Source organism: Bos mutus, chromosome 1 (assembly GCF_027580195.1).
Source record: "Bos mutus isolate GX-2022 chromosome 1, NWIPB_WYAK_1.1, whole genome shotgun sequence".
Classification (NCBI taxonomy): domain Eukaryota; kingdom Metazoa; phylum Chordata; class Mammalia; order Artiodactyla; family Bovidae; genus Bos; species Bos mutus.
This window is the reverse complement of record NC_091617.1, coordinates 80724682-80965439: the sequence shown is the minus strand read 5'-3', so window position 1 is coordinate 80965439 and position 240758 is coordinate 80724682. Positions and strand designations below refer to the sequence as shown.

The following is a 240758-nucleotide window of genomic DNA, read 5'->3' as shown; positions in this document are numbered from 1 at the left end:
GGCACTCAGCTTTCTTTATAGTCCAACTCTCACATCCATACGTGACTACCGAAAAAACCATAGCTTTGACCAGACAGACCTTTGCTGTCTAGGTTGGTCATAGCTTTTCTTTCAAGGAGCAACCATCTTTTAATTTCATGGCTGCAGTCACCATCTGCAGTGATTTTGGAGCCCGAGAAAATAAAGTCTGTCACTATTTCCATTACTTCCCATCTATTTGCTATGAAGTAATGGGACAAGATGCCATGATCTTTGTTTTTTGAATGTTAAGTTTTAAGCCAGCTTTTTCACTCTCCTCTTTCACTTTCATCAAGAGGCTCTTCAGTTCCTCTTCACTGTCTGCCATAAGGGTGGTGTCATCTCCGTATCTGAGGTTATTGATATTTCTCCTGGCAATCTTGATTCCAGCTTGTGCTTCATCCAGCCTGGCATTTCGCATGATGTATTCTGCATTTAAGTTAAATAAGCAGGGTGACAATATACAGCCTTGACATACTCCTTTCCCAGTTGGGAACCAGTCTGTTGTTCCATGTCCAGTTCTAACTGTTGCTTCTTGAACTGTATACAGATTTCTCAGGAGGCAGGTCAGGTGGTCTGGCATTCCCATCTCTTGAAGAATTTTCCACAGTTTGTTGTGATCCACACAAAGGCTTTGGCATAATCAATAAAGCAGAAGTAGATATGATATTCTTTTACCTATTGAAAATAAGGGCTTACATGGTGGCTCTGACAGTAAAGAATCCCCCTGCAATGGGGGAGACATGGGTTCAATCCCTGGGTTGGGAAGATCCCCTGGAGGAGGGCATGGAAACCCACTCCAGTATTCTTGCCTGGAAAATCCCCACAGACAGAGGAGCCTGGTGGGCTACAGTCCACGGGGTCACAGAGTTGGACACAACTGAGTGACCAAGCACAGCACATTGAAAATAAAACCAGGTTCCTACTCCTAAGAAACTGGGTACAAGTAGCAATCAGAACCATCTAATCCATCAAGGACAGCCCCTCACTTTTGATAGCCAGCCAATCATGAATAGCCCTGGGCAAGCCTCTGAGTGCTAACATTCAATATCAACCAGCTTCTTATTAGTGGTATCAATCTCTACTGCCTCTAAAATTCGCCAGTCTCTCAACTCCACCTTGCCCAAAATCTCAATGTAAGATTAACAGTTTGCTCTGCTTGGAGAGACCTTGTATAACCAGCACAGCATTCCCTGACTGTAGGAAGCAAGAGATTCAGTATTGTTTTCCAGGGGGACAATTTTGCCGTCCATCCTAACAACTTTCAACGTCTCCACAAAGGCCATGTAGGCAAGGCTTAACAGTTCTGAAACTGCTCCTGGAGCAAGTGGAGATAAGCACAGTGTGCAGCCATTCTGAGGCATTTTCTCTTCTATATCTCGGAGTCAGTCACAGGTCATTTCTCATGTATATCCCTGTGTGCATGCTAAGTCACTTCAGTGGTGTCTGACTCTTTGCAACCCTATGGACCCACCAGGCTTCTCTGTCCAAGGGATTCTCCAGGCAAGAATACTGGAGTGGGTTGCTGTGACCTTCTCCAGGGGATCTTCCCAATCCAGGGGTTGAACTTGCATCTCTTATGCCTCCTGCATTGGCAGGTGGGTTCTTTACCACTAGCACCACTTGGGAAGCTCTACCTATTGCCCCAGTTTTAGTTAAACACAGAACTTTCTGCCTTGTACTTTCTTTCCCTTAGATACATACAGCTGCAAACATCTGTGTAAATCCATAAAATTGCCTGGCAGTAGTTTAGAGTTGGCTCCTCAGCAGGGCAGTGCTAGGGCAAGCAAAAAAGGGCCCCAGTGGGCAAAAATGAAGAGGGCACTCACCCTCTGGTTCATGTAATTGCTGCCCCTGTCCTGCTCCTGAACAACAGAGCGATCCCCACACTTTCTGTAATCTGTCATCCAGCCCCTCCTGTTTAGTGTCATACTGTGGGGCTAGGGCCCCAGGGAGCTGACACCAGGCTGATCTTCCTTTTGCTCTCTATGTAGATGATAAAGTGTCTCAATCTATTTGTATTCCTTATGGGCCCAATCTATGGCAGTGTGGCAAGCCAATTTAGCAATGTGCCACCATGATACTGTTTACAGTCCACTTGACCTCCTTGACCATCTCTTGATCACTGGATGAACTGTTACATTCTCAAGTTGTCTTGTTTGTCTCAACAAGTGCCACTTAACAAGACGCCATTCCTCTTGACTAATGTATTTCCAGATCATTTGCATGTTACTAATTTTGCTTGTTAAATATGTCATTTTCATTATTGTCATGGTGTTGCAATTCACAAATAGATCAGTTGATCAGAAATATATTTAATAGTCATCATTAAAAAATCTACAAATAACAAATACTGGAGAAAATGTGGAGAAAGGGAACCCTCCTATACTTTTGGAGGGAATGTAAGCTGGTGCAGCCACTGTGGAGAACAGTATGGAGGTTCCTAAAAAAACTAAAAAGAGAATTGCCATATGATCCATCAATCCCACTCCTGGGCATATACCTGGAGAAAACTATGATTAAAAAAGGTAGATACACTCCTATGTTCATAGAAGCACTATTTACAATAGTTAAGACATGGAAACAACCTAAATGTCCACTCACAGATGAATGGATACAGAAGACGTGTTACACATATACAATGGACTATTACTTAGCCATTAAAAAAATGAAATAATACCATTTGCAGCTACATGGATGGACCTAGAGATTATTATACTAAATGAAGTCAGTCGGCAAGATAAAGACAAATACCATATGATATCACTTTTATGTGGAATCTAAAATATGACATAAATGAATTTATCTATGAAACAGAAACAGACTCAGAGAACAGACTTGTGGTTGTGGGGGTGGGGGGCTGGATTGGGAGTTTGGGGCTAACTATATATAATTATTATATATAGAATGGATAAACAGACATTCCTACTATATAGCACAGGGAACTATATTTAATACCCAGTAATAAACCATAATAGAAAGAATTTTTAAAAAGAAGTATATTGAATATCTTGTAATAACCTATAAGCGGGGGCTTTCCTAGTGGCTCAGTGGCAAAGAATTCGCCTGCAATGCAGGAGACTGAAATCTTGCATGCTAGACTTCATCATTATGTGAAACAAGAAATTCCTGATATTCAAGCTGGGTTTAGAAAAGGAACAGGAACTAGAGATCAAATTGCCAACATTTGCTGGATTATAAAAAAAAAAAAGCAAGAGAATTTCAGGAAAACATCTATCTCTGTTCCATCGACTACACTAAAGCCTTTGACTGTGGATCATGACAAACTGTAAAAAACTCTTAGATGGGAATACCAGACCTTCTTACCTGTCTCCTGAGAAACCTGTATGCAGGTCAAGAAGAAACAGTTAGAACAATGTATGGAACAACTTATTGGTTCAAGATCGAGAAAGGAGTATGACTGGGCTCTCTGCTGTCACCCTGTTTGTTTAACTATATGCTGAGCACATCATGAGAAATACCAGGCTGAATGAGTTACAAGCCAGAATCAAGATAGGCAGGAGAAGCATCAACAACCTCAGATAAGTGGATGATATCACTCTAATGGCAGAAAGCAAAGAGGAACTAAAGAGCCTCTTGATGACGGTGAAAGAGGAGAGTGAAAGAGCCACCCTAAAACTAAATATTAAAAAACTAAGATCATGGCATCCAGCCCCATTATTGCATGGCAAGTAGAAGGGGAAAAGGTGGAAGCAGTGACAGATTTCCTCTTCTTGGGCTCCAAAATCACTGCAGACGGTGACTGCGGCCATGAAATCAGAAGCCCTTCCAATGAACACCCAGGACTGATCTCCTTTAGGATGGACTGGTTGGATCTCCTTGCAGTCCAAGGGACTCTCAAGAGTCTTCTCCAACACCACAATTCAAAAGCATCAATTCTTCGGCACTCAGCTTTCTTTCACACAGTCCAACTCTCACATCCATACATGACCACTGGAAAAACCATAGCCTTGACTAGACAGACCTTTGTTGGCAAAGTAGTGTCTCTGCTTTTGAATGCTATCTAGGTTGGTCATAACTTTCCTTCCAAGGAGTAAGTGTCTTTTAATTTCATGGTTGCAATCACCATCTGCAGTGATTTTGGAGCCCAAAAAAGTTGTTCATAAATGTGACTTGTATCTTTCTTTGTCACTAAGTGTAGTTTTCTCCCTTTTTGAGTGAATACAAATTTAGAATCTGACTGGCTGATGAAAAGCACTCAGTAAAAATAGTCATGTTATTAGACATCATTAGTATTATGTTCTCTGAGATTAGTCAAATTGAATTGTGTTTTTATTCTAGGATTATATTTCCATCTGCTTTGAATAGCAAACAGGATTCAAATTAATACATCATGTACTATTAAGATGAAAATGAAGTAGGTTGGCACAACTCATACCTCCATTAATATAAACATCAAAATTTCCAGCAACTAGTATTTATTTCCAGGTTTTTCGATCAAAGTGCCTTGATTTTAAGCCTGGAAATTGTACTGATGTGGTTATAGCACAGAGAAATTCCAATGAAAAGAAAAGAGGCCAGTAGACTAGGGATGTGCAAATGTTTTGATTTTTGAATAGGCAAAAAGATGGTAAAAGATGTTGTTGACTGGTGAGTTTAAAAATCAACACCTAACGAAATTTCAGAATAATTCATTAAGGAGATGGTTTGGAAAAGGGAATTTGTGATCATCAAAGATATATTGTGTTCATTAAGAACAAGATACACCAAATTAATTCCATTTCAGTCTTTGAGTGGATTAATACATTGGAAGATAAGAAAAATGTTGTATTGAGACTCCTACAGTAATTTAACATGGTTAGACAATGAAGTCCTTGTGGATATGATGTGGGTTACTTGAAACTATGTTTTATGAACAAATATTTGACCAATCATGTATTTGTTGAGGATTTCCCTGGTGGTTCAGTGGTAAAGAATCCACCTGCCAAAGCAGGAAATATAAGTTCGATCCCTGGGTTGGGAAGATCCACTGAAGAAGGAAGTGGCAACCCACTCTAGTATTCTTGCCTGGGAAATCCCATGGACAGAGGAGCCTGGTGGGCTATAGTGCATGGGGTCACAAAAGAGTCAGACACGACTTAGCAATTAAACAACATGCATGTATATATACATATATATATATATATGGTTCAAATGATTGATTTAAAATTTGATTGAAATATATTTTATACTTGTTTCAAGTTATAGTATGTTGGTAGTCAAAAGGAAAAAGCACATTGTTGGAATGAAGGCATTAGATGGATCTATGGTAACATTAATATGGAATTATTTTTTCATTAAAAGGTCTGCCTCTCTTATGACATAGAAAGTTCTTCAAAAGCAAGGGGTTATTTTATTCATCTTTGTGTCCCTAATTCCTGAGCTGGTGTCTCTCCTGAATGAATAAATAGAATTAGGAGGCTTAAACTTTAGAACTGACTACCATTGTCTAATTTTCTGATTTTCAGTAAATTAATTTCAATAGTTCATAGATTCATTAAAAGTATCATTGATCTTTTTTACTGCTAGAGTTGGAAGAAACCTTAAATTTCATCTATCCCAATTATATTATTCTATGGGTCTATGGGATTACCTGTTTATTTGTAACACAGATTTATAACCAACATTTCAACAATAATAACTATGGTAGCTTTGTCATAGTCCTAAAATGGAATTTGAATATTTAAGACAAATTTCTTCCAATAGAGAAGTCTAAATAAAGTTGTGCCATGTTATTAGCAGTGTACCAAGTGTATTTATGTTTACTCTCGGGAACTGCTTGAATCCATTATTTATTCCTGTTTGGCCAATTAAAACTGAAGGTAGAGCTCATCAGTCAATTCAGTTCAGTTCAGTCGCTCAGTCGTGTCCGACTCTTTGCGACCCCGTGAATCACAGCACGCCAGGCCTCCCTGTCCATCACCAACTCCCGGAGTTCACTGAGACTCATGTCTATCGAGTCAGTGATGCCATCCAGCCATCTCATCCTCTGTCGTCCCCTTCTCCTCCTGTCCCCAATCCCTCCCAGCATCAGAGTCTTTTCCAATGAGTCAACTCTTCGCACGAGGTGGCCAAAGTACTGGAGTTTCAGAGGAGTTGATAATTAACTCCTGGTTTCTGGGTAAGATTAAGAAGTTTGCCAGAGAAAGGGGGCTATGGAGTGTGAAATGAACCCAGCAGTGGCCAGATCAGAATATTCAAATGATCATCAGAATTCTGTGGGAACTGCTGGGTTCAACTGCTCCTCTATCTTGGACTGGGGGAATTTTCCTAATTTTTTCCACTGAGAGTGAAGGTCTTGCAAGTGAATCTGCTTTTACCTTATTAACACCTGAGGCATATTTTGGAAATGGAGGAAGGTAGCTAGTGTTTTTAGACTCCACTTCTGATCCTAGCCCTACCACTAATTGTGTGACTTATGGTCAGTTACTTCTCTGGATCCAATTTTCCTTATTTGTAACATCAAGAGGTTGACTAAATAATTATCTCCAAAATTCTTTTCAATTCTCAGTTCAGTTCAGTCGCTCAGTCATGTCCGACTCTTTGCGACCCCATGAATCATAGCACGCCAGGCCTCCCTGTCCATCACCAACTCCCGGAGTTTAGTCAAACTCATATCCATCAAGTCGGTGATGCCATCCAGCCATCTCATCCTCTGTCGTCCCCTTCTTCTCCTGCCCCCAAACCTCCCAGCATCAGGGTCTTTTCCAATGAGTCAACTCTTCACATGAGGTGGCCAAAGTATTGGAGTTTCAGCTTCAGCATCAGTCCTTCCAATGAACACCCAGGACTGATTTCCTTTAGGATGGACTGGTTGGATCTCCTTGCAGTCCAAGGGACTCTCAAGAGTCTTCTCCAACACCACAGTTCAAAAGCATCAATTCTTCGGCACTCAGCTTTCTTCACAGTCCAACTCTCACATCCATACATGACCACTGGAAAAACCATAGCCTTGACTACATGGACCTTTGTTGGCAAAGTAGTGTCTCTGCTTTTGAATATGCTATCTAGGTTGATCATAACTTTCCTTCCAAGGAGTAAGTGTCTTTTAATTTCATGGCTGCAATCACCATCTGCAGTGATTGTGGAGTCCAAAAAAATAAAGTCAGCCACTGTTTCCACTATTTCCCCATCTATTTCCCATGAAGTGATGGGACCAGATGCCATGATCTTCGTTTTCTGAATGTTGAGCTTTTAGCCAACTTTTTCACTCTCCTGTTTAACTTTCATCAAGAGGCTTTTTAGTTCCTCTTCACTTTCTGCCACAAGGGTGGTGTTATCTGCATATCTGAGGTTATTGATATTTCTCCCAGCAATCTTGATTCCAGCTTGTGCTTCTTCCAGCCCAGCGTTTCTCATGATGTACTCTGCATATAAGTTAAATAAGCAGGGTGACAATATACAGCCTTGACCTACTCCTTTTCCTATTTGGAACCAGTCTGTTGTTCCATGTCCAGTTCTAACTGTTGCTTCCTGACCTGCATATAACATTCTGTACATTTTTTGTTCTAATGATAAACCCTTGACTCAGCTGGTCCCATCTTTTTTTCCTGGGTTGACTTTCTTTCTCCCATAATAACCTTTAAGCATCTCCACCTTTTTGAAGGCAAGGCTTGGGTTTTATTCATCTCCCCCAAGTTGGGTAGCACAGTACCCAAGCGGGTGATTTCAAGTAGCGTTGAAATTGATTCTTATACAAAATTCCCTCTTTGTCTGGAGAAGCTCACAGTTCAGATGGGAAAGTACCAAGCATCATTAATCAATCACTTAACTAAAAGCTGAGGATAACAGGAAAACCGGCTCCAACCTCCTTTACCACTTATATGTTCCAACCAGAGTTATGTAACTGGTTATAGTTAGCACTCTTTGAATGCTTTCACTGTGTCAGCGCTTTCCATGTATTTCCTCAAACAATACACTCACGCCAACCTTATATTCTAGGTACTAGTATCATCTGTTTCAATCTTGGGGAAAATGGCACAGAGAAGTTAAGTAGTCTGCCTAGGTAATATGGTTACAAGTGAGAGGTAGCATCACTTGAGCAAAATTGAGAAAGCATTGTGACTGTCCGAGGGACTTGACGAGTCTGGAAAACAGTGATGAGTTCAAGGTAGAGAAGTGGCAGGCGCAAGCCATCATAGAAGGCTACAGAAGCCGGCAAAAAAGTTTGAAAACAAACAAACAAAAAAAAATCCGCACTTCTCCAGGCTGGACTATATAGCCGGAGTTTAGGCAAACAGGCGGAAAAAAAACCTGATAAACAAGATCTGGAGAACGCCTGAATCTCGAGATAACCGGGGAACAGGCCGGAAGTAGCGTCAACTAACTGCGTTGGGGACTTAGCGGGACTGCGGGCCCGGGAGGCATTCGGGCCGGACGCGACACCCGGAAGTTACGCCCTGGAGGCGGTACTCGGCTGTGGAGGGCGTCGCGATGGGCGGGCGGAGCGTCCGTGGTCGTCCTGGAACCGTGGATTCCAGGCAGGTAACTTGCGTGCCGAACCCGGACCGGACACGGGTGGAAGTTGGGCTTGGGGGCTCAGTTTGCTCAAAACTCCAAACTCGGGCAGGGAAACGTGGCTCTCGCTTGCTATCGGGGCTGGAGGAAAGGCTCCTTGGCATACGGCTCCCTGGAGAGATAGGGATACGGAGAACTTTATAGGAACGGGGTCGTGAGGGCCGAGGTCATGGAGGAAATAACAGAGGCTGAGTCTTCTAGGAATCGGTCTTGGCTTGGGTGGGGGGGTTGGGGTGGGGGAGGTGATGGTCACAGGCTCATGACTGTTGGCGCTCGGAGGGGAAGACACAGAACCTGGACACTGAGATGAGCTGATGTAGAGTTCATTTCCCTCCTACCCGGTCCCCCATCCTATTCTGCTAGTAGGGAACAGCGACATCGTCTTTTCATTTCTTAATCTAGGACAGTGCCTTGTCACTATTAGGCATCATTAGATGCTGTCAAATAAATGAATTAATGAACGCACGAACCCAATTCTGGCTCACCTGGGGGAGCTTCTAAACTTAAATGTTCCTACTTCTAAATGTAGAAGTGATGCCAGCTTAGTTTGCCAACTAGTGGCTTTGAGAATGTCAGTGCAGTAGAGGTTCGGGACGTTGTTATTGTTTTGTGGTTATTGAAACTTAGAAATGTGTCTTAATATTTTTCCCTGGGGTAGGTGGAGAGGAAAGGCGATCAGTTTGACTTTTTTCAGGTTTCTTCACTTTTCTGGGAATAACTTCAAGGTGAATGATACCGGCCAGGAGTTGGCCATCAAATAAATTGCAGTTGTAGCAATGAGCTTCTAATTAGTGTTGGTGTTCCTGCGTGCTCAGTCGCTTCAGTCTTGCCCGACTCTGCGACCCTAGGGACTGTAGCCGGCCAGGCTCCTCTGTCCTGGGATTCTCCAGGCAAGAACACTGGAATGGGTGGCCAGGTCCTGCTCCAGGGAATCTTCATAACTCCTGCGGATCCTGCACTGCAGACGGATTCTTTACCACTTAGCCACCGGGGAAGCCCAATTAGTGTTTTAAGTGCTTCTTTTCTGTAATATGAACTTATTTTTCTTTTTCATAATGTTTTCTTTCTTAAACTGGGGTGCTTTTTACATTTGAAATGTAAATGAGAAGTATTTCATAACAAAGATTAAAATAGTTATATACAAAAGTCCAGTCAGAGATTTCATCTGGTGGGTACACAGAAGTTTTGTGCATTGTGCCTCGGAAACCCCGTGGACTGCAGCCCACTAGGCTCCTCTGTCCCTGGAATTTTCTGGACAAGATTACTGGAGTGGGTTGCCATTTTCTACTCCAGGAGATCTTCCTGTCCCAGGGATAGAACTGTTACCCCGTGTCTCCTGTGTCCCCTGCATTGGCAAATGGATTCTTTACCACTGAGCCACCTGGGAAGTCCACATAAAGGGTTAAGTCCTTCTAAATAGTTGTAGGAGGCTTCCAAAAGAATGAATCTCTGTAGGTTAAATTGTTTCCATAGTGAAGTACTTGTTTAGGTGTCTTGAATGAAATAGAGAGTGGGCATGTGCTAAGTCCCTTCAGTGGTGTCCCACCCTTTGCAACCCTATGTACTATACAGCCCACCAGGCTCCTCTGTCCATGGGATTCTCCAGGCAAGAATACTGGAGTGGGTTGCCATTTCTTCCTCCAGGGTACCTTCCTGACCCAGGGATCAAACCTGCATCTTTTCTGTCTCCTGCACTGGCAGGCTTACTGCTAGCGCCACCTGGGAAGCTCAAAGAGTGGGCATAGACCTAAATAACCTGATTCTTTTTGGTTGTCAAATGGGAAAAAAGTGCAGATGACACATCAGGCTTGTAGTAAGATCTGGGCATGAATCCCTATCTAGATGCATTGATTGATTTAGATCTAGGGAGGTGATTGTGTGTAGGGGTTTCATACTATCAAATGAGATGCTGCTGCTGCAAAGTCGCTTCAGTTGTGTCCGACTCTGTGTGACCCCGTAGACGGCAGCCCACCAGGCCCCGCCGTCCCTGGGATTCTCCGGGCAAGAACACTGGAGTGGGTTGCCATTTCCTCCTCCGATGCATGAAAGTGAAAAGTGAAAGTGAAGTCACTGAGTCGTGTCCAACTCTTAGCGACCCCATGGACTGCAGCCCACCAGGCTCCTCCGTCCATGGGATTTTCCAGGCAAGAGTACTGGAGTGTGTTGCCATTGCCTTCTCCATCAAATGAGATAGTAGCTCCTAAATGGTTCTAGAATGTTGTTGTTGGTTTGGATGTAATGGAGTAGGGAAACCTGAATTTCTGGCTTTTTGTTTGTTTTACAAGGAAGAAACGAGTAACCATTTTTAGGTTTAACGATCTTAAGATGTTATTGAAAATAGGTTGGAAAAAACTAAAAGTAGAGATTCGAATACCTTATTGAAGTCATACAGTTTTTAAAGTTTGCCTGCCTTTAAACCTTGTTTTCCCAATTTCTGGAAATTGCTGGCAACCAAATGATTTTCACCTTTCTGTGCTCTTACTATGGTATGTCCTTTAGGATACATGTAAATTTGGTACAAAGTAATGTTTTGAGATCCTCTAGATTGATGTTAATATTAATGTCATAAAGTCTAATTTTGCTACCTCAGTGTGCTGTTCAATGTCATGTCCATTAATTCTGCACATCTAAATGACTATATTTGTAATATGTACGGTAATATGTACGGTAATTATTATTCATAATAAATTGGTATCCAAGTGGTGACTTACATATGTGCATTGACGTTCTTGAGGTTTTCAGTTTTGCAGAACTCTGATATCTGTGGACGCTAATATGGACTTCATTTAAAGAAATCCACGGACCAGTAAAGGACAAAAACATGAATCAGTTTGTATTTTGGCATTCAAATCCTAGCACTTTGGGAAAGGTAAGTTGTTAACTGTTTTATTTTAGGTGAAAAATATTGATAGAATAGCTCTGGATTGGTCTAGAAAATTATAGGATTTTGATTGAAAAATATAGGCTGAATCTCTTTGAATTATATTTTAATCCGGATCTTCCAAAGAAGTTTGAGTTTTGTTAATTATATATGAGGGAATGTTACTATTTCTCTGTAAAACTGATCAGAAATTAGAGAGATTGACAAGATATGTATTCTTGGAACATTATTGCTCTGTTTTCTTTCTGTTGAATCTTCCTTCAACATTTTAGAACCTGTAAGTATGGGGTTGCAAACAGTCATTAAATCATCGCACATCCAAATTTGGCTCTGTAATAGTATGTGTCCCAAATCTAGCCAATTTTATTTTATGCTTTAGGTTAAAGCAAGAAAAGAAGCCCCTAGGTGTCTTTAAAAAAAAAAATCCTGTCTTACGTATGCTATTTTCCTTTTTCTCCGTTTTAAAAAATATCTTAGATGATTCATTCTCCAGGCCTTTAATCTTTCTGTCCTAGGGGCAAGGTTCTCTTTTTAAAATTTCTATTTTTCCTGAGTTTTTAATTTTAAAAACTTTTAACTTCTAACTTTGCAATAATATTAGGCACCTTTTAATCACTAATTATTAAACTTGTAGTTTTCCCTGGTCTCTGTAGACAAACTGGCTTCTTGTTTGGAATGCTTTCATTTCTAAAAATAGGTTTTACTTCTAGGATTCCATCTTTCAGATATATTTGCACTTGCACATAAAAATTTGTTTATAAACATATTCATCACCATATTATTTGAAATTAAGAAAACAACAACAACTAGAAATAACCTGAACATCCTCAGCAGAGTCTGGTTAAATGAACGCTTTTATAGAATGTAGTATTTGCTGCTCTTAGAATGAGTTAGATCCATAAGTGGGGATAAGGAAAAATCTCTAAGATACGTTGTTAACTAGACATAAACAATATAGAACTGTATGTATAGTATATTTTCATTTGTGTTTTTGAAAGCATATATTTCTATACATACCTGTAAAATTTCTTCAGATCCACGTAAGGAACTTAGGGCACTTAAGGAACAGGTACTCCCAGGGAATGAGACTAGAAGTCTAGAGAAGGAAGGAGTCTCATGTTTTTTCTGTATTCTCTTTCTGGTGGATTGTTGTTGTTTTTTACTCTGAACATTTATTTTTAATGCTAAGAAACAAACAGCAAGGCTTTAGGTTAATTATGTGAACTCATTACTATTCCTTATGTCTATTGTCCTTATGATTATTTGCACTTTTCAGGAGGAATGAGGTTGCACAAGTGAGTTGTTTATTTCAGAGCTGCATGAAAGTTTTGGTGATGTTTTAATATGTTTGTAATCTTGGCATTAGATTATTATTCGTAATAAGAATTTGTTAATAAATTAGGTGCTTAGTGTTGCCGAGTTCAACGCCCATACACACTTCATAGCTTGTGCCTGACCTCCCTATGCGATGCGGGTGTTGTTACCTTGGTTTGCAAGCTATGCTTGTGTTGAATTGCCACGGTTCTTCTGAACCTCTCTTAACTGCTGAATGGATGGACTTGTTTGCATTGAATTACTATTTAGCAACTCTACTCTTTAAACAGACCTTACTGTTATTATTTTACTTTGTTTTTGAAGTCTGGAACTGGCTTAAGGCATTTCAAAGAATGGCTTGTTCTCTCTGTTATAAAACCAGGAAGCCAGAAAGATCACTTAGATATATTTGGATAATTTCATTCTGCATTGAGAATATTCCTTTGAATTGCCTGTTTCTCTGCCTTGGACTCAGCAAAAATTTCTGATGACTTACTTCTCTAGCCATCTTTGTCTCTCTACACTTTCATTGGGTGAAATTTGGATTAAGAGTAGTGTATCAGTACAGTGAGTTATACAAGAAATTTGAAGATGTAATAGTACCATTTTGTTAGTGGAGGGATTTTATTTGAAACTTGCTGGAGAATAGGCTATGTAAGATACATACCTATGTAACACTACTGTCATATAAAATATATCATTGTGTGTCTTGTTAGAAGCAAAATGAAGGCCACTAATCTAGGGGCTGAGTCATGATTAACAGAATAGAACAGATTATGGTATGCCAGGTGTTTCAGATCAATACCACACGGGCTGACTGTTTTGCATATAAATCATTTCTATTAAATAATGCTTTGCTTCTTGAGATCTGTGAGACTAATCAGTACTGGCCACAGAAGGTTGGGAGGAGGGGGAATCACTGGGCAGAATGCCTAAAGTAGGAGTCCTTATTCTTGCTAAGAGAATGGATAGCAATGAATTGAATCCAAGGGTAGACTGTGTTTTCCTGAGTCAAGATGAATGAAGTAAAGGTGACTTATAGAAAGACAAGAAATGAAAGTAAATTCTATGTAGAGAACATAGAATTGGGCAGATACATGTGTGTGTGTGTGTGCAGGTACATATATAATACATTATATATTTAAAATGTGTATATATTATTATTTCACACATAAATATATTTTATATATTTTTGTGTGTGAAAACTACAAATTCTGCATAGGAAGGTATCCAGTTAATACAAGAGAAAAAAAAAAATCAGAATTTTAAGGCCTCAGAGCTGGACTGTTAGCGGTTAATTCATAATTGTGAGAACAGCTTGAAGAATTTTGGCAGTGTTAAAAGATCATTCACAGGGCCCAAGTGATGTAAAGATAGACAAAAGCCTGAGGATGAGAAAGTTAAAATTTAGTAACACGTAACATTATGGTTAAGGGTATCTTTTAAGATTCTGTTTTGTGCCATTGTTTTGAGTAGGGGGGAAAAGAAGAACTGAAAAATATATTGCTGTTCAATTTGAATTCAGCTAGATTCATAAGCTTTTCCTAGTGTGCCAATTGTATATGACCAAAATGGGTTAATTGGACCCATTACCTACAAAGCAATTGGTTTTTGTATATTAATTATTAGATAAACCTGGAAGAAGGAGAGAATTGTTTTTAATCAATCTTATGATTATATAAAAGGACGACTGTGATGATCCAAGTTGAGAGCACTGAGACTACTTTGTTTAGAAAAAAGAAGACTTGGGAACAGTTGGAGAAATGCCATAGGAAGTGCACTTGTTCTCTGTTATTTGAAGCCAAAATTAGTTCTAAATGAGAGAAGGTATAGATAGAACTAGTCAACAGTGGAGCAGATTGTGTCCAGAGGCAGTGAACGCCGAGTCGTTAGGGTCTCTTAAGCAAATTTTGAATGTTGGCAGTGTTGTAGAGGGTACTTCTCATTGTTTGGAAGATTGTACCAAATTATTAATAAGGTATCTTTTAAATCTGAAAAAAAATTATACTGCAGTAAAGTGTTTTATTATGGTATGTGTATATGTTCTGTTATCCCTGTATTTAAATTCTGAGAGCTAACTTACCTGCTGCTCATTCAGCTACTAACTTCAGTTAACATATAACCAGGAAATAAAATTACCTGAGCTTCCAAATTATAAGACACAAAATCTATATGCTTTTCTCAGGTCTTTACTCAGTTCATTTACATTTAGACACAGTTTAACATGCTTAATTAACTGGATCTAACTCCAGTGTATTAGAAGCAACAGATTCTGAGTGGGCCAAAAAGGAAGTTACTCGGTTGTGTCCAGCCCTTTGCAACCCCATGGACTATACAGTCCAAGGAATTCTCTAGGCCAGAATACTGGGGTGGGTAGCCTTTCCCTTCTCCAGGGGATCTTCCCAACCCAGGGATCGAACCCAGGTCTCCCTGCATTGCAGGAGGATTCTTTACCAACTGAGCCACAAGGGAAGCCCATCAAATAGAGGCAGGCACATTGACAAGTGTGGACAGCAACAAAGTCAGAAAATTGACCAATTAATTTGAAATCGGTAGCAACCCAGGCTTTTTGGTGAGATGAAAACTCTTCTGTGTTCATGGATATTCAAAATGATAACCCTGACTGAACTTAAATAATTTGTGTTCAGCATTTTCTATTTAAGAATACCTAAATTTTAGAAAGATTTCTTTAGTTTGTTTTGTAAGACAGATATTTGGCATCTGGAGAGGGTACGTGCATTGTACGGTATAAAGAGTTAGGCCTCTAGAGCAGTAAACATAGATTTGGATCTGGGCTCTAGTATCTACTTGCTGTTCTATTAATTAAGTTTATTATTCAGTCTAAGCCTCAATCTCTTCTAGAAAATAAGAAGTTACTGAAAAGTAAGTGTATGTAAAAGCTTTGCTTATATTAGGTGTTAAGTAAATAATAGCTATTATTATTTCATTATTACTGTAAAGCCTACTGTACCTTGAATTTCTTTCTCTTCAAATAGAGTAGGAACAAACTTAACCTGATAATTTTATTGTAAGTTTATATATATTAATGCTAATAAAGATGATGACATGCTTAAAAAACCTTTCTTAAAAATCATGTAAATAACCCATGTCCACTTTATAAAAAATAGGATGTAGAAAAAAAGGATATGTATATCCCTCCCAAAAGGAGTAAAGTCATCTATAATCCTCTACCACTGTTAATATTTAAGTGATGTGCGTTATTATTATTACTTTGGGCTGTGCTGGGTCTTCGTTGCTGCACGGGCTTTTTCTCTAGTTGTTGGTAGGCCGGGGCTACTTCGAAGTTGCGGCGTGTGGGCTTCTCACTGTGGTGACTTCTCTTATTGCAGAGCACGGGCTCAGTAGTTGCAGCTCCCGGGACTCTAGATCACAGTCCTGGTAGTTGTGGTGCAGAGGCTCCAGGGGTCAAACCCACATCTCCTACATTGGCAAGCAGATTCTTTACCATCTAGAAGAATCTGCCTGCCAATGCAGAAGACGCAGGTTCAGTTCCTGGGTCAGGAAGATCCTCTGGAGAAGGGAATGGCTAGCCACTCCAGTATTCTTGCCTGGAGATTTCCATGGACAGAGGAGCCTGGCAGGCTACAGTCCATGGAGTCACAAAGTCAGACATGAGTGAGTGACTAACACACACACAGACACACACACACAAAGCCACCAGGGAAGCCGCGTGCTTTAAAGTGCTTTGACGTCCCTATAGGGTGTCACTTCTGAGTATTGACGTCTGAAACTGATTCTACCTTACTACTATTGGAAAACGTAAATTAGTCACTACACTTGCTATTCTGTGGAGAAGGAAATGGCAACCTACGCCAGTACTCTTGCCTGGAAAATCCCATGGACAGAGGAGGCTGGTAGGCTACAGTCTATGGGGTCGCTTAGAGTCCGACACGACTGAGCGACTTCACTTTCACTTTTCACTTTCATGCATTGGAGAAGGAAATGGCAACCCACTCCAGTGTTCTTGCCTGGAGAATCCCAGGGACGGGCGAGCCTGGTGGGCTGCCGTCTATGAGGTCGCACAGAGTCGGACACGACTGAAGCGACTTAGCAGCAGCAGCAGCTTGCTATTCTGAATATGCAGTGAAAGATTGTGACATGACACAATGTTGATTTAAAGAAAGCCCTAGTTCTAGAAAGCTTTGTGTAATGAAAACAGTTTTGTTAGAGGAGTGGATGTACGTTGGTGCTGTGGGGCTGGTTGGCCTGAGTTTGAATTCTGACTCCACCCTTTACTAGCTCCGGAAGCTACCTGAAATTTCTTAACTTCTCTGGACCTGTTTCTTCACATGTAAATTGGGGATAATAGTAATACTTAATTTATGAGATCATTTTGAGGAATTACTCAAAGTGCTTAGAGTAGTCCTGGCACAAAGTATAGACTCAGTAAACACAAATTGTTCTTATTAATTTTTAAAAGCTTAATTCTTTCTTGGGGGAAAAAAAAAGCATGTTTACTGGAGCAGATTAAAGAAATAAGTTAGAATGAGCACAAGAGTAGTCAGTGAGATATACTACATGTTTATCTTTTGAACTTGCAAAGTGGTCTGAAATTTTCCATTCGAAGGCTTTGTTAATTTTTCTACCCGTTTAAATCTTCTCAAATCATGATATTCCCAATTTAGCTTCTTTATTTACCCCACAAAATCAATTTCATTTTATGTTGTCTCATCCAACAAATATTTTGGCCATGCTTTCAAAAATCAAAAGCCCAGGAAATTATCATTAAATCAGTTTATCTGACTACAGCCCATGGTGGTTCTGTAAGAACTTTAAATTCAGTTGCAATTTGATGTGAAGAATGTTAATCAAAGTGATAAACCCATGAACGTATTTATTCTTTCAGTACACTATAGCTCTTTAAAATCTCTTTCCTTTTCTTCTTAATTCCTTTTTGTTTTCTTCTTTTGCTCTTTCAGCATTGTATCTAGCAATCTGATTAATTACTGTTCAAAGAATTACAGTTTTTCGAATCCCTCAAGAACTTTTATTAGACTTGCTAGTAGTATCATTATGTGTTTTGTTTTAAAGTATCAAGTACAAATTTTTGAAGACCCTGGGGCCTACCATAATTATGTGTTCAAGATTTGAGTTTGAATTACTTCATCAAGACTTAGATCCTCTTCAAAAGCCTCAAGTCTCACCTGTATTAAAGCTCTCCTTTGAACCCTCTCACAAAAATAAAAGCTTAAATGACTCAAGTCCATTAGTACCTTGCCTTTTATATCCTTTTCTCTGATTTCTCTTCAATTTCCTTGGCCTTTAGTGTCTTTCATGTTGCTTATGTTCCTTTAGACTACAGTCAAGGAATCTGTGCTTTCCAAAAGAATGTGTGTCCAGGGCCATAAGTTTTCACTGATAGAGAAGTGTAAATTTAGCATGATAAGCTTAGAATCAGGTCTTTTGTTGTATCCTATAAAAACCTGAGTCAACACTAAGAAGATGAGGACGAAGTGGTAAAAATATGTGAGGTCAGATTATGCTCTCAGAACCTATGTGTTTTAGAGAAAAGAACCCTCAACCTAAAATTTAATGATTCTTAGTCTCTCAGCTGGGCTTCCTGGTGAGGTAGTAAATAATTTGACTCCCAGTGCAGGAGACACAAGAGACGTGGGTTCAGTCTCTGGGTTAGGAAGATTCCATGAAGAAGGAAATGACAACCCACTCCAGTATTCTTGCCTGGGAAATCCCATGGACAGAGGAGCCTGGTGGGCTATAGTTCATGGGCTTGCAAAAAGAGCTGGACACAATTTAGCAGTTAAACAACAGCAGATATCTATGTGGTTTAATCCCTCATCTTCAGATCCTTCAAGTCATATGTTACCTTCTCATTAAGGCTATAACAACTTATTTAAAATAGTAACCTCACCACCACCCCCAAGGCACCCCTATTCCCCTCTCTGCTTTACTTTTCTCCCTGGTACTTATCTCTGCCTGATGTCCTGTTCACCAGTGCTCTCCCCAGCACCAGAACAGTGCCAGATGCACAGTAGGTGTTTAGAAGTTATTTATTAAGTGAATGAATTTAACTGGTATTCACAGAGGTATGTGTTTGGGACAATAAACCGAATTATGGGGACCTAGTATTTTTTAATGACTTTTAAAAGGATGAATTAATTAAATTTATTTATAGCTTACTTTGTTCTTAATATTTGAAGCAGCTTCTAAAAAGGCATATAGTACAGTGGGATGAAGACATATAAAAAGAACAAAACAAAGTGAGTGAATTGATAATAGTAACATTAAACTGGGGTAAAGTTAATGTAAGAAGGTTCTCCATAGTGACTAAGGGCAGATTGTAAATTTGACTCGTTAAAGAATTGCTCAGAAATGATAATTGGACTCGAATCATGAACTCTGTTCTGTGGCACAGGTCACAGACATTTGAATCTTACCTAGGAACCCAGAAAACCTATTTGGTTTAACTATAAGAACTTGTGAGATTACTCTTATAAAAATACTTGCTTTCTATATTAGGAAATTTCCTATTGGTATAAATTTGATGCTGACCGTCATAGCTGTCAGCCTCTGCTTCTGTTGTGTTAGGACATTTCCAAGGTTGATTCAAAGGTTTGCTGTCAAAGATACCAACCAGGACCTCAATTACTCTGACTTCTCCTACTTGTAGGGTAGTGTGAGATTCCAGTGGTTGTGACTCCCTTTTAAGATACATAATCGGAGCTTAGAAATAGGTTTTTCATTGTGCGATATACACATATATCAAGTTACTCATATATCAAATTATTTTATTGCATACCTTAGGTTGTATGTAAGGTTGTATGTCAATTATATCTCCATAAAACTAGGGGGAAAGGTTTTTATACAATCAACCACTGAATTGGGGTGGAGAATTGGGAGTTAAATAGGTGAATTAGACTTCAAGAACCCTTTCACTGATAGAGTAACCAAAATCAGCTATTCTGTGTACATGTGAAATTAAATGGGACGTTGTGCAGTAATATATGTCTTTCTGTTCATGAGATGTATACGTTCCAAATTCTGTGTTGTCTTTTTCTTGTCATTTAAAATAAATAAATGAACACTAAACAAAACTGAGAATTCTGGAAATGCCTGTAGGCCAGAGATAAAGTGAGGGCTGCAAGAGGGGTAGACAGTAAACTCTGCAGTGTTTCATTAAACAGAGATGGCATTTTGAGACAAAAGAGGACAATATTTAGCTAAGTGGTGTTCCAGTGGCAAAATATCCTTTTATTTGACTTTTTCTTATTTTTTTACCTTTCTCCTTTCTATCTTTGACCTGGAGATAAGCAGTACTTTTGGAAGGCAACGTCTATCCTGTCCTATTTTTCAGATAGAAGGGAAGTAAATGAACATTAGACTTTTAGGGAAATAATGAAAACATGACTTTAAAAAAAGAATTTATGTTCCACATATTTCAAAGTCAGAATATGGGGAGACATCCCACTCCAGTGTTCTTGCCTGGAGAATCCCAGGGACGGGGGAGCCTGGTGGGCTGCAGTCCATGGGGTCGCGAAGAGTCGGACACGACTGAGCGGCTTCTCTTTGACTTTTCAGTTTCATGCATCGGAGAAAGACATGGCAACCCACTCCAGTGTTCTTGCCTGGAGAATCCCAGGGACGGGGGAGCCTGGTGGCCTGCCGTCTATGGGGTCGCACAGAGTTGGACACAACTGAAGCGACTTAGCAGTAGTAGCAAGACACTACAGAAACATTCAGTTCAGTTCAGTCGCTCAGTCATGTCTGACTCTTTGTGACCCCATGAACCGCAGCACGCTAGGCCTCCCTGTCCATCACCAACTCCCAAAGTTCATTCAAACCCACGTCCATTAAGTCGGTGATGCCATCCAACCATCTCATCCTCTGTCGTCCCCTTCTCCTCCTGCCCTCAATCTTTCCCAGCATCAGGGTCTTTTCCAAGGAGTCAGTTCTTCGCATCAGGTGGCCAAAGTATTGGAGTTTCAGCTTCAGCATCAGTCCTTCCAGTGAATATTCAGGACTGATTTCCTTTAGAATGGACTGGTTGGATCTCCTTGCAGTCCAAGGGACTCTCAAGAGTCTTCTCCAACACCACAGAAACATTAAGGTGAACAATTTGCATAAAGGGAAGGTAATTTCAACAAAAGCTTTATAACGTGTTGCTAATTAAATGATCATATTGGGTTATATTTAATCTCTTAAGTATACATTATTCTAACAGTATATAAGTATACTTTATGCTAGTTTAAAATGTACTCATTTTGCTTTACATATTTTATTTGATGGAACTTTATGTTCATTTTTTAAGGAAATCAAACGTCTCTTCATTTTGGCATTTGATGAGTAACAGTAAAAACTTGAGAACAGACAGAACTATCAGTGTAAAAATAAAGCAAAGGTCATCATATTTTCTGGCATAAGTGGTATAGGAGCAGAAGGATCTTGTTTTCAGTAAAAGTGTTGAAATGGCAGAAAGAAAATATCCCCAACAACTTTGCTGACACAAATTTTGCTACAGTGAGGACAAAAAAAATTGTCCCAGGTTTTAACTCAATATTTCCTGAACTGTGTTACTCAGAAAGGCTGATACAGCTAAAAGATACTTCGTAAACCAAAAGGGTTCTATAATGACTTAAGTTTGGAAAATGTCACATTCTTTTTTAGAAATTTATAATGCAAATTAGCATTTTCCAAACCTATATGTGGCTAGCAAAGAGTCCGACACCACTGAGCAACTTTCATGTATGTGTGGCTAGAACTCTCTTTAATAACCCTTGGAACAAGGTTTCATGCATAGAATGAAATGCTATTCAAGATTGAAATGCTAAAATTGAAATTCATAGAAATGCTGTTCTAGATTGAAAAATAAATTTGAAATATATATTCATACATATACACATGTATGTTAATATATTCTATTATAGCATAATATTTTATATCTTCTGAAGTTAATAAATCCTGATTGTCAATGAAATTTTTATTCATTATCTTTAATGAATATAGAGGTTAGAATATTAAGATTATTTCAAAATTTGCACACACGTACTAAATTGAATCGTCATTAAATAATAGCATAGCACTGACATAGATAATCACTTATCTTTTCCTGGACACATTCTCTTTACTTGTCTTCCAGTTCATCGCACCCTTCAGACTTTCCTCCTACTTCTCTGACTATTCCTTGTAGTCTACTCTGTTTCTCTTCAGTTTTTTGACTTCTAAACACTGGAGTGCCCTAGAGATCAATCCTAGGACCTTATCTCTTTTCTACCTAGACTCATTTCTCTTATCTACTCTCAAAGTTTTAATACCTTAAATACCAAAACATTTTTAATCTCCAGCTTAGACCTCTCCTCTGAGCTCCAGATGTATAAACATCTACCAGCTTAACATCTCCATGTATATGTCTACCATTCATCTCAAATTTAGCATGTTCAAAACTGAACAGCTGATCATCCCTCTCATCAAACTTCTTTTTAATTTTCCTAATCTCGGTAACAGACAATTCTATCATTATTGTCTCTCAGCCTTGGAGTTATCCTTGATGCCCCTCTTTCTCTCATGCCAACCATCTGATCCTTGAGAAAGTCCTGTTGGCTCTGCCCTAAACGTACAGGCAGAGTCCGGTCACTTCTGCCTCCTACCTTAACCTTCTTTCTTCTACCCTTGCCCCTTTCTATCAACACAGCAGCCAAAGTGATCCTGTTAAACAGAAGTAACATCAAGTCACTCTGCTCAAAACTCCAGGAGCTTCCTGTCTGACTAATAAAAACCCTTTGACGTGATCTGCTCCTACTCTTCACCAGGTCACCTGTTTCAGCCTTCTCTCTGTTTTAAGGATTTTGCTGGTGCTGTGCCCTGTGCTTGGAATGATCTAGAAACCGTGTGGCACTTTCCCTCACCTCCTCCAGGATCTGACTCGGAGGTCACACTAGCTACACTCCCGACTCTTCTTCCCAGCCACCACACACATGCTTATACTTCTTAATCCCTTTTCTTGCTTTCTTTTTCTCCTTCTCACTATATAATATTCCATGTCTTGTCTTGTCTACTTCTTTATCCCAGCTCCAAATATAAGCTGCATGTGAGGAGAGTGATTTGCTTTGTCTTTTTTATTCTCTGCTGTAACCCTAGTGCCTAGAACAGGGTTTAACTCATAGTGAGAACTAAATAAATATTTGTTGAGTGAATGAATGAATCACGTATTAAATTGCTCAAGTGGTTGAATATATTGCTTAATTGCCTTAATGTGGCTGAATATAAAATAATTAAAGGCTTTTTGTTTACTGAAATCAAAGTATTTTTGACATAATGGGAAAAATCCCATTTAAGCTGAGACTTTCTCAAAATGTCAGTGTATGTTTATACTCATTCGGTTACTACTTATCAAACCCTGGATATTTTCAGGTATGCTGTCAGGATGCAATTAAGTAGTGCTTTCAATAGGTTTGTTGTTGTTCAGTCGCTCAGTCATCATGTCCAACTCTGAGACCCCATGGACTGCAGCGTGTCAGTCTTCCTTGTCCTTCACCATCTCCTGGAGCTTGCTCAAACTCATGTCCATTGAGTCGGTGATGCCATCCAACCATCTCATTCTCTGTCGTCCCCTTCTCCTCCCACCTTCAATCTTTCCCAGCATCAGGGTCTTTTCCAGTGAGTCAGCTCTTCGCATCTGGTGGTCAAAGCATTGGAGCCTCAGCTTCAGCATCAGTCCTTCCAATGAATATTCAGGATTGATTTCCTTTAGAATTGACTGGTTTGATCTCTTTGCAATTCAAAGGACTCTCAAGAGTCTTCTTCAACACCACAGTTCAGAAGCATCAGTTCTTCAGCACTCAGCCTTCTTTGTGGTCCAACTCTCACATCCATTCATGGCTACTGGAAAAACCATAGCTTTGACTATACGGACCTTTGTCGGCACGGTAATGTCTCTGCTTTTTAATATGCTGTTTAGTTTGGTCATAGCTTTTCTTCCAAGGAGCAAGCATCTTTTAATTTCATGGATGCAGTCACCATCTGCAGTGATTTTGGAGCCCAAGAAAATAAAGTCTGTCACTGTTTTCATTGTTTCCCCATCTATTTGCCATCAATAGGTTAGAACTAAGTAAGTTACTCTTGAATGGGTAACGTAAATATAGTCAATAAGTAGTAGTATTTTTTTCCTAAACCTGCCATAGCATGTAAAAATAGATGTATATAAAATGGTAGCTAATTTACTGGGAGAAAATAAGAGTGAACATATAAATAAAAAATCACCGAAGAAAGCTCAAGAAGAAAAGATTGACTTCCAAAATTTTATGTGCTACAATGTAGTTGCCCTTGAAACCATGTGGTATTAGTACAGATAGGTCAGAATATAAGGAGCAAGACTGAAAACCAAAATTAGGCACATCAGCATTAAGAGGATTATTTTGAAACACAAAAACCTAACCTGTGAATCAGAAATTAGCATGGATCCAATTCAGAAGAAAAAGCACTAGTATATGTACTGCACGTGCATATATAGAATGAAGACAAAGATGGAAACAAATACCAAGATAAAGATTTGTGAAATCAAGTTGTTTAGAGATTGTTTAATAAGCATGGACTATTAAAGTGATAACATTTTCTTAGTATACCTAACGTATGCCAAAATTAAAAGTATTAATAAACAGAGCAAATAACACAAAGTGCTTTCTGGACATGGTTTTAGATATTTTAAAAAATCATTTGCAATTACATGTGGAAATTAAATAAAAATCTTTTAAATCTAAAGTTCATATTAAACTATGGGAGGAGAATTTTGCTTCTGTTTAAGACGTAGAAAGTTGCAAAGAGAACATTTCTCTCACTCCTAACATTAGAAAAACCTGATAATCCACAAAGACATGACTTTTCTTGAGTCCATGAGAGAGTTGGGTTCACAAGGCAGTCAGGTAAACTGAAATTCCAAAGACAAGCCCTTCTGAGAAGAGATGGGGCACGGAACTGTTTTTACCTTTGGCAGAGCATGGGAGGAAGCAGTGACCAGCATAAAAGGGTGGTTGCTAAAGAAAAAGTTAAAATTTTAACGAATTCTTGATGTCTGAATATGGGGCTAGAATAACAGTCTAGAATAACTGGGAGCCCCAGACACAAGGCAGTCTGCACTCACTCAAGCTCTTCTCTACAGATCCCTGTGTTAATTTCCTAGGGCTGCCAAAACACAAGTGCCACAAACCAGAATAAGCTAAAACACCAGCAATTCTATCATAGTTCTGGATGCAAGAAGTCCAAAATCGAGGAGTTGGCTGTGCTGTCTGTCTCTCGGAAGATTGTAGGAAAGAATCTACTCCATGCCTTTCTCTCTCTCTCCTTTTAAAAATTGATATTGGATAGTTTTTATTATTTTTCATTTTTGTTTTATGTTGGAGTATAGTTTATCTCCCTGCATTTCTCCTAACTTCTGGCATTTGCTGACAGTTCTCAGTATTGCTTGCTTTGTGACAGCATAGCTCTAATCTCTGCCTTCATCTTCACGTGATTGCCTTCTTCATGTGTGTGTGTCTGTGTCTCTGTTGCGCCTTCCCAATGTCTTAACCATTTAAGTGTACAGTAGTGTTACCTTTATGCACACTGTACAGCATATAAGTTTTGCCACGTTGTGTTCTCATTTAATTTGTCTCAAGATATTTCCTAATTTCCCATGTGTTTTCTTCCTTGGTGCGTTGGCAGTTCATAATGTGTTTAATTTCCACATATTTATGCATTTTCCCATTTGTGTTCTTCGGCTCCTGAAGTTGTTCTTTTTTTTATACTTTATCTTTGCTGATGGTCTTGTTTTGTTCATGCATCATTTCCCTGATTTTCTTTAGTTGTCTGTGTTCTTTGTAGCACATTGAGCATCTTCAAGATGATTGTTTTCATTCTTTGTCAGGTAATTCATGAACCTCCATTTCTTCAGGGTCAGTTTCTGGAGATTTATTTTGTTCCTTTGGTTGAGCCATGTTTCCTCCTTTCTTACTATGCCTTCTTGTTTTCTGCTGGAATTCGCACATTAAAAAAAAACTGCTACCTCTCCCAGTTCTAGGGACTGGCTTCATAAGGGGAAGACCGTCACCAGTCAGCTCTACTGAAAATTCTGGGAGCCTCTCAAGCCTTGTGTGAAAATGCATCTTCTCTGAGCTTGTATGAATTGTATTGTAAGATCTTACGGAAAAACCCAAATGAACTTTGACCAAACAAGTATCAGTTCAGTTCAGTTGCTCAGTCGTGTACGACTCTTTGCGACCCCATGAATCGCAGCACGCCAGGCCTCCCTGTCCATCACCAACTCCTGCAGTTCACTCAGACTCACATCCGTTGAGTCGGTAATGCCATCCAGCCATCTCATCCTCTGTTGTCCCCTTCTCCTCCTGCCCCCAATCCCTCCCAGCATCAGAGTCTTTTCCAATGAGTCAACTCTTTCCATGAGGTGGCCAAAGTACTGGAGTTTCAGCTTTAGCATCATTCCTTCCAAAGAAATCCGAGGGCTGATCTCCTTCCCAATTAGTTTATTTTTCAGGCGTTTGTAATCTTTTGCTCCCTCTGGTGTTGATCTATAGTATTGCTGGTTTTCTGGTTCTAGAACCAGTCTGCGAGCTCTCTTCTGTTGTCAGCGGGACTTGACTTCCTAGGAGTTGAGTCAGAGGTGTTTCGAGTTAACCAATTTTGTGTCTCAAAACTATGTCTCTAAAGAACTCAAAAGAGTGGAATTTTGATCTGAGTAGTACCTTAGGACTTTCTCCTACTTTAGAATGACTTTTCTGGGGAATATTCCTAGTAGTACTCGTTGTTGCTTCCATTCTTTGAGAATGTCAGTCTTGCAGTCCCATGCATCTGCTGTCATTCCCTGAGACATCTTTGCTCATTTTCTTGCCAGCCCAGGAAGGTCTTCAAGACTTCACATTCTCTTTAGTTATTGTTTGACTCTCCTTTCCTTCTCATTCAGCTGTTTTCAAAGAGTTTCTGTGCTTTTTTGGTTGAAATTAAGAGAAAGAAGAAAGGATGGGGGGGAGAGAGTCAGACACATTTTTTAAAAATATGGTGGTTCTATGTATTTGCTGAAATTATTAAAATATTAATTGCATCACTGTTTTAAAAGAAAAAGAACAGTCTGAAGTTCTATTAAGAAAATGGATGAATGAACCTCAGTTCATTCATTGTAATAAATTTCATCAGTGCATTATAGAGCTTTTATCAACATGGATCAATCTCAAAAAAAGCTGTGTAAAATAAGTTTTGGAAGGATCTTACGAATTTTCATAAAGATGAAAAATAGTACAGTCGACCTCTTAAATAACATGAGGACTAAGGACACTGACCCTTACACAGTCAAAAATCCACATATAACTTTTGACACCTCTGAAATTTAACTACTAATAGCTTATTGTTGACAGGAAGCCTCACCTATAACATAAACAGTCAATTTATATGTATTTTGTATGTTATATGTATTATATGTTGTATTCTTTTTAATTGGAGGTTAATTACTTTACAATATTATAGTGGCTTTCACCATACATCAATACAAATCAGCCACGGGTTATTCTTATAGTAAAATAAGCTAGAGAAAAGAAAATAGTATTAAGGAAATCATAAGGAAGAGAAACTATAGGTACAGTTGTTTAGTCGCTAAGTCATATGCAACTCTTTGCAATCCCACGAACTGTAGCCCACCAGGCTCTTTCTGTACATGGGATTTCCCAGACAAGAATACTAGAGTGGGTTGTCATTTCTTTCTCTAGCAGGTACAGTGCTGTGTGCTTAGTGGCTCAGGCACGTCTGACTCTTTGCGACCCCGTGGACTGTAGCCCACCAGGCTCCTCTTATCTGTGGGGATTCTCCAGGCAAGAATACTGGAGTGGATTGCCATGCCCTCCTCAAGGGGATCCTCCCAACCCAGGTCTCATACCCAGGTCTCCTGCATTGCAGGCAGATTCTTTTCCATCTGAGCCACCAGGGAAGCCCAATAGGTACAGTACTATACCATATTTATCAATACCATATGTTTACATCTGTTTACAAGATGAGCCATCTGTCAGTACCTACATCAATATTGTGTTATGTGATACAAAACATGGTAGATGTTATCCATGTTACTAACACTGGACATCAAAAATGAAAAAATAATGAGATAATGTGAAAAAGAAATTCATATTTATACAGATATAACAATTGATACAGATTTATACAGACATAACATTGATAATGAAGAAGTAGCAGTATGACTGCTTTATGGAAGCCGAATGTATCAGTATGATTGCTTCATGTTAGCTCAGCCTATACACTAATGAGTGAATCATTATAAAATTTTCATGGCATAGATATTACTATATTATTCATAATGCAATATTAGAAACACTTAAAAAGCCTTATCTATGATAATAAGCTATTTCTCCATTTAGAAAGGCATAGTGTATGGTAATGTAATTCTCTGAAAGCAGTTATAAAACAGAAAATGAACACATTATTTTTATATTAAATATCACTTACCTTATGCCCATGTTAGGATAGACTAGTATCTATGTGTACTTTTATGCATTCATGACATAACTTTTTCTTAAGTTTTTCAATATTTCTAGGCTATCTGGTTCATCTGAGTTTTTTCAAATTGTCACAAATTTCCAATTATTTTTCCAGTGTATTTACTGAAAAAATCCATGTGTGAGTGGACCCACACAGTTCAAACCTGTGTTGTTCAAGGGCCCACTGTACTTTTGGGGGGATGATGAACACTATATTCAGAATAGTGATTTAAGTGTTAGAGAGAAGTATGTGAATTTGCAAGAGTACCAAGAGTGTTGAAAATTTGTCTATTTTGGAAATTATCTGACAGAATTCTGGAAAGATGAGATAGTGGTGGGAAAGGGGTGAGTTTTAAAGTTAACTTGTGGATTAAAATTGGAAAGCTCTTTGGACTCTTAGGCAGCTCTGGAGGCTGGTTGGCTACTTTCTCTACTTGTCTCCCATGGCCTCTGGATTCTAACCGAGGAATGATCTTACTGAGTCTGTTAGTCACGGTGTGATAGGGAATCCTGCCACGGTAATACCCCTGTTTCAAGCATGGGTCCCTGGGTTAGGACAGCAGGATATGTTCACACAAAATACTGTTTCTCAGAAAGGGGCAGTGGAGTGCAGCAATTCTAAGAGATGAAGACACAGTCCTCCACCTACTGCAGTTTGCCCTTTCTCAGCTTCCTGTGCATCTCTGTCACTGTACTGTCACATGGCACAGTAATTGATACATATCTGCCTGTCTTACTAGATTGTTAGTTCTTCAAGCACTCATTCTTAAGTACACGGTAGGTGCCTAATGAATGTTTGTGGAATGAATGCAAATGAGCATACTCTTCCAAGAGATATAATACAATTAGTAAAAACATGTAGGTATACCTTGGTATGTGAAAGTGAAAAGTGAAAGTTACTCAGTCGTGTCCGACTCTTTGTGACCCCATGGGACTTTACAGTCCATGGAATTCTCCAGGCCAGAATACTGGAGTGGGTAGCCTTTCCCTTCTCCAGGGGATCTTCCCAACCCAGGGGTCGAACCCAGGTCTCCCGCATTGCAGGTGGATTTTTTACCAGCTGAGCCAAAGGGAAGCCCAAGAACATTGGAGTGGGTAGCCTATCCCTTCTCCAGGGGATCTTCCTGACCCAGGAATCAAACTGGGTTCTCCTGCATTGCAGGCAGATTCTTTACCAACTGAGCTATTAGGGAAGCCCGGGTGTATGAAATATGTAGCCAAATGGGATCTTTTTTCATAACTGATGTATATGTTACACATTAGAACGATTCTTAAACATTAGAATCATCCTGGAGGAGTAATTTAACAAAAAACAGATTGTGTGTGTATATGCATGCACGCATTTTAACAAAAACACAGACTGCTAGGCCCTAACCTCGAGTGTCTAATTCAGTAGGTCTGGGTGGGGCCTGAGAATTTACATTTCTAACAAGTACTCAGGTGGTACTGATGCTGCTGGTCCAGAGACCGTAAGTTGAGAATCATGGCATTAGAAAAATCCTGGGAAAAGAATATGGAGATGCACAATGAAAACAGCAAAATCACATATCTCTTTCCTCTAAGTATCACTCCTTTTGGAAATGCCTCCTAAAGAAATTGAAAAAAAAAAGAGCAAAAGCAAATTATTATAACAAACAAATTTTGCTACCGTGCTGTATTGCAAGTGGACTATTAACCACCATTGCTTCCAGGTCCTACTTTATAAAGTGGGGATAACAGTATATTTTTAAATTGGAAATATCTCACAGGGTTATTGTGAAGATTAAGTTTTCAGAACAACGTCTGACTTAATACATATTAGCTATTCTTATATTTTTGGTTAATAAGTTGCAAAATTAACCATAGAGAAGAAAAGAGAAAGAGAGAGGTCTGAGCAGAAGATATCAGTATACGAGTCAATAGGATATAAGAAGTCAGTAAGAGAAAATGTTAGTCATTCAGTTGTGTCCAACTCTTTACAACCCCATGGACTGTAGCCCACCAGGTTCCTCTGTTCATGGAAAGAGGAAGAATACTGGAGCGGGTTGCCATTCCCTTCTTCAGGGGGTCTTCCTGACTCAGGGATTGAACCTGGGTCTCCCACATTACAGGCAGATTCTTTACCATCTGAGCCCCTAGGGAAGCCCTACTAAGAGAAAACCCTGAACAAAAAAGGCACAAGATATTTTTCCTTTACACATGAAAATGAAATTGTACCTTAGAAGCTAAAAGACCTCTTGACTTTGCATTTGAGAGTTTACTGTTTGGGAACTCTATTCATTATGCAGTAATGGCCTATGTGGGAGAAGAATCTTAAGAGTAGATATATACAAATAATATCGTCAAAAGTTTTTTTTTTTTTTTTTCCTTTTTACTAACTAGATGAGGATTATGAGGTAGAAACAGAAGAGAGAAGTGCTTGGAAGAAAGCAATTTGATTATCTAGTTTTTCCTTCCTCCCTGCCACCAGCCTGTACACTTTTATTCCAGCTTCATTTCAAAAATCAGGTTGCAGTTGTACATGAAATTATTATCCCATTTACTGTGCCTTCCTAAATTGGAGGCTGTAGGGACTGGGAACATAGTGAGCTGTAATTATTGTGATGTCATGCTAATGGTTTAAAATTTTTCTTTAAAAAATATTTTATATTCTTTAGATAGTACTGAAGCCATTCCAGCCACTATTATAAAATAGTGCTGAGATATTCTAGGAAAAATATCAAGGAGCAGCCCTCCCTTTGCTGAACTTGCCCTGATACTCTTTCCCCATTCACTCTTGTGAACCAATTCAACTCAACGTCTGAAATACAAATATATTCTGTTGAAACTGAGATTATGAAATGTTTGATTTTTTTTTTCCTGTGCTGTAAACAGCACTTGAGAGCAAGGTAGATGACTGGGCTCAAATTCCAGAGCATACTTATCGTGCTTTCACCCTCTGAAAATTAGGGAGAGAAGTGCCCAGGGTGAAACTAGGGGTGTGGCCTAGACTGGGGAGATACTTCGTTTCCATTCCACATAATTCCCACTATTGCTTATACTCTGTATTGATTTTCTGTGGCTCAGGGTTGGTTTCCGGACTGCCTCACACTTGAAAGGACAGGTTTTGCCATAAGCCTTTAAACAGTAAATCTGAAATAACTTCCTCTCGGTGAAAATAGGTATTTTAGAAAATCTGCAATAAAGCAGAAAGAATACGTGCTTTATTATTATGCAGGTAGTTATGCTAATGTAACAGGAATTAAATGTGTGGACTAAGATTCTCACTTCAGCATTATATATTGACATACTTAGAAATTGGGCTTTGATAGCTTGGAGCTATACAGGGTGAATTTCTTGCACTGGGTGAATATGTGCAGTTTTTCTGTGTCTAATTGACCGTATAAATATATACTGTCAAATACAGTTAAATTTTATCTTTTCTTAAAAGGTCCAAGGGAAAAAAGCATTTCATTTTGTGTAAAGTTTATTGATTCATCAGCAATAAACATCTGAGTTCAAGGTACAGAGACAGACACCCCTTGGCATGCCATGATAATGTGTCATGTGAAAGTAGTTTCTGTTTGCAATTTCCCGATAGATACTCCAGAACTGACAGGGGAATTCCAGCAAGGTCAGTCACCTACTCAGATTTTAAAGAAAGAAAAACAGCAAAGGAGAAAAAAAAAGCCTTCGTGTAAACATTAACCTATTTGCTTTTAAGTAGCTCTCTCTTTTCTTTTTTAAATATTGAAAGGAGAGCTCAAACTGGGTTTCCTTTATATTCCAAATCAAAAATAATAAATTTAGTTAACTTGGAAGTTAAGTTTATATCTCTGTGGTCTATGATAGCTCTTCTGCATTGGCAAAATATCCAGTGCTTAGGAAAATAGCTTCCCAGTGTCTAGCTCTTAAAACACAAAAAGACAGAGTAGAGGCAGGAATTCTTAAACTGTTTTCATTACGTTTTCTTTGATAGTTATTATCAGATGAAACAGATCTAGTTCTTGCTCTTGAGGCTTAATAACCTGCCCTTAAGTGACACTGAGAAACAGGCATTTGACTAAGCAAACATGGCTGGATGTACATGATGAATTAAAGTATTGTCAGTCCATAAATGTCTTTTGTGTGGCCTAAATACACAATGAAATGTGGACTGTTTAGAAAATAGCAAGAAGAGTTATTCATCCATAGGCTGGCAGTTTATTCAGTCCTGATTCTTTAAATCTGTGTTTTATTTAATGTTAACATTTGCATAATGATAGCATATTGAATTTAGTCTTAACTTTTTGTTATTGTATAGCTTACAAATTTTTCCTGTTGCAAACTGTGTGTGCGTTTGTAGGGAAAGGTTCAGTGTCTGACCTGTGGTGTTCTGTCTAGTTTGATGCTTTCTGTCCCTCCTGTTCCATGCACCTCATACTGTTGCAGAGATCACAGATGATCTGCTATCTACTGCTGGACACAGTAGGGCTTTTATATTCTTATATCTGTAACGCTTATTGAATAACTATATACGGAACATATGTGTCCCTACCTCCCGGTTTTATAAAAGCAATATGACCATTATTCTCTAATATCTCCTGTGCAGTCCTCTGTGATCCCAAGCTTTTCATCCTCCCTCTGAGGTAACCAACGTTCTGATTTTTTTTTTGGCTGTAATCTGCAACTTGTGGAATCTCAGTTCCCCAACCAGAGGTGGAAACTGTGCCCCTGCAATAGAAACACAGTGTCCTTCCAGAGAATTTTGTGTTAATAATTTTCTTGTCCTTTTTCAATGGTTTTATCACATATCTGTGTATCATTAAACTGTTTATTAGTTTTACTTGTTCTTGAGTTTTATAAAAATAGAATTATATTGTATGTATTTTTCTGGGACTTAACTTTTTTTCTGTTCAGTGTTACAGTCTTAGATCTATCCATGTCAATGCGTATAGTTGTTGCTCATTAGTTTTCACTGCTGTATAACTTTGCATCATATGAGTGTTCCAGAATTTATTGGCAGAGGAGTTGATTGATGAACATGTGAGATAGTCCCATTTTTAGTTATTATGAACATTGCTCCTATATGTGTACATATTCCTGACTATACATCTGCCACATACAGGTAAGAACTTCTCAGTGTTTCCCAACCCTTTTCATGCCATAGCACACATGGAAAATTATAGATAATATTTGTACAAAGCTTTCCATTACAGGAATGAAGCTGTGTCTCTGGCCTGGGGGCTTCTTCTTGGCTGAAGGGTTGAGGAGATCCATATCTGGGCACCCCTGTGAGATCCACCCCTGGGCACCCTCCATTTGTTGCCCACCAGGGTGCCATGGAACAGCAGTTAGGAAGCTGGGTTAAGGTGTGTACCTGGGAGTTAAATTGCTGGTTGTAGGAACATGCTTCTTCATCTTTTCTAGATCATAACAAATTGCTTGGTGACACTAGTAATTCCATTTAACTGGTATCCAAAGTGCTTGTATCAATTCTCATTCCTTGAATATATATTTAGGACAGAAAGGGAATCGCTGAGAATTCTACCATTTTCATGATAATTAAGGTCAAGTAGGAAAACAAAATAATGTATTATTCCGTAGGATATCATTTCAGATTTCCTTTCTCAGAACATGAGAATGTCAGCATTTTTTTTAAGAAGTGACAGCAGAGAGTTATAGGAAGTAGATGATGTTAAGAAGTGACAACATGCCTCTAACAGTCCAGGCTGAATGAAATATGTGTGAAAGCTATAATTTTGTCTTTCAGATTCAGTGCTACATTAACTTTTTGTTTCTTAGCCTCAAGAGGTACTTTCAGACAAGGTATACAAGGTGGAGTAGTGAAAGCTATTTGCTCTGTTGGTAACTGGTATTGGGTTGGCCAAAAAGTTTGTTCAGGCTTTTCAATACCATCTTACAAAAACCCAAACGAACTTTTTGGCTAACCCTATAGTTTAGAGATTCAACCATTTAGAAAAGAAGCTGGTTTAACTATTCTTAAAATTGATTTTCTTTCAAATCGTAAAAAATCCCTAAGTATCAGAATTACAGTAGGGTAGTAAATGTTGATATTAATTTCTTCCTTCAGATGACATTAGACTAGATAGTTGATTTTTTTTTTTTTAATTACTAATCGTACATAGTTTGCCATGACATTTTCAAGAAGCGCCTGTATATCACCTACACTGTTACTGCTCTAATGGTTTTCTCACACAAAAGATTTAAAAGAAATCTTTACTTGGTGGAAGCATTGCCTTGTGGTTTGTGGACCAAGACTGTTTAAAATTAGATGGAAAATATCAGAGCAAAGCTTTCAAATATATATTTAAAGCGTCTGCCTACAATGCAAGTGACCCGGGTTCGATCCCTGGGTCGGGAAGATCCTCTGGAGAAGGAAATGGCAACCCACTCCAGTACTCTTGCCTGGAAAATCCCATGGATGGAGGAGTCCGGTAGGCTACAGTCCATGGGTCGCAAAGAGTCGGACACGACTTAGTGATTTCACTTCACTTCAATGCCAAAGTAGTATGTTAATTTACTTGGCAGCAAATTACATACGAAAACTACACTTGCATTTTACCAATAGACCATGCACTACACATCAGCCAAGATTTCAGCTGTTTTGTTATAAATTAGAATTTGAAGCATAGTCACCAATTCTTGCATTAACATCATGTTTACAGTATATGTTTGTATGTGTATGCTTATATATATACATTTATGCATGTGTATATGCACACAGACCACACATACATACATATTTACCCTATGTATATATGTCTGTATATATTTACACACATATATATGTATATGGTATTTGTTGGTACTTAGTATATATTCATCATTCTCAAATAGCATTGATAAAGCATCTAAGTATAGTTGACAATGTGACTTCCTTCTCAGAATGTAGCCAAGCTTACCTATAAACATAAAAGATAAATAATATATGTTACATGAATAGAAATACCAAATAATGGCAAATATAATAAATCCAATATTTTGTTCATTATTTTTCTTCTTTGAATGTGAAATGTTTATTGTAATTTGCCATGTGGGGCCATAGTTCACTGAGTTATTTTTAAAATTATGGTTATCTTGAGTTTTAGTAGCAAGACCACATTTCAGGATAGCTGACCATTATATAGGTGCTTCTCAAATTTCTGCCCAAGTACCCCTTTATGGAAGGGGTGAGTGTATTTGTAGCCCTAAAAGAAGAAGGTGACTCCCATGCTTGAAATTTTAGGAACTGTTTGAATTTTAGAAACATAAGCAAATTTTGCATTCTTCTCTCCTGTTTGTATATTTTCCTCCAATGAAGCTGATTCTACAAAACAATCTATGCCGTAGCTTCGTATACCCAGTTTGAGAAGCATGATAATAAATGGAATCCCATTTCTTGAAGGCCTTTGACTCAGAATTGCTCTCTTCTAAGAAAACTTCGATTTCTGTGATCTGGGTTCCATTTAGGCTTCTCTGAAAGTGAAAAGGTCTCCTGAGTGACCTCCTTTGCCATCAGTTCTCTCTCTTTAACCCGTCGTGTTGTGGTCTTTTGTATATCCTCATTTCTTGTACAGTACATTTGATGGAATACTTCTTTGATCTTTTATCTTCGTTTCCCAGAAGTTACCTCACCATGCTTGTTCTCAAAAGCCTCTGTCCGTTCCTTCCCTGTCTTCTTTGCTTCTATGCTCTTTCCCCAATTGTGTTTCTGTTCTGCGGCTCACCTTTGGCCTCTCCTTCCTCACTCTATCACCTCTCTCAGCTATCCCAGTCTGTCCTCTCCCCTGAACTCTCATCCTCTGATATTCAGAGGCCTTTTGGACAATCGAACTAAAACATTTAGGGTCACTCTCACATCCCCAGTGCCTTGCATAGTGCCTGGCGTAGTAAGTACCAACAAATATTTGCTGAATAAATTAATTACATGCATCTCATTCCCCTTCAAACCAGCTTCCTTTTCCAATTTTCATCTTTTGTCCCTAGTTTCATTATTCTTATCTCTCTCCACTACTGCAAATATTTGATTTTTTTTCTTCTGAAATATATCTATGTTAGTTCTTTTCATTGTGTTTTCATGACTTTTACCCTCAGGCAGGCCTTCATCACCTCATGCCAGGATTACTCCCACAGTTTCGCATCTGGCCTCTTTGCTTCTAATCTGTCCTCTGTCCAAGCCATTTCTACCATAGCTGCCCTATTAACTTGTTAAATGTTTCTTGTTTTAATAAACTTTTTATTTAGGGAGTAGTTTTAGATTTACAGAAAAGTTGGAAAAATAGTACCTTCACCTAGTTTCTCAGATGGTAACATCTTATGTAACCATGGCTCATTTGTCAAAATTAAGAAATTAACAGGGGTACGTGACTATAACTAGAATCCAGACTTTATTTGTTTTTTGCCAGATTTTTTACCACTCTACTTTTTCTTTTCCAGGATGCCATATTGCCACTTAGCATATCTATATTTTTAAGTAGGTAACATCGGCTTGGGTAAAAATTCAGAAAGGACAAAAGGATGCATAAGTCTCCTTCCCACCTTTGAACCATAGCTTACCAGCCCCTTCCCTAGAGAGAACCCACTGTTTCTGGATTCTTGGATGTTCTTCCACAGAGATTTTCAGTGTATTCTGTTTGTCTCTCTCTGTCAAACATACACACGCAAATAGTTGCATCCTACATATAGTGCTCTGTACTGTACCTTTTTAAACTTAATACAGCTTGATCATTCTTTATCAGCAACATAAATATGCCTTGTTTTCTTATTCTACTGGGTATCTGCACTATAATTTACCAGTTCCCTTCTCATTAGCATCTTTAACTTTTGCAAACAGTGCTGCAGTGAATATTTATGGACACGTTATCATTTTATATATGTATTTTTTTAGTTATTGTTCTGTCAGAGGGGATATGTATTCATAATTTGATTGCCAATTTGCTTTTCAGTGGTTTTACCAATTTATCCTCCATTATTTACCCATAACTTCACCAACACTGTGCCTTATGTGACTTTGAATTTTGCCAGTTTGATAGGTTAAGATGTCATTGTATTTTGAACTGTGTTTCTCTTTTAATGAATGAGGTAGAGAGTCTTTCTATATATTTAAGAGCCATTTATATTTCTTCTTTTGTGAACTGTTCATATAACTTTGCTCATTTTTCAATTTGATTATTAATGTACTCATAATTTTATTTTCCTTCTTTAAAATATTTCAGTTTTACCTATTTTCTAATATATTAAGTGTAAATCCTAGTTCCCTTTTCAAGACTTTACATCATATGTCTCAACCCTAGTTTCACACTACCTTCCAACAATCACTACTGCTCTGACGAGTCTGGGTTTTATACTCTTACAAGGGCACACAGTCCTCACCCCAGCCTTCTTTCATAGTGGCCCCCATCTCCTCCCTCCACTATGTCTTCGAGACAGAGATTGTTTTCACTTCCTACAACTGGGAAAACTTCCTTTTAATTTCAAGTAGACTTCTGGAAAGAATAATTAATTGATAGTTTGTAAACTCTTATAAAAGAAAATGACAATCACTGAGACAGCACTGAAAAACAGAACAACTGCTGACATCAAACTAACCGCATCTCCATTTCCAGAAGCGTTCTAGTGGATTGGTATGCTGTAGACACACCTTTATTTATTAAGGCATTGATTTTATCCTTCTGATATGCTTGAGAAGTTAAAAACAGTATAGGCTACATGAAAGTAAGTGTTTTTATAGCTGATCAGACTTGTGTACCCAGAGAGTATTGATTTATGGACCAAGGTCAAATTGAAGATCTCTAATAACAGGACTCTGTTCTCTGTTTCAGAATTCTGTTCTTGATCTTGATTACTCAGTGTTTATTTATTGATAACTTGGTAAATACATGGAGATGAAGCCAGTGCAGTTAGGGTTAAAAAGATATTTCTGATGACAGAGTACAGAGGCATGATTCAAAATTACCTTAATATTAGAAGGATGGGCTAAGGGGGGGAGGATGGGGTGAACGGATACTTATGGAGTTTGGGATGGACCTGTACACACTGCTATATTTAAAATGGATAACCAACAAAGACTTATTGTATAGCACATGGAACTCTGCTCAGTGTTATATGGCAGCCTGGATGGAAGGGGAGTTTGGGGGAGAATGGACACATGTATATGTATGGCTGAGTCCCTTCACTGTTCACCTGAAGCTATCACAACATTGTTAATTGGCTATACCTCAATACAAAATAAAAAGTTATAAAGAAAAAAAAAGCAAGCTACCAAGTTTGTCAGATTTTTAAAAACAAAGTTTTAAGTATTTTTTTTTTCTTCATCAGACTTCATTTGGCATATTCTATCAGTTTGGGGTTTATGTTTTCAAAAAGACATTTTGAAATTAAATTACCTATATTTCTATTGCTGCCATAAAAAGTGGTCACAAGCTTAGTGGTTTAAAACAACACAAATTTATTATCTAACAGTTCTGTAAGTCAAAAATCCAATGTGGGTCTCGTGAGGCTAAAACCAAAGTTTTTTCAGGCCATGTCCCTTTCCAGAGGCTCTAGGGAGGAATGTGTTTCCTCTGGCCATTTCCAGCTTCTATCAGCCCCCTTCCTCCTCCTTAAGCCAGCGAGAGCAAGTCAAGCCCTCACATTGCCTCTCTCTTACCAAAGCTGGGAAAAATTGGACATATCCAGATAATCTCCCTGTCTCTTAACCTTAACTGCATCTACAGAGTCCCTTGGCTGTGTAAGGTAACAGATTCCAGTGATTAGGGAATGAACATCTGTGGAGGAGGTCATTATTCTGCCTGCCACAGTGCTTATTGCAGAGGATCACCAAGATAGTGAAGGGGCCAAATTAGGAACAAGAATCAGACTAAGAAGAATTGAAGATGATTCCAAATATATTGCTTAGGAGAGAATAAGATAATGTTTATAAAGTGATTAGTGTAGTTAAATACATAGTAAATGGTTTTTGCTCCAAAGGCTAATGCTACAAATTATAGAAATATAGTAGCTCAGAGGGAAAGAAGCTTAGGGATGTGGAAAGGGATGATGCAGCATAATATTTTATCTTGTGAAGAGCAGAATTTGGCAGGGACGGGGGGGTCTTAAGTTCTCACTTTACATTAGATCAGCAAGTGGTTTCAATGTCAGAAAGCACTACGTTTAATAAGAACTCTGCATTGTTTCCCAACTAGTGAAAGAGCTGGGGCGAATGGAGGTGACGGGGAACTATAATAGAAAAGCAACTTTCTGGCCTCTTTCTGCCATGATTATACCATGTATGCACTCTGAGGAGGTGGGAGAACTTTTATGAAGCAAGATTTTTGAATCCCAGAGGATTATTGTGTTGGTTGGTTGGTTTGGTTTTTCTAGGAACATAGGGAAATTCCCTCTGAAACCAAAACCCAGCCATCAGAGATTAGGAGACTCTTCAGGCTTTCTCTGTAATCTTCCATAAATGTGCCTCTTTAAACATGTCCAGGTAAACCTCTGAGAAGTTGCTGATAGGTGGTTATCAAGCAGAAGTTTAATGAACAAACCCTCCCACCTTGTTGGGTGGTAGCTTCCAAGGCCATGGTAAATGTGTATCAGTGAACCTGATCCAGAACCAGCCAGGAAGGGAACAAAGTTTAGTCTGTGAGGAAGCAGGCAGCTGCTGGTAGTTTCATGCTGTCTGATCCGACTTCAGGTTGCTGCAGTGTAAGTACTTTTTTTTTAAATATTTTGATATTTGAATATGAAAGCGTGGTGGAAACAATTTCTAAGATTAAATTAAGGTACTAAATCTTGTATACTAGACCTACTTGCAAGAAAGTTTCAGCATTTCACAATAGTTTTATTTTTTTTTTAAGAAAAGGGAAGTCCTAAAGTCTTTCAGCAAGTATTCTGCTAACACAGGTCCTCCTGCTTGCATGAGATGACTTTTAATGTCTTGTCTTTGATTGAGTAAAGGTGCTTACGGTCAGAAAGTAAAAGTGATGGAATATATATCTGGTGCCCAAAGATTGATTATTTCCAAGTAGTGCTGAAATTTCTCCCTGATGTTCTTAATGGTTGCTGTCTCTTTAGTTTAGGCTCTTGTTACAAGATTATGTTAGCAAATATTTAGTAGTCTCTCAGGTAATTAAACTGGAGCTTTTGATGTTCAAAGAAATCAAATGAATGAGAACTAAGTAGAACTAACATGATTTAATCAGATATTGGGATCCTAAATTTAAGAGCAACAGAGTGTATTTTCAAAGAGGAGGAACTTTGTGAAATGGATGGAAATGGCAAGCAGCCTTAGAAATTTCTTGCAACTTTGGAGAAATATGTTTTTTAAGACTTTGACATATGTACTAATTTTCCAGACTAAATTCCCCATACTGTCCTATGTAAAATAAATTTCATATTTGAAGTTAAAATTGTTGCAGTTCAGCTGTTGTAGTTCTGCTTTGGTACTGGGATTCCAGGAAGTACGCATTGTTATACAAACATTGACTCTATTGAGTGCAGCTACGAGAGTGTTAAGGTTGCATTTGGTGCTAGAGAGGTTGTTATTTTCTATTTCCCTTTTGCCACGATATATCTGGAAAAAAAAATCTTGGTACTGGAAAATGGTATAACTTTGAACAGAGAAACAAATTTTGATGCGGTTAATATATTATATAAAAGTTATAAAGGCTGGCTGTGGGCCAGTAGCCTTTCAGATCATTCAGGAAGTACTGATTGTTTATACGGAAGTACTCTGGGTTTCCCCTTTGCTCTGGCTTTGCCTCAGACCTCAGGGACGTTCAGTTTATTTTTCTAGTCTGCCTCTTATTCCTGCTGGACTTGAGTGACAGCCCACGTGGCAGTACTGGGCCCCAGCTGGCCCTTGGTGGGATAGAAGCCCAAGACCCTGTCCTAGGCAGGTTCTAGGACTGTAATAAACTGAGACGTTGGTTCATCCTGTAGACTGCTGAACTGCAATGATTCTAGGTTCCTGAGCTGATTAAAACTTTGCCAACTCAGTAGCTATTGCTGGGCCGGTTTACTTATTTAGTAATCAGTTCATGGAGGAGGGGCGGGGGTTGGGTGTCCTGGAAGAGAAGCCAGTATGGCAGGTGACACTATTACCAGGGAAGCAGCTGTTTACTAACCGTATTTGAAGTATTTCGGTCCTTTAACCACCTGGAAGAACACACAGGTGTGCCCGGGCTTAATCTTAACCAAGATACTGTCAGGTTTTTTTTAAAAACCTCCGGTAGCTGTCTTTCACACCCAGACCATTGCACATACCCCATGAAGCCTGTATGATCTGCTTTCTGACCACCTGTTGAACATCATGGCCTACTTCATTCACTTCACAAAGTTTGCTCCAGCTACATAAATGTCCTGCTATTTCTAGAACACATCAAGCATGTTCCTGCCCCAGGGCGTGTGCTGCCCTGCCAGGAAAACTTTCCCCTGCAGAATTTCTGCCTTCTTTCCATTCAGGTCTCTACTCAGATACCTCCTCCTCAGAGGCACCACCACCTCACTTCTGCTACATTGCTGCTTTTTCCTTCATCCTGATTTACTTTTCTTAAATAATTTATCAGTAAAATATATAGTCTTTCCCACTAGAATAGAAGTTCTATGAGGGGCAAGAACTACATCTTGTTCAGTGCTATATTGCCAGTGCCCCAAATAGTGCCCACTGGACATACAGTATATACTTGGTAAACATTTGTTTTATGAATAATTTAATATCAATTGGTACCACTAAAATTTATTTTTAAGCATAGAACTCCACTCCAGTATTCTTGCTGGAGAATCCCATGGACAGAGGAGCCTGGAGGGCTACAGTCCATGGAGTGGCCAAGTCAGACATGACTGAGGAACTAAACACACACACACACACACACACAGGAATTTTCATTGAGTTTTTTGAATAGGTGATATATTCACATGGTTCCAAGACCAAAACATATTAAAAAGTTATTTTGAAATCTTCCCACCCCAGTCCCCTATCCATTCAGTTCCCATTCAGGACCCCCAAATCACTATTATAATTTTTATTACTATTACTATATTTTATTATTATCCTTTTCCTATATCTAGAGTTTCTTTATATATCAAGGAATTATAAAATTATAAATAGATTCCTACTTTCCTCCTTTTTACATATACTATTATATATACAGTTAATTTTATCACTTATATGTTGAACCTCTTTCCATATCAGTACATGACAAGCATTCTCATTTTAAAATAGCTGCATAGTATTCCATTGTATAGATGTCTGCTGGCTCAGTGGTAAAAAACCTGCCTGCCAATGCAGAAGATGTGGGTTCCATCCCTGGGTCGGGAAGATCCCCTGGAAAAGGAAATGGCAGCGCACACCAATATTCTTGCCCAGAAAATCCCATGGACAGAGGAGCCTGGCAGGCTACAGTCCACAGAGTCACAAAGAGTCAGACACGACTTAACGACTAAACAACAACGAAAAACCAATCATCCAGTAACGGGCATTTTGGTTATTTCCAATATTTTTCTTTTGTAAACAATGCTGAAATTCACAATCTTGTGACTGTATCATCCCATATATTCTTACAGTTTATCTGAATGATTAAGTTCACCAGAGTAGAAACGCTAGATCAAAAGATGTCGTGGCTATTGCCTAATTGCACTCCATAGGGATTGTTTCTTTTTTTTTTTTAGCATTGAGAAAGAAGTTAGTAGAATGTTATATATTTTTTTTTCTTTTTTTTTTAATTTTTATTTAATTAGTATACATGTGTTCCCCATCCTGAACCCTCCTCCCTCCTCCCTCCCCATACCATCCCTCGGGTGGTCCCAGTGCACCAGCCCCAAGCATCCAGCTTCCCCCAGCAACAAACATATAAGAGAGTTATCAGACTTTCAGATTTTTGCCAATCTGATAACTTAAAAACTGGTTTCAGCATAGTTTTTTTTTTTTTAAGAATTCATAATAAAATTTGTGTTAAAGTTTTCAAAACAATTTAAAAATTTTAAATTGTGATTTTAAAAAATGTAACATTTATCATCGTAACCATTTTTAAGTGTACAAATCATTAGTTTTAAGTACTTTAACATTGTTATGAAACAAATCTCTAGAACTTTTTCATCTTGTAAAACCAAAACTCTTTACCTATTAAATGGCAACTCTCCATTTTCCTCTCCCCCATTTCCTAACAACCACCATTCTACTTTCTGTGAATCTGACTAGCATAGATACTTCATATAAGTGGAATCATACAGTTTTCTGTCTTTCTCAATTTAATTTTTAGTTGGAGGGTAATTGCAATGTTGTGATGGTTTCTGCCATAGATCAACATGAATCAGCCAAAGGTATACATATGTCCCCTCTCTCCTGAACCTTGCTCCCACCTCCCTCCCCATCTCACCCCTCTAGGTTGTCACAGAGCATCAGCTTTGGGTTCCCGGCCTCATACAGCAAATTCTGACTGTCTGTTTTACAGATAGTAACACTTTTTGGTTTTTTGTGAGGCTTGTTTCACTTAACATAAAGTGTTCAAAGTTCATCCATGTTGTAGCAAATGACAAGATTTCCTTCCTTTTTAAGGCTGAATAACGTTCAAACGTTCCATTGTGTTGTAGATATCACATTTTGTTTATCCATCTATAGATAAACCCAAAAGTGGGATTACTGGATCATATGGCAATTCTATTTTCTGAGAAACCACCATACTGTTTTCATAGTGGCTATACCATTTTAGCATTGTTTTAATTTTCATTTCTCTCATTTTGAGTAGGGTTGAGTATCTTCATGTTCAAAAGAAACTGCCTTTTGTGTGTGTGTGAACTGTTTATATATTTGTCCTTAGTAGGAGTTTTTCTATTATTAATTTGAAAATATTTTTTGCTTTTGTGCCTCTGAGTTTTCCGAATTTAGAAGCTACTCATAAGTAGGTAGAAGTAGTCATAAATACAGGTTTGGAGTAAGAGTGCCTAGGTTTGAACTCTAGATCTGTTGATGTGTGTTTGTGTGTGTGTTATTCTCTGTCGTGTCTGACTCTTTGCAACCCATGGACCATAGCCTGCCAGGTTCCTCTGTCCATGGAATTCTCCAGGTAAGCATACTGGAGTGGGTTGCCATTACCTTCTTGAAGATCAGTTGATAGGTGTGCAATATTGATTGGGCAAATTACTGAACATTTCTGGGCCTTGGTTTTCTTATCTGTAAAATAGGAGTAAAATTGAGTTGTTATGAAGATTAAATGAGATGATGTATATTACATGCTTAGTATAAGGCCACTGTGATAAGGCAAGGAAAAGAAATAAAAGGCCAAATTTCAGAAAGGAGGCAAAACTATCATGATTCACACACAGAAAGATTGTATACATAGAAAGTCTTATAGAAGCTATAAAAAATGATTTCAACTAATTAAAGAATTTAATTAGGCCACAGGTTATAATCAATATAAAAATTGTATTTGAAATAATTAGAACAGCTAAAACAATGAAAAATAAAAGTAAATATCACCATTAAATTACCAAACACATAGAAATAAATATTTAAAAGAACACAAGACATCTATACTGAAAACTACAAAACATTTCTGAGAAAAACTGAAGATCAAAATTAAAAGTCCTATATATATATAGGTCTGTATATATATATATATATATACAGTTAACCCTTGAACAATGTAGGCATTAGTAGTGCTGATGACCCTTGTGCAGTTGAACATCTACATGTAATGTATAGTCAATCCTCCACATACACAGTTCATCCCTCTGAGTTCCAAATCTGCAGATTCAACCAACCTCAGATCATGTAGTACTATTGCATTTACTACTGAAAAAAAAAACTCAAGTATAAATGGATCCACTCAGTTCAAACCTGTGTTGTTCAAGGGTAAACCATACCATGATCATGGATTATAGAACTCAGAACTGTTGAAATGCCAATCCTCCTGAAATTGATCTATAGAGTCAATGAAATCTCTGTCAGAATTCTAGCAGGCATTGTCAAGCCGATTCTAAAATATATTTGGAAATGCAATGGATATAGAAGAGCTAAAACAATCTTGGGAAAAAAAACAACAAGGTGAGAGATTTATAATATGTGATTCAAGACTTAAAAGTTACAGTTAATCAAGTATTACTCTAAGAATAGATGAATAATATCAGTGGAACAGAACAGGCAATCCAGAAATAGGTCACATGTACACGATTTTTTATCAAGGTGGCAAGTAAATTAAATGGGAAAAAGATAGTCTTTCTAAACATGTTGCTGGTTGAAGTGGATTTGATTCACATCTTCACATCCTCCACATCTTTCTCACTTTATACATAAAAATTAGATAGATATGGACCATAAATCTAAATACAAAACTCAGAACCAAAAACTAGGAAAAACAAAGAAAAGTGTATTTGCAGCCTTGGAGTATGCAAAGGTTTCTTTAGTGGGACACTAAAAGCATTAATCATAAAAGTACATTGAATAAAATTAAAAGAGCTTATATTCTTACTGCAAGACTTCTCAGGATTTTATTAACATTTCTAGTAAGAAGGTCATGCAGCATTTCTCAGCATGTTTGACCACAGAAGCCTTTTTCATCTAGAACATTAAAATACAGTAGTGAGTATGGCATAGGATAGACTTGAAGAAGGATTGCTTTGGTCCTCTCCTCAAAACATACTATTTTTGAGAGTTGTAATAAGTTAATGATCACTTTCTCCCTCTTTGATGTGAATCACTGTAATTTCATCCATTTCAACATAGTAAAGAAAACCCTTCTGCCAAAAGAGCTGTGATCACTTCTCATCCCATAACGACTGTTCAGCCAGCCAACTTTTACAGTTGTTACAACTGGTAGGATTTTGGGCTAGTATCACATTAGACTGAAATTCACTATAGTAAGACGAATAAAGAGTGACTAAGAGTACTAAGCATTTTGCATTCTGCCTGCTACTGATCCCATATGATTGTTTGGCCTGCTTTGCCCTGCTAACTCATTGCCTGGCAAACTCCAAGTTGTTAAGCCCTTGCTTCTCTCAGAGGCTTAGGAGTTGGTAAACTCCTATAGTAATCCCAGTTCCCAGCTTGAAGGTTTTTTCCCTCCTGTCTATGGAATTCCTAGTCTCTGACTCATAGTTCACTGTCCTAATCACATTCCTCTTCCTGTTGTTTCTGCCCATGAACTGATTTTTATGGAATGTGGATTATCACCTAAGAAGTAGGAGAAGAATCAAAAAAGAAAGTAGAAGGAAATCAACCTCAAGTTTTCATTAAACCATAATTTACCTAAAGGCTATTCAGGGAAAGAGATCTCAGGAAGAGGTCAAATAATGTGATGTCAGTAGAAATATATATATGAAAGTTTAAAGAAGTAGCCCTATAATGTCTTTGAATTATATTTTTAAATTATATTTTAAAAATTGACTACTATAGTATATATTATCTAAAATTTATCCTAAATGCAGAAAACTCATAGCCAGATATGGAAATGTTACCTATGACATCAGAACAGAGCTCTATCTGTGGAAGGACTGTATATGACTGGACATTGAAGTGTTAGTTGTTCAGTCATTTCCGACTCTTTGAGACCCCCATGGACTGCATGTAGCCCACCAGGCTCCTCTGTCCATGGGATTTCCCAGGCAAGAATACTGAAGTGAGTTGCCATTTCCTTTTCCAGGGAATCTTCCCAATGCAGGGATCAAACATGGGCCTCCTGCTTTGCAGGTGGATTCTTTACCATCTGAGCCACCATGGAAGCTGTGACTAGATATTAAGAAGCTTTAATTTTAGATATGACATTAAATTGTTTTTTGGTAGTAAATAAATATATTCTTGTAAAGAAAGAAATTATTGCCCTGACCCTCATTTTGCAGGAAAAAAAAATATACACATAAAATATATATTTGTGTGTATACATTCACGTATATGTACACACACATGTATACACACATACCTGACTGTCACAGATACTTTTCTTGTGTGCTATCTCATTTAATCAGCTCTGTTCATGTCTCAACTTCCTCATCTGGAAGTGAGGTGATAATATCTCACTCTGCCTTCTTCACAGAATACCAAATATAATCAATAACGAGATAATAAAATATACTACTTTAAGCATTACTCAAGAATTTAAGGACTAAATCTTGAATGCCATGTTGTGAGATGTTTACCAGTGTTTCCATAGTAAAATGGTGTGATGGATCCTGGTAAAATTCATTTCAAAATACATTTGCAATACACACTTGGCAGCAACAATTTGCACAGCTTGTTCCACAGACATCAAAGAAATGATGGAACACCTGCAAAGTATAGAGCAACCTTTTTTATGCTTCTCAATAAATACAACACAAAGTAAACACACCCTTTGCAGTACTTTATGACACACCTCATCAAAAAACTGGCAAGGGAGGTATATACTTGGGCAAATGCTTGGACATAGGATAACATCATAGATGACAGAAGAATTTTACATTAGAAATTGAAAACCAGTTTTTAGTCTGTGTAATAACAGTATAAACAAAAAGGTAAGCCTTACCTCAGAAGGCACCTAGGGATCATGGGGAGTTAAATGGAACGATGTTTATATAACTCTACTGCTTATTAACCTGGACCTGGGAGCTGAAAGAAACTTGATCTCTTTCTAGCAGCCTGATCCTTTATTATAATCAGAATGGAAGTTTTTTTTTTTTTTTCTAATTTTATTTTATTTTGAAAGCTACTGAACCCTACCTCTAGACTGTCTTTCGATTGACCTGAAAAACTTTCATAATTTAATAAGATAATGGAGGTAGGGGCCACAGAGCCTGCCAAGCATCTAGGAAACTGTAAGTTTTCCTCTTTAAAGTTCCCTAAAATGTCTGCTGCTGCTGCTAAGTCGCTTCAGTCGTGCCCAACTCTGTGCGACCCCATGGACTGCAGCCTACCAGGCTTCTCCGTCCATGGGATTCTCCAGGCAAGAACGCTGGAGTGGGTTGTCATTTCCTTCGCCAAGGCATGAAAGTGGAAAGTGAAAGTGAAGTCGCTCAGTCGTGTCTGACTCTAACCCTAAAATGTCTAGGGGATCATAAACCAGGAAACGAACCCATCAAAGAAAGACCATAAAAAGTTACTAATTGAAAAACTGAAAAAGGCTGCCTTATAATCACTTATCTGGAAAATGATTAGACAATAAGGTCCATAGGAACAAACATGAAAAGCGAAGTGGTTTATAGGCTGCTTTGGGCAACTGTGAAGGAAAAAATAATTTTGCCAGAACTTTTTCCAGTTGAAAGTTTCAAGGATAAAGTTTTCACATAATACTCTAAAGAAATCACATGAGATACATGTTAACAGCAATAAGTGCAAATGGGAAATGACCAACCCATAAGTGGATATTAATAGTTCTGGTTCATGGAATAAAGAACATAAAACATTACATACATACAGAAAACCTTACATACTGGTAGAGAAGTTACCTTCCCTCAATAGAAAGACCTTTATGCCCATCTAATGAATTATGTTTTATTTCTAGAATTTCCTTCTTACTGTTCTTTTATACTTTCCATCTCTGTGATAAAATTTCTTTTTTTAAGATTCCATATATAAATGATAACATATAATAATTGTCTTTCTCCAATTTCACAAAGCATAATGCTCTCTAGGTCCACTTGTATTGTTGCAAATGGCAGAATTTCCTTCTTTCTTATGACTAATATTCCATTGTGTGTGTGTGTATATGTATATACCACATCTTTATCCATTCATCTGTTGAAGAAGGCAGATTACATCCATATCTTGGTTAATAATGCTGCTATCAACGTTGGGGTATATGTATCTTTTCAAATTAGTGTTTTTGTTTTTTTCATATACCTACCTAGTGGAAATGCTGGATCTTTTGACAGTCCTATTTTTAGTTTTTTGAGGAGCCTCCATACTGTTTTCCAGAGTGGCTACCAACAGTGTACAGAGATTCTCTTTTCTGTGTATCCTCACCAGCATTTGTTATTTGTGGTTGTTTTGATGATTCTGACAGGTATGAAGTGAACAGGAATTTTTAAAAAGTATTTTATTGATATATAAAAGTACTTCTTTTATTGATGTCTCTGATTTAATTTGTATATGGGCAGTGAACATACTCTTTTAAGATTTCAGTCTGGAAATAATATTAAGAAACACTTTAAGTTTCAGAATAAGGTCTTTGTTAGTGTAGCTATCTTTTCACTTCACGTTTTCTGCAGTTGCTAAGTGCAGTATTCCATGAGGTTAGGCAAGATGGTTAGGGCAAGATGGTTGATAGTACTATTTAAATCTATCTGCTGATAGGTTTCTTTTGTCTACTTCTATAAATATCCATTACTGAGAAAGGAGTGTTAAAATCTCTGATTGTGGATTTACCTATTTCGTTAGTTCTGTCATTCCATGCTTTGAAGCTCTGATGTTGAGTGTGTCCACATTTAGGATTATTATGTCTTCTTGATGAAGTGGCCCTCTTAATATTATTAACTCTCCCTCTTTATCTCTGCTAATGCTCCTTGTCTTGAAGTCTACTTTATCTGATAATAGTTGCATCAACTTTTTTATGCTTAGTATTTGAATGGTATATCATTCCCTCCTTTTACTTTCAAATTGTCTGTCTTTTAATGTTTGAACTGTATTTCTTAGAAATAACATACAATTGAATCTTCCTTTTTGTAAATCCAGCCTTGGTCTCTACCTTCTAGTTCATCTGCATTTAGTGTGGTTTCTGACATGGTTGCACTTAGGTGTACTCTGTGTTTAGTTTTCTGTTTATCCCATCTAGGCTTTTTGTTTCCTCATATTCTTCCATTGACTGATTAATTGATTTTATTTTATTTTTTATTTTTAATGTAAATTTATTTAATTTTAATTAATAAATTTATTTTTTGTTTCCTCATATTCTTCCATTGACTGATTTTAGTTTAATCAAATGTTTTCTAGTATTCTATTTCATCTTATGACTGTTTAGCTGTATCTTTTTAATATTTTTTAGCACTCCCTTTAGCTATTTTAATATTTTAAATGATCACATTCTACATATTAATGTTGTATCATTTCTTATAAAATGTAAAATCTGTGGATACAAAACAAGGACTTCTGAAGGGATATTCTAGAAATCTTAAAGGACAAGTAGAAATGAGGAAGAGGTGAAAGGGTACTCTAGGGAGAGCGATAGCAAGATCATGTAGCCTAGTAAGAGAACAAGCCATTCACTCTGACTAGAACCTAGAGCTCAGAGTGGCAGGAACTGAGGGCAGAGAACTCAGTAGGGGACACGCTTGTGTGTTGTGGTGGGTTGAATAGTGTTCCCCTGGAATTCATATTCACCTGGAACCTCAGAATATGACCTTATTTGGAAATAGACTGTAGTTATAATATTGGCATTAATACGAGGTCATCCTGGATAAGAGGTCATTGGTCTAAACGCAATGAGCAGTATCCTTATAAGAAGAGGAGAGGACACACGAGGTACACACAGAGAGGAGGCCGTGTGATGACAGAAGTAGAGACTGGACTAAAACAACTACCAGCCGACGGACACCGGGGATTGCTAGGAGCCACCGAAAGTTAGCAAGAGGCAGCATTCTTCCTTAGAGCCTTCAGAGGGACCGCGGCCCTGCTGACACCTTGATTTTGAACATCTAGTCTCAGGAACTGTGAGGGAGTAAATTTCTGTTGCTTTGTGCCTCCCAGTTTGTATAATTTGTTACAGCAGACCTAAGAAACAAATGCAATATTTAACCCATATTCTGCTTACTGTGCATTAAGCCCATTGTTTTGGTTTTAAGATATGTTCAGAAATTCTTTTATCCTTCCTTTTAAGAGATAGAGCCCAATTCCTCTCCCCCTGAGTGTAGGTTGGATCCTGATGACTTGCTTCCAATGAATGAATAAAGGGAAAATGAGGGCATGCAGATTTGGAGACCAGGTCAGAGGTTAGCAAACTATAGAGGTGGGCCGGCCACCTATTTTTATGAATCAAGTTGTATTGGAACAAGTATCCCCATTTGTTTACATTGTATGTACCTGTCTTTGCACTGAAACAACTGAGGTAAGCAGTCACAAACCCTATGGCATGTAAGCCTAAAATAGTTATTATTTAGCCCTTTCAGAAAGTTTGTTAATCCCTGAGCTAGGTCATAAAAAGCACTGCAGCTTTTTGCTTGCTCTTGATAACTCGCTTTGGGGGAAGCCATCTGCCTTGTCACGAAAACTCTCAAATTCCTGTTGTTAAGGAACTGAGGCCTCTTACAAACATCTATAAACACTCTTGGAAACACAGTTGACCCTCGAACAATGTGGGAGAGAGGGTGGTTCAAAAATTCACCTGTAACTTACAGGCAGCCCTCTGTAGTTATAGCTACAATTTCACGCCTAGAGATCCAACCAACCTCAGATTGCGTATTACTGTAATATTTTTTAAAGCCACGCGTAGTTTTTAAAAAGCCACACGTAAGTGGACCCACACAGTTCAAACCCATACTGTTCAAGGGTCAACTTAAGTTCCTCAAGCCCCAGGCAAGCTTTCAGATGACTGCATCCCGGTCAACAATTTAACCGAAACTTCCTGAGAAACCCTGAGCCGGAACCACCCACCTAAGCTGCTCCCAGATTCCTGACCTTCCGAAACTAAGTGAGATAATAAAGGTTTGTTGTTTTAAGCCGCTCCGTTTGGGGCCATGTGTTATGCTGCAATACGTAACCAATTCACTCATGCTCCCCTTCTGCAGTTTTCCATGCTGCCTGTGAGCTGCTCTGCATGTCTTATTTATGCCTCTGGCTTTGCTGTTTTAGAAACACTAGGAAATAAGACCTTTATATAAAGAAACCCCCAGATGACATGGATGAGATTTAGGAAACAAAAGATATTGGAAGACAAGGACTCTATTTTATATTTTTAATAATTCTCCTTACTAACTAATACAGCACTATGAGTGATTCAGTTCAGTTCAGTCGCTCAGTCATGTCTGACTCTTTGTGACCCCATGGACTGCAGCATGCCAGGCTTCCCTGTCCATCACCAACTCCCAGAGCTTGCTTAAACTCATGTCCATCGAGTTGGTGATGTCATCCAACCATCCCACCCTGTGTCGTTCCCTTCTCCTCCTGCCTTCAATCTTTCCCAGCATAAGGGTTTTTCCAGTGAGTCAGTTCTTTGTATCAGGTGACCAAAGTATTGGAGTTTGAGCTTCAGCATCAGTCCTTCCAATAAATACTCAGGACTGATTTCCTTTAGGATTGACAGGTTTGATCTCCTTGCAGTCCAAGGGACTCTCAAGAGTCTTTTCCAACACCACAGTTCAAAAGCATCAATTCTTAAGTGCTCAGCTTTCTTTATAGTCCAACTCTCACATCCATACATGACCACTGGAAAAACCATAGCTTTAACTAGATAGACCTTTGTCGGCCAAGTAATGTCTCTGCTTTTTAATATACTGTCTGGGTTGGTCATAACTTTTCTTCCCATGAGCAAACATCTTTTAATTTCATAGCTGCAGTCACCATCTGCAGTGATTTTGAAGCCCCCAAAATACAGTCTCTCACTGTTTACATTGTGTCCCTGTCTATTTCCCATGAAGTGATGGGACAAGATGCCATGATCTTAGTTTTCTGAATGTTGAGTTTTAAGCCAGCTTTTTTACTCTACTCTTTCACTTTCTTCAAGAGGCTTTTTAGTTCCTCTTCACTTTCTGCCATAAGGGTAGTGTCATCTGAGTATCTGAGGTTATTGATACTTCTCACGGCAGTCTTGATTCCGGCTTGTGCTTCATCCAGCCCGGCATTTCTCATGATGTACTATGCATATAAATTAAATAAGCAGGGTGACAATATACAGCCTTGACGTACTCCTTTCCCAATTTGGAACCAGTCTGTCACTCCATGTGTGATTGATTACTGCTGCTGAACTTGACTGTGACTAACAAAGTGTTAGGCTTGTAAAGCATGTTTATTTGAGTTATTAGGCAGAATGTTTGCTCTATCGTGTTACTATTATTTATATGAAAAGGGGTATTTGAGTATGCCATCATAATATTTATTGGTTGCATAGTTGCTTTTCTTAAATATTAACCAGGTTGTCTCTAGTCAGGACGGTGCTGAGTTCTGTGGGTATATTAGTTTTCTACTGATGCATCACAATATTATTTTAGTGGCTTAAAACAACACCCATTTATTATCTCAATTTCAGTGGGTCAGGACTCTGAATGTAGCCTAGTTAGGCCTTCCACTTAGGGTCTTACAAGGCTTTAATCAAGGTGTTGGCCAGGGTTGAATTTTCATATGAAACTTGCCTGCGGGACTCGTGTGGCTGTTGACAGCATTCAATATCTTGGGGTTGTAGAAATGAAAGCCTCAGCTTTTTGTTTTGGGTTTTTGGGTTGTTTTTTTTTTTTTTGAGTTATTATTGCCTGTTGTCTAGAGGTATCCCTCAGCTAACAGAGAGCACCCACACTTCCTTGCCATCCATTTGCTTCTTCTCAGTTAACAAAGGGAGAAACTCCGGCAAGACATGCAGTATGGTTTTCTATAATATCATCACATCATTATGTGCGTGTGATCAGTACATTCCAGCACCTTTACGGTGTTCTCTTGGTTAGAAGCAAGTCTCTGAGCCAAGGAAAAGCATTAGCAGGTAGGGATCACAGGTGCCTAGTTTCTGCCAGCTCTTGGCATATAGTGTTCTTTCAAGAAGTTTGGTGGTAGAGGACAGGAAAGTGAGTAGATAAGTCAGAGGGAAATTCTGAAAAGGAGCGACATGAACATGTTTATAGGCAAAGGAGAAAGCGCAGCCAATAAGAAGAGACTGAGGTGATACATTAATCTGTGCCAAGAGTCTGTTAGGTAGTAGGCGCTCAGTTACGTTAGTTGTCTCATACCTCTCCTTACACAGCGTCTCATGACGTTTCTTTAAATATGTATTATACTACTCTACTGTGTGTATACAGTATACAGGACATACAGGCATACAGGACAGTAGATACCGTACTAACCAAACTAAATGTATCCCTGACCCCTTTGCCTTTGTGCCTTCCAGCTTAGAAGCAGCATTAGCCATGTCAATAATCACTTCCTTCCAGGCTTACCTCCTCCACCCCTTATCAACTTTGGCCCTTCTTCCTTTGACTGTGCCAAGCCAGAGTACTCCCCAAATTGTGTTTTCTGCTGCTGTGTTGATAGTTTTGCCTCCTCAGTTGGGTCCACACTGCTGATGGGTGGCCTTGAATCCATATCTGTTTGAGTTTCCCAAACCTCTTCTGTAACTTACTATCCTGTCTCTATTATCCTTCTCAGTTGACAGTGCTTCCTGTGATAGGGTCTCCCAACTTCCTTTCTACTCATCCCATAATCTTTTATTGCCACCTTCACTTGCCTTTTTTTTTTTGCACAACAAAATATGTAGATACCACAGTTATCCCTACCTACCTTGTGGTCAAAGTTTCAGTCGTAAACCCTCCTACCTCCTCAAAGCGTATTCCCAGCCACGAGCATCCCTCACGGTAATAAAAAGACATACCACCCTGTATAGCAGAATATATTACAGAATCATTGCCAAGCCATCTGTGCCTTGATGTTTGACATCTCCCTTAAAATTAGAGGGGGAAAAAAGTTTTTTAAAGTTCAAGTAACTTGAATGTTAAAATAATAGAGTGTATTTATTAAATCAGCAAGTCTTAAAACTTAATTTTGTTCCCAAAGTAATACACTTGTACTTCATAGAAAATTTAGAAATTTAGATTAAAAGAGAAGAAAATAAAATTATTGCTATCCCTGCATCCAAATAACTATGGTTAACATTATATTTATTCTTCTAGTCATATATATGTGTTAGATTCCATGGTACCAATTATCATGTTACCTTCCTTATCCATATTTTGTTATGAATACTTTAATCTATTTTTTATATATCAATACTGTAATATATAACTTGTAAAGCTTTTTAAATATTTTAAATTTTACTCATTTAATAAAACTTCCCTTTATGGGTATTTTATTTTCCCAATGATTTATATTTTAAATAATTACATGATGAAATCTGTATAGCTAGGCCCTTTTTGCAAATTCTTGATTATTTGTTTAGAATAATTCCTTGAAGTTTAATTTTAGATCAAAGAATATTTACATTTAAGCCCACTGATACCTGCTATCAAGTAACTGTACTTCAAAAAGGTTGTAAGAAGTATTTAACCATCAGCAGTGTGTAAGAGTATCTGTTTTCCCATATCTTTTCCAAGGCACTTTGCAAGGAGAAACCGGTATTTCATTTTGATTTAATTTTCATTTTTTGATAGTGAAGTCACACTTTTCCCTTATTATCCATTGTATATGTTTTTTTGTAACTTGTCTGTTCATGGACTTTTTCTTCTTCCCTTCATCTTATTTGTATGTTTATCTACTTTATTATTTTTCGAACTCACAGTTGTTCAAATTAGTAATAGTATATTTTGTGTTTTCTGGTAGCTATGAATGGTAGCTTTCCTTTAACACAAAGGACAAACTGGTTTTTCTTTTTTAATTAATTAATTTATTTAGTGGCCTTGTGCCTTAGTTGCTACACATGGGATCTTCATTGCGTCCGGCGGACTCTCTAGTTGTGGTGCACGGCTCAGTTGTTCTGTGGCTTGTGGGTTCTTATTTCCCTGACCAGGAATTGACCCCACATCCTTGCTTTGCAAGGTGAATTCTTAGCCACTGGACCACCAGGGAAATCCCTGATTTTCCCATGTAAGATAGACTAGAGAAAAATGACATACATATGTATGGCATACATGTATACATAGGTATATATACAGATATGTGTTTGTGTGTATGTCTTTCAAGCATAGCTTAACAAAGCCACTTAATACGGTTCTGTGTAATTATTGACTTTCTTTATGCAGTATTAGGATCATCATTCAAGGTTTTGGAATAATTAGTCGTTTAATAAAGTAAAGCATAATGACATTGGTCTCAGTCTACTTGTCTGACTTGTAAATTTTTCCTCAGTAATATTATTGTATTGGATTTTCTCTTTTAAGTTTTTCAAACATTCTTCAAGTTTGCAGTAGGTGGCAGCAACAGAAAGCATTCTTTCTTTTGGTTCAAAATGTAATCAGGCATTCATAGGGGACAATATAAATGAACTCACCCTAAATATGAAGAGCTTTATGATAGAGGCTACTCCAGAAATGTAAATTTAGTGTGAAATTGGTGAGTATTTCATAGCCCATTTTGGAAGTAAGCTCCAACAAATACTGTTTTGGGGAAATTGCATTTTATTTTTCAGTGTTGCAGGGTTTACTTAGCATGTTTTATTATTTTGGGGAATCTTATTCCCCACCATCTCCTCTTTTTATATTTACAGTGAAAGCCACTCAAGACAACCAGTCTCTTTTCTAGAGGAGTGGCCTTTTCAACGATGACCCTTTAATACAGAGCCTTGAGTAATTTAACAGACTAAAAATCCATGCTAAGAATATGTGGCCTTTTTAGGCCACTGCTTCCATTTTGAGTGGTCTTAGAGCTTCATTGTGCTAATTTTAAAATTCAGGGTCCATACATGTCTCAAGAGTATTTGTAATAATTTTCTTTAGATCATAACAGTTCCCCCCAAGTTGGTTTAGCATCATCTGTAGTCCATTCGGGTTTCCCAGGTGGCAGTAGTGGTAAAGAACCCTGCTGCCAATGCAGGAGACATAGAGATGTGGGTTCAATCCCTGGGTCAGGAAGATCCCCTGAGGAGGGCATGGCAACGCCCTGGAGAATCTCATGGACAGAGGAGCCTGGCGAGGCTACAGAGTCAGGGGTTGCACAGAGTTGAACATGACTTAAGTGACTTAGCACACATGCATAGCCCATTCACGAGAGGGGCAAGCAACACCACTACAGAGGATCTGGGGACACACCGGCTTTAGTTTCCAAACTACAATGACAGGTGGATATTCTGTCCCCTAGGACAAGAGGGGTGGCTGTAAGATAGACCTAGTGGCTGTGAGTTGAGGGAGGAAAAGGTCCACTTGCTGCTCTGGTCATTAACGCTTCCTCCTTAGCAAGAGTACAGCTTAGAAAAGGTTTCTGGTGAAGTACAGCTGTTGTTAGCTAGCCAACACAGAAGAGATCTCTAGGCTTTAGAGGTGGTTTTTAAAAAGATTACAGCATTAAAATTTTGCAGGCTAAGGAAAAAGAAGAATTTCATGAGAATTAAAAATATATTTCAAGCCCCTTGCATGTTTAATTAGGGTCCAACAGAGTTCTTAAAAATTGATTCAGAAATTCTTGAATCATATTTTCTGTATTTCCAAAGCTCTAGTTATCAGGAGAGAAACTGATTCTTGTTTGTCTGGTTTTAGTAGTATCGTAGAGGTAAGCTAGTATTTTTTTTTCTGTTAGATTGCAGATACCTTTGAGACAATAAATAAATAAATGTGATTTTTTTACATTTTTGTTGGCTTTTTTTTAGAACTAAGAACAGTATCCTGTTCCAGGAATACCGAGTGAACTGTAACTGACTGTCCAAGAAAAAGAGGTAGCGTTAGTGGTCACTCTTATCCCACCAAAAAAATACAGAGAACATTCAGGAAATCTAAGATCAACTCCTGACTCAATGCCATAAATTCCAAGACTATGGACAAATCTTTGAACCTCAGTCTTGTCATATGTAACAAAGAAGAGGACAGAGTAGATTTGAGTTGTAAGGTTTCTCTCAGATCCTTGATTCTCTGAGTCAGTATTCTTCTTAAAATGTCTAGAGCAGTAATTGCTTATTTATCTCATTCAGGAAATAACCTCACACCACCTGCTAACAGTATTAGTAGGAATACAGACTAAGTAGCAGTAACAGAGAGTCTCAAAATTTTTGGTGGTTCCAAAAGATGGAATGTTATTTCTGTCTTCATTAACAGTCCTAAAGTAGGCAGGTACCCCAGAACAGATGGATGGTTCTGATTCATCAAAAAATCAAACCCCAGGGCTCCTTCTGCTTCCTTGCTCTGCCATTGCCTGGACCATCATCTGCATAGTAGAAGCTGACTCAGCATGGGACTTAAGAAAGTCCAGCACAAGCAGGTAAGACCTGCAAGTTAAAAACATACTTCCACTCAAACCCCACTGGCTAGAACTCAGTCATGTGCTCACATCTACAACCAGGAGAACAGAGAAGTCTTTAGCAGCGTGGCTTGTATTCATCTACAATTTTAGGAGTGGGGTTGGGCATAAGGGTTCTATAACTAACAAGAAAGAGAGGAGATGATATTTTAGGGGACAGTCTCTAGCACTGTGCCTTCTGTTACAGTTTTAAATCATTCTGATAATCTTATTTTACTGTTTATTGTTTTCCTGTCTTTTCTAATGAAATAGACTGAGATCAGGATCTATGATTTATCCCTATATGTGTACCTCACAGCACGTGTAAGGTCTTTTGAACATAGATGACATTCAATAAAAATATGTATATTTTATTTGTATATTGATTTTTCAGAGCTTTTAAGTAAACACTAAGTCCAATAATCTTCCCTTCCATTACGCTGCTCCATCTACTTATTGCTTGTGTAGTGAATGTTACATGTAAAACTTCAATTCTCAACCTAGTTCAGGAGACTATATCAGGACTTAAAAAGTAGTAAAATTTTTAAATATATGTTATAGATAAATTGATTGGGGGCAGGTTGCTGCTAGTAGCAATTACTGTCTTTTTCAGGTAGTGTGATTATGTGAAATGGAAAACCAAGAGCTTTACAGAGTGGCTTCAACATTTGATTTTAAGTGTATTCCTTGGACATCACATATGATTATATTTATGAAATACTTTAAAACAGATCTTTCTCTCAAATATTTTGAGGTTCTGTCATCTCTGTTCTCTTCATTGGTGTTCTTAGTTGCTCAGTGATGTCCAACTCTTTGCGACCCCATGGACTGTAGCCCGCCAGGCTCCTCTGTCCGTGGGGATTCTCCAGGCAAGAATACTGGAGTGGGTTGCCCTCCTCCAGGGGATTTTCCAAACCCAGGGATTGAACCCAGGTCTCCCACCTTGCAGGCAGATTCTTTACCATCTGAGCCACCAGGGAAGCCCGTTCATTTGATGTTAATAATGAAGAGCTCACTGCAGTGCTGAGTGTGGGTTTACACAGAGCGAGCTTGTATATGGATAGATGTATAAAACTGATTTTAAAAGCAAGCCACACTTTTACTGACTCTGTGTTAACATCTTTTCCACTCTGACTTCCTTTTTTTTTTTTTTCTGCTGCAGTTGTATACTGTAATCCAGTATGGGAAGGGAAAGTGCTGGTATGTGCCTTACCAATTTTACATTTGGTAAGAACTGCCTTGGAAGAATTGACCTGGTCTCTTATATCCAGTTTTCCCAAATCTTCCCCCTTCAGGTTTACCTCCTTTTATAACTGACTGTAACCACCCAACCCAAAATGATCATTCTATCAGTAAGTGAGGAAGGTTTGGTTCAAACCCTGGGCAAACTGCAGCATAAGGACAGGGTTTGTTTGCATAAGACAAGCCTGTATTCCCTTTACAAACACGCCAACTTGCCAAAGACAAGCACGTGGCAAATACTGGCTATAGTCTGCACCAGGAAGTGTGTCTCTGAGCTTTTATTCGGCCTCACCCACATTTCAGAGCTTTCAGTGAGCCTCAACACCAGGCTGTTCTTTGAACGTTTTTCTCTAAGGGACAGGACATGTTTTTTTGTTTTGTTTTTTCAGCTAAGGGCTTGATCTTACCTTTCTATGTCAACAGAGGGCAACAGAGAGCACCATTGTGTAGCCTAACTGCTGCAGCTGCTGCTAAGTTGCTTCAGTCTTGTCCAACTCTATGCGACCCCGTAGATGGCAGCCCACCAGGCTCCTCTGTCCCTGGGATTCTCCAGGCAAGAATACTCTAGTGGGTTGCCGTTTCCTTCTCCAACGCATGCATGCATGCTAAGTCACTTCAGTTGTGTCTGACTCCGTGTGACCCCATGGACAGCAGCCCACCAGGCTCCTCTGTCCACAGGATTTTCCAGGCAAGAATACTGGAATGGGTTGCCATTTCCTTCTCCAATAGCCTAACTAGTAGTTCTCAAATTGGGTGAGGCCCAGTCTCATAGAGCCTACAGAGACAGTCAACCCCAGGGACTTTTTTTAGCTATGGCAAAGACTGGGTCTGTTACAGGCATGGGGGGTGGAGCGAGGAGGGGTTGCTAAACATTTTGCCTTATGTAGGAAAGTCCCACGCATGGAAGAATATTCCCACCCACAAAAGTCAGTTAACTTCCTTCTGGTATTGTTCTCCAGCCTCAAGTAAAGCATTCCTGCCTACCTCAGCATTCACCATTTGTGTTGTTATTCATCTTACCAAAGCAACCTAATACTACAAACTGGCCTTTTCATCTTTGCATTGTCACTTTTTAAATTCACTTTAAATTTTAGTCATTGAGTGACCACAGACAGGTCTTTAATAGGAGAGGGGAAAGAAGTAATGGATAGAATTTAAAAAGTATAAGTCACTAGGTTACAGAGTTTAGACAAAGCTGGATTGATGAGCCAATCTTCTTGAAACTTAATTTTCTCACATATAAAGTGAGATGAAAATCTACTTTAAGATATTTTGTAAATTTTAAAGTGAAGGAGAAGATTGTTTACAAAGAATGTCTAGGGCCAGATTTGTACCCAATTATTATTTTTAGAAATTAGATATCCAAACCTCTCTACTCACATTATACTTAGGAGTTCATATCCCAATTAAACAATAGTTGTAGCCAACATCCTGGGGATGACATGGTTGATTCTCACTGGGTCATGAGTCCCAGTGGACTTGGGTCGTGTGCCTGTCTTTTCACTAATATTATAACCAAGTAGGTGAATTGCCCTGCCTTGTGTCACATGTTCACTCTTGGAGTCCTAACTTCAGGTGGGGTTGGCTTTGCCTGAACCTCTTGAACTGAGAGTGGGGGAGAGACAGTTTCCTCAAACGGAGAGGATGTAGGGCAGACTTTAAAAGGGGGCAGTTGTTCACTATTTCGACGTTTTGATCTTCAGTTATGCTACATGCTTTGTAAAGCTAAAGTGGAAATGCCAACTTCCACTAAAGAAGCAGGGAAATGAAAACAGGATTAGAAGTATAAAAGTTAAATGGTTGTTTTTTTACATGACCTCTCAGAAAGAGTACAAACTCTATATAGATGGGTAAAATATAAAGTTATTTTTTGTTTGTTTGGCTTTTTACCCTTTCAATATGTAAAGTGCCTTTATAAATCCAAAATATTATTTTTAGTCCCACAAAGGTTTGGTTTATGGTAACTTGCCAGATTTTGTGTTTTATGGAGTGGTGTATTTCAGGTTAAATGTTTTATTTATTGAGAAATCCATTTTCTTTTGATTTGCTTTAATGCATTTTCATTATTGATCAGAGAATTATATCCCTTGTTCATGATCATACTTTTGACACAGATAATACATTAAAACTTCATTAAGCTGTTCAGCTTTATTCTAAATAGCATAAAAATCTCTAAACAATTGCTTTTTTCCAGTTGTCTAGATGTTTTATTATCCTTTGATAAAAATGCTAGACTTCAAATCCACTTAACTCACAATATTCTTCAAAATTTGCTGTAATATGAACCTTTAGGATTTTTTTCTATCATAAAAATGATTGTGGAATTTACCATCATGAGACTTTCATCTTTTTAAAAGTTAATAGGTGTATTACTACAAGTTTCTATTTGTAGTCTACTTTTTCTAAAAGGATGTGCTTATGACATATATCTACATAACAAGGTTAACAAAGGGAAAATCAAACCTAAAACAAGATAAAGCAAAAATGATAACCACAAAAAACTAAAATAAATTATATAGAGATATAGATTGATTGATTTGAGCATAAAGTTGGCTCTGGGCTTCCCTGCAGGGACAAAAAAAAAAGGGCAATTCAGTGGATTACATTGTAACCATCTAAAAGGGAATGCTAATAATTCTTCAAGAACAGAAAAGGGTTTCCCTGATACTGAGTTCTAACAACAAACTCCTCTTGTGAATTTATTAGGTGTGAGACATCATGCAAGACAGTGGACCGTGTAAAAGCAATATGGCTGTTCCCTATAATAAAAGGAAAACTATAACATAGAATGTGACTTGATGATAGTGACTCTGCTAGGTAGTTCTGTGCTGATGATATTTGGGTAGCATGTAGCTTTCTGATGAACTCTCTATCTCCTTTGCTGCAAGGACAGATTTTAGTAATATTCATAAGAATGTTTTTCCTTAGATGGTTCTTAAAAATCACTTTCTCAGATAAAGATTTCCTGAGAGCTAGACAGCAGCAACAACAAAGTTCGAGTAATAGTCTGCTGAGGTCTTTGAATGTTGAAACTGTCTGAATAAAAAAAATAAATTTAAAAAAATTTTTTAATAAAAAGAATGAGAAGGTAGAAGATGTGATCTGGAACTCTCTGGATTAGAAGGACTTGCTCAGAGCCCTAATCTCAATCTACTGTAGTTTAAGTGAAAAAAAAAAAAAAAATTATTTGAGGAATCATGTACTTTGAAAACAGGGTAAGTTAGGGTTAATGTTCTGATATGGAAGTGGAGGATTCTAATTAGCATTCTCACCTTTTAGAAAGATTGTTTTTTACATCAGTTCATATAAACTACATCTTTATGTAGAAAAATTTTAACTTTTTTTTTTTTTTTGATAAAGAGAATTTTTGGTCACCTCTCTTAACTTCCTCAGGGTTTTTCCCTACTCACCTTCAGAACCTCAGAGAGTATTCCTCAACTTCCCAAAGGGAAATAATTAGGATGAGCTCTTCTTTGGAAGATGTGTCACTAATGTGTATTTCTAAATTTCCTGAAAAGATCTGTTCTAGGTTTGTTGTTGTTCAGTCGCCCGGTCGTGTCCAACCCTATGGACTGCAGTGCACCAGGCCTCCCTGTCCTTCATCATCTCCCAAAGCTTGCCCAAGTTCACATCCATTGAGCAAATAAAAAATCTGTATTTTGTTTATATTAACAGCAGTAAAACAAAAACAGTTACCAGAATCATTTTCTGAGTATCTTCTATATGCAGGTATTGTGCTGAAGTCTTCACATGTTTTATTTTATTTAACTTTTACATAATAGGCATATAGCCTATTATTATCCCCACTTTATTTTTCCTCTTCCAGTTTTATTGAGATGTAATTGACATACAATACTGTATGAATTTAAGACATTCAGCGTAGTGATTTGACTTATATCATGAAATGATTGCCACAGTAAGTTTAGTTAAAATCTATCATCTTAAAAAAAAAATCTATCATCTTATATACATACAAAATAAAAAAATAATTTTTCCTTGTGATGAGATCTCTTAGGATTTTGTCTCTTAACAACTTTCATGTATAACATACAGCAGTGTTGATTATATTCATCACATTGTACATTAATTATATCCTTAGTACCTATTTATCATATAACTGGAGGTTTGTACCTTTTGACTACCTTTGTCACCAAAGATGTTATTTATTAATGACTATTTTCCCCACACTGTACATCTTACTCTAAAAATGAAAAACCAATAGCTTGGTTTACCTAAACTTACATAACTAATGATAATAACCAACAGAGTCAGAATTTGAACCCAGATCTCTTTACTAACTTCTAGCTACACTGGTGCCTGTAAAAGAAATCTGAATCATCATGCATTATTAGCACTGAGGTCATCATACTCTTCCTTTTTCTTGGTATTTATGACAAAAATTGCCCCTAGGTCATAGTACTTTAAACTTCTCTTAGACTCTGATTTAGTCATTTGCCTTTGAAAACACATTTTTTAGTCTCAAGAAAAAAACCAGCTTTAGAATAGCTCTTTTTTTTTTCCTTGGCCACACCTCAAAGCTTGTGGAATCTTAGTTCCAGACCAGGGATGGAACCAAGGTCCTCGGCAGTGAAAGCACGGAGTCCTAACCATTGGGCCACCAGGGATTTCCCATAGACTAGATCATGTTTTATGCCAGAATAATTGTGCCTTAACTTGTGTTCTTACATTTTTTCCTAATAGTGAGTTTTGAATAGCTTCTTGGGAAAGGAGACCAGATTATCTTATAGTCATTAATGAAATTTGAAAAGGTCTATTTGGTTCTTAAAAGAGTTTACTCACCTTGATAACTGGCTTTGTAGTGCTCCATACTCAATGTGCCTACATGCTGAAATAAAGAATTACTTGTGACTATGGGACTTGGCTTAATATTCCTAGAGTTGCGATGTCCCATTCAGTAGCCACTAGCCACATGTGACTATTTTTCAATTTATATTAATTAAAATTGAATAAAACTTAAAATTCAGTTCCTCAATCATAGTGGCCACATTCCACATGCTAATATATGAGACAGTGCAAATTATAGAACACTTCTGTCATCACAGAAAGTTCTCAACAAGCGTTGCTTTCAGATATACATTTTTCATGGCCCTTTTTCTTCTGTGTCCAAAACAACATTGTTCTCCTTGAAGAATAACTAGTGCAGTTTCTGAGATTTGGGGATACAACTTATCTTCCCAACAGATTTCCTGTCATGTTTGACATAGAGAAATTTTTGTTGACAAAGTTATTTCTGTGCTCTAGGGAGGCATGCTAATCCAGACTAGGTTCATCTTACTAAAACGGCAAGTCGGTAGAGCTAGCTAATTTTTATTTGCCAGATTACATATTAAACCAACATGTTAGATGACTGTTATTAGAACCATTATGCATTCTGTTTTGTTGGATTGCTTCAGAGACGTACCCTGGTCTTTGATTGAGTAATGATGTTTCTATGAAACTTAACAGCCAATGTGTTAGCTTCTCTAACAGATTTAACATTTCATTGGCATATTTTTTCATAAAGGGGTTACCTCTTTCTATTAGTCTGTATTATTTGGAAGTTTTTTTTTTTTTTAATATATAAATCCAATTCTTCTGGTATAGCCTGGTTGACTTTGATTGCCATTGAAGGAAACAGAGATGCATATTCTTTATCTTCTTTTCATTTGTGGATTCTAAAATAATCTTAGTATATGGACATAATTGATTGATATAGATCAGTATGGGGCACTCAGGCCTACTAGGAAGGTACCAGTACTACATTGGTCTTGAGCACACCCATGTCACATGGATAAATTTCTTTGGTCTGTCTTTTCCATTGTGATATTCCACAAGAAGCTTCTTTGAAGAAATTTGTTGAATATATTGTTTGCTAATGAGATGCTGTTGCTTGAGTATAAAGAACAGTATGTCTTTCTTGTGTATAAAATAGTCCTGGGAAGTTGGGTTTCTTTTCTCCCCAAATGAAGTAAGCAGTGAGCAGTACTTATTAGTGTCAGGTTTGAACCCTTTATAATCACATAGAAACAAGCAACCACTCTCCTGTCAGCTGTACAAATAATCTGATTGAGAGAGCAGATATCTGTTCAGAATGTTCTTGGTCACTGGACACCTATAACCAAGGCCTTATATTAACCACTGTTGTTCTAGTTTCAAGGATTTGAGATCATTTCCCAAGTTCAAAAAAGCTATGATCAGTATTAGTAAAGTATTGGTAATTGTGAAGTGAAATGATGCTATTCAAGGACAATAAATTATATTAATCTCCACTTCTGTGTAACTCTGAAAAATTTTAAAATAAGGAGTGAAAAATGAACTCTTCTCAATACTCTGTAATGACCTATATGGGAAAAGAATCTAAAAAAGAGTGGATATATGTATATTATAACTGATTCACTTTGCTATGTAGCAGAATATAACATAACATTGTAAATCAACTATACTCCAATAAAAATTTTAAAAATTTCATTGATGATATTAAGCCCCCCAAAAAGAGTAAAAAAAAATCACAGGTTTTTTTTTTGTTTGTTTTTTCTTGTACTAAGTTGTATGAGTTTCTTGTACTTTTTAGAAATTAACCCTTTATCAGATAATATATCTGGTTTACAGATATTTTTTCCCACTCTGTAGAGTGCCCTGTCATTCTGTTGATTGAAGCTTTTTAGTTTGATACAGTCCCACTTGTCTATTTTTTATTTTGTTGCCTGTGCTTTTGGTGTCATTTCAAGAAATTATTGCCAAGACTGATGTCAAGAATGGATAAAGGACTTGAACAGACAGCTCTCCAAAGAAGACATACAAGGGGCCAATAGGTATTAATATGTGAAAAGTTGTCTATCATCACTAATTATCAGGGAAATGCAAATCAAACCACAATGAGATATTACCTCACACCACTTAGGATGGCTTATTATTTTTAAAAAAGATAACAAGTGTTGTAGCAAAATTGTAACCCTTACACATTCTTGATGGCAACGTAAAACAGTGCAGCAGTTATGAAAAACAGTATGGAGATTTCTCATAAAATTAAAAATGAAACTACCATAGGATCCAGCAATCTCACTTCTGGGTATATATTCAAAAGAAATGAAATCAGGATCTCAAAGAGATATCTACACTCCCATATTTATTACAGCACTCTTTGTAATAGCCAACATATGAAAACAACCCACATGTCCATCAACAGATGAATGGATAAAGAAAATGTATGTGCCTACAATGGAATATTATTCAGCTTTTAAAAGGGAAATTCCACCATTTGCAACAACATTGATGAACCTGGAGGACATAACACTGAATGAAATAAGCAAGTCACAGAAAAAGACAAATGTTGCTTGATTATATTTATATGAGTTATCCAAAATAGTCAAACTCATGAAAGCAGAGAATACAATAGTGGTTTCCAGAGCCTGAGAGGAGAGGGAAATGGGTAGTTGTTATTCAACGGATATAGAATTTTAGTTATACTAGATGAATAGGTTTTAAAGATCTGTAGTACAACATGCCTGTAGTTAACAATATGGTATTTTATTTTGCAGTTCAAAATTTGTTGAGAGTAGCTCTCATGTTAAGTGTTTTTGCCACAAAAACCTACAGCAGCTATAACAAAAAACCCAAAGGAACACATGAAACTTGGAAATGTCAGATATGTCTACTACCTTGACTGTGATTATGGTATCATGGGTATTTGCATAGTTCCAAACTTATCAGTTATACACATTAATTATATGTAGTTCTTTGTATAGCAGTTGCACCTCAATAAAGCTGTTAAAATTTTTTAAATAAAAAATGTCATGAGCTCTTTGGGTGAATTTAATTACAGCTATTTTTGTTATTAGTAATAAGACATTTTACTAAAACCAAAATCTGCTCAAAGAACATTATAAGCTCTTTGGATCTGTGTCTTAATTGAATGTCAGAAGTTTAATAAACCAACGAGGAAATGTCCTACCTTATTTAAAATGTAGCAGTAAATTATGCTTTCACACTCACTTTTGATTCATCACAAATGTCCGTAAGGTGATACTGTTCTGTGAAACAATTACATTTGTTGTATTTTCTTACCTATTTCCTTAATTACTAGGTTATTATTCCCATTATTATTTCTCTACTATTTTGCTTTTACAAGTCTTGGTGTACATGTACTGGGCATCAGTTTTAGAAACTCTCTGATTTGTTTTTTATCACATCAGGTGAGGCACAGTATTGAACAGCAAGAAAAAGGTTAAAGAAAATAACAGGAATAAAAGATTGTGGTATCTTCTATATGCATTTTTGGTAGCACCGATGCCACCAAAATTCTATTTTGATTCCCTCATTCAATAGCAATAATAATGTTTTCATGACTATCACAGCTTGAAACACGCACGCAGGCACACACAGACACACACACACCACTACCACCCCCTACCCACCTCCTCACGCTGCCAGTCTGTCCTAAGGCAGTGGCAGACGCCTGATTGGTGGGCTCTGTTTATTCTGTGAGCAGATTCCTTCTGAAAGAAGGCAGGCCATGACTGCCTGAAGCCTATTGGCCAGGACTGCTCTGGACCCTCCCTTTCTTTTTCTCAGCACACACCATAGCGAAGTCTGTGCGGAATCCTAAACCAGCCCAATTTACATCCATTCATGAATCTGTGACGTCAGCAAGCCTTCAGGCTTCTCTGCGGTGGGCTGGAAGATTGTGTGGGTGGAATCCCCCTCCTCCTTATTTTTCTAATTCTGCAAGGCTTTTTAAATGAACCTTCCATCTTTTTTAAAGCAAGAAACTGGACCGGCATGTGTAGGAATTCTTCATTGTTGTGAGTATCGCACTCTATCTTTCTGTTTCATCAGCATTTATTTCACAAGGACAGATGGAGAATGTGTTTTTGATTTGAGGTGATTAGAAAACTGATATTATTGAGGGAGACACAGTGAGAGAGACAGACAGAGACTGAGGCAAAGAGAAACCTGAAACCCCGTTACAGCTAGGAGTCTCTGAAACTGACAGCTGGTTTTCTTTTGCTCGTCTGCATGCTGCTAGACGTGGACATTTTTCATTTACGGTTCTGCACGTTACCTCTCGATGTGGGCTTGGCTTTCCTTAAAGAGAGCTCCATCTCTCTGAGAAATGATGTGAATTGTATTAGAGAAGCACAGAACTGGGACCAGAAAGGTGCTGGGGAAAGCCGGGCCAGCTAGACCGAGCAGGTTCCTGCTGCTGAGCCCTCGTCTTCCTTTCCGCTGTCCTTTCTGTTGTTTCTCACCCTTCACCTTGCCTTTGTTTCACAATTGTGTAACAGTCAACATCTTGGGATTGTAGTTTGAGGAAGATGAATACCAGTTCAACCTCCCCCCCACACACAAGCTTTTATTATGGGAGCTATAGTGGTATATTTATACTTGTTTGCAGCTCTTTATGTCACTCTGCACGTTTTATTTACGTTTTTAAAAACCTAAAACCTTCACCAGAGGCAGAAAGGCAATTATCTTTAAATACTGACTTGTTTAATATTCCCTAGTGAAAACTAAGAAGCGGTTTCTTAATATAACCTGTAATTATATGCATGGAAATGCACATGAGCATTTTTCTAAGATAAACTTCCAACTGAAATTTGTTTATTCCACTGAGTCTGGGAAACGTGGAAAACTTCTAATACATTCCAGGTGTTAAGTTGGTTCGATAGTTTGCTTGGAGTTTTAACAAAAAGTGTCTGAATTTGTTTTCCAAGGCTTTGGTTGATTCTGGTGAAAGTTGTGTTAGTAAAGAAGAGGGATGTGCCATTGTGACATGTTCTGCCCCTGGGGCAGCTCCTCAATACGCATAATCTAATAGCATTTTCCAACTGCCTCACTTAGAGCAGTTTATAGTCTAGTCAGCAGCATGTACCTGGTTGTTCTTTCCAATGAGAGAGGACACAAGATGTCTTTTTTTTTTTTTTTTTTTTAATCATTCAGCCTTGTCTTGTTTACCTTGTATAATCAATACTTACATTTGAAGTTTTCATATTATAATCTGCTCAGGAAACAAGGCTTCTAAATTATGGCTCTAACAATATCTTTTGAATTATTCTTATTAATGAATCTTCCAACTGTGAACTTATTTCAAAATTACCCGAGGATTTAGAATTTTCTTTTATTTCTCATCTTTGGTATTGTCCTCACTCAATTTGTTTTTCCTGAGTACATTTGAACTCACTAGAATTATAGAAGGGAAAACTTCTGCCTGCTTTTAAACAAGATTTTTGTCCTATGCTAAGAAAACTATGGTGTCATGCTTTGCTATTTTTTATCTGCAGGTTGAATAAATAACAAAATTCCCAACATTTGTAAACACCTTGACTTATTTCAGCATTTTTTGAGTATGTACCTTCAGATACGTTGTTGAAAGTAGCAATTTCAAAGTTATGTTAAATTATTAAAGATTTTTAAGTCACTACTAGATCAAAAGACTCCTTAGGATTTTTTAAAAAGATGTGTTTACAGGGACACGTTCACTGCTGGTCCATTGGTTAAGACTCCAGGCTTCCATTACAGGGGCCACGGGTTTAATCCCTGGTTGGGGAACTAAGATCCTACATGCTGTGTGGTATGGCTAAAAGCAATAATAAAAAGAAAAAAGAAAAAAAGTGTGTTAATCAGACTCATCTTAGGAAATGTTCATCAGATTTCCATATACATTTTGCCAGAGAGCTTTATTTCCATGAAAGAAATCCAGTCTGCCCTTTGGTTTTATTAAAGTAAAGCTATCCCTTTAAGGCACAGAGTGGATATAGAGTCTCCCTCTCTCTCCACTCCTAGTGGCTGTATTCTAAATGATATTTATTTTCATGTATAGTGTACTTGTAGGGGAAAAAACAATAATTCTTAATTGTTTAATATCAAACAATAAAATCCTGTGTATCAGTGACTGTCAATAGACGGCTTTCTGTTTAAAAATTGAAGCTACTCCAGAAGTAGGAATTAATTTATTTAGTAAACAAAGTCAGTCAAACCAGAGCCATGTCCTGGGGAGCTGTCAGAAGAAAGGTTCCTAAGGGCCAGCAGCCACATTCACTGTTACGTGGTGGAACAACCATACTTTGAATGGCAGAACCGGTCAGTTTGGTTTGCACTGGCTACCTATCTCCTCTCTATATGCTACAACTGAATTAATTGCTTGGTGAGTTTAAATGAATCATGATAGTCAAGATGACCAATTCTGCCAGGTGGCAGCCTGACTCTTACAATTTCGATTAAAATAAAAAACATTCACCAAGAACACTCTTTTACTTTAAAAAAAAAAAAAAGGCATTTACATGATATCACACTCCTGCTCTGTGTCAGTTATTATTTCTTAAGGATGTGGGGGAAAGAAAGAATTAGAAGATGCCATCTTTACCCCTAAGGAGTCTAGAAGGTAAGATGCCATATATTTTGAGTGTTGTGTTTCAAAAATTGGTTTCTGTAAACAGACATTAAGATTAGAATTACCTGGGGGAACTTTCTATCTTTCCAATCCAATGGTTTTTAGTATGTTCACAGAGTTGTTCAACCATCACCACAGTCAATTTTAGAACATTTTCATCATGCAAAAAGAAACTCTTTACCCATTATCAGTCACTCCTCATTTCCCTTCGACTCTCAGCCTTAGGCAACCACTAATCTACGTTCTCTATACATATACTTGCCTATTCTGATCATTTCTTATAAATGAAATTACACAGTATATGGTCTAATGTGACATCAGTTGACCTTTGAACAATGTGTGAAGGGAGTTAATCTGAGTATAATTTGTACTCATCCCTCTGTATCCACAATTCTGCATCCTTGGTTTCAACCAACCATGGACTGTATAGTAGTGTGGTTGGTATTCACAGCTAAAAAACTACAAGTATAAGTGGAGCTGTGCAGTTTAGACCCATGTGGTTTAGGGGTCATCTGTAGCTTTGTTCTCTTAGTATAAGATTTTCAAAGTTTATCCATGTTTGTAGCATATATCAGTGGTTCATTCCTTTTTATCACTGAATAATATTTCATTGAATAGCTATACCACGTTACTTACCCATTTATCAGTTGATGGACACTTGTGTTCTTTACACTTTTTGGCTGCTATGGCTGCCAAATGTACAAATGCTGTGTACATTTGTGTGCAATTTTTGTGTAAACATGTTTTCATTTCTTTTGGGTATATACCAAGGAGTAGAACTGCTAGGTCATATGATAACTGTATGTTTACTATTTCCACACTTTTTCCACAAACAGTTTTCCAAAACAGCGACACCATTTTGCATTTCCACTAGCAATGTATAAGGATTGCAACATTCATCAGCAAATTATTATTATCCATCTTTCTGATAAGAGCAATCTTAGGAAGTTTGAAGTGGTAGCTCATTGTGATTTTGGTTTACATTTCCCTGATGGGTAATGATGTTCAGCATCTTTTCTTTTGCTTATTGGTCCTCTGTATTTCTTTTTTGGAGAAATGTCTATTCAGATCCCTTGTTCATTTAAAAAACTAGGTTATTTATCTTTTTATTATTGAGTTTAAGAGTCCTTTATGTACCTTTGTTATAAGTTCTTTATCAGGTATGTGGTTTGTGACTTCTTTTTTGTTCTGTGGGTTGTCCTTTCATTTTCTTCATGATATTATTTATAGTACCAAATGTTTTAATTTCTATTTTTGTCATTATTGCTTGTGTTTTTGGTGTCATACCTAAGAAGGCTTTGCCTAACTCAAGGTTATGAAGATTTACTCTATGTTTTCTTCTAAAAGTTTTAAAATTTTAGTTATTACATTTGGGTCTGTGATCCATTTTGAGTTAATTTTTGTCAATGGTATAAGGAATGGTTTGACTTGATTCTTTTGAATGAGGTTATCCACTTCCAACATTTGTTGAAAAGACTATTCTTTTCCCCCACTGAATTGTCTTGGCACACTACCAGGGGACTTAAAAAAATACTGATGCCATGTTCCTGCCTCCAGAAATTCATATTTAGCTGATCTCTGGTGGGGGCCAAACATCTGCATTTTTAAAAAGCTCCAGAGATGATTCTAATGTGCAGCCAGGGAAGGAAACTATTTGTATAGATAGAGGGTTAGGCTCACAGAAGAGGGACACCATTTCTGAAACAGGAGACAGGATGAGTGAAGACATAGAATTCTGGTATGGAATGAAGAGAAGAGAGAAAAATTAAGATTCATACCGGAAGCATGGGATTTCTTGCTAAGTACGTGTTAGTCATTTTCAAAGAATGAGGACATCATTAGAGGTTAGTGAAATATGTTAAATTAAAGGAAGAGAAGGAGCTTATTAAGCAACCTCTACATGCCTGTAAGTCTGTTGGGAGCTTTCGCATACAGTATTTCACTTCAAGTATAATCCTCATACTAGGAAGTGAGTATTATTACTACTCCCATTTCATAGATGAGAAAACAGGCTCAGAAAGATTGTCGACCTAGCCAAAGACACCATGTAGTGCACATTGGGCCCAATTTTTAAACCCAACTCTAATTCTTGGGGCTTCCCTGGCTGTGGTGTTGGAGAAGACTCTTGAGTGTCCCTTGGACTGCAAGGAGATCAAACCTGTCAATCCTAAAGAAAATCAGTCCTGAATATTCATTGGAAGGACTGATGTTGAAGTTCCAATACTTTGGCCACCTGATGCAGAGAATTGACTCATTGGAAAAGACCCTGATGCTGGGAAAGATTGAAGGCAGAAGGAGACAGGGATGACAGAGGATGAGATGGTTGGATGGCATCACCAACTTGATGAACATAAGTGTGAGCAAGCTCTAGGAGTTGGTGATGGACAGGGAAGCCTGGCATGCTGTAGTTCATGGGGTCACAAAGAGTCTGACACGACTGAGCAACCGAACAGAACTGGTAGCTCAGATGGTAAAGAACCTGCCTGCAATGTGGGTGACCCGGGTTCAATCCCTGGGTTGAAAAGATCTCCTGGAGAAAGGCATGGCAACCCACTCCAGTATTCTTGCCTGGAGAATCCCATGGAGAGAGAAGCCTGGTGGGCTATAGTCCATAGGGTCGCAAAGAGTCAGACACGACTGAAGCAACTTAGCACACATTAATTCTTAATCCCATTCTCTGTCTCTGTATACCATGAATTTTGAGCATTGAATTCTACCATCAATCAATATTGGTCTAGTCCAGCATGAATCTAAATCTTTTCTAGCAATGGTCTGGACTGGACAAACAGTAAGATAAGCTGGACAGTGGGGGTAAAGTGTTGGTGCCGTAGGTGCAGTGGAAGATAAGAGGGTGAGGTGAATGAAAATTATCATGTGTTAGCTAATCATGGAGCCCAGGCTGACTGTACTCTTCTCGGGTGTAGGTGACAGGAAGAATCCTAAGAGGACAGAGAGCCACAGGAGAACGATTGAAGGGATTGATGAGGAGACCAGGGTAGAAACGAGAATGTATCAAATATACTTGGCAGGTATAGAAATGTTGGCATTCATTTCATCAACAAATATTTATTGAGCATTTACTGTATATTCAAGGTACTGGGGACCCAGAAAGAGAAAAAAATGAGACAAAAATTTTTGCTCTCTTGGGGAGCTTATTTTATTGGGGAGGACAAAAAGTGAATAAGTAAGTTATGTTTAGACTGTAATAAATGTTAAGGAGGAAAATAAAGGTCGGAGGGGCATAGAGGGTAGGGATGAGGTGAAATCAAAAGGAACCATGTCATCACTTGGTTTGCGGGCAGATGTATATTCCTCAGGGAGACGAAGGAACCATCACGCTGAGGGTGCAGTGGCGGACCATGCCAGGTACTTTGGGTTTATAAAGAAAGCAACTTCTAAGTACTAAAACTCAGAGTGAGTAGTTAGCATTAACATTTTGTTCAGCACCTTATATATATCCTGTACCTGGTACAGAGCAAACACTTCAGAAACATTTGTTTATTGGATGAGTACAATTTTTTTGGATTAGTAATTTTTCCACTGGTTGGAGGGCAGGGCAGAGATGATGCTTGGGAATTTTTTCAAACTTTACTTGCTGCCCTTTTAGGATAGATCCTTCTAAGTATGCATGTATACATATGGATGAGGGTAGGGGTATCCTTCCATAAATGTCCCAACTCAGAATCATTGCATACTGAGGGATGGTTAACAAGGAGGATGTATTTTAGTGTTCAGATGAATTGCGCCAAGATCATCAGCGTAAGGAATACTGGAGACTCTTACATTTCTTATGCTTTTTACACTTTAGCAGAAGATTCACACGTACCGCCTTGAACACAGGGCAAATTGAACCCTTGGTGTATAGTGAAGCTTTTTTAAGATAATAGTTTTCAATAATGAGGTTCTATTATGCAGTCATTTACCTGCCTTCTTTATCTAAAAGATTACTTATATTAAAATGGATAAAATCAGCATGTCTTCTGTTTACCTGCTGTAAGACACAGTGATGCACTTGTTTGTTGTTTAGTCGCTCAGTTGTGTCCAACTCTTTGCAACCACATAAACTGTAGCCCACCAGGACCCTCTGTTCATGGGATTTTCCAGGCAAGAATACTGGAGTGGGTTGAAGAATTGGACTTGAGACTATTAAGAGCCTGTGTAGCAGTCTAAGATCATCCTTGGCAAGATTCCAATTATCTCAGCTTTTTAAAATTTTCCCTCAACTTTGGTCTTAATATATGAGATGGAGAAATTGTTCTTAGTGATCTCAAATGTCCTTTCTAACTCTAACATTGTTAGGATTCTTAAAATTTGTTTATTACCTACATCAAGTAGGCAAGTGACAATTTGTAAGACAATCTTGTTAAAATCTACCTTATTCCAATTTTTCATAATACTTTTGTAGAAGTTTAACTCCCATGGGCTGCTGCTACAGTGGAGGAGAACAAAGTGTCAGAAGTGTTTGAGGTAAAGATAGCTGGGTGGAATCACTTTCAGGTTTGCCTGGAGATTTCCTCATACAGAGAAAATGAGTGCTAGTGAGCTCTGACTATGCCATCTTAAGATAGGCTCATTTTATGTGTTATTTGTCTTTGCTATTGTTCTTCATAGTTAAGAGAGAGTTTCCATTTGACTAGTGATTTGATGGTCTGGGCTAATAGGGCATATGGCAACAGATAATCTAATAACCTCAGTTTGGCTGTGTTTTGTAGCCTTTTCCTTAATCTGACTTTTATTAGTGCTCTGAAGACGCAAACTCAGTTAGGTTCTTTCTATCCATCTCTCTCTACTGCCTATGATTCTCTAATTCAGGCCAAAGTGTTGATGATGAGACTCGGTAAATAAGAAAATGAAGACCCACTAAATCCATAAATGGTATAACCAGGCTTTGAAGAAATAAGATTTTGTTATTTTGTATGAGAGTTGCTAGCCTTTGAAAATTATTTTCACATTCTCCAGATAACACTTTTGTTGCTGGGTTAGTGTTCTGAGTTTGCAGATTTTATTGAAGAAAAAATAAATTTTTAAAATTCTAAAACAGAAAACCCCCTTTTAATTTTTGTGCTCATTTCCTCCAGTCTAAAATTTTTCTTATATCCTTTTTATCTGTGAAATAGTCAAGCAGAGAGGTCTAATGTCTAGTCTTAACATCTTTAATAATTTCATGTAGAGGTTCCATTTGGTAACAACACATATGTGTAGCAGTGTGGCTAAAAACATCTTACAAAAAGCAATTAGTATTGCACATAAACCCTAAGAGAATGTGTAGTAACTGCAATTTTAATTATTTAAAAATTTAAGGAAAGACAATATAGGACCTTCCACTGACAGATAGTAATTGTCTTCTGTGTGCTAATTTATATTGTGAATTCCTGGGCAGGGGTAATAGCTGAATTCAGCAGTACTAGAAGGACGGTTTTGTGAAATTCTGGATTACAAAAAAGAAAAAGGTCAAAGAAGTAAAAAAAATGAGTTGATTAAAAGTGAATGGCTGGAGGCTTCCCTGGTGGCTCAGTGATTAAAAAATCTACCTGCCAATGCAGGAGACACAGGTTCAGTCTATGCTCCAGAAAGATCCCTTATGCTGTGAAACAACCAAGCCTGTGGGCCACAACTACTGAGCCTGTGCTCTATAGCCCGGGAACAGCAACTATTAAGCCCACGTGCTGCAACTACTGAAGGCCTAGGGGCCCTAGAAACCATGGTCCGCAACAAGAGAAGCCACTGCAGTGACAAGCCCACACATCACAACAGAGTCGCCCCCGCTTATCATATCTAGAGAAAAGCCCACGCAGCAGCCCAGCGTGGCCAAAAATAAATAAATAAATTTTCAAGTGAATCGCTGGGACTTCCCTGGTGGTCCAGTGGCTAAGACTCCACGCTCTCAGTGCGGGCATCCTGGGTTTGACTCCTGGTCGGGGAACTAGATCCCACATGCCACAACTAAAGATTTCACATGCCACAGTGAATATCTAAGAGCCCAAGTGCTGCAATGAAATGGCTTAGGAAATAGCCAAAGACAAAGGATTGGAGAAAGGTGGTGGAGAGCCCAGGGAGACTGGCTGAGCTGTGGCCCACCTGCCTAGGCAGGTGGCGGCTGGGCCAGCAGTTTCCACCATAAACCAAAAGAAATGCATCTGAGAACCAGACTGAACAGACTCTTAGAGTCCTAAAGAGGGCTGTCACAGTTGCTATTACTAAAGAGGACTCAATTTGCCAAATAAGCCCTCTGAGGCTTCTTATTACCCCTGAGGCACTGTGCCTGAGTTTCTAGTAGCTGTCCCTCCTGCCTTTAATGGGACACATTAGGCTATCTGCAGGCGTAGATAACTGTGGATAAATTGAGATTAGTGAGATCAAGCCCACCAAAACACAAAACCATGATTGCTTTTTCCAGAGAAAATAATCTTTTGATTAAAGTGAGATTAAGCATTTTACTAATTAGTTACCAACTATTTCCTCTCACATAACAAATTCAAATACAGATGCATGCAAAGAAGCAGATGCAACATACCTTTGGATATTTCCAGGAAATACTAGACCTAAATTATGGACTCATTTTAAATTTTTGCTGAGCACAAAAGCTCCTGGGAAATATCCACCTGATATTGCAGCTGCTAGGGCTCAAGAGCCAGGCTGAAAAGAAATTTTACTACTTTGCCTGGTTCTCCCTCCTCCCTCATCATCCTCCCCCTCCTATTTCTGGCCATTTTTGAATAGAACCCCTTCCATCTGTTTGTCAAATCAAAAATAACTGAACATTTGCTTTATACTGCTTGTGTTAATGATCAAAGCTAGGCCCTAATCTAATCCTAATGTGTTCTCCAAGACCTGGAGACCAGAGTAGATTTCTTGAAGAAAGAAAATCAATCACATAATCCTTTATATTTTCTTAATCCTTTATATAATCTTTTCTCCAATCAGGGCTTCTGCCGTAATACATTGAAACAGCACCGACTCCCCATCACCTGCTCCGCTTTGATCAAAAGTTTATCTTCACTGATAAGGATTTCTTTAAACTGAATCTTACATCTTTGATATTGGCTTTTGTTCAGTCCAGTTCAGTTCAGTCGCTCAGTCGTGTCCCACTCTTTGCGACCCCATGAATTGCAGCACGCCAGGCCTCCCTGTCTATCACCAACTCCCGGAGTTCACTCAGACTCATGTCCATCGAGTCGGCGATGCCATCCAGCCATCTCATCCTCTGTCGTCCCCTTCTCCTCCTGCCCACAATCCCTCCCAGCATCAGAGTCTTTTCCAATGAGTCAACTCTTCGCATGAGGTGGCCAAAGTATTTGCTACAGATTGTCTTTTTCCTGCTAACTATTTAAAAGGCCTTGGAATGGCTTTAAAAACAAAGAGCAGCTAGCCACTCATGTTCTAATACCCTGGACCAAGGCTGGAAAGTAAAAAGGAATGACCAAGAGAACCTCACTATTAAGGCAGGGCAGAGGCCGCCAGGTTAAGGAGAAGGAAGGCTGTCCTAGGAAGTACCTGTCCAGGAGGCTGTACTGTCTTACAGCCTTGCCAAGCTCATGAGCAATATGAAGCAGTAATTGTATTGTGATTTAACTGAAATGCATATGGCTTGTACCCAAAAATGTCTTTATACTCGAAAATAGTTTTGTGTTTGAATTGAGTGGGCTGAACTTGAAGATTCAGGGTGAGGCAACTGTAGTCTCAAGTATTCTTCTAAAAGAAATCTCCAGTTTATTCCTGAGTCATTATAACCAAAGAGTTGCCTAAGACTAAAACACTAAAGCTTTGGGGCTTGGTTTTGGGACCTATCCTTTCATTGCTGTACATATTTATTTTTCACCAGAGGAAACTGGAAGTTAAAAAAATTATTTTTCTTTGATACTTTTTACCAAGCAAATTCTCTTATTTGAAATGTAATTAATAAAATATAGTTTAGAAAAATTATTCAATAAGAATTTTTTCCCAGGTACTTAAATTGTAGTTTCTTTTATAGGGGGTACCTAAATAATAAGATAAAAAACTTCTATTTCTGTTTCTCAGTTGACCCATCCACATCAGCCTCTGCCCACTAACCATGACTAGGTCTAACCATCCCAGCTGGCTTACCTGCCTCCACAAAACCTGGTTCTATACAGTGAGAAGTATTTATAAGCTATACATTGATTATATTTTCCCTCTCTTCTACAAAATTAAGATGTGTTAGCAATTTAAAAACATTAATCTTGCAAAAGATCTACACATGAGCTGCTAATACAGTGGTTCTCAGAGTATGGTCCTAGAACCAGGAGCATCAACATCACCTGGAAACATATCAGAAATGCACAGTTTCAGGCCACTCCCCAGATGTTCTGAATCTGAAATGCAGGGGGTGGGGTCAGGCATCTCTGTTTTAACAAGCTGGCTAGGTGATGCCACTGCATAGTAAAGTTTGAGAATCCTTGATTTATAGGATACCGTCTCAGAATTTTAATATGGATAGGAATCACTTGAGGACTTTGTTAAAAACCAGATTCTGATTCACTTAGTTGCGTGATCTTTTTTTCAGCATGTCTAATTAGCTCCCATCCGCCTGCAGTGAAAGAGACCTGGGTTCTATCCCTGAGTTTGGAAGATCCCCTGGAGAAGGAAATGGCAACCCCCTCCAGTAATCTTGCCTGGGAGGTGCCGCAGACAGAGGAGCCTGGCGGGCTATAGTACATGGGGTCACAAGAGTCGGACACAACTTAGCAACTAAACTACCACCAATGCTGATGGTGCTGGCCCTGGGACAATACTTTGTGTTGAAGAATTGCCAGGGGGCTACTCCAAGAACTGGACTTCCCAGATGGCTCAGTAGATAAACAATCCACCTGCAATGCAGGAGATGCAGGTGACACGGGTTTGATCCCTGGGTCAGGAAGATCCCCTGGAGGAGGGCATGGCAACCCACTCCAGTATTCTTGCCTGAAGAATACGCTGGACAGAGGAGCCTGGCAGGCTACAGTCCATGGGGTCGCAAAGAGTTGGACACAACTGAGCACCCCCACACACTTTTTGTTGGTGATTTCACTATTTAAAAGGGCCCAAAGCATAGCATTGAAGTGCTGCCTGGAGTTCCTATGAAGGCTATGATATGCTAAGAAAGTCAGCTATGTTTAGGCAAGAATTATTGTGCTGTTGGCTGTGACTTCAGTGTTAATGAATCAACAGCATATATTAAGTAGAGTGTCTTTAAACAGAGATACACATAAAACAAGTTTGTGTATCAATCAATTGAGGAAAATGTTGTGTCCAGGGGCACACAGAAACCTAACCCTGTATTTCTCCTAGAAGTATTGGTTCAGTATTCACTAATTCATTGTTCATGATGACTTTATAAAAACATAACTATCTCAAATAATAAGAATAACTACTTCGTAATCAATTGATAGAATTTATGATGTCTTTTTAAAATGGTGGTGATGAAATCTCTTCAATCAATATGAAAAATATATATGATGTAGTAGTAAGAGAAAAACAGGAGACAGTTTCAGGTACAGCACAGTTTGAGTTATGTTTAAAATTTTTCAAGTGAAAAATTGAAGGAAGTACAACCAAAATTTTTTGAGTTAGGGTGAAAGAGTGATTTTTCATTATTTCTCAAATTTTTGTAATATTGTTATCTTAGGTTTATAATGTTACACTTTAAAATCTGTGTCTTACTTGTTTTTTCAGAGACATAAGATATTAATATTGAGAGGCACCACCTATACACCTCCTTGAGAGCCAGAGTCAAATACATTCTGGCTGTGGGGTTGACCTTCTTAGGAAAGATCTTATAAAGTTTGGTATAAGAGAGTATGCTATCTTTGTTAAGCCAAATAAAACTGCTCTAAATCATAATGAGAATATCCAAGAGAAATCCGAAATTACAAACCCCTTGCAAAGGTTAACTAGCTATCTGATAGATACTACTGGAACCATGCTTTGTAAATAATTTGTCTTGCCTAACCACAGCTTTTCTAATTTCTCTGCATTTTTCTACTCTTTTGACATAAGTAAAGACCTTGGCTTCTAAAGTCAAAGAGTTGAGTCCTGGCAGTTCCATTTATTAGCTACCTATGCCTGTAAGTTATTTAATGTCTCTAAGTTTCCCCCATATATGCAGTAAGGGTAATTCTAGAACCTAATGAGTGTTAAATGAAAAGCTGAGCATAGCACATAAGATACACTAAGCCCTGAATAAATGGTATTTGCTATATGTTAGTTTTATTCCCTTCACTGATGGTCTGCCATATTAGGAAAAAAAAAGACTGTCAATACCTGGGGAAAGTTTTTTTAAAAGAAAAAGAAAGAAGAGAAAAAGAAAAATATGAACAATTATATTCCTATCCACTCACAGTCCACTTAAAGAAACTGACATGTACCCTATAATAGAGCAGTGGTTCTCAAACTTTTGGTCTCAGGACCAAAAAAATTTTTGAAATTCCCAAAGGGTTTTTGTTTATATGAGTCGTGTCTTCTAATTTTACCATAATAGAAATTCAGTTCAGTTCAGTCACTCAATTGTGTCCAACTCTGCAAGCCCATGAATTGCAGCACACCAGGCCTCCCTGTCCATCACCAACTCCCAGAGTTCACTCAAACTCACATCCATCGAGTCGGTGATACCATCCAGCCATCTCATCCTCTGTCGTTCCCTTCTCCTCCTGCCCCCAATCCCTCCCACCATCAGAGTCTTTTCCAGTGAGTCAACTCTTCTCATGAGGTGGCCAAAGTACTGGAGTTTCAGTTTTAGCATCATTCCTTCCAAAGAACACCCAGGACTGATCTCCTCTAGAATGGACCGGTTGGATCTCCTTGCAGTCCAAGGGACTCTCAAGAGTCTTCTCCAACACCACAGTTCAAAAGCATCAATTCTTCGGCTCTCAGCTTTCTTCACAGTCCAACTCTCACATCCATACATGGCCACTGGAAAAACCATAGCCTTGACTAGAAGGACCTTTGTTGGCAAAGTAATGTCCCTGCTTTTGAATATGCTATCTAGGTTGGTCACAACTTTCCTTCCAAGGAGTAAGCGTCTTTTAATTCCATGGCTGCAATCACCATCTGCAGTGATTTTGGAGCCCATAAAAATAAAGTCTGACACCGTTTCCACTGTTTCCCCATCTATTTCCCATGAAGAGATGGGACCAGATGCCATGATCTTCGTTTTCTGAATGTTGAGCTTTAAGCCAACTTTTTCACTCTCCTCTTTCACTTTCATCAAGAGGCTTTTTAGTTCCTCTTCACTTTCTGCCATAAGGGTGGTGTCATCTGCATATCTGAGGTTATTGATATTTCTCCCGGCAATCTTGATTCCAGCTTGTGCTTCTTCCAGCCCAGCATTTCTCATGATGTACTCTGCATATAAGGTAAATAAACAGGGTGACAATATACAGCCTTGACACACTCCTTTTCCTATTTGGAACCAGTCTGTTGTTCCATGTCCAGTTCTAACTGTTGCTTCCTGACCTGCATACAAATTTCTCAAGAGGCAGGTCAGGTGGTCTGGTATTCCCATCTCTTTAAGAATTTTCCACAGTTTATTGTGATCCACACAGTCAAAGGCTTTGGCATAGTCAATAAAGCAGAAATAGAAATTAAAACAGGAAAAAATTTAATACTAATTTATTTTTAAAAACAAGTACACATTCATGTAACTTTTTGTGAAAAGTAACTAGTTTCCATACCTCCAACATTTTTTGTGAGGAAAATGGCATTACGAGAAGAGACTTCTGTAAGTCTTTTAATGTCTGACTTAGTAGATGGTAGTTGGACTCTCAATTGGCTTCTGCTTTCAGTCTGTCACAATATCAAGTAGCATATAGTAGCCACTGGGAGATTCCACTGTAAGGATTAGTGGACTTGTGAGAGAGTGTGAGTCAAAAAGGAAAGTATAATGTCTCATTATTATGAAAATAGTTCTGACTCCATAGACCCTCTCAGGTCTCAGGGATCCTCAGAGGCCCCAGGGCACACTGAGCGCCAGTGCACACAGGATGTGAGTGTGACAGTGGAGCGAGAGCCATAGCGAACATCACTATTGTGCTCCCCTGGTTCCAGACACTGCGCTTTCCATCGTTAAACCTCACAACAGCTCTTATTACAGTCCGTAATTTGCAGATGAAACTGAAACACAAAGATGTTAAAGTCCTCAAAGTGGAGCCAGTATTCAGTTTTAGATAGTGGCTTCAGTGTCCAAAGTCTTTTCTGTGCCACCGTACTGCTTCCCTAGTAAGATTTCGTAGAGAAGACAACATTTTTCTTAAAGGATATAGAGGACTGGGGGTTCTTATAGACAATCTTAAGAGAATGGTACAGTATTAATAAATACAGAGTAGGATTTTATTTTTGAGAGGGTTTTTAGCCTTCAGCTTTAACTAATAAGTTTCTTCTAAATCACTTTACACTTAGACCTTTTTCCTCTCTCACAACTGCATCACCAGTGCTCTCCTGCCCGCCCTAGTCTATTCAGGGTTCTGAGTAGCTGCCAGTTACTAAAGACAGGATTTTTCCCCCATTCTTTATTTTTTGTTGAGATAAATTTACAGTTTTAACCATTTTAAAATGTGCAATTCAGCAACATTAAGTATATTCATATTGTTATGCCACCATCATTGCCCTCTGCCTCCAGAAATTTTTCATATTCCCAAACTGAACTGCTGTGCCCATTAAAGAATAACTCCCCACACTCCTTTCTCCCCAGTCTCTGGCAACCACCATTCTACTCTCTGTCTTCTATGAGTTTGACTGCTCTAGTTACCTCATATAAGTGAAATCATACGATATTTGTCTTTTTGTGACTGGCTTATTTCACTTAACATAATGTCTGCAAAGTTTATCCATATTGTAGCATATGTTCAAATTTCTTTCTTTTTAAGGTGGAATAATAAACTTAGGATTTTAAGAATAAATCAAATGCAGGACCTAAAGAAATATCAGCTAAGGAAAAAACAGAATGCAAAATACTACAGGACTTAAGGGAAGTCCATAAAGTTATATTATACTGCTTCTATGCCTTATTACAAAGTTACTGTTTTCAACATTTATTCTATAGAATTCAGTAGGAGATTAAAAAAAAAATGGCTGGACAATAGCTAGGACCCCTCATGTATACTGCAGCCATTTCTCATGATTCTGGTCTTTTTTCTTTCTCGTGCTTTTTTTCTATCCCCATTCCCTTTTTTCTGTAATAGAGGAAGTAAAACCCTCTTTCACCTCCTCTAGGAATGGCCATTTTATGGAATTGTTCACAATTTTAAAAGCAGATGGGTTAAACATTTTACTCAGACTTCATAAAATAAAAGCCTAATATTAATAAGCCAAAGTACATTCTGTTTAAGCATAACAAATTCTTTTTTTATTGGGGGTTCAGGGCTGGCAGGGAGTCATGGTCCTTGAGAAGGCTTTTACAGAAAAGTTTGTTATTATCCTGGGACCATATAGAGAACTCAGCTTTCAGAATATGTTCTTGAATGAATACTGTATGCTGGTTGCTGTGCCATGCCCTTGGAATGTAGTGGTGAACAACAAAGTCATGGCACCTGCCGTCTCAGAATTTACACACTAGTAGAGGAGATAGATAAAAAGCAATTATAATACAGTGGCATGTGCTATTAGGGGAAGGGTAGAGAGGTGAAGGGATACCAGCTGCTTGTGGAGGACATAAGTGGAGAATCGACACAGACTTGAGGGATCCAGGGAGGAAGTAATAACATGAACCCTAAAGAACAAGCAAGAGTTGAGTGGAGGCATGGAGAAGGCAATGGCACCCCACTCCAGTATTCTTGCCTGGAGAATCCCATGGACGGAGGAGCCTGGTAGGCTACAGTCCATGGGGTCTCTAAGGGTCAGACGCGACTGACCGACTTCACTTTCACTTTTCACTTTCATGCATTGGAGAAGGAAATGGCAACCCACTCCAGTGTTCTTGCCTGGAGAATCCCAGGAACAGAGGAGCCTGGTGGGCTGCCATCTATGGGGTCACACAGAGTCGGACATGACTGAAACGACTTAACAGCAGCAGCAGCAGAGTGGAGGCAGGTGTACAGAATGTGTTGCATGCAAAGCAGACTGCAAGTGCTAGATTCCAGAAGAGAGAGAGAAGGCAGTGAATTCTGAGAACTGAATTGAGTCTGGCTGGTCAGTTGTAGGGCTTGACCAAACATGAGGGTAGAAAAGCAAATCATTTCAGGAGGATTGAAGTTTATCCTAGGAGCCAGAGACTTTACAAAGTTGAGAAATAAGTTCACAATTACATGCTAAAAAAAGCACTATGAGTATGGAGAAAATGGAATAGGATGGAGAGACTAGAGACAAGGGTAAATTATAGAAGATTGTTATAATAATCTAGGCAAAAATGATAATGACCTGTACTGGAAAGGGTTATTGCAATGGAGAGAAGTGCACAAAATCAGAGATATTCAGAATATTAAAATCCTTTTTTAAAGGTTTTAATTTAATTTCATACACTATGAAATGAATATATGTCAAAGATGTTATTTAACTCATTAGTTAATGAGGGAACTAGTAGGACATTATGAAGAACATTCAAAGACCACACTTACTGTAGGCAATTAGGAGTGGTGAAGTGCTGAAATGGCTGTGCAGTTAGGGGCAAAACTAGTCAATGTGCACAGGACATTAATAATTAATTGCATTCCACCAGATACAATTCACTTGCATTTCTATGGAGAACAGTCAGCTACATTCCTAGGTGTGTGCTACAATTTTTAGTGTTGTGAATATCTAAAAAACAAGGAAAATCTCACGTAAACTGGGGATGGGGGCCTAGGCAAGGATATCCAGGTGTCTTTTTGCCCATTTCCAAGTCTTGGACAACTCCTCCTGACAAGAAAATATCCCCAGGATTTTGGTGATTAGTTGAACATACTGAGGATAAGCAGGGAGGAAAACAGAGGGATGAGTCAACTGTAATCATTCATTGAATGCTGAAGATGGAACAGGAAGCTGCAGTGCGAACGTTTCAGAAAGAGAGGATGGTGGGAGATGGGGTCAGGGAAGAGGATGCAAAGAAAAATACAGGATTGAGACTATAAGCCAGAGATAGTTTTATCCTGGGCAGTAACAGAGGAGAACAGGAATGTGATGAGAGGCGGGGCTGGCTGACTACAAAGTTTGAAGAATTATTCCAAGTTATCCTGTGATCTAGCAGTGTCAGTGTTGGAACCCTTCATTTATCCCTCATCCCTCTGGGCACTTGTCCCCGTGTACCTGCTTACCTTTAGTAGAAACCTAAAAGAACGACGAAAATTAAAAATGTTAATGGTGATTTTGATTTAGTAAAAGTAAACGCTGAAGACAGAGAACCATGTCTTGTGTATCTTCCTATCTCTGGGCTGCCTAGCCTGTGCTTAGTCACCCAGTGATGCCTGACTCTTTAAAACCCCATGGACTGTAGCCCGCCAGGCTCCTCTGTCCATGGGGTATTCTCCAGCCAAGAATACTGGAGTGGGTTACCATGCCCTCCTCCAGGGAATCTTCGAATCCAGGTCTCCCACATTGCAGGATTCTTTACTGTCTGAGCCACCAGGGAAGTCCATCTAGCATCAATTCAGTTCAGTTCAGTCGCTCAGTCATGTCCGACTCTTTGTGACCCCATGAATCGCAGCACACCAGGCCTCCCTGTCCATCACCAACTCCCGGAGTTCACTCAGACTCACATCCATCGAGTCGGTGATGCCATCCAGCCATCTCATCCTCTGTCATCCCCCTCTCCTCCTGCCCCCAATCCCTCCCAGCATCAGAGTCTTTTCCAATGAGTCAACTCTTCTCATGAGGTGGCCAAAGTACTGGAGTTTCAGCTTTAGCATCATTCCTTCCAAAGAAATCCCAGGGCTGATCTTCAGAATGGACTGGTTGGATCTCCTTTCAGTCCAAGGGACTCTCAAGAGTCTTCTCCAACACCACAGTTCAAAAGCATCAATTCTTCAGCACTCAGCTTTCTTCACAGTCCAACTCTTACATCCATACATGACCACAGGAAAAACCATGGCCTTGACTAGATGGACCTTTGTTGGCAAAGTAATGTCTCTGCTTTCGAATATGCCATCTAGGTTGGTCATAACTTTCCTTCCAAGGAGTAAGCGTCTTTTAATTTCATGGCTGCCGTCACCATTTGCAGTGATTTTGGAGCCCAGAAAAATAAAGGCTGACACTGTTTCCACTGTTTCCCAATCTGTTTCCCATGAAGTGATGGGACCGGATGCCATGATCTTCGTTTTCTGAATGTTGAGTTTTAAGCCAGCCTTTTCACTCTTCTCTTTCACCTTCATCAAGAGGCTTTTTAGTTCCTTTTCACTTTCTGCCATAAGGGTGGTGTCATCTGCATATCTGAGGTTATTGATATTTCTCCCGGCAATCTTGATTCCAGCTTGTGCTTCTTCCAGCCCAGCATTTCTCATGATGTACTCTGCATAAAAGTTAAATAAGCAGGGTGACAATATACAGGCTTGACACACTCCTTTTCCTATTTGGAACCAGTCTGTTGTTCCATGTCCAGTTCTAACTGTTGCTTCCTGACCTGCATACAAATTTCTCAAGAGGCAGGTCAGGTGGTCTGGTATTCCCATCTCTTTCAGGATTTTCCACAGTTTATTGTGATCCACACAGTCAAAGGCTTTGGCATAGTCAATAAAGCAGAAATAGATGTTTTTCTGGAACTCTCTTGCTTTTTTGATGATCCAGCGGATGTTGGCAATTTGGCCTCTGGTTCCTCTGCCTTTTCTAAAACCAGCTTGAACATCTGGAAGTTCACGGTTCACATATTACTGAAGCCTGGCTTGGAGAATTTTGAGCATTACTTTACTAGCGTGTGAGAAGAGTGCAATTGTGTGGTAGTTTGAGCATTCTTTGGCATTGCCTTTCTTTGGGATTGGAATAAAAACTGACCTTTTCCAGTCCTGTGGCCACTGCTGAGTTTTCCAAATTTGCTGGCATATTGAGTGCAGCACTTTCACAGCATCATCTTCCAGGATTTGAAATAGCTGAACTGGAATTCCATCACCTCCACTAGTTTTGTTTGTAGTGATGCTTTCTAAGGCCCATTTGACTTCACATTTCAGGATGTCTGGCTCTAGGTGAGTGATCACACCATTGTGATTATCTGGGTTGTGAAGATCTTTTTTGTACAGTTCTTCTGTGTATTCTTGCCACCTCTTCTTAATATCTTCTGCTTCTGTTAGGTCCATACCATTTCTGTCCTTTATCGAGCCCATCTTTGCATGAAATGTTCCCTTGATATCTCTAATTTTCTTGAAGAGATCTCTAGTCTTTCCCATTCTGTTGTTTTCTTCTATTTCTTTACACTGATGGCTGAGGAAGGCTTTCTTATCTCTCCTTGCTATTCTTTGGAACTCTGCATTCAGATGCTTATATCTTTCCTTTTCTCCTTTGCTTTTCGCTTCTCTTCTTTTCACAGCTATTTGTAAGGCCTCCCCAGACAGCCATTTTGCTTTTTTGCATTTCTTTTCCATAGGGATGGTCTTGATCCCTGTCTCCTGTACAATGTCACGAACCTCAGTCCATAGTTCATCAGGCACTCTATCTATCAGATCTAGTCCCTTAAATCTTATTTCTCACAAATATTTTTCATGAATATATAGAATGAAATATATAGATTGTGGCTTAAAGAGCTCAAGGGTTTACCCCAGTTCATGTAACTGCTTAGGTAAGGATTCTAGGATTCAAGCCCAATTCTTCTGACTCTAAAATTCATGCCACTAGGATGAATGATTTAAATTATAACTTCTCATGGAATTTTCAGCCTACCAATTATTAGGGAAGATGAAAGATATTTTTTTATTTTTTAATTTCTCATGTTTCCAGAAATAAAGCATAACTATAAATTTTAGATATACTTTTTCTGAGGAGAAGTAACTTTCTGGAAAGACTGAATTTGAAATCAGATGGACCTAACAGGCCATCTACTAACTGTGTAACCTTGGGCAGGTTACTAAACCTTTCTGACCCTCATTTTTCTCATCTATAAAATGAAGATAATATTGACTCTAAGAAGACCTGAAGATTAAATGAGATAAAGTGAATAAAAAATGTATAGGTACCCTTGACAGGTTCTGGCATTTTTTTCTTCTAAAGCTTTTGCAGGCTTAGTCTATATTCAAATCTGCCTTTATTTGAACAAAGGGCTAATTCTTGATCAAATTAAATTTAGTTTTTTCAGTATAATTTCTTTACAAAGATGTTTGTGTCGTTGTTTATTTAAATGTATTTATTTTTAATTGGAGGATCATTGCTTAACAACGTTGTGTTGGTTTTTGCCGTACATTGACATAAATCAGTCATAGGTAGGCGTATGAACCTCCCTCCCACCTTCCACCCCATCTCCCCGATCTAGGTTGTCACAGAGCACCTGATTTGAGCTCCCTGTATCATACAGCAAATTTGCACTGGCTGTCTAATTTTACGTAGGGTAATGTGTGTGTTTCAATGCTAGTCTGTCAATTCATCCCACCCTCTCCTTCCCCTGCTGTCTTTTCCCTGTGTCTACATCTCCATTGCTGCCCAGCAAATAGGTTCCTCAGCACAATCTTAGAAAGATCTAAATGTCTTCATGATGCTTGTCACCTGTTTTGGATTCTTTGCTTTTCTGTCTTTCATCTCAGTATACTGATCTTTCTCTTTCTTCCCAGTTTACTAAACTTGACCACTACGTGTTTCCAGAATCATGTTGCTAGATTCCAACTTAAATTGGATCTGATTTGTTACAGGTTTTTTTTTGGGGGGGGGGTCCCTTTATTATTTCTCAGATATAGCAAGCATTTCTAACTCAACATATATTTCTGATTCAGCTTTTTAAAATATCATTATAATTCAGGATTATTATTGTTGGTTTCCTTTTTAAAAGATATTTCCTGAAATTCTATAACAATACTATTTTCTTCTGCCATTTCCTGAATATATGCAAATATATTGAAATCACAAATAGATCGACAGGTCCTGGCAGACCTCTTATGACAAAAGCATTAAAGGGTGTTGAAAATGATATAATAAGGATTTGATCAGTTTCTCATTTTTGAGGAAAAGGACTGTTACTAAGCTCCTGTAAGCTTCACTTTTCCTTAGAGGGGTTAATAATACCTGTTCTGCCCACTTCACAGGGCCATTATGAGGCTCAAAGGAGATTTAAATAGATGGAATTACTTGGAAACTCACCTCAACATATAAGTGTAAGATAACTTAGTGGTGGTTGTTATTATTTGCCGCTCTCTTATTATTCATCCCTAAGAATGTGGGTCACGGATTTTCCTGGCGATCCAGTGGTTAAGAATCCGCCTTGTGATGCAAGGGACATGGATTCAATCCCTGGTCAGAGAACTAAGATCCCACATGCTGAGGAGCAACTAAGCCCACGTGCCATAACTAGAAACCCTGCATGACCCAACAAAGATTCCATCCGCTGCAACTAAGACCCAAGCAGTCAAATTAATCAATTAATAAACTTTTTTTAAACGTTTAAAAAAAAAAAAAAACAGAAGGTGGACCAGTGGAGCACACCAGTGTACGAAGTGTCTGTCTGCCCCCAAACAAAGGAGAGCCCTTTCTGATCCTCCTCCCTTCCTCCCTTAGTTTTTCTGAGTGGCAGTGAGAAGATTTTGTATGACAAAACCCTGTATGCTCACTTTGGAGTGACTGAAGGCATTTAGACCTTTTCATTGCTAGATGTTGTGTTTGCAGAGTTATTTACACCACCTAGCAACCAAGACAAACAGTACCCAGAAGCTGCACAGTGACTTGCTATCCCTGTCATTGCTCTGTTAATATAACAGCAAACATTTACTGTACCCAGAAGATGGTGTTCCCCTCCCCCTTCTTTCCTGTGGAATTAATTTCATTCTCTGGTTGTCTTATGGTCTCTAGAACTAATTTGTAAAATGACAGACTCTTCTAATTGAAAGACATAAGAGAGGTCATTTGGTTCAATCCTGTACCAAAGCAGGAATATTACAATTTCTCTGATGCATTCAGCATTTCCAGTGATGGGAAGAGCGAATCAGTTTTGAGATAAGGCTTTTCCATTGTTGGATTGTTCTGAGTCCTTGTATTCACAGAATACTTTTTCAGTTGCTCAGAGGGACCTTATAGACCATTCTAGTCCAATTTCTTCAGTTTGCAGATAAGGAAATTGAGACCTAGAGAGGCTAGGTGACTTGCCCACGGCCAGACAATTAATTTAAGACACAGCTGGGACTCCTGACTCCTGGTAACTTCTTTCCAAATCATTAAACTGCAAAATTACTTAAGTCATAAGTGCTGAATAGCATTAAATGCTATTATGCAGTGTATAAATGCTTTAGACACAGCATATTTTAGCATAGCAAATGTTTATATTCTACTATAGATAAACTTATTTTGATTTTGGTGGAGAAAATCTAAATCTTTTCTTAAAGCTTCATGAGAAATTCCCTGCTTTAAATAGGAGTTTTGTGTTTTTTTGCTTTCGTTTTTAGAGGAAGGAAAACGAAGTCATCAATCTGGTTCTTATATCTAAGAAGTCATGTGACCAAAAAGACACAAAAACACATTTTTCTGCCTGACATGAGGGCTGTGGAGTGGACTGGAGCCAGGGGCTTTTTTATATTCCTGTCAGGCTTTGGTCCCAGGCCTGTCAGTGGCGATGTGGATGAGATGGGAGTAGAGCCTGCCCATATGCCAGGGGACTTTGAAAGATTGCATGGCCTCTCCCTGCCTTCTGGAAGGACTGCACTTAAAGGGAATCTACAACCTTTTGTTCTGTGAAAATGTATGCCTTATGTGGGAGAAGGGGGTGGTGATGAAGAGGAGGACTGAACGCCAATAGGCTATGATGAGAAGCTGATAGATTCCGAGAGGGTTTTGAAGTACAAGGTGGACAGACTGGAAGACAAGGAGCATTGGAAGTGGTGTGATGTAATGCCTTGACCAGCAATGCTATCTATTCTGAAAAATAACCAGCAGCCTTAGAAAGAGGGCCTGGCAGCAGCCTTGGGCCTGTGATCCCATGGGCTATTCTTAATCTCTTTCCAGGTATGGATTCAAAAATATTTCTTTAAGGCTTTTCAGATACATCAGTGAGAAGACATCTTTCCAGTTTTCAAACTTTTGGTCTCATATCCTTTTAAAGATAGATGACCAGACTCTTGTTCCTCAAAAGCAGATTAATTTATTATCTTGCGGTACTTTATACCTCTATTATAGGCGTGTATCATGGCCTGCTTTCATATGTGTTTATGGCTGTCTCCCCTATCGGACTTGAGTTCTGAAGAGAAGAGACCATCTTACCATGAAATATGTAAGGCAAGCCAAAAGATAAAGAGGATGCCCTCTTTATACCTTTATATCCACATGTAGCTCCTAAGAAGCACAGTACAGCGCCCGGCATGCACCTGGCACTCAGGAAAGTTTTGTAGAATTGCAGTAGTAATGTCCTTATATTGTGCGGTCATCATTTCTGATTCTTCCAGATTATGCGGAATCAGAATAATTTTCTCTGGGCACCTACGTTTTCCGGGTCAATGCAAAATATACTGTGATATTCATGAAATAGTAGCTTCTCTAAAAAGCCTTGAAACAGTGTTGCCCACATTAGGCAGCCCTAATTTTTGATGATGATTAAAATTCAAAAGTCGTGTCCTATTCAGATGACTTAGAGTTTAAATAAATGAATGAAACAATAAAGGTATAAATAGCTAATGAGGAAATGGATTTAGCCGTAAATGAAACAAGTAGCTTGTTATCTGTGTTCACTGTTACATCCTTTAGCCACCACTGATCTTTTGAGGAGGTCTCAAAAGTGGCTTGTGGAAGACAGAGGGTTTTGAAGAAAGGAACATGCTTAGGTTGAGGGATAGACAAGAGGAGATTATTCATGTGTGTATGGGTGTGTGGTGTGGGGGAAGGTAAGGAGCTAGGCGGTAGATTCAAGAGGCACATGAAAGAGACAAACAACAATGATAAAATAACCCTGGAGAAAGAGCTAATACTCGTCAAAGGGCTAAGGATAAAGTTGAGTCCATGAACTTTATAACTCCTGAGCTGACTGTAATAATTCTATGAAACTTTTCTATCATATTTGTCTCTCCAACAATATTTGTAGCCCTTTGTCCCAGTTTCAGTTTAGCCACTTCCTTATTTCTTTTCCAACTGCCTTGCCCAGTAGAGTCTGTAAAATATAAACCCTAGCTTGTTCCCTCCTCACTGCAGGTCCCTGACTGGCACTTTTCTACCTGATCAGTGACAGAGTCTAGTCTGCCCCACTGGAAAACCCTTTCCCCATCACATCCAGCAGTCACTATATCCTATCAATTCTGTCTTCTAAATATCTCTCAGATGCTTTCCATCCTCTCTACAGCAGCTTTATCCCATCCTCTGTCCTTCCATCTTCCACCCTTAAACAGAATCATCTTTCAAATCTGATCATGTCACTTCCCTTCACTTCTCCTACTTCTTTGCTCATAGGAGGGAAACAAATTCTCTAATCTGTTTTTTCCAGCCCTATCTTCTACATCTCTCATCACTTCCCACCAACGTGGCTGACATTTCCCCCTCTCCCCAAATAATAGCCTGATTTCTTTCATGCCTCCATACCTGTATGCATGCTTGTTCCTCTGACTCACACACCTCTTCTTCATTCTTCCTGGACAGCAGTTTTCCCTTCTTTGTATTTCAAAAATTTGTATCCATCTCCTTCAGAGAACTTCTCATATTACATATTAGTCAGTTATTCCTATGTTTCTCCTCTGTTAAACTGTTAAGTTCCTCCAGAGCAAGAATCTAGTGTTGTAGTTCATCATTTTATTAAAAAATTTTTTTTCTTCCATTTATTTATTTATTTTTATTTTTGGCTGTATTGGGTCTTTGCTGCTGCTTAGGCTTTTTCTCTAGTTGAAGGGTTCGGGGTGGGGGACCTACTCTCTAGTTGCCAGGCATGGGCTTCTCATTGCAGTGGCTTCTCGTTGTGGAGCATGGGGCTCTAGGCACGTTGGCTTAGCAGTTGTGGCGCCCGATCTCAGTTGCAGGTGGGATCTTCCCAGACCAGGGATAGAACCCTTGTCTCCTACACTGGCAGGCAGATTCTTTACCAGTGAACCACCAGGGAAGCCCCCAGTTCATCTTTGCATTGTCCTTACTGCTTAACACAGACCCAGCTCCCAGAGTGATTAAAGCATTTGTTGACTCAGTGAAGGGCTGAGTAGAAAATATCTAAGTGACCCCTTCCTTACAGATATGGGAGTTTTGGGGGTTAGTTTTGTGATTTCGGTGGCAAATCTAATGAGTGCCTTTCTCAGATCCCTGTGGTGAGTACTGATGTGAGAATATCTATAAAAGTCCTTGAATATCTTAGAAGATGTAACAGGTCTAAGCTTTAGGTGTTAAAGCACCTTACCAAAAAACCCAGTGGCTTTAGCACTTGTAACTTGAATTCAGTAAGAATGAGCTCAGGAGCCCTTTAAGGCTTAATGTAAGGCCTCAGAAAGTATCCTAACTGTACATTTTTCTTTCGACTTGTAATTTTCTGATTATTTTTATAAACTTGACTTTCTACACTGTTTTCCTTCTTATTAGGATCATTCCTGTCTTCCGTCTTCTTTTCACCTGCTTATATCATCTTTGAAATGATTGGGAGGAAATCGTCCAAAGCAGCTAAGCCCTTAGTTTGCAGTACGAGGCAGAAGAGGCTCCTCAGCCACCAGGGCGCCAGGCTTGGGGGCTGAGCGAGTCTGTACAGGCACATGCTTGCACAGTCCCGTAGCTGCTGCTTGCTGGGTTAGTATCTCAGTTTTCATTCTGTGGTAAATAGTGTCACCTCTTTCTTTTGGAGACATATTTGTAAGTTCATTAAAAATAGATGAAGCAGCTCTGAACATCTCGTTTGTTCTCTCTCACTTGAGGACATTTTCCCCCTGAGCTTCTTGAATCCTAAATTCCCCCTCTAATGGCCAGTGTTTACAGTGTGAGAAATTTCTCTATAATTTTCTTATTTCAGAAATTTGGTTTGGGGGTGGGGGTGTCTTGAGGGTTGCCTTTGAAAATCTGACCATGCTGTACCCTTCCGCTGTAGCCCTTGTCTGGGCTGGAAGCCGCCCTGTCCCTCAGCCCCATCCTCAGCCCCTCGTCTGGATGGCCATGCTGATAGATAGCTTCTCCTAGGGGAGCTTCACAGATCAGCCCTCTGACCATTACCATGCAGCAGGCTTATAATTTATAGCCCCAGATGGTGATTCACAACCCCACTGCTCCCCACTTACTTCAGTAAAGCAGGAGAGGTATTAACTATTAAATTGCTTCCCTCTTTATTTAAAATAACTGATGCTATTTGCAAAGGGTTCTATATAAAAAAGAGTTATTAAAAATATTGCAAAAAGTACAATTTCATCAGAATGGGAAGAACATTGTGCATTATAATAAAAAATAAATCACCACATGGTCAAGTTTATTTTTCTTGGCCCACCTCCATGTGGAAATGAGGTTTTGAGGCACAATTCTGACCAGATTCCTGAATTTTCTCCTTCTTGGTTGATTCTTAAAGCTTATGGGTTTACACCTCATGTGAAAACTCAGAATGTTCTCATTCCAGGTTTTTGCCAAAAAATAGAACCCGTAATTCTTAGCTGTTCAGTGTTTTGAAAAGTCTATGATCAGTAGTGATCAGGGGAAGATTTCCTGAAGGAGTTGTAGTCCATCCCCTTCTCCATTAAATCAAAATTTCAGCTGTTTCCTTGGAATCTCTTACTGTAAGTATTGCTTTTTTGAATTCTTAACAATCTTACCTTGAATGGAGAGGTGCTCTAAAAATTGTCTAAGAAATGCTGCTGTCGTTACTTTCAAGATGTTGAGACTGTTTTATTGTTTTGTACAAATCTGTGGAAGAAAAACTTCCACAGGTCTTAGTAGTGTAATAACTGCTTATCCTAAACAATTGGCGTGTTTTTCTTTTATAAATAATTGTGTCTCTCTCCTTACTTTGATCCACAGAAAGCTCTGGTCCAAATTTGTGAACCATCTTAGGTTGTTACTATACAAATTATTTTTGCCTATTTTTCACCTTGGTGGGGTTTTCTTTTTGACATTGTATACTGTTTTTCCTTCACCTGTTTAGCTATTGTACTGCGTGCATTTTTGTCAATAGCCTGTTTTAACAAAATATTGACAAAATATTTTGACAATAGCCTATTTTGTCAAATAGTCCTTTTTAGAACAAAATCCATGTGCCTGTTTCCTAATATGTATTTGTTTAAGTCTATTTAAGAAGTCAAGCTTACTATGTTATCTCAAATGATATTGTAATATATTATCACTTTTTATAATATCACCATAATATTATCACTTTTGAATCTTAAGATGTAGCTGTATATGTTTTTGAACTCTTACACCCTTTAACAGCTCCACAGTGTGTGAACCATGGACAGCATTTATTAGACAGGTTGTAGAGGCCAGATGATGCCTGGAAGTCTTACTGTGTAATTTAATCCCGGGTGCTGTGTTGTTTGGCTTCACTAGACTCCGAATGTGCATATGTAATTACGTGCGCATGTGTAAAAAGCCCAGCCCTGATAGGAAAGAGAGGGAGGAACATCATTAGCAGAGATTAGATTTGTCTCTCCAGCTGGGCAATGTGCCTCTGAATTCCAAGGGCTTTCCCCAGTGTAAATTATTAGACTGACTCAGCTGCTGTTCAATTCCCCTCTGGCTGAACTGCTTTTGCTAATGCTGTTAAGCTGTGGCTCAGGAGGCAGAATGTCCTGAGGTACTAAATAGATGTTCTGCGTGTAAAAAGACCTTCTTCCTTCTCATATGTACCGAATGAAGGTATATGGTCTCCACAAATCAAAGATAAAAAGGCAAAAAGGGAGAAAAAGATAAACCATGTCCCAAACTTCAGCTCCATATACAGAGCTTTGGAAACTGTTAGTAAACTGAAATAATTCCATTTTAGCTAAAGCAAATAGGAATAATCTAATCCAAAGAGTTTATTTCAAATCAGTTCAGAGTATCTGACTTTAGGTCTGCTGCAGTTCTAAAATTAGTGAAGTCTAAACAAATTAACCCCACTCAGACGGTACTGAGCCAAATTCAGGTTCAGAGCCACAGGAGGGTCTTGTCTGAAGCTCTATGAAAACATGCACGAAGCACAAGGCTCAGCATAATATACACGTCAGCCTGTTGAGTAGAATTCACAGCTACAGTAAATGATGTTTCAGTTTTTCCTATTGACAGCTAAGTCTATGTGTATTGTACGAATGCAATTTTTAAAAAAATGCTGTCTTCTCTGATTTTACTGCCTGAGATAACTGATTTATTGATTATAGATAAACCTAATGGTCAATTTATCCATTGAATGTCAGGGAGAATAAGCAAAATGCACAGATAATATGGGAGCTGTAATTAAGTGATTGTTTTAAATCTTTTTTTTTTAAGTCATTAACAATGTTTTCTTTCCAGCCCTATTGACAAATAGCAAAATTGTCTGACCTGGGTGATTTTTGCCCCTTTCTCCCTTTGTTTTTTCCTTGGAGGAGGTGTTAATAGGCTCAGGAATAGGAGTAAAATTTAAAAAAACAAGAAAATCAGATAGCAACAAGATCATCCACTGATTAATTTTCAGGACTTAAAGTGCCCAGCAGCCTACACATGCAGTCAACCACATCATCAGTATTAGCAGCAGCAGTGGCAGCTATACTTAATATTCTGCGTAAATAGTAGCCTAAACAATACATCAATTCAGTGCTAGATGTGGTTGAGAAGTTACTACCTCACCTCCTTTATGGTAGAAGACTTTATGAAGAAGGTAAATTTTCATCATAAAAGGTTATGAAGAGAAAGCCTGAGTTTTCAGTGAGCAGAAGAGCATTATAAAACCAGGTGAAGAAGTTAGCACGTCTATGAGAAGAGCTCTCTTGTAGTCACCATTGCTAGGGAAGGTGGAGAGGAAAGCAGATTGGTGGGGATGGGATAAATTCTGGGGGGTAAATTGGTGCTGAAAGTTCACACTTGAATATGAGAGCTGTTATACACATATCAGGCTGTGGAAACTAATTGGATTATCATATTGGATTATCATTAAAAGTTAGAATTGGCAGTCAGGCCAGCTTCATGGGGCACTTGGCCTGGGTCCCTGCTTTTGGTTTTATGCTCTACTGTCTCTATCTTGAAATTCTTACTAGTTCTTGGACAGAGGTCTTACGTTTTCATTTTGCACTAGCTCTGAAAATTTTGTAGTTGGTTTTATTATAAATAGCAATGTATGAAATTATCATAAGCCATTAGATGATGTTCTCAGTACATTTCAGTATGTTGATTTCCTGTGGTATGCCCCTTTTTGCTAAAAGGCCAGCATGTTTATTTCTATCTACTGTCAGATTTCTAGAAGTGGCTCTGAAAAATGTGTTTGTTGCAATGAATGACTTAAGGAAAACTCTGCCTCAATTTTATGCCCCCAGAGAATGTTCTTTTGCTAATAAGATATATCAGTTCAGTCTCTCAGTCATGTCCGACTCTTTGCAACCCCATGAATTGCAGCACGCCAGGCCTCCCTGTCCATCACCAACTCCCGGAGTTCACCCAAACTCATGTCCATCGAGTCAGTGACACCATCCAGCCATCTCATCCTCTGTCGTCCCCTTCTCCTCCTGCCCCCCAATCCCTCCCAGCATGAGTCTTTTCAAATGTGTCATCTCTTTGCATGAGGTGGCCCAAGTATTGGAGTTTCAACTTTAGGATCAGTCCTCCCAAAGAACACCCAGGACTGATCTCCTTCAGAATGGACTGGTTGGATCTCCTTGCAGTCCAAGGGACTCTCAAGAGTCTTCTCCAACACCACAGTTCAAAAGCATCAATTCTTTGGCTCTCAGCTTTCTTCACAGTCCAACTCTCACATCCATACATGACTACTGGAAAAACCATAGCCTTGACTAGATGGACCCTTGTTGGCAAAGTAATGTCTCTGTTTTTGAATATGCTGTCTAGATTGGTTATAACTTTCCTTCCAAGGAGTAAGCGTCTTTTAATTTCATGGCTGCAATCACCATTTGCAGTGATTTTGGAGCCCAAAAAAATAAAGGCTGACACTGTTTCCACTCTTTCCCCATCCATTTGCCATGAAGTGATGGGACCAGATGCCATGATCTTCGTTTTCTGAATGTTGAGCTTTAAGCCAACTTTTTCGCTCTCCTCTTTCACTTTCATCAAGAGGCTTTTTAGTTCCTCTTCACTTTCTGCCATAAGGGTGGTGTCATCTGCATATCTGAGGTTATTGATATTTCTCCCGGCAATCTTGATTCCAGCTTGTGCTTCTTCCAGCCCAGCTTTTCTCATGATGTACTCTGCATAGAAGTTAAAGAAGCAGGGTGACAATATACAGCCTTGACATACTCCTTTTCCTATTTGGAACCAGTCTGTTGTTCCATGTCCAGTTCTAACTGTTGCTTCCTGACCTGCATATAAGTTTCTCAAGAGGCAGGTCAGGTGGTCTGGTATTCCCATCACTTGAAGAATTTTCCACAGTTTATTGTGATCCACACAGTCAAAGGCTTTGGCATAGTCAATAAAGCAGAAATAGATGTTTTTCTGGAACACTCTTGCTTTTTCGATGATCCAGCGGATGTTGGCAATTTGGTCTCTGGTTCCTCTGCCTTTTCTAAAACCAGCTTGAACATCTGGAAGTTCACGGTTCACGTGTTGCTGAAGCCTGGCTTGGAGAATTTTGAGCATTACTTTACTAGCGTGTGAGAAGAGTGCAATTGTGTGGTAGTTTGAGCATTCTTTGGCATAGCCTTTCTTTGGGATTGGAATGAAAACTGACTTTTTCCAGTCCTGTGGCCACTGCTGAGTTTTCCAAATTTGCTGGCATATTGAGTGCAGCACTTTCACAGCATCATCTTCCAGGATTTGAAATAGCTCAACTGGAATTCCATCACCTCCACTATTTAATGTGATAGCATGACTTCAAAAGCTATATATTTTTCTCATTTTAATTCTCATGGTTTTTGCATAGGAAGTTTTCTTATCATTGACAAGTAATTAGTAATTTTTTAAGAAGCTAAATTATTCTGATGAGAGAAAAGATACTTGTTAGTCCAGCATTCAAAACCTTTCATCGTTTTACACTACCCTATAGTTATAGCTATATTAAAATAAAAGCAAAGACATGGCTTTGCTGACAAAGTTCCTTATAATCAAAGCTATGGTTTTTCCAGTAGTCATGTACCCATGTGAGAGTTGGACCATACAGAAGGCTGAGTGTGGAAGAATTGATGCTTTGGAACTGTGTTGCTAGAGAAGACTCTTGAGAATCCCTTGGACTACAAGAAGATCAAACCTGTCAATCCTAAAGGAAATCAACCCTGAATTTTCATTGGAAGGACTGTTGCTAAAGCTCCAATACTTTGGCCACTTGATGTGAAGAGCTGACTCGTTGGAAAAGACCCTGATGCTGGAAAAGATTAAAGGGAAAAGGAGAAGGAGATGGCAGAGCATAAGATGGTTAGATAGTATCACCAACTCAGTGGACATGAATTGGAGCCAACTCCAGGAGATAGTGGAGGACAGAGGAGCCTGGCGTGTTACAGTCCGTGGGGTCGTGAAGAATCAAGAACATTGTTATAGCTGTGCTGATTACTGCCCTCCATGTACCTTTTGCTCCAATTACTCTAAACTGGAAAATGTCATTTATATTCTTACCTTCCATTATTTTCTTTATGAAATTCTCTTTGATAAGGCTGTATGCCTTCTTCTAAGTAGCACTTCTGCCTCCCTCATCCCCCACCCTTTTCCCACTGGTATGACTCTTGCTTTTCTTTCAAGACTGCACTTTGTTGGATGGTGTCTCTTCCTCTGTGACGCTTTCCTCTGATATTCTCCATCAGAGTTAGCTATCACACCCACTGTTGTGTCATGGCTCATACTGCTCTTAAACCCTTTCTGAATTCTGCCTCACTTTCTAGTTACTTGTTCACTTGCCTATCTGACACATTAGGTTGTATATTCCTTGAAGGCAGGACTTTCTAAATTGTCTCTATTCCATCATCCATGGCATGGTAACACAGTGTCTGGCACATGCTCAGTGTATGTTTCCTGAGTGAGTGTCTTAATCTTTACCAGCTGCTGTAACAAAATGCTACAGACTGGGTGCCTTTTAACAACAGAAATTTATTTCTCACAATTCGGGAGTCTGGAAATCTGAGGTCAGGTGCCAGCATGGTTGGATGAGGGCCCTCTTCTGGGTGGCAGACTTCTCATTTTATTCTCACATGGTGGAAGGGGCTAAGGAGCTCTCTGGAGCCTATGTTTTAAGGGCACTGATCTCATTCATGAGGACTCCAACTTCATGACCTGAGCACCTCCCAGAGGCTCCACTTACTAATAGCATCACATTTGGGGGTTAGGATTTCAGCATATGAATTTTAGGGGGGACATATTTGGACCATAGCAGTGAGTTAATTGGAAGGATAACTCTAGTTCCTTTACAATATTATCTCGTATGTTTAAAGCACTTGGTTGTAATTCCCTAAAGTGAAAGAATCCATTGACCTTGTTAAAAATAGTTTCTACTTTGAGAATCATTTGTGAGAAGAAAGAATAAAAACAGGGCTGTCATTGGGAATTTAGCCCCTTACAACTGTGTGATGTAGCTACCCTAGGTGGAAAGTAGTGAGAGTCCAATGGTGGAAAAGTTAAAAGAGACTAGAGGGCCCCACAGTAGTCAGGAAAAATTACCTAAAACATTTTGAAGTCAGAAAAACAGGAAGCCTAGGGTACCACTTGATTCTCAATTTAGCCATCCCTAGCCTGCAATTTAGTTTTCAACTTTTCTTTTTGTAGCGCCTTCCCTTAATTAAATTATACTGCCGTGTCGAGAAAAGACTTTAAATAAAGCCAGTAAAATGGCAGGCCTATTTAGGAGTATGCTAAATACATTTTTTGAAGCCCAAATAAAGCAGTGATCATATTTATTTTAATTGAAACATGTACAAAAGAATAAAGACAATGTGTTTGAGCTGTTGTAGGGTGATTTTTCAGGATATATTCTTTTTTAATTATTTTGTATTGCTTACAGTTGATTTACAGCATTTGTTAGTTTCAGGTGTACATCAAAGTGATTCAGTTTTGTTTTTTTTTTCCAGAAACTTTCCCATTATAGAGTATTATAAGGTACTGAGTATAGTTTCCTGTGCTATATAGTAAATCCTTGTTATTTATCTGTTTTATATATATTGGTATGTATCTGTTAATCCTGTACTCCTAATTTATCCTTCCTCTCCCCAAACACATTTTTATTTTACCCTTTGACTCTCAGACCAAATCCTAGCAATTGTGAGATTTTAGTCTTTTCGCTTGATTCTGCCTAGGTTCTAAGTAAGGCGAGCGAGAAAGAGAGAATAAATCAGAATCAGAGCCTGAATCTACTGGGGTTAAAAAATAATCAGACTTTTCTTTGAGTTTCCCTGTGACCACAGCCAGTCATGCCTTTAGTTTTGTACTGTGGGATGAAACGTGTAGGCTAACAGAATGTATCATTACTCCAAAAACCTGGATTGTCCGAGGCGTTGTAACCGGGTGAATTTCCAAGGTACTGATACAATTGGTGGACCATCCTCACCCAGCTGTCACTTCAGTGGTTATGAGAAGAAGGCTGTTTTGTTCACTAGGCAAAAGGACTGGTTCCTCATAGGTATTTATTTTCATGTTTTAAATTTTGGTGCTCAATTTATTTCAGTCTAGTGAGGTTGAATTGATGCCCCATTGCAAAATCCATTCTTGCTAAAGAAACTGCTTGTTTTTTTTGGACTCTGTGGAAAAATTCTTCAAATGAAAGTCAAACTATAGAGTGGAGTGGGATCTTCCCTGAGGAGATGTGGGGTATATTCCCACAAAATTTTTATCCAGTAAAATAATGTTTAAAAATTAATATTGATTACATGCCTAGAAAGGAAAGAAAATTAAAAAAGGACAATAGAAACCCTAAAGATTTAATGGGAAGGGCCCTTTGATTTGCCTCAGTAAGTGAGGAAAAGGATACAGGAGTTTATTATGTGTTTGTGAACCCTTAGGATATCTCCTTCCTCAACCGTTTTCTGCCACCTGACCCTAGATCTTTACCTCTGCCTTCAATCAGCACTGATTCTGGGGCTTTGGAAAACTCTAGGAATGGCTTTTAGATTCTAAAGACATGTAACTTTGACTGTGTTAAACTCTTAACTTATTTAATTCTATGGACTGATGCTTATTAACTTTCATTTGGGAACACCCAGAGGTATCTCTATCTTAAAGGTTGTTAAAGGATTCTAATGTAAAATTAATCCTAATATATGCATAAATGGAAAGTTGTAACTCTAAAGCGGTGTGATTGCATTTTAACAAAGCTTGCCATGTCTTGCACAACTAGCTGGACTGTGTCTTTATCCGAGGCCTTCTAGCAAAAGTGTCAGGAAAAGTATCAGTGTCCTTAGAACACTGATAGTCGCCAAGGAGCCTGTTGAAAGGTTATTGATGTGTTCTGGTGATTCTGCCATTATTCAGGACAGCTTGGATCTTTGCCTTTAGGAATGCTTTTTGTGGATCTCAGTACTGGAATTAAGGAGAAGAAAAGGCCAACTATGTCCCCTCTCCCCCATCCCTTCCCTGTTAGCCATTTTTTCTGTTTTCTTTATGGTTATGTCTTTTCTATAAATGGATTTCATATAAATGAACTCATATACAACTTTTAGGAACACATGATTGAAAATGCACACTTGTAATGAGTTATTGAATTATCATTTCTGAAGGGAAGCAACTAAATATGTCTTTAAATTCCATCCAGTAATATTAATCTTTGTATTGAAGTACTACGTACTGTTTACTATCACAAGTATTTTATCATTCTGCATTTATTTTTCTTTCCATTAAAACTGTCTTGTACATTTATTATTTTAACACTTAGAGTAAATATTTAATATTTATTGATATCCTTCCTTGTCATCCTCATCTTGGACAGATGGGACTTACCAAGGATCCTTTCAGTTCAGTTCAGTTCAGTCGCTCAGTCGTGTCTGACTCTTTGCAACCCCATGAATTGCAGCACGCCAGGCCTCCCTGTCCATCACCATCTCCCGGAGTTTACTAAAACTCATGCCCATTGAGTCGGTGATGCCATCCAGCCATCTCATCCTCTGTCGTCCCCTTTTCCTCCTGCCTCCAATCCCTCCCAGCATCAGAGTCTTTTCCAATGAGTCAACTCTTCGCATGAGGTGGCCAAAGTACTGGAGTTTCAGCTTTAGCATTAGTCCTTCCAAAGAACACCCAGGACTGATCTCCTTTAGAATGGACTGGTTGGATCTCCTTGCAGTCCAAGGGACTCTCAAGAGTCTTCTCTAACACCACAGTTCCAAAGCATCAGTTCTTCAGTGCTCAGCTTTCTTCACAGTCCAACTCTCGCATCCATACATGGCCACTGGAAAAACCATAAGATCCTTTAGTAGTTTGTAAACTTTAGCTATATATTGGGGGTAGAAATGGAAACTACACCAATGAATAATTAAATGATGGATTTGGATTATTCTCTAGCACATTAAATTCACATTCCGAAACAGTGATGTGAGACAGGTGAAAAATGATTGATCTCTGCCAATTTCAAATTTATATTCCTGGTAAAGCTCAAAATGTCCTATTACATATTTTCTAGAGCATCATCTTGATTGAATCATTACTTTAAAGAATTAAAACTTGACACTTTTTTTACCAGTTCATTTACTTGGTCATCAGAAATTTGCTTTTAGAAATTTTATTTTCAATTGATATAACTGAAATCAGTGTCAATCACTCCTGGTAAATGCAATATCACAAATAATTTTAATTTTGAAAATCATTAGAAAAATTCAATTCTTACTAGGACTATTAAGAATATGGTGGGCTGCAACAACACTGAGATATACTTCTGAAAAATTATTTATTATATCTAAAAGCTGATGATTCTGTGGTACTTTTTCTAAGATTTAGCTTTTCATACAAATTGCTTTTGTATCAGTCTGAGATTAATTAAAATGTAAATTGATGCAATGTCATTTTCATGTTTCCTCTGACTCTGTAACATATCGATCACACAGGAAACTTTTTAAGTGGCTTCATGATTTATGTATAATTCAATATGTCTGTCTATATGTTTTATCAGTATCTTCGACTACCATAAAACTTTAAAATTATCTTTCTCATTAGGTACTTTATATAAAACTTCATATGAAAATAATGTTCTTCTTTGTCAATGTGAAATCTGAATTTCATTCCATTTCAAATCTTGTGGATATCTTCTTTGCATTGTTGTAAGAGCTCTCAAAATTTCAGTACTTTAAAATTTCACCTAAAAGTCTTCAAAGAATTCTAATAAATTCCTGTTAGACTTAAAAAAAAAAAAATAAAGCTCAGGACTGTTTCTGTGAGCAAAAACAATAATAAGGAGAAATTAAATTTCATGTCTCAGTTGGTAAAGAATCCATCTGCCTGCAATGCAGGAGACCCTGGTTCAATTCCTGAGTCGGGAAGATCCCCTGGAGAAGGGACAGGCTACCCACTCCAGTATTCTTGGGCTTCCCTTGTGGTTCAGCTGGTAAAGAATCCACCTGCAATGCGGGAGACCTGGGTTCGATCCCTGGGTTGGGAAGATCCCCTATGGAAGGGAAAGGCTACCCACTCCAATATTCTGGCCTGGAGAATTCCATGGTCTGTATAGCCCATGGGGTCACAAAGAGTTGGGCACAACTGAGTGATTTTCACTTTCAAATGTCTAAAGATTAGGATCTTTCACTAGTACAGGTTTAATTACTTTGCTATTAAAATTGAACATTGGCTCCAGAGTCTGGAGTTCTTGTGCTCTCTGGAATCTTTATCCTGGTTATCTGTACAGTCTTCTCTGAGAAGTGGTGAGAGTTGTTGGTGATTCAGTAGAAACTTCTGGTCCTGTTCAGCCTGCCCTCGGTTAGCCCTCCCTGTAGTTTTCCGCCTTCACCTACAGTTGTCCTGTGATTAGGAACTTTAAGGAATGGTGATTATGAGAATAATAGCAGTAATCGCAATTTCAATTTTAAAATTCTTCACAAATGACTGTTGAAACTATTTTAAGTATTTGAAAATGAATCATTTGGCTCTTCTGAAGATTTTAGACAAATGACTATGGTCCTTTGAAAAATTGTTTTTAAATAATCTCTTTAATTTCATCCTGACGAACCATGATTAGAATGAGCTGTAGTTAAATCATTTCATTCACGGGCATTACTAAAATTTGGTAGCACACATGTTATTTTAAAGGAGATAATGGAATTCTCTGCATTTAGCGAATTCCTATGTACAAAAGGAAAATGTAATCTTTATTAATTCTCACAACAAACAAATCTGTTAATATGAATGAATCATACGGAGAACTGCTGTCCAACTGAACATTCTGTGGTGATGAATATGTTCTATTTTGTACTATCCAGTATGGTTGTAATTAGTCACATGTGGCTACCAACCACTTGAAATGGATTAATGTACCTGAGGAGTGGAATTTTTTATTTCATTTAATTTTAATTAATTGTACATTAAATAGCCTCATATGCCTAGAAGCTACTGTTTGGATGGTGCAAGTATAGAAGTTTAATATTAAAACAGAATGGAGGAAATTCTATAGAGAGTGGACATATTTTAGAATTTTCCACTTGTCTTTACTTGTTGCTAGAAATTTTTACCTTTTATCATAAATGTAGAAGTTAACCTCGAGGTAAGATGTGAGTCTAATCCATATTTTTTTAGGCCTTTCTTAATTAAATATAAGCCCATTATAATATTGACAGTAGAGTGTTGAGACTAAACAAGCATGGGTTTGGACTCGGCTCAGACTTAGGCTCAGGCTCTGGAATTGGAATAGAACTGGGTTCAACTACTGTCTTTGCCACTTAGCAGCTGTTGGTGAGTTTTTTAGGCCCTCTGTGCCCCAATTGCTTTGTCAGCTTTAGGAGTGATAATAGTACCTTTCACAAGGGTTGATGTGAGGATTAGAGAAGTTAATATAGGAAAAGTGTTTTGAGCAGTGTTTGACAGTAATCTCAGTGTCGTGGTCCGGGTGCGAGTTGGAAAAGAATTTCCGGACATGAGACAGAATGAGAGGGAAATAAAGTTTATTAGAGTGGAAGGTGCTGTTAGAACAGTGGGCCAGCTCAAGGGAGAACTGATGTTGAACAGGGTTCTTAGTCCACTTTTATACCCAGGGTACAAGGAGTGAGATAGGGGTCTTGCAGGTATTTGCTGATTGTGTGAGCACGTATGCTGGGTGGGGGAAGAGTAAGGCAAATACCTTCTCCTGTGTGGGATAGGAGGAGAGACAGGTTATACTGCTCAGGAGGACCTGAAATCCGCTAATAGTTACAACATGGGAGAGGGAAGGATGATAAGGGTCTGGTTTTTCTGTTCCTGCATTCCAAGACCCTCCTTGGTTTTATCTGCTCTGTGGTCCTTGGGTCACCACACTCAGTAAATATTAGCTATTGTTATTAATGCATTGTTTATCAAGTTACTCAGTGTGTGTGTGTGTGTTTGTGTGTGTGTATGTGTGCATGTGAAGTTCTCTCCTCCAAAAAGTAAACTGCATCATCTTATATCAGGTCCTATACTAGGTGTAAAACTATAGATAGGGAGCAAATGAAGAGGGACAAGGTACAGAGATAAATAATACTTGGATTCTACCCCACCAAATTTACAAACTAATTAGGAAGAATTATTTCTCTTTAAAAATAGAAGTCATCACCCACTGACTGCTCCCTCCAATTCTAACAATCTATAATTCTACCATCCCTAAGCAAGACTTAAAAAAGCAATGCAAAGATGGCAAAAGGACCTTTGACAACTTCTTGCCTGCCAGTTACAATCAAGACTTGCCCAGAAACCATTTGTAGGATCTACAGCCTTACTGGAAATTCCATGTACATCACTGGAAGTCTTACGGAAGCTCTTCAATAACCCTATTATACTAAGCTGGCAATGAATAATTTCATTTTCATGTTATATAGTATAAGCATAGGGACCACCAGAGAAATCCCTATTAAATATGTTTTTATTCTCAGCATCAAATTAATAACTTGTGCTACTTGTACTTTCTCCTAGTTAGGTGATTATTAATCTTTCAATATCTATAACTGTTAAAATTACATCCAAAAGATTTTCTTTTTGCAAACTAGACAAAGCATGGAGAATTTTGAGAGTGGGTCAAAGTAGTCTTCGAACCCGGAGTCTATAAATAGTGATGTCAAATCATACAGGCTGGGCCAGTGCTAATTTCTGGGCTAAGCTGCTCTATTTATATCTTTGGAAATGAATGATTCTTTTTATAAAAAAATAGCCATCCTTTGGGATAACTTTAAGTTTCTCATTTTCTATGATTATCCCTGGAATGACCAAGGACAAAACTGTTGTAAAGATATGTGCTCATTTGATCTTTAACCATGTGGTCCATATAGTCAAAGCTATGGTTTTTCCAGTAGTCATATACTGATGTGAGAGTTGGACCATAAAGAAGGCTGAATGCCAAAGAATTGATGCTTTTGAACTGTGGTGCTAGAGAAGACTCTTGAGAGTCCCTTAGATAGCAAGGACATCATACCAGTCAATCCTAAAGAAAATAAACCCTGAATATTCGCTGGAAGAACTGATGCTAAAGCTGAAGCTTAAATACCTTGGCCACCTGATGCAAAGACTCATTTGAAAAGACCCTGACGCTGGGAAAGATTGAAGGCAAAAGGAGAAGAGGATGACAGAGGATAAGATGGCTGGATGGCGTCACTGATTCAATGGATATGAGTTTGAGCAAGCTCCCAGAGATAGTGAAGGACGGGGAAGCCTAGTGTGCTGCAGTTCCTGGGGTTGCAAAGAGTCAGACACAACTTAGTGACTGAAAACAACAATATTATTATTAATAATGAATATATTCTCTTACTTTAATGTTTATTAATTTAACATAAAGCAAGTATTATTTCATTTAGCCCTCATTACCACCCTGTGAGGTTGGTACTCAAGTTTTTGACTGCAGAAACTGAGACACACAAGGATGAGGAACCTCCCCATGGACAGAGTCAGTATTCAAACCAGGCAGATTGAATCTTGAGCATACATTTTACTACAGTATTGTTTATCACTTAAGGATTATTTTTTATGATTTTTCTACATTTGTGAGAAGCTACTATTGTACAAAGTTCTGTAAGCCTAGAACCATAAAAAACTTTTTTAGATTTTGCCCTAGGGATGGGGCCTTCATGAAGAAAGTAAAGGCAAGCTGCCTAAAGACAGTAACATTTCCAGGAAGATGGGTGAAACAAGAGTAGAACTAGGCATTCCCTAAAAGAGAGCATGTCTTCATATGTACACAATATGACATAGAAACATGTCGATCGCTAGGGAAGAAAATTCTATAATCTCCCTTGGGAACACAGTTCTGTCGTAGTTCTCCTATGTTGTAATTGCTGTTTAAAACATAAGCAGTCTTTTTCTAGAGATATTTTCTTGAATCAATAAAATTATCTCTGAATTTAATATAGTAATGTTAAAATAATGGGAGTTATGTACTTTTTTTCCCAAATATTAGAACTACATAGTATTAATATTCTCCCAATTATTATAGCTACGTAGAACCTTCTCAATTTCTTTCAACCTAATTAAAACCTGGAGTGTAAAAAGTAGCTGCTGCAGTTAAATCAAAGACAAAGGAAACTAAATATGAAAAAAAAATTGCATGTTTGAGATTTTCCTCTTCTGTTTTCCAGCTTACTTTTGCCCTTTTAACCCGCGTTTGTTTTGGGTTCTTTGTGCTTTCATTTATAATTTCAAATAAATGTGCCTCAATTTCTATGTAAATTGAGCTATCCCTTCCTTATCCCCCTTTTGTCATTTTTTTCACTTAAGAAAGCTTTCTTGTCTTTCTTTTGTCCTTCTTTTCACGTGCCTTGATCTCACATATGTATTGAGCATATTGACATATATCTTTTCTTTCTAGTTTTTCTAGTTAAAGATTTGAATCACTAAGAAGTCTTGAGGATTCACTGTGTGCTGGTTAAATGTATTATATATGCATTATCTCATACAACATCTAATACATTCTATGAGATGAATTCTGTTGTTATCGCCACTTAAAACGAAATTTGGGGCTTAAAGGGAGAGTAAGGTCAAGTTAATGGTTAATATTTGAATCTAGGTCTATCTTCCTCCAGTGCTTTCCCTCTTAACCCTTCACAGTATTATTCTCTATATGATAAAGTACATTAAATGTTCTGAATTGGTTGATTGGGAGAATATTAATACTATAAGAATATTAATGCAATGAGGAAACAAAAGTTGATGACTCCTATTTTGTTTTTACCATTTCTACTAGGAAGAATCATATCAAGCTGGAAAAAGCAGAATAATCTAGATAAGAGAACTGAAACTTAAGACAGATAAAGAGACAAAGGCATATCTAATTAAATCTTGATGATTTCCAAGTTCTAAGGTCAGATGGCTTACACACTAATGCACTAAAACTCTTGCATTTAGGGAAAAAAAAAAACTTGCATTTAGGGTCACAAAGACAACCTTCCATACGGAATTATCATTAGAAATTGTGAGCAAGATATTCAAGGGCAAGTAGAATATAGAGGGACTTCTCTGGCTGTCCAATGATTAAAACTCTACCCTTCCACTGCAGAGGGCATGGGTTCGAGCCCTCGTCAGGGAACTAGGAACCCAGAAGTTGTGTGCGTGGCTCAGCCAATAAATAAGCAGAAAACATTTTTAAAAAGCAAAGATTTGGATTGAAAATTTCTGAATAAACAATTGATTCTTGCTAAGACTAGAAATTTAGGAAAACATAGAAAAAATTTAAAAACAGCACTGAAAACCACTGTTAATCTTTTAAACCTGCTTTCCTACTTTCTTGAAATGCTTATATAATTATTTTTATATTCATTAGTATTAAATATTTAAGGGCATATGTATCTGTATCTTATTTTTAAGATATTTTAAGTGGATTTATTTTGTTGTTAATTTTCTTCTTCATATGGCAAGTCAGATTTCAGTCAGAAAATGTTGATTCTATTCTGGAATAGTAACACTTAGTATATTGTTTATCATAGATTTATGGAGGTTGTAGAGAAGTCTTTCCTTTGGTCAAGAAGTTTGTTTAGTGTTTGATTTTAGGTGTATTTGAAGCCTCACAAGTTGCTGGCTTTTAAATTAAGATTATAGTTTGTAACTATGTAATAAAGCATGTTTTTAAAAAATTTATAATTCACTTATTTATTTATTCATTTTTGCCTCTACTGAGTCTTCATTGCTGCTTGGGCTTTTCTCTGGTTGTAACGAGCCAGGGCTACTGTCTAGCTGTGGTGCGCAGACTTTTCGCTGTGGTAGCTTCTCCTGTTGCTGCTGCTGCTGCTAAGTCACTTCAGTCATGTCCGACTCTGTGCAACCCCATAGATGGCAGCCCACCAGGCTCCCCCATCCCTGGGATTCTCCAGGCAAGAACACTGGAGTGGGTTGCCATTTCCTTCTCCAGTGCATGAAAGTGAAAAGTGAAAGTGAAGTCGCTCAGTCGTGTCCAACTCTTTGCGACCCCATGGACTGCAGCCCACCAGGCTCCTCTGTCCATGTAATTTTCCAGGCAAGAGTACTGGAGTGGGGTGCCATTGCCTTCTCTGGTTGCAGAGCACGAGTTGGAGGGCTTCAGTAGTTGCAGCTCCCAGGCTCAAGAGTTGTGGCGCATGGGCTTAGTTGCTCTGTGGCATGTGGGATCTTCCTGGATCAGGGATCGAACCTCTGTCACCTGCACTGGCAGGCGGATTCTTTATCATTGAACCATCTGGGAAGCTCTGTAATGAAGCATGTTTATTCATTTAAAAACTTACATTATAAGCTTATTTTAACTTTAATCATGGTTGTGTTTATAGGTGAAGGTGAAAGTGAAAGTCGCTCAGTTGTGTCTGACTCTTTGCAACCCCATGGACTATGCAGTCCATGGAATTCTCCAGGCCAGAATACTGGAGTGGGTAGCCTTTCCCTTCTCCAGGGGATCTTCCTAACCCAGGGAATCGAACCCAGGTCTCCTGCGTTGCAGGTGGATTCTTTACCAGCTTAGCCACAAGGGAAGCCCAAGAATACTGGAGTGAGTAGCCTATCCCTTCTCCAGCGGATCTTTCAACCCAGAAATTGAACCAGAGTCTCCTACATTCCAGGCAGATAGATTCTTTACCAACTGAGCTGTCAGGGGAAGGCCATATTCATTAAGTAATATGGAGGTTACCTTTTTGTAATTTTTATTTTTTGCTGACTCTAGCATTGTTTAATATTATTAAACATTCATAATCTTAACCAAAAATATAAGGCGTATGGTACACACTGAATCAATATTTTTTAATGCATGATTATTGGATGAAATGTTATAAAGAAGATGGGACAAGGTAGGTCAGTGCATTTGGTCAATGTGAGGCTATTATTGTCCTTTCAGATAGGAATTTCAGTAGACGGCTCACAGTTAAGAGAGCAAGTTAGGGGTGAAGACACAATTGTAGGTCACTCTTCTGATCTGATTTTTAAATAATCTTATACTTAAAATTTTACAGTTCCGTTAGAAAACGCAGATAATTTTTTTTAAGTTCAAATCAAGATCACCATGATAAACATCTATCCCAGAAAGATTTTTTTTAGTTATTGCTATGAGCAAGTAGATGCTTTTCTGGAACTCTCTTGCTTTTTCCATGATCCAGCAGATGTTGGCAATTTGATCTCTGTTCCTCTGCCTTTTCTAAAACCAGCTTGAACATCAGGAAGTTCACGGTTCACATATTACTGAAGCCTGGCTTGGAGAATTTTGAGCATTACTTTACTAGCGTGTGAGAAGAGTGCAATTGTGTGGTAGTTTGAGCATTCTTTGGCATTGCCTTTCTTTGGGATTGGAATGAAAACTGACCTTTTCCAGTCCTGTGGCCACTGCTGAGTTTTCCAAATTTGCTGGCATATTGAGTGCAGCACTTTCACAGCATCATCTTTCAGGATTTGGAATAGCTCAACTGGAATTCCATCACCTCCACTAGCTTTGTTCGTAGTGATGCTTTCTAAGGCCCACTTGACTTCACATTCCAGGATGTCTGGCTCTAGGTCAGTGATCACACCATCGTGATTATCTGTGTCGTGAAGATCTTTTTTGTACAGTTCTTCTGTGTATTCCTGCCATCTCTTCTTAATATCTTCTGCTTCTGTTAGGCCCATACCATTTCTGTCCTTTATCGAGCCCATCTTTGCATGAAATGTTCCTTTGGTATCTCCGATTTTCTTGAAGAGATCCCTAGTCTTTCCCATTCTGTTGTTTTCCTCTATTTCTTTGCATTGATCGCTGAAAAATGTAGCGATCTTCTTGCTTATCTCTTCTTGCTATTCTTTGGAACTCTGCATTCAGATGTTTATATCTTTCCTTTTCTCCTTTGCTTTTCGCTTTTCTTTTCACAGCTATTTGTAAGGCCTCCCCAGACAGCCATTTTGCTTTTGTGCATTTCTTTTCCATGGGGATGGTCTTGATCCCTGTCTCCTGTACAATGTCACAAGCCTCATTCCATAGTTCATCAGGCACTCTATCTATCAGATCTAGGCCCTTAAATCTATTTCTCACTTCCACTGTATAATCATAAGGGATTTGATTTAGGTCATACCTGAATGGTCTAGTGGTTTTCCCTACTTTCTTCAATTTAAGTCTGAATTTGGCAATAAGGAGTTCATGGTATGAGCCACAGTCAGCTCCTGGTCTTGTTTTTGCTGACTGTATAGAGCTTCTCCATCATGGGAATACCAGATCACCTGATCTGCCTCTTGAGAAATTTGTATGCAGATCAGGAAGCAACAGTTAGAACTGGACATGGAACAATAGACTGGTTCCAAATAGGAAAAGGAGTTTGTCAAGGCTGTATATTGTACCCTGTTTATTTAACTTATATGCAGAGTACATCACGAGAAACGCTGGACTGGAAGAACACAAGCTGGAATCAAGATTGCCGGGAGAAATATCAATAACCTCAGATATGCAGATGACATCACCCTTATGGCAGAAAGTGAAGAGGAACTAAAAAGCCTCTGGATGAAAGTGAAAGTGGAGAGTGAAAAAGTTGGCTTAAAGCTCAACATTCAGAAAACTAGGATCATGGCATCCGGTCCCATCACTTCATGAGAAATAGATGGGGAAACAGTGGAAACAGTGTCAGCCTTTATTTTTCTGGGCTCCAAAATCACTACAGATGGTGACTGCAGCCATGAAATTAAAAGACGCTTACTCCTTGGAAGGAAAGTTGTGACCAACCTAGATAGCATATTCAAAAGCAGAGACATTACTTTGCCAACAAAGGTTCGTCTAGTCAAGGCTATGGTTTTTCCTGTGGTCATGTATGGATGTGAGAGTTGGACTGTGAAGAAGGCTGAGCGCCGAAGAATTGATGCTTTTGAACTGTGGTGTTGGAGAAGACTTTTGAGAGTCCCTTGGACTTCAAGGAGATCCAGCCAGTCCATTCTGAAGGAGATCAGCCCTGGGATTTCTTTGGAGGGAATGATGCTAAAGCTGAAACTCCAGTACTTTGGCCACCTCATGCGAAGAATTGACTCATTGGAAAAGACTCTGATGCTGGGAGGGATTGGGGGCAAGAGGAGAAGGGGACGACAGAGGATGAGATGGCTGGATGGCGTCACTGACTCGATGGACGTGAGTCTGAGTGAACTCCGGGAGTTGGTAATGGACAGGGAGGCCTGGCGTGCTGCGATTCATGAGGTCGCAAAGAGTCGGACACAACTGAATGACTGATCTGATCTGATGAGCAAGTAACTTAATCCCAGTTTTTAAATGGGAATGATTGCCTTAATAGCATAAACTTCACTTATGCTCTAAATACTGCTGTGTGAAGTAATCATTTTTGAAAAGTAACCAGAAAGTTGGGATAGCAGTATTGTGTTCATTTTAAGGCAAAACAATGCCAACTGAAGAGAAGACAGCTTGGGAAAAGCTCAATCAAAAAATCTTAGCAATCATGCCTACTTTCAAATTTTATTCAATTTTAGTCAGTTCGTTGAATTCAGTTGAATTTTATTCATTTGTGGGGCAAAATTTTCCAAAATCTTTGATTTGCTCATATTTATGCTATAAAGCTCAAAATCGGATCTATTATAAAATTATCCTCTTTAGCAACATGGAGACAATTGTATCATATAATAAAAACACAAGAACTCAAGGACCATTTGGCCACCTGACCTCTTCCTTTCCTCTTTTTCTCGGTGCCAAATTCATCTTGGCATGAAGTCAAGGTAATTTCCAGAAACTGGCAGTGCCCTGGCAAATGCACAGCTGCCCCTGTCGCCAACCCTTGCCTACTAATTTTTACACAAACCACTTCCTCCTTTTGAGGCTGAGAAGCTCACAGGGCAAGGAAGTGTGCCTGAAGGGCAGAGAGGGAGGCGCTGCCTTGTACTCCTGCAGATTCAGGAGCCCTTGTATAAGGGCAGAGGCAGCACCACCTCCCCCTGCAGCCTTGCCCGTAGATCTTTGTCCTGATAAGGGCACAGGCTGACCTTGCCGTCTTGCACCTCTGCTCTTCCTTATCTTTTTCCACTTGACTCTCAGTGTTTAAAATTCTTGCCTCGTTTCGTGTCTATCCCCTTCTAATAAATTCTAGCTTTGACTTCTCATGAACTGAAAGATCCAGTCAGTTCCCAAGAGAGTACACGAGCCCAGTCTGGACAGAGAGAGAGGAACTGAGAGGACAAAGAGAGAGGCAGAGATGGTGGAGCTGCTTCTGCTCCCTTAGGTTCCACTCACCAGCTCCTTCACTGTGCAGTGGCAGTGTGTGGGTGTACATACAAACACAGGTAAAATTTAGATATTTTCATCCTCCTACACTCTTACATGTAGAGTCAGCTCTGATCGTATTTGAATATAGTCATGGTGATGATTTCTTTCCTTTTGTTCTGTGCTCCTCAGTTTCTCTGCCTTTGTTGCTTGCGATTGGATGTGATTTCTTGGTGAACAGAGGAAAGCCTGTCTGACTGCACGTCTTTATACACATTTTGAGGTTTCCATCGTCTCTGCCTGCTCCCAGAGCAGCTGGATCACCAAAAGCTGGGTGCCCTTCACTGCTCTGTTGACACATGCAGGGTCACCCCTCTAAATGGATGTTTGTACTTTTTCGGATGTAGCTTTAGTGCATCTAGAATAGCATTGCATTATCATCTTTTGTCATCAGTGATCATGCTATCATGACTATTTGTTTCTATTTGTCTGAATAAATAACCAGACTAGGGGAAGACCATAGGATAAGGAAAGAGGATTCATTCCAGCTCTGCCACTAATTAGTTGTATTGAGCAAGTCAACAGTCTCTCTGGGATTTTATTTTGTATGTGAGACAGGTAGATTGGACTATATTCCTTAAGGGTCCTGTTATTCTTGACCTCCTAAATATCAAACTGTATGTGATGACCATGCTAAAGTTCTCTTCTTTAGACTCATTCCTAGTGCCTGTGTGAGCAGGTCCACTTCACGTGCACTACTAACCTCTTAGAAATCAGAAGAGATGGGAGTTCTCTGGTGGTCTAGTGGTTGGGATTTGGCACTTCCAGTGCTGTGGCCCAGGTTCAGTCCTGGTTGGAGAATTGAGATCCCACAAGGTGCAAGTTGTGGCCAAAAAAAAAAAAAGAAGAACTGAGAAGAGGTTACAATTCAAAACAAACTCATGTCTTTCTAACTTTTTGTGTATGAGCTAATTTCAGTGTGATGTCATCAAGGAGAAGAAACTCAGAATAGAAGTGGACAAAATGGAAATTTACCAGGAGTTAATATAAAATTCTGCAGTTGAGTTCAAAGAACACTTTGCACAAATAGGTGTTTGGCTGAAATTCACATATACATTTGGGTATTTGCGTTATCAACTGATGTGAGCCAACAGCATAATGTATGCCCTATGCTGTAAAGGATAACCATGAATCCCAATGGCAAAGACAGATTGGAAGCAACTGCTCAGACAGTGGCCAGGTCAGATAGCATGAAGTCAGAGATCCTGAAAGATATCAAGCAGAGCAAGGTCAGAGAGGCCAAAGGCAAAAGACAGCTGAAGGTCATGGCAGAAGATCAGCAAGAATGCAAAATGAAGGGATCAGTAATGTCAGAGCCTAGAGAGGAACACAAAAGGAAGGAAATGGGGAGCATGGGGCTGGGGGTCAACTCAGCAAACAGCTGTTTCTATAATGAAGGGCTCCAGCTTTTCTTTTTCTTTCTTTCTTTTCCCCAACCTTATATTCCCAGGTAGCTTCCCAGCCCTTAAATTTCTCCATGCCCTGGAAGTTGTCTCACTTAACCTAACTTTGTCCTGTTAAAGTTCTCTCTCTCATTTCTTTAAAGGGAAGAATTGTCTGTATTATTTCATGAGCTTTCAGAGCCGTATGTGAAGGAGTTGCTTTTATTGCACACCGCTGTCCAACATCAGCTGACTTTTTCATTATTTCTGGCTGACCAGCTCTCCCACACATGCCCTGGTCGCTTTTTCTCTGCCTTTGCTCACACTCTTATTCTTTCTTAACTTCCTTTCCTCTGTCAGTGTCAAACACATCTTCCTTACCTTCTCATGTCCCCATTCTTACTCCCTGTAGACCAGAATGTGGCATGAATGTCGTGGGGGTGAGAGTGGGCAGGAGGTAATTCCCTCGGTGTAATTATTAACTCCTTAAGTAGCATTAGTCGCTTAGCTGAGTCCAACTCTTTGTTATTCCATGAGCTATATACAGCCCACCAGGCTCCTCTATCCGTGGAATTCTCCAGGCAAGAATACTAGAGTCGGTAGCCATTCCCTTCTCCAGGGGATCTTCCCAACACAGGGATCAAACCCAGGTCTCCTGCATTGCAAGCAGATTCTTTACCATCTGAGCCACCAGGAAAGCCATCTTACCAGGTGGTGCTAGTGGTAAAGAACCTGCCTGCCAATGCAGGGGGCTTAAGAGATGTGGGTTTGATCCTGGGTCAGAAGATCCCTTGGAGGAGAGCATGGCAACCCACTCCAGTGTTCTTGCCTGGAGACTCCCATGGACTGAGGAACCTTGGAGTCTACAGTCCATGGGTTTGCAAAGAGTCAGATACAACTGAAGCAACTTAGCACACATGCATGACTCAGTAGGATTTAAGTTAACTGTGTTGGGGCTTCCCTGGTGGTTCAGATGGTAAAATATTTGCCTGCAATGCAGGACACCCAGATTCAATCCTTGGGTTGGGAAGATCCCCTGGAAAAGGGAATGGCAACCCACTTCAGTATTCTTGCCTGGACAGAAGAGCCTGGCGGGCTACAGTCCATGGGGTCACAAAGAGTCAGACATGACTGAGTGACTAACACTTTGAACTTTTGAATTTAAGTAGTGTATAAGCTTTGAAAGAAAGAAACTATGTCTTACAGAGACCACATGGTACAGTAGAGAGTTTGGGATTAGGTCCTGGCTCTATGACCTTTAGCATATACCTCTCTCTAAGCCTCAGTGTTCTTCTGGGAAAGACAGGAGTAACGATTCCATGCTCTGGCTTCCTTACACAGGCAATCAGATGTTTAGGTCAAGGTCACAGGAAATAGCATTTTTTAACCTGTAAAGTACTCTAACAGAATGAAGGGTTATCATAACAGGTGCCTTGTTATAAAGAATTGAAGGAAATCTGAGAATCTGAATTCTTAGATTGTAATTCTTGCTCTACCACTTACTTAGTATGTAGCCTTAGAAGTTTCTTACTTCTCTAAAGTGAAAATGACACCATCACAAAGATAATGTTGCTGGTGCTGGCATGTATACCAGTTTGTAAGAGCCAGTTGTCAAATATTTAGTAACTGCAGGCAGGTTGTTAAGCTATTGTTACGAGCCTGAAACCTGACTTGGTGGGAGTATTTATACCAGGGAAATTAGCAAATACTACTTATCGGATTACTGGTTTTTTATTCTGGAGAGTAGATGGCTCAGACAACAGACATTTACTTCTGACAGTTTTGGGGGCTGAGACAACCAAGACTGAGGCACTTGCATGTTCCATAGTCTGGTGAGGGCCCACTTCCTGCTTCATAAACAGCCGTCTTCTCACTATGTTCTCTCGTGGCAGCAGAAGCAAGGGAGTTCTCTAGGGTCTTTTTCACAGGGCAGTAACCCCATTCACAAAGGCTCCACTGTCAGGACCTAATCACCTCCCAAAGGCCCCCCAGCCAAGCAGCATCACAAATGAGTTTTACCGTGTAAGTGGAGTGAGGGGAAGACATTCACCCTATAGAAGTGTATTGATACAGAATGCTTAGAATATCTTGAAAAACACAACATAAATCCCTCCCAAATCTAACCACCTAGAATTAACAGCTATTAATTCTTTGGATGTATCCTTCCAGTCTTTTTTTCTTATACACGTGTTTGTGTATCTTTTTAAATAATAAAAATTTTAAATGGCTTATGTTGTATATATTGTTCTAACCTATTTTTTATATTACTATGTCATGAACATTTTCTCATGTTAGTAAGTACTCTTCTACAACATGATTTTTAACTGCTGCACAGTATTCCATTACGTGGATCAACACCACTGTTTAACCAATCCCCTTTGCTTCAGCGTTTTTACTGTTATAATCAGAAGTGTAGTAGTGTGACTGACTAAAGACAGGGTGATCTCACGTCCTCCTCCTGTTCTCCCCAGGTTCTGAAGCCCCCTCTTACATCAGAACTCTACTGTAATGATCCTCTGAGTGTCATCTCAGGACCTCGGGCACACTCATGGCACGATGGCCAACCCTCAGGAGCACCTGAGCTGCTCCTCTTCTCCACGTTTGCCTTTGAGTGAAAACAAAACCTTCAGTGGACTACAAGATGACCTCGCACCTATGGGGAGCCACGCTTCCCCCAAGCTTCTTAAGGACCAGCAGGAAAAGGGCATGGTGCAAACTGAGCTAGCTGAAGGCACGAACAGCCCCATCACCACAACAGTGTTGACAAGCATAAGTGAGGATTCCAGGGACCAGTTTGAGAACAGCGTTCTTCAGCTAAGGGAACAAGATGAATCAGAGATGGCCATGTCTCATGGGAACAGCAACACTGTGGATGGAGAGGGCACAAGTGGAACTGAAGACATCAAGATTCAGTTCAGCAGGTCGGGCAGCGGCAGTGGTGGGTTTCTTGAAGGACTATTTGGATGCTTAAGGCCTGTATGGAATATCATTGGAAAGGCATATTCCACTGATTACAAATTGCAGCAGCAAGGTAAGAAAGATACTTCCTGTGTAAACACCCCACCACCATTAACTGAGTAACTTTGATAAACTAAAGACCTAGAGCCAGAAGAATACACTAGGTCAGTCTCCTGTAGACCTTCTGAATGGAGCAGAGTGACATACAGTTGGTCTTTTTTGGTTGAAGCCCATCTTTTGTGGTTATCCAGTGATGTCCGGAGTAGAGTACATATAAGACAATCCATGACATTGTGAGGAAGAAAATGTTAGAGCTCCTGTTCCTTTTAACTCAGCATTTTAAATTTCTATTCTCATGTATGTTTTCACATGTATATTTAGTATTTTAATAAAGTTGCACAGATATATAATTTGTAAATAAATCACATAGTAGGCACATATTCCAAATTTTTTATTAACAGTTTTTTACAGTCAAAAATTTGATGGTCACTGGACTAATTCAAAACCAGACAGAAATGTCATGGTATTGCCTCCAAAGATTGCAGGACTGCCTTAATTAATAGCAAAAATGAATATTTTAAATTTTATAGTCAAGCTCAGAAAACTCACGTTTTGAGAAAAGAACAAAATATCTAACCATCCTTGAGAAACATTATTATTTCTAGGTCCCACAGCTTTTTAAAAAGTAAAATTTTAACTCCCATCATTGTATAACATGTATATTCATATATTCCAATTCAAGCCTTACTCTTTTTGAAGTAAAGAGAACACATGGCCCTAGTGTTCTTTATTTATATTCTTGTAACTTTATTTATATTCTTGAAACAGTTTTTCCTGAGAATAAAAGTAAGATATATATAGAAAATTTTGAACCTGCAAGTAAGTTCACCCAAAAAAGTTAAAATAATCGATGATTCCCCAATCTGAAGTAACCAATCTAAGTGTTTTGGCACATATATTATGTTAGCCTATATATCTGTGTGTAAGTATGCTTTTAAAAAGTCATACTGTTCTGTAACTCCTTTTTATTTCATATTGTGAATCCTTCCCATACCATGAAATATACTTTTCAGCATCATTTTTAATGTCTGCCTAATATTAAATTGTGTGAACATGTACAATTTAGTACTTGTAATTAAGTTATCCTCTGTGTTTTTCCCTTTGGATGAGAACTCAGGGTTTACTCTTTTAACAACGTTCAAATGTAACATAAGCATTGTTAATTATATTTATCAAGTTGTACATTACATCCCCTTGATCTTATAACTGGAAGTTTGAACCTTTTGACTGCCTTCATCCAATTCCCCCTCTCCCACTCTCCACCTCTGGTAACCACAGAACTGATCTCTCTTTCTGTGAGTTTGTTTCTTTTTGAAGTATAACTGACCTAGAGCACTATATTAGTTCCTGCTACACATCATAGTGATTTGACACATGGCAACCCACTTCAGTGTTCTTGCCTGGAAAATTCCATGTACAGAGGCATCTGGCTGGCTACAGTCCAGAGTCGAAGAGTCAGGCTCGAAGAGTCAGACATAGCTGAGCACACGTGCACCGTGTGCTTCAGAATGATCACCGTGACAGGTCTAGCTACTGTCTGTCACCACACAGAGAGATTGCATGGTTGTTGACTGTATTCCCCACACTGTACATTTCACGCCTATGACTCATTTATTTTGCCCTAAAAGTTTGTAGCTCTTAATCTCCCTCACCTATTACTCCCCTCCCCCTTCTTCCTTCCCTGTGACAACCACCTGTTTGTTCTCTGTATCCATGGCTCTGTTTCTATTTTGCTGTTTGTTCATTTGTTTCGCTTTTTAGATCACACATTTAAGTGAAATCATAGAGTATTTGTCTTTCTCCATCTGACTTATTTCACTTGGCATGGGGCCTTCTAGGTCTATCCATGTAGTCACAGATGGCAAGATTTCATTCTTTTTTATGGCTGAGTAATATGCTGTTGTGTGTGTGTGTGTGTTTATATATATACACCACATCTTTTTTTATCGGTTCATCTACTCATGGACACTTTGATTGCTTCCAAATCTTGGATATTGTAAATAATGTTGCAGTTAATGTAAGGGTGCATGTATCTTTTCTAAAGAGTGGGGTATTTGAGGGGTTTGTTTTTTAATTTTTTATACAATTTTTAAAGGATGCTTTCCATTTACAGTTATTACAGAATGTTGGTCATATTCACCATATTGTACATTACATCCTTGAGCCTGTCTTACACCCAGAAGTTCGTACCTCCTACTCTTGCACCCCTATAGTGCCCCTCCCTCTCTCTCCATCGGTAGCCCCTGGTTTGTTCACTATATCTGTGAGTCTGCCTCTTTTTAGTTATATTCATTTGTTTTTTGTATTTTTTAAAATCCAAAATATATGTGTATCATATAGTATTTGTCTTACTCTATCTGACATATTTCACTTTAGCATAACATCCTCCATGTCCATCCATGTTGCTGCATATGGCATAATTCTGTTCTTTTTATGGCTGAGTAGTATTCCATTGTGTCGTATATGTATGTGTGTGTGCGTATGTATATATATGTCAAGTTGTATGGACTATTTGTATATGATGGATGTTAATCCTTTAACAGGCATATTTGCAAATATTTTCTCCCATTCAGTAGGTTGTCTTTTTGTTTTGTCAATGGTTTGGCTTTGCTCTGTGAAAGCTTTTAGGTTTAATTAGGTCCCACTTGTTTATTTTTGCTTTTATTTCCTTTAGGGTCCAAAAAAAAAAAATATTGCTGCAGTTTATGCCAAAGAGTGTTCTGCATGGGATTGCATTCCTCTAGGAATTTTATAGTCTCTGGCCTTACATTTAGGTCTCTAAAGAGTGTTTTTGTTTTCTTTAGATAAATATCCAGGAGTAGAGTTGTTGGGTCATATGGTAATTCTATATATAGTTCTATTTTTAGTTTTTTTAGGTATCTCCATACTGTTTTCCATAATGGCTGCACCAATTTGCATTCCCATCGACAGTACACAAAGGCTCCCTTTTCTCTACTCCTGGCCAACCCTTGATGATTAGTGATGTTGAGCATCTTTTCATGTGCCTGTTGGCCATTTATATGTCTTCTTTGGATAAATATCTATTCAGCTATTTATCCTCTGTCCATTTTTTAATCAGGTTTTCTTTTTTATGTTGTTTTGAGTTCTTTATACATTTTGGATATTAACCCCTTATCAGAATAGTGTTTACAAATATGATCTCCCATTCAGCAGGCTGCCATTTCATTTTATTGTTTCCTTCACTGTGTAAAAGCTTTTTAGTCTGATACAGTCCCATTTGCTTATTTTTGCTTTTGTTGCTCTTGCCTGAGAAGACATATTCAAAAAAATATTGCTAAGATTGATGTGAAAGAATGTACTGCCAATGTTTTCTTCCAGAACTTTTATGGTTTCATAGATCTTACATTTAGGTCTTTCATCCATGTAGCTGTCCAATTTTCCCAACACCGTTTATTGAAGAGGCTGTCTCTTCCTCCATTGTATATTCTTGCCTCCTTTCTTGTAGACTAATTGCTCATACAAGTATCGTTTCATTTCTGGGCTCTCTGTGCTGTCCCATTGATATCTGTGCCAGTACTATACTGCTTTGATTACTATAGCTTTGTCTTACAGTTAGAAATCAGGGAGCATGATACCTCCAGCTTTGCTCTTCTTTCTCAAAATTGTTTTGGATATTGGGTATATTTTGTGTTTCCTTACAAATTTTAGGATTATTTGTTCTAGTTCTATGAAGAATCCATGGATATTTTGACAGGAATTGCACTGAATCTCTAGACTTCCTTGGGTAGTATGGTCATTTTAACATTATTAATTCTTCCAATTCGTGAGCATGGTATATCTTTCCCTCTGTGTGTGTTGTCTTCAATTTCTTTCATCAATGTCTTATTGTTTTCAGAGTACACGTCTTTTACCTCCTCAGATGTATTCTTAATATTTTATTTGTTTTGATGCAGTTGTAATTGCATCAAATTGTTTTCTTTATTTCCTTCTCTGATTGTTGATTGTTAGTGTATAGAAATGTAACATATTTCTGTATATTAATTTTGTATCCTGAAACTTTTCCAAATTCATTGGTAAATTCCACTGCAATCTTCTCATTTGACAGTTTGTTTACTATTTTCAGTGGTTATAAGCCAGGCTGCAATGAATATAGCATTGAAACATAAACATCACCATATGTAAAATTAGATAACCAGTTGAAATTTACTGTATGATACAGGGAGTTCAAATCTGGTGCTCTGTGACAACGTAAATGGGTGAGATGAGGTGGGAGGTGGGAGATGGGAGGGAGATCCAAGAGGGAGGGGACATATGTATACTTGTGGCTGATTCATGCTGATATATGGCAGAAACCAACACAGTATTATAAAGCAATTATCCTCCAATTAAAAATGAAAAAAAAATTAAGTCTACAAATAACAAATGCTAGAGAGGGTGTGGAGAAAAGGGAACTCTCCTACACAGTTGGTGGGAATATAAATTGGTACAGCCACTATGGAAAACAGTATGGAGATTCCTCAAGAAACTAAAAACAGAATTACCGTATAACCCAGCAGTTCTACTCCTGGGCAAAACTATAATTCAAAAACATACAGGCACCCCTGTGTTCATAGCAGCACTTTTCACAATAGCCAAGACACGGAAACAACCTAAGTGTCCATCAACAGAATAATGGGTAAAGCTGTGGCACATATATACCGTGGAATACTACTCACTCATTACAAAAATGAAATAATGCCAATGCAGTATTCCTCAGTCATAAAAAAGAACAAAACGCCATTTGCAGCAGCATGGATGCAAGTAGAGATTATCATGCTAAGTGAAGTAAGTCAGAAAGAGAAAGACAAATACCATACGATATCACCTTTATGTGGAATCTAAAATATGGCATAAATGAACGTATCTGCAAAACAGAAACAGACTCACAGACACAGAGAACAGACTGTGGTTGCCAAGGAGGGGGTTGTAGGAAGGGATGAACTGGAAATGTGGGGTTAGTAGATGTAAACTATGACATATATCAATAGAATGGATGGCAACAAGGTTCTACTGTATAGCACAGGGAACTGTATTCAATTTCCTGGGATAAACTATAATGGGAAAGAATATGAAAAAGATTGTGTGTATATATATATAGGGTTAGGGTCCCATATATATATACACACACACACATATAAAACTGAATCATTTTGCTATACAGCAGGAATTAACATTATAAATCAACTCTACATTTTTAAAAAATTGACTCTGAAATGCTTTCTCTTAAATTGATACCAGCCTCCTCATCTATACCCCTTCTCCATAGGTAGATTGGGGTTTACCTGTAAATCTGTCAATTCCTGATATGCATTCCAGGATTTGTCAACCATAGCATTCTTTCTCAGTCCATAGATGGTGTCTGTCTTTCTCTGTCTTTCATACATGCTCCTTGCCTTATGCATTCTACCCTCTTGTTACCTCTATGATCTTAAGGTTTCAAGGAAATTAGAAAGCTGTTCCTTGTCACATGGAGATTGGGGATTCCTATGTAAAACAGTATTATTGTTTTAAAAATTGGGAATAATACAAATACATACAAGTATTAGTTGCTCAGTTGTATCCGACTCTCTGTGACCCTATGGACAGTAGCCCACCAGGCTCTTCTATCCATGGAATTCTCCAGGCAAGAATACTGGAGTGTGTTGCCAAAATTGGGAATAAAGACAAACCCAAAGAGGAAAATAAAAGTCACTTATCATCCCACAGCCCAGACATAACCACCCTTAATTTATTATTTTTCAGAAGTTCCTTCTTCTCTGCTTAGACACAAAACCTACTGATATCTGTTTATATGATAAACTCATTTGATTTTTAAGGTCATAATTTGTCCAGTCTAATAATTATTTTGGTGGAAATGTGGAGATCTCAGGATCCAAACGCAACATTGAAGTTCAGACTCATAAAGAAGGCTAACAGACACATCCTATGTCTTTTAAAGAAGCCTTTAAAATTTTTTTATTGTTATATAACCTTGTAGGGAGAAGGAAATGGCAACCCACTCCAGTGTTCTTTCCTGGAAAATCCCATAGATGGAGGAGCCTGGTAAGCTACAGTCCATGGGGTCACAAAGAGTTCCAACACGTCATGCATTGGAGAAGGAAATGGCAACCCACTCCAGTGTTCTTGCCTGGAGAATCCCAGGGACGGAGGAGCCTGGTCGGCTGCCGTCTATGGGGTTGCACAGACTCGGACATGACTGAAGCGACTTAGCAGCAGCAGCAGCATATAACCTAGTATTTAATTTTTCTTCTAATTGATTGTGTGACCTTCAGAAAGGCTTATTTCAGGAACAAATAAGAAACATGCTTGGTCAGTTTAAACTTATAAGGTTGCAGCAGCTGCCCAGTTCTTCAGCAGATGACAGGATATCCTACTGTGAGCAGGTGTTGCTGTGGGTTGTACAAAGATTCACCAGCCTAAGTGTATTTTTTTTCTTATCAGCTCCAGGATCAGGGAGCTAATCTTTAATCCTGGATTACAGTCAACCAAAGGCTAGTAGTACATATAACAGATGTGTCCCTGCATTTGGTATTATGAGGAAATTTCACTCGATTAAAAAAGTTTTAATGATATCTTCGTCTCCCATTTAGTAGATTGGTGGTTAAGTGCAAGTAAGGTAGTATGTAGAATTGAAATCTTTTAATGCCAAATAGTTCCCAGTCTCAGAACAAGTATTGTTATAGACTTGTCTAGATAAACAAAGGAGAACTTATATGTTAAAGTGAGTGGGCTCGTGGCTTTTTCTCAGCCCTAGGGATCATGATGGGTATTGGAATTAAGATTGTAGTCATAGTGATGAATCAGAGAGAAGATAAAAGCTGGGGAAGAGTACCAATGGGACAGATATAAAAGCAGTGGAAAGTCTGGGACTGGCCCTGGAGGGAGCCCAGCCAGTTTCCAGCATAACGAGGTTAGCTATCTTGCTTCTTGGTGATGCAGACCCCCAGTTTGTACAATCTTGTTGCTGACATTCTTTTTGCCGCCATTTTCCTATTCCTTGGCTCCCTACTAGGTATTGATCAGGACATTGGAATTGGACAGAGAGAACAAAATGCCATGAATCAGTTTTCCTTCTGGGAGTCAGCTCTAGTAGAAACAATTGACAGAAAGGTGGTTGAAGTATTACTTTACACTCTGTGTTCCTGAATTACCAGTGCTGTCCCCTTTATTTTTCCATGGATAATTAAGATTTGGTTGAGCATAGATGAATTAACACAGGTATGAGCTACTGTTGGTCAAGAAAATTTTTAGTATTTATTATAAATTCAACCTTTGATATTTGAGTGCCAGATATTTTTATCATTTATATTTCTTTTATTTTATAATTGAAGTATAGTTAGTTTACAATATTATATTAGTTTCAGGTGTACAACATAGTGATTCAATATTTTATATATTTATTCTATTTAAAGTTGTTATAAAATATTGGCTATATTCCTTGTGCTGTACAATATATCCTTGTAGCTTATTTACTTTATACATAGTAGTTTGTGCCACTTAATCCCCTACCCATATCCTGCTCCTCCCTCTTATCATTTGTATTTTAATAATTCATTTATTTCTTATTTTATAAAAATATCAAATAGGAATTATTTATAAAAATATATAGTAAGTTACAATATAAACATTATAAAATGATGTGAAAAGAAAGGATTATTTAACAAATTTTTTAAATCACTAAATAACAATATTAAAAAATTAGTTTGCATTAGTTCTCACATCCTGCAACAAATTAAGCTTCAGATGCAAAGGTTAAGCTTAAAAAATCAACTATAGATCACTCTTAGAAGATAGATTAGACAGTGGAAGAAATCACAAAGCAAATTACAGACAACTATAAAAGTATTTTGTTTAAAACATGAAATTAAAAGAAAAATGCTTTTGTAAGAAGTCTCTTCATATGTATCAAATAGAAAGCTCCTTCAAGTTTATGAGAACTGCAAACCCAAGTAAATAAATGGGCAAGGGGTAAATTTGATAATTCATACAAAGAAGATGTATTAAATGTGGAAAAAACATTCTCACTGGCAATTAAAATAATGCACACTTATAAAACACTATTTTATACCTAATTAAATTAGCACCAAAAAATAATTGGCAACAGTCATTGCTGGCAAAGTTGTAGTAAAAGAGACTCATGCTTTACTAATGTCAGCAAAAACCTTTTGGATAGCAATTTGGAATGTACACCAAGAACCAGGAAATTATACTCTTTAAGGACTGAATTTGAGGAATAATAATAAAGAAAGAGAAGTATCAAATTTAAATTAGCAAACAAAAAAATAGAGATACTTAAGTACTATCAAAGATAAGAGGATACAGTAAACAGCTGTTAATCTTATAAATAAAAACTGTAAATATATGGGGAATACATAATACATGAAAAAACAGAAAAAACTGTACATCACATACACTCTTTCATAGCTATATGCATATACAGAACGGAATGGAAGTCACTCAGACGTGTCTGACTCTCTGCGACCCCATGGACTGTAGCCTACAGGGCTCCTCTGTCCATTGGATTTTCCAGGCAAGAGTACTGGAGTGGGTTGCCATTTCCTTCTCTAATATGCATATAAACAAAGACTAAAATAAGATGAAAACAGAATATGGGTTGGAATTTCAGATAAAATATATGCTTTTCTGTTTCTTTCTAGAATTTTCTAATGTTTTCTAGTACTCAACAGTAAATAAAGATTGAGTAAATAGAGAAAAACAGCTAAAGATTGTCTAATTTTAGTAATTATGTATTAAAAATTAGAGTAACCTGAATTTGTATGGAGTTATTTGGAAAAATATTGCCCAGTTATGCTCTTGCTCAAAATCCAGTGCTAGTACTGAGCCCCCAGGATGGTCAGAATGGCTCTGTGTTCAGTTCTTCGCTGGACCACTAATGAGTAGCTCTTTTCAGTATACCTGGGTCCCATGTGTGCCACACAAGTAAGCCTATGAGGATGAAAACTCTTAGATGCCATAGAGGTAACTCAAAGCAGTCAAGACTGTAACTTACTGTTCCCACCCAAATTTTACTTGGTATTGTTTGTTCCTTTGGTGATTTCATATTTGTGAGCTATTTGTGTTTTAGAGAGGTTTGTTTTTGTAGAGCATCTATTCAGTTTCAGTAGAGCAGAAACCTTTAATGCTGGTCATACCAGAAGAATGGGACAAATGCCCATGCTATTAATCTCCCTCACTGTAGTTTTTTATGCACTATGTATTATTATATTTGGAAGGTCATGTTTTAACCATTGTAACAAGAAAACACATTTTATTAAGAATCTATGGAATCTCTTTTCTCTCGAAGTAGAGAAAACTAGAAAAGAGAGAAATGTAGTTCCCTTCCACTCTTTCTCCTTTTGCTTCATCAACATAGGTAGTGAGTTGATTTGCTTTCAAGACCAGAATATCTTTAAAGCTGATTCAACACTACTAAATTCAGTGTTCTGCAAACTGTAGCCTTTAAGTGATTGGTGATCTGACAAGAATCTCTCATAACCTTTAGCATTGTCATCATCTTCTCCTCACTTCACGGGGCTCCTAGCTCTTTGATGTTCATTTCTGTCCAGTGCAGCGATAATGCACTGGCAGAAAGGATAATCAATGGATTATAGTCTTCTTTTCAAGTTTCATGAAATTAAAGCACATATTGATTGAATTTTTGATCTATTTTAAATAGTATTTTATTCACTATAAAAGTAATATATGCTGAAAGTTACAGTATTGTAAATCCACTATACTTCGATAAAATAAAAGTAATATAGGCTTATAGTTTAAATTTTTTAATACAGAAAAGGGTAAATGACATAACATGAATCAATAGTGCCACCACTTAGAAATGACCCCTGTTACATTTTTGGTGCAAACAGAAATTAAACTTTAAGAGAAACTGGCAAATAGTGCATCTATATGTGTAAATTTATCAAGACTAATAAATGACCCTCTCTTTCAATTACTTCATGGGAAGGAACGTGGTATAGCAAAAAAAACACTGTCCCTGGACTCAAGCCAGTTCCAAGGTCCTTGGCCCTGTTCTTCCACTTACCAATTTTGACTTTCAGTTGTTTAAGGCCTGGTTACCCTTTGCCTTAGTTTTCTCATATTTAAGTAACCATAATATGGCCAGACTTGTATGATTGTTCTAAGAATTAAACATACGACAGACCTAAAACACTCTGCTAGTATCTGGCATATAGTAAGTACTAAACAAAAGGTAAATACTAATTTAATTGTTATACATCATTAGGTCCTCAGGAGAGTATCACTGAAAATGCATTCAACAAGGATTAATTGAGCACCTGCACTAGAAATTCAGAAAGGAATAAAGCAACACTTGTAATGGGTGATAAGGTAGGAATAATGATGTAGAGACAGATAGGTGAACTGACTGAACATGCAAGCTTCAAGTGAGGAGGTGGGGCTGTGGGAGTGTCAGGATATGTTTTGTTTGGAGGCAATTATATTGGAGATTTCCCATCTGCAGGATTTCACTGGTTAAAATCTATACAAACTAATACATGTGAATATCTCTATGATATCAAGACCCATAGAAAAGTTCCATCTTTTAGCAAGTTACCAGGTGAGAGACAAAAGTTGAGGTCATTCTGGGTGATGGTGAAATTGGTCCCTGCAGAGTGGCCTTGTAGAATGGCCCCTGAGCAGATTCCAGGCTCTCTTTATGCTTGTTTCTCACTTGTGTGCCTAGATACTTGGGAAGTGCCATTTGAGGAGATCTCAGAGCTGCAGTGGCTGGGTAGTGGAGCCCAGGGAGCTGTCTTCTTGGGCAAGTTCCGAGCGGAGGAGGTGGCCATCAAGAAAGTGAGAGAACAGAATGAGACGGATATCAAGCATTTGAGGAAGTTGAAGCACCCTAACATCATCGCTTTCAAGTAGGTCAAGGCTTTTTTTTTTTTTTTTAAGAAATAGATTTTCTTTCCCTCAGTACATACATGTAAGTTCCTGACTTATAAGACATGTTAAGAATACTCTACAGACTTAGCAATGTGGTAGGTGCTTTGGGAGGATACCAAGGAACTATTATATTAGAATCACGTTTTTGAGAATTTGATAATCTAATAGCTCTTTTTGCCAGAGCACACAGTGCTTGGAAGGGAGGGAGATACATGGGACAGAGAGGGAGAAGGTGAACTCCTTCCATGCAGTCAGATCTGCTGAATCAATGTAATTTATCAATAGCATAACAGAGGCCTCTTCAAGATAACCTGAACACCTTCAAGTTCAATTAAGAAAACAAAGCTAGCATCTGAAGTGATCAGAGAACAATTAGTTCCTTGTAAATAGAGGTGTATTTTCTTATTAGTTTCTATAAGTGTCTCTTCTGAAATATTAGCTTGTAGTAACAGGCACCTTCAGAATATTTCTCCCTGCCTCAGGTTTTGCCAGATCCTTTTCAAGGAAGTCCAAAACTGGCTTTCTAAATCTAATAATAGAATTCGTGATTATAGTAAGTCAAATGATAACATTTATTTCACAAAGTGGTTGTTTTCAAAGAGAGTGTGAACATATCTTTCTAGTTTAGACCCTCATTTTCGTAATGTTGACAGGGATCCTCAGAGGTAAATTTGTGGAAGGCACCAGATTTGGTAGTGCCAAGAGAATATGTGCTTTATCGGCTTCCCCTGTGGCTCAGCTGATAAAGAATTCGCCTGCAATGCAGGAGACCTGGGTTCGATCCCTGGGTTGGGAAGATCCCCTGGAGAAGGGAAAGGCTACCCACTCCATATTCTGGCCTGAAGAATTCCATGGACTGTATAATCCATGGGGTCGCAAAGAGTCGGACACGCTTGAGCGACTTTCACTTCACTTCCCTTCCCTTTCAAGAGGATATGTGTACTCTCTTCTGCCTGTACCTTTCCTTTGAGCTCCTTCTCTTACCAGCGTTGAAAATTTTGTCCTAGGCTTGAACAAATGAATGATGTGTGGCTTAAGAGGAAGAAAGGTGAAGAACGGGAAAGAAAATCTTTAGGAAGGATGAAAGATTAGAAATTGGAGCCTCTTGGTATATTTTTATATAATATATATTGAGTTCATATATAGGAAAATAATATGACCAATGAGGCTATAGCTAAAAAGCGGGCTAATTTACAAATTCCCCTTCCCTAACCTAGGAGGGACTTCTTCCAGCCCCCTAGAAGGATCCTTTCCTTAAGAAAACTCTCCTTATAAAGTTAAACATGTCATGCAACAATTTCTAATTGGAATCGTATCCCCAAAGCAAGGAATAAAAATCTTGGGTACAGGTTGTTATGACCAACCTAGATAGCATATTCAAAAGCAGAGATATTACTTTGCCAACAAAGGTTCGTCTAGTCAAGGCTATGGTTTTTCCTGTGGTCATGTATGGATGTGAGAGTTGGACTGTGAAGAAGGCTGAGTGCCGAAGAATTGATGCTTTTGAACTGTGGTGTTGGAGAAGACTCTTGAGAGTCCCTTGGACTGCAAGGAGATCCAACCAGTCCATTCTGAAGGAGATCAGCCCTGGGATTTCTTTGGAAGGAATGATGCTAAAGCTGAAACTCCAGTACTTTGGCCACCTCATGCAAAGAGTTGACTCATTGGAAAAGACTCTGATGCTGGGAGGGATTGGGGGCAGGAGGAGAAGGGGACGACAGAGGATGAGATGGCTGGATGGCATCACTGACTTGACGGACGTGAGTCTGGGTGAACTCCAGGAGTTGGTGATGGACAGGGAGGCCTGGCGTGCTGCGATTCATGGGGTCGCAAGGAGTCGGACATGACTGAGCGACTGAACTGAACTGAACTGAAGGTTGAATTTTGATTCCCAAACAACACCCCTTATGGAGAGGGAAAGAAGTGTGAAAAGAAAAGAAGCTTTATCTACTGGGATACTAAATGGAGTCTTTGGATTCATTTCCTTATAGAAGGAACATCCCTGCAGAGGACATGGAGAGACTTCAGTTGCTGTAGTGATTCTATTATTGGTTGCCCTAGGAGGGCCAGGAGGATGTGAGACTAAAACAAAATACTATAGAGACCAATCATAATCCTTCCCGAGATGATAAGTTTGACAAGACAATGGGTGGAGAAACTCCCTCCTTTCCTTCATTTTACTTCACTGAGAGGATCGTCATTATATCATGATATACCCTCATAAGTGGAAGGAAGAGCCTTTTACTTAACTAAATTTTAAGCTTAAATCACTGGGTTTGAGACATAGAATATTCTATGGATGAGCATGGCTTTTTGGCCTCCCGAAGTAAACTAGGCTGTGAGTCTCAGGCCTGAGGGCTTTCTAGCACGATGTCGTGGATAACTGAAGGTAGAAATGTGTCCTCAGAAGGTGAGTGTGAGAAGCCAGATTTTTTCCTCTTTTCTTTTGTTTCTTCCTTTTTACTCAGAGTCTTTTCCCCACCTTACCCTCTGACCCTCCTACCTGCATGTACAGTTTTCAGCATTGTGGATAAGGATTGCTTTATTGGTGTCCAACTCTTTAGGCTGAAGATGCTTGAAAGGTCTTTACCTCTACATGGGAAACAATAGTGAGACTGTGTCCCTGGCCCATTACACCAGGCTCCTGAGGCATGGTGCAGTGTTATGTTTGCAGCCATCTGTGCCCTTGTGTTGCCTGGCCAGTGAATCACTCAGGAGCGTCTGGAAGATGTTAAAGCATGATTAGATGTTAGTACATCTCTCTGGATACTGATTTCTGTACTTTCAGCTTCTTTTGAAGTTAGTAGAAACCATGCACAGAAGGGAAGTGCAAGAAAAGAATACGATATTCTCTTTTTCTTCTAATTTTTTAAGGAATCTTTTAAGAAAACCCAACCTGCCTGTTCCTAATGGAATTGGGTGCCAAAGGGAAGAAAAGGTAGCAATTAGAAGTGATTATAAAGCTGTTATTTATAGCTACTAAGAAGCCTTGTCATAGTACAGGGCTGATGGAATGATTACTTCTCATTTGTCAGTCAAGAGAGATGAAAAGTATATAGAATACCACTGTTAGACAATGTTTGTCTGACAAGCTAAACATAGTTGAATAGGACGCTGAGTAGTTTCAAACAAATATTTGCTTTGTTGTTCTTAAGTGCATTACATTACGTCTGCCCTTACTCATCATTTCTCTGTAGTAAAAACTCAATTGTCTATTGGTAGTTGCTGTATACTTGTGCTCCACTGAGGTTTCCTGAAAGTCAAGTAACAGAAACTTGAAAAAAATTTTTTCTTCAAAAATCAAGATGAGCGTCTTCTTTGGTGGGCCAGTGGTTAAGAATCCGACTGCCAATGCAGGGAACACGGGTTCAGTCTCTGGTCAGGGAAGATCCCACATGTCATGGGGCAGCTAAGCCTGTGTACCACAACTACTGCGCCTGCGCTCTCTGCAATGAGAAGCCGCACTGCAAGGACGCGCCCGCTCACAGCAGCTAGAGAAAGCCCAAATGCAGCAACGAAGATCCAGTGCAGCCAAAAATAATAATTTTTTTAATCAAGATAAGAATTCGGGGGGGGCTTAGAAAATGATAGGAAAGTAATAGAAATAGCTTTGTGGCATTTGACAGGCACATCAAGGCAGGGAAAATGAAAACTAATTATACTTCTTCATAACCTGCCATTGTTTTAAGACTTTCACAAGCCACTGCTTCTAAATTCTTTTACCACTTATGGCAGCCTAAGAGATAGGACATGAATTGGTAGCTGGTTGAGGACTTTAGCTGGGAGTCTTGTAGGTAGAATAATGATATTCTTTTGGAGGAGGGCATACGTATCATTAAGAGATAAGACAACAGAGAATTGCTCATGGTAATTTTTTTTATATTTTCTTATTTTCAGAGCAAAACTGTGAAGTAAAGTTAATATGATTTTCCCACTTTTATAAGATAACAGTATTAATACAAGAATCCCCAGTATGCTTGTCTATACAGATTTTAACAAACTTTAAGAAAGGAGGCCGTGTAGTGTAGTGCGTGGAAAGCACATGGCCTTTGAAGTTAGACAGCCTGGATTCAAACCCGAGCTCTGTCGTGTTTAGCTGTATGATCTAGTCGGTTTTCCTCTCTAAGCCTTAGCCTGTAGAAGTGGAAAAGATAGTATCTATCGTACAGTGATTTGGGGCAGATTAAATAAGGCAGTTAACTAACACGTAGGCATACCTGACTCATAGAAGGTGTTCTTTTGTGTTGTTATGCCTCCTCCTACCCCTTGCTTCTGCATCTGTTTGTGCAAAGGCTTTATCAGCAAAGAACGTTCAGGTGAAGTTAAGAAATTTTTGTCAAGAACTTGCTGTGAACTTCTAAGCCATGCGATAGGAAGAAAAGAACATGAAGACTTTTTCCTTCGAGGAGCTGATAATCTGTAGAGGGAGAGAAAAATAGTATATAAAAAAATAATTGCAGCATAGGAAATTAGAGAAGAGAAAGATTTTTTTAGACTGGAATAATCAGGGAAGTCTTCATAGAAGATGTAGGAATTAATGAAAATAGAGGCTGCATAGGTGTATAATAGAATGTGTGACATTATTTTTATTCTAAACAGAAATGTTTTTCAGATATTTATAATACAGAAAATTGATTCTTTTGATATTCAGTCTAATTATCTTAAATTTGAGTAATTTAAAATTCAACAAATTTAGTGGTAAAAATAGAAATATTTTACTTGAATTCTCTCTGTACATTATATATAAAACTTCCATTTAAGAGAAGATACTTAAATTATTCTTAATCTAAAAGAACAGCGTCCAGGCTACACAAGTCTCAGAGAAAGATGCTCTTTGTTTTAGAATGACAAGGTCCCACAGAAAAAGCACCAATACAGCATAGCATATAGATACCTGAGGGCTTCCCAGGTGGCACGGCAGTAAAGAATCCACCTGCAAAGCAGGAGACACAGGTTCAGTCCCTGAATCGGGAATATCCCCTGGAGAAGGAAATGGCAACCCACTCCAGTGTCCTTGCCTGGGAAATCCCATGGACAGAGGAGCCTGGCAGGCTTCAGCCCATGGGGTTGCAAAAGAGTTGGACACAACTTAGCAACTAAACAACAATAGATATCTGAAGTGAACAAAACAAACTAAAATTATCTATGTGCTAACAAAGAAACATGTAGACAACGGGGACTTAAATGGTAATTTAAGAATCGGGATATATATGCATTTTATAAATAATTTGGATAGAAAACCTGTCTTTATTAAATCTATTAAATATTTTTAAAGTATGAATATGTATACATGTACGTTTATGTGATCTGTGTGTTCATGTATATGTCTGTGTTTTCTTGAAAGGGGTGTTTGTACTCAGGCCCCATGTTACTGTATCATCATGGAATACTGTGCCCATGGACAACTCTATGAGGTTTTGCGAGCTGGCAGGAAAATCACACCTCGATTGCTAGTAGACTGGTCCACGGGAATTGCAAGTGGAATGAATTATTTGCACCTTCATAAAATTATTCATCGTGATCTCAAATCACCTAAGTGAGTTCTAGAGCTAACTTTTCAGTCATTTTATTTTATTGTTTTGAAATATGGAATTTTGTCAATCATAATGAAGCTTTTAGACTATTTGCAGTTCAGTTTAAATAAGCAGAGTGGATATCTCTATTTGCATATTTTGGAGATAGTTATTAACCTCCTTACTTACCTATATGGCAGATATGTCCAGGCACCTGCATGGTTTTCCCTTTTTGTTGCTTTGTAATTGTACAACTATGAAACAAAATACATTATTAACCAAAGAATTCACTTTCCATCATCTCAGATAATGAATGCCAGACTTTCCCACTGGAAGACTTGTTTTCCTAGTGTGCTTCCCCTAGAAAACCAATTTTCCAAAACTGAGTTTCAGAAATATATACAAGAGAATAAAAATGGATTAAAAAATAAACCAGAGGCAAAGAGAGAGTGAAAACATTAACTAAAGCTTGTCCACAAAATGTATGCCGTAAGTTTCTGTACCGTCACTACAAGTGGACTACGAATTTGGCTTTGAGCTTCCTAGAATCTAAGCAAAGAAGTAAACAGGTAAAGTTCCACAGTGTCCATTAAACAACATAAATTTGTTATTTAAGAGAAGCAGAGCTGTTTCTAGTAATCTTTGTTTTCAGAATGATTCTTTGGTTCCCAATAACCCACTTTAAGAGGAATGCTTATTCAAGTTTCCCAAAGTGCATGAAGAAAGAAATTGATTAAGTACATTTCAATGTGGCTCCTATTTTTATACATTATTTTCATTATTGTCCATCACATTTTTGTTTAGATAAGCAGAAAAGAATCTTTTCCCCAAACATTTTTGCATAGTGCTTTCATGATTTACAACATTTAAAAATACTTAATCATATCTGCTTTAATTTTGGCAAAAAAAAAAATGTGTGGAAGAGATGTAATAAGTATCATTATTCTTATTTTATGTAAGATAATCTAGAGCTCAGAGCCCAAAGTCATGGAGGTAGTGCTTGAACCCAGAACTGAGATCCTTCCTCGTCCTGATAAGATGAGGGATCCACAGTGAGTCCTGCCCCTCTTCCGTGAGAGATACAAATCTGTCCTTGATTATCAACTGCAAAGCAGCTCTAATTTATCACTGTTATTCTCAACAATGTTTATTACCGTCCTTAGCTCACTAAAAACCTTCTCTTTGCTTTCCTTACACAAAAATTTTATTATAGTGTTCATTCCTTCTGTTCACATTTTTAACACAATCTGTTGTTTCTGTCATCCACTGCATACATATAAAGCACACAAGATACCTTGCCGAAGACCTCTTTCATAATCAGCTTGTTCTCCTTAAGAATTATTTTAGGGAATTCTCTGGCTCTTCAGTGGTTAGGACTCAGCACTTTCACTGCTGTGGCCCAGGTTCAAGCTGTGTGGATTGCTGCCCACCTCCCAAAAAAAGACTTACTGTTCAAATTATTTCTGTATATCATTAAGCCTCTGAACCCCTAACTCCTTAACATTCTAATGTTCTAAACAGGTTATTTCAAGTGAATTCAGGCAGTGTGTGAGGGTGCTAGGACTCTGGATTTGCCTGGTACTAGGTTATACTCTGAGGCTAGCAAAAGCAGCTTGCCCCAGGTCACATCCCAGATCACTATTATAACAAGTAAAATATGTAACAAATTATATAAATAACAAATTATAACAAGTAAAATATTTTACACATGACTTATGTAGAATCTGAGCTTAAATTCTTAAATTTATTCCTGCTTTTCCTTAGCAACATTAACAGAGTCCCAGCATACTTACTTGCCTTTTATATTAATGAATCCTGTGTGTCATGGTTCCATGCATGATTTTAATTGGCCATTATTTAAACAGTGCTTTAAAAGAAGTGATTTTCCCATTGGATTGTCTGAGACTGGCAAGGATGAGAATCAGTGTTTATGGAGATGGGTGCTTTACATAGCTTCTCTCATTTAATTCAAGTGAAAATTTTATGAGACCATTAATTACAGACTCATAATGCCTTATCTAAAACTCCTGAAGTCAGATGATTTCAGAAGGTAGCATAGGGCATTACATTACACCCCCAGCAAAGTCTAGGGCAACACCCTATAATCATACACATTCATTAATCCATGGCAAAGCCTTTGATAGTCGCACAAAGTGGGATAAGTAAATTGAGTTTGTTTTATACATATGAGAAAATATTTATAAACCATTTTCAGAGATGTTTGAATTGTGAATAAGATACTGTAACCTGAATTGTCTCCATCTTACAGATGAGAAAACTGGCTTAGAAGAATTAAGTAATTGGCAAAGGTCACACAGTTAGCAAGTGGTGGAGGCAGGATAAAACCAGGTGTAGCAAGCCCAGTATGCTGTGCTGCTCGCAAGTATAAATAAGGCTGCTCCTGGTGGGTAGCTAAGGCCCCAGTAGTACTGGAACTAGAGAGCTGAGTTCTGCAACGTAGGAGTCAGCAAACAAAATCTTCAGTTGCCAGTTAGTCATGATTTTCATTAGTACTAACAATCTGAATGCTTTCTTTATTTCTTTTTAAAGTGTTTTAGTGACTCACACAGATGCAGTAAAAATTTCAGATTTTGGTACATCTAAGGAACTCAGTGATAAGAGTACCAAGATGTCCTTCGCTGGCACCGTCGCCTGGATGGCACCAGAAGTGATACGGAATGAACCTGTCTCTGAAAAAGTTGATATATGGTGAGTGGTGCCATCTGTCCCGACCAAAAAAGCCTGATCCCACTTTCACCCTATTAGCGCTTCCTATTTCAACACTTCTACTCACCCAAAATACTCTTTAGTATAACTCAGTTTTAGTTGATTTCAGTCTCATGTAACCCGAGGTACTACCCAGTGTGATGACACTTGGTAAGAAGGATTGGGAGAGGAGGAATTGGGGTGAGTATCCACTCAGTAAATCATCAGTTTTGGGGGTCCATCAAAAGAATATGCTGAACTTTCTGGAAAACTAAAAGTTTACTTCCAATAGCCATTTAGTATAAAAGTCTTTCTGGAATATATTACATAATTCTTTCCTTCTTGAATAAAACATGGTAAACGAAGTTTACTTATTCTCAGACCATCATCAGGTGTATTAGTGATGTACTTTGCTGTGATACAGTTATATGCTTTGAGGTATACAGGGCTATTTGCCCTTTTGTTAAACAGTCCTGATAGACTATGCTTTTTGGGGGGGGCAGGGAGAGGTGTTCATCTTTCTTTTCTTTTCTTCTGAGGTTCCAAATCTCTGCTATTAACAGTATATTTTCCTGTAGTTGCTTTTCTTCCATTCTTAAAATTGGCAACTAGTAACTTTTAGACTTAAACCAAAATAATAGCCTATATTAAAACTGGCTATAATTTTAAAGTAAATAAGATAAAGTAGAAATTTGAGCTCATTTGTAATTTGGGTAATTATTACCAAAGTGTCCTCATTAGGGATTACATCAATTTATGTTCCCAACATAAATGTATAATAGTTTTTTCAGGCTCACCAACAAAATGTGTTCCACTTTGGGATCTTCTGCCAACCATATAGGTTAAAAAAAATGGTGTCTTAGGTGCAGTTTTAATTTGCATATCTCTTCTCATAAATAAGGTTGTACTTTTTTCATATATTTACACACCCATTTGTAATTTCTTATTTACACGCTAATCCTTTACTAAGTTTTCTGATATTTTATTCTTATCAACTTATAAGAGTATTTTATATATTAAGGAAATTATCCTTCTGTGTATATGAATTACAGATACTTTTCACTTTTGTTGTTTTGCTTATGTTAGAGGGTTTTTCCATGTCAAGATTTTCTTTTAAGCAGTTGGTCAGTCTCTCCTGTTATGACTTCTGGATTTCTTAATTAGAAAAGCTTTCACTACTCTTAAGATTTTTTTTTTTCCATATGTTCTTTGAGAATCTTTAGGATTTCATTTCTCACATTTAAATCTTTGATGCATTTGGAATTTATCTTAGTGTAAGATAAAGTATAGATTTAATTTTTTCCCCAGTTGTCCCAACAGTATTTATTGAATAACCAATTTTTCCGTACTGGTTTAAGATGTAACTTCCATCATATACTCAATTCCTATATGTATTTGGTCTATTTCTAGATTTCTGTTCCTTTCCATTAGCCTAGCTGATTATTCATCACCACTGTTAATTTCTGAAGCTTTGTAGTATATTTTAATATCTGATAATATTTGTTACCCCTCATTAATTTTCTTTTTCAGAGTTTTCCTGGCTGTTTCTATTTTTTCTATAGAAATATTAGAGTTGCATGTGTTTGACTGAAAATTACTAAATGACTAAAATACAAATCAGTCTTTCTGAAATATCTTCTGTGCTTGTTCCCGGGGCTACTATAGGTCTTTTGGAGTGGTGCTTTGGGAGCTGCTCACAGGGGAGATTCCGTACAAAGATGTGGACTCTTCAGCCATTATTTGGGGGGTTGGAAGCAATAGCCTACACCTTCCAGTTCCTTCCACTTGCCCTGATGGATTCAAAATCCTTATGAAGCAGACATGGTAAGAAATTTGTTTCTCCCAATATTCTCTTCTACCTTCTTCCTCAAAACCATATTTAAGTAAAAATAAATAAATAAATAAAGCCAAAAAAAAAAAAAAAAACCCATATTTAAAACTCTCTAAACCATATTTAAAACAGGAGGGACGTCTCTAACGTGTATTTGGAATGAATAACCTTACTTTGTGTAAAGTCTAGGAGCCTCGGAATTTGAGAACTTTGGATTCACATACTAGTTCTACCCTTTTCTATCTGTGTAATTTGGGGCATGTCATCTAAGTAGCAGTTTTCTCATTTGTGAAATGGGGATAGTATGATAAATTAAAAATTATAAATAAAGAATTTGGTCTGATATCTTGAAGCAGTAGGCCTTAGTAAATGATAGCTATCACCACTTTGCCAGTTCTCAGGGATCAATATTATCAAGCAGATTCTAGAGATTTCTAGTTCATCATTAGAGGCATCTCATAGTTGCATTTTCCTTTTGTTCTTCAATACATCAAAACTACCTGAGATATAGCCACACATGGAGTCAGAAATGTTGTTTTTTGATTTTTTTTTTTTTTTGGTTAAGTAGAATAAAATCTTTATCCTCCTAGATACAACTTCTGAAATGCACAAGCTATTTTTTTTTTTTTTTTTAACTTTTAGGCAGAGTAAACCTCGCAACCGACCTTCTTTTCGGCAGACGCTCATGCATTTGGACATCGCATCTGCAGATGTACTTGCCACCCCACAAGAAACCTATTTCAAGTCTCAGGTAAGTCTGGAAACTCTTCCAGGTCCTGCTAAACAGACAGGGAACTCTCAATGAGGAGGAGTAGCAGCTCCTAGAAGAGGGCATTCTGATTCTTAGAACAATTACATAACTCGACTCATTGTGAAACAATAATGATGATTATTATAAACGCCACACGTACAACTTTGGCTTTTTTTTTTAACACTTTGGAGTTTTGGAGGGTTTTTTAAGCACTTAACATATATGAAATCTTATTTGAAAATACCTTGTAGTAAAATATCATCTTCATAGTGGGTTCTGGTAAAATTGTTGGAGAAAAAAGAGGAAAAGAAGATATGAAAACTGTAGTGTACATACATTTGAATTAAAATTATTGCTAACCTTCATGATAGTATTGCTTTCCTTAAACTTAGAAAAGCTGAAGTAAAGTGGAGGAAAGTTAAAGGCCAGAGAGAGCCTGTGACAGAATTAGGCCCAGGAGAACCTTTTCTCTAACCTTTTCACCTAGTAGCACCAAATACAGAGAAGGTAATGGCACCCCACTCCAGTACTCTTGCGTGGAGAATCCCATGGACTGAGGAGCCTGGTGGGCTGCAGTCCATGGGGTCGCTAAGAGTCGGACACAACTGAGCGACTTCACTTTCACTTTTCACTTTCATGCATTGGAGAAGGAAATGGCAACCCACTCCAGTGTTCTTGCCTGGAGAGTCCCAGGGACAGGGGAGCCTGGTGGGCTGCTGTCTCTGGGGTCGCACAGAGTCGGACATGACTGAAGCAACTTAGCAGTAGCAGCAGCAGCACCAAATAAAATGTAATTTAATGTATCTGTTAGCCTTTACTACAAAACATATGGCTTAACACAGTACACTGTTGTTGAGCTCATGGTTCCATGGGTTGGTTATTTGTGCTGGGTGGTCCCTCACGTGGCCTTGCCTAGGCTCACTCACGTGTCTACCGTCAGTTGCCAGGTCTGCTGGGAGGCTGGCTGGTTCCAAATGGCCTCATTCACTAGTCCCACCTTGGCTGGCTGTTAGCTCAAGCACCTCAGTTTTCCTCCACGTGGCCCTTCATCCTTCAACAGGCAAACTTGGGCTTGTTCACATGGTCTTCTCAAGGTAAAAAATGCAGCAGGAGAGCAAGCCCCAGTGCACAGGTGATTTTCTAGCCTGGGTGCATTGTAGTTGCCAGTGTCTCACTGGCCAATGCAAATCACAGGCTAACCCAGATTGAGAAATAGACTTCGCCTCCTGATAGTTGTATTAGTGATAAGTGTGTGACCATTAAATAAAAATACTATAAATGGCATAAGGGCCAGTGGTCTACCACTATCCATTTGGATAGGGAGTTGTGGGGGCATCTTTAAATGTGAGGTCCTTACTTACCCCTCCCAGACCCAGGCTATGGCAATAGGAATAAAATAGGATGAAAACAGGAGGAAACTATGGCTTCTGAAATAAATGTGATGATCTTAAATTATAGCTTTATGCTTATAGAATTTAACTATAGTATTGTCCAATTTTTTCTCAAATAGCTTTGTCTCACTTTCTAAAATGAATTTTTGCTAAATGAATTCCATCTCTACATTGACTTCCAGTATCATTTCAAAAGATTCATTCTCAGGGAAGACATTTTGTTACCAATTAGTGTCTCTGTCTACTCCTGATAGCCCCCAACTCCACTGGGTGATGCATTTACCTACCAGGAAAGTGTGCTTTGAAAGCAAACTGGATTGGGAGGGGCATCATCACTGGAGGTTAAAAAAGGCCCCAAATATGCTTTATTAACTGGCTTAACCAGAGGCTTGGGGCATGTGCTTCTCTGGTGTCTGAGAAGCAGAGAGATAGTCCACCCATCAGATATTGGGAATATCTTACTTAAGGCTCAAGGTTTTCTAAGGAATAATAAATCAGAGACTTTTCCTCTGTTTCCCAAAGTTCTAACATATTCTCTGTGACCACAAACTTAGCTCTCCCCACACCATGTCTTTGAATAGTCTGGCTTGTCCCTATAGTTTTTTAGTGTTTCTGAGGAATTATTATGTAAGTAAAGTATTTGATTTTACAGAAAATGAGAGGATAACTTCATGACATTTCCTATGTTCTTTGATGCTCATTCAGGTAAATTCCCTTAGAACTATTAAAACCATTACCTACCTATATAAATACATGTATGTATTGGTTACTGGATTAGATATCGTTCAAATATTTCCTTATATTAAGAAAAAGATTTAAGCCCTTTGTGAAATGAAAGAGAGTAATAATGAGTGTGAGTTATGTTAGTCGCTCAGTTGTGTCTGACTCTTTGTGACCCCGTGGACTGTAGCCCAACAGGCTCCTCTGTCCATCGAATTCTCCAAGCAAGAATACTGGAGTGGGTAGCCATTCCCTTCTCCAGGGTATCTTCCCAACCCAGGGATTGAACCCAGGTCTCCCACATGGCAGAATGATTCTTTACCATCTGAGCCACCAGGGAAGCCCATAATAATGAGTAGTCTCTAGAAAATTTTTCAGACTTTAGGATACAGTATCAATCATAGCTTTGCTTCCTTTACAAAAAAACTCTATGCACCATAATTTTGAAAAGCAATTTTCATGAGAGTACTAACTCACAAGTCATTGACAGTATGACTGTACATACTGGGAAAACATCAAATTCTAAACAAACTTTACTTGTGTGCTCCCAGAATATCACTTCTGAAGCCAGGGCCACACTCTGAGTGCCCAACGTATGTATAACACTTAGTACCTACAGTCAGTATCCTTACTTGTATAAACTCACTTTTATTAATCTATGCAGCATAAAATTGAACTTAGAGAAGGTTCTGTTAGAGCAAGAATTTGAAAAGAGAGGAAGGGGAGATGGAATGGAAAGGAAAAACAGTGCATAGGACATGTGTTAATATTCATAAATTCTACCACCTTTTTCTCCCAGTGTAAAATTTTACCTCTCCTTAAATAGTCCAAAATACCCTTGCTAGTTCCTAGAATTCTTCAGTTATTTACAAGCTGATTTGTTTGGGTCTGAAATTCAGACCATCTCTGGCTAATGATAATGAAGTATTTGTGAACTAATGAGGGAGGTACTGAGAAAAGTAACAGATTTTGAGCATAAATCCCTGTCCTGTGACCTTGGATTATCATTACACTTCCATAAACCTCAGCTAACTCATCTAAACACTGAAGATAACCATGTTTTCCCTTCCTTGTGGAGTTTTGATGAGGATCAGATAAGATAATAAACATGCAAGTGCCCTGGAAACTGTAGAGAGCTGTTTGATTGCAAGATGTTATTATTCATCTCCCACAAAGCTATAAAGATTAAGCCTTCTTTGAGGTTGTATGTTCTGGGTGCTTTTTCTGATGAACTCCTGAGATGGATAAGAATGGCAGCTAGGGAGCTCTTATTAATTGTGTTTTGACAAATTATCCTCCCATGATGGGCAAGAACTAGTTTTTTAGCGCATAGTTTTGCTTACTGATAGCCCTCTTGTACCTGAGGCCTTCCCTCCTGCCTGCTGCCAGAATTCTCCCCGCATCAGTCATCAACCAGTAGTTGTTTAGCTGCCGGTCACCACCTTCCCCCCAAACTGTCAGTCAAGGGTGCTGCCAAGAACCCAGCTGATGTCTTCCTGAGAGAACATGCTTCATCTGTTTCTCATCAACAGCACTTGTATAAAGAAGCAGCATATATAGAACAGATGAACAAAGCAACCAATTTCAGGACAATATTAGATTCTGCCAAAGCTATTGCTTCATTCCTGGACAATAAACCATCTCTCCAAGTAGACAATTATTGCTCCTGGTGTTCAATTACATTTGATAGAAGTCTTTAGAAACATTTTAGCCTGGCCCCAGGTCCCAGCTGCTAGGTGCCTCTTGTGCCCTGCTTCTGAGCTCTTCTACAACCCTCGTCTTCGCACCATTTTGAGTGCCACCGTTGTCGTTGTTCAGTCACTAAGTCGTGTCCGACTCTTTGTGACCCTATGGACTGCAGCGCACCAGGCTTCTCTGTCCTTCACTGTCTCCCAGAGTTTGCTCAAATTTATGTCCAGTGATGCTATCTAACCATTTCATCCTCTGCCACCTTCTTTGCCTTCTTTCCCAGCAGGGTCTTTTCTAATAGGTTGACTTTTCACATCAGGTGGCCAGAGTATTGGAGCTTCAACATCAGTCCTTCCAATGAATATTCAGGGTTGATTTTCTTTAGGCTTGAGTGGTTTGATCTCCTTGCTACCCAAGGGACTCTCAAGAGTCTTCCCAGCTCCACAATTCGAAGGCATCAGTTCTTCAGCGCTCAGCCTCCTTTATGATCTAACTCTCACATCCATACATGACTACTGAAAAAACCATAGCTTTGACTATATGGACCTTTGTTGCCAAAGTGATGTCTCTGCTTTTTAATACGCTGCCTAGGTTTGTCATAGTTTTTCTTCCAAGGAGCAAGTGTAATTTCTTGACTACCAAGTGCCACTGTGACCACCCAGAAACTCCGGGGCTGGGAGTTGCAGAGACAGATAGCTCATTAGAGGGATAGACTGTTTTGCCTTAAGAGTAATTTAATCATGAGCAAGTAGGTCCTACAAACAGGCTGGTGCTCACTGGGGGAGGCAGTAAGGAGGACTCATGCACTAATCAAGAGTTAAGACCTTTCTGACTCAGAATCTAAGATTTCCTACTACTTATAGCCCCTCAACGGAGAAGGCAATGGCACCCCACTCCAGTACTCTTGCCTGGAAGATCCCATGGACAGAGGAGCCTGGTGGGCTGCAGTCCATGGGGTCGCCAAGAGTCGGACACGACTGAGCAACTTCACTTTCACTTTTCACTTTCATGCATTGGAGAAGGAAATGGCAATCCACTCCAGTGTTCTTGCCTGGAGAATCCCAGGGATGGGGGAGCCTGGTGGACTGCCGTCTATGGGGTCGCACAGAGTCGGACACGACTGAAGCAACTTAGTAGCAGCAGCAGCATAGCCCCTCAACATCCTGCTTCTTCATTTCTCATAGCTAAGCTTCTTTTTTTCTTTACTTTATAAAAATCATGGTAAAAGATATTATAAAATTTGCTATTTAAAAATTTTTAAATGTACAATTCAGTGGCAGAAATCACATTCCAGTGTTATAAAACTATCACCATTATCAATTTTCAAAATTTCTCATTACTTCATTAAGCACTAACTTCTCATTCTCTATTCCCCACAGAAAACTCTGTTCTGCTTTCTATCTCTATGAATTTGCCTACTCTAGATATTTCACTGAAGTAGAATCATACAATAGTTGTCTTTCTTTGTCTGGTTTGTTTCATTTAGCGTGTCTTCAAGGCTCATCTATGTTGTTCAGTTCAGTTCAGTCGCTCAGTCAGTGTCCGACTCTTTGCGACCCCGTGAATTGCAACATGCCAGGCCTCCCTGTCCATCACCAACTCCCAGAGTTCAGCCAGACTCACGTCCATTGAGTCAGTGATGCCATCCAGCCATCTCATCCTCTGTCGTCCCCTTCTCCTCCTGCCCCCAATCCCTCCCAGCATCAGAGTCTTTTCCAATGAGTCAACTCTTCACATGAGGCGGCCAAAGTATTGGAGTTTCAGCCTCAGCATCAGTCCTTCCAATGAACACCCAGGAATGGTCTCCTTTAGGATGGACTGGTTGGATCTCCTTGCAGTCCAAGGGACTCTCAAGAGTCTTCTCCAACACCAGAGTTCAAAAGCATCAATTCTTCGGCGCTCAGCCTTCTTCACAGTCCAACTCTCACATCCATACATGACCACTGGGAAAACCATAGCCTTAACTAGACAGACCTTTGTTGGCCAAGTAATGTCTCTACTTTTGAATATGCTATCTAGGTTGGTCATAACTTTCCTTCCAAGGAGTAAGCATCTTTTAATTTCATGGCTGGAATCACCATCTGCAGTGATTTTGGAGCCCAGAAAATAAAGTCTGACACTGTTTCCCCATCTATTTCCCATGAAATGATGGGACCAGATGCCATGATCTTCGTTTTCTGAATGTTGAGCTTTAATGATGTAGCATGTCACAAATCATTCCTTTTATGACTGAATAGTATTCTATTGTATGAATATTATCTGTCTTATTCATCCATTCATATATTAATTCAGCTTCATTTTGACACCTCTGTTATGAGAGATAGGAGGAGCAAGGTATGGGTGCAAGAGCTTCAGTAAACTAGTTACATATCTCAGAAGACAAAAACGTGCTAAATGTTACAGCCTTTCCCAGGCCTTACCTGTGCTATGAAGAGGATTCCATTCACAATAATAACCCAGATTTCACTGTATTTTTCCCTTACCTGCTTACTGGACTTAGGTACCTTGTGAAACACTCCCTACTCCTTTCCTCCACTCTACATGTGATTTGGGGAAATCCCCAGTAAAGAGTAGGGATCTCAGATAACCTCGTATTAATGTCTGCCCTCCTTTCCTTGTGGCTTTCCTGGAGGCTCAGACTGTAAAGAATCCGCCTGCTATGCAGGAGACCTGGGTTCAACCCCTGGGTCGGGAAGATTCTCTGGAGGAGGAAATGGAAACCCACTCCAGTGTTCTTACCTGGAGAATCCCATCGACAAAGGAGCCTGGTGGGCTACAGTCCATGGGATCACAAAGAGTCAGACACGACTGAGCAACTAACACACACGTCCTTTCCTCTGACTCTGGCTAGAACAGCAATCTTCCACCTAGCATCTGCTGAGTGTTACTTTATTGGTTAGTACTGTTTTCTGCTGAGAGACTGTAGTCCCCAGCTGGCATCTATGGGATGCCGCCTTATCCTTAAGGAACTGCCATCGCCCTCCAAGATCTGCTATTTTTTTGCAGTAACTAAAGCTGTGGGCTTCTCCAGATTCCAAATTTGCACATTCTTGTGCTTATGCAATGAAATGGTCCTTTCCCTGTTAAGTTACATTTTGTTACAGATCACATAATAGTGCTAGTTATGGCCCAAGGTTTTCTTGGTATTTTAGTGGAACAGTAGGAAGTGCCTCTCCACTCCTATGTTAATGACTGTTATAGGTCAGAATCACCAGGACTCCTCCCTCCCTTGTGTTTTCTCTCAGAGAGTCCTTAATCTCTGTACAAACTGACTTCAGCCTGCCCACCTCCATTTCTTAGATATGCCCAGACATCTCTAAATTGCAGATTAAGTGCAAATTGGAACTCCTATTACATAAAGATTCTAAGTATATGTGATGGAACTCCAAAATTAACATCTACCTGTAACACAGTAGTACCTTTGAGGAAAACACATTATTATTAATCAGTACTTGGTGTTTTCACACAAAGGGAATTTCTTTTGAGGAAATCTACTTTAATAAGTTTCAATCTTGAGAGGGTTGTCTTTTAAGTTTCACATTCCATGAGCCAGGTGTCAGGAGGTTTATTTCCTCTAGAATTTAAAAAATCGGATCTGCAATATCTGATCCCTCACCACTAGAGGGAGATATTCTTGTTCCCTGTTAAAGTGTCAGGATCCACTGACATGATTTTCAGAATAGAGGATGCTTTAAGACCCACCCTTGGCCCCCTCCCTTATCCGTTTTAGGTCCAACCACCCTGATTGTCAGTCTTAAAACTCAAATACTCTTACTGTGACTTTAATCTGGTGGCTAAGAGAACAGAATTACCTGGGCTCAACCAAACCTGTGTTCACTGCTTAGATGCCACCACGACTTAGCAACCAAACCACCGCCATCACCATTGTCAAAGACTGTTGCCAAACAATGGGCTTCACATTCTAGATCTTGGCTTTTTGATGACATTGCTTGGCAGATTTGATGCCAGAAAATCAACTGACAGAAATCTCTTCCCAATGGTCAGTCAACATGTATATATATATATATATATATATATATATATATATATATATATATAGAAGATCTAACATATTATAAACAGATAGGCAGAATGAACACTTTCTAAATAATTGTAATATAATTTCTTCTATAAAAATAAATGAGAAACAGCAAATCTGGGGAGAAAGCTTCTCTAATTTCACAATTACTTAACTATAACTTCTTCCAGGGTCTAGAGAGATCATTTTTATGAATCTTAAAAGGATAGAAGAGCTGTGGAAGACAATACAGTTAGAAACATTTAGTTACATATTTAGCCTTCACTGGAAATTATTTTAGATTATCTCATTAGCTTCTTGGGATACTAGTGCATACATAATTTGAGGAAGGTTCTCCTTTAGCTGTTTTTCTAGAAATGGTCTATAGACTATATTCCTGCAGAGATTTTCCTGCCTCCTGAAATTTAGATGAAATTAGTCTGAAACACCACGCCTTATGGAAAAGTCCAGTGTCCTTTTTAATACTTTTGTGAACTTCCGGGAGATTTAGAATTACATGGACACTTTGGCTCTGCTTTTTAGACCCCCATCCCTGCCGTCTTTTGGTTGTTCCTTTATCTTTGTCCTGTCATTGACCCAAAGATGCAGTTCAGTACCTGTCTTTATTTTATTTTTTTTTTTAAAAAGCAAAACTAAATAAATACACTCATCCAAAGTCAAGGTGAATGTCAGGGGCTTTACTAAAGATTTAGGAAATTGGAAGAGGCTTACGTTTTGAAAAACTTAAATCACATATTAGATACCCATCCCTCTCCTAAATTTTTTTCCAGACAACTAAATTCTTTGACCATGCTCTTTCTCCTTCTCCTTCCCTCTTTTCTTTCTCACTCCCAAATTTCTATATGCATGCATGCATGCATGCTCAGTCACTTAAGTCATGTCCAATTCTTTGCAGCCCCATGGACTGTAGCCCTCCAGACTCTTCTGTCTGTGGGATTCTCCAGGCAAGAATACTGGAGTGAGTTGCAATGCCCTCCTCCAGGAGATTTTCCCAACCCAGGGATCAAACCCACATCTCTTAACACCTCCTACATTAGCAGGCGGGTTCTTTACCACTAGCGCCACCTGAGAAGCCCACAGATTCCTGTATAAGTTCCCGTATTTTTATCCTCTTCTCCTGTTGTTCATGCCTCTTGGATCTTCTATACTAAATATTTTCTCGAGATATTTTTGTAAACAAAGCCCAGGAGAGAGTCGAATGTAAAAATGGTCATATTCTGACTGACACATGCTTGTACCATATGGTTATCAGAGCTGTTCTTTCTAGCCAGGCTCTCTCCACCACAATCTTGACTTAAAACTGAACTGCTTTATTCCAGAGATGATGGCTAGCATGCCAGCTGTAATGTTTCTTGGGGCCAAGACAGCATCGAGTATTAGACTAAACACAGAAAATGGGGTGAAGAGTTGGGTAGGGCGTGCAGATACGTTAATGTGAGATATTTTACTATTGAACATCTATTCTATAAGGCTCTTCAGTATAATCATATGGGGTGGGTGGGGGGAAGTCTCGTACAGGGTCCTATGGTTATATCAAGGATTAAAACTCCTGGAGTTAACAAAACTTAATTTGTCCTCACCTAGGCTGAATGGAGAGAAGAAGTGAAAAAGCACTTTGAGAAGATCAAGAGTGAAGGAACCTGTATCCACCGATTAGATGAAGAACTTATTCGAAGGCGCAGAGAAGAGCTCAGGTCAGCCGACCTCTCCTACTTCCCTTCTTATTCCCAAGTCTTCAGATATTTAATAGGAACCCTTTCTGTGAATCATTTCATCTTCTACACACCTGTCACCTCTGCTGGTTATTGTTATTTTCTTTAAAAGTTGCCCTGAAAGTCGGTCCTCCTTTGTATCACTTTCTTACTGTCTCCCTGCACCTTTGTTATCTTCCTTTATCGTATCTCTGCAACAAAGATCCCTGGAGCAATGCTATTTGTTTATTCAGTTGCTGCCCTAGGTAACATGAAAGATCAGAAATTTATAAGAGGTAGCCCATGACCCCAAGATGCTTATAATCTATTAAGGGGTAGAACACAGATAACCACTAGACTCAGTTCAGTTCAGTTGCTCAGTCGTGTCTGACTCTTTGCAACCCCATGAATCGCAGCACGCCAGGCCTCCCTGTCCATTACCAACTCCTGGAGTTCACTCAAACTCATGTCCATCGAGTCGGTGATGCCATCCAGCCATCTCATCCTCTGTCGTCCCCTTCTCCTCCTGCCCCCAATCCCTCCCAGCATCAGGGTCTTTTCCAATGAGTCAACTCTTCATATGAGGTGGCCAAAGTACTGGAGTTTCAGCTTCAGCATCATTCTTTCCAATGAACACCCAGGACTGATCTCCTTTAGGATGGACTGGTTGGATCTCCTTGCAGTCCAAGGGACTCTCAAGAGTCTTCTCCAACACCACAGTTCAAAAGCATCAATTCTTTGGCACTCAGCTTTCTTCACAGTCCAACTTTCACATCCATACATGACCACTGGAAAAACCATAGCCTTGACTAGACGGACCTTTGTTGGCCAAGTAATGTCTCTGCTTTTGAATATGCTATCTAGGTTGGTCATAACTTTCCTTCCAAGGAGTAAGCGTCTTTTAATTTCATGGCTGCAATCATCATCTGCAGTGATTTTGGAGCCCAAACAAGCTCTATACTATGGATAAGTATAAATGAGGGATTATCGTGTTAGCTTTAACTGCATATTTCCCTTAACAGGTAGCATATTCTTATTAAGATATTGCCAAATAGTGTACGGACAAAGGCTACAAATTATACATAAATTGCACTCAGATTTTACCTATTCTGTATGAGTGGATATGGCCCTTAACAATCAAATAAGTGGAAAACTTGGACTTCTCATCTCCCACTCCACCTTGTCTGAGTCACTACATCAGACAAGCGAGCCTTAAATTTAGAGGGCCCTTGGGCAAGTGCTTTTGAGATAAACCATCCTGTTCTTACTTCATTAGAGCTGACCCCTGGCTCTCCCCCACATTCATCAGCTTCGCTGCTCCTGTGTTTTCTTTGATAGGCATGCTTTGGATATTCGTGAGCACTATGAGCGGAAACTTGAGCGGGCTAATAATTTGTACATGGAACTGAGTGCCATCATGCTGCAGCTAGAGATGCGGGAGAAGGAGCTCATCAAGTACGTGCCCGGACCACTGTTTGTCCTGATTGATTTGGGTCTGTCAGTTGGCCAAGATGTAACACTCGTCCAGGTTACTGCTACTCAAAACTGGTGGCTGTTTTACTCATCCACCCAACACTGCTTGGGGGTTGTTCCAGGCACAGGTCCCTGCCCCGGTGGGGCTCACATTTGAGTGGACTCGCCACAGAGCTGGTTCTAGGGGACCGTGCACTTTGCAGTTTCAACCTGCCTAGTGGCTCAGGGAAGAGGGGGGTCTTCATTTCAGGAGGAGCTTGGTGTGGATGAGTGGGAGCTTGCCGCCCCCTAGGGAAGAAAAGCAACTGCTGCAAGTGGTTCAGTGTTCTCCTGAGAATGGCAAGAAACTCTGGGGTCCTGACTAATAGCAGCTCCTGAAAATAAGTAGGACTTCAACCTTTGCTTGGTATCTCATGAGTCGTGTCAGGGGAAGGGAAGGTTGGCCTCTGAGTCCCATCTGCAAGCTGAAGAAAAAAAAAAAATGAAGTCAGGTTAGTTTGAATTTAGTTTTGTTTTTTCTTCCTTTTTAACCTGAAGAGTAGCCTTGTTATTCAGATAGCCTATATCTGTTAAGTGTGGCCAGACTCTGTGGGTGGAGTAAACCTGTGAAAACATTCTGCCCACCTTTTCTCTCTGGGGTAACTGGTGGTTTAGTCACCAAGTCGTGTCCAACTCTTGTGACCCCATGGACTGTAGCCTGCCAGGCTTCTCTGTCCATAGGATTCTCCAGGCAAGACTGACACATGGCCTTTTCTTTCATTCTTCAGGCGTGAGCAGGCTGTGGAGAAGAAGTATCCTGGGACCTACAAACGACATCCTGTCCGTCCAATAATCCACCCCAATGCCATGGAGAAGCTCATGAAGAGGAAAGGCATGCCACACAGACCTGGGATGCAGGCCAAGCGGTGAGCATCTATACTGACACTATTCAGATAAGTGGGGAAATATGCCCCTAAAATACATTATCAGATGATGGTGAGTGTGGCCACATGGTACTGCTTCTGGATACAGAGTAGGGAAGTGGGAGAGAGTGTGTCCTAGACTCTGGGAATACAGTTATCACTGTCTAAGGCATCAATATTTATTATCTTAGCATGGAACAGTGAAGAGAAATGAAGTGGGGGCCGGACAGGCCTGGATTCAAATCCTATTAGAAGCTGTGTGATTTGGAATATGTCGGTTGATCTCTCTCAATGCCATCGGTAAAATGGTGTACTTTCTTTTTCTTTTCTTGACCCCCTAGTGAACAGAATTGAGTTCTGTATAATATGCATCATGGGTCTATGTATGTCTCACTTTTATTTATTCATTTAGTTCTTTTTAATAATGTAATAAGTGCCTGTAAATCCACCACCAAAACAAAAGCAGGCACTTTGATAATTACCTATATCTAATCATCTGGTTCCCCTCATCCCACTCCTGTGTGGAACTTTTGTGAGGTTTAAATAAGACGGCATGTGAAATCACCTAGGAAATCACAGTTGCTCAAAAAAAAAAAAGTTAAAAAAAATTTTTAAAGATGCCCTTTCCCCTAATTACAACACATTTCCCTTGCTAGTTTAATGTTAGAATGCTCTTCCAGTCAGTTTTTTTAAATCAAACTCTCTGCTAGAGGAATTCCTCCCAATCAATGGAGTGTTGACCCAATCCTAAATTAATGCAAAAGAAAGACTGTGCCTTAAATGCAGTAAGAATAAAGGTAGTGAGAAAATGCAAACCAAGCATGTATTTTAAGACTTTCAGAACAGTGACCATCCCAGCACAGCCTGACTAATGTAAATCTAAACCACTGAGGGATAACTACATGGATTAATCCCAGGTTTGCTTTTACTTACCACACCTCACCATCTTCTGGTCAAGCTCTAGAGAAATTGTTTTTAGTTGGCACCTGGCAAACCCTTCCAGGAATCCCACCACTCCCTTCTTTTGGTATGTGAACTGGGCACAGCTTTCACCTGCTGGCTCCTCTCTGCAGTCTGCCAACAGCTAAAACACCAAGCACTTTGGGAGAAAATAGTACTGTTTCATTGTTCACAGTATGAGCTCGTGTTTACTTTTATTTCAGCTGTGAGAAACGTGTTTGAAAGTTTGATAGCACCAGTAGATGCTTAGTCGATGAGCTGAACTTGTCTAGAAAGGCAACTCAGAGTGGGTACTAGAGCTGCAGAGAGTTCTGTTGATCGCCTTTTGAAGGATTTATGTTTCAGATTATTTGGACAGTCCAGTGATTATCAAGTCAGCAGGCCAGTGGCCTCAGGTGATCAGAGAGGAGAAACCATCCACTATCTTTTAGCCTCAGTTTGTGTTTAGTTAGGGACAGAAAAAGATGAACCATGATGGATCCACCAAGCCCATCACAAATTGAGTATAGTCTAATAAGATAGTTTAAATGCCTTATAACATGGAGAAGCTTGGAATGGGGAGAACTATTCCTTGGTGTCCAAAGACTTGGCTTCAAGCTGTGAGTTCTGCCATTTCCTAGCTTTGTGATGGACACAAGCCAACTAACCTCTCTGATCCCTCAGTGCTCTCATCTGTAAAATGGGTATTGTAATAGTAGGAAGGTGGTATTTTGTGTATTGTGAAGTGCTGTGTAAACTTGGGTGTGCTGTATCAGTGTTATTCTGTGATTTGGCACTGCCAGGTTGAGCAGCCTTCACCTATCTTAGGACACTTTCACCTAAGTTCTCTTTTAGATCCTGCCATAGCCAGTTACTGCGTAAATATTGATAGATGCCCTCACTGGGCCTTGGAGGGCTCTCTTTCCTCAGTAGAGAGCCCCAGGACCTCCCCAGATGCTGTCTGTGGCACAGGTTGGCCAACTGACCACAGTGCTGTGAATCTGAGACAGGAAGATGCTGATAATCCCACAGTACCCTATCCACCTCATCATATACTGGTGATAGCTGGAACTTCTGTACTAAGACAAGTCTTTAACTGAAATTCTCCTGGAAGAGAAGAAAAAAACCATCTCCTGCTGCCTGATGCCTACTGATTTGCTGTGAGGCCTGGCTTTTCAGAATGTGGTCCTCAGTTGAGATCATCTGAAAGCATGTTAGAAAGGCAGGCTCTGAGGTCCCATCCCACACCTATGCAGTCATTTTAACAAGCTCCCAGGTGATCTGTACATACCTTCAGGCTGTACTCTGACTGTCCAACAAGCCAGACTGGCAATTAGGAGAGACTGTTCATCTAGATTCTACCAGTAATGAGCTGTGAGACCAGAAGCCAATATGGTTGGGGTTTTGGGTTCCTTATCACATAGGATGAAGGCAGGACTGCACCTGCAGTTTCCCTGCAAGGTCTGGAACCCCCTGGGGCCTGAATAGAGGTGTCTTTGAGACCACTATGAGGGGAGAGAGGATGAGGAGCCAGAGCCTTGTTGGGGGTGGCAGGAGCTTCTGCTTTCCTACCTCTCTTCAGCTGTTCTGGGTTTGGGTTTTTTAACCCAAATTTGAAATTTGGGTTAAATAATGAAAATTGACATATACCATTTTATTAATTTCAGGTGTATGGTATAATGATTCAACATATGTGTATACTGCAAAATGATCCCCACAATAAGTTAACATCCATCACCATACATAGTTACAATTTTTTTTCTTGTGATGAGAACTTTTAAGATTTACTCTCCTGTGCATGCATGCATGCATGCTAAATTGCTTCAGTTGTATCCAACTCTTTGTGACCCTGTGGACTGTAGCCCACCAGTAGATCCTCTGTCCATGGGATTCTTCAGGCAAGAATACTGCAGTGGGTTGCCATGCCTTCCTCCAGGGCATTTTCCCTACCCAGGAATCAAACCCACATCTCCTGCATGGCAGGCAGGTTCTTTACCACCAGCACCACCTGGGAAGCCCCATTTACTCTCCTAGCAACTTTCAAATACATAATAGAGTATTGTCAACCCCAGTTACAACGCCGTTAATCCCATGACTTACTTGTATCATAATTGGAAGTTGGTACTTTTTGATCCCCTTCACCCATATCACCCACCCCTAGTCCCATCACCCCACCTCTGGCAACCACCAGACCAAGTTTTCCTCAAACTTGAAAGAGTTTTCATATGTTTAAAACCAAACCTGTTCTTTCCTTGCAGGCCAGATCTGTTGAGATCTGAAGGTATCCCCAGTGTGGAAGTGGCTCCCACAGCATCCCCTTTATCCGGAAGTCCCAAACTGTCCTCCTCCAGCAGCAAGAGCCGATATCGGAGCAAACCACGCCACCGACGCGGGAACAGCCGAGGCAGCCACGGTGACTTTGCGGCCATCTTGAAAAACCAGCCAGCCCAGGAGGATTCGCCCCATCCCACTTCCCTCCACCAAGCTGAGCCCCAGTACCCATCTCCCCAGCACCATAATCTTCTGCAGCAGCAATACCAGCAACCCCCACCTGCCATGTCGCAGAGTCACCATCCCAGACTCAATATGCACGGACAGGACATTGCCACCTGCGCCAACAACCTGAGGTACTTTGGTCCTGCAGCAGCCCTGCGGAGCCCACTCAGCAACCACTCTCAAAGACAGATGCCTGGCTCTAGCCCTGACCTCATCTCCACGGCCATGGCGGCAGATTGTTGGAGAAGTTCTGAGCCTGACAAGGGCCAGGCTGGCCCCTGGGGCTGTTGTCAGGCTGACCCCTATGACCCCTGCCTCCAGTGCAGGCCAGAACAGCATGGGTCCCTAGACGTCCCCTCGGCCAAGCCGGTAGGGAGGAGCCCCAGCCTTTTCAAGCCACCAGCACACAATCCCCTCTTGGAAAATGCCCAGGGTTCTGAGAAAATGGAAGAAAATGAATTCAGCGGTTATCGGTCTGCATCATCCCTTGGCGTCTCTCATCACATCACTCCCCCAGTGCTACCTCGCAAAACAAGGCCACTTCAGAAGGTAAGGTGTAACGACAACAGCAGTGCGTCACTGCCTTTGAGGAATGTCGAAGCCTATCATATGCTATGCATTGTAGAATATATATAGAAATATGCATTTTGTAGAAGGATGAGATAACAAAAGCACAAATAGCAGTATTTTTGCTTTTAATACTTTCCACACTGCTTAGGTGATAGACTAAAGAATACAACTCCTGAATCAGGGCACTGATTCAAGTATATATAATTTATAAGTAGAAAAACAGCTGTATCTTAGGGCTATGTTATCAAAATAGGTTGGAATCCACTATCCTAGCCTGGTCCTAAGGATGTTACAAGAAGGAAGAATCCCATTATAAAACAGATTTTGGAAACATTCCCTCTCGGAGATTCCTAAGTACACGTTTAACAAATCCTAGGCTTTGCAGTGTTCTTGCCTGGAGAATCCCAGGGATGGGGAAGCCTGGTGGGCTGTCGTCTATGGGTCGCACAGAGTTGGACACGACTGAAGTGACTTAGCAGCAGCAGTAGCAGGCTTTGAGAAAGCATGCAGTAACCTCCTTTAAGCCATCTTTTGCCTCACCTATTTGACATACTGCCTTTTAAAAATAACACTTATTAATCCCCCATGGAACTCACTTTCTTCCCAGTATATTTTAGAAAAACACCACCATTAACCATCAAGACCCAGCCAGTTCTCAGTCACCAAAACCTATTCCTCTCCTCCTCACCCACTGGCTGCCTGTGGTTTATTAGCTGGAAGTCCGGCTAAGTCTCCTACCTTATGTCAGAGCACAAGCTTGGTAGTCAGACAGACCTGAGTTCAAAACCAGGCTCTTCCACTTAGTACCTTTGTGAGTATCGGTTTCTAATCTATAAAATGGGGCTAATAGTGGACCCTGCCTCACTGATTGATGTGAAGATTAAATGAGTTAATATGTAAAGAATTTAGAATAGAACCTGGCATACAGCAGCATTCCAAAAATATGAGCTCATCTTGCTAATGAAAAATAACACTATATATGAAAAGTGTTTAGCACACAGAAAACACCCACTCAGTTCTAACCATTGTTTCACGTCATCTTCGTTCATCGGGAGTTCCACTGAAGAAAGGAAAGTGTCTGAAATGCAAACGAGCATGTTTTGGTCAACTAGACATTTCCTAGGAAAGAAGCTGAAGCTGAGGGCCGCTGTCTCAGAGCTGTGCTTGCTCCTCCACATACAGTGCTGCTACTTACTGAGCATTCCCGGGGATACATCGTGTTTCTGGTAGTGCAGTGGATTTGGGCTAGTTCATTCTCTGCGGCTCTGACCCCCATGGGGTCAGATATTTTGGTCGCATCTTTATTGAGATATAATTCACTTACCATACAGTTCTCTCGTTTAAAGTGTACAACTCAGTTTTTTCTATTCAGAGTTGTGCAGCTATCAGCACAACTGATTTTAGAATCTTTTCATCACCCCCAGAAGAAACCCATCAGCCCACTCCCCAGTCCACTCCCAAGTAACATGTATCTTTGAACTATCCTGGTGCCATTTTGAGGCATCTGTGGGTCTGCAGGCCACGCAACACACTCCTCACACACTTGGCCTCCCTAGAACTACGCTCCCACAGGGCGGCTCAACATCTCTCTACTGACATCCACTCCCAGGAGTGCTTTAGGGGGACGTGCTTGTCTCCACAGGCAGAATAGCTCCATCCCTGTCTTTCCTATTCAAAACGCGTATCAGAAGACAAATGGGTAAAAGCGATAGATTATTAGAACTGACTTTAAAAATAAATTATCCTTCCAACTTCCCTGACATTCCAGTGGTTAAAACTCAGCCTTCCAGCACAGGCGGTGCAGGTTTTATCTCTGGTCAGGGAGTTATGATCCCACATGCCTCGTGGCCAAAAAACCGAAACATAAACAACAGAAGCAATTGTGTAGCAAATTATGCTCAATTTTTGGTACAGTTATTTGGACCCACTTTACTCACCTCCCAAGGGATTGTTGTAATCCTGTGCATCATGGTGCTCTGGTTAATGATGGTTAATCATAAGTGGGGCTGTTCCTGTGCCCTTGAAGGGAAATGGAATCTTCCCTCAAGGGAAGATTGTGTTCTCAGATGAGACACTTACACACCCTTCCAGATCAACCACAGAGCCCAAGCAGTGACGGGGCCTCAGATATCCCAGCCAGAACTCTCTTACCCATGCCTACGTGCTGACTCAGTCATATGTTAAGCATCTACATTGTATGCAGTGTTGTGTTAATGGTGGAGGAGGAATAAAACAGAACAAGATGGGATCTGACCTTAAATGATGTATGTCTTAGCAGTAGAGATGATGTAAGCATAACAGCTGTAATACTAGAGAAAAAGTGACTGGTACATAAAGAGGGGAAGTAGTTGTTGGGCTTTGAAGAACCGAAAGACCACCTCTTGTTGAAGTCTGTGTGTCAGAGCCTAGAACCACTGGTGACAGTGGTTACAAGAGACCACCCCCAAATCTAAGGCCTCGTCTCTGGTTTCCCCTCCTGAGTACTCACCTGTGGACATTCTCATGGAAGCTTCACCTCCCTGAGGGCAAAGATAACCCAGCCTTACCCAGTTCTATGCGTCCTCCAGCATCGTGCAGGCCTGGATGGACACCCAGGGAAAGTTGCTATATGAATGAGTGAAGAGGTATGCTTTTCAAAATTACACTCAGCAAGCTACCTCTCAGTGCCTCTGATGATAATTAAATCTTTTACAGGGTCTCTGTGTACATATGTGTGTGTGCATGTGTGTGTGTGTGAATGTAAGAAAGAGAAATGAGACTCTTTTCTCCTTGTTCTTCTCAGAGTGGAGATGACTCCTCTGAAGAGGAAGAAGGGGAAGTAGATAGTGAAGTTGAATTTCCACGAAGACAGAGGTAAAACCAATAAACCTATGTGATTGCTTTCAGTGTAAGCAGGGAGAACCCCGAGTTTGCCACACCTTCAGTTCCATCGCAGGCCACTTTCTAACAGCCCCTTATAGGGAAGTTTGGACCCACTGTGTTCATGCTTTCCTGTTGGCCATTTTGGTAGCTGGCTATGCACTGCAGATCCTAGTTTATCCAAATTCACTAAACAATAACTGAAAGATGGGGAAAATAAATATGACTCAAGGTTATAATGGAGAATATAGTGGGCAGTTTATGAGAGATGGCTGTGCTGTTTTATGGGTAGTTTTATTGGTTTCTAGTGTACCTCCTTGTATTAGTCTGCTCAGGCTGCTGTAACAAAATACCACAGACTAGGTGGCTTAAACAGAAGAAATTTATTTCTCCCAGTTCTGGAGCCGGGAAGTCCAAGATTCCTGGTGAAAACTCTCTTCCTGGCTTGCAGACAGCAGCCTTCCTGCTATGTCCTCACATGGTAGGGGAGAGAGAAAGAGCATAAGAGATCTTCATCTTCTTATAAGGCCACAGTCCTATCAGATTAGGGCCCCACCTATATGACCTCATTTAACCTTAATGAAGTGACTGAGCACATACACACACCTCCTAAAGACCCCATCTCCAAATTTCGTCACACTGTAGATAAGGCTTCAACATATAAATTTGGAGAGGATAGAATTCAATCCATAGCACTTCCCATGCGTTGGATTTTATACCTTACCAGGTTAAGTATGGAGAAGGCAATGGCACCCCACTCCAGTACTCTTGCCTGTAAAATCCCATGGACGGAGGAGCCTGGGGGGCTGCAGTCCATGGGGTCGCCAAGAGTCAGGCACAACTGAGCAACTTCACTTTCACTTTTCACTTTCATGCATTGGAGAAGGCAATGGCACCCCACTCCAGTACTCTTGCCTGGAGAATCCCAGGGATGGCAGAGCCTGGTGGGCTGCCGTCTATGGGGTTGCACAGAGTCGCACATGACTGAAGTGACTTAGCAGCAGCAGGTTAAGTATAGTTAAATAAGTTGGTCCTCCTTCAGCCCATCCTTAGAAACAGCTTCCTGCCTAGCCAGCAATAAGAACTTTGCTTGTAGGACCAAAGAAGGACCATACAACCCTACCCCTAGAATTAACAGCTGCTCTCATGTAGAAGTATTGAAAGGAGTTTTCCTCCCAGGAGGCCTTTTCTGCTGATAGGCATTCTGTTCCTGAAGAGGAAGACTGTAAGAATACCCCAAGAAGGTTTATGTACCTGCCCAGAACCAGGAATTTCCTGAGACCAAGGGACTCCCCATACTTTGGCAGATTGTATTCTGGGCCCATATGCCATGCACAAAATTGAAGTCTGTTCTCACCCCTGAGTTATTCTACCACACTGCCGTTGCTACCTTGTTTCCTTGGGCACTATGTTTTCTCCTCTGCAGTGAGATTGACCCTGGATAACTGTCTTTTCATCCTCTGACCCCATTTTATGGGCATCACAATTACTTCCAGCATTTGTTCCTATGGTCACCATTAACTCAGCCCACCTGATGCCTCCCCACCTTTCTTTCTTATTATGATACAAATTTTGTTTTAAACCTTATGATTTTACTTTTTCCATTATAACATTCTTCCCCTTGTCTCCCTTCTGGGTTACCAGCCTTGAGAAGTTGTGTGAGTCCTACCTTAACTTCCCTTTCCAACCTGGGCTTCCTGCATCTGGACTCTTGATGCCATCACTTTGGCCCATCACCTGACCTGGTCATTAGCCAACCTCAGATCACAGGCCATCGGAATCGCTTTGTACTAAGAAATACAGGAAGGTCAGGCAATGACAGAGGGAGAGGCAGTCTTCATTTTTATTATTTGTTTTGTTATTTGAAGACAGTGTAAGCTAACAGCATTCTTATTTACTAGGCTCCTTTGTAAACAATGGGAGAGAAATGAGGAAGGTTTATAAATCCCCTCCCTGCTTTGTCTCATGAGAGCTAAACCCCAACTTTACCTGGAGTGAGCACCTACTGCTGGACAGTACCCACAGCTACAGAGTCAATGTTCCTGCCAAGCTCCTTTCTGTTAGGGGTCGATCCTAACAGCACTCAGCCTTCCGAGGCCCCTGTACCCAGTGAGAAGTGCAGTCCCTGCCAAAGACCAGCGGTAGCCATCAGCTTTGCAGCGTTGTGTAGAGCCACATAAGCATAGAAAACCAAACGAAAGGGGGAACGCAGATTTCCCTCTCTGTTGCTTTAAATAGTTTCTTCCTTTCTGGATTTGGCTCTCCCTCCGGGGCAAGCAGAAAACTAGATCACCTCCCACCAAGACTGCGACCAACAGACAAGAAAAACAGCCGTTCCCAGGACTAAGTTCCTCTGGTTCTTTGTGGTTCTAGGCCCCATCGCTGTATCAGCAGCTGCCAGTCATATTCCACCTTTAGCTCTGAGAATTTCTCTGTGTCTGATGGCGAGGAAGGAAATACCAGTGACCACTCAAACAGCCCTGATGAGTTAGCAGATAAACTCGAAGATCGCCTGGCAGAGAAGCTTGATGACCTGCTGTCCCAGACGCCGGAGATCCCCATTGAGATATCCTCACATTCAGACGGGCTCTCTGACAAGGAGTGTGCTGTGCGTCGCGTGAAAACACAGATGTCTCTGGGCAAGCTATGTGCGGAGGAACGTGGCTATGAGGTGGGGTCTTCTCCTCTCTTCTCCTCTCATCACTGTCCCCTTTCCTGGAGGTCTTTGTGTTAGAACATGCTCAAGTCCCTAGGGCCTTTACAATTATGGAGAAGGGCATGGCAACCCACTCCAGTATTCTTGCCTGGAGAATCCCATGGACAGAGGAGCCTGGCAGGCTACAGTCCATGGGGTCGCAAAGAGTCAGACACAACTGAGTGACTAAACACACACACATATAGGATAGAATAACTTCCTCTATGAAGGAAGTAGAAGTATAATAAGTCTCCTATATACGGACCTTTAAGTTGCCAGCTTTCACGTTTGCATGTCCATCACTCAAGTTACCTCGTGTGTCTGGCGTACATTGTCACGTGTGTGCATCCTTCTCCTCGTGGTTGTGCTTTTGTGTAATTTTACTATACAGCACTATATAGTGTACAGTAGGACAGTATCGATATGTCAAGCCCAGGATATCTGGAAGCAAGCATAAAAACAGCAGTGATGTAGCTGGTATTACTGTATTTTGCAGGGTACGGTACTATAAGATTAAAAAGGTTTACTTGTGTGTTTTTTATATATTATCTGTGTGAAAAGTATTATAAACCTATTACAGTACAGTACTGTATAGCTGATTGTTTTAGTTGGGCTTAATGAACAAATTGGACTTACAAATGTGCTCTGAGAACAGAACTCATTCGTATGTAGGAGACTTACTACAGAGATAATAGAGCTTCCCGAAATGGGGTAGTTCTCCCAAATGAAGCACAAACATAAAACTGCTCAGGAACCCTTCACCCCGAGATTCAACTCAAGCATCACTTCTGACCCTGTCTCCCAACCTAGTTGAGGGTATCTGCCTCCCTCCCCAAGGTCCACACCAGCCCCTACGTGCTGTCAGAGCACATGTACCACTTCAGTTAACATACAGTACTGCCTTCTCAGAGGATGGGTCACATCATGGTTGGAAGCGTAGACCCTGGAGTCTGACTGCCCAGATGTCGACCTTAGCCTTTCCACTCACTCACTGTGTGATGGGGGGCGAGCCACTTAACCTCTCTGTAGGTCAGCTCCCGTATCCCATATACAGGCATGATAACAGCCTCTATTTCACAGAGGATGAAATGGATTAATAGATGTTAAAGCAGTCACAGCAGTGTCTGGAACATAGTGAACAATATATGTGGGACTGTGGGACACTATTTTCACTGTCGTCTTCTTCATTGTCATCATCATCTTTCTAAGTCTTCTTTCTCCATACGTCCCACAAGGACAGGGTCTGGTCTCATCTATGTTAGCCAGTAACCCAGCACAGGACCTGTTCAAAATACATTTACTGAGGTGTTCAAAATACATTTACTGAGTAATTGGAGAAAGGAATTAAGGTCTTATGTTGTCTTGACTTTGCAGAATCCTATGCAGTTTGAAGAATCGGACTGTGACTCTTCAGATGGGGAGTGTTCTGATGCCACAGTCAGGACCAATAAACACTACAGCTCTGCTACCTGGTAATGAAAGAACACCCACCCTGAAGATCTCATGACTATACTGGCATTTCAAATTCACCACCCCCAGACTCTTCCCACTCTCCTCCTGCTTTTGTGTCTGGGAGGAGAGCTGCCCCATCTTTCTTACCCCTAGAAATGAGCTGCAATAACAGGAACATGAGACTTCGCAAATCTCTGGAGAAAAATATCCAAATGAAATTAAGTCTCACTGAACATTTCAATCAAGAATGGCAGGGATCTATTTTATTGAATATTCTAGCTACTGTAACATTGATATTTATTTTTGTTTGACATTTTAACACTTTGTACTGTAAAGAGTGAACTATATATGATAGAGAAAAAGACAATAATTTCTTGCAAAAAAAAAAAAAAAGACAGCAAAAGGAGGAAAGGAAAAAAGTGAAATTTGGGAGCAACATCCTTGGGAGTTTGTGGGACCAGGAGGTATTATTGCTACTTGAACAGGGGACCAGTTCTTTTGGCTGTAAGTGACTGAAGAAGAGCCAAAGCAAGACATACTGAGCATTTTAGAAAACAAAGAGCAGCAGAAGAAAAGCAATTCCAGGTAACTTGTAAACAGACCACACTAAATTCAGCCAGCTTGTCCAGATGGGTGATGCAAAGACCTAGAAAAGTTTGGTGACCAGCTACTTGTATCCAAGGTCTTTGAGGGCATGTATTCAAAACTGTGTTTGTGGAAGCTGATGTCATTTTTAAAGTTTTAAACAGCATTTGGTAGTGAGACTTACAGGTAGTGTCCAACCTTGTCCTTGACAAATATTCCACTTTTTAATGCTGTCAGTGTCATGACCTTGGCAAGTGTGTTACCTTGACCAGTGTGTTGATTTTTCAGACTTGAGTGTCATTTCCCTGTATCCTACTTCCTTCCCACCTGTTGACTATGTCTTTTAGGGAAAAACGGGGCAGGGGAGGGAGAGCCTGAGGAAGAGAGGAGGATAAGACAACAGTGTTGGAAAAGCAAATGTGCAATTTGTGAAAGGACATTCACAGAATGTCTCAGTTTAACTACGTGGAGAAGATGGGAAGCACCGCTCCCTGGGACCAGGTTGTTTGTCTTCTAGAGTTTTATTGACTTAAATGGAAGTCTTTGAAGGCAGCTAGGAGGTGTATGAGTCTGCCCAATGTCCAGTCCCAGACCATACCCTATGTCAGACCATACCCTATGTTTGTATTAACTCATTCTAACCCCAGAAGCTTTCGTGAGTGGCTGCCACGGTCAGAAAAAAGGCAAAACAGGCAATTTGCAAAAGGCAGCCCCTCCCCCACCATAATAGCTTTTCTGTTAAATGCTACTTGTAAAATGTATTTGGCTCCATGCAAATTTGAATAATTGGATTTGGAAATTCATAGAAAGAACAACTGATGCCAAGCAGAGATTGGAAAGATTTTATATTGTCCAAGACCTGAGTCCTTTCTGTCTCCAGGATCATGGGCTCTGAGAAACAAACCAAGGTATCTCATGGTGCCTCAGCTTTAAGGAAATTTTAATCTAGAATTTGATATAAAAACAGATGTTGGCCTAGTTTCTGTCTCCAGGATTAGTCACTGCCAAACACCCTTTCTCGGCTCAAGACCTAGAGAGGATGGTTTGAACTCTTTGACGCTGCATCAGATTGGACATCAGGCAAGACTTATACACCAGGTATTAAACCATTTCCAGTAGAGGTGAAAGCATCGCCCTCCTCCAAGTGTCACTGACTGCATCAGCCAAAAAGCAAAAGCAGGAGGGAATTTAGAGCAGTTCCTTTTGCTTGCTTGATCCCTCCATTTGTTTACACTTTATGTTGAGACATTGATTTAAAATTTAGTGTCTATAATTTATAGCTCTTAGGTAGGATGAAGGAAAATGTTTAACTTATACAGAGAGCAGTATTGTTTCATTAAATTATTCCATTTTGTATGAATTCTGTAGCTGGACTACATGAAAGATCTTAAGTTATGGCATTATTATCATTGTTATTTTATTTTATAATAATTATTATCCTTCTCATTTTCTGTCGATCAGAATGTGTGGTTTATGGTGTAGCACAGTGATTGTGTTGATTGCTAACCATGAGTTATTATGGATTTTTATGAAGGAATGAAAATGGAACTGCCATGTGGGAGCTCCCTGGTATTCGTCTTAGCTGTATTCCCTCATTTTCTGTGTACAACAACAATCATCTGAGGATGCGGGTACTGCCCTGAGGCCCAGTGGTTAACGCTGTGATTTTGACTTGATCACAAAAGCTCCTAGGTGGGCAGATGACTGAGTGGTGGACAAAGTTCCAAAGCTGTACACTTTCTCAAGTTTCTTAAGAAATAAAATCATGCGATCCGTTAGAAGCACAAGAGAATTATTTAATGCCCAGAGAGAAACAGGCCTACAGGGAACCTACCTGGGGCCTGTGGGATAGTTTCAAGAACTGGCAACATGGTTTGTAAGCTCCTTCCTGCTAAATCCCTTAAAACCAACCTTCTTTCCTCCTAGTTAGGAGACTAAAAAGAGGAAATAGATGGCATGACAAAAAAAAAAAAATGCCTAGCTGTGGTGATGATTAGGAAAGTTCTAGCCTGAGGCCTAATCTGTCAGTCACAGAGCTGGAAAAGCACCTTTTAAAGCCCATGTTTTATCCTCTGACTTCAGACCACACTGTACTATGAATCTCTCTGGCTCATTACTTCTGAGAACAGAGAGGCTATAATTCTGTATCCTCTTTCTGTCCAACATAAAACACTGACCCTTTAGCTTATCCAGGCCTTGCCCACCTATAGTGGCCAAAGAGAAACATGAAGGTGAACGTGTCTTATCCCTTTCAGTGATGATCTTTCTGGAAAATCCACTCCAATACCTCATCATTTTGATACCTTTTGAATTCCCATCTGGACTGTCATGATAATGCCATATATCTAACTGGATTGACTGTTAAGAGCATGTTAGGGCTGCAGACAGTGTTGAATCTTCAAGTCATTCACTGTATGGTCAAGAGCTGAATAAAGTTCTACATTGAACATTTGCTTATTTTCTTTAGTAGAAGTGACTAGAGGCTTCAGAGAAGAACAGTGTCTTTAGAGAAATGCCTTCTCTATCCCAGGCTACCCTTCACTGCCTGCTTTGAAGTAACCAGGACAATTTTGAATTGGTGTGTGTTTCTTTGAGAACAACTCCACAGTCATCTGAAGAGTGTGGAATGAAGAGCTCAGGGAATTTAAGAGCTAATTCTTCAGTCTGACAACTGGGCGACAGCACTTTAAGGAAACTCCCAGGACTATGATTTCAAGCTTCATTGTCGATCAAAAGTTTAATCCCCTTGGGATGAATTCCACATTCCTTTAGCATCTGGTTTTAACTGACTGGAAGATAATGAGTTTTAATTTGTGTTGCAGATGAGCATTTGATTCTGATTCGCATCTATTTCTAGATCCTGTCCTCTGAACAACAATTCCTCTTAAAATTGCTTAGCAGAGGGACTCAGAAGCCTGCATCCCCTTTGAAGTTATAATAGACCTTACTACTGCTAAAGCCTGCATCTCCTTTGAAGTTAAAATAGACTTTACCACTGCTAAAGTTTAGACCTGTTGGCTGGATTGTGGGGAGCACCTTCCCAGGGAGCTGAAGAGCTAGCTGTGCTGTAAGATGGTTTGGTGTGACCTACTTGAAGTTCAGATATTTAAAAACTTTGGTGTCAACAAATCTATCCTTCTAGAATTGAAGGTATTTTTAGTTGTATTTAATTAGTACACTGGAGTTCCATTTCAGGGCCTCATTGTACTGAATTTGCCTCTTATCCAAGTAATAATAGACTTGATGGTTTGGGGTTTTCTTGGTACAACCTAATTTTAAAAGCCCTCTCCCACTGTGGAGCACTGATGTTTTTTTCAATGTGAATGTATCCTTATTGATCAAAAGATTTACCTTTTTCTTCCATGCCCTTATGTCTCTCTCTCCACCCCTTTTCTTAAAATGTTTCTACTTGAACTTCTTGCAGCTGAATTCTATAAATTCCAAGGAATTCCTGCCCTGCTCTGCTCCTAGTAGAGTTTGCTCTATTGTGTTTCATTTTTCTACCAAGCCAGAAACCAGAATACCACCACATACCACCATCTACCGTCTTCACGCTATCCCAAACTGTGTTATTTATTAATCACCATATCCTTTCCTGCTGAGCCTGGACACACCCTCCGAACCTCTCACAATACAGCACTTGGAGCAATAATTACCACTTGATTGGAATTGGTGTGCAAGGGGAGATCTATCTGCTGTCCCAACCTTAACCTCATAATTTCCTAAGGTGGTCTGAGATCTTGAGTTAGCCCACATGGGAGAATGATGGGATGTACCAGTATGCTGCTCCCAGGTCCCACCCTGTGGCCAAGGGGCAGCATGAAAGGCAGGAAAAAGGCTCCGTGCCTCCACCCACTGCCCCTTTGGTGTATGATTGCAATTGAATTCCAACATGTCTCTTCATTACATCATTTCATTGTGTTAAATGAACCTGTTCCTCACCACCTTCTATAAACAGAGGGTTAATTAAGAAGTCCCAGTTACTTGCTTCTTCCTTAGATTCTGTGAGACTGAGGTACCAAAATGATGTGACATCCTTTTTAAGACTTTTGACTTGTACTGTCAGTATGAATTTAGTACCTTTCTAGGCAGCAAGAATCTTCTTCATTGCTGATTTCATAGAAAAAATGCCCTAATATACTCGCACCACCAGTGTTACCAACATACACAGACTAGCACAGAAGAAATCACATTGGTCTGCCTGTTTGCACGTTACAGCCAGTACTGCAGCACCTGTTCAAACTGGAACGGACTAGACTGCCAAGTGGAGGACCTTTGTAGAAACTGGAACACTTCTTAGGGACAGGTGGCAGAAGAGGGGAGCTCACTGTTCTGAGAAATCGGGTTACCCAAAAGGAGTTGGGTGGTGGCTTCCCTGTCACGTGACTAGAGCACACTGGTGGAATTTCACACAGAGCCAGGTCCCCTGGCAGACAGCAAGGCCACTGCAAGGGAAGTGCTAGTACTGGTTGTTCAGTCATGCCCGACTCTGTGTGACCTCATGGACTGTCCGTGAAATTCTCCAGGCAAGAGTACTGGAGGGGGTTGTCATCTCCTTCTCCAGGGGATCTTCCCGACCCAGGGATTGAACCCAAGTCTCCTGCATTGCAGGCAAATTCTTTACCGTCTGAGCCACCAGAAAAGGTCCTGTAAGACTTCCAGCCAAGTCCCAGGCCTGCTCTCCAGAGCCACTTCACAGCACTCAGGGGAATGCTGGCTCCTGGCCCTAGGCTGTTGCCTGGGACCAGGCGGATGGGGTCCTCCAGGGGTTGCAGGTCAGAGGGAACCCCCACCAAAAGGTGCAGGCTAATAGGAAGGTGCCCTTTATTGACCATGTCACCTGAGGAGCTCGCTCCCTCCAGTGCCCAATTCTCAGACTCTGGAGTGTGACAACCCACTTGGATTCTTGATTGCAATAAAATGTGAGTTCAATTTGAAGCAGATTAACTTCCTTTTTTGTAGTCAAGTCTCAAAATGAACTCCCTTATCTGCGTCCTCTGTGGTCTTAGTTCTCCTGCTCCTTGTGCAGGTTCTCATGCCGGCTCTCCCTTTCTATCGACCAACTGTACAGTGATGGGAACAAGAGCGACTATCAAAGCAAACAAATGCATGGAATTAAACAAAAAGTGTACTTCACTGTTTTCTGTCCTGTCTTTTCCTTAGGGACTGCTTGTGTCCTGAGAGCTACCTTCACAAGTTTTAGAATTTGTCTGGGAAAGGAAAACTTTACATGACTGGGTTTCCTGCAGTCCAGAAAAATAGGTGGTGAGAAAAGCTGGTTTCTGTGGCATTTTCATCAGACACATCCACAGAAAGAAGAGACGACCATCATTGTGTGATTGTCTCTTCATGATTATTCTGTCACATCTGAGACAGGCGCTCTGCTCCTTCCCCTCAGCTTTCCTGCTGCCCACCTTGCAGCTACTTCTCTGGTATGAGAACCCAACTCTCAAATGTGATTAAGAGGGAAAAGGCAAAAATGAAAATCTTCCAATGCATACGACTAGTGAGAAATCTAAGAGTAGAAAGCTAAGACAACACATTGGACTGTCTGATTTCAGCCAATCCCGAATCCCACTGGCAAAGTTAGCAAGACGCACACACAGCACACAGAATACATATATCATTTATTTGGGAAACTGCTTTGCCTGTAAAGTCACAACTGCTAAGGCACATTGTTGCGAAGTCAAGGGGGAGGAAGGAGAGAGACAAACCCAAGGATCCAGGTAAAGGGCAAAGGGTACAGGCTTCCAGCAGTGCGGAGAGCTTCCAGTGTCTCCCCTCCCTTCTACCACAGAGCTTCACAAAGAGCCATGGATTTCCAAGTCCAGCTGGTGTCCTCCTCATGCCCATTCTTGTTCTCAAGCTTCTTTTAAAGCAACACATGCTTAAAAAATGAAGTCCTTGTTATATTTTTTTGGATTATACTGTGTCCAAAAAACACTGCTTGGGAATTCATTCTTTATAGGGAACAAGTATTCCCAAGAATTCGTGTAGAACAACTGATCTGCATTAAGCCTTGGCAAGATTCTTGGCCAAGTCAAATCAAAAGCCAGCAGATGGTGCCCAAGGGCAAGAGTTCTGATAAGAAATGATGAGTTACTCCTGTGGGGCACAGGATCCCACAGCTGGTCATTTTAGGTGCCAAGGTCCTTTTGTCCTTGGAACTGAATTGATCTGTGCCAGTTACAACACTACAGCTATAGAAAGCAGACAGCTACAGATTTGTTAAAACACAACAAAGTAATCCAAAGCCAAGTTTTCTCCTTGAATTCCCCTGAATTGAAAGATAAAACAGAATTATCCCTCAGTTATTCTCAGGAAATGAAAAAAAGCATTTGGAGGGTATACAGGCTGGTACCTGCATACCAGCTGGTACCGTGTGCTGAGTCCATTCTCCCAGCAAGACAGAGGAGGCATTCTCACACAGAAAGGACAGGCTAGAAAAAAGATACTGATGGTCATTTGGTTCAGGTGAGTCGAGGGCTCTGCACAGATAGGTAAGCACTTCTCCAGAACATATTCATAACATAGAGTGAGCTCTGCTGATATTTAATAGCCTGATTGCAATCAGCTGAATTGTCTGGACATGCAACCAAGAGGAGATGTGACATATGTGGTAACATCAGTGCGTCTGAACACAAAGAGCTTCGCAGCAATCACTGTGCTTTTGAGCTATACATGGAAATTGTATGGAGTTTGTCAGCTTGTTTCCCTTGATTAATGCAAGAGGTAGGTCATCAGCAAAACAAAACAAAACAAAACATGTACTGAAGAAACACTCTTCAGGAGACTAACAGAAACTGTGTCAGTGATGTAGGTTCACGTCATTAATCTACACTTAGCATGTCCACAAGGGACCTAAAAGGATAAAACCTGTCACGACAGCTGATCCCTGCATGGAAGAGGCACGCCCAACAAGGGCTGTTAGCATCCTCTCCTGAGGGATGGGCTTGGCAAGAGGCAAGTCTGACACACTACCCTGAGTTCCTTGTTATTCAATAAAACACAAACAGGATTTCCTGAGAGGCCATCCATTTTGCAGTGTCTTGCTAAATCTCGGTTGGTTTGAGAATCTGATAGGATTCACCTTCCAGAGCAGTGTCCTTCGTGACAGGACAGAGCACACAGAAGAACAGTGTCCAGATCACCTATTGAGAATAATTTAAAAACAATGAGGGGCTTCAGAGGACCACATCCATTACATACTTAAGCAAGAGAGTCCAGGGAAATAGCACCCAAGAGACCCAGATCACGTGACCTTCCTACTATTCAGAGAGTGAGTGTTGCTTGTTTCTTTCAAACGTAGGTCTTTCTGACTAAATTTTTTAATGAGGGTTCCAGGAACTAAGGCCACCAGGGCAATGGCCAGCAGCTTAAAGGCAGTTTCCCAGGAGAAAAGAGCATCCAGAGAGGTGAGGGTGGACAGGATGGAGCCCGTCTGCACACAGATGAAATTATATGGGATCAAACCTGGAGGAAGAAAAGGGAAATCCTGTTACTCTGGGACAGGACAACGAAGACCAGTAGTGCTTCAGAAAGGTCACCAGTAATTCACAACAGTGACTCCAGTTTCATGCGTGACTTTTGCGCAGTTCTGACCCCTAAACATATTTCTTCTTTCCCTTCTTCTCTTCCATTCCTTCCTCTCCTTTCCTCGTTTCCCACATACATTTGCCTCATTAAACAAAAGGACTTGAGATGGTTTGCTATATATATACACTCACACACACACATACACACACACACACACAAGCACACATAAGATTTAAACATTTTTTTTTAAATAGGGGGAAACAAAACAATAAAACAAAATGAAGAATAAACAAAATTAAGGCAAAAATGCATAAAGTTCACTCATTTGCTAGGAGTGTCCCCAGATTTGGTTCCGAGTACCCAACAGCCCAAGCAAAGAGAAGCATCAGCATTATGAGTTGTGCAGTATGCCCAAGATAAAAACAAGTTTCTTAGAAGTAGTAGTACTATTTCATACTCTGTACCGTCTGTAAGAGGTCATCGAATCCACTGGATCCCAAAAGTGACTGGTGGCCCAAGAGGCTGACTGTATCACAATCCCCCGTGAAGCTGTTAAAAACACACCCTCGGGCTGTGCCCCAGGGACTCTGGTCCCCTGGGTCTGGGGGTAGAGCCCAGGAACCTGCATTCTAACAGCCTCTCCCGACTCCCACTCCCAAGACTGATTGGTTTGGGGCCCCCTGATGATCCACTCCTCTTCTCTAGTGGATGATGCCTCAAGATGAGACTCATCAAGGTCATACAACCTGTCAGAGACGGAACTAGAACCCTGGTTTCTGGAGTCCTTCCAAGCCCCGTGCACCTGGTTAATTACAGGCTGCTAATAGAGATACGGAGGCACTCTCATCTAAAAGCCGGTCTGACAGAATTAGCTGTGGTTGATTCTGCTTCGATTTAAGATCTCAGCTTCTCTCAGGAATTCCCTATTAATAGCAACTGCTCAACCACAGATCTGTCATGTTTGACCCAGAGCCCTGAGTAGTCTTTCCCTCCATTTCTAAAGAAGGTTTAAGAGAGACAATCCTTGCCTTAGGCTTGGAGAGGGTGGGGTGGTTTACTTCCAGTGTGGAGAAAACAATAGTCACTGATTTCACAGGATGTTAGCCATTTTCCCATTCAGATGAAAGTGGTCCAAAGCTCATACTTCGAGAAACACTGCTGTCATCCTAGCCTCACATTTGGCCAAGTGGCTCTTTGAGGGTAGGGAGCTTGCTGAAGGTCATACAATTGTCAAACAGCAAGAAGGAACTAGCTCTTCCTAAGGCAGATTTTAATGGAAATAGGGGCCAAAATCAAACAGGAAGCCCTTGCTCTGACCTTCCCCTGCCTCCACCTTCTCTTCCACCCTCAAACCTGAACTCTGCTTTCACTGAGCCCTTACTATGGGCCAAGTCGTGTGTTACACAGATTACTCTTCCAATCCCAGGGCCTAGCTACAGTGCAAACACACAATAGGCATTAAATACAGGTATAGAATGAACAATCCCTATTTTTTCCTGAAGTATTTTTATGGGTTCTCATGTTCAAGCCCAAGTAGACCTGCTATCAGGAACAATTACATTAGACAAGGCTGGATGATGCTCTCCGTAAGCCTGGCTCACAGAGGCAGGCACGTGCCGGTGACGACTATGAGACTCAGACTTACACGCCGCGTCTTACCGATAAGAACAGAGAAGAAGAACTGCACGATGGGGATGTTCAGAATCGGGGCCGAGAGGTTCAAGAACCAGTTTGGCGTCATAGGGAAAAGTCTCAGAAACAGTAAGAAGAAAAACAGGCCGTTTCTGTTCTCCTCCACCTGAAGCCAGAGAAGACAAGGCCATTAAGAAGCAGAAGAGTCTCCAGCTGGTGAAAAATCTGTTGGTGCCAGGCACTGTTCTAGATACTTCTCATATTCTGTAAATTCCAGGGCAGAGACTGTTTTCCTCATTTTTAAAATGGAAGTGCCTGGGACTTCCCTGGTGGTCCAATGGTTAAGAATCTCCTTTCCAATGCAGGGGATGCAGGTTTGATCCCTGGCTGGTGAACTAAGATCTCACGTGCTGAGGAACAACTAAGCCAGAGTTGCACAACTAGAGAGCCCAGGGACCACAACGAAGACCTAGTGGAGCCCCCACCTCCCCCAGAATGGAGGTGCCTGAGGCTCAGAAGTCAGGAACCTGCCTTAAGACGCAGAGCTGGCAGTGATGGAGCTGGAGGCTGAGCTCAGGTCTTCATCTCTAGGAGACATCAATAGACCCTCTGGAGCCTCCTGCAGCAGGGCAGGGGAGCACCGTGGGAAACCCCTGCACCACACTCCCCTCAGGGCCATGCCATGACTTTCTAGGGACCCAGCACTCAGAGGTACCCTCTAGCCTTACCTTCTTCTGCAGCAGGGCCACTTTGTCAGGAAAGTAGAAGACCACCAGCTGTTTGCCAAAAACACTGGAGAGCAGGTAGCAGCCTGTGGCACCCACTGAGGTCAGCACGCAGCACAGCAGAAGCCCCAGCCAGGGCCCAAACAAAGCGCCGGCTAAAACGTTCTGCAAAGGAAACAAACGCTCTGCATGAGGACATCCGCCAACTGCCAGCCATCTCGTCTTGGAGCCTGGGAGGCCTAGGTTCCCTCTTCCTTCAGTGATTTTCCTGGACAAAAACCCTATTCCCATTGTAAAGAGATGAATGAAAGGTGATGAAAGAGCTGGGAACTACAACCCTGGCTTCAGTCTTCTCACCCTTAAAACTGGGAAGAGGATTAAAACCTCAGAGGACAAGACAGAATTGAATGGGAAAATCTATGTCTAACACCCAGCCTTCCACATGTGCTGTGATAGGTCCTGCAGACCCTGAGGCTCTGGGGAGGCAGAAAGAAAGCTCACAAGTTATTTTTTGCTATTCTAAATGGACACAAACCATGGATTTCCCCTTAGTTAGACCACATGAGCTTTACAGATGTCTTGTTTCTTTCCTTTCTGCAGGAATTACATCTCTGTGGTATGCTAACCCTGGCAGTTTTGTGTTGACCAGATTTCTAGCTGACACTCAACAAAGCCTACGATGAACCAAAAGGGAGAGGTGAACCAATACTTCCTAAATGCAGTCTGGCTGGTAGACATCATCCTGCCAAACATGGAATCCAAGAGAGAAAATAAAAGGAGGACCTGGAAGCAAGAAGGCAGGGATCTCCTCAGCACCTCCAGTGTGTTAAGGACTTGACAACACATCCAATTTAATCCCCAACATGACCCTGTGCGGTATGCCAGCCTCACCCTATTCTACCAGTGCGAGGTTAAGTATGGTGCCCAAGGCCACATGAAGAAGAGATAAGATGCACCCCCAGGGAGCAGCTGGCTCTTTGCACTGCAGAGGGATCAGCTCAAGAGAGAAAGAGATATGGGGGCAACCCCAGGAGACAGATGGCCTCTGACCTCCGGCACCACACATGTTCCCATCTCTCTTGGCGTGGCTATGTTTGCTTTTCTTCCAGTTGCTAACAAAGACACTGCTGAGGCAGATCCGGCCTGAGCTGAATGTTGGGGCAGGAGGGAGAAGCAGGATAGAAGGAAGCTTTCAAGGCTGCCTGCTCATTGCCGAAGCCGCTGTGTGCCAGGCCCACCATCACTGTGTCAGCCCTTCTGCACCCACTAGGTCATTTAATCCTCCCACGTAACAATCCCAGGGGGTTATGTAGGAGAGTCTCTGTTCTACAGATGAGGAGGCAGGGTTGGAAAGGTTAAATGGTTGGCTCACTGTTACACAGTTGGGATCTAACCTACCCAAAGCCGTAATATACATATACATTTATACCAACCAGCTTACAATGCTGCTGGGAGGACAGCACAAATTCTCCTGTATCACCTGAGGTGGAAGCTGGTTAGAAGCATCCAAGAGCCCATGCGCAAGCCTGGATCTAACACTGCAGCTCCCGAGAGACAGGGGGCCGCCTGGAAAACCAGAGTGACTCATCCCCACCACACCAGGGAGGTTCCCCGACCCTCTCCAGCCTAACAGCAGCAGGAACAACCTGCATCTGTTCATCAGACACTTACAAAGGCACTTCCCTGTGCCAGGCAAACACACAGGCTGTGAACAAGGAACAGGCCCAGCCCTCAAGGAACTCACAAACTAGTGGAAAAAACAGATTTTAAAAGAAAACCAACATGTGGAAGGGGAGAGGTCTCAAGGACGGTGCTCCACAGCTGTCAAATCCTTAGAAACAAAAGCAGCAAACTTGAGAGGAAAGGCAGGCTCTGGAGCTGGGGGTGGGGGTGGGGCGAGGGTTCAGACCCCAGCCCTCATCATCAGGGACAGTTACTTAACTTCTCACCATTCACTTCCTTGTCTGTAAAATGCCTGTTACTGGCTCTTGGGAGAATTAAATAAGGTCGAGCGGGTAGAGCCACTAGGACAGTGCCTGACACAGGGAAAGCTGTCAACAAACAATAGCCACTTTGGCCTGTCCTCTGGACTGTAGGCTCTGCAGCCTAATGGCCCCTCTGCAAAGAAGCACGTGGCTTCCTGGGAGGCAGGCACAGGAGGGGGGCAGGATACTGACCAGGAAGCTGGACCCAGGGATGGCAAAGCTCTGTTTATACAGGTAGGCACTGCAGAAGAGCAGGAACACGTAGACCTGGTGTTCCTTTCGGTATTCTCGAAGGACCTCGGAGAGTTCCCGCAGCTCAGCCAGGTCCGAGGGAAACCATAGTGACCTGGAGATTTAGAAAAGCAGATGGAAACAAGAGTTGAAAACAGCCTCATACCTAATAAAGTCACTTGCTGTGTCTTCTTTCCAAAACAGATCTTTAAATGTGCCCATCATCTGGTCTGCTGGGAACCAGCAGAGATGTGGGAGGCTAGGATGATGGATGACCTAATATTTATAACACAGCAGAAGCAAGAGCCTCGGTTGGGAAGCAAAGGACCTGGCGTAGCATCTGAACTCTGCTACTATCCAATGGTATGATCTCAGGCTAGTCCTTGAGCCTTAGTTTCCTTATTGGAAAAATGAGAGGTTAATGGTGGATAATCACTAAGTTCCCTCTTAGCTCTCAGATTTTATGGACTAGTCTTTTTTAAAATTTTTAATTGGAGGCTAATTGCTTTACAATATTCTGTTGGTTTCTGCCATACAACAACTTGAATCAGCCATAAGTATACATATGCACCCCCCTTGAACTTCCCTCCCACTCCCCACCCTATCCCACCTGTCTAGGCTGTCACAGAGTACGGGGTTGAACTCCCTGTGTTATACAACAACTTCCCATTAGCAATCTATTTTACATATCAGATCAGATTAGATCAGTCGCTCAGTCGTGTCCGACTCTTTGCGACCCCATGAATCGCAGCACGCCAGGCCTTCTAGTAATGTATATGTTTCAATGCTACTCTCTCAATTTGTCTACCCTCTCCTTCCCTCGCTGTGTCCACAAATCTGTTCTCTATGTCTGCGTCTCTATTCCTGCTCTGCAAATAGGTTCATCTGTACCATTTTCCTAGATTCCATATATATGCATTAATACATGATAGTTGTTTTACTCTTTCTGACTTCCTTCATTCAGTATAACAGGCTCCCGGTTCACCCACCTCACTAGAACTGACTCAATTGTGTTCCTTTTTATGGCTGAGTAATATTCCATTGTATTATTACAGCTTCCACAGCTGTAATTATTACAGAATATTCTGTATTATTACAGAATCCACAGCTTCTTTATCTACAAACAATAAATGCTGGAGAGAATGTGGAGAAAAAGAAACCCTCTGACACTGTTGGTCGGAATGTAAATTGATACAGCCACTATAAAGAACAGTACGGAGATTCCTTAAAAAGCTAGAAATAAAACTACCATATGACCCAGCGATCTCACTACTACGCATATACCCTGAGGAAACCATAACTGAAAAAGACACATGTACCCTCAATGTTCATTGCAGCACTATCTACATTTGCTAGGATATGGAAGCAGCCTAGAAGTCCATTGACAGATAAATAGATAAAGAAGTTGTGGTCCTTATGAACTATTCCTAAGAGGCAAATGGATTAATTTCTAGTCAAGTACTGAACGCCCTGAATTGCCTTCCTTTCCAGGGGTAAATCCTCCCCCCTAAGCTTTAGGCCAAGGACAATTCAAACTTCACACTTCTAAGTTACTAGGTAAAACAACTGCTTTATCAATCACAAAGAAGCCAATTAAAGGTTCCCTAGGAAAGTGTATTTGTCCCACAGCATAAACATAATCTTCTTGATAATATGTCAGGCTTGAAACCAACCCTTTCAACCAGCCTGCTTTTCACCCTGCTGTCTATATGGTCCTCAGTGTACTCTGATTCCTGTACAAGGGTTACCCTGTACAAAGGCTACCTTGCCTCTGCCATCTGAACAACTCCGGAATCCATCAATGATCAATTACATGCAAACCCTCCTGGTTCTCATTAGAATGTTTCTCTTACTCTGACACCCACAGCACAGCCTTCCCAGCTAGAGCAAAACAACAGTCACTGAAAACAGCCGTCCTAATATTCAAACATAAGTAACATACATCTTCATTATCTTTACAAATAGTTTCCCGACAAACCGGCCCGGTAGGTATTTGTACCTGCTGCTGCTGCTGCTAAGTCACTTCAGTCGTGTCCGACTCTGTGCGACCCCATAGACGTAAGAACACTGGAGTGGGTTGCCATTTCCTTCTCCAATGCATGAAAGTGAAAAGTGAAAGTGAAGTCGCTCAGTCGTGTCTGACTCCTATGGACCCCATGGACTGCAGCCCACCAGGCTCCTCCGCCCATGGGATTCTGCAGGCAAGAGTACTGGAGTGGGGTGCCATTGCCTTCTCCAGGTATTTGTACCACCTCCTGCCTAACACTGTGGGTAAGTAAAAGGAAAAGCTGAGACAACCAAGAAGAGATCGTCGATAACTAGTGAATAATTTAAAGTTGTCCATCAACGTTTTTCCTCAAGCCCGATAGGCCTTCAAGTCCCAAGGGCAGATCTGACCAGAAGTGAATTGGGGAGGATGAAGGAGGGAGGCTGAGAGCAGTCTTTACGAACCGGCTGCGGGGTCCACATCGGGGCGAAGGTGGGATGCAAATAGGGGTCAGGCCTGGGCCTGGGAAGGCGACGGGAACATCGCCCAATGGCGATCCAATGGGGGGAGCAGAGGTGCTCCAGCAGGATCAGCCCAAAGTAAGGCGCCGCGTTTCCCTCCGCAACTAAAAAAAAAACAAAAAAAACCAGAAGGCACCAAACAGCACTCCCGCGCGGCCGGCAGCATGCAGATCCCAGCCAGGGCCAGGGCCCGGTTCCAGTTCAACCGGCCTGCCCAAGACCGTGTAGACGCGGCCCGATCTCCAGTCCCAGGACTGAACCCCAAATCCCGGCCTCCGACGCCGCCGATCCGGGAACCCGAATCTCCGGTTCCCAGACCTCATCCTCGGACCTGGCTACCTTTCTCTGACCCGAACCTAGGACCCAGTCACCGCCGCCACGCACCTATCTCCAGACTCCTCAGCTGAGACCAGTGTCGACGCCCGAGGCAGTCGCGTGGACAGCAAGTACAGGGCGAAGGTGCTGCCGGCGAAGACCAGGAGGAGGCCGAGTAGGGAGTGCATCGCGGCCCCCGCACTCGGACTCGCGGGGCCACGGAGCGTCCTGGAAGTAGCGCCAGGAACCTCGCTGCCTGCCGGCTGCGCCAGGGGAGCGAGTTAGCAGACGGACAAGGGCGGGGTCTGCTCCAGGCCCCGCCTCCATTACCAGGCCCCACCCCCGGCCAGGACTCCGCGGGCCCCTGGGTCTAGAATCCGGCAGAAACCTTCCTTCTACTCTTGCTTTTGTCCTCGTTCCATCTGTATATATTTTTTATAGTTTGTCTCTTTCTCCACTTATTTGCTGGGTCCCTGCCAGGCGTTAGTACGTCCGGGGTGAATCAGGAACCCTGACCACAGCAAGCTTGCAGTCTAGTGGTCAAGATAAGACTTGTTGACCACCAGCTGAACCAGAGGCTCCAGTCCAGTGCGGTGGGATAATCAAAGCGAAATTTCCTTTTATTGAACTCCTACTATGTGCCCATTATCCCTAATCCTCACAACAGTTCTGCAAGATTGGTTTTTTGTCTTTATTTAACAGATGAAAAATCCGAGTCTCAGATTAAATGGCATCCCCCAAGAGAGCCACAATTAGAATCCAACTCACCCTAGGTCCAAAACTAGTAGTTCGGTACCGCGTGGATTCATGGAAGAGGTGGGGTTTGAGTTTACCGTAAAGGATGAGCAAGATTTCCACAACAGAGACACGAAAGAGAAGGTGAACTGAGGACCCCAGTAAGGGGCCAGCATCTAGTTTCTGTGAAGCCTAAAGGAGTGAGAAATGAGAAGGTGGAAACAAACTGGAAAGCATGGAAGAGCAGCTAAGTAGTTGGATTTTTTTTTTTTTTTTTTAATATTGTACATGAGGAGACACCAACAGAGGTGTTTAAGCAAGAGAATGATTTAGTTCCCACTTTAGAATGTTTTCCCTGGCAGATGATTAGACTGCATTCTGAGTTGGTAGCTGATGAGAAAGGATGCAGGCCTGAGCCAGGACCACAGTAGTGGGGAGGAAGATGGACAGACTGGGAAGAGTTGAGTTGGTAGGACATGGCTAATTAAATGGAGAATGACAGAGAGGACTCCAAAATGTCACAAGCCTGGACAACAGAAACATCCTTGTCATATCATTCAAAGCTCCTCTTGGGCTACATAAAGAGCACCTGTCAGAATTCAAAGTGTACAAGGTCCTAACAAGCCCACGTCCGGCAATTTAACCCATAGATAGGCCCTTAGGCAGACAAAGATGTTATGTTCAAGGGTATTCTGTCGGCTTTGTTTTGATATGAGGGTATTGGGAACAACCCAAATGCCCATCATTTGGGGACTATCGAGGTTAATTATGGTATATTCACAAATGGAACAAATACTAAGCAGCTTATTGAAAAAGGGAAGCAGCTCTGTGTATCCAGATACAGTACAGTAGCCAGAGAGATGGGTAGGATAAAAATCAAACAAGTTGCAGTGTTAGACTATATTATGATTCATTTGTAGGAAGAAGAAAAAAGATATATTTTATATTTTCAAAATTCTGGGATTTGCATGAAGGAAACGAAATGACTCAATGTCTGGGATTTGCATCAAAATAATGGGAAGAAGGGAGAAACAATGACTTTTTAACTCCACTTCTTTCAGAAGAAGGCTTTATTAGCATCTTTATCTTGCTGAAGTTGTTGAAGACAATACAGATTTTAAACTTCACCTTCTTGACCTGAATCTGAAAATAATGGCTTGTAAGGATATAAACAAAACAGTATTGGCCATTGAGTTGATAATTACTGAAGCTGGGTGATGAGTGCAGGGAGGTGGATTTTACCATTTTCCCTGTTTCTATGAATGTGCAAAGTTTTCCATTTTAAAACATGTGTGGGACTGTTCTCAGCCCTCCATTCTTTTCCTCCCTTCACATTCCAGCTGAATACACATGGTGTTAGTTTGTGCCTGTGACTACACTCTTCACTGGCAAACTTTTCTGCCTGAAAACTCCTACTCTTTCATCAATACACAGGGCAATTGTCATCTCTTCTGAGAAGCCTTCTCCAGCTCCTGCAGTCCAAAAGGCTGTTCCTTCTCTGTGCTTAGGGCGGCCTGTGAAGTGTCTTTATTCCTGCGGTTGCATATACTCTGCTCCAGTGTCATCACCCATCTCTCCAGGAGACAGTGAACACTTCTGTAAATGAGACAAGGTCTCACCATCCTGTGTCTGTCCCAGCCCTTAACCCTGTGCCTGGCTTTTCATTGGCACTTAATAGAAAGAAAGAAAGTGAAGTCTCTCAGTGATGTCTGACTCTTTGTGACCCCATGGACGGTAGCCTGCCAGGCTCCACTGTCAATGGGATTTTCCAGGCAAGAATACTGGAGTGGGTTGCCATTTCCTTCTCCAGGGAATCTTCTCTACCCAGGAATCGAACCCAGGTCTTCTGCACTTCAGGCATGCTCTTTACCGTCTGAGCCACCACGGAAGCCCAAACTAAAGAAGGTCCTACCGAGATTTGAACTCAGATCGCTGGATTCAAAGTCCAGAGTGCTAAACATTACACACTTACTAATAGTTGGTTAAATCAACGGACAAGCCTAGGGAGGAAATGACTGGTTGTTTGGTTTGGACCATGTTGATTTTGAGAAGTCAAAGGAATATAGGAGGAGAGAAACTGAATGAATAATGACACTGAGCCTGTGCCAGCAATGTGCACAGCAGAGAACAGGAAGAAAAGCTCCTGTTCTCAAGGGCTTCGCTTTGCCTTTGGTTGGGGGAGAGTATGGAGAGTTACAGAGCATGATATTGCTACAGAGGAAATGATGTGGCCAAGCTTCCAGAAAAGCAAGTATCATCATCCCTTTTATGGATGATGGCTGAGCAGGTGTTCACATGGAGTCACTTTAAGGGTTGATGAAGTCCAGAGCTGTGAGTGTCGAGCAGGACTGCATTAAACATCGGTCCCTTACAAGCCCATGCTCCTTGCTCCGCCTGGCACTGACACCACCTCTCAACGCACAGGTGAAAATCCAGAGCTTGGGCTAAACATTCATACGTTCTGTCTAGAGGAGACTGTTGAAACGGGACAGGGGGAGGTCTCTTAGGAAGACCATAAGAGGGAAAGTAATAGCAGCTGACATTCATTGAGTCTAGGCACAGCTGACCCCACAGGAAACCTTTTACACACATGAATGTATTTATTTATCATATCATGAGGCAGGGGCTCTTAAAATCCCCCACTTTACAGTCCAGAGAAGGAAAACTTAGGCGAAGAGAATTCAGTAAACGGAGGTCACATCCCAGCGGACAACAGAGTCTACCTGCTTACCCTATATTACCTTTTGCAGAAAAGACTGAGATCAGAAGCCTGCTAAGGAAATAGTAGAGGCAGTGAAAGAGAACAAGATAGCTCATTCAGGGATGTTGGATGAGAGAGAGGGTGGTGGGGAAGAGTGTACTAAGGGCCCCAGAAAGACTGTTAGAAAGGAACCAGTGCTGTGTCAGAGTCCGTGGAAAAACCCAGCAGGGAGACCTGAAGGACTGTGGGACTCAGCCACCACCAGGTGGAAAGGGACTTTTGACAGCTCATTTGGAAGACACAAACCTTATTTCCTATAGGCTCACTGCCCAAGCCCCTGCTTGTTGCCCCTGACCTATCCCCCTTGCCTCCTTTCCTGATTTCTCCTGCTCAACCCGTCTGCTTTGGGGAAGAAACCCTGGACTGTGTTCCGCACTACCAGCCCACCTCCAAAATGATCATGGTCTCCCTTCTGGCCCCCAGCCAAGCACCTGCAGAGCCAGCTGCAGCCTGCACAGCTTCCACTGAGGCCACTCAGTTACAGCACATGCCAGGCAGCCTGTAAAGTACAGCAGCAACCCACCACCAGGGACACATGTTGGACTGGGAAGCAGGTCGGGGTAATGGTTCAGGGGTGGGAAGGAAGAAAAGCCAAGAGGCTCCAGTGAGAATGAATTAGCCCGTCACTCCCTGTGGCTCTTTGTCTTAGGGCTCACCCTCCTCTTCTGGCTTAGCTCTGATCAGACCACATGGCTTTGCATCCGCATTCCTGCTCCAAGAACAGGATGGACACCTGCCCCAAGAGGAAGACCCAAGGGCCAAGTCCTCTCCCTGGACTTTGGAATTGGACCACCTAGTGAGTGGTCCCAATGATCCCAAGGACCCCAGTGACCCACAGCTGCCCTGTGGAGTGGGTGGAGCTGATGCAGAGAGAGACATGGCAGAGCACAGGGTTAATAAAGTCCCATGGACTCTTGTTGCTGAAGGCTCCAGGGTGGCCACCATCCCTGATCTTCCTGATGTCTGATGGTTCAGCTCTCTCTCGGGTTCCACAAGTCCTCTCTCTAATAAAATCCAGGCTAATATGAGTGGATTTCTGCTGCTGGCATCCCAGGTCAGGAAGGAGAACACAGGAGAGGGTGGGAAGTTTTGGAAATAAGTATCTTGATGTCTCAGAGAAGGCGATGGCACCCCACTCCAGTACTCTTGCCTGGAAAATCCCATGGATGGAGGAGCCTGGTGGGCTGCAGTCCATGGGGTCGCTAAGAGTCAGACACAACTGAGCGACTTCACTTCCACTTTTCACTTTCATGCATTGGAGAAGGAAATGGCAACCCACTCCAGTGTTCTTGCCTGGAGAATCCCAGGGACGGGGGAGCCTGGTGGGCTGCCGTCTCTGGGGTCGCACAGAGTCAGACACGACTGAAGTGACAGCAGCAGCAGCAGCATCTTGATGTCTAAACCAGAATGGAGGTGGCTCCCTCAAGTCCCTGAGGACAAATCCACTCCATTCTGCCCAACAGACATCAGTTGGGCTCCTGCTTTGTGCCTGGCATTGTGGTGGGTGCTAGGGTAGCAAAGACAAATAAGCAGCAACTGCTCCCATGGTGCTCACAGCCTTGGAAGAGATGCCAACATGGAAATATATTACAATATGGCTGAATACCAGCAGCGCCAGAAGCACATACAACGTTGGTGGCAGAGTGGGTGGTAGAAGAGAGCCGTGGAAGAGCAAGCCTGGCTCAGAGTCCCCCAGAAGTGCCTGAGGATCCTGGAGGGCTTTAGCTGAGGTGCAGAAACAGGGGAGTGGGCGAGGGCAAAATCTCCTTGTATTCAGGATAGGTGAGCTTGCTGCAGGATGGTATCGGGACCACCTGAAAGTTGTGATGAGGGGTGAAAACAAGAGCCAAACTCTCTCGCCCAGGAAGCCCGCGAAGTGGGCAGTGGACCAACAGAGACGAAGGAGATAAGAGTAAGAAAGGTGCCTGGGAGAGAGGTCCAAGGCAGAGAAGGGTGGGCGCCCCCAGGGAAATGGGCTGCAGCTGGGGGTGGAGGGCTGCTCCTTCCTCACAACTGAGCATGACTCCGTAGGGCTTACAAGATAATGGACAGTGTTCATTTAATATTTCCTGAGCGCAGACTACATTGTAGGCATCACACTAGGCACACAGCCTGTGCCTGGCAGATCAGTTTAGTGGAGAAGACAGACATTAATCAAATAATCATACACATACGTGTTTAAAAAATATATATATATAAATGGCTATAGAAGGGGGTGTCCAGCACACTCTATGGAAAAATGAGGGCCGGGGACACTCCCCTGAGGAAATAACCATCCAGTGAAGGTCAAGATGCTAAGTAGGAGGAGATACAGGTGAATAGAAGAGGGGACAGGGTAGGCTACAGTTTAACTGCATCTTTTCTGGGGATTCAGATGAATACACTGACAAAGAGAAGGAAGAGAGGCAAGGATAACTGGAGACAGAGTTCCAGGGGCTTGGGAAGAAAGATTCTGAGAGTGGTCACGCCTGTCACTGCCTTCATTTCACCTGATCACTATCACATGAAACTCACTGAAATCCACCTCCACTCCAGGGACCAAACTTCTTTCATTTATTTATTTGCTCATGCATCCTCCCACCCCACAGTGAGGTGGGTACCATGCTAGGAGATGCCAGGAGAAGAAACTCAAAGAAACCCACTGGCCTGAGGAGCTTATAAATCGATGGAAATGCTGTTCCTGGCATTTTTCTGCTGTTTTGATCCCCCGCTTACCAAGGAAAGCAAAGAGGACAAAAAAGTAACTATGCTAATCAGAATACAGGACCAGTTAAACTCTAAAAAGAAATCAGAGCCTATGAGCACCCAGATCTCTAAGTCCACCTCTGCTGGAAACATGGGAGGCTGATAAAACGTCCAGGTGGGCAGGAGCATCACTGAGCTTTCCTCCTTCCAGAGTTCAGACATTCACCGCAAGCATCCCACACTTCAGTGGAACAGACTCTGGATTTGCTGTGTATGTATAAATAAAGATAAGACGTGCCACACAGTATATTTACAGAGTTCCATCATTTATGAAACAGAGATTCCATTTAAGACTATTCTCACAGAAAGCAGTAGAAGAGCAGTCACTTGGATGGGGAGGAGGCTAGTGGACCTGTGACTTTCAGGAACCTTCCTGCAGTGGTCACAGCTGGGCAAGGGGTGCTGTCCACCCTTTGGCCCTGTCTCCATCCTGGACATCTGCTCAAGGATCACCCTCTTGTGGTTCTGACCCCTCTGACCTTGGCCCTTGGGGGACCTCTTGACTTGGCTGTTGTCATTCCAGATTCATATATCATGCCTCTTCCTAGAGAAACCTGAGAATTCCTCAGACTGGAAGATTCAGATGCTCCAAGAGCAAATAAGTTAGTGCTTTGAATTCACATGTTAACAAATAGGTTGTTTATCATCACTCCAAAAGAATAACACAAATAACCTCTAACAGGTGGGACAATGGATGGATGATTGTTGTTGTTTAGTGGCTAAGTCGTGTCCAACTCTTTTGAGACCCCATGGACTGTAGCCTGCCAGGCTCCTCTGTCCATGGGATTTCCCGGGCAAGAATACTGGAGTGGGTAGCCATTTCCTTCTCCAGAGGATCTTCCTGACCCGGGGATTGAACCCACGTCTCCTGCATTGGCAGGCAGATTCTTTTTTTACTGAGCCACCAGGGAAGCCCTGGGACTATGATAGCATATTTTTATTTTGCATTTGTGCATTTCTAAATTTCCTTCAATAATTACAGATTACATTGATAAAAAAGAAAAACAAAAACCTTTCTTAAGTATTGCTTAAAATGAGGGTTGCATGTAAAGTGATGCTTCTTCACCTTAAGTGAAAAACAAGCTCCACGTCCTCTCTCCTGCCTCCTGCCCTATTCCTTGTCCCTTTGAGCAGGGCTTCCCCTCTGTTTCATCTGCTCTTCTTCCCTCATCCACTTACTGTCTAGTCCAAGCAGCTGCCCTCTTGGTCTGTCCCTACCTCCTCCTGCACTAACCCACTTTAAACAAGGCAGGAAGCCGGGGGTATGGTTTTCTGCCTTCCTAAAGCAAATAGCCTAAGAGAGAAGCTGGTGTTGATAAGGAGAAGCTCTCTTGTTGCACATTAGATAAGCCATATCAAAATAGATAAAAGCATATTCACATGTATCAAGCCACTGACAGAAGTGGCACCCAGGGGATTTCAAAGAACCCGTCACAGTCTTGCCTCCTAAGCCTACACGAGAGCCCTGTGAGGTAGGTCTGTTTCCATTCCCTTCTTTGTGCAAAACCTGGAAGGATCTGGCGTGGGGAGCATGGAGTCAAGTTCAAAGGGAGGCCTCCAGCCAGTCCTTCCCTTAAGATGCCTGGATGGCCACTGTGATGGGCAGAACTTCCCGAGTGACAAGCAGCAGAGTTGACAGGTCGGAACAAAGGAGGCCCCAGGACACAGCCTAGCATGGTGCTGGGCCGTCCGGAACCTAGCTATTTCTGATTTGCCCTACTTAGAGACTCCCTTCCCAGGACTGTTTCATAATCCAAGGTTGTTTGACATTTTGCAGTGTGACATCCATAGGACATTACTGTAAAAGGGAAAAAAAAAACAACAACCCTGGTTATTCCATACTTTTTGTGCCTTGAGGAAAAGATGAAGTGAAGCTTTAAAAAGCCTGCAGTTGTAGCATTCTTGACATTACTTGTACTTAGGTGTCCTGACAACAATTACATTTGCAGCTTTGGGCACAGAATAGGTTGGAAGACTGTTTCAACATTTTCCATCAGTACAAGATCATACCGACACAACTGGGGCCTGTAAAAACAAAATGAAATATCCCTGTCAATGCAATGATAAAAATACCCTATTCTAGTAGAACAAACTGTATAATCTCTCTCAGATATAAAATTACTTAGCAATTATTTTTAATGTTCTAGGAAAATGCTTGCAGTAAATAAGCAGAGTCATAGCAACAACAGTAAATAAACTAACACAACTTTGTAAAGCAACTATATGTCAATAAAAATTAATTAAAAATAAGAAATCATGGTGTTAAATTTTATTTACCACATAATTTCAACTAGATTTTTAAAAATAGAAGATTTAAAAAATTAAGCAAAAATTTTAACAGTGGTTGCCTCTGAATAATGACATTATCTATGATATTCTTCTTAACACTTTTTGTACTCTTCAGATTTATAAAATGAATATGTATTCCTTTGACAACCAGAAAAGAAGTATTAAAAGGTCCCAGTTTGAGGTTCCCTAGTGGTCCAGTGGTTAAGAATCGACCTGCCAATGCAGGGGACACAGGTTCAATGGCTGGTCCAGGAAGATCTCACATGCTGTGTGAGCAATTAAGCCCATGGGCCTAAAGCCCATGCTCCACAACAAAAGAAGCCACCACAGTGAGAAGCCTAAACATCACAACTGGAGAAAGCCCATGTGCAGCAATGAAGACCCAGCACAGCCAAAAATACATAAATAAAAATCTTTTTTTAAAAAAGTTCCAGGTTTAAGATATCATGACTATCCTTGGGGAGTAGGAGGGGGTGGGACTTGTATTATTAAATGTTTTAAAGTATCCTAAACATTCAGGAAAAAGGAATTTATAAATGTAAAGCAATAACTGCTCACATCATTTTCTGTCTCTTCGTCCACAGGTTGACTGCAAGGACTATATGTAAGTGTGGCATTACTCACAAAGCATACATACCATCACAGCTTTGTTCTTTCTCCCCCTTTGTCTTTGTCTTTCTCTCTGTACACACAAATACACACTGTTTATTTTTTCTGAACCGACTGAGAATGGGTTGTTTACCCCTTTAACACTTCAGCATGTTTTTCCTAACAAAGACCTTGTCAGTGCAGTTATCAAATTCAATGTTGATATGTACTTCTATCCTGTATCAATGCAATAAAATATTTCAGATTTTCTGTACCTTTTTTAATGCTGGGCCGTGTTTTATCAGTTTGCCAAATTATATGAGGATTTCTTTTCTACAACAGAGTATCAGCTTGCAAAAAACATGGGTGGAGTGCTAGGGAATAATTGTTTAAACATATAACAACATTATTTCTTTGGAGTATTGGCCCATTTATCTTTAAGTGCATACCAGTAAATTTTTCTTGGATTACTGGGCAACTTTTCTTTTAATATTTATTTTCAATTTATTTTTATTTATTTGGCTGCTCTGGGTCTTCATTGCAGCATGTGGCCCCATGTGGGGCCAGGGATCAAACCTGGCCCCCCCAGATCCCCATTGCAAAAGTGGACCTCAGCCATGGACCACTAGGGAAGTCCCTAGGAAATTTATTTAATCAAATCTAGTTCTGGAAAACCCCTCACTTCTTTCATTGTGATTACTGAAATCCTGCTGAAACATCAGACCAAGCAAGTTGGACAGGAGTCAATAACATCTTTAGAAAACAAGAGCCTGTCAGACCCTGCCTCAGCTTACCTCTCTGGATGGCCAAGTGACCTTAACTTCATTCGGAGAATCCTGAGCTTGTACCTCGGGCCGATTACAGATCCTGTAGAGAACACCAAGGAAATGGCTTCCACTTTATCCAGATCTTGATTGAATCTTGCAAGCAGGCTCACTTGGTGGTATTTCTGAAATGTTGCAGGTTCACTGGAAGGAAGAAAGAATATATTTTTAAGTGAATCTAAATTACCAATGAAAGAAAACCATTTGAAGCCTACAGATCACTCATTAGCAGGTAGCCATTTGACCCCATAGCCTGCACTAGGTGACTTGCATGAGCAAAGTCCATTGGATTCCAAAGGATCAGCAGAAGTGAAGCTCTGACCCCAGGACTGATGAAATGCTGTGACACTGGAAAGGTGTGTGCTGCCTACCTGCTATAGGTCAGACAGCCTCCTTGTCTCTTGACACATATCTCCAGTCCCCTGAAAAATTCTGCAAGGTATTACTGTCTTTATTTCACAGACAAGGAAACAGATGCTCACAGAGCTTAAGCTCTCCCAGGTCACAGGGCTTATCTATAGCAGTGCAAGAAGAAGAACTAGGTTCTGGCTTCTCCATTGAACTGCATTGTTAGATGCATAGGTATATTTTTTAGCCAAACTAGATACTAATTTAGAAGTTGTGCTTAAGCATGTATTTTTTCAGTTCTACCTCTCAAGGGAAACCTCAAATTAAAATAGCTACATCACAGGTTCCAATAATTTTTGCTAAGTGTGTGGAGATGTTTCCTACAATTGGAATCCCAAATTGAGCCTAAGGTGTGTCCAGTGGAGCTTTAGCTGGGTACTGTCCCCCTGGGGAGCTGGAGAGTAGGCTATGGAGAAATGATTGCTCCAGAAACGAATCCTTAGTTTGGAGGTGGAGATGGGGGTGAGGAGGTGCTTGTTGCCCCAGCCTCACTGTCAGTCTTGTGGAAAGCTGAAGTGCTACACATAGAGCTAATCTAAAAGGTTGCCCAGATTTTGGTTTCCAAACATCATCTCCACAAAAAAGGAACTAGGGCTCCCGGGAGAAATAGTTGATTTCAGGGCTTGGGCAGGGAAAGCACAAAGTGATCCTAGAATGATACGTATGCCGAAAAGTAAGAAATACTCAAAGAATGTTAGAGATGTTCAAAAGAATATGGAATCACTTCAAACCCACTAGGATGGCTACTGTAGGAAAGAAACAAAAACCACAGTAAGTGTTGATGCAAGTATGGAAAAATCGGAACCCTTGTATGTATTGGTGGGAATGTAAAATAATACAGCCACTATGACAAACAGTAGGAAGGCTCCTCAAAAAATTTAAAGTAGAACTACCACATGATCCAACAATTCTACTTCTAGCTGTATACTGAAAAGACTTGAAAGCAAGGTCTCAAACAGATATTTGCACACCCATGTTCATAGCAGCATTGTTATAATAGGTAAAAGGTGAAAGCAACTCAAATGTCCATCAATGGATGAACAGATTTTTAAAATGTGGTTTGTACATACAATGGAATATTAATTCAGTTTTAGAAAGAAAAGAAATCCTCTCACATGCTACAACATGAATGAGCCTTGAGGACATTATGCTAAATGAAATAAACCAGTCACAAAAAAATAAATACTGTTGAGTCCACTTATATGATGTGTCTAAAGTAGTCAAAGTCATGGAAACAGAAAGTAGAATGGTGGTTGCCAGAGAATAGAGGAAGGGATAAATAGATGTTATTTAATGGGTATAGAGTTTCATCTTTGCTCCTACTGCTGTTTAGTCACTAAGTCATGTCCGATTCTTTGGGACCCCATGGACCGTAACCCACTAGGCTCCTCTGTCCATGGGATTCTCCAGGCAAGAATACTGGAGTGTGTTGCCATTTCTTTCTCCAGGGGATCTTCCTGACCCAGGGATCGAATCCTCGTCTCCTTTCTTTACCACTGAGCCACCTGGAAAGCCCCAACTGAGGATAAGTCTCCACTAATAAAATAAAAATCCATGAATCCATATTGATATAAACTAAGAAATGAATAAATAAGTAAGAAGAAAATGCCTTTCCTAAACATTGACTTAGAAAAATCACCATATGACGGCCATCAGAGTAATAATTCAACCACAGAACATTAAAACTAGTGGGTAAAAGTTTGAGGAGTAATGGACAATTTACATAGTCTCAAAGTACCCAGCCACAAAATACAGTGGAGAAACTTGGCAGAAATCACCTTAATCAATTGATCCATGTTAATGAAACAAACCAAAATTGTGAGCCTCCTAACATGATGCACTGAGACACACATGACTTCACCTTTGTGATGTCCTTGTCAAAGATGAATGCCCTGAATCTAATCATGAGGAAACATCAGGGAAACCCAAACTGAAGACATCCTAAAAATAATCGACCTGTAATCCTCAAAAGTGTCAAGGTCAAAAGAGTTGAGGAAAGGCAGAAGAACTGTTCCAAAGTGAAAACTAAAGAAACAGGACTACCAAATGCAGCCAGGGATCCTGAACTGAATCCTTCTGCTACAAAAGGATGTTTATTAGGAAAATTAGTAAAACTAGAAATGGGGTCTCAGGATCAGTTCAGTTCAGCCACTCAGTCATATCCGACTCTTTGGGACCCCATGGACTGCAGCACGCCAAGCCTCCCTGTCCATCACCAACTCCTGGAGTTTACTCAAACTCATGTCCATTGAGTCGGTGATGCCATCTAACCATCTCATCCTCTGTCGTCCCCTTCTCCTCCCACCTCAATCTTTCCCAGCATCAGGGTCTTTTCAAATGAGTCAGCTCTTCACATCAGGTGGCCAAATTGTTGGAGTTTCAGATTCAACATCAGTCCTTCCAATGAACACTCAGGACTGATTTCCTTTAGGATGGACTGGTTGGATCTCCTTGCAGTCCAACGGACTCTCAAGAGTCTACTCCAACACCACAGTTCAAAAGCATCAATTCTTCAGCAGTCAGCTTCTCACATCCATACATGACTACTAGAAAAACCATAGCCTTGACTAGATGGACCTTTGTTGGCAAAGTAATGTCTCTGCTTTTTAATATGCTGTCTAGGTTGGTCATACGGAGAAGGCAATGGCACCCCACTCCAGTAGTCTTGCCTGGAAAATCCCATGGATGGAGGAGCCTGATAGGCTGCAGTCCATGGGGTCGCTGAGAGTCAGACATGACTGAGGGACTTCACTTTCACTTTTCACTTTCATGCATTGGAGAAGGAAATGGCAACCCACTCCAGTGTTCTTGTCTGGAGAATCCCAGGGACAGGGGAGCCTGGTGGGCTGCTGTCTATGGGGTCACACAGAGTCGGACACGACTGAAGTGACTTAGCAGCAGCAGCAGGTTGGTCATAACTTTCCTTCCAAGGAGTAAGCGTCTTTTCATTTCATGGCTGCAATCACCATCTGCAGTGATTTTGGAGCCTCCAAAAATAAAGTCTGACACTGTTTCCACTGTTTCCCCACCTATTTGCCATGAAGTGATGGGACAAGATGCCATGATCTTAGTTTTCTGAATGTTGAGCTTTAAGCCAACTTTTTCACTCTCTTCTTTGACTTTCGTCAAGAGGCTATTTAGTTCCTCTTCACTTTCTGCCATAAGGGTGGTATCATCTGCATATCTGAGGTTATTGATATTTCTCCTGGCAACCTTGATTCCAGCTTGTGCTTCATCCAGCCCAGCGTTTCTCATGATGTACTCTGCATATAAGTTAAATAAGCAGGGTGACAATACACAGCTTTGATGTACTTCTTTTCCTATTTGGAACCAGTCTGTTGGTTCCAAACAGAATCAGCATCAGATGGTAGCAATGGATCAATGATATTCTCTTATTCTGATGATCAATTGTGGTTATGTAGGAGAGGGTCCTTATTTGTAGAAAACACACTACAGTACTTTGCGTTGATGAACCTGCATGTTGGTGACAACTATAGATGGTTCAGAAAAAGAAAAAGCTCATAGTACTACTGCAACTTTTCTGTAAACTTTAATTTCTCACAATAAAGAGAAAAAAAAAACCCAATAGGAAAGGAGTGGTTTAACCAAAAAGGGTTATAAACAGTTCAACTCTAGTCCTCCTTGATCAGAGTATAGCAATGGAAAAAGGGATCCTTCCCACTTCTCCAGGGGCAGTTGTAGAACCAGAAAAAGGTAGGGACTCCAGGAGGAGGTGATGCCACCTGCAGATGGCAGAATCCAGTGAGGGTGCTAGGGAGGCGGACAGGAAAAAGGAGACCTGGATCTGATCAGGGTTGTCTGTGAGCCCAGGTAAGATGCCCTCTTCCACCAAGAGCGAGGTCTAGAGATACACAGGGAGGCACTAACCAAGGCTGGGTTCCTACAAGAATAAATAGAGTAAGAGCCAGTGAACTATGGGTTCTGGCAGTATGGTGCACTAAATACCCTGTAAATAACTCATAAGAGTAAATACAATTACAAACAACAACAACAAAAGTTAAAAACCTTTTAAATTGCATTGAACTAAGAAGAAAGGAAAGAATACTGAGGAACCCTCAAAATACATGAAAGCAGAAATCCAAATAGATAAGGGGAATACTGAAATCACCCTAGGTTGGTCTTTTTTGGAACTTGGTAAGCTTGTGCTTCAATATTCATGGCCTTGCAGGGCAGTAGGACATGAAACAAAGTCTATGGGCTCCTCAAGGTCAGGAGTTGAATAGGAGGCATCTAGGGGCAAGAGTGAACTAAACATGAATTTGAAATAAATAACCTTCTACCACCTCAGGGGACAGAAAATTTCCCCCCTCAAATCTTGACACTATGAGAAGCTAAGATGCAGATTGCTTACATGGGTCAGCAGTTTCACTTCGAAGTACTTGGTCCGAGAAACCTCAGGTTTAAAAAGTAAAGCCGTCCCAGATTGATGCTATCTCCAGGAACTAGACTGACGCAAACACAAATCCCTTCTATAGCAATCTACTTCTACTCAGATCCTCAAAGAATTCCCACACATAGTAAAATAATTACAATAATAATAAAGGCATTTGAAAGGGAGCGGGGAAAGCCACGGGTTTCGGGCTTTATGACCGCTAGCTGCAGGCAGAAGGATGCAGGCGGGAAGATGCGCGAGTGCCCTAGGTACTGGCGGCGGGGTGGCACAGCCGCCTGATCCATGCGGCATCTGTGCGGCAGCTGCAGGCAGGAGGCTCCTCCGCCTGGCCTGGGTGTGAGTGAGGAGGCCCCGTGGAGGAGGCCGGTAGAAGTGAAGTGACCACGGGGGTTTGGGACCACCGAAGCGATCTTCTCAGGGGAACCGTGTGCACCGGGCAGACCCCGGGCATCCTCTGCTCTGCAGACAGGGGGCAGGCAGCCCACCTGCCCGTCCCCTCTGCACCAGACCCTGATGGATCCAAAATGCTAACTGCGAAAAGAAACAGGAAAAATACAAAAGATCAGAATGTTAAAACCTACCAAGATTTCTCAGAATTGTCAAAGAGCATACAAATATGTGCTTACATGAAGAAAATGTGATGCAAGAAGTACTGCACTCAAGCGACCTGGTAAGGAAGCACTTGCCAGTGACTGTCAGTCTCAGTTAAGGGTTTCACTGTGGAATTTCAAACTGCCAAGGGATATGGGAAAACATTTAGGCACAGACCCCCAAAATAATGTCCCATAAAAGGAAAGAGAGCCAAAGGAAGTCCACCAGTGAATGCTCCTGTTCTAGGGAAGCGGGGAAAGTGGCCAGAGCAGCCTGACTTCCCATAATGTCCTCAAGAAGAGCCAGAATATCACCCTCATGCTGCAGCCTAAGAGTATTTTGCTGTTTCAAACTGAAAATTGTCTTGAGGAAAAGTCTGTTTTCCAGTGCTTTAGGGAACACCACACATTGAAGACTTATATTCACCTGACTGAATAACAACCAAGAAAAGCTGCAGAAGCAAAATTTCTTAAGAAAGGAATTTTAAAAAGAGACATGACAGAACTTCCCTGGTGGCCGGGTGGCTAAGATTCCTCACTCCTAATGCAGGGAACCAGGGTTTGATTTCTGGTCAGGGAACTAGATCCCATGTGCCGCAACTGAGAGTTCAAATGCCACGACTAAAGATCCTGCATGCCACCATGCCACAGCTAAGATTGGGAGTGGCCACATAAATAAATATTCCAAAAAAAAAAAAAAAAAAAACTCCAAAGGGATCAAAGACCTAAATGTGAGACATAAAACTATAAAAGCCTTGTACCCAGAATATATACAGAACTTTGCAACTCAAAAATAAACAGCTAATTAGCCTAGTTTAAAATGGGTAAGGCACACAAAAATTTGCACCCAGATATCTTTAACAGCTTTATCCAAAACTACTAAGACGGGGACTTTCCTGGAGGAAAAAAACCTGCCAAGATGGAATTCCCCGGGTTCTAGTGGTTGGGGCTGTGTGTGCTTTCATTGCTGAGGGCGTAAGTTCAATCCCTGGCTAGGGAACTGGGATCCTGCAAACCTCTCAGTGCGGCCAAAACTTTTTTTAAATTAATTAATTTTTAAAAAGCTGCCAAGAAGTCTTTTGTAGGTGAATGGATAAATAAAATGTGATAAACCAGCTTGTCATTGGTGCTGTTGTTTAGTTGCTAAGTCATGTACCACACTTTGCCATCCATGGACTATAGCCTGCCAGGCTCCTCTGGCCATGGGATTTCCCAGGAAAGAATACTGGAGTGGGTTGCCATTCCCTTCTCCAGGGGATTCTTTGCGACCCAGGGATAGAAACCAAATCTCCTGCATTGCAGACAAATTCTCTACCACTGAGCCACCAGGGAAGCCCATGATACATCAGACAATAGAAAAGGAAATGAAGGTAAAAGAAAATGAGCTGTCAAGTAATAAAAAAAAAAAAAAAAGGAGGAACTCTAAATGCTTATTACTAAGTGGAAGAAGCTAATCTGAAAAGGTTACCCTACTGTATGATTCTAATTATTTGACATTCTGAAAAATGCAAAACTATGGAAACAGTAAAAAAAAAAAAAAAAGTCAGTGGTTGCCAGTGGCTGGGGAAAGGAGGGATGAATAGACAGAGCACAGATTTTTAGGGCAGTGAAACTATTCTGTGATCCTACAATGACAGACATATGTCATCGTACAATTGACAAAACTCATAGAATGTACAACACCAGCAGTGAACCCTAGTGTAAACTATGGACTTTGGGTAAGAATAAGGTATCAGCGTAGATTCTTCAGTTGTGACAAATGCACTATGCTGGTGCCAGACTTTGGTTCTGAGGGAGGCTGCCCCTATGTGGGGGCAAAAAGAATATGGGAAATCACTGTATTTTCTGCTCAGTTTTGCTGTGTACTTAAAATTGCTCTAAAAAATAAAGTCTATTTAAAAGGAAAAATGGGCTTCTATGGTGGCTCAGACAGTAAAGAATCTGCCCGCAATGCAGGAGACCCGGGTTTGATCCCTGGATTGGGAAGATCCCCTGGAGAAGGGAATGGATACTCACTCCAGTATTCTTTTTTTTTTTAATTTATTTATTTTTTAATTGAAGGATAACTGCTTTACAGAATTTTGTTGTTTTCTGTCAAACCTCAACATGAATCAGCCATAGGTATACATATATTCCCTCCCTTTTCAACCTCCCTCCCATCTTCTTCCCCATCCCACCCCTCCAGGTTGATACAGAGCTCCTGTTTGAGTTTCCTGAGACATACAGCAAATTCCCATTAGCTATCTATTTTACATATGGTAATGTAAGTTTCCATGTTACTCTCTCCATACATCTCACCCTCTCCTCCCCTCTCCCCATGTCCATAAGTGTATTCTCTATGTCTGTTTCTCCATTGCTGCCCTGTAAATAAATTCTTCAGTACTTTTCTAGATTCCGCATATATGCGTTAGAATATGATATTTATCTTTCTCTTTCTGACTTACTTCACTCCGTATAATAGGCTCTAGGTTCATCCACCTCATTATAACTGACTCAAATACATTCCTTTTTATGATTGCCCACTCCAGTATTCTTGCAAGCAAAATTCTAAGGACAGAGGAGTCTGGAGGGCTACAGTCCACGGGGCTGCAAAGAGTCAGATACAACTGACTAACAAAAGGAAAAATGGGTAAGGGATCTGAACAGACATTTCTCCAAAGAGCTATACACATGGCCCACAAGCACATGAAAGATACTCAACATCATTAAATCATTAAGCGAGTGAAGTGAAGTCGCTCAGTCGTGTCCAACTCTTTGCGACCCCATGGACTGTAGCCTACCAGGTTCCTCTGTCCATGGGATTTTCCAGGCAATAGTCCTGGAGTGGATTGCCATTTCCTTCTCCAGGGGATCTTCCCAATCCAGGGATCGAACCCGGGTCTCCTGCATTGTAGACAGACACTTTACCGTCTGAGCCACCAGGGAAGTCAATAGGAAGTTGCAAATCAAAACCACAATGTGATATCATGTAATGCCCACGAGAATGGCTGTAACAAAAGACAGACATGGATGAATGGATAAACAAAATGTGATGTATGCTGCTGCTGCTAAGTTGCTTCAGTCGTGTCCGACTCTGTGCAACCCCATAGACGGCAACCCTACCAGGCCCCTCTGTCCCTGGGATTTTCCAGGCAAGAATACTGGAGTGGGTTGCCATAACATTCTCCAAATGTTATGCATATATACAATGAAATATTGACAGTGAAAGTGAAAGTCACTCCATGGAATTCTCCAGGCCAGAATACTGGAGTGGGTGGTCTTTCCCTTCTGCAGGGGACCTTCCCAACCCAGGAATCGAGCCCAGGTCTCCTTCACTGCAGGCGGATTCTTTACCAGTTGAGCCACAAGGGAAGCCCAAGAATACTGGACTGGATAGCCAATCCCTTCTCCAGTGGATCTTCCTGACCCAGGAATCGAACCGGGGTCTCCTGCACTTCAGGCAGATTCTTTACCAACTGAGCTATCAGGGAAGCCCAATGCAATATTATTCAGTCTTAAAAAGAAAGGAAATTCTGGTCACAAGCTGTAACATGGACAAAACTTGAGGACATAATGCTAGGTGAAAAAAGCCAATCACGAAAGGACAAATACTATATGATTCAACTCATATGATGTCTCTGTGCTGTGTGCTAAGTCGCTTCAGTCATGTCTGACTCTTCGTGACCCCATAGACTGTAGCCCACCAGGCTCCTCTGTGCATGGGATTCTTCAGACAAGAACACTGGAATGGGTTGCCATGCCCTCCTCCAGGGAATCTTTCTGATGCAGGGATCAAACCTGCATATCCTGCACTGGCAGGTGGCTTCTTTACCACTGAGCCACCAGGAATCCCATAATGTATCCAAAGCCATCAAATTCATAAAAATAGTACAATGGTGGTTGCTATCGGAAATGGAAATTTTTATTTAATGGATATATAGTTTCAGTTTTTCAAGGTGAAAGTTCTGGAGATCTGTTTCACAACAATGTAAACACGCTTAATAAGAAACTGTACACTTAAACATGATTAAGATGGTAAATTTTATGGGTTTCTTAATTATAATTAAAAGTCTTAAAAGACTGACGATAAGAATCTTGGCAAGGATGTGGAGGAAATGGAACTCTCATATATTGCTGGAGGGAGCGTAACATGGTGCATCCTTTTTTGAAAACAGTTTGGTTGAAGTTCCTCGAAAAGTTAAACACAAAGTTCTGTATGAACAAGAGAGTCCACTCCTAGGTATATACCCAAGAAAAATGAAAACCTATGTCCACACAAAAACCTGTACATACATGTTCATAGCAGCATTATTGATAACAGCCAAAAGCAGAAAGAACCCAAATATCCTTCAACTGGTGAATGGGTAAATAAAATGTGGTATGAGTGAGCAGACTGTGCAGTGGAAGCTTGCTGAGCCAGAGGTCAGTGGATCAAAATAAAATATGGAATGTCCATAAAACAGAATATTATTCAGCCATAAAAAGGAATGAAGTACTGATGAATGCCTCAACATAGATGAATCTTAAAAATATCACGTAAAGCGAAACAAAACCCGCATATTGTATGATTCCATTCATATGACTTGCCTAGAATAGAAGAATCTATAAAAACAGAGAGCAGATTAGTGGTTGGCAGGAGCTGGCCAGGAGGAAGGAATGAGGAATTACTACTGACAAGTATGGGGTTTCTTTTTGAGATGACAAAAATGCTCTGAAATTAGATGGTATTGATGGTTTCATGTTTTGTAAATATACTAAAACCCCGTGAATTACAAACTTTAAAAAGGTGAATTTTATGGTATGTGAATTATATCTGAATTTTTTAAGGTTAAAAAAATAAGAAATACATTTGAATCATGTGTAGAGGGAGAATCAACAGGCAAGTAATATCCTTGAATGTGACTTCATATGTCCCCACTGTCTGGTAAGACTGAATAAACTCAAGCAGTATGTGTGTGTGTGTGTTAGTCGCTCAGTCATGTCTGACTCTGCGACCCCATGGACTGGAGGCCACCAGGCTCCTCTGTCCATGGAACCAGGCAAGAATACTGAAGTGGGTTTGCCATGCTCTTCTCCAAGTTACCTCCCCAACCCAGGGACTGAACCCAGGTCTCCTGCATTGCAGATAGATTCTTAACCATTTGAGCTACCCAGAAAGCCCCCAAAACTCAAGGTACATACCCTAATATTATTTTCCTTTTCTTAAATTGTAAAGATACTGAATACTAAAATGTTAAAGTTTACCTGGCAAAAGAAAGAAAAGTAGCCATAATCTTACCACAAAATAGAACAATTATTTACTTTTTTCCCATATATTCTCTGATCGGTGGTGACTTTTTCACAAACTAACTAAAATAGAAATGACTGGACGTGCCTTTAAAAAGATGTTAAGCTCTCTATCTTAATCAAGAAACAAGCCTTCATAAAAGAGAGAAAGGAGCCTCCAAATTTAGGAATTCCTGCTGCTGCTGCTGCTAAGTCACTTCAGTCGTGTCCGACTCTGTGTGACTCCATAGACGGCAGCCCACCAGGCTCCCCTGTCCCTGGGATTCTCCAGGCAAGAACACTGGAGTGGGTTGCCATTTCCTTCTCCAATGCATGAAAGTGAAAAGTGAAAGTAAAGTTGCTCAGTCGTGTCCGACTCCTAGTGACCCCATGGACTGCAGCCTACCAGGCTCCTCCGTCCATGGGACTTTCCAGGCAAGAGTACTGGAGTGGGTTGCCATTTCCTTCTCCATAGGAATTCCTACTTGGGAGAAATTTACTATAAAAAATTCAAATTTCCAAGACATGTAAAGCAAATATGTAACCCAAGTTTTGCTCCTCATAGAACTGCAGTCTCCCTGCTGTTTCTTAGACTCTCCAGATGAGGGCTCTGCCCACCTTTCTCATTGAAGCCTATAAAGTACCTGAGACTGGTTTCTCAAGATTGGGCCCCTAGCAGTTCCCTCCCTGAAAATATGGACTGGGGATCTTGATGCTGAAAAGAGTGTGAAATTGGCCACATCCCTTGCCCTCCCTGAGCCTCAGTTTCCTCATATATAAAAATAGGGATGGTAATACCACCTCACAGGGTTTTAGTGAGAGCTACATTAACCACTATCTGTAATGTGCTTAGTTCAATAAACAAAGGCTGTTATTATTGTGTTCCAAGGATGCATTTGAAAAAGTCATTTACAGGGAATTCCCTGGAGGTCCAGTGGTTAGGATTCTGCACTTTCACTGCTGAAGGTTCGAATTCAATCCCTGGTTAAGAAACTAAGACCCCATAAGCCACATGGTATGGCCAAAAAGAACCCCCACACCTTCCCTATTTATCTGCACAGTGAGCCAGCCCATAAGATGATTGCCAGTTTCAGATGACCTTCTACATGGTCCTCTATGAATGAGGCCAAGAGACAAGACAAGCGTCCAGAAGATAAAAGGACCCAGGAAACAAAATGAGTCTCAAATGCTTTTGCTTAAATTAAAAGGTTTGGGGATTTGCCCCCTTTTTTCTTGATTATAGAAGTAATAGAAGAAAAAATTATTAGTTCTTTTAAAACTATATATATACAACAGCACAGAAAACTGAAAAGGAAAGAGAAGCTTTAGAAAGGACTCATATCGCTTCCACCCAAGGGGCAATCTAACTTACTTTGACTTGTTTCTTTTTCATTATTTTGACATTGTTGTAGTTGTATACTGTATATGATTTTATAAAATATAACTTTATTTTTTCCACTTAGTGCATTATAAGCATTTCATTTAATGTTTCATAAATAACTTCAATACTTGAATAATGTTTTATTATATGGGGATATTTAACAATTTCCCCTTCATTGGACTTTTAGGATTTTTCCAATTTTCTATTGCAAAATACATTTTCTGAGTGTCAGAGACATACATATATATGTTTGTGTATATATGTATATTATGAGCTCAGAAAAGAATAGAAATGTATGTGTGTGGGCATGGGATGGTTGGGATGTGGCAGGGGTTTGGACTTTTATGTCACATATTTCCTTACTGCTTTAAATTGTTTACAGTGAGCAGGGATGACTTTTGAAATTAAATGTATAAGCAAACCTAGAGACTGTCATACTGAGTAAAGTTAAGTCAGACAGAGAAAGAGAAATCTGGTATGATAAAAAAGAAATGATACAAATGAAGTTATTTAAAAAACAGATTCACAGACTTAGAGAACAAACTGATGGTCACCAGCGGAGAGGAATGAGAGGAAGGGAAAGTTAGGGAGTTTGGGATTGACATGTACACACTGCTATATTTAAAATGGATAACCAGGAATTCCCTGGTGGTACAATGCATAAGAATCCATCTGCCAATGCAAGGGACACGGGTTCGATCCCTGGTCGGGGAAAATTTCCCATGCTGTGGGGCAACTAAGCTCTAAGCCAACATACCTAGCGCCTGTGCTCCACAACGAGAGAAGCCACCGCAGCTAGAGAGTAGCTCCTACTCACCTGCGCATAGCGGTGAAGATCCAGCACAGACAATAAGTAGATAAAGTTATTTAGAAAATAAAATGGATAACCAACAAGGACCTACTGTATAGCACAGAGAACTCTGCTCAGTATTATATAACAAACTAAATGGGGGAAGAATTTGGAGGGGGAAAAAAGGGAAGGAAGGAGGAGAGGGAGGAAGGGAGGGAAGGGAGGGAGAAAGAAGTGGGGAAGGAAAGTAGAAGGAAAGAAAATTTCTGCACCAGTTCCATTTGTAAACAGTCTGAAAGATCAAGAGCCACAAAGCAACATATTCCCTTTATATCTTTCACAGGACAAAGCCACGTACAGTTCTATGATTAAAAAGTTGATATATTTGGAATTTAACTTCCCTGAACAAAAAAGAAAGTAGCAAATTGCAAATAATCCTAGCCCAACTTACTGATTGATTTTGGATTCTGTCGTGTTTCCAGCTTTGTCTTTCAATTTGATTGTAATGGATCCTCTTCTTACATTCTTATTCCAGGTTATAATATCCACAAAGTAATGATATACTTCAAAACAGGGAGAAAGCATGGTGTGAGAGAAATATTCCCAAATGCTTTCCTGAATGTTCAGTTCCTGAAAACCTGACCTACCTAATAACTAGGTCTCTTTTTCCCTTCCTCTCTAGTTTTTCTGCAAAGATTCAGGGCAGAATTTTCCAATATTTCTCTCTATTCTCTTTGGTAAAGATGGCCTGAGTGATGGCAGAACTCAATGGTATCCAGTTGCCATGTTCAGGCACCACTCTCGGATCAGTGTTCCCACGTTAATGACTGAAGTTTCATGGCCTACTGCCAAGTATGAATGATTCACCACAATTCCTGCCCGCTTCAGAATAAACTAAATAGGCCATGTGGAGACCCTCACCAGCTGACAAGGCCTTCGCAGTCTGGGTCACGTCCACCAGCCTACCCAGCCTCCGTCATCTCTGCCCAGTCATGCCATAATGCCACCTGCACTGCCACGCTCTCTCCTGTGTCTGGGCTTTGTCCCATTTGCCAATTCATCCTTCAGGTTTTGACTTAATGCACTTCCTCGAGGAAGCCTTCACTGATGCTCAGACTAAGTCAGGTCTCTCTCAGAGTTCTTATCATGCTCTGGTATTCTCCCCTCATTAGTCAGCACACTTTACTGTATTTACAAAATACAAGAAAAATGATAATCAAAAAAGTGGTAAGTGAATGTGTATATCCATGCAAATATTGCCTGTGTGATGTCTTATGGGGTTAAAAAAAAAAAGCTAAAATATTTTAATGCTACAACAATAACTGGGAAGGGATGATGATTCCTTTGTAATCCCAGCAGAAATACCTATCGATACCCATTGCTTGCTTGCTAAGTCACTTCAGTCGTGTCCAACCCTGTGTGACCCCATGGACTGTAGCCTGACAGCTGTCCATGGGATTCTTCAGGCAAGAATACTGGAGTGGTTTGCCATTTCCGTCTCCAATTGATACCCATTAATTCCTACTGAATGAACGAGGGCACATAATATGTCCAGAGAACTTTTCTTCCTATCTACTCTTTCTTCCTACCTACCCCAAGGTTGAGAATGATCTGGAAAGATGGGGATCCCACCATGATAGTCAAATTTACTATCTCTGGGTCAGACTTTCAGAGAAGGGCAAAGAGGCTCAGGGAGATGACAGTCCTACGAGGGCATAACGTCAGCCATGGAGTTGCTGTTTCATGGCCTGTTATTACTCAGGAACTTGTCCCATTTGGATCAGGCAGATTCCAAACCCTGAGCTGCTACACATGCTCCAAAAGAGGAGGGAAACCTGGTGATGTGCAACCCCCTTTAGAAGGGAGACTCCCAAGGAAAGTGAAAAGGGAGATAAGATTGTAAGATGTACATCTACCCAGGGAAATTCCTACTTGCTTCCTAGGGCATCTAATTATCTGCTGGCCTATTTAGCCTCCATCTTGAATACCCAACCTCTCAATGTCATTAGAAGGTCACTGTGGCTACTTTGGAGCTGGAATTGGCCTATAGATGTCGCTGACAGCTGACTTTTCCTAGTCATAACCTCATGTCTCAAGCAAATTTTCTGGAAGATCTCAGGAATTAGAATGGCCATCCAGTGGAGTTAACAACTATGACTTGTTGAGATTTTAATTCTTTTAACCCAGAAGGTAGGCATGATTGTCCCCATTTTACCAAGCAGAACTTTGAGCCTCAGAGAGGTTAAATGTCTTGGTCATACAGCTGTTGTGCGGTAGACTCAAGATTCAACCTAGGTCCTTCCAGCTCCAAAGTCCATGCTTCACCACGGCCTTCACGTGCCAAGAAGTAACCAGGAAGCTGAGACTCAGACATTCCAAAAATAAGAGTCGGGCAACAGCAAACAAGCACATTCACCACTCACTGCAGAAGGGTTTCTCCTCAGCTGTGTCAAAGAATGCTTTAATCATAGGAGGATCCCCCTCCCTTAAATAGTCTTTCCAGTTATCAGCATAATAGCCTATAAAACAAGTCAGAAGAGTGTAATGTCAACATGTGTTCTACGAACATAAAAGCAGTTGGGGAGACTGAACATCGGGTTTGACTGCCACCACCACCGCCAAGACAATCGCCCTCATACCCACCCCCGTGGTGAGGACCTGCAGGGCCACCAGGGCATGCCCCGCCCCAGCAGCCCCCTTACTTTTTTCACAACCCTATAGCCCTAAGAGCTGGGGCTTTTAAAAGGACCCTCCAGTGACTTTTCCCTCTTTCTATTGACATCACATCACCCAGCCCTGGTTCTCAGGAGCAGGGGTGTGGGAAGTGACACACACTGAAAACTAAAAATGTGCTGTGCTTAGTCGCTCAGTCGTGTCCGACTCTTTGTGACCCCAGGGACTATAGTCCACCAGGCTCCTCTCTCCATGGAATTCTCCAGGCAAGAATACTGGAGTGGGTTGCCATGCCCTTCTCCAGGAAATCTTCCCAACCCAGGGATTGAGCCCAGGTCTCCCACTTTGCAGGCAGATTCTTTACCGACTAAGCCACCAGGGAAGTCCTAGACTAAAAACAGCACTGATATTTTTCAGTAATACCTTCATTTTCTAGATTATTTAAAACAGATTCAGATTTATACCTAGAGCAGCATCACTTTTGCAAAACAATGCACTTTCTTGAAGAACTATAATTGGGCCCCTAAACTGCACAGAACTTGGAATGGCCATGTGACTATGTCGAGAGGTAAGAGAACATCCTTGTTTGTGACTGTGCCAGCAGGAATGAAGCTAAGGGCTGGCACTGGGGCCTCTCTCTCTCCCCTTTTCCCACTGCTTAGGGAGTGGCCTCCACATTCTGGGACCCAGGAATCAGTATTTTTTAAAAGTTCCATATTCAAATATACAGTCAAGGTTGAGAACCCCTTGTCTATAGCCTAACCTGATGTTAACTTGAGTTTTTCCTTTGGGAACAATTAGAAAATTGTCACGACCATTTAGTTGCGAAGTCATCATCACCTGGAATATTTCCACTGCTGCTGCTGCTGCTGCTAAGTCACTTCAGTCGTGTCCGACTCTGTGCGACCCCATAGACGGCAGCCCACCAGGCTCCTCCATCCATGGGATTTTCCAGGCAAGAGTACTGGAGTGGGGTGCCATTGCCTTCTCTGATATTTCCACTAACACTTAGCAAATATCCAAATAGCCTCCATGGTTATTACTCCAGCTCACCCTGTGTTTGTGTACATGCAGAGAACACCGGAGTGTGATGTGGGAGCATTAACGGATATGACTTGTTAGAAGGGGTCATCCTGTAAGACCCTCCCCTAACAGAGAGGTTGTATGCCTGGAGAAGGGTGTTCCTAACCCCATGGGAGTAGACTGCGTAAGGTGAAACTCTTGTGGAACCTCCTTTTTCTTGCTAGAATAAAGCATCCAGGGAGGTGGCACTCCGTTCTGGATGAAATCCTATATAGATTGCTTTTCTAACATTCTTTAGTATCAGGAGACTCCAGAGTACTTCACAGAACTATTGGCTAGAAAAAGCTAAGGAAATTAAGACACAGGATATTCAGGCCCATCGTTAGATGGAACACAGGATATTCAGGCCCGTTTTTAGACGGTTAAAATGGTGCTGAGATTCTACCAGAAATTAGCTCTTTGTTAACCAGAGTGGGAAACTGCTGGCTGGACTTACCCAGAACGGGACAGGGCTCCGTCTGTGATATGCCACAGTTGATACACTTGCCGTTCCTATAATCCCGGTAGGAGTCACAGGGATACGCGGTGATGGTGCAGTTCTCTCTCAAGGAAGAAAGGTACAGGTACACGGACCTCTGGTGGTCGCACTTGAAGTACTGCATTCCTTGGTTGTATAAGGAATAATCAAAGAATAGTTGTAGCATTTAGTAGTAAATAGTGTATCGCATATTGTTTTTTGTTCTTTGTAAAATTTATTTGGCTGCACCAAGTCTTAGCTGTGGCACATGGGATCTTTAGTTGGGGCATGTGGGATCCAGCTCCCCAACCAGGGATTGAATCCCGGCCCCCAACATTGAGAGTGCAGAGTCCCAGACACTGGACCACGAGGGAAGTCCCTCGCATATTGTTCATCCACATAATTGATTATGTCTCTTACACACGAGGCACAGTGCTAATAGCTCCAGTGTACTTAATTCAGTTTAATCCTTACAAAACCCGATAGATCAAGATTTATGCTGACAAACAGTAAGTGACAAGAGAGGCATGATTATCCCCATTTTATCTGGCAGGACACTGAGACTCAGAGATGTTCAAGGATTTGACTTTGTCCTTCCTTTGTCCCTGAAATGTCAGGGTAGTCAGAGATCCCTTGGAGGTTTTTAGCAGAAAGAAGCACATTTAAACCAGTAAAGATATTAGAGAAAGAAGGCACTGGGGAGAAACTGGTAGAGAAAGACCCCAAGGAGGGCAAAGAGAGGAGGTAGCTGTGAAAAAGCATGGAGGGTGCTTCCCCCCAGGGTTGGATGGAGAAACGGATGTAAAGACCAACTTTGTGATCTAAGGTTAGGATAGATACAAAGGCTCCTTCAGGTGGGACCTTGATCAAGGTACAAAAGTCAAACCTAGCTCAGCTCTGAGAGGTGAGGGTTTACAGCTTGGGAGGTATCTGGAATAGAGCACAAGGAGTGATCATAGGGAGGCAGCAGGAGATAAGCACGAGGCCTTTCTGGCATTTCTGAGGGTCTTGAGGGCCATGGAGAAGTGAGCGAGTTTGCCTGGGCCTTGTACCCGATCAAGAAGAATCCATGACTTCTCCAGAATGTGCCCAAGCAAAGACAGGGGCTCACTTGGCAGAAACCTAAGGGCCTGGGGGCGTGCAGGGCGCTCATGAGAGCAGATAAGGGGCAGGGGCTCCAGTTCTGCTACAAAGGTGAAATGTGAAGTGAGAGGAGCTGAACAATAGGATGTGGCACTGAAAGCCATAAATGGGCAAGAAGAGGTGACAGACAAATGCAGGTTAATGCTTGGTGGGTGCCATGTGGTGTGATGGTGAGAGGGGTGATGAAGCACAGAAGAGTTGGAGCTGATGAAGGACTACAGTACAGAGAGGCTTGTCAGCAGGTCGATAGGTCAGGTGGAGAAGTCATGTAGAAGTGGGAACTGGGTCCCAAAGATGAGTACTCAAAGAAGAATTTTTAAATAACAGACAGTGAACCACATCAAAAGAAGAGTTGTAATTATGAGCCAGTAGTTGAAGAGGCACTGGGTGCTAGAGTCAGATCAATGTTTCTTCTTCCTCCAGAGTCCACATATGTCCATAGAAGGAATTAGAGAAGGACAAAAGGAAATAAACTGGGCAAAAGAGAGAAGCATGCAGCCAAGCTGGCTGGAGTAAAATCTGACAAATCGACATTTAATTATCGTTCCTGGAACCTCCACTTGCAGAAACAATGAAGTTAATAACACCATGGAGGATGTCCTTTAGAAGCAAAGCACATTATCCTTGGCTGTTCATGGATGTTGTTACACTACAGCACACGGGACAGGATTTGAACACATACCATTTATGGTACAATTGAACAAACACTATTTATAGTACAATATGGTTGCCCTACTTACGCCATTTCATCTGGATCGTTTTCAAATGCTACAGCATTTCCATGGGACCATAAACAGCTATTATTTTGGTACCAAGATCATTTTTTTTCTAGAATTATTTCCATGATTGTTTAGTTTTATCTAAAAATTGTGCAATACAGATTCAGAGCATTTAGGGTTTTTTTTTTAAATTCTGTACCCTCATCACACTTTAATGTTGTCTTCTAACTACCTATGTTGTGAGTTTTTTCTCATTGTAAAACTAACATATGTTCATTCAGAAAATATAACATAATAGGAAATTATGACCTAAAAATCAACTAGAAATCCAATATCCAAAAATCACCACTAATAATTATTTGGAGCATTTAATGTTTAGTCTTTTTTTCCTATACTTACACATGTCCACTGGCGTCTATGGGGTCACACAGAGTCGTACACGACTGAAGCGACTTAGCAACACATGTCCAAATATACACTTAAAAAACAAACTAAGATTATGCTGTTTAATTTTGTCTCCTTTTCACTTTGTAAATATTTCATATTGGAAATATTTTCATTAAACTAACAACATGTTTTTTAAGAATTATATCCCTTTGCTTAGGATGCGCCATGCTATTTAATAATTTTCCTATGTTGGAGATTTAGATTATTTCTAAAAACTGTTATAAATAATCCTGTGTTGAACATCTTTGCACTCCGATTTTTTACTGCATTTTCCATTATTCCTCTAGGAGAGATTGTCAAATATGGACTGTCTAAGTCAAAGACATACCTTTTCAAGAGAGAGAAATAATTCATAATAGTTTTTAATCCTATGGTTATGCTTGTTTAAAGTAGTATATTTAAGTAGTAATGTTTTATCTAAAATTCATAGTTGGACCACCTCTATCATCTCAGAAAATTTGTTTTCAATTAATAACAATTCCACAGGGCTTCCCTGGTGGTCCAGTGGTTGAGAATCTACCTTGCAATCCAAGGGACATGGGTCCTATTCCTGGTCCAGGAAGATTCCACATGCAACAGAACAACCAAGCCTTGCTCCACAACTGCTGAGCCTGAGCTCTAGAGCCCAAGAGCCGCAGCTACTGAACCTACGCACAGCAACTACTGAAGCCTGAGGGCTCTGCAACAAGAGAAGCCACTGCAATGAGAAGTCCCACGCACTGCAACTAGAGAAAGCCTGAGTGCAGCAGTGAAGACCTGCCACAGCCAAAAAATAAAGCTTAAAAAAAAACAAAAACAATTTCACATTGGGATTTCCCTGGTGGTCTGTCCAGTAGTTAAGAATCCACCTTGCAATGCAGGGGATGAGGCTTCTATCCCTTGTGGGGAAACTAATATTCCCACATGCCATGGGGCAGCCGGGCCTGTATGCTACAAGTACTGAGCCTGCGTGCTCCAGAACGGGAGTGCCTCAGTAGACAGCCGAGCTTCACAGCAAGAAAAGAAAGTCCAAGTGCCACGAAGAAAGATCCCACATGAAGCAAGGAAGATCCGAAACTAAGACCTGAAGCAGCCAAATAAATAAATAAATATTTTTTTAAAACCCACATAGAATGATAATCAGATTTTTAAAATACACCCTTTAAAAACCACTGTTTTGTGCAATATAAAGATCTGTACTTACCTCCAAATATTGTTTGGGGGCAACCAGGTTGATCCAATCCTCCATTTGGGTAGAAGTCTATGTTTCCTAATTGTTTCTTGTAGCCCAGTGCTAAAAGAGAATATACTATGCTTTCATACTGCTTTGAACTCTTCCCATCTCATAGCTTATTTGCCTATAACAGGATATAGGCAGGGATTGTCTTATTTTTGTCATTGCTGCTATTGTTGTCATTATATGTATTTAAATATTTTGTTCAAAGTTAGTCAGATAGTTAACCCACTCCAGCATTCTTGCCTGGAGAATCCCCATAGACAGAGGAGCCTGGCTGGCTACAGTCCATGGGATCACAGAGTCAGACACAACTGAGCGACTAACTGCAGCGCAGCAACCACATAGCTAGAAAGCAGGGATTTCCAAGTAAGAGACTAGGAAGCTGGTAATAGAATTTATGTCTGATATTTCTGAAAATGAGAGTTTTGGCCCTCATTCACTGCCTCGCTGATAAAATGATAAGTCTCATGTTTATATTTGGCTGGAACACTCTTATTGCTGGGTGCTTCCTGAGCCTCTAATTGCTTTTGTGTAAGTGTTTAATGAATAAGAAACAGGAAACCTTCACTTAGTAGGAGAAACCCTTACAATTGGGGGATCTAGGATGGTTAAAAGGTTGGAAACTCTTCTAGAAAATGGAGACCTAGAAAATTATAGATAGATTTAATAATTGCTTATTCTGTTTAACCTTGTATCTCCAAAGTATCTCAAAAAATCTCCTTGTATCTCAAAAAATCCTTGATTAAAAGATTATATATATGAATGTATGTATATATATGTATACACACATGTATAGTGTATCATTGCAATAATAATCGTGCATGCTCAGTCACGTCTAACTCTTTGCAACCCTATGGACTAGAGCCCGCCTGGCTCCTCTGTCCATGGGCATTCTCCAGGGAAGAATACTGGAGTGGGTTGCCATGCCCTCCTCCAGGAGACTTTCCCAACCCAGGGATCCAACCCTCATCTCTTACATCTCCTGCGTTGCCAGGCAAGTTCTTTACCACTAGCGCCACCTGGAAAGCCCACTATTACGTATTGAGACACTGCATGTGTCCGTGGGTGTGATACTAGGGGTTTTATACAGTTTTCTTCTAGTATTCGCAATGTCTGAAGAGTAACCATTGGTAAGTTCATTTGAAGTAAGTTACAGATGAAGATTCTGGGGCTCAGAGGCCTACGGAACAAATATGACGTCACCAGAAAGAACAAAACCTGGGGTTTGAGTCCACCTCTGCCTGACTGCAAAACTTATACTTTTTCCTCTTTTACTTTCTTTCCAAGAACAAAAAATAAATTACTCTGCACCCTCCAGAATTGAAATGGCATTGAGGTACTGCATCCAAATGGATAACACTTCAGACACTACATAGTAAAACAAGCTATTTCACAGAGACATTTATTCTAAGGCACACAGTACCACCCCAGAGTGCCCATGATAGCCAGTAAAGGGTTTTTCAGGTGGTTGTATCACAAAGGGGATGTACTACTGAATGACCACTCTGTCATTCTGTCCCCTTGCCCTCCCTAAGTGCCTACTCCAGCTGTCCTCCCAGACACATGGATATAAAGACCCATCTTTAACATCAGCCCAACCGCCACATTATGTACCCAGTATCGGAAATGAAATCAACACCGTGAAAGACAGAAATAGCCAGGAAGATCTACAGAGAGCTGGAGAGGTATAGGCAGTTCACAAATGCTCCGTGTGGGGACTTGCCTGGTGGTTCAATGGCTAAGACTGCACTTCCAGTGCAGGGGGCCCAGGTTCATTCCCTGGTCAGAGAACTAGATCCCACATGCCACAACCAAGACCCAGACAGCCAAAATATATATATATATATATATGTCCATGGTGTGCAAACCAGCCTCTCCTTGATGGGTCAAGATGATCACTTTACAAATAAGAGATGATGAGAAGGGCACCCCCACTCTTTCAGGAGGTCCTAGATGCCTGCATAAAACCACTTCCCTTCAATCTTCCTGTGGATTTGGAAGCCTGCCCCTTAGGTAAAGAAGGAATCTGGAGGAACCTGATCCACCTCTGCACGAGCATCCCCACAGGGAGAGGCTCTTTGGGAGTTTGTGGGGGTGGGGATGGTCACTGACCCACTAGGACAGGAATGTTACCGTCTGTGTCAGAATGGATGACGTCAACAAATTGTGCGTCTCTGGGATCTAATCTATCCTCTGGAGGTCTCCCGTTGAATAAAGGGCCCGCAGGGTCCAGACCTGCAAGGAAAACAGAGTTGGCTTGGCAGCCCCACGCCATGAGTCACCTGCAGCGGGCTTTTGATCCCTCCCGGTGAGGATGGTTCACAGGCTGCAGGGCGCCCTCGGTGGCCAGGCACTCACATTCCCATCCTGCTGTGCCAGGCTCCTTTCCACAGCCCCATAGCCTTTTCCCACAGTGGAGGTGGTTACCCTCGCAGCACCCCCTTGAGAATGCAGCCAGACTCTCTCCGGAAGTGTACCTTTTTCTTTTTGCCTGTGGAATCTTAGTTCCCCAACCAGGAATTAAACCCAAATCCTTGGCAGTGAGAGCTTGGAGTCTTAACCACTGGCCTGCCAAGGAATTCCCAGGAGGCGTACCTGTGTGGGCCCCCACAGTAGGGAGTGCACAGACAAATGGGGACCAGTGACAGGGATAGGCTGGCTCCTCAGGGAAAAAAGCATCCAAGGGTGCATACAAAAAGTAAACACAGCACTTATGTTTATCCCATTTTAAATAACCTAGAACTTTGCTTCTCTTCCTTGTTATTAAAAAAACTCCTTTATTGTTTCCATTTTTATTCACATTTACCAGCTTACATCAGAATGGGAAGGTAGCTATTGTCATTCCTATTTTACATGTGAATGAACTGAGGTTCAAGTGTCTTAACCTGAGCCACAGTCTCACAATGCAGCAAGCTCTCTCTGCTGAGCTTTTTATGTCCTTTAATTGGGTTTGGCAAACTGAGTGGGAAAGTGTGAGACTCATTGGTCAGGCCAGGCATTAGACCAGGTGTGGAGGAGGGAAATAAAGTTGTGTGTGTCAGTTCCGGCACAATTAACCCACCCCATAAATGCCTGAACTGATTTCTTGCTCTTGGACAATGTCAGTAGGATGTTTCTCACCATCATTATGAAACAGCTGCCAAAACAAGAGAGCAGCTCCTATGATGATGTAACCACACACTAAAAACACCAGAAGATCCCAAGTTCAGTTCAGTCGCTCAGTTGTGTCCAACTCTTTGCGACCCCATGAATCGCAGCACGCCAGGCCTCCCTGTCCATCAGCATCTCCTGGAGTTCACTCAGACTCATGTCCATTGAGTCAGTGATGCCATCCAGCCATCTCATCCTCTGTCGTCCCCTTCTCCTCCTGCCCCCAATCTTTGCCAGCATCAGGGTCTTTTCAAATGAGTCAGCTCTCCGCATCGGTGGCCAAAGTATTGGAGCTTCAGCTTCAACATCAGTCCCTCCGGTGAACACCCAGGACTGATCTCCTTTAGGATGGACTGGTTGGATCTCCTGGCAGTCCAATGGACTCTCAAGAGTCTTCTCCAACACCACAGTTCAAAAGCATCAATTCTTCTGTGCTCAGCTTTCTTTATAGTCCAACTGTCACATCCATACATGACTACTGGAAAAACCATAGTCTTGACTAGATGAACCTTTGTTAACAAAGTAATGTCTCTGCTCTTTAATATGCTGTCTGCTGCTGCTGCTGCTGCTAAGTCACTTTAGTCGTGTCCGACTCTGTGCGACCCCATAGACGGCAGCCCACCAGGCTCCCCCATCCCTGGAATTCTCCAGGCAAGAACACTGGACTGGGTTGCCATTTCCTTCTCCAATGCATGAAAGTGAGAAGTGAAAGTGAAGTTGCTCAGTCATGTCCGACTCTTAGCGACCCCATGGACTGCAGCCCACCAGGCTCCTCTGTCCATGGGATTTTCCAGGCAAGAGTACCGGAGTACTCTTCTCCAAATATGCTGTCTAGGTTGGTCATAACTTTCCTTCCAAGGAGTAAGCGTCTTTTAATTTCATGGCTGCAATCACCATCTGCAGTGATTTTGGAGCCCCCCAAAATAAAGTAAGCCACTGTTTCCACTGTTTCCCCATCTATTTGCCATAAAGTGATGGAACCGGGTGCCATGATCTTAGTTTTCTGAATGTTGAGCTTTAAGCCAACTTTTTCACTCTCTTTTTTCACTTTCGTCAAGAGGCTCTTTAGTTCTTCTTCACTTTCTGCCATAAGGATGGTGTCATCTGCATATCTGAGGTTATTGATATTTCTCCGGGCAATCTTGATTCCAGCTTGTGTTTCTTCCAGCCCAGCATTTCTCATGATGTACTCTGCATAAAAGTTAAGTAAGCAGGGTGACAATATACAGCCTTGACGTACTCCTTTTCCTATTTGGAACCAGTCTGTTGTTCCATGTCCAGTTCTTTTTTTTTTTTTTATACTAAGCAGGCCCGACCCTGCTTAGCTTCCGAGATCAGACGAGATCGGGCGCCTTCAGGCTGATGTGGCCGGAGCCCCATGTCCAGTTCTAACTGTTGCTTCCTGACCTGCATATAGGTTTCTCAAGAGGCAGATCAGGTGGTCTGGTATTCCGATCTCTTTCAGGATTTTCCACAGTTTATTGTGATCCACACAGTCAAAGGCTTTGGCATAGTCAATAAAGGAGAAATAGATGTTTTTCTGGAACTCTCTTGCTTTTTCCATGATCCAGCAGATGTTGGCAATTTGATCTCTGGTTCTTCTGCCTTTTCTAAAAACAGTCTGAACATCTGAAAGTTCACGGTTCACATATTGCTGAAGCCTGGCTTGGAGAATTTTGAGCATCACTTTACTAGCGTGTGAGATGAGTGCAATTGTGCAGTCGCTTGAGCATTCTTTGGCATTGCCTTTCTTTGGGATTGGAATGAAAACTGACCTTTTCCAGTCCTGTGGCCACTGCTGAGTTTTCCAAATTTGCTGACATATTGAGTGCAGCACTTTCACAGCATCATCTTTTAGAATTTGAAATAGCTCAACTGGAATTCCATCACCTCCACTAGCTTTGTTCGTAGTGATGCTTCCTAAGGCCCACCTGACTTCACATTCCAGGAAGTCCAGCTCTAGGTGAGTGTGAGTGATCACACCATCATGATTATCTGGGTCGTGAATATCTTTTTTGTACAGTTATCCTGTGTTTTCTTGCCACCTTTCTTAATATCTTCTGCTTCTGTTAGGTCCATACCATTTCTGTCCTTTATCAAGCCCATCTTTGCATGAAATGTTCCCTTGGTATCTCTAATTTTCTTGAAGAGATCTCTAGTCTTTCCCATTCTGTTGTTTTCCTCTATTTCTTCTCACTGATCGCCGAGGAAGGCTTTCTTATCTCTCCTTGCTATTCTTTGGAACTCTGCATTCATATGAGTATATCTTTCCTTTTCTCCTTTGCTTTTTGCTTCTCTTCTTTTCACAGCTATTTGTAAGACCTCCTCAGACAGCCATTTTGCTTTTTTGCATTTCTTTTCCATGGGGATGGTCTTGCTCCCTGTCTCCTGTACAGTGTCACGAACCTCCGTCCATAGTTCATCAGGCACTCTGTGTATCAGATCTAGTCCCTGAAATCTATTTCTCACTTCCACTGTATAAACGTTAGGGATTTGATTTAGGTCATACCTAATGGTCTTGTGGTTTTCCCTACTTTCTTCAATTTCAGTCTGAATTTGGCAATAAGGAGTTCATGATCTGAGCCACAGTCAGCTCCTGGTCTTGTTTTTGCTGACTGTATAGAGCTTCTCCATTTTTGGCTGCAAAGAATATAATCAATCTGATTTTGGTGTTGACCATCTGGTGATGTCCATGTAGTCTTCTCTTGTGTTGTTGGAAGAGGGTGTTTGTTATGACCAGTGTGTTCTCTTGGCAGAACTCTATTAGCCTTTGCCCTGCTTCATTCTGTACTCCGAGGTCAAATTTGCCTGTTACTCCAACTCCAGGTGTTTCCTGACTTCCTAGTTTTGCATTCCAGTCCTACTAACTGGAAACTTACCTGGAGTGGAAAAGGTTTCAAGGGATGTCCCCAAGTTTTTATCTATGAAGGTCATTTTAAATGACATCTCCTATCCCCAGTGCTATAAAACTCAAGAGAGAGAATCCTTGCCTCAGCAGTCCTGGTTCTAGCCCGTTTCTCCATTTCTCCTCAGCTAACACCCTAGATTCCTTGAGGTATATCATTATCTGCCTCCTTTTCTTATCTCCCTGTCTTTTTCTCCCCCAATTTTTCTTCCTCTTCTGTCTGCTCCCAACTGAAACTGATGTGGGAGGGGGTGGATCAATAACCAGGTACCCAAGTCCATAGCATATCAGCACAGCATTTTAAGGCGAGTACAGAGAAAAAGAGAGCGACCCAGGCAGTCAGGCAAGAAAAGGGAAATTTATTAGAGGAAAAAGAGAGGGTGACTGGCTCTTAAGGAGGACCAGCGTCCTCCCTTTCTGACAGAGTCCTTCTTACACCCTACCAATGAAAAATTCTGAGGGGATGGTCACGTAGCTGGAGGTCTGGAATCTGAGAAGATTCCACAGCTTTGAGAAGATAGGTGCCAGTGAGATAACAGGATGCCATTTGGGCAATTTGGTCAGTCTCAAGGATCACTGTGATTTATTCTTTGTTTGCTTGGTCGACATAACGAGCCATCTTACCAGTGAGACCCCATGTGGACTCTATCAAGCATGAGAAACTCAGAACCTCAGAAACACCTTGCTGCGGAAGCCTCCCCCTCCTCACATAAAACAGCAGCGCTTACTATCTGAGAAAATGAACAGTAAGAGCCTCAGTTTATAGCAGCCTCCAGATCCATGGCTGAAAGACTGGCTTATCGTATAAAGTCCAAACCAGGGCAATTTCATAAGTGATAAAGCTGCTATTAATAATTATGCCAGGACAGAAGACACAAATGAGGACTGTCACAGTAAACATATGCTCTCCTTAGAGAAAAGTCATAGCAAATGATCAGCTTACACTGTCAGCCAGAAATCACAAACTATCTTTAAAAAGCTGCATACTTTGTGTGAGCAGAGATCACTGGAGTCGGATAGGGGTGACATGAGCCCCAAACCTAGCATTAACCAGCTGTGTGATTTTAGGCAGGTTACTTCACTTCTCTGAACCTCAGTTTCCTTATCTGCAAAACAGAGGTAGAATTAATTGCTACTTCAGAAGGTTTACCAAGGCATTCCTAGATCCGAATCCAGAATACTGAGATTTTTATAGAACAGAAACAAAACCAACAAAAATGGAGCACTTTCTTGTTGCTCTGTGATCACCAGCAAAGTGTCTAACTAGTGATCCCTGGCTTTGATTACAAAATTAACCAGCTTGAGAATCTGATGAAAGCCCTGGACCTCTGACCTCTTCCCAGGACAAATGTCCAATGTTTTACAGGTGGCTTTAGGGGCCTCCCTCACTCCCATTTCAAAGGTCACCATGAAGTGCTATCTAATAGAAATATAATGTGAGCCACATATATAGTTTAAAATTTTCTAGCAACCGCTTTTAAAAAGTAAACAACAAAGAAAACTGATTTTAATAATGCATTTTATTTAACCCAGTTTATTTAACCCAATATAGCAGTAAAATTTCATTTCAACATGTAATGAATATAAAAAAATCCAAATTTTTAATATATTTAAGGTATGTTTTTAATAATTTTTCATAAATTTCAATAAACTTTAATATATTTTTTCACTTTTTCCATATTTTAATATATTCTAATATATCTTTCATTTTTAATAAGACATTTCATATATTTTAATATATTTTTCAAAATATTTTAATATATTTTTCTTCAAAATCCAGTGTGTGCTTTGTACTTATAGCACATCTCAGTTTGTGTTAGCTACATTCCAGGTACTCAATGGTACATGCAGTTCATGGCTACTATATTGGACAACACAGATCTGTGGTCATTTTTTAATGTGTGGTATTCAGACCACCTGAATCTTCTGGTGAAAAGCACAGACTCCTGGGACTTCCTGGTGGTCCAGTGGCTAAGACTTCGCATTCCCAGTGCAGGGGGCCCTGGTTCTATCCTTGGTCAGGGAACTAGATCCCACATGCCACAACAAAGACCCAGTGCAGCCAGATAAATATATTAATTATTTTTAAAAAAGATAAGAAAGCTAGGCTTAAGTTAGTTTTTAAAAAATAAATAAAAGTAGAGACTTTTGGATCCCAAGACCAGAGATCCTGATTCAGCACGTTGGCACCGTATCCAACACTCCAAGATGATTTTTATAAGACTCAAATTTAATGTATTATCAAGTGATGTAGGTACTTGAAGTGTTTTTAAATCCATTCATCTTCATTTGAAGAAATTAATGAAAAGTAATACCAGGAGATGTGCCTGGAGAGGAAAAGGAAAAGCAAGAACAGAAGACAAAGGGGAAATGAAAGAGAAGAAGCAGACAGTCTGGCCTAGATAGTTAGCAAGCAGAACCGCCCAGTTCTTAGGAGTTGGGAGTGGATTATGTCTTTCCCGCCCCACAATCCAGTGATCCCACTCAAGAAGGGCAGTCGGAGGTGAGTGGGGAAGGGAAACGTTTTACCCCTGAGACAAGCGCTTGGGAAGAGGTGAATTTGATGTTGGAGCTCAGTGAGGATGAGGAATTGGAGAACATGGGGCAGTCAGAGGAGACGGAAAATTGAGCTGCAGACTGTGGGCTGAGTCCAGGTCACAAAGCAGGGCCATGTGGGCCCAGGGAAGGGAGGCTGGCTTGGGAAATTTCCATGGTCAGAGGCCAGATTACATTGTATTCCCATCCAAAGCAGTTGTGGGAACAGGCTGGCTGGGTGGCTGAGGAGCAAAATTAGGGGGTAGATAGAATAAGACAATGATGGGCTTGAGCCCCCAACACTAGCACTGGACAGCCCATTTAGCTTATCTCTTCCCAAACTTTGTGATCAGTGACGTCAGGTCAGTAGCTTAAAATCAGCCACAGTGGGAGTATTTACATCATGGAATCAGTAAATGCTATACATTTATTTGTGTGTGTGTGTGTGTGTGTGTGTGTGTGGAGCGCTGATCAGCTTCTAAACACACCACTGGGAAAAGTCCCAGCTCCCAGAGGAGAAGCTCCCAACAGATAAAGAAAACAAGCATATTTGAGCTATTTGTCCTTTGTACCCATAAGGGAAAATGAATTTTTAAAAAGTAAACACATGTTGCTTTCTAAAACATTATAGTAATAATTTTAAAAATTGAAAAAGAGGAACTTCCCTGATGGTCCAGTGACTAAGATTCCGCACTTCCAATGCAGGGATCGCAGGTTGCATTCCACATTGCCACAGCTAAGAGTTTGCATGTTGCAGCTAAAGATCCTGAATGCTGCAACAAAGATCCAAGATTCCCTGTGCCGCAACTAAGACCCAGCACAGCCAAATAAATAAACACTTTTTTAAAACCTGAAAAAATGTTTTGCTTCCCTAGGAAAGCAGGTGAATAAGATGAGGGCAACCTTAGCATTTGGGGTGAAAGTCAGAAAAAAAAAATAGCCCAGGAAAAAATATGACCTCAAGTACCAGGGTTAGAAGACACAGCCAATGTGGAGTATATGTGTGTATGAGAGACAGAGACAGACAGAAGGGGCAGGGGTGTGGGGCCAGAAGACTAGCCCAGGGCCACATGCAAGGTTAAGTACCACATTCAGTCCTGTGGCTCTTAAAGGGTTACCTCTCAATTGTAGCTGATTTGAATCATTTACCTCTCCCCTCCCTCCTTCCATTCACTTCTGCCTTCCAGATTGCCTAGATTTGGAATGGCTATCTCAGGGTAAGGATCAATTCTGGAAAAGATACGGATGGCCAGAAGCCTTGCCTCTCTAAAAGAGAAAGCCTCCCCCAGCCCTTCATCTGTCACTGTGGAAAGTTACTGAGCACCAGGCAAATGAACCCAGCAAAGGGATCTTTCTTTGGAGTTTCACCTGCTGTGTTTCTGAGGGTTTTTATTCTTCTTGGTCTGAAAGCTGATAGTCACAGAGTAAACTCCAGACAACATAATTCCCATCTCATTTACCTACCCTAAGGCTCCGGCTATGCCTGGGGCTATATTACATATGTAGGTCAAACAATCTCGGATTAAATGAAAGGAAGGCTATCTGCTTGGGGCAAAATCCCCATCATAGGACATGGCTGTTTCTGTAGCCATAGAGAAATAAAGTCACCACCAAACTTTTCTATAGCATACACAATTTATAAAGTGTTTGCACATATTTTATTAAATAATAAATTTAATACTGCTGAAGTCAGTTATTACTATGGTCTTCCCTTTGCACAAGAGGACATTTGCTCAGAGCGGTTAAGTAATTAGAAGAGCTGACTTGGAACCCAAGGACTTGGATTGCCTGTATCATGCTCCCCCAGGAAACACAGTCCACAGGCTGGTTATCCTGAGCCCATTCACAGGAAGCCTTACCTGTAATTCTTACCTGTAATTCTCCCCAGCTGGCCATCGTACATCTTTCCAACAAACCCAGCTATGTGGGCTCCTAGACTTACTCCAATTATGTAAATGTCATCCAGAGAAGCTCCTTCTGCCTGGAATTTCAAAAGGTCCATTGTTAAAAATTGTGAGGGGCCAAGGAGTTGACAATACCTGGAGAAATTTCCTAACTGTTGACTTTGGAGAAACATTTCTAAGTGCCTTATGTCCATTACCTTATTAAAATGTCACAACACCCCCACAAACTAGATGCTATTCTTTTGATAATACAGATGAGGAAACTGACTGGGCTGAAGTCTTTTTCCCAAGGTCAAACAGCTGTTGGAAGGGAGTAGGACAGAATTCAAACTGGTCTGTCCAAATACAAACCTGCCTTAATTTTTATGCCATGGTGTCTCCATTCGTGCTTCTGCTGGGAACCAAGCTGAGACATCTTAAAGCCTTCCCCACTGAGGAGAAGGGCAACCAAATATTTTAATGAACTCCTTTATCTTCATGCTGGCTTGGTTAATGAACTACCATAGAGAGGGAAGAAGGAAGACAGGGGCAGGGCATATTGTCCTAGTCCTGGGATAGCTGGTCATGAGTCATTTTAATATTCCCTTTCCCAAGGGTGGTGGCTTAGCTGAGGAGCTCATGTAAAATTTATGTCACCCCTGGCCACAGTGGCCACCAGGTGTGGCTCTCTGAAATAGTCCCGATGTCAAATCACTTTTTATCAGATTGGGTATATCAGTTTTGGTTTTGGATAATCTTATCTCTAAACTTTTGGCAGGTCTAAGAAAAGGAAGAGCTATGGAAGTTGAGGCAACTGAGCATTGAAGCCAGGAAACTGAGCATTGAAGCCAGGAAACCTCTCCTACCCGTTAGGTAACTTTATATGAGTTAGAAAAAGATGTCCCTTCCCCAGGACACTTTGCTGTCATTCACTAGAAATTTATTATAATAGGTATATAAATCTACAGTGTCTACAGAGACAATGGTGCTCTCTTAGATGGATTCCCTGTTCAGTGTACAACCCACACAACCATACCTATGCGCCTTCCCTTCACCCTCCTGGGGGCTTATTCAAAGAACATTTGCAAAACACTGCAAAAATAGTCCTCCTGATCACTGTAGATATCTCTGGGCTTTAAATATCCAGATAATGAGCCAATTCCAATTTGGCTCTGAACCATCTAAGAGAATGCCTCCTTACCAACATTAGGTCGATAAATTCCTTCAAGACTGTTGCCACTTTTCTGGTCTTACTAGAGGCATGGTTGTACATTACAGTTGTAGCTCCTCGATTCCAATCAACGATAACCACATTCATGTCTTCTACAGAGAGCAAACCCTCTACTAAGTCCTCTATCCATACTGGAGGAGAGCCTGTCGGCCTGAATCCATGGACCACAAAGGTGGTTTTCTTAGTCACGTTCAAGTTCCCCAAAACTGTGGAGTTGATGGCTTGTGCGCAGGTTGGGTTTCTCCTTGTGTAGAGCATCAGCTTCACATTTAGTCCTGTTCCAACCACTGCACTGTGAAAACTCAGTTTGGTAAATGAAGGACATGTTTCATCTGTGTCTGAAAATAAAAATTAGATGGTATCATGACAGTTCTTTCCTTAGACAGACATCAAACAGGAGTTCTGTCCTACACTCACTGGAGTTCTTTCCATGTGTCTTACTGTACCTAGCAAGAGGCTGGATCTAGTTGAATGAAGTTTAAACATCATATCTGATTTAGAGTTCATAAGTGGTGTCTTCTTTTTCACTCAGAAAATCATCTTTTGAAATCCTACCCTCTTTTAAGGTATAACCCCAAAGTTACCTTAGTGAATGAAGCCTTCTCCAACTCTCCCAGCCTTAGTTACCGTCTGTCCTTCAACCCAGAACTCCCCAGCTCCTCTCTGTGCCACATTGACAGCACAATGAAGACATTTTCAGGGATGTACTATGGATATTTCTTTATATGGATGTCTATCCCATTAGACCACAGTCTCCTTGAAATGGTGGCTTATGATTAATCTCATATATCCATCACAGTACCCAGCACATAGTAGAGGACTTAGTAACTGAATCTACGGGGTCAAAGCATCTTTCCTTGTCCACAGCTCCCAACTGCAGTGGTGGTGGAGAACATGGTATGCCTGGCTCTACACCTTTCAAACGCATCTGAAACTGTTAACCATGGTGGCCTTTCTCAGGCCTTTCCTTCTTTGCTCAAGCATCATCTTTAAGCATTCACCCTGCTGACTGGACTCGAAGAATGGCCTTAAAAGAAAGGCTGGGGATGTAAAGAGAACAGCTTAAGAGAGCTTAGAGCTTAGAGAGCTTCCCTGGTGGCTAAGCAGTAAAGAGTCCGCCTGCCAATGCAGGAGACGCAGGTTTGATCACTGGTCCGGGAAGATCCCACATGCAGCTAAGCCTGGGCATCACAACTGTTGAACCCATGCTCTAGAGCCTGAAACCACTGAAACCAATGCACCCTAGAACCTGTGCTTCACAACATAGAAGCCACTGGCATGAGAAGCCCAAGCATCACAACTACAGAGTAGCCCCCTCTCACAGCAACTAAAGAAAAGCCCATGCAACAATGAAGAAAGAAAGAAAGAAAGAAAGAATTTTTTTAAAAAAAGAAGAGCCTAGAGCATCTCATAATGGCAGAAATTGAGACAGTGTTTAAAAACATGTCACAGGGACACAGGAACCAACTGGAAGGGGCTTCCACTGACCAGATCTGGGATAATTTGAGGGCAAAATAATTAAGAACATTAATGAGTGATAGGCCGCTCGCATGCCACCCAAGTACCCAGCACAGCCACACACAGAAAATTACGGAGGCTTTGAAATCTCTTACCCTAGAAAAGACATGGTTAAAAATTGAGCCCCAGGGACTTCCCTGGTGGTGAAGTGGATAAGAATCCACCTGGACACAGGTTTGATCCCTGGTCCGGGAAGATTTCACATGCTGCGGACCAACTACAGAGCCCATGCTCCTAGAGACTGTGCTCTGCAACAAGAGAAGCCACCACAGTGAAAAGCCTGTGCACCCCCAAAAAGAGTAATGCCCACTTGTAGCAACTAAGGAAAGCTCTTGCAAAGCCACAAAGACCCAGTGGAGACATAAATAAATAAATGAATAATTTTAAAAAGTTGAGCCCCCAAATCACACATCCTTCTTTTATACTGTCTAGTAGATTGTGCAGTGAGGCCTCCTCGCAGTGTAAATACTATCTTTTTCTTTTTTTTCTCAGCTTTATTGAGACATAACTGACAAATAACATTGAGTAAGTTTAAGGCGTATGACATCACTTTATATTATATATACTAAGAAATGATTACCACAATAAGGTTAGTTAACACACTCATCACCTCACCTAGTTACTGTGTGTATATTGAGAAGAGAACATTTAAAATCAACTCTCAATAAATTTCAAATATACAATACAGTATTTTTTAACTACCATGCTGTGTATTATACACCCAGGACTTATTCATCTATGTAAACATTTTCTCCATCAGTTGGCCCCTTTCATTTTTCCCTTCCTGTAGATTGCTTGTCCCAGGAGAACCTGGACTGAAACTTATCTGGTGCTTGTAGAACAAGCCCAACAGTAAATAATTGTCCAGTTAATCATTTTATTGAAGAGTGCCGAAGTAGGGCTGAGCCTGTGGGACGTAGCCATCAGTAAAACTGGGTTTTGTTCCTGGTTGTGTGACTGACTCACCAGATGGCCTGGGGAAGTCATGTCATTTTTCACTCTCTACCTACCTGCCCAAGAGAGTTATGTAGTGGATATTAATTATGAATGAGATCATATTGGGGAAGATAGAGTGCCCTTTCCAAAGAAAGAGATTGCTTAATTACTGTGTTTGTTCATTTTGAGCCAAATGAGCCATACTAGGTCAAAGTGTCATAAAACCACATATCTGAGCACTTGCAAGGCTCAGAGATGTGTCCTGAAGTTTGGGGCCAAAGCTGTTTTTCAGCAGCAACTGCCAACTTTAATGTCTACAGGATGGGTGATCTTTTTGGCCTGCTGAGTCCTTTCTAGAAGCCCTTAAAGTTGACAGTTACTGAAAGGCAAGAAGGGCAGAACACGTAAATATTTACTTTTCACTTGATAGAACCGCTGTGACTTCAAGTATTTTTAAATGTCTTAGTTATGTTTATAATGGCTTTGCGCTCTGGAAAAGGCTATGTGGATTTTGCCTGTCGCTCTTTTGCTTTTTTTTCCATTGTATTTTCTTTCTCATGCTGGGAAGTTTATAGCCCGCTTTAATTTTTCTGGCAAGAAAAAATTGAGCTCTATAACTTTATATGAAATCCTTTTGTTTCTATTTTACGGGATGTCAGTGTGTGGATTGTAGGTCAGTGGACTATATGCAGAAGTGCTCCAGACGTAGGTATATTTATTCAGATTTAATTATGCTCCAGTGTGAACCCCTGGCAAGGAGTTTGGGGCATCTGGAAACTGTATTTCAGACTGTCGTGGAGCATATTTGAAAATTCTGCCATGAATCCGGCTGCTGATCTTTGTCAGAACAGTTGTCTTTCCTTATTGTGCTCCAGTCCTTACTTGAGTAACTCGAGACAGTGTCTAATGACTTTCTGATATAAATGATGAGGGCATTAGCATACTCAGTACTTCTCCTCTCTGACCCAGTGTCTACCTCCTGATTTTTATTAGTTATAAAATTACTTTTAGCTCTTCTGGCGATTACTTTTTCAGTTTAAAAATAAATATTTAAGCCTCTTTGTACTGGTATATGACTCAGAGAGTGTTTCTGTTCTATTTAGTGTTATTATTCTAGCTCCTCCAAATCTACCAAGAAAGTTGAGAAAGCTACTGCTCACATATTGCCTCCTGTATTGTATATCCTCCTTAACCCTTTTTTAAGAACACAAACACAAATGTACTCGCACAAACATACACTTTGGGTTCCCTCTGTCAAAATACAGTCAGTCCTCTTCATTCAGGAATTTCATACTTGTGAATTCACCTACTCAAAATTTATTTGTAATCCCCCAAATCAAACATTTCTCACCCTTGCTCTGCATCTCAGTGGTTTGGGTGTGCCTCATCCCAGGGATGCCCACTCCACTCCCTAGGAAGGAGGGCCCCCTCTTTCCATTTCCCTTCCATGGTTTCTCTCCTCTATCCTCCTCCGTGGTGACAGGTAGACCCTGCCACTTGAGGAAAGGTCAGCAGGGGACCTCTGTTTTACATTAGAAGGAGAAAATGATTTGGCTTCCACTTTTTCAAAATCCAGCTATGTCAACAATAAAGCTGACACTTTTAGCCACGGGTCAGTTTCTCAGTTAGTTAAAACCCAGAGGAAAGAGGAGTGTGACTGCCACCCACACCTCAGCAGCAGACTGGGAGCCCTTGAGGGCAGAAATTTTATTTTTAATAAATTAAAAAATTACATAATATTTAATGCATATAAAATAAGAATGCAGAATATTTGCAAGTGATAAAGCACAGTAGTAAACACTCTATCTAAAGACCTAAAATAAAACCCAAATATATTTGTAACCCCTGAAATTAATCATGCGCAGACCCGTGCCGAGTGGCAAAAAGAAAAATCTGAGTTGCTCCACACGACACTCTCAGCAGTGGTCAAACACACCAACGTCTGCCTTCTTGTTTCAGTTCTTGCAACAAATGTCCTTTTCCTAGCCTCTTACTGCCACATTTTTTGCTTCTTGTGCCTTTACTTTGTGATTTCTCTGTTTAAAATCCCCCAAACATAGTCCTCAATTGCTGGCTGGAGTTTCTAAACTCATAAAGGCTGTGATGTTACCTTCCAGAGAAAATGTGTTACATAAGCTTTGTTCAGCTATGAGTTATAGTGCTGGCCATGAGTTCAATGTTAGCGAGTCAATGATATGTATTAAATACAGTGTCTTTAAACAGAAACACATGTAAAATCAGATTATGTATTGATTGATCAGTCAAAAAAAATGCTGTAACCAGAGGCTCCCCAGAACCTAACCCTTTATTTCCCCTCCGAGCAATGGTCCAGTAACTGCTACTTCAGTGCCTGAGCGCCTTTACAGAACAGGAACTGCCATGGATAATGAAGGTGAAGTTTATATAAAATTTATCTTCTAGAACTGTATTTCCCTGGTTATGTAGTTTTAGTTCTAGCAAGTACAAGATCATTGCTCACAGTGAGTCCTTTGCCTGGCCTTCTCCATTCGCTCCTGAATGACTCGCTCTTGCTTTCAAGACAGGCTCCTGGATGGCCCTTCACCCATCCCCAGCTGTGCTCAAGGGATAAGGAACTTGCATGGGGGACAGACCCAGCCTTAGGAATGAGGGACTGCCCGTGATCTAACCCTCACAGGCTCTGGGGCTGGTAGAAACTGTTAATTTTTTCAATAGGACAATTTTATCCTGTTTCTTTTGTTTGATTGTTCCGAGACGTTCCTGGATGCAGTTTGATTAGTTACAATTAAACTTGACTTTTTTTTTTTTAAGTTGGATAAGTGTGGGGTGGCTAGTGGATAACATATTCACTATATTATTCTCATCTGTAAGTGAACTCCTTGGCCTAAATGATGCTCTGACTTTATACGCTTTCCCCCAGGATTTATAGATATTCTACTTCCTCCTTGTGGTGAATTCCACTCCATTTTTTCCCATAAATTTTACCCGTTTTTTTATACCACAAACCTGAAACATTTTTTCCTTTTCTGAAATAACTTCCCCCACTAGCACAGAAGTTCCAAGAAAACTAATCTATTTGACCATTTGTCCATTCTTACATTCCCAGTGCCAAGAACAGGGCCTGCTTCAAATATTTCCTGGATAGACGGATATCAATCTATTAACACATCAGTCAGCCATTCAGAGTGATTCATATAAATACTATATAGTGTATGACATAATGTTTATAAAGTAAATGAAGCATGAAATGCATTGTGACTGAAATTATTAGAAATACATCTGCAGGAGACACAGCCTGGAAAATCATATGCAAACAACAATAGGTCGTGCACTCCACCCCAAAGTTCTTTGTTTAAAATTGCTTAAGTTATTAATCCTTTTCCTCTCAGAATTAACACCGTTTTTAAAAGAATATATTACATTTATCTTATTTTGGACTATGTTACAAATTGGTTTAAGCCTCTCTAGGGCAGGCACTGCGTTGTTTTTAGTCTAGTGGTGTGTACCCAGCACCAAGCTCAAGAACTTGTCTTGTTGTTGGGCCTGAAATTCTCAGGCACTTTGGAGAGCATGTAAGGAGTAGATACATGTGAATAACAAATTTGTTACATTGCTTCACCCTCATATAGTTCTTTACATTTTACTTTGGGCTTCTCTGGTGGCTCAGACTGTAAAGAATCTGCCTGTCATATGAGAGACCTGGGTTTGATCCCTGGGTTAGGAAGATCTCCTGGAGAAGGGAAGGGCTATTCACTACAACTGAGCAACTCACACACACACACACACACACACACACACACACACACACGCCTTCAGAAAGCAAACCTCGTTATTTCGTTGTTTTGTTACAAAGTCAAGTTTGCTCAGAGGTAGTATTAACAGCTCAGCAGAACATGTTAAACGGGTTTCTAAAGCTTAACCTCTTCTATTAGAGTTTATTTGAAAGGGGAGAAACTTTGCCTTTACTCTTCAGACTACTTTGAAATTCAATCCCTTTGAAATGCCATTTCCTGTTTACAATCAGAAAATAACAGCTGGATGGGTGACGTCTCCCATCCATTGATGAATTCAGACCCTTGGGTAGGGCAGGGCTGATTATCATTTACTGTCTTCCTTCTGTTAAATTAAAAGAAACATATTCAAATAGGATGTCAGGAAAAGCTAGCTATCTTCAGAGATAAATTATATGTGCCTGAGATACTTTATTATAATCTAATACATGACTGCCCATGGGCCAAATCCAGCCATGATCATTAGCATATTGTCTTTAGTTGTTTTCTTGGTATAACCAAAATTGAGTGGTTTAACAGTGACCACTGTCCCACAGAGCTGAAAATATTTACTATCTGGCTCTCTACAGAAGTTTGCCAGCTTTGGTCTAATATCTTAACCAAATTTTCCAGGCAAGAATACTGGAGTGATTGCTATTTCCTACTACAAGGGATCTTCTTGACCCAGAAATCAAACCTGTCTCTTGCATCACCTGCACTGGCAGGTAAATTCTTGACCACTGCACCACCCGGCAAGCCCTTGCCAACTCTGGTCTAAGGTCTTACACAAAAACACAACACAATTTTGGAAAGAGCCTAGGTTTTGGAGACAGACCTAGGTTTGAAGTTCAACGCCATTGCCTATGAGTTATGTGATTTCTCTTAATTAATTACCTAACCTCTCCAGGCCTCAGTTTTGCACGTGTAAAATGATCGTAATAATGCCAATCTGTCAGGCAGTGCTTTGCAGAGTCATAGTGAGCCCAAGGCAAAAGAAAAAACACACCATGTAAATGTACGCTTTTACATGTGTGTGCTAAGTTACTTCAGTCCTGTCTGACTCTTTGCGACCCCATGGACTGTAGCCCACCAGGCTCCTCTGTCCATGGGGATTCTCCAGGCAAGAATACTGGAGTGGATTGCCAGGCTCTTCTCCCGGGGATATTGCCAACCCATGGATCCAACCTGCATCTCTTATGTCTTTTGCATTGGCAGGCAGCTTATTTACCACTAGTACACCTGGGAAATCCATACATATTTATACAAGTATACATTTATTTATCAAAATATCCTCCCATATTTTGAACCAAGTGAAGAATAACCCTTCATTATTTAATCTGTTCATACACTGTGGTCACCTCTTATAATATAAACCACCTAGCAAGGAAGTAAGTTGTCACGGAGCCAGAAATGCAGGACAATTAGAAATGATTTTTTCTGTTGTACAATAACACCGACAAGTAAAATGATCAGTAATATATCTTAGTAAAATGTTTGACATTCTGTTCATCATAGATTTGTGTTGATTTTGATCTTTTAAAAATATTGCATTAAAATATCATCTATGCATGATCAGATCAGATTAGATGAGATCAGTCGCTCAGTCATGTCCAACTCTTTGCGACCCCATGAATTGCAGCACACCAGGCCTCCCTGTCCATCACCAACTGCCGGAGTTCACTCAGACTCACGTCCATCGAGTCAGTGATGCCATCCAGCCATCTCATCCTCTGTCGTCCCCTTCTCCTCCTATCCCCAATCCCTCCCAGCATCAGAGTCTTTTCCAATGAGTCAACTCTTCGCATGAGGTGGCCAAAGTACTGGAGTTTCAGCTTTAGCATCATTCCTTCCAAAGAAATCCCAGGGCTGATCTCCTTCAGAATGGACTGGTTGGATCTCCTTCCTTGCAGTCCAGGGGACTCTTAAGAGTCTTCTCCAACACCACAGTTCAAAAGCATCAATTCTTCGGCACTCAGCCTTCTTCACAGTCCAACTCTCACATCCATACATGACCACAGGAAAAACCATAGCCTTGACTAGACGAACCTTTGTTGGCAAAGTAATGTGTCTGCTTTTGAATATGCTATCTAGATTGGTCATAACTTTCCTTCCAAGGAGTAAGCGTCTTTTAATTTCATGGCTGCAGTCACCATCTGTAGTGATTTTGGAGCCCAGAAAAATAAAGTCTGACACTGTTTCCACTGTTTCCCCATCTATTTCCAATGAAGTGGTGGGACCGGATGCCATGATCTTCATTTTCTGAATGTTGAGCTTTAAGCCAACTTTTTCACTCTCCACTTTCACTTTCATCAAGAGGCTTTTGAGTTCCTCTTCACTTTCTGCCATAAGGGTGGTGTCATCTGCATATCTGAGGTGATTGATATTTCTCCCGGCAATCTTGATTCCAGCTTGTGTTTCTTCCAGCCCAGCGTTTCTCATGATGTACTCTGCATAGAAGTTAAATAAACAGGGTGACAATATACAGCCTTGACGAACTCCTTTTCCTATTTGGAACCAGTCTGTTGTTCCATGTCCAGTTCTAACTGTTGCTTCCTGACCTGCATACAGATTTCTCAAGAGGCAGATCAGGTGGTCTGGTATTCCCATCTCTTTCAGAATTTTCCACAGTTTATTGTGATCCACACAGTCAAAGGCTTTGGCATAGTCAATAAAGCAGAAATAGATGTTTTTCTGGAACTCTCTTGCTTTTTCCATGATCCAGCAGATGTTGGCAATTTGATCTCTGGTTCCTCTGCCTTTTCTAAAACCAGCCTGAACATCAGGAAGTTCACGGTTCACATATTGCTGAAGCCTAGCTTGGAGAATTTTGAGCATTACTTTACTAGCATGTGAGATGAGTGCAATTGTGCAGTAGTTTGAGCATTCTTTGGCATTGCCTTTCTTTGGGATTGGAATGAAAACTGACCTTTTCCAGTCCTGTGGCCACTGCTGAGTTTTCCAAATTTGCATTAAATATTAAATAAGAGTAAAATATTTAGATATTAAAGTATCACTTGTGTTGCATTAAAATATTACAAAAATAAAATATTTTACTGCATTAAAAAAAAAGTCATAAGTTGACTTATCTTGATTACTATTTTGGTGTCCCTTCCAAATGTTGCACTTGGTGAGTGCCTTACTTGCCACACTCTAACCCCAGCCTGGCTGTCAGGTCTGATGAGAGAATGAGAGAAAATGCCTGTGAAGTATCTAAAGTGTTACATGATACATTGTAGATGCCAAAAAACTAGTAACTATTTTATTTATTTTTCTGTTTATTTATTTGGCTGTGCCGGGTCTTAGTTGTGGCATGTGGGATCTAGTTCCCTGACCAGGGATTGAACCCGGGCCCCCTACATTGGGAGTGCGGAGTTTTAATCATTGGACCACCAGATGTTATTGCTGTTCTCCAGCCACTAAATCTTGTCCGACTCTTCGCGACCCCATGAACTGCAGCATGCCAGGCTTCTCTGTCCATTGCTATCTCCCTGAGTTTTAACATATCTCAAATTTATGTCCTTTGAGTCAGTGATGCCATCCAACCATCTCATCCTCTGTTGCCCACTTCTCCTCTTGCCCTCAGTTTTCCCCAGCATCAGGGTCTTTTCCAGTGAGTCAGCTCTTTGCATCAGGTGGCCAGAGTATTGGAGCTTCAGCATCAGTCCTGCCAATGAATATTCAGGGTTGATCTCCTTTAAGATGGACTGGTTTGATCTCCTTGCTGTCCAGGGGACTGTCAAAAGTCTTCTCCAGCACCACAGTTTGAAAGTGTCAATTCTTCTGCACTCAGCCTTCTTTATGGTCCAACTCTTACATCCATACACGACTACAGAAAAAACCATAGAATTGACTATACAGACCTTTGTCAGCAAAGTGATGTCTCTGCTTTTTAAAACACTGTCTAGATTTGACATAGCTATTCTTCCAAGGAGCAAGTGTCTTTTAACTTCATGGCTGCAGTCATCATCTGCATTGATTTTGGAGCCCTAGAAAATGAAATCTGACACTGTTTCCATATTTTCATATTTGCTATGAAATGATAGGACTGGATGACATGATCTTAGTTGTTTGAATGTTGAGTTTTAAGTCAGCTTTTCCCACTCTCTTTTACCTTCATCAAGAGGCTCTTTAGTTCCTCTTTACTTTCTGCCACTTTTTACCACAAGAGAAGTCCCCCAAACTAGTAATTGTTAATGATATTGATAAATTGGGTTAATAGTATTGATCTCATAGGATTATGAAGACTAAATAAGTAAATCACTTAGTATGAGATTTGACATAAAACAAGTGCTAAATAAATTCCTTCCTTCCATCATTTTAGTTTCCTTAATTCAACCAAGGATTTGGAAAAGGGAAGCTTTATTAGCCAGTATACAAGTGAGGTTCTTCTCCCTGACAAGGTAAAACAAATAATCTATTTGGATCATCAACTTGCTCATATTAAAATAAAGTTGGTCCCTTATTCCTTAGCCATTTAGCCCACTCTAGCATTCCTTTAGGAAATGAAATTCTAAGATCTTCAAACTAGCTGATTTGAAATGACAAGAGCAAATAAATTCTCCAGGACTTTCTTACTCACCAAAGACAACCCTAATCTAAAAAAATTAATATACCAAGAAGTTTACATTTCTTTTAGTTAAAATATCTGAAAACAGGGACTTCCCTGATGGTCCAGTGGTTAAGAATCCACCTTGCAATGAAAGGGCAGTTGCAAGGAATTAAAACCCCACATGCCTCAGAGCAGCTAAGCCCATGAGCCTCAACTACTAAGCCGGAGTGCCACAGCTAGAGAGGCTGTGTGCTGCAACTACCACCTGATCCGACACAGCCAGAAAAATAAATTAAGAAACATATTTTTTTTAAAGACCTGAAAATAACCATACTTTACTCTTGTACTTAGAATGTTGATCAGGTAGGTGTTTTTTCACCTTTATATCAAGCAGGTTTTTTTGGCTAATAAATACCTTTTAGGTAACAAACATGGTTCCACATGCTACAACACGGATGAATCTTGAAAATGCTATAACATGTGAAAGATGGCAGTCACAAAAGACCACATGTTATATGATTCTATTCATACGAAATGTCCAAAATAGGGAAATCTATACAGACAGAAAGTAGATTAGTGGTTGCTTAGAGCTTGGGGATGGGAGGAGATGGAGAGATGGGGTACAGTAAAGGGTATTCAGTTCCCTTTTGAGGTCATGAAAGAGCTCTAAAATTGACTGGTGACAGTTGCATATATCTGTGAATATATTAAAAAACACTTTAAATGGGTGGATTGTATGGTATGTGAATTATATCTTAATAAAACTGATTTTTAAAAAATTGCTCTTGTAATTTCACACTTTCAGGGAAAGAATAAAAAAAAACAGGGTGGGGCTTCCCTGGTGGCTCAGTGGTGAAGAATCTGCCTGCCAATGCAGGAGACACAGTTTCAATCCTGGTCCAGGAAGATCCCATATACCTCAGAACAACTAAGCCTGTGCACCACAACTCCTGAGCCTGTGCTCCAGAGCCTGGGAACTGCCACTACTGAAGCCCATGCTTCCTGGAGCCTCGTGCTCCACAAGAGAAGCTACTGCAGTGAGAAGTTCACATGCTGCAGAGTGGCCTCCACTTGCTGCAACTAGAGGGAAAAAAACCCGAGCATCAACAAAGACCCAGTACATCCAAAAATACAGTAAATAGACAAAATTATTAAAAAAAAAAGTGAAAAAAAGACAAAAAGTCTTTTGGAGGTGACTGGGCAGAAGTTTCATTTTTTGGTCACAATCAAATCAGGCTCCTCATTTTCCAGTTTGTTTTCTTTCACCTTGAAAACGGAGGTTGACAGACCTCCATTTTCTATCACTGCAGGCTAAATAAAGCCCTGACTTTGGTCAGTCTGTTGGCAGTTGGGGAGTGATTGTAGCTAGCTGTTTCTGCACAAAACAAATTACTCTTATTCTCAGCCTTAGGGACTAAATATAATTATTATTTTGTTTTACCACAGAAAGTTGAGTTAGTTACATAAAATGTCCTCTTGGTTGGAAAGATATATTTTGTTTTTATCCACTAGCTATATTTCTTTAGGCTACAACCAACAAAACAGGGAGAAATCTATTTCCCTAGATTGGCTTATTTGGAGTGAGTCTCAGTTGGATAAAAAAGTGTGATTCCCTCAGACTGATCACTGACAACCTTGTTTCCTTTCTGATATAAACTTCCAAGGGATCCTTTGGCTCTGTATTCGCAAGATACACTGCCTTGATGTTAAATGCCCATGCTATCTTGGGGTCATGCTAAGTTCTGGCTTTTGGCTTCTACCTGCCTTTGGAAGAACCGATTTCATCTCCCATGTGTCTGATTGGGGAAAACTCCTACAGAAAGAGGAAACTCCTCATTCACATCCAAAGAGGTGTCTGTGAAGGGAGATGGTGGAACTGTAGGCGGAAATACCCCACTGATGAAGCAATTGTGAGTGGGGCAAGAGGACAGAAGGCTCTGAGATTCTACAAGAGTCGATGAGCAAAGACTGGTTCCTATTAAACCTCTCAATATGGCCGAGTCAGCTTATCAAAAGTCAAAGTGTCAATTTCTCTCAGACCCATGATTGGTGAAGTTCAGTTCACTAACCTCCAAACCCCCGTGACAGCAGTGAAATTCCACCTAATTTCACCCTGATGCACCATATCGAGTCAGGAAGTAAAACAGGGAGGGCTCTGACTCACACTTCTTTCCTGTCAAGTTTTGGGTTCCAAGGCGGGCTCCAGCTCTCATTTCCCCCACCTCTAAACATGACGCAAATGTGTATGAATAACTTCTTTAGAACAGAGGTCCACAGACAGGGTATATTGACTCGATGCTGCCTAAAAATCCTGAGATTCAGATGTAGATGAAGGAATACACTGTTGAATATTTTGCCTTCTAGGCAGTGGATGCCAAGTCAGTGTCCAGGACACACAGCCCACCACATGTTGACTGATGGAGCCAGGAGCTTTCCAGAAACCCACACCTGAGCACACTCTTAAGCTTGCTTAAAAACATTGTTCTGCAGGAACTTCCAAAAGTCTCAGAAATAAACATCTCTTTAGTCCAGAAATTTTGACTCGGAGAAATTAGAAAATGAGTTGGACTCCTACTTTGAAGAGAGAAGTGGAAGGGGAAGGTGACATGTCCCTACAATGAAATTCTACTGATTTTTTCTTTTTAATCTGAAAAGTAACTCAGTTTATATTTTTTATGCAGAGAACAACACTGAATTTGGCATTAAAAATCCATCCTGAGCCAGACTGAGATGGGTTCACAGTTGGCCAGGGCTAAAATTGATGGAATATCTTTGTTTCTCTTATATACTGGCAGAGGCAGGCAAGAAAAAAATGGGCTGAATGCCTTCTTCATTGGAAGGATGTCTCTGCTTTTAACGACCAGCTTGAATTTCTTTAGGATATAACCCAGGAAACAAACGAGATGCCAAATTTCCTTACTCTTATCTCTTAATCATGTGCAAAAGATATGCACCTTCATGCTCCACCCCTTAGTCACCTTTGTTTCTCCTGGAGACAGGTGAGTCACACAGTGGCGTGCATGCACACGCACGCGCACACACACACACACACACACACACACACACACGGAGTTATAAATCATTCTGAAGGGAGTTTCCAATATTTGAGGAGATAATTCTTTCTCTGATTTGGCACAAAGGTATTCTTTAGGAAAATATCTACCTAGTTTTGCACAAGTTACTATAGGTCAAAATTTTGATAGCAGGGTAACTTTAAAAATTACTTATGAACACAACATTGTACATCAACTACAGTCCAGGATAAAATTGTAAAAAAAATTTAAAAATTTATAACATTAATCAGCCTCTGTTCCTTGAACCACCTGCAAGCTGAAAAGCAATGTGAATTTGTTTAATATACAGATTCCAGGACCTTACTCCAGACCCACTGAGTCTAGATCTCTGGAGATAGTCTGCATTTTCAACAAATTCCAAAAATGATTCTGGTAGAGTCTGCCAGCCATTGCTCCGTACTCTAGTAAGAGTATGGCCAAAATTCCCATCATGATTTCATGAAGGTTAGAGTAACAAAATAAAAATCTCTGAAAGTAAAAGACTTGTATTCTTGGGATTTCAGAATCACATCTTAATCACTTGCTCATTTTTGGACTGCAAGCCAAGGAAGGGAAAAACAATAAGTAAATGTATCTGTGATTGATAATTTCTGCTTATTATTTAATATCCTCCCCCATGAAAGTTCTCAGATCATGGTTTTGCAGATACTAAGAAGACTGGATTTAGCTTACAGCAATAATTAAGTATTTTCCTTCCAGCTATGGAAGTTTATCGTGATGTATCTTGATCTGCTTGGGTTCTATTAGGTAGCAGTGGGTCTTGTGGAGTGACTTAAAGCAAGACTTTACTGATGAGATACCGTTAAGGAAAACCTTTCCACATGGCGTTAGTGGTAAAGAACCCGCCTGCCAATGCAGGAGAAGTAAGAGACATGGATTTGGACCCTAGGTTGGTAAAATCCTCTGGAGGAGGGCATGACAACCCATTCCAGTACTTTTGCCTGGAGAATCACATGGACAGAGGAGGCTGGCAGGCTGCAGTCCATAGAGTTGCACAGAGGCAGACATGACTGAAGCGACTTAGCACGCAAAAGGCAGGTCAATGGTTACCAGATGGGGGAGGGACACATTGGGAATTTGAGGTTAACTGCTATGCAGAGACCTTCTGTATAGCACAGGGAACTATACTCACTATCTTCTAATAACTTATCTTATTCATGCTTAGTCGCTTAGTCCTGCTCGACTTTTTGCGAACCCATGGACTGTAGCCCTCCAGGCTCCTCTGTCCATGGAATTTTCCAGGCAGGAAGACTGGAGTGGGTAGCCATTTCCTCCTCCAGGGGATCTTCCCAACCCAGGGACTGAACCCGAGTCTCCTGTGTCTCTTGCATGGCAGGTAGATTCATTGTAAATGAACTATACTTGGTTTTAAAAATTAAAAAAGATATTCTAAAAAAGGCAGGTCACAAAAAATTAAGTTCCAACTTTGTAACTGAAATATATAATAGGAGACTTGAAGAAAGTACCCACAAAATACAATCAGGTTCTTGTGTTAAGGTTAGTTCCCACTGCCCTTGTTCAGTTCAGTTCAGTCGCTCAGTCGTGTCCCACGACTGACCCCATGAATCGCAGCACGTCAGGCCTCCCTGTCCATCACCAACTCCCGGAGTTCACTCAGACTCACGTCCATCGAGTCAGTGATGCCATCCAGCCATCTCATCCTCTGTCGTCCCCTTCTCCTCCTGCCCCCAATCCCTCCCAGCATCAGAGTCTTTTCCAATGAGTCAACTCTTCGCATGACGTGGCCAAAGTACTGGAGTTTCAGCTTTAGCATCATTCCTTCCAAAGAAATCTATCTCTAAATCTATTTTACTTAAAAAAAAAATTGTGATAATAACCACAAACTCTAAAATGGTGACCTCTCAATTTAAAATATTATCAATATTTTATTTTTTGTTTTTTGAAAATTTATTTATTTTAATTAATTTATTTAAAATTTAACTAATATTTTAAGTAATTTATTTTAATGTCTCTTTACAATAATTTAATTCATTTATTTTAATTGGAGGCTAATTACTTTACAATATTGTAGTGGTTTTTGCCATACATTGACATGAACCAGCCAGTCACCTATCTTGAACCCCACCTCCCACCTCCCTCTCCAAATATTATCAATATTTTAATTTTAACTTACTATTAAATCACCTTCAAAAGCACAAATTAAGAAAAATTTATTATAAGCCTGAAATACTAACAAATAATTTTTCCATTTCCCACTGAAACTATTTACAGGCATAAATACATGATTTTGGTATGATTTTACAACTAAGTTGTAATCTTAGTTTACCTACAAATTTGAGTTCTGCTTTTTGGACTTCTTTTATAATATGACATGTTATATTATAAACATGCTTGCACATTTCTGCATAGCCTCAGAATTATTTTGAAGGTTACGTATTTTAAAAAGTTGTTACATTGTACTTTCCATTCCTTTATGTAGAAACATTTCTGTTGTATCTAGTTTTGAGATTACAGATGACATAGAATCATCTTTGTATAAAAGATTCTTTTTCTTTTTCTTTTATAAGATATTTCTTTAGAACAAATTCTCAGCAATGGTTTTACTAGTTCAAAGGACATGAACGTTTTTATGGGTTCTAATGTATAGCATACTTCCCTTCAGAAAAATTATACCAATCTTCATTACTTAAACTATGTGAAAAAGTACTGGACTTCTAAAAAGCTGAGAAGTGTTGAGTTTTTTTTTTTTTTTTTTTTTTTCATTTAATTTTTGTTACTTTGTTGCAAACATTACTCTATTAATTTTATTTATTCATTATGATTAATAATTTTGTATATATGTATGCCTGTAAGTGCAATAATTTTAAGTTATCAATATACCAGACACCATTCCAAGAGGTTTTACATATATAAAATCATGGGTTTTTTTAAATGAAAATAATTTAAATAAACATTTGATGCATGAAAGCTATAAAAACCTACACTGTCTGTAGTGGATATTAAAGTAAAATTTTTAAATCCCCAGGAAATAAATGATCTTAATTCATAGTAGAAAAGCACAGAAAAATTAACTATGAAAGAAAGCAACACCACTCTAGATTTTTCAGAATATTTCCTTTTGTACATCAGAACAGGTAATTGAAAGGAATAATAGTTTCTTTTACTACTGAGGAAAAAGAAGGTCTTTTCAGAAATAGAAAAAGGTTAATCCATATCTTCTTTCCTGAAAAAAAATAACTGTATGACACTTGGAAAGTCTAGTGAAGGAACTAGGATGATAAAAAGTAGTAGTAAATTTTTTAAAAAAAATTAAGGAAACTATTCAATAAATGACTTACCTGATCTCACCAAGCACATCAAACTGAGGAGGAAGTATAATCTCAGCATATGGAAAGTGGAGCCCATGTATGTCACATTCGTACAAAGGATTTTCTTCCCAGAGTCTTAGCCTCTATACTCAGAGCTTAGATAACTAACCCGGACGATGTGCGGTGACAACAGGAAGTTCCCCAGGGACTGCAGGCAGGTCCCAACCCTTTCAGGCTTTGTGACTCCTCCTCCTTTCAATAAAAGGTCAGGTGTATTTCTGCTTGCACAATTTTATGCAGATCTAGATATTATAATACGTATTTGCAGAATGACGAGTTCAAAATAGTTTCATTCCTTGTGGGCGGTTTATTAGTCGTTTGGCTTGGTGTGTTGAAATCAGGTGTGATCTGAGATATTTTTCCCTTTTGTTTCTGTGAATGAAAGAAATCTGGTGGGTCTTCTGTTGGCCTGTGTATACCAAATTACCTTTTCTGTTTATTTACACACTCATTTCTCAGAGGACAGTCTTTAGATTTTATTGTTGTTGCTGTTGTTTAGTCTCCAAGTTGTGTCCAATTCTTCGGGGACCCCATGGACTGTAGCCTGCCCGGTTCCTCTGTCCATGGGATTTTCCAGGCAAGAATACTGGAGTGGGTTGTCATTTCCTTCTCCAGGGGATCTTCCAGACACAGAGATCAAACCTTGCATTGCAGTGGGACTTTTTACCCCTTAACCACCAGGGAAGCCCTAGATTTTATTAAGAACATTTTATTAATAAGTCCAATCATGTACCTATATTTGTAAAAATATGCTTCAGATTAAAAGAAACCTTAAAACGTTTCTATCTTAATTTTTATTTTTTTGCCATTCAGAGTTCCTCTCTCTCTCTCAGTTCTTTCTCCTCCCTCTTGTCCCTCTCCTCCTCTCCTCCCCTCTTCCTTTTCCTCTCCCCCTTCTCTCCCCTCTTTTCTGTTCTTCTCCTCTTCCTTTCTGTCCTTCTTCAAGAAAAAAATAGATGAAAAAGCTTTAAATAGAGAACTGGGCCAGAATCCATGCATCTCAAAATAGGGAGTAACTAAATTTGTGCTCCATAGCTACAGGGTAATTTAATTCTTCTCTGGTGGAAGAGTTTGCAACAGTTTCTCTGGCTTGTGACGGTGGTCTGAAAAGCTGAAAACTAGATGAACAAATGCAGAAACTACTTAAGAATACATTTACATCCAAAGCATAGGCAAAATCCACTAGTCATTTAACATTGTTTATGAAGT

The 240758-nt window shown here is 40.3% G+C and overlaps 3 protein-coding genes across 6 annotated transcripts; 1 reads left to right on the top strand and 2 right to left on the bottom strand.

The window, feature by feature from the left end:
- The first annotated feature begins 8433 nt into the window (after positions 1 to 8433).
- On the top strand, positions 8434 to 165070 carry MAP3K13 (mitogen-activated protein kinase kinase kinase 13). 4 transcript variants are annotated; one of them, XM_070372110.1, is made up of 15 exons: positions 8434 to 8502; positions 11278 to 11404; positions 119495 to 120054; positions 130744 to 130927; positions 136294 to 136485; positions 139013 to 139171; positions 140834 to 140992; positions 141642 to 141750; positions 151174 to 151283; positions 152619 to 152735; positions 153521 to 153658; positions 156853 to 157639; positions 160443 to 160513; positions 162893 to 163190; positions 164589 to 165070. In XM_070372110.1, the coding sequence occupies exons 3-15, from the start codon at positions 119580 to 119582 to the stop codon at positions 164688 to 164690; spliced, it is 2901 nt and encodes a 966-aa protein (XP_070228211.1). In that variant the 5' UTR covers positions 8434 to 8502; positions 11278 to 11404; positions 119495 to 119579; the 3' UTR covers positions 164691 to 165070. The 4 variants fall into 4 exon arrangements, with proteins under 4 accessions (XP_070228211.1, XP_070228229.1, XP_014336149.2 ...); XM_070372128.1 differs by lacking the exons at positions 8434 to 8502; positions 11278 to 11404 and adding an exon at positions 39668 to 39861; XM_014480663.2 differs by lacking the exons at positions 8434 to 8502; positions 11278 to 11404 and adding an exon at positions 68001 to 68214.
- Positions 165071 to 170861: 5791 nt separating this feature from the next.
- Positions 170862 to 180458, bottom strand: TMEM41A (transmembrane protein 41A). Its single transcript, XM_005903382.3, has 5 exons — positions 180253 to 180458; positions 177322 to 177475; positions 175148 to 175309; positions 174447 to 174585; positions 170862 to 172724 (listed from the first exon to the last, which is right to left on the bottom strand). The coding sequence occupies exons 1-5, from the start codon at positions 180369 to 180371 to the stop codon at positions 172504 to 172506; spliced, it is 795 nt and encodes a 264-aa protein (XP_005903444.1). The 5' UTR covers positions 180372 to 180458; the 3' UTR covers positions 170862 to 172503.
- A 4673-nt stretch (positions 180459 to 185131) lies between these two features.
- Positions 185132 to 239705, bottom strand: LIPH (lipase H). The gene is made up of 10 exons (XM_005903381.2): positions 239520 to 239705; positions 222365 to 222732; positions 221153 to 221261; positions 212824 to 212925; positions 210658 to 210747; positions 207145 to 207312; positions 205376 to 205471; positions 203404 to 203515; positions 190096 to 190269; positions 185132 to 188449 (listed from the first exon to the last, which is right to left on the bottom strand). The coding sequence occupies exons 1-10, from the start codon at positions 239584 to 239586 to the stop codon at positions 188362 to 188364; spliced, it is 1374 nt and encodes a 457-aa protein (XP_005903443.1). The 5' UTR covers positions 239587 to 239705; the 3' UTR covers positions 185132 to 188361.
- Between the last annotated feature and the right edge of the window lie 1053 nt (positions 239706 to 240758).

Bases quoted from the DNA above. Each gene is read 5' to 3' on its own strand.
- TMEM41A (XM_005903382.3), bottom strand. From the start codon at position 180,371: ATGCACTCCCTACTCGGCCTCCTCCTGGTCTTCGCCGGCAGCACCTTC. The intron at 177,476-180,252 runs GTGCGTGGCGGC...CTAAATCTCCAG, and splicing joins GCTGAGGAGTCTGGAGATAG to GTCACTATGGTTTCCCTCGG. The intron at 175,310-177,321 runs GTCAGTATCCTG...TTTCCTTTGCAG, and splicing joins TCCCTGGGTCCAGCTTCCTG to AACGTTTTAGCCGGCGCTTT.
- LIPH (XM_005903381.2), bottom strand. From the start codon at position 239,586: ATGGGCTCCACTTTCCATATGCTGAGATTATACTTCCTCCTCAGTTTG. The intron at 222,733-239,519 runs GTAAGTCATTTA...TTTTATTTTCAG, and splicing joins GATGTGCTTGGTGAGATCAG to ACACAGATGAAACATGTCCT. The intron at 190,270-203,403 runs GTAAGTTGGGCT...TCTTCCTTCCAG, and splicing joins ACAGAATCCAAAATCAATCA to TGAACCTGCAACATTTCAGA.
- MAP3K13 (XM_070372110.1), top strand. From the start codon at position 119,580: ATGGCCAACCCTCAGGAGCACCTGAGCTGCTCCTCTTCTCCACGTTTG. The intron at 151,284-152,618 runs GTCAGCCGACCT...TTTCTTTGATAG, and splicing joins AGGCGCAGAGAAGAGCTCAG to GCATGCTTTGGATATTCGTG. The intron at 160,514-162,892 runs GTAAAACCAATA...TTGTGGTTCTAG, and splicing joins GAATTTCCACGAAGACAGAG to GCCCCATCGCTGTATCAGCA.